The sequence below is a fragment of the Triturus cristatus genome, chromosome 4_1 (assembly GCF_964204655.1).
Source record: "Triturus cristatus chromosome 4_1, aTriCri1.1, whole genome shotgun sequence".
Classification (NCBI taxonomy): domain Eukaryota; kingdom Metazoa; phylum Chordata; class Amphibia; order Caudata; family Salamandridae; genus Triturus; species Triturus cristatus.
This window is the reverse complement of record NC_140585.1, coordinates 73,202,556-73,490,913: the sequence shown is the minus strand read 5'-3', so window position 1 is coordinate 73,490,913 and position 288,358 is coordinate 73,202,556. Positions and strand designations below refer to the sequence as shown.

The 288,358-nt window shown below is 47.9% G+C and overlaps 1 protein-coding gene and 1 pseudogene across 1 annotated transcript; both read left to right on the top strand.

Moving 5' to 3' along the window:
* The first annotated feature begins 63,342 nt into the window (after positions 1 to 63,342).
* On the top strand, positions 63,343 to 264,609 carry POLD4 (DNA polymerase delta 4, accessory subunit). Its single transcript, XM_085651626.1, has 5 exons — positions 63,343 to 63,406; positions 83,437 to 83,551; positions 250,485 to 250,598; positions 254,915 to 255,026; positions 263,889 to 264,609. The coding sequence occupies exons 2-5, from the start codon at positions 83,452 to 83,454 to the stop codon at positions 263,911 to 263,913; spliced, it is 351 nt and encodes a 116-aa protein (XP_085507752.1). The 5' UTR covers positions 63,343 to 63,406; positions 83,437 to 83,451; the 3' UTR covers positions 263,914 to 264,609.
* Positions 105,733 to 108,918, top strand: LOC146839560 (protection of telomeres protein 1 pseudogene; annotated as a pseudogene).
* Positions 264,610 to 288,358: the final 23,749 nt, after the last annotated feature.

Sequence of the window (288,358 nt, the reverse complement as noted above, 5' to 3'; positions counted from 1 at the left end):
CTTTCAGCAATTCTCTTGCCTCTTTCTGCACGTTACTTCCTTCTTTCTGCACCCCTCCTGCCTCTTTTTGTACCTCTCTTGCCTCTCTGTGTGCACCTCTCCTATCTCTTCTGTACCCATCTTGCCTCTTTTTGTACCTCTGTTCGTTCTTTCTGCACTGCTCTTGCTTCTTTCTGCACCTCACTTGCCTCTTTCTGCACTTCTCTTGCTTGTTTCTGCACCTCTCTTGCATCTTTCTGCACCTCTGTTGCCTCTTTCTGCACTTCACTTGCTTCTTTCTGCACCTCTCGTGCCTCTTTCGGCACCTCTGCTGGTTCTTTCTGCACTGCTCTTGCTTCTTACTACACATCAGTTGCCTCTTTCTGCACTTCTCTCGCTTCTTTCTAAACCTCTGTTGCTTCTTTCAGTAATTCTCTTGCCTCTTTCTGCACTTCTCTTGCTTCTTTCTGCACCTCCTTTGCGTCTTTCTGCACCTCTGTTGCCTCTTTCTGTACTTCACTTGCTTCTTTCTGTACCTCTCTTGCCTCTTTTGGTACCTCTGTTGCTTCTTTCTGCACTTCACCTGTCTCTTTCTGCACTTCTCTTGCTTCTTTCTACACCTCTGTTGCTTCTTTCAGCAATTCTCTTGCCTCTTTATGCACTTCTCTTCCTTCTTTTTGCACCCCTCCTACCTCTTTCTGTACTGCGCTTGCATCTTTGTGCACCTCTCCAACCTCTTTCTGCACCCCTCTTGCCTCTTTTTGCACCCCTGTTGGTTCTATCTGCACTGCTCTTGCTTCTTTTTGCAACTCACTTGCCTTTTTCTGCACTTCTCTTGCTTCTTTCTAAACCTCTGTTGCTTCTTTCAGCAATTCTCTTAGCTCTTTCTGCACTTCTCTTGCTTGTTTCTGAACCTCTCTTGCGTCTTTCTGCACCTCTGTTGCCTCTTTCTGAACTTCACATGCTTCTTTCTGAACCTCTCTTGCCTCTTTTGGCACCTCAGTTAATTCTTCCTGCACCCTTCCTGCCTCTTTCTGCACCCCCTTTCCCTATTTGTGCAACTCTCTTGCCTCTTTCTATACCTCTCTTCCCTCTTTCTGCACCACTCTTGCCTCTATCTATACCTCTGTTGCTTCTTTCTGCACTTCTTTTCCTTCTTTCCACACCCCTTGTGCCTCTTTCAGCACCTCTGTTGCTTCTTTCTGCACTCCTCTTCCTTCTTTCTGCACCCCTTGTACCTCCTTCTGCACCTCTGTTGCCTCTTTCAGCACCTTTGTTGGTTCTTGCTGCACTGCTCTTGCTTCTTTCTGCACTGCTCTTGCTTCTTTCTTCACCTCATATGCATCTTTCTGCACCTCACTTGCCTCTTTCTGCACTTCTCTTGCTTCTTTCTAAACCTCTGTTTCTTCTTTCAGCACTTCTCTTGCCTCCTTCTGCACTTAACTTGCTTATTTCTGCACCTCTTGTGTCTTTCTGTACCTCTGTTGCCTCTTTCTGCACTTCACTTGCTTCTTCCTGCACCCCTCTTGCCTCTTTCTGCACGCATCTTCCCTATTTGTCCAACCCTTTTGCATCTTTCTACACCGCTCTTCCCTCTGTCTGCACTTCTCTTGCCTCTTTCTGCACCCTTCATGCCTATTTCAGCACCTCTTTTGCTTCTTTCTGCACTCCTCTTCCTTCTTTCTGCACCCCTTGTGCCTCCTTCTGCACCTATGTTGCCTCTTTCAGGACCTCTGTTGGTTCTTTCTACACTGCTCTTGCTTCTTTCTGCACCTCACTTGCCTCTTTCTGCACTTCTCTTGCTTCTTTCTATACCTCTGTTTCTTCTTTCAGCACTTCTCTTGCCTCCTTCTGCACTTATCTTGCTTATTTCTCCACCTCTCTTGCTTCTTTCTGCACTTCACTTGCTTCTTTCTGCACCCCTCCTGCCTCTTTCTGCCCCATCTTCCCTATTTGTCCAACCCTCTTGCCTCTTTCTAAACCTCTCTTCCCTCTGTCTGTACTTCTCTTGCCTGTTTCTGCACCCTTCGTGACTCTTTCAGCACCTCTGTTCTTTCTGCACTTCTTTTCCATCTTTCTGCACCCCTCGTGTCTCCTTCTGCATCTCTTTTGCTTCTTTCTGCACTTCACTTGGTTCTTTCTGCACTTCTCTTGCCTCTTTCTGCATCCCTCTAGCTTCTTTGAGCACCTCTGTTGCTTCTTTCTGCACTCCTATTGCCTCTTTCTGCACCTCTCTTGCTTCTTTCTGCACCACACTTGCCTCTTTCAGCACCTCTATTGCTTTTTTTCTGTAGATCTCTTGCCTCTTTCTGCACCTCACTTGCCTTTTTCAGCACCTCGGTTGATTTTGCTGCAGATCTCTTGCCTCTTTCTGCACCCCTCTTTTCTCTTTCTGCACCTCTCTTGACTCCTTCTGCACCCGTTTCCTGTTTCTGCACCTTTCATGCCTGTTTCTGCACCTCTCTGTATGTTCTTTCTGCACTTCTCTTGCATTTTTCTACACCTCACTTGCTTCTTTCTGCAATTCTCTTCCTTCTTTCTACACCTCAGTTGCTTCTTTTAACAATTCTCTTGCCTCTTTCTGCACTTCTCTTCCTTCTTTCGTTACACCTCCTGCCTCTTTCTGTACCTTTCTTGCCTCTTTGTGCACCTCTCCTACCCCTTTCTGCACTCCTCTTGCCTCTTTTTGCACCTCTGTTGGTTCATTCTGCACTGCTCTTGCTTCTTTCTGCACCCCTCTTGCCTCTTTCTGTACCCCTCTTTTCTCTTTCTGCACCTCACTTGCCTCTTTCTGTACCCCTGTTCCCTCTTTCTGCACCTTTGCTGTCTGTTGCTGCACATCTCTTGCCTCTTCTTTCTGTACCTCTGTTGGTTCTTTCTGCACTTCTCTTCCTTCTTTCTGCACCCCTCCTGCCTCTTTCTGTACTTCTCCTGTCGCTTTGTGCACCTCTGCTATCTTTTTCTTCAACCCTCTTGCCTGTTTTTGCATCACTTTTGGTTCTTTCTGCACTGCTCTTGCTTCTTTCTGTACCTCACTTGCCTCTTTCGGCACTTCTCTTGCTTCTTTCTAACCCTCTGTTGCTTCTTTCAGCAATTCTCTTAGCTCTTTCTGCACTTCTCTTGCTTGTTTCTGAACCTCTCTTGCATCTTTCTGCACCTCTGTTGCCTCTTTCTGTACTTCATGTGCTTCTTTCTGCACGTCTCTCGCCTCTTTTGGCACCTCTGTTAATTCTTTCTGCACCCTTCCTGCCTTTTCTGCACCCCTTTTCCTCATTTGTGCAACTCTCTTGCCTCTTTCTACACCTCTCTTCCCTCTTTCGGCACCACTCTTCTTTCTCTACCTCTGTTGCTTCTTTCTGCACTTCTCTTGCCTCATTCTGCACCCTTCGTGCCTCTTTCAGCACCTCTGTTGCTTCTTTCTGCACTCCTCTTCCTTCTTTCTGCACCCCTTGTGCCTCCTTCTGCATCTCTGTTGCCTCTTTCAGCACCTCTGCTGGTACTTTCTGCACCTCACTTGCCTATTTCTGCACTTCTCTTGCTTCTTTCTAAACCTCTGTTTCTTCTTTCAGCACCTCTCTTGCCTCCTTCTGCACTTATCTTGCTTATTTCTGCCCCTCTCTTGCGTCTTTCTGCACCTCTGTTGCCTCTTTCTGCACTTCACTTGCTTCTTTCTGCACCCCTCCTGCCTCTTTCTGCCCCATCTTCCTTATTTATCCAAACCTCTTGCCTCTTCTACAGCTCTCTTCCCTCTGTCTGCACTCCTCTTGCCTGTTTCTGCATCCTTCATGCCTCTTTCAGCACCTCTGTTGCTTCTTTCTGCACTTCTTTTCCTTCTTTCTGCACCCCTCGTGTCTCCTTCTGCACCTCTTTTGCTTCTTTCTGCACTTCACTTGGTTCTTTCTGCACTTCTCTTGCCTCTTTCTGCATCCCTCTAGCCTCTTTGAGCACCTCTGTTGCTTCTTTCTGCACTTCTATTGCCTCTTTCTACACCTCTTTTGCTTCTTTCTGCACCACACTTGCCTCTTTCTGTACCCCTGTTCCCTCTTTCTGCCATTTGCTGTCTGTTTCTGCACATCTCTTGCCTCTTTCTGTACCTCTGTTGGTTCTTTCTGCACTTCTCTTGCTCTTTGTGCACCCTTTGCACCTCTTTCAGCACCTCTGTAGCTTCTTTCTGTATTTCTCTTAATTCTTTCTGCACCCCTCCTGCCTCTTTCTGTACTTCTCTTGACTCTTTGTGCACCTCTGCTATCTTTTTCTTCAACCCTCTTGCCTGTTTTTGCATCACTTTTGGTTCTTTCCGTACTTCTCTTGCTTGTTTCTGCACTTCTCTTGCCTCTTTCTGCACCTTTCGTGCCTCTTTCTGCACCTCTGTTGCTTCTTTCTGCACTCATCTTCCTTCTTTCTGCAACCCTCATGCCTCCTTCTGCACCTCTTTTGCTTCTTTCTTCACTTCTCTTCCCTCTTTCTGCACCCTTCGTGCCTTTTTCAGCTCCTCAATTGCTTCTTTCTGCACTTCTCTTCCTTTTTTCTGCACCCCTCTTGCCTCTTTCTGCACCTCTGTTGCTTCTTTTTGCACTTCTATTGCCTCTTTCTGCACCTCTCTTGCTTCATTCTGCACCTGCCTCTTTCAACACCTCGGTTACTTTTTTCTACAGATCTCTTGCCTCTTTCTGCACCTCACTTACCTCTTTCAGCACCTCTGTTGCTTTTTTTGCAGATCTCTTGCCTCTTTCTGCACCCCTCTTTCTCTTTCTACACCTCTCTTGTCTCTTTCTGTACCCCTGTTCCTGTTTCTGCACCTTTCCTGCCTGTTTCTGTACCTCTGTTGCCTCTTTCTGTATCTCAGTTGCCTCTTTCTGCACTTTTCTTGCTCTTTCTGCCCCCTTCACGCCTCTTTCAGCATATCTGTTGGTTCTTTCTGCACAGCTCTTGCTTTTTTCTGCACCTCTCTTGCCTCTTTGTGCACCCCTCCTACCTTATTCTGCACCCCTCTTACCTCTTTTTGCACCTCTGTTGGTTCTTTGAGTACTGCTCTTGCTTCTTTCTGAACCTCACTTGCCTCTTTATGCACCCCGTTCCGTTTCGGCATCTTTCCTGCATGTTTATGTACCTCTCTTGCCTCTCTCTGCACCTCTGAGTTAGAGGTAGTTTTAATCCCCCTGCCCTATTATGTACTAGGGTCTTACAGGAGAGGTCATGCCAATCACAGGGGTACCCCAACCCCTAGTGTACCCTAGTGTATGTAGGTGTTTTCACTGTATTCTAAGTATCTTTCAGCATAGCACTGGCTCCGTGCCTGGTTAGTTAGAGTCAGTTATCAGGCCTTTTTCTGCATCACTGTTGTTTCTTTCTGCCTATCTCTTGCTTCTTTCTGCACTTTTCTTCGTCTTTCTGGACTTCTGTTGCCTCTTTCTGCATTTTTTGTGCTTCTTTCTGTGCCTTTCTTCCTCTTTCTTTACATGTCCTACCTCTGTAGGCATAGTTAGAAATTAGCATTTAAAAAACCTTCGAAATTCACTGAAAAAAACATAGGTTTCAGGGATTTTACAGTTAGAAATTATCATTTTAAAAACCTTTGAAATTCACTGAAAAAACCATAGGTTTCAGGGACGTTATAGTTAGAAATTATCATTTAAAAAACCTTTGAATTTCACTGAAAAAAACCCCATAGGTTTCAGGGACGTTATAGTTAGAAATTAGCATTTAAAAAACATAGAAATTCACTGAAAAAAATAGATCCTAATTATAACTACCTACTGGTCCCTATAACCTTTGTTTTTTTCAGTTAATTTTGAAGGTTTTTTTAATTCCATTTCCTAACTATAACGTCTCTGTAACCTTTGGTTTTTTCATTAAATTTCTAAGGCATTTTAAATGCTTATTCCGAACTATAACGTACCTGTAACCTTTAGTTTTATTCATTGAATTTTTATAGTATTTTAAGTAGTAATGGCGTTTGCATACTTGGGGAGAAAGGAGAGGGCCTCTGACCACTCTCAGGAATCCCACTGTGTAGAACTTACAGAAAGTACCAGGAGCACTTCCTGGCCCCCCCAAGGTCCCTCAACATACAAGAGGACTTAATTCCCCAACCAATAATGTGCCTCAAGACGCCTTTGTAGAGTGGTGGAAAAAGGGGGCGTGGCCTCAAAAGACCTTGTAGCAATTCTGCTGTGTGGGACTAGAGGTAACTGGAGGGCTTATTGGCCCCTAAGGACCCTCAGCAGCCAGGGAGACTTCATGCCCCAACTAGTATTGCACCAGGAGGGGTTTACAGAGTGGTAGAGAAAGAAGGCATCCCACGAAGACCTCTCAGCAATCTTGCAGTGTGGGACTTACTGAAGGTAACAGGAGGACGTCCTTGGGGACCAATAACTCCTCCTGTTCAGTCGCGGCTCACATGACTCGGAGGGGCGGGTGGTTTAGTCACGAGGGTGTTCGCGCAGAGACGGCACCTCCCCACAGGCGCCTGTAGGGAGGCCATTTTCTCTATGTAAACTTCATGCAGCCTACATAGGGAAAATGTAGAGTGCACTTGAGTGGTTTGGTCAGCCCCAGAGGGCCAACTAAACAGTCAGGGCCCACAACAGTGGGCAAGCAACTCCTCCCTGACCCGCCCACCCACCCGCCCCCAACCAGGCATACCCTGCCTTCTGCTTTTTTGTGGCCCGAGAAGCAGAAACATAAAATGATATTTAAAATACTATTTTATGTTTCTGCTTCTCTCACTGCGAGAAAGCAGTGGGAAGACGCTCCTCCGCCCTAATGGAGGAGCCGCCCCTGCTCCTGTTACCTCCAGTAAGTTCCAGACAGCGCGATTGATTAGAGGTGTTTGTAGGCCAAGCTCCCTCCAATGTATGATTTAGCCGCGGGTAGGTGGTGGACCCCAGGGCTGTGAGGGGGCTGCATTGCCCCCCACATTGTTTTTTGGTTAAAGCCCCAGGAAGGTGGCGGTCCACAAGACTGCGGTGTGTCATCACCGCTTCCCTGCATTATGTAAATTGAAAGCCCTCGGAGAGGTGGCGAGCCCCGGTGCTGCAGAGGGGTCCATGTGGCCCCAGCTTTGTTTATAGATGAAGACCCAGGGAGGTGGCAGTCCCTGGGGCTTAGGGGGGGTTTAAGAACCCCCCCATTTATAAAACTATAAGCCCAGGGTTGTTGGTTGTTCCCGGGGGAGGCCCGTACAGCTTTCATTTTTTTTTAAAGAAGCCCCAGGGAGGATGTGGTCTGCCGGGTCAATATTGAGCCCCGGGAGGGGGGCCTGTGTGCCCCCCTTCCGTTATAAAAAAATGCCTCGGGGACCTGGCCCTCTTGGGGCATATAATGAACGAAGCGCTGGAACCCGTGCTTTATTTTTTTTAAACATTTTGGCTGGAGCTGCGGATCCCACTGAAAAGCTTTTTTTTTTTAAATAATTTTTTGGGCCCGCGGGGGGGGTTCCCAGTGGGACCACTCCAAGAGGCATGGGTGGGGACTGGATGTTCCTACCCTGCCCCACTTTTCTTTTCTTTATTACATTTTTTGTAGGTCTCGGTTCAACCGAGTCCCAAGATGGCTGCCAATACTTCCTGGTTGAAGTGTTGGCAGCCAATCAAATTTCAGTTGCATTTCAGTAGGTTTTGGGCTACCATATTATTTTAACTTAAATATCTCTGCAAGTATTGAACGGATTGACACCAAATCACAAAAAGGACACTTTCTGGACCAACATCTAGCTTTCTGAAAAATTTGGTGTAATCCGTTCATCGGTACAGGCTGTAGTCGTCTTAAAAAAATTAAAATTCCCCAAGGACTTAACATGGGGGAAATGCATTTTAGGAACCCTTTTTTATCGGCCCCCGCCTGACAGATCACCCTGTGACTTTCAACACAGAGGCTGAACCAAAAAGGGGACGTTGTTTGAAAATTTAGTGAAGATTCATCAAGTGGTGCAAAAGTTATTGGCAAAAACAAAAAACGCTTCTCCTATGGATTCTTTGGTCCTAACTATAACTACCTACTGGCAACTGCCAGTAGTTAATATATATAGATATTGATATTGGGGTTTAGATTGGGTTTTTGGGTGGCAAGGCATTTTTTAGAGTTTAGGGTGGGCATGGCTTATTGAGCGACAATTCATTTTATTAAGGTTTAGGGTGGGTATGGATTTTAGGGTGGTAAGGGATTTTTAGGGTTTAGAGTGGGTATAGATTTTTGGGTTGTAAGGGATTTTTTTAGGGTTTAGGGTGGGTATGGGTTTTCGGGTGGTAGGGGATTGTTTTAGGTTTTAGGGTGGGTATGGGTTTTTGGGTGGACAGCACATTTTTAGGGTTTAGGGTGGGTATAGGTTTTTGAGTTGCAAGGGATTTTTAGGGTTAAGGGTGGGTATGGGTTTTTGGGTGGCAAGAGAATTTGCAAGGTTTAGGGTGGGTGTGGATTTTTGGGGGGCAAGGGACATTTTATGGTTTAGGGTGGGAATGGGTTTTTGGGTGATAAGGAGTTTTTAGGGTTTATGGTGGGCGTGTGTTTTGGCTGGTAAGGTGTTTTTTAGGGTTCAGGGTGTGTATGGGTTTTTGGGTGGCAGGAGAATTTTTACGGTTTAGTGTGGTGATAGGTTTTGGGTGGTAAGGTATTTCTTTGGGTATAGGGTGGGTATGCGATTTGGGTGGTGTAGTGATCAAACGGAGTCAAGGGTGTAAAACAGCAAGACTTTATTCCACGAACTCCCACGGGCCGGCGGCTTGCCTGTGGCTGCACAATAAACGTTGTCACCAACTGTCGTTAACTGTCATTAAACACCGCGTCATCGCGGGCAGCGCGAGACGCTGAATGTACGCCTCGCGCTCTAGCAGCGCGAGGCAGAACAAGCCACTACATATCTCCTTTTCTTGGAAAACAGAGAGATAGAGAAAGCAGCGAAGGGGAGGGCAAGAGACAGGGAAGAAAGAAAGAAAGAAAAGCCCACGAGAGAGAGAAAGAGAGAGAGAGAGAGAGAGAGAGAGAGAGAGAGAGAGAGAGAGAAAGAGAGAGAGTGAGAGAGAAAGAAAGACAGAAAGTGCAGGAGGAACACAACAGTGGTAAAGAGAAACACAGAAAGTCATTGACGGTACCTAACAGGAATATTAACTGTTCTGGTACTCCTCCTGACAGCGGCGTGGCTGGGAGAAGAGTTCAGGACATCAAGTTTACCTTGAGAGATCCTATGAGAGGCCTCACTTCTCAACATGGGACACTTGACGTCATTGAGCACATTTTTAACTTTCGCCACCTTGTTACTATTCCACCAGTCTTTTCCATTGACTCGAACTGCATTACCACACACTTTATCCACCACCACAATTTCCCCATACTTAGCTTCTCCTTTTCTTACAAAGCCTGGTTTCTTAATTCTGATCCTGTCTCCCACAGCAAATTCTCTGATCTTAACACGCTTCCTTTCATCAAAGTACTCTTTTTGTTTGACCTGGACCTCCGCAGACTTGGACCTCACTTTCTCATCCATTTCTTGGGGAGTAGAATTGGATCTATTCCATTTAGACATCCAAGCCGGTCTAAACTCGGTACATGGTTTCCTACCTCTCAGTAGTTCAAAGGGGGACACCCCAGTGGAAGAATGAGGAGTGGTTCTATAAAACCACAACATTGTCCTGACACTTTGGGGAACAGCTTTGTGGTGGGCGAGAGCCCACTTGACACAATCACCTATGACTCTATTAAGTCTCTCTACCAAGCCGTTGGTTTGAGGATGATAGAGAGAACTTCGGTGATGAGTGATGGCAGATTCTCTAAGAAACACTTGTACTTCAGATGATACAAATTGTACCCCGTTGTCTGAGATTAAAGTTTGGGGGAACCCTTCTCTCATAAATGTTTCCCTTAAGAAGTCGATGATTTCTTGGGAATCGACCTTAGAGACAAACTTGGCCTCGGGCCACTTTGTGTAATAGTCCACCATGACAATGGCAAATCTGCACTGTTGGGGAAGGCTGTGAAAGGGTCCTAGAACATCTATGCCAAGTTTTTCCCACGGTCCACCCGGGAGGGGAATAGGAGTAAGAGGGGGGCTACTAGTGTGAAGACTTTTGTCACTTGACGAACAAACAGTGCACTCTTGCACCATTTCCTCAATATCTCTATCCATTTTGGGCCACCAAAAGTACTCTCTTACTCTACGCTTGGTTAATGTGGCACCTAGGTGCCCCTCATGTGCTTTGGTGAGAAGAGTGGATCTGATGTCCACCGGTGGAACAAGTTTTTCTAACCTGAAAACTAGACCATCCTCAATCGAAAGTTCATCACACACCTTGACATAGGGTTGTAACTTAACATCCACATTCCTTTCCCTGGGCCACCCTTGGGAAATATATTTCATCAGGTTTTTTGAAACTTCATCCCCAGCCACCGCCTCCCTCCATTTTTGCTGATCAATAGTACAAACGTTACTAAGTTCAACACTTGCTATAATATAATCCTCCTTATCATCAAAACAACATTCATCAATGCCTTGTATGTCCTGACTGGTATTAGCAGGTAAACGTGACAGTGCATCCGCTCTTACATTTTTTCCCCCAGCAATATGTACAATATCAAAGTTGTATTGTAAGAGTTTGGAAGCTAGGCGTGCGATGCGGGGAGTGGCCCCGCGGCTGTTGGTGCACCCCAAAATCGCAACTAATGGTTTGTGGTCCGTTTGAAGAATAAATTTTTGTCCCCACAAATAATTTTTAAATTTTTCAATGCCCCACCAACACGCTAGAAGCTCCTTCTCAATGACCGAATAGTGAGTCTCTGCTTCTCTTAGTACTCTGGATGCAAACCCTACAGTGTGTTCCTTTTTGTCAACAATCTGTGTCAAAACAGCGCCCAGTCCATAACTGCTAGCATCAACAGTCAAAGTGCACTGGACCCCTTGTACGCATGGCTTCAAGGCCTTGACCGTGCTAAGTTGTTCCTTGATCCAATCGAAGGCAGCTTTGCATTCATCATCCCACACAAATTCACTTCGGTCTTGGAGCAGCTTGGAAATGGGACGAATCTTTGTAGCATAGTCTTGAATAAAGCGGGCATAAAATTCTGTGAGACCTAACAGTGATTTGACTCCTGCTTTGTCTTTGGGGGCGGAGGCATCAACAATGGCTTGAACCAAACTCGGTTTGGGCGTGACTCCTTCACTTGATATCGTGTGACCCAGATAATCCATCTTGTCTTTAGAGAATTCACACTTGTCCCTTTTTAGGACCACCCCATGTTCCTGGAATACAGACAGGATCTTGTTCAGTACAATGTCGTGTTCTTGTTGGTCTTTTGCGAACAGCAGAATGTCATCCTGGAATATGGCCACATTCTTTATTCCCTTCAGTAAATTGACCATAACTCTCTGAAAGACAGAGGCTGCTGAGGCCAAACCGAAAGGCATTCGACAAAATTGGAACAAACCTACAGGGGAGTTGAACGCAGTGAAATGGCGTGAATCCTTGTCCAGTTCAATTTGGTGATATGCCGAGGCCAGATCTAGTTTGGTGAAGACCTTGGCACCTTCGACTACACCCAGCATTTCAGATATGTTCGGTAGAGGATGCGAATCCACCCAGATGACCTTGTTTAGATTGCGCAAATCAATGCAGATTCTGAGATCATTATTTTTCTTCCTTGCCACGACCAATGCTGAAGACCAATCAGACGACTCTATGGGTTCAATAACCCCTCTTTTTTGCATGGATAAAAGTTCTTTCTCCAAGTCTTCTCTGATGCTGAAAGGGATACTCCTTATTTTGTGTTTTACCGGTTCCGCATCACTCTTTATCTTGATCTTGTGTTTGAATCCTTTGATTTTCCCCAATTCGCCTGAAAACACTCTGGGATATTTATTGAGTAGTTCCTCAACCTGTGTTTGGTCCCGAACAACCAGAATCTGTTCCTGTGCTCCAGGGCACAGCATCATACTGAACAAACCTTGGTGGAACCATCCTAATATGTCTAATCCATTGACAGCGACGTATACTTTTCCATAAATGTGTCTGTTCTTGAAAATCAAGATGTCCTCAAAGTACCCCATCAGTTCTATACTTCTCCCTTCATAGGATACAGGCTCACGGTCAGGCGGTTGCAGAGGTCTGTCACCCCATTTTTTCCTGAACAAAGATTCACTGATCATTGTGATCCTTGCACCAGAGTCTACAAGCAGTCTCAAACTTTCTTCACCTACTCCAATGATGGCATAGGGATCTATACAGTCATCAGGGTTACCACTTCTTATGTTCCCTTCACTGACAACCACAACCATGTCCTTAAGTTCACAAAGGGTGTCGTCACTGTCACTACCACTTGCATCCATGGCACATGCTACCTGTTCTTTCTTATATTTTTGGCTTTGGCATACTTTGTCAAAATGTCCCAATTTCCCACATTTGCGACAGGTTGCATTTCTCGCAGGACACGGTCTACCACTTTTCACATGGGAGGGATATCCACATCTGTAACAGATATCAGTCCTTTTGAAAAAATTATTTGGCTGATAATCTTTTTTTTTTCATACTTTTTAAAACGGACAGGGGTAACAACTTCAACACTTTTACTTTCCAGTTCCTTTATGGAAGATTGTGACGTTTCAATACTTTTCGCTATGCGAATAGATTCATCCAGGGAGGGATTTTCCAAAGATAAAAGCTTTTGTCTTATGGTTTTGTCCAGACATTTTCCTATGAACTGGTCACGAATCAATTGTTCACTGAAATTTTCAAAATCACATTCTGCCACCAACTTCCTCAAAGCAGTAATGTATGTGTCTACATCTTCTTCGGTTTTCTGCACTCTTTTAAAAAATTTGTGCCTAGACACCACCACACTGGGTTGCTTATCAAATCTGGCTTTTAATTTCTTCACTGTGTCTTTGTATTCATCCGTTTCTTCGTCTTCTTCCACCACTACATCAGGTAAATGTTTAAGGGTTTCTCTCCCTTCAAACCCCAGAGAATGGAGTAGTAAAAACGTTTTCCTTTCTGCCCTGAACCTATGTGCTCCTATTGCACCCAGGTAATTTTCAAACGCGTCGAACCACTTCCTCCAAGGCACAGGAGGTTCGCCAGGTGTGTCCAGGAAAGGAGGTGGAGGAAGAATAGACTGCATCATGTAAAATTTTCTTCAAATATGCGAATGAGGAAATATATATATTTATTATTCCTACTTATAAGTGGTTAATAGTGGCAATCCTCAGAGTGTACGAAATTGCATCAAAGCCAGTGTTCTAGATGAGCCACAACGTATGAAACAGCCTCTATAACTCCAACAAGGGAGACTGCGAGAGGATTTATGTGTTTAACCCTTTTATCTCTTTAGATCGTGCCCACGTCATGTCCTATTTGCCAAATGCAGAGTGAGTAACCCTTTTTTGCCTTAATGCGTATTTTCTTCCCACTTGTTGATACTGCCCAGAACACACCAGTCCACTTTTCCTGCACAATACGATGATAAACTTTGCGCAGCACTGAAAGTGACATAAAGGAGGCTACCGCTTTAAGAGCTGGGCGGGGAAGATAAAGTGTCAGAAGGCAGAAGCAGCGGAGTCTGCGCGCCAAACGCCTGTCGTCATACGTTTCCTCACCTCAGGCTATTCGAATCAATCACCCGGAGAAATCAGGAAACAGACGGTCACATCTCCGTGCAAGGCTGAGGCAGTGGACCAAAACCGACCGTCACGTGAGGGGTGCGCAGGGCGTCCGACACATCAGGTACCATTGACCAGATTCTCCTGTGGGTTCTGTGGGAGTCGTACTCGTCGCCACTTAGTCTTGTAGTGATCAAACGGAGTCAAGGGTGTAAAACAGCAAGACTTTATTCCACGAACTCCCACGGGCCGGCGGCTTGCCTGTGGCTGCACAATAAACGTTGTCACCAACTGTCGTTAACTGTCATTAAACACCGCGTCATCGCGGGCAGCGCGAGACGCTAAATGTACGCCTCGCGCTCTAGCAGCGCGAGGCAGAACAAGCCACTACAGGTGGTCAAGACTTTTTAGGGTTTGGGATGGGTGTGGGTTTTTGAGTGGCAAGGAAATTTTTAGGGTTTCTGGTAAGTATTGGGTTTTTGAGTGGTAAGGGATTTTTTAGGTTTTAGGGTGGCTATCTGTATTGAGTGGCAAGGGAACCTTTATGATTTAGGGTAGGTATGGGTTTTCGGTTGGTTATGAATTTTTTAGGGTTTAGCATTTGTATGGGTTTTTGGGTGACAAGTGATTTTTGAAAGTTTAGGGTGGGTACGGGTTGGGTGGTAAGCTATTTTTTAGGGTTTAGGGTAGGTATGGGTTTTTGGGTGGTAAGGGATTTTTTAGGGTTTAGGGAGGGTATGTGTTTTCGGGTGGCAAGGGAATTTTTAGGGTTTAAGGTAGGTATAGATTTTTGGGTGGTAAGGGATTTTTTAGGGTTTACGGTGGGTTTGGGTTTTGGGTGGCAAGGGAACTTTTAGGGTTTAAGGTGGGTATGGGTTTTTGAGTGGTAATGAATTATTTAGGGTTTAACGTATGTACGGTTCTTTGGGTGGCAATGGATTTTTTTTATAGTTTAGGGTGGGTGTGGGTTTTTGGATGGCAAGGGAATTTTTAGAGTTTAGGGTGGGAATGGGTGTTTGGGCGGCAATGGATTTTTTATGGTTTAGGGTGGGTATGGGTTTTTAGATGATAAGCGATTTTTTAGGGTTTAGGGTGGGTGTGGTTTTTTGGTTGTCAAGGGAAATTTTAGGGTTTAGGGTGGGAATGGGATTTTAGGTGGCAAGGGAATTTTTAGGGTTTAGGGTGGGTATAGTTTTTTGGGTGGTGAAGGATTTTTTAGGGGTGGGTAAGGGTTTTTGGTTGGCAAGGGAATTTTCAGTATTTAGGGTGGGTGTGAGTTATTCAGGGGCAAGGGATTTTTTGCGTTTAGGGTGGCTATGGGTTTTTGGGTTGCAAGGGAATGTTTAAGGTTTGGGTAGGTGTGGATTTTTGGGGGGCAAGGAAAGTTTTATTGTTTTGGTGGGTATGGGTTCTAGGGTGATAAGGGAATTTTTAGCGTTTAGGGTGAGTGTGTGTTTTTGGGTGGTAAGGTATTTTTCGGGTTTAGGTTAGGTATGGGTTTTTTGGGTGTCAAGTGAATTTTTGGGGTTTTTGGTGGTTATGGGTTTCTGGGTGGTAAGGTATTTGTTATAGGGTTAAGGGTGGTTACGGGTTTTTGGGTAGCAAGTGAATTTTAATGGGTTATGGGTGGGTATGGGTTTTTGAGTGGCAAGGGATTTTTTTAAGGTTAGTATGGGTATAGGTTTTTGGGTGGTAAGGAAATTGGGGTTAGGGTGGCAAAGAGATTTTTAGGGTGTAGCGTGGGTATGGGTTTTTGGGTGGCAAGGGAATTTTTAGGGTTTAGGGTGGGTATGGGTCTTTGGCTAGCAAAAGATTTGTTAGGGTTTAGGGTGGCAAGGGGATTTTTAGGGTTTTGGGTGGGTATGGGTTATTGGATGGCAAGGGAATATTTTGTGTTTTTTGACTTGCCGATCTATTTTGCACTGGTTGACGAATCTTCACAAACGTTTCCCAAAAAATGTGTGCTGGAGATTCTAGCTGTGCATGGAAAGTTTTGGTGACATAGAAAAAGGCAGAGGTCACAAAAAGTGTGATTCCCATGTTAATTACCTAGAATCTTTAGACACTCCTGCAGCCCAAACCGCTGGACAGAATTACACAACATTTGGTAGGAATGTAGATTCTGTTCCAGAGATCTTCCTTTTTCTTACTTGGTGTAAATCTGTTCAGTTGTTTTCAAGATGTTATAGGAAACCAAATTTGCATATCTGGGCGAATGTGATACTTTTGTAGTACCATAGTATATATGTTTAAAACACTAATAATCACTGAATGTCATCAGTGATGTCATTTGAGATGTCAATAGTGATGTCATGAGTAATGTCACTGACCATGTCATGAGTGATCTAATATGTGAGGTCGTAAGCAGTGCATTGTGGATGCATACATTATAGTTAGCTCAGGTAACTATAACTTCTGAATTCACTGGTTTTGTACGAGTGAAGTCTGAGCCTAACTTTACCGTTCCTGTAACCTTTGTTTTTGTCAGTGAATTTCTAAGGTTTTTTAAAAAGTATAACAACGCTGTAGCCTTTGTTTTTTTCTGTGAATTTGTACATTTCTTTTTAACGTTAAGTAAGATGCCCCTCGCTATGCACAAAGGGAGTTAAATAAAGGGCCTGGCCTGGCATTGTGCTGCCTCCACCCAAGTTTGTTGCTCCTGCCCCCCTCCTCCTAGCCATCCATTGTGCAAGTCTATAACCTATCTCCCTCATTACAGCCATTTGTGGCTATTGTTCTGCCACTGCCTTCCTGCCCTAAACAGTTAGCTTGCTGCCTCATCCACCTTCTCCCTACCCTCTGCTGTCCAAGTTCATGCACAAGCCCCCTTCCTCCTGCCCTGCATTGTCTGATTTGCTGCCACTGCCCTCCATTAAGCTTGATGTCCCTGCCCACTCCTCCTGCCCTCCATTGCCCAATTCCATGCCTCATCATTGCCCCCAGCTTAGCCTCTGTGCTTAGCATGCAGCCCCTGCTGTCCTTCCACCTGCACTCCGATGTCTGTGTGCCTGCCCCTGATCCCTCCTTTCTGCACATCATATTCCAAGGACCTGCCACACTCCTACCTACTCTGAGTGTTCTGTTCAGCTGCCACTGCCCCTTCCACCTGCCTAGCATGGTCAGATGGCTGCCACCTGTCCCTGCCACCTCCAACCTGCCTGTCCAAGTCCCATGCCCCATCCCCTCTCTCCTGCCCTCCATGGTCCATTTTGCTGCCACTCCCTTCTGCCCTCTATGCTCTGTTTTGCTGCAACTGCTCCTCCTGCATACCCTGTGTGGTCTGTTGTGAAGCCCCTTCACCTGTCCTTTTTTGTGTGTGCATGCCCCTGTCACCTCCCTCTTGCCCACCATGGCCATTGTTCTGCCTCTAACCCTCCTGTTTGGCATGCATGGTCTTCTGTGCTGTCACATTCCCTCCCACCTGCCCTGTGTAGTCAGTTTTCTACCATTGACACCCCACCTTTCCTCCAATGTCTGTGTGTGTGCTATTATAGTCTTGCTGTTGCCCTTCATGGTGTATTATGCTTCCAGTGCCCATCCCTCCTTCCCTCCATAGTCAGCTTTCTGCTCCTGCATCGCCCCCTTGCCACTGGCCTCAGTTTTCCATGTGCAGACCCCTTGCCTCTCCATCCTGCCTTGTCTGGTCCTTTGTCCTGCCCCTGTCTCCTCCCTCCTGCCCTTCATAGTCCATTATGCTGCAACTGTCCCTCCTGCATGTATGGTATGGTCAGCTTGCTGCCCTTGTCTTTTTCCCCTCTGCTCTCTTTTGTAAATGTGCATGCCCCTGTCCCCTCCCTATTGCTTTCCATGGTCAGTTGTGCTGCACTGCTATCCCACTTGCCCTGTGTGGTGTATTGTGCTGCTACATCCCCTGATGCCTTTTCTGTAAGGTCAGTTTGGCGCCCCTGCCCGTCTTCCTCCTGTCCTCTCTTATCCGAGTCCACATCCCTACCCCATTCCTCCTGTCCTCCTTGATCCAATGCACCTTATTTGCCAACATTTTGAACTTGGTAAGAGGGAGATTTTGCAAAAGAAAACCCAGGCACAGACCAGGGCAGTGCACACAGAAATGCAAGGTGTTTGTCACATATCATGCTACCGAAATCCGTTTGTTTGCAAGAAACAGCATGAGGACTTAAAAGCACAACAACAGGGGCAAAAAGAGCTGCCACAATGAACATCGTTTGCTAATCCAAGGGATTAGTACAGGACCTCAAGCACTTCACAGCGGGGGAGACTACTGCTTCCAGGTAGCTTCTGGCCACAGGAGGGCTGCGTCACCGGCATTTCCAGTGCAGGAGCGCCCAAGAACACCGTCAGAGCCCCGCTGTGCGGGCCTCCGTTACAGCACTTCACAACGGGGGAGACTACTGCTCCCAGGTAGCATCCGGCCACAGGAGGGCCGCGTCACCGGCATTTCAAGCGCAGGAGCGCCCAAGTACACCGTTGGAGTGCCGCTGTGCGGGTGCAGTACTTCACAGAAGGAAAGCCTACTGCTCCTAGGTAGCATCTGGCCACAGGAGGGCCGCATCACTGACATTTCTGGCACAGGAGCGCCCAAGCACACCGTCAGAGCCCCGCTGTGCGGGCCTCCGTTACAGCACTTCACAACGGGGGAGACTACTGCTCCCAGGTAGCATCCGGCCACAGGAGGGCCGCGTCACCGGCATTTCAAGCGCAGGAGCGCCCAAGTACACCGTTGGAGTGCCGCTGTGCGGGACTCCATTGCAGTACTTCACAGAAGGAAAGCCTACTGCTCCTAGGTAGCATCTGGCCACAGGAGGGCCGCATCACCGACAATTCTGGCACAGGAGCGCCCAAGCACACCGTCAGAGCCCCGCTGCATGGGTCATGCCTCGGCAAAGTCCGGGCCAAGGGTGGGCCCGTCCATCCCATCGGAGCCCAGAGGAGGCTGGGCTGGGCCACCCTTCTAACGGGTGAACAAAGAGGGAGACAATACATCATACATCACCGGAAAGAGCCCACAAGAAAATTGGTAAGCATAAGGCTACAAGTGAAGTCCAGGGGGTTGATAGTGAGCACCCTGGATGCCTTCTTAACAAGGGCTGCAAATGTCCTTTCTCAAGAAATTGAGCTTACAGAACGTTGGCTTTCCCTGGAAGAGGGCAGATGAAGCGCTGGCTCGATAGTCCTTATATCTGAGGCCAGCGTTGACCCTACTGTCATGGTTGTGATTGAGACCCAAGCCCCCCAATGTGATAGCTACTGGTTATGGACCCTGAAGTCGAGCCCTCCACTACACTGGCAGTAAACATCCAACCAGTGGCTAAGAGAAAAAGGTGTGTGAAGAATGCAAAGCTCATTTTTACTAAAATCGTAAGATACAAGAGACTCTCAATACCAACAGAGGGAGTGCCATGCACGAATCAGTCATCTATTACCAACTTTGACCCACTATTAAATGACGAGGCTGGATGGTTCAGACTTAAAAATATGTTTAGCCTCCGACTCCAGCTGTTAACACATAGACTGACAAAGATAGAAGAAAGCATAGTTTCCCTTGGGATTAAGGGGGCCATAGAGGTGGGAGCAGTGGATTTGCAATCCCTGTCTAGATTTATTATAAAAGATGAGCTTAGCGCCCTGGTAGCAAGGGTAGACAAGCTGGCAGAATTGTTTGAAAGAAGGGCTGGAAGGCCAGTCTCGAACACTGGGAGGGTGGGGGGGGGGACTTATGTTAGCTGCCAGATAGATATTGCTACTTCAACACCTGGAATAAGGTCAGAACCCCCACATGTCCAAAACCCCATCCCCCCACCGACACCAACAGGGCCAACTACGAGGCCAAGAGTGGAGACTCTGTACACCCAAGTATGACAACCAAGAAAGATTGTATGTACTTGCAGGGGTTTGTGTTCAGAAGGGACCGGGCTGGGTAAAAAACCTAGCATAGAGGATAGAGGTGAGAAGAGCATTTTGCCCTACATTAACCTACCCCCTACTTCGTCCCTGTATGTCATTGTTCTAGTAGGCATACCCGAGATCAAACCAGGGCAGAGGGAAACTCACCTCGAACTAAAGAATAAATGTATGTTTTGTTTGGCCAGACAGAGGCAATTCGATAACAGAAATGCAAGTGAGATTCTCATGACTGTAGGGTCGGCTGGGTGAGCAATAGATTGAAAGATGTGCAAGGATCAACTTAAAAAACCCAATGACTGCCAATAGCCTTTTATGCTCGAACCATCATAGACAGGATGTGGAAATCAGGTCCCTACCGCTAGGCTATTTCTACACTCTCTGTCAAGCACCAGCTGCCAGGATGCAAATTAGCCAGGGGCTGTAGAATTAACCCCCCAGACCCTTGCTATATAACATATCTACAGCCAACAGATTTGGGGTTCTAGAAGAGGTCAATTGACTCATAGAACCACATCACCCAGAACAGATAACCAACTGTCATAAGGGAACCCGGAAGAGGGATAGCCCAATCAGGGGGCTGTACTACCCAAGCACCACATCTGGGTATGTGGCTCGTGAACTGTGGGAGCAGCCTGAAACACCACAACTAGTTTGGGATAAGCGTGTAAGGTGTGTAGGGCATACTGACTTGGGGCAGATGTTTAACGATACTCTAACAAGCCAACCCTTGAGATCCCCACAAGCCTCTGTGCAGACTAATGTTATAGAAACCCCAGAGGATCCAAACCCCCTAGTGACTTTCGCTTATAGTAGTGGTGTTCTTACAAGACCCGTGGTGAAGAGTGCAAGCGACCATCTGAGGGAAATCATGTCACCCAATGCTGATATCTTGATTCCCTTCCAGAGCTCCGATGGCCGAACACTGATCCTGCACTAATTCCTGGTTTCTCTACGTGATCCGGTACCGCAAAGACACGGACCGAGTGGCAGAACTTGACCCAAGTGCTCCGGTGAGGCGCTCTGGGAGCGATATTACCCGTGGTGCCTTAAATCGGCAGAAGTTGGGCGGACATGGGCGAAGACAAAATGGCAACGGACTGAGCTCCGAGAGAAGGATACCCTATTCCGGGAGCGGCTCTGAAGTGGAGACTGGCTAAGAAGGTGCCTCCCAGTGACACCATAGGGAGCAGCGCCTGGAGGAACCCCCTCCGCCCTCGGTGGTTGAAATCTCTGATCTTGCGGCTGCCGACTTTGCTGCGGACTGTCCCCAGCTGTCTGAGGGGCGGGCTGCGAGGTTGAGGAGACCCGGACCGGCTGCGGATCGGAACCCTCCCCCTGAAGAGACTGGGGATCTGTGTTACTCGCAACCAGGGCCACCAATTTCCAGGATCGCGCCGACCTACCAACCGGAGACACACTCAGCGCTGGTCCGCCTCCGCGCGCCAGAGGTCCTCCGCCGCGGCCCCCTTCAAGACTTCACCTTCCGGCTCAGCACGGACGTGGCCGGGAGCGCTTTCACTGCACCGTAGTCAAAGCGGAAATTCACCGGTAATCCAGCTGCCGGTATCCCGGCAGTCACCACATTGCAAGTGCTGCTTTAAACAAAGGGAATTACCTGCAGCGGACGGCACCATCCACGGTCACAGCCAAGCTGATTCAGGCTGCGTATCCCACCTCCACCATCTTGCCGCCTGTCTCCAATCAAAGATATTTCCATTCTGCCTAAGTCTGTTTATTTTGTAATTGAATATATCATTGACCAGACTGTACTTGGAACTAGATCTCTCTCGAATGGTACAGTACATTCTTTAATTTAAACTCGGGAGACGCAGCGTCCGCCTTTGGGTTTGAGCACCGTGCGAGCCAGCTGAACTACCAGCCCCAGGAGCCTGAGGGGCAGCAACGAGCAGCGAGGTCCCGCCCCCTGACATTCGGGGCCAGTACTTCTTCACCTCGCGCCTCCCGCTTCGCGGGACGTGCGCGGGTGTGCGCCGGGCGGCTTCAAGGCCGGTAAAGGCTGGGCCGGGCCCCCCCTCTGTCATTTCCGATTCGGTCACCTCAAGTAAGTGACCCCAAAATCACGTGTTTGTACCTATACAATGTTTTGTCCCAGTCCCATTGTTCTATCCTGTTATATTTTTTCTAGGGTTTTGTGAGTTACTATTCATATTCCCCATTCCAGTCAGTTAGTCTTTTTTGTTTCTAAATACCACGATACATGCCTCCAATGGGTAAAACCCCCCTGGTAAAAAAGACCACCAATGGAACTCTGGACCACTTTGTTATTAGGTCACTTCCGGACCCAAATTGGGAGGACTCTCTCGCTGCGCGGCGAGCTGACAGACGCCGCTCGATTGAGCATATTAAGACCATGCGTATGTCTCAAAAACCAAGCACGTCAGTCCATGATGGGTCACATATAACTCCATCAGCTTGTGAACCCTCTAGCAGCGAAAGCACTCCACTGCTTCTACGGGACAGATCTCAACTGATAGACTCTATTACGGACCATATTGTTGATTCTATTAACGAATTAAGCGTCATTATCTCTACCTCTCCCCGTGACCTTGTTTCACCCGTTAAGTCCCGGGCGTCTACCTCGTCACCTGTGGTAGTGATTCCCCAAAAAAAGAAACATACTCGGAAGCACAACCCGGATCCCCCCCAAGGTCCCCCACCAACAAAAAGAAGGAGAAAGTTAGGAGGTAGAATTCCAAGGGGTAAATCAAGTAGGCTCATGCAAACTTCAAATCAAAATCCTGACCCTGTTAACATTCCCGCTTTATTTACCCCGCAATTGCACATGACATCTCCTTTGCCTATCCCTCAATCCTCTTCATCTAAGGACATCCCCACTATCAACATCACTGGGTCCATTGAGCAAATAGTACGATCTTTTATTCTCCCAGTAATAGAGAGATTGAATACTATCACTCTCCAATTAGCGTCCCTAGAAGAGCTAGTTAGGGAGAACATAGTAGCAAATAAGGCCCAATTCAACAATGTTTCATTATCTGTTCCCCTGGTAACGGTAACACCGACCACCCCACCTGTTATCTCGAAGAAAGGGATATTACCATCTTTGACATCTGTTCCATCAAAGCTCCCTTTTGCCCCCGTGGAAAAAAGTTGTGACATAAATAAGAATCGACTTTGCCCTCCCCAAAAGGGAGAGGTAAAAAACGTTAAACCTTCTATCCCAAAACCTTCCTTGCTAAATGCGTCTTGTATATCACGTCCATCTTTTGAATCCAGGGCAAACACACAAGTGGGTGGGAACTCTACAAACTTAAATTCGGCTCCTGTTCCAGGTAACCATTCAAAACTTGATGTAGGGAGAGAGCCTAGGACTAGGTTAGTTGACCTCCCCCCAGAAGCGGCTCCATATGTAGTCATTCTGACAGGTGTTACGCCTTTAGAAGAAGGCAAGATGGAAGATTTTTACCAACTAAAAAACAAAGTCCTCTTTTGGCTCAGTCAAAATCGGCCACTCCCTCTGTATTTGAATGGCGCAATCATCCATGTCAGGCGACTGCCTTGGCTGGGCTGTCGAACGAAAAACCTATTCGGTGACACTATTATTGTTAATTTCTCAGACCGAAGAACTGTAAGATACATTCTAGATGAATTTCAGGAAATTGGGTCAGGGGGTATCATGACACGTGATCTGTTATTTTTTTACCCTAGATCTGCTGTAGAACTTACACCTAATCTGGGACTTTTAACTAATTACCCTAATGAGCGTTCTAGGTTTAGCCGTAATAACTGTTTGTTTAACACCAATCTTTTCAACGGTTATAATCCATTTTACGGCCCCAAACTCTTACAAGCTCCCTATAGATTTGACCATTCATCAGGTCTGGACACAAATGATTGACTGGTTCAATCTTTGCAGTCTTTAGCTTGTCCGAACTGTCCACTTCCCGAAGAAGAAAACCAAGTACTCCAACTTTCTTCTTTTAGCAGGCCTACGGAGGACCATCAACCCACACCTCAGGGTATATTGAACATTCAATTAGATTCAGGCTCCCCAAGGAATATGACAAAACCCTCGGGCGGCGTTACTCTATTTGCGGGGGGTTCGGTCAACCCTGCCCTTTCCTCCAAAACCAAATTTCTAGGCGTCGATATCCTATCCGGAGGGGGCCCGGTTAATTCTGTCCTTAATCCTGACCTTTCTCTCAAATTAATTTTCTGGAACGTTGCAGGCTTACGCTCTAAGGCAGACAATCCATCATGGCTCTCTGTCATTAGGGAGCATAATATTGTTTGCCTGCAAGAAACGTGGTTGACTGCTCCCATTCATCTGCAAGGATACAAAACCTTCAACTCATCTGCCCAACCTTCTTCATGTGGGAGAGCGAAAGGTGGCCTGGTAACATATTTCTCAAATGAACTCCCAACCTTAGATACTAAAATCATTAATAGCAATCCCTATTCCCAGATCCTTATGATAACTCTCAGTAAAATACAGTTGTTCTATATAGTTAACTTCTATAACAATTTGACCCCAAAGGACATACTCCCAGTCCTGGAAAATATCTATCGACTCTTATCAGAGGAGCGTCTTAAATATTCTAACACTAGTATTACCATAGTCTGGGGTGGAGACTTCAATCTTAATCTCTGCAAGGGAGGCGACTTAAACATCTGTGGTATTGTGGACGACTTGGGTTTTAATGTAACGCATTTCCCTCATACCAAACTAGGGAACTCTCTGACTGAGATAATATTCAACTTAGATCTAGGTTTTACTAACGATCTTGCTTCTCCCCCAGTTCCTTTCACTTCCACATTCAATGGCAGGGGATTATCTAGTCTGATTGACTATGTTTTGGTTTCACAAGCTTCCAAAGACCAGCTACATAGCGTTCGAACAGGTACCGATCCCAGCAGTGATCACTTTCCCAATACTCTCGCTATCACTATTCCGGATATGCTAGTACCATCTACTAAGCAAACTCTCTTAACACAAGAAACTTTAAGGGTAAATAAGCCGAACGGGTATGCAATTAAATGGAGCAAAGTTGATGCTGATAAGATTACCTCAGCAGTCCTGAGTCGCATACTCCCACACATCGAAACGTGCTTAAATTCACATTCTCCCCCTGATCAGGTACTGGCTAGCTTCTCTCTTATCACTTCTGAAATAAAGAGAGAGTTGTTCCGTAAAATCTCGGGCGTTAATCAAACAAAAAAGGGTTGGTTTAATCCCGCAACAAGGCGCGCCTATCTCTCACTAAAGAAAGCCTTGACTAACACCGTAAGGGATAAAGTGGAAGTGATAAGATTAAGAAAATGCTGTAAGCAAGCACTCAAATCCTGTAAGATAGACATCAAGAAGGAATTATGGGCCAAGTTACATCAGAGTTGTTCTCTTAAGGATTCGGCCTCCTTCTGGAAAATAGTAAGAACACCTTTTCTAACCGACCAACAAGAGATCCCTAGGATCGAGGTAGCAGTGGGTGAGGCAGCTTGGGTTGGTCATTTTTCAAGGATTTTTGGTATTTCGGAGGATTCTATGTCAGAGCCCCCTTCAGATAGCTTAGGGATGTCGACTACCCAAAACTATAGTAGACCACCCCTCTCCCCTAATTGTAACCTTTATTTTGACCATGATGAGGTACTTATGGCACTGCAGGCTTCCAAATGTGGTAAAGCCCCAGGCCCTGATGGGGTTCCCGTGGACCTATTTAAAAATAACTTAGAATTATGGTCCCCTATTCTCACTAAGGTCTTCGAAGCAGCCACTAAAATCGGCCCACCAGAGTCCTGGACAACTTCCATTCTTCTTCCTATTTTTAAGAAGGGCGACCGTAATAGTCCTGCCTGTTACCGTCCCATCTCCCTCTTGGACTCTACTGGGAAGGTGATGGGTCGGTTACTTCTTAAAAGACTCCAGGATTGGGCTGAAAGTAATCAAGTGGTTTCTAACCTTCAGTATGGCTTCCGAGAGGGACTTGGGACGGTGGAGCAGGCATTAAACCTTTCTTCATTGATAGGTAAATACGTATGGGCCAAAAAGGGGAGGTTGCACTTAGCCTACGTCGATTTATCGGCGGCTTTTGATTGCGTCTCCCATAGTAAATTATGGAAACTCCTTTTGGCTATGGGGGTTGATCCTCCCTTGGTGAGCTTTATTCGGAATCTTTATACAGGGGCCTCAGCAAAAGTACGGTATGGTTCGGGGGGGGAAGTTACAACATCATTCCCAGTACTTAAGGGTGTCAGACAGGGATGCGTACTGGCACCCTTTCTTTTTAATTTATACACAAATGGCTTAGAGGCTGCGATGTTGGTTGGAAGCCAGGACCTGCCCATGATTGATCACCATCCAATACCAGCGTTGCTTTACGCGGATAACGCGGTGATCATGGCCAGGACCCCACGCCAACTCCAACTTCTCCTCGATAGATATTGTGTCTTCATGGCAGCCCTTGATCTAAAAGTAAACATAAAGAAAACGTTTGCCATGCATCTGGGGAAACGCCTTAGACATTCTGGCAGTATCCGGATAAATAATACCACTCTGGAGACCGCAACTTCATACCCCTATTTAGGTATTCAGATAGACAATACCTCTAGTTGGGGTTCTACCCTCCTGGCCAGAAAGCTGGGGCTCCTCAGAACTACAACAGCTTTGGTCACATTTGCGCAAAAACTAGGCCAGCGCCCCTCCCGGGAGTTGATTCAGATCTACAGGGCCAAGTGCCGCCCAGTGGCAATGTATGGGGCCGGGGTTTGGGGTCACGTTAACTCGGAAATTATCCAAAAAATAGAAAATGCTTTTTTGCGGTACCTTTTGGCCGCTCCCAATAGTTCGCCAACTTATGGTTGCCATATGGAGTTAGGGGAGGATTATATTTCTGATCTTATTGCAATCCAACCAATTCTTTTATGGCATCGACTATGGGTTACTTTAGAATGTAAACTGACTCGTTTGCTTATTTCTGACTGTCTCACTCTGGAAGGTTGGAAAAATATCCCGTGGCTGCTGTATGTCCATAAATTCCTGAGAGATGTAAACCTGGAATCTCTTTTCAAGCTCCCTGAGTCCTTAGCAGATATTTCACGCAAAAAGCTGAAAACCGCGTGCCTATCCCATTTACGTGAGCTTCGCTTAACATCTGAGATTTTAAAGCCTACAAATTTCCATCTTGCCGCGGTACAAGTCTCATTTGGGATTCAGCCATATTTACTATCCAGTGCTAATCATTATGAAAAATATATTTTAACACGATTCAGGTTTAATACTTTTCACCGGTTGTTAACTTTCCCGAAGACAAAAGATTGGTCTAGTAAACTAACTCCTTGTCCATGTGATGGGCAATCAGAACAATCGCTATTGCACGTAGTCCTCTTCTGTAGTCACTATGAATTTCCACGCCAAAAGTGGATTTTACCTCTATTAAAATTCATAGGCCTACGCCAGTGTCGCCCGGCCCTTCTTGCTTTACAATGTTTGGACACTGAGTACAGCATCTTACCAACAGCCAGTTTTTTAAAAGCTTGTGTTAAATATCGTGCAAACTATGAACTTTCTTAAATCGCCAGATTGTAATTGTGATTAAGACTGAAAGAAATAATGTGTTATATACTAGTTGTTGGTACAATCCACGTATAAGAACCTTTTTATGATCTATATGAATTCCCATGATTTTAAAGATTTGTTTTTAACTTTTGTATACTTTTATGGACACAAAATTTGTATCCGAATAAAGTTTTAATTGAATTGAATTGAATTGAATTGATTCCCTTCCCAGATAATTACGTAGAACCAACCAAGCGAAGGGTCCTGTCATGGAATGTTGCGGGCCTTAGAAACAAATTGGACAATCATGATTGGGGGAGTTTTGTGGGCCAATGTGACATATGCATGTTACAAGAAACTTGGGAGAGGGAGGACAAGCAGTGGATGCGATTCGCATTATACAAAATAGCCGTCACCACCAGGGGCAAGGGCAGGTTATCGGGTGGTCTCTGCATATGAGTGTGCTCTCATTTGGATTGTACAGTTAAGCAGCTGGAGTCCTCTTCATATGACATCCAGGGCATTCTTCTTACATTTACATCCAAGGCCAGAATTCCCCTGGTTAACATATACTCCAGGCCGGTAAGCAATAGCCAAGAATCACTGACCTTTGACTACTGGCTGCTTTTATATCCACTATCCCCAATAAACCCTGGATGGTTATTGGTGACGATTTCAACTACAAATTCGAGCCCCTGAATGATCTTAATGGAGGGACCCCCAGCGAAGAAGATCAGCACTGGCAATTCCTGAGCCAAACATCCCGCCAACCAAGGCCTGAACTCCACTGGTGCTCCAGATCAAATCCTTCACCTTAAAACACTCCTTAAGGGCATGTAATGGCCGAACAAAATCGGATTTGCCAGGGAAACACACTTTCAATTGAATAGGGCAAACTTTCATTCTAGACTACATACTGGTAGACACAAGGATGTGGCACAGGTTTGTTTTGTTGACTTTCTCATCATGTCCCGACACGATAGCGACCACAACGCCCTGATTGTGGAGGTGGAGTTGTCTATCTCTGAGGAAGTCTCTGTTTCAAAAACACCACCAGACGACAGATTAATACTTATCAACCATAGAAGGAGAGTCTGATGGCCAGTTATACAGATTTTTAGTGCTAAGCTGGCCTCCTTATAAGAATCTGTCATCCCAATCCTAATGGCAGCACAACGGTCTATATCTGGAGATGGTATATTAGTTTATTTCATGCATGTCGTGGAGACCCATGAAATACTGGCCTCCACTTAGTTCTTTCCACTAAATTATACAAAAGGGCACAAAAAGGTCAAGCACTCCTGGTTCAAAGATAGCTGTCGGAAGGCCAAGCTTGCTTTGCTAGATGCAATCAAAGCCAAGGACAGGCCTCTAATTAAAGAAAAGAGGGAGATATACAGAGTTAGCACCACCGAAGCAAAAAAATAGTGGGGGATGGATAAGTGGGACTCTCTGAAAAGGGCCCTATCCACTCATGACATGATGGCCTTCTGTAGTGAAGGGAAGCAGGCCATAAAACCTAATATTGCAACTGATGTTCGAAAGAAACACTTTGAGGCCCTTCACACCAGGTTGTAGGTCGAGGGTACCTCCACAGCCCCATGTAGCAGTTTACTGCAGAATGATTATAACGTGGTCCCCGAGATAACCCTTACAGAAATAGCCAGTGCCATAAGCAAAATAGCCCAGTCCAAAGCTCCCGGGCTCGACAAGAGTCCAGGGGACCACTTCCGTACAGAACCAAACATTTGGGGCCCCTACCTGTGGATCCTATTTAACGTTATACTGCAGGGAATGGTGATCCCAGCAACTTGGGCTAGATCGGAAATACTGCCTGTCCACAAAAAGGGTTCACCACTACAGACCTATAAGTCTAATTGATGTCAGCCCAAAAAAATGTGCCCGGGTACTGTTGGATCGTCTTCAGAATTGGATGGACGTACACAAGATCTTAAGTCCATTCCAAGTCGGTTTTAGGAAAAACATGTCCACCATTGACCAAATATTTAGGCTCCAACTCTTATATTGTAAAACAGTGATTATAGAGGGTGGCAGTCTCTATCTAATTTTTGTGGACCTAAAAAATGCATTTGACTTGGTACAAAGAGACAAACTGTGGGCTGTCTTAAGCGATCTGGGTACCCTACCTATCTTTGCCACATGCTCAGGCGATTGTATGATGGCAATTAAGCCCAAATCTGGTTCGGTACATTTGGGGAACTCACTACACCAATAGCCATTGACATAGGAGTAAGACAAGGCTGTGTGGTCGCACCCACTTTGTTTTGCCTATACATAAATGCACTTGTTGACACAATAAATACAGGGAAGGACTTTGATGAGCCCTAAGATAGCAAACAGCAAAGTGCCGGCAATGATGTTCGCCGATGATACCCTCTTGCTCTCAAAATCACCCATGGGCATTCAGAGGATCCTCAACAGCTTCGATGCCTTTTGCAAATGCAGGGGCTGGAGACTAACATCCAGAAGACCAAATATATGGTCTTCAACCCAGCCAGTTCAACTCGCCCAAATCCCTGCTTGCATGACATCCTGCTGGAGAGGGAGCCTGTATTTGAATATCTTGGGGTCAAACGTACTGAAAAAATTATTTGGGGGAGGCAAATAAACAAAACATGCCTAAAGCTAGCACAGACAACGGGGGCTGACCAAGCTATTAAGGAATTCCTGATACAAACCTATCGGACCGCTCGTGGAGATTTATAAAGTGCAAACAAGCAGTGCAGCAATGTACGGGGCGGAACTTTGGGGGCACTGTTCTCACCAAGACCGAGAACACTTTTCTCCGGCAGCTATCTGGTCTCCCCCTCAGCTCCCCTCTAATACCGCTTCACCTGGACTTGGGGGTGAGACCAATTGCAGACAAAATTGCTCTTAGACCACTAAGTTTTTGGCATCGCTTATGGGTAAACCTGGAATTGGCTGTATATAGGGCAGAGTTATTAAAGGAGATCACGGGCATGCAGGGCGCTGGGAAACTACCTTGGTTAGCACACGTAAGGGATGCACTTCTGGATATGGGTAGAGCGAGTCTATGGTACAACCCTTATTGTACCCCAGTAGCATTGCACAAAATTGGCCTCAATGTGGTTACGCGCTGCATGCGCTGCTCGGAGCTTGATGCCACTTTCACGCATTTGTCCTGGTCTTGCTCTAAAGTGGCTTCTTTCTGGCTGGTGGTATGCAAGACTATAAGCGATATTACCTCAATCACCATCACAGCCACTTTGGTAAGTAAAAGAAATTCCCGATTCCTGCCGACGCCTGGTGGCGATGCTGCTGGTTTTAGCCAGGCACAGAGTGGCAATCCACTGGGGGCGGAAACCGGCACCAATGCCCAACTCCTGGCTCGCTGATGTGGCATATTGTCAAACACAATTGACAGAATTCTGGGATCTCATGCCGACAGCGGGTAGGCGCATGACATTTGGGGACCGCTAGTTACTTACCTCCATGGCTTGACGGATTCTGCATCAGACCATCACACACCCATGAACAGTCCGATACATATGCCGATACGCTTGACTGTTGCATGCGCGGATGGGTCTATACTTCTGTAGATCATGACTGATGCTATATGCTAACATGCCTCTATATGATTCTTTCCTTATTTTTAGAATTATCGTCTGGTGTGAGGTTTGCTGAGGCTGACTATAAATGGTTACCCTACATGCTTGTAGATCAATCAATATTCCACTGTATCTTGATGATGCTACTGCTGAGTGTTTGTACTAACATGTTCCCATTGAAAATGTTTAATAAAAATAAAACAATTGTGGAATTTTGTATAGTGACAACGATAATCACATGTGTATTTGTTTTTCCTAGAGCACATTTCACTGTTTTGCAGAGAAGGCCTCAAGAGTCTTTTTAGGTATAATTTGCTTATTAAAACATAGGGTGCAAAGAAATGTCTTTTGTCCTTCGTGAGTTCCTGATGATGGCCAAGGCTGTGTGGAGGAAGTAATGAACATTATGAATGGAATATCCTTGCTGAGCTTAGTATGTGGACACTTGTGGTATGAGTTTTATATATCAGTGAATTGGCGAAATGCACAAGCCGCAGAAGAGATTATCAGACTTTCCTCTGCTGAAGGTCGATGATGTAAGTTTTCTAAAGACAAAGGAACTGTTGAAAAGTTAGGCTCACCAAAAGTGGAGTGACCAGACACCCCCTGGTCTGGTCCAATGGGGTTTGAGAATTTTTTCGGTGATGATACAAGGGGGGGTTGGATATTTTAGTGAATTAGGGTATAATTACAAGTGTTAAGAATTATAGTTAGTATAGGTTACTTTGCGAGAGGAGAGAGCCGTGTTGCTGTTTCCTAATGTGATTGGCTGGCTGTTGTTCTGCTGATCCTGACTCTTTGACATTGCTCCTCATATTTTTTTAGGGTGCCCCAGCTTACTCTCTTGGCCTGAGAGTAGATTTTTGAATTCTAGAATTTTGTGCTAGTAGGTTCATATGATATTCTGAATTTGCATTAATCTAATTTTGCAAATGTCTTTATTCTTTTGTCTCTTCACCTATCCACTCTCTCATGACACGAATATTTGAGATGTGTTTTAGGAATTACCATTCTGTTTTTTCTCTTGTATGCCGATCTGTGATTCGAGCTGTACTGTACTTGATGAACATTCACATTAATTTAGATAAAAGCATATTGATAAATAATCAGAGTATGTCTTTATTAATGTCAAATGGTTATATTGAATGATTAGTTCTTTGTTTAGGTCCTTATTATTGGAATTCTGTAAATCCTTTGCCACTCCCTGTTAACTATAAAAGATTCATCGAAGAGGAGAGAGGATCAATATAGACAATAGAGATTGGTAACATGTTTTAAACTCATGCAGCGTAAAAGGGACTGTTAGGTATTAAATTGGGTCCAGATGGTAAAAATTGCCAAAACCCCCTTCCGCTGCATCAGTTTTTGGTAGCAGACTTGATGGTTTTATTGATTAAGTTGGTAATTGTTTAGGACAGAATTATTAATTTGGGTTAATAATGTTTGGTATTATTGTTATATGTTGTGGTCGGTCGTTGACCTTAAGAGAGACAGGTCCGAAGTGGCCTAAGTTTCCAGGATGATGATATTAGCCTAATGGACAGGTCTTAGTGCGGCATACACTAAGTAGTATTGCGTTGTCTGCTGATGTGGTCGTAAGCAACAGTTGGGTTGTTAATATTGCATTGGGAACTTTGAATTTAGTATAGTGGAGATTTATTTGGGTACCTTTAGAAAGCGCAGCTGAAGAAGTCCCAAGAATTTTCACTTGATTGAGGGTGGAGTAAAGCTGGTCGATATTCTGCTAGTAGCTTAATAATTCTTTGAGTGATTGAATCTATCTCTTTCTTTTAGAGGAGCAGACAAGCAGTTTTGTTTATATGTTGTTTTTCATTTTGTTGTCCTTTGAGAAAAGTTTGTAATTACTGCCGATTATTTTTGTAAAGGGAGGGACAGTTGTAGGAGTTACATTGACGTCACAGAGAGCCGCGCTGGCATTGGTCAGCTAGTGTGAATTGTCACGAAAGAGTGCTGTGCTGTTATTGGTTGATTTGTGTGAGTCACGCTGGTATTGGTCAGTGTGAACTAATAGCATTTGTGGAATTACGGAAGAGTTTTTCCCTTTGATTGCTTGGTTTCTAGCGTAACAAACAAAATAGAATTAAGTTATTGAAAATGAAGAAGACTTTTTTTTTTATCTTCATTCTTAAACAAAATTACTGGATCAATGGTCATTTCTTCCATTATCGATAGTAGGGCGAGTATCATTGATCAAAATGTCGATACTTCCTCTTTTGATCTTTTTATTCTCCAATGTCCCTATTAAAATCATTCAAGTATTTTTTAGGGAAACAGATACGCTTCTCAGACAATTTATTTGGGAAAAGAAAGCCCCCAGAGTTAGATTGAACATCTTACAACTACCAATAGATCAGGGGGGACTCGCACTCCCACATATTAGATCATATTATGAGGCCGCCCTTCTCGATTTAGTATCTCGACTGTTAGGATCTTGCTCCGGTAGAGATACTTTTTTCATTGATAGAATGCTGCTAGAAATCGGTTCATCCACCCCAGTGTTTTTAAAAACTGCCAAGCTTCCTAAGAAAAGTCGATATAAAACTTTAAAGGACTCCCTTTTTAGACTTCAGGCAATTTTTAGGGACATGAATCTGACTGGTTTTCAATACCTCAAATTAAGAGAATGTGCCGGCCTCGGCCTCCAGTTACAAGCTAGTCATATTAATGTATGGGAGAATTCCGTATTAACCGAATTGAGACATTTCATAATACAGAATAGACCGATTTCCTGGCAGGAAATATTGGCCAGGATAGGGGCTCGTCGGAAACCGGCCTATTTTGAATATCTGTGGTTAGTCTCCTGGTTGAGAAGTAATGGAGGTATAACTGAATCTCCCAATCATTTGTCAACTGCCTTTTATGGAGCCAAACTACGAAGGATAGGCAACTGGTATAAGTTGATACATAAAAAAATGCACCCTCCTTTAATCCAGAAACATCTGGAAAAAATATTTCGGGAGACTGACTGCAGTGTATCCGAAAGGGAGTGGGAGTGGATCTGCCACTCTGGTGGCAGAGCACTGCGTGCTGCCAATTATAAGAGGATGGCCTTTCTCTCAAGGTGGCTGGCCTATTTAACACCTTCTACTTTAAGTAAAAGGTTTCCCGACGTAGAAGATAAGTGTTTTCGGTGCGCCAAACCTGGGGAAGGTGGTTGGCACCATATTTTTTTTGTATGTCCCGGTCTGAGGTCTTTTTGGGAAGCTATCTTTATGGATATCGAGCGTGCAACCGGTAACACTATTCCGATTGCAGCCGAGACTGTACTATTTGGCTATTGCAAGGGAGACTTACAATTGTCTAACCCAGAAAGAGTTTTTATTTTTATTGCTAGTGCGGTAGCTCGTTCTTTAATTTTGCAAAATTGGAGATCTAATGAAGCCCCCTCCCATTTGAAATGGATTAATAAAATGAAAAGGGTTAAAAAATTCGAGGAGGCCTATGCCAGGAGGGTTGGAGCTGTAAAAAAATATGAGCGAAATTGGAAGTTTTTTGAAATATTGGAGAAGACTTAATAGTTAATGCATTTTGGAAGTGATATATCCAGTGGTCTTCTCCATTTCCGATTCCCATTTGAAAGTGAATCTCCTTTTTTTTTTCTTTTCTTTTTGCCCGCTAAGAATGCACTTGCACTTTTTAGCAATTATATTTTAAATACTGGAATTGGTGAATCGTTCGAAACCGGCTTTTTATTGTGGTTGTTATGATGTTGAATTCTCTTGATTACAATATTTTTGTAATTAGCCATGTCTCGCACCTGCACTTTAATGGTTTAGAGTACTGTATTTTTTGCTATTTGTACATGGCATATTGCACTTTCAATTCGAAGTGATTTACTGTCTTGATTGGCTTCCCTTGGGAACGCACTCAGCACTTTATAGATCTTATACCACTGAAGCGATGAATTGTCTTAATGTATGTTTCTGTATTGATTTTTATCTGTTAACGAAGGTTTTTCATTGCAATACTATTGCTACTATTCATGCTTAGCACTCGCACTTAAGTGGTTTTTTGCGTATATGTACTTTTGCTGTTATGCACTAGGCACTTTGCACTTTTTATTAGTGTTTCTCTTTCTTTGTACTTTTACATTTTAAAGCCATACTATCTATGAAATGAATGCTAATTATACTTTGCAATGTTTTTCTTTATCTACCTCTTGCTCTGCTCAATAAAAAAGAAAAAAAAAAAAGAAAATGAAGAAGACTTTGTTTAGGAAAGATGGGCCTATAACTATTAGAGAGGGAGTTTCTAAACCGCCTGATGGTAAGCCTGTTTTGTTTATATCTTTAGACCGAGGATATCACACGTGTACATGGCTGGAGAATTGGGTGAAATATACAGAAGGAGATGGGAATTTGGAGTTTCTTTTACTGGTACTTTTAATGTAAAGTTTTTAGAAAATTTGAGCTATCAAATGAATCAATTGAGACAAAAGCTTAGACCTATGCAGTACGAAGCACTTGAGGAATGGGAACATGAGGCATATAAGAGAGATAGAGACAGTTCACAGAACAAATACAGAAATACTGTAAGTAGATACTCAGAGGCAAAATGGGATGCCCAAATGAAGAGGTGGAGAAGAGATGTGATTGCAGATGGTGAAGGTTTATATCCGATTGTTATAGTAGAGGATCAGGAAGGAGTAAAGTATAAAGAGAAAAAGAAAAATGTTGAGTGTTCAGATCCAGATCCAAATTAAGTTTATGATGAGTTGTTGGATGAATTATTACTGAATAGACCTCTGCCATATCAGGAAGAGCAAGAAAGAATTACCCCAAAAGCTCCATTGATTCAAATAGAAGTTCCTCAGCCTTCTCAAGTGAGAAATACAAATGTAGTGACTCAGGTGAAAGATGACATGACACAAAAGATTACCCAATTAAACTTGAATGCAGAAGCTTTATCAGTTCCTGTGACTATTGGTCACATAGTTCCATTGTATAGTGAGGGTTGGAATATTTCGCAAGTGCATGCATTGACAGTACCTGTTACTGATAATAGGACTAGTATTCGTGCTGGAATAAGTGAGACAGGAACATTGATTGATATTTCGGAAAGACCAGTAGAAACCCCAAGGCGTAAGGTGCAGATAGAACCAAGAAGATTAGTGCAGAATGTGAGAGAAGGGACACCTACATCAGGAGGTTCAATAGGACCATCGCCAGAAGAGTTGGATGAATGGATTAGAGGGATAGTGTCTAATAAAATTGATACAAGCATGGATGTGAGTAGATGGAAAGCTGATTTGGAGGAAATGATCCTAAGTACCATTAGTCCTGAAAGATTGAGTAAATATCAGGAAGAAGAATTATGGTTTTTGTGTCAGAATAATAAAATGAGAGTGAGGAGCCTTCATAAAAGATTTGTTGAAGTTGCACAAACTTATGGAGTAGACATAGAGAAAACAAAGGTTTTACAGAAGACATATAGATTGGATTTTAGTGATAAAGATTTGGAGAGTTTGAATGCTTCTGGTAAGCGATTGCAAATTAAAGAGCTGATTAATACATTGAGACGATGTGCTGAACTGGAACGTTGGAAAAGCGAATGGGCTAAAAAGAAAGAAGAAATAGTTGCAAATCAAGGAGCTTCATTTATGTTTCCAGTGAGAGAAACATGGACAGAGACAACAGTGACTGAAATGATATCCGATGAGAGAGGTACCAGAAGGTAGATATGTTCACGTTCCATGGTCGAGGCAATATATACTGTCTTTTACAAATGAGTTTCCCAGATTGAGAGAAAAACCAGTTGAGTGGTACAAAGAAGTAAGAAGATGTGTAAAGGTTTCAAAGGTTTTGTTGAAAGATTTAGAGGGTTTGTTTGACATTGTGGTTCCAGCTGATTTATGGGTTTAGTGTAAGATTGCGGTAGATTGGCCGAAAGAATTATATCCCAGAGATGCAAAGACTGGAGCACCATCAGATGAAGTGCTGAAAAAAATTAATCAGGTCAGTACCTATTTGAAGGTAAAGATTTCACCAAAAGAAACTGATTGGGTAAAAATAGAGAGAACAACTTAGGAAACGAAAGAAACAGTACATGCTTATTATGAGAAGCTTCCACAGGTATTTAAACAGTGTAGTGGTTTTGAAAGCGTAACTGATAAAGATATGGGACATTTTGTGTATAAGTTTGTGTTTGGATTGGAACCGGAGATTAGTAACATGATTCAACAACATTTGGTTTGTTGGTAGAATAAAAGTGTAGATGAGCTAATGCTGTATGCAAAATACTGTAGTGATGATATTGAATCGAGACATAATAAGTTAAAGGAGAAATGAATGTGGGCACAGATGAAAGCGGCACAGAAAGGTGGTAATTTTGTAGATTTTTCTCAAATAGGTTTCCAAGAAAAGAATCAGAAAACTCGGAATGGTCAAATTTCTAACATGGGAGGTGTCATTGGGAATGGTGGTGTTTCTACTCAAAGAAGAGATAGGGCGATAGATATTAAAGAAGAGATGAAAAAGAAATTTCCGTGTTATGTGTGCGGCAAGTTGGGACATTGGAGATGTGAGTGTAAGGTTTTCCTAGGGAATAATTAAATGAATCAGGATTTTAATAAGCAAATGCAAGTTGAGGTGAACAGAAATCAGCTACAACCACAACAGGTGGTTACACAGGTACAAATACCACAAGGCCCAATGCCGAACGAGAATGTGAATGCTCAGGTACAAAGATACGGTGCAAAAGTGGGTTTTCATGCAGGTGAACAAACTAATAATAATCAAAACGTGCAAATGGTTTCACAATACTGGTTGCAGTGCCAAGAGAGTGATTCAGATACATCTCAATGACAGTGCCTGAGGGGGGAGAAAGAGTGTGTGCTTGGTGCTCTCTAGAGGTAGATCAGTGTGGTCCCTTTGTGGATTGAGAAGGTCTGAGGTAATGTAATTACATTCCTTGTAGACAGTGGTGCTACCCGTTACACTGTGAGAACTGTGAAAACCTCTAACCTACTCCACTGGGGAGATACTATCCAAGTCGTAGGTGTTTCAAATAAGCTCATGAGAACTCCAGTGACTAAACCAATGAAGCTGCACATTGGAGACTTTGAAGGCTTATATTGTTTTGTGGTGTGTGATACAAGTCCAGTTAACCTGTTAGGTAGAGATTTTCATTGCAAGATGAATTGCACCATCTATTGTACACCAGATGGTATTGCATTTCATACACAGGACGAAGATGTGGTATTGAAAATGATGATCCAGAGGCAAGGGACAAAAGTGAATGATTTATATCCTTTATTTACAGCAAGGGATGTGCCTGTTGAACTAAGAGACACAGTGATGACTGATGTGTGGTATTTTTCGGGGAAAGTCATTGGATTGATGAAAGGAGTTGATCCTATTCAGATTTCAGTCAAACAAGGTGCAGAATTTCCAAACATGCCCCAATACAAAATGAGTCTTGAGATCATTGCAGGAGTAACACCTGTAATTGAATTAATGATTGAACAAGGTATTTTGAGAGAGATAGTAGGAAGCCCTTGTTATTCCCCTATTATGGGGATTAAAAAACCAAGTGGTAAGTACAGAATAGTTCAAGAGCCGAGGAAAATTAATAAGCTAGTGATACCTTGTTGCCCAATAGTGCCAACCCCAGCAGGGATTCTTTACTATATTCCTTGCGATGTGGAGTGGTTTACCGTGATTAATTTGTGCCAAGCATTTTTCTCGATACCCTTACACCTGGATAGCCAATATTTGTTTGCGTTCCGGTTCAGAGAAGGTGTTTTGGCATGGTGCTGAGTTCATCAAGGGTATTCCGAGAGGCCTTCAATTTTCAATCAAATTTTGAAAAAGTGCTTAGAGTCATAGGTAATGCTAGAAGACTCAGTTTTGGTGCAATACATTGACGATTTGCTTGTTGCATCAAAGACAAGGGAAGCATGTGTGACAGATACAATTGCTCTACTGAACCATTTGGCAGTAGGTGGGCATACAATGTCACCTGAAAAATTGCAATTCTGTCAAAAAGAAGTTTTATATTTGGGCCATAAAATCGAAAAAGGAGTCAGGAGAGTATCACAAGATTGAATAACTGTGATCTTGCAAATGAATCCACCCAGAACACATAAAGATGTTCAAATATTCTTGGGAATGGTTGGATACTGCAGACAATGGATCAATGGTTTTTCACTGACAGCCAAACCATTACAGAGATTAACACATAAAGATGTGACTGATCCAATTGAACTGGATGAAGAATGCATTGAGACATTTGTAGAGTTGTGAGACAGCCTTTGTCGAGCACCTGCATTAGGAATGCCAGATTACAGCAAGGATTTTGCATTGTTTTGCTGCGAGAGAGACAGTTGTGCACTTTTAGTTCTAACGCAAATTCATGGAACAGCACGTCGTCCAGTGGCATATTTTTCTGCAACCCTAGATTCAGTGGCTGCAGCATTACCAGTATGTTTGAAAGCAGTTGCTGCTACTTGTGTGAGTTTGGAACAGAGTGAATCGATTGTAATGGGACATTCATTGAGAGAGTATGTCCCATATTCTGTCGAGATCTTGTTGACACGAACTAGAACACAGCATCTTACAAGTAGTTGGTTGACAAGCTATGAGAGAGTGATTTTGCGAGCAGAGAATATGACAGTGACATGATGCACGAATTTGAATCCAGCTACTTTGTTACCAAGTCAAAGTTGTGAGGAAGTGGTGGATGAAGCTGATCATGATTGTTTGGATGTGACTGAACTGTGTACAAAACCAAGACCTGATATATAAGACACACCATTGGCTGAATCAGATTGCGTAATGTTTGTGTATAGATCTTGCTTGAGAGATGATAAAGCTACCTTGCGTACTTCATATGTAGTTTGTACAGTGGCCATGGTTCTTGAAGCTTCATGCTTGAAAAGAGTAAGTTCCAAACAAATTTCTGAGCTGGTTGCATTGACCAGAGCATGCATAATTGGCAAAAATCAGAGAATAACCATATTCCCTGATAGCCAATATGGTTTTTGAAGTTGTCCATGGCTTTGGACAATTGTGGTTGCAACGGTGCAAAAGTGGGTTTTCATGCAGGTGAACAAACTAATAATAATCAAAACGTGCAAATGGTTTCACAATACTGGTTGCAGTGCCAAGAGAGTGATTCAGATACATCTCAATGACAGTGCCTGAGGGGGGAGAAAGAGTGTGTGCTTGGTGCTCTCTAGAGGTAGATCAGTGTGGTCCCTTTGTGGATTGAGAAGGTCTGAGGTAATGTAATTACATTCCTTGTAGACAGTGGTGCTACCCGTTACACTGTGAGAACTGTGAAAATCTCTAACCTACTCCACTGGGGAGATACTATCCAAGTCGTAGGTGTTTCAAATAAGCTCATGAGAACTCCAGTGACTAAACCAATGAAGCTACACATTGGAGACTTTGAAGGCTTATATTGTTTTGTGGTGTGTGATACAAGTCCAGTTAACCTGTTAGGTAGAGATTTTCATTGCAAGATGAATTGCACCATCTATTGTACACCAGATGGTATTGCATTTCATACACAGGACGAAGATGTGGTATTGAAAATGATGATCCAGAGGCAAGGGACAGAAGTGAATGATTTATATCCTTTATTTACAGCAAGGGATGTGCCTGTTGAACTAAGAGACACAGTGATGACTGATGTGTGGTATTTTTCGGGGAAAGTCATTGGATTGATGAAAGGAGTTGATCCTATTCAGATTTCAGTCAAACAAGGTGCAGAATTTCCAAACATGCCCCAATACAAAATGAGTCTTGAGATCATTGCAGGAGTAACACCTGTAATTGAATTAATGATTGAACAAGGTATTTTGAGAGAGATAGTAGGAAGCCCTTGTTATTCCCCTATTATGGGGATTAAAAAACCAAGTGGTAAGTACAGAATAGTTCAAGAGCCGAGGAAAATTAATAAGCTAGTGATACCTTGTTGCCCAATAGTGCCAACCCCAGCAGGGATTCTTTACTATATTCCTTGCGATGTGGAGTGGTTTACCGTGATTAATTTGTGCCAAGCATTTTTCTCGATACCCTTACACCTGGATAGCCAATATTTGTTTGCGTTCCGGTTCAGAGACGGTGTTTTGGCATGGTGCTGAGTTCATCAAGGGTATTCCGAGAGGCCTTCAATTTTCAATCAAATTTTGAAAAAGTGCTTAGAGTCATAGGTAATGCTAGAAGACTCAGTTTTGGCGCAATACATTGACGATTTGCTTGTTGCATCAAAGACAAGGGAAGCATGTGTGACAGATACAATTGCTCTACTGAACCATTTGGCAGTAGGTGGGCATACAATGTCACCTGAAAAATTGCAATTCTGTCAAAAAGAAGTTTTATATTTGGGCCATAAAATCGAAAAAGGAGTCAGGAGAGTATCACAAGATTGAATAACTGTGATCTTGCAAATGAATCCACCCAGAACACATAAAGATGTTCAAATATTCTTGGGAATGGTTGGATACTGCAGACAATGGATCAATGGTTTTTCACTGACAGCCAAACCATTACAGAGATTAACACATAAAGATGTGACTGATCCAATTGAACTGGATGAAGAATGCATTGAGACATTTGTAGAGTTGTGAGACAGCCTTTGTCGAGCACCTGCATTAGGAATGCCAGATTACAGCAAGGATTTTGCATTGTTTTGCTGCGAGAGAGACAGTTGTGCACTTTTAGTTCTAACGCAAATTCATGGAACAGCACGTCGTCCAGTGGCATATTTTTCTGCAACCCTAGATTCAGTGGCTGCAGCATTACCAGTATGTTTGAAAGCAGTTGCTGCTACTTGTGTGAGTTTGGAACAGAGTGAATCGATTGTAATGGGACATTCATTGAGAGAGCATGTCCCATATTCTGTCGAGATCTTGTTGACACGAACTAGAACACAGCATCTTACAAGTAGTTGGTTGACAAGCTATGAGAGAGTGATTTTGCGAGCAGAGAATATGACAGTGACATGATGCACGAATTTGAATCCAGCTACTTTGTTACCAAGTCAAAGTTGTGAGGAAGTGGTGGATGAAGCTGATCATGATTGTTTGGATGTGACTGAACTGTGTACAAAACCAAGACCTGATATATAAGACACACCATTGGCTGAATCAGATTGCGTAATGTTTGTGTATGGATCTTGCTTGAGAGATGATAAAGCTACCTTGCGTACTTCATATGTAGTTTGTACAGTGGCCATGGTTCTTGAAGCTTCATGCTTGAAAAGAGTAAGTTCCAAACAAATTTCTGAGCTGGTTGCATTGACCAGAGCATGCATAATTGGCAAAAATCAGAGAATAACCATATTCCCTGATAGCCACTATGGTTTTTGAAGTTGTCCATGGCTTTGGACAATTGTGGTTGCAACGGTGCAAAAGTGGGTTTTCATGCAGGTGAACAAACTAATAATAATCAAAACGTGCAAATGGTTTCACAATACTGGTTGCAGTGCCAAGAGAGTGATTCAGATACATCTCAATGACAGTGCCTGAGGGGGGAGAAAGAGTGTGTGCTTGGTGCTCTCTAGAGGTAGATCAGTGTGGTCCCTTTGTGGATTGAGAAGGTCTGAGGTAATGTAATTACATTCCTTGTAGACAGTGGTGCTACCCGTTACGCTGTGAGAACTGTGAAAATCTCTAACCTACTCCACTGGGGAGATACTATCCAAGTCGTAGGTGTTTCAAATAAGCTCATGAGAACTCCAATGACTAAACCAATGAAGCTACACATTGGAGACTTTGAAGGCTTATATTGTTTTGTGGTGTGTGATACAAGTCCAGTTAACCTGTTAGGTAGAGATTTTCATTGCAAGATGAATTGCACCATCTATTGTACACCAGATGGTATTGCATTTCATACACAGGACGAAGATGTGGTATTGAAAATGATGATCCAGAGGCAAGGGACAGAAGTGAATGATTTATATCCTTTATTTACAGCAAGGGATGTGCCTGTTGAACTAAGAGACACAGTGATGACTGATGTGTGGTATTTTTCGGGGAAAGTCATTGGATTGATGAAAGGAGTTGATCCTATTCAGATTTCAGTCAAACAAGGTGCAGAATTTCCAAACATGCCCCAATACAAAATGAGTCTTGAGATCATTGCAGGAGTAACACCTGTAATTGAATTAATGATTGAACAAGGTATTTTGAGAGAGATAGTAGGAAGCCCTTGTTATTCCCCTATTATGGGGATTAAAAAACCAAGTGGTAAGTACAGAATAGTTCAAGAGCCGAGGAAAATTAATAAGCTAGTGATACCTTGTTGCCCAATAGTGCCAACCCCAGCAGGGATTCTTTACTATATTCCTTGCGATGTGGAGTGGTTTACCGTGATTAATTTGTGCCAAGCATTTTTCTCGATACCCTTACACCTGGATAGCCAATATTTGTTTGCGTTCCGGTTCAGAGACGGTGTTTTGGCATGGTGCTGAGTTCATCAAGGGTATTCCGAGAGGCCTTCAATTTTCAATCAAATTTTGAAAAAGTGCTTAGAGTCATAGGTAATGCTAGAAGACTCAGTTTTGGCGCAATACATTGACGATTTGCTTGTTGCATCAAAGACAAGGGAAGCATGTGTGACAGATACAATTGCTCTACTGAACCATTTGGCAGTAGGTGGGCATACAATGTCACCTGAAAAATTGCAATTCTGTCAAAAAGAAGTTTTATATTTGGGCCATAAAATCGAAAAAGGAGTCAGGAGAGTATCACAAGATCGAATAACTGTGATCTTGCAAATTAATCCACGCAGAACACATAAAGATGTTCAAATATTCTTGGGAATGGTTGGATACTGCAGACAATGGATCAATGGTTTTTCACTGACAGCCAAACCATTACAGAGATTAACACATAAAGATGTGACTGATCCAATTGAACTGGATGAAGAATGCATTGAGGCATTTGTAGAGTTGTGAGACAGCCTTTGTCGAGCACCTGCATTAGGAATGCCAGATTACAGCAAGGATTTTGCATTGTTTTGCTGCGAGAGAGACAGTTGTGCACTTTTAGTTCTAACGCAAATTCATGGAACAGCACGTCGTCCAGTGGCATATTTTTCTGCAACCCTAGATTCAGTGGCTGCAGCATTACCAGTATGTTTGAAAGCAGTTGCTGCTACTTGTGTGAGTTTGGAACAGAGTGAATCGATTGTAATGGGACATTCATTGAGAGAGTATGTCCCATATTCTGTCGAGATCTTGTTGACACGAACTAGAACACAGCATCTTACAAGTAGTTGGTTGACAAGCTATGAGAGAGTGATTTTGCGAGCAGAGAATATGACAGTGACATGATGCACGAATTTGAATCCAGCTACTTTGTTACCAAGTCAAAGTTGTGAGGAAGTGGTGGATGAAGCTGATCATGATTGTTTGGATGTGACTGAACTGTGTACAAAACCAAGACCTGATATATAAGACACACCATTGGCTGAATCAGATTGCGTAATGTTTGTGTATGGATCTTGCTTGAGAGATGATAAAGCTACCTTGCGTACTTCATATGTAGTTTGTACAGTGGCCATGGTTCTTGAAGCTTCATGCTTGAAAAGAGTAAGTTCCAAACAAATTTCTGAGCTGGTTGCATTGACCAGAGCATGCATAATTGGCAAAAATCAGAGAATAACCATATTCCCTGATAGCCAATATGGTTTTTGAAGTTGTCCATGGCTTTGGACAAATGTGGTTGCAACCTGGATTTTTAACATCATCAGGCTCACCAATTTGGAATAGTAACTACATTAAAGAGTTACTAGTTGCACTCCAATTGCCAAAAGAAATTGGAGTTGTAAAGTGTTCAGCACATAAATCTTGAAATGATTATGTAACAAAAAATAATCAATATGCGGACACAGTTGCACATTTTTGTGCTCAAAATTCAATTTCACTCATAAAGATACGCAGAATTCTGATACAAATTGTCATCTGATGTTTTCTTCTGTGGAGACCTTGGAAGAAATTAGACAATTGCAGGAAGAAGCGAGTGAGGAAGAAAACAAAATTTTGATCAAGACAGGTTGTTCACGTAGGGCTGAAGATGAAGTGGGGTTTACACTGATGGAAGACCAGTAATGCCAGACAGCCTGTTGTCACAAATGGCAAGAATGTACCATGGTCTAACACATGTAGGAAGAGACGCCATGATTAGGCTATTTAAGCAAACATGGCATAATCCTAAATTCAAGGTCATTGCAGAAAGTCTTTGCCAGAGGTGCATCACTTGCCAGAAGCAAAATGAGGGGAGGAAAACTGTTGTCAGTTGGGGACGGTTGGGAAAGCAGGTCTATTTACTAGACTCCAGGCAGACTTTATAGAACTGCCTCCATGTAATGGATTTAAATATGTGTTGGTAGTGGTCTGTTTGTTCTCTCGTTGGGTGGAAGCTTATCCAACAAGATGAAATGATAGTCTAACTGTTGCTAAAGTGCTACTGAGAGAGATAATACCACGATTTGGATTTCCAGTCTCTTTAGAAACTGATAGAGGTACACATTTTAATAATGAAATAATTCAGATGATTTGTGCAGCATTGCAAATTGAGCAAAAATTACATTGTACCTATCGACCAGAAGCTTCAGGTGTTGTCGAGCAGATCAATGGTACAATTAAGTAAAGACTTTCAAAAGTATGTGCCTCCACAGCACTAAAATGCCAAGATGCTTTACCTTCAGTCCTGATGAGTCTGAGAAGTATTTCTGATAAAAATACTGGATTATCACCCCACGAAGTGATCACGGGCAGAGCAATGAGACAGCCAATAGTTCCAGCAAATCAACAGATGAATATAACTGATGATCTAGTGCTCGATTATTGCATAGGATTGGCTGATGTTGTGCGTTCTGTGTTTCATCAGGTTGGAGAAGTTGCAACACAGCAATAACAAGCGCATGACCTAAGTCCAGGAAAGTGGATCCTGATGAAGAAACACGTATGGAAGTCCTGTTTGGAACCATGTTGGCATGGACCATACCAAGTGATATTGATGACGACGACAGCAGTAAAGTGTGGTGGCTTACCAAAGTGGATACACGCAAGCCACACAAGAAGAGTCTCAAGTCCACTTGAAACAACAGAAACAAATGAAAGAGATCAAGATCAGACTGAAAATCAAAAAGAGTCTGAAAAAAGTTGAATAAAGTGGGCACCAGCTACTGGGTCTTTTGAGACTATTGTCAATGCCGATTCAGAAGAGAGTTTGATTCAAGAGCAAGTGCACACAAGAAAGGAAGCAAACAAAAGAAGTTTTGAATCAAGTCTTGAATCTGGTGACTCTGTGAAAGTGAAAAAGGCAAGAAAAGGAGACACATGGCCAAAGGGAGTGAAAAGACTGAAATACACTCTGAATAAAAAAGTTACAAATACAATTATAGAAGTATTGAGCCAAATAGAACAAAGTGATTCCGAAGAAGATACAGTTTGGAGAACAAAATGAGCAAGAGTTCCGAACAAAAGGTACATCGCACCTGAATGGACATATGTAGTGACTGAAGAAAAACCTACAGATCATTGCAAGGAAAAGACAGATACAGAATCAAGCCACAAAAACAATTACGAGCAACCCTAAATGAACTGTGTTAAAATTAAGGGTGCAGAAGATTGAAAAGGCTGTTCTGTACTGTGCAGAAAATAAAGCTGGAACTTAGTTGAAGGCTGTTGAAGAAAACAATATTTATAGAGGAAAACAAGAAGGTTTAAAGAAGAGCTTGTATACACTAAACATTTTGCATTACACATTTTTACATATTTTTAGTTTTGTTTTAGTTTTAGCTTTTTTAAAGTTTTTAGTTTAAGTTTTAGATTTTTCTAGAAAATGGCAAGGGCAAAATTTCAAGAGACTGGATATCAAAATCGAAATTTTAAACGTAGATGTATTAATGCTTGTTTTATAAGTGCCTTACTAATAATGTTTGTTTGGTTGATACTAGTTGTTGTTGTGCCTTATTTTATGTATTCTACTAAGATTATTATTACTAATAATTTGGTGAGTGAAGAAGTAGATGTGGAAAATCTTAAAGAATATCCACAGACTAGCATTTAGAAATTAACAAGTGATAATATATTGCACCAAGATAACTCTATTAATGATTTTTCGTTAAATGTTTTTACTAAATTATTGTACCAGTATGTAGATACTATGGATTCGAGAGATTGTTACGTGTGCATGCAATTACCTTCGTCTGTGTCTGAGGGGGTGACCTATCATCACTTACCTTTAACATATGGAGTTTTGTGTCGTGTACTAATAAGTTTGTTCTATGAAAAAGAAAGCTTGCAGTACTTTTATTCAAATTATGATGTAGTATTTTCTGAAGTGCCTATTAGAATGAATATGAATATGGTGAGTTGTGCGAAAGATGCTCAGTATTTTGGAACATTCTTCCATACTACTAAAACGATAGATACTGTGTATGCACATCATAATAATTTGACCTGTAGTTTGCGACAGGAGGAGATTAAATTTATAAATCTGGTGGAAGATAGGAGAGACAGAGTTTTAACCCCTTCAGCGTGGCGCGGATTACCGCACTGTGCTGAAGGTTCTAATGCGCGGGCGGGGCCATGACGGAGCGGTTCCGTCATACGCACAGCGCAACCGATGCGCATGACGGACCCGCTCCATAATGCGCATCAAAAGGGTTAAGAAAAAAGCTGCTAAGCAAAAGTCCCATATTCCTTCTTGGGCTTTTAGATAAGGAGATTACAAAGAGAGTGAGACATATGCTGCAATGACTCTGGATTGGCATCATATGGGAAAGCTTTGCTTACTTAGGCAGAAAACGGAATATAATAATTATTTCATTGGTTCTAGTGAATGTGACCATAGTTTCCTAATTACAGGGGTTTGGGATATAAGAGGTGGTATCCATCCTGTTTTCCCTGGGATATATTATGTGTGTGGTATGAATGCCTATTTTGGGTTGCCTGCACATTGGTATGGGTGTTGTTATTTGGGAGTTGTTTTTCCAAAGGTATATCATTTGGATAAAAGTCATGCAACCAATGAAAAGAATAGTAGACTAACTCGAAATAAAAGGGGAATTAGCCCTACAGAGATTTTGGGTGATATTTTTGGAGCATTGATACCTTCAGTCGGAGTAATCTTGAATTCACATAAAATTAGAAAATTGTCTCCAGTGGTTGATCGTTTATCAACAGACACTGCTGTTCTTAATGATTGATACAAAGATGGTGGCTATAAGATCTATGGTTTTACAAAATCAACTTGCTCTTGATGCATTATTGGCAAAAGAGGGTGGACTCTGTAGCATGTTGAAAATTCAACAGAGTTGCACATATATCCCTGACAAAAGTAAGAACCTAGAGGGATATATTACAAATATTACACATTTAAGAAAAGATTTAACCAAACTGAAGGTTGATAGTGCTTGGGAGAAACTTGGTAAGGGTTTTTCTTCAGTGGGTAATTGTTTTTCTGCTTTTAGTAATAGCTTGCTAGGAAGAATACTAACGCCAATAGTTGCTGTTGTTACAGGGATATTAACACTTGTATTAATATATGTGTAGTAAGTGCAACAAACAAACACTAGAGACTAAGTGAAGAGCGAGAAAGAGAGAAGAAATAGAGTTGGAAGACAGAAGAGCAAATTACTATGAAATAGTGAAAAACAGGGATGGGGTTATGTTGAAACAGAAGAAAACAACTGCTTTCTAGGCAGTATAACCTGATGACAATCAGATTTTTTTTTTTTTATTATGGTTCAAGTCGCCATCAAAGGGGGGATTTATGGAGCAGGGTTTTGTGACATAAAACGTGCTCGGATCGAACTTCTCAATGTGTGAATTTTTAACAAAATGATGTGAAAATTAACAGTGCAAAACTAAAAAGGAGAGGATGAAAACAGCGCAAGTGTGTGCTGGAAAGAAACAAGTGTTTCCAGTGCTTTTATAGTAGGCCGCAAATGTAAATGAATAATGCAGAAACAACAGCCAAAGAAAATAATAATAATATAACCCATAAGTTTTTTGCTAACTGTCTGAAAATATATATATAACGTGATGAAAAGAAGCATTAATAGTGGAATTTTGTAAAGTGACAACTATAATCACATGTGTATTTGTTTTTCCTAGAGCACATTTCAGTGTTTTGCAGAGAAGGCCTCATGAGTCTTTTTAAGTTTAATTTGCTTATTAAAACGTAGGCTGCAAAGAAATGTCTTTTGCCCTTCGTAAGTTCCTGAAGATGGCCATGGCTGTGTGGAGAAAGTAATGAACATTATGAATGGAATTTCCTTGCCGAGTGGAGTATGTGGACACGTGTGCTATGAGTTTGATACATTAGCGAGTTAGAGAAATGTACAAGCCGCGGAAGAGATTATCGGACTTTCCTCCCCGAAGGTCGATGACGGAAGTTTCTAAAGACAAAGAAACTGTTGATAAGTTAGGCTCACCAAAAATGGAGTGACCAGACACCCCCTGGTCTTATCCACTGGGGTTTGAGAATTTTTTGTGTGATGATGCATGGGGGGGTTGGATCTTACAAGTGAATTAGGGTATAATTACTAGTGTTAAGAGTTATAGTTAGGATAGGTTACTTCGCGAGAGGAGAGAGCCGTGTTGCTGTTTCCAAATTTAATTGGCTGACTGTTGTTCTGCTGATCCTGACTCTTTGACTTTGCTCCTCATATCTTTTGAGGGTTTCCCAGCTTACTCTCTCGGCCGGAGAGTAGCTTTTTGACTTCTAGCATTTTTTGCTAATAGGTTCGTATGATATTCTGAATTTGCATTAATCTAATTTTGCAAATGTCTTTATTCTTTTGTCTCGTCACCTATCCACTCTCTCATGACACAGATATTTGAGATGTGTTTTATGAATTAAAATTTTGTTTTTTCCCTTGTATGCTGATGAACATTCACATTAATTTAGATAAAAGCATATTGATAATTAATCAAAGTCTGTCTTTATTAATGTCAAATAGTTATATTGAATGATTATTTCTTTAGTTAGGTCCTCATTATTAGAATTCTGTCAATCCTTTGCCACTCCCTGTTAACTATAAAAGATTCATCGAAGAGGCAAGAGGACCAATACAGACAATAGAGATTGGTAACATGTTTTAAACTCATGCAGCGTGAAAGGGACTGTTAGGTATTAAATTATTAGGTATTAAACTGCATCATGGCTCAGGACAAATTCTTGCTAATACAGCATTTGAAATGGACAATCCAATTGCTTCAGGATCTAGAACAATAAACAATAAACAATCCATCCTCTTTAGTCCCAGTGAATAGACCTTCTAGGATTTCAGATTGACTCCCAGACAATGAAATTGTCTCTTCCTCTACAGAAACTGAAAACAGTGCAAAAAGAAATCCGTTCCTCCATTCACAAAGACAAGATATCTTTGCGAGTTCCAGTCAGAATAGAGGGCCTTCTGCGTTCTTCTATTAAGGCAATTTTTCCCGCCCCTCTCCACTACAGAGCCCTTCAATGATTAAAGATTCACCATCTCCAAAAGGGGTCACCTACTTAGAATTAGTGAGCTTGAGACCATAATGGTGTTTGGACCACATGACCACCTGGAAGGGCAGAGCCAAATACGGTTCTTGACCAGATGTCGTCATAGAGTCCGACACCAGCTTGTGGGGCTGAGGTGCCATGTGCAACAGTACTTCTACCGGAGGGCGTTGGTCAGCAGAGGAAGCAGGCATCCAAATAAATTGTCTAGAGCTTTTAGCGGGTTCCTTCGTGATAAAGGCTCTAGCCCCTCACACTGCCAGTTATTGCATCCTACTGAGAATGGACATCCTCTCAATGGTCCACTACATAAACAAACTGGAAGGGATGAAGTCCTGAGTACTGGTGGAGAGTGCAAAAACCATTTGGCACTAGTGCTTTCAACATTGCATTTTAGTGACGGTGGAGTATCTTTCCGGCCAGAACAATGTAGTGGCCGACTGGAACTCAAGATATCTCCGGTATTCCAGTGAATGGAAACTACATCCATTGTTCTCTCTCGCTCTCTACAGGACCACTGGGGCCCATACCACAAAGATCTCTTTGCGTCTCGTCTGTCCACTCAACTGGAGAGGGTTTTCTCATGTCTTCTGGATCCAATGACTTTTGCCATGGACACCTTCTCCAGGTCTCGAAAGGTCCTCTACATTATGCCTTTCCCCCATTCCTCTTGATTCTGAGAGTGTCAGCATACTTCTGTATCCAACAAGGGGAATTGATTCTAGTAACTCCCCTATGGAAAGCACAATTGTGATTTCCTGTCTTGCTAGAGATGTCATGCAATTTTCCAGTCCTGCTTCCTCAGGTTCCAAATTTCCTACTGGATCTTGCAAATTTACAACATCTGCTCCTTCTCCAGCGTCGTCTATGTCTCATGGCCAGGCACATTTCAGGAAACGCTGGTTCCTGCCAGGTCTTTCAGATCATTCATATTCAATTCCTGGTCCGAGTCGACCCACAAACGCTATTTCTCCGCTTAGGGAACATGGTTGGATTGGTACAACAAACGGGATTTGGATCCCATCAGGGGTTCTATGATCTGTATCATCAATTTCCTAGCATAAATTGCATCTTCCAGATTGACATTTTTTTCCGTGAACAAATATCAGGTCGCAATCTCTGCAGACCACTTGCTCATAGAGGGGAAACCAATCGGTGAACACCCTCTCATGAGCAGAATTATGAGAGGCATTCATCTTGCAAATCCTCCTCATCCTAAATATTCTGTCTTTTGGGACGTTAATATTATTCTTACATTCTTATAAAGATGGCCAACCAATTCACATCAATCCAGGAAACAACTTTGAGCAAAATTAACCATCCTCTTCTGCCTAGTCTCTTGTAGGAGGGTGTCGGATGTCAAAGCTCTAGATCTTACAGGTAGAATATTTTCACCTGAAGGAGTATTCTACACTCTATCAAGGAGAACTAAGATACTTTCTCTGCAGATTACGCATCCCAATGTTTCAGCTCGTCCCAAATTGTGCATTGTGCAGTGTCTGAAAAGGTATGAGATTTGTAGTAAAGAATTGCGTCAGTCTACAGGGGTGGATCAGCTCTTAATTGCCCTTCAGAAATCCTTTCATCCGGTAGCATCAGCTACTTTAGCCCATTGGGTGAAATCGATTGTGTCTGAGGCTGGTATAGATGTTTCTATGTTTCTAGGTTTGAGAGGAGTCATGGTATCAAAGCCGTACGCCTTAGGTTCTCATCTCCATGACATAATGAGAGCAGCGGATTCCACTCTCAAAACCTTCTACTACAAGCCAATCTTAGATGTAGCTTCAATAGTGCTATAACAGCTTTGAACAAACCTAATCCGAAGCCTCCGGACGTGACATAGAATAAAAAGATTTCTAGCTAATATGTCAAGAATTTTCAATTATATTAAGGACTCGGTGAGGAGTATCCCACCCTAAATTGATTCAGGAATGTGTACATTTAAGTACTAAATATATGTTTTGTGATATCCCACCCTCTTGCATTACTGTATTTCAATGTCTGAGTTCCATATGTATAGCATGAGTGTTACATACAGATTTACTTTGTTTTCTCTAGATGCTGACCTGAAGCATAACTAGAGGACCATAAAAGAACTTCCAGGTTTCCAGTTCTTCAAGGTCCAATTGGTTCTGTGGATGAGTCCGGTACTAGAGGCTCGACAAATGGCACACTGTGGTTAAGGCAATTAGTGGATCATAAGAACGATTCCATTTACAGAGTTCGACAACACCATTCGGTGATTATGTTACATCAGTTCTATCCAGTTGCTGGAGGGGGGTTCTTGAGTTATGTTTAGCGAATAAGGCAAAAAAAAAGAATATTATGATGGCAGAACCTCGGTTTATATGAGCAACACCATGGTGATTGGTGCATAGTATGTGTGGTCATGTTGTGATTTATGGGAAATGTAGTTTATGTAAAATGTTTCATTTTGATTGTCTGCTGTAAAATTGTGTTAATAAACAGCAAAGAAGGAGAGGCATAATCTGTGCCTCCAGACACCTAATAGAATTGACAATTCTTAATGTGTTAGCTAAAACAAATGTTTTTGCATGTTACAATCTGCATGTCAAAATGTTTTAATGAAATAGAAGAGAAGATATTTGAGAACTCATCTAAAATGTGTGCTAATTTTGCGTTATACAGCACCAGCTATAATTTCTTTGACAAAATGAACCCTCATTTTTGTTCCTTTCTAAATTAAATGTTTTAAGTTCTACCGGTTTGAGTCAATCAAGATGACTTCAGGTGTGCCACACTTTTGTCATAAGTATGACAGTTAGCGCTCTAGTTGTTTTTTAGAACACTAAAGGAGGCTGCAGTAGAACACAAAGGAATCGACTGACAGCCTGCTCCTGTTGGAAGTACATGTTTTACTGAGAATGTCAGACTTCATTCTCATATGGCTGAGAAAGACATTGCAAATTTACAGAAAATAGGCTCTGATTTTAGCTGCTGGAGCACCTTCCATACCTCTACGGGAAAATCATGAGAAAATGTTTTTGTCTCAAACATTATTCATGAAATCCTAGCAGAAGGCTTCTCCACAGGGTAAAATCACCTTAGAGCACACCACAATTCCTAAAATTAGTATGGTACCATCAACAAATGATTTATATTGTAACACAAAAACTGTTATCAGTCACCCTTTAACGCATTTCAATGGGATCCATGTCCCAGCGTCCTGTAACAGCTGCCACAGCGTGTTATCCATGTTGTGGCCAGCCAATTAAGAGGAGAGGGGTGTCCCAGTTTAATTCATTTACAGGGCATAGGGAGCACGTTCCTGAAAATAGTAATGGCTGCCAAAACATATTGATCAGGCTGTCACAAACCAATCAGAATTGACTAGTGCCCTTTAAATTGGCGAATCACAGTATATCCAGACACCAACTGGTCAGATAAACAATTATTTTTAAAATCTTAATTTCTCAAACAGTACTGAACAGATTCACACCAAATCACATACAAGCACAATCTGTGTGCCAAGATCTAGCTTCCTGTCAAATTTAGTGTAATTCCATTCAGTAGTTTTTTGCTGTAGCCTGTGATAAGAAGTCTATGGAAAATGCATGGGGATTTTTCATTTCCCCCCCCCCCCTATTTTTTTCTCAGCTTCTTGACAATTCACCTCAAAACTTTCCAGGATAGAGCTGAGATGGAGGAAAGTTTTTTGGGGAAAAGTTTTGAGAAGATTTGTCAAATAGGGCAAAGTTATTAGCAAACCGTATATATATATATATACACGTCAAAGATTCAGTTCTGTGAGTACAGTAAGTAATGGAGAGAACACAAGTTCAAGAAACACTTTGTACGTCCAAAAGAATGAATATTTCTTGATTTAATAACGTTCTGTTGCCCAGCCAACACGTGTTTCGTCTGGGTGTAAACAAGTGAGTGATGCAGACTATGAACGTGTATCACGGGTAAGTACCCCTTCTAACAAGGACCTGGAAGACGAGTACTCGTCTTCCAGGTCCTTGTCAGAAGGGGTACTTACCCGTGATACACGTTCATAGTCTGCATCACTCACTTGTATTCCCGCGCAGCCGGGACGGAATTAGAACCGGCGGAGAGACTGTGTACTACATCCTGTTTCGCCTGATAGCCCTGAAGAAGTCGTGGGTTTACACCCAGACGAAACACGTGTTGGCTGGGCAACGGAACGTTATTAAATCAAGAAATATTCATTTTTTTGAACGTACGAAGCACTCTCAACACCAGCGACACTCTAGATCTGCTCACCTCAAATGTCTGTTTTCTATCAAAATCTTTAAGCATAGGATTAGCACAGTGCCATCCACGCCGAGATAGAAAAGGACAAAGTCTTTTGCCATTTGTACAGCAAAGTCTTTAAGCATAGGACTAGCACAGTGCTGTCCTTGCCGAGCTGTAAAATGACAAAAGCCAATTACCACTCCAGGCACAGTATTACAACTTTGAGTTGGTAAAATACCAATCACGCCAACCTGAAATGAGTAAAAGCAACCCCTGACACAGTGTTTCGCTCTAATTAGAGCTCTTCAGAGAGGTATAGCTTTGTCCAGACACAAGGGAGCACCCAGTATAAGTCAAAGAAATACCCTTTCAGGCATAGAGTGACGAATAAATTATGCAAAAAAGAAGCAGAGAACTCTGGGTAGTTCTCAAGTTTAGGTGGAAAGCAGCTCCTGTATGGAGCACTGTCAATACCAGCGACACTCTAGATCTGCTCACCTCAAATGTCTGTTTTCTATCAAAATCTTTAAGCATAGGATTAGCACAGTGCCATCCACGCCGAGATAGAAAAGGACAAAGTCTTTTGCCATTTGTACAGCAAAGTCTTTAAGCATAGGACTAGCACAGTGCTGTCCTTGCCGAGCTGTAAAATGACAAAAGCCAATTACCACTCCAGGCACAGTATTACAGCTTTGAGTTGGTAAAATACCAATCAAGCCAACCTGAAATGAGTAAAAGCAACCCCTGACACAGTGTTTCGCTCTAATTGGAGCTCTTCAGAGAGGTATAGCTTTGTCCAGACACAAGGGAGCACCCAGTATAAGTCAAAGAAATACCCTTCTATCTCGGCGTGGATGGCACTGTGCTAATCCTATGCTTAAAGATTTTGATAGAAAACAGACATTTGAGGTGAGCAGATCTAGAGTGTCGCTGGTGTTGAGAGTGCTCCATACAGGAGCTGCTTTCCACCTAAACTTGAGAACTACCCAGAGTTCTCTTTTTTGCATATATATATATATATATATATATATATATATATATATATATATATATATATATATATATATATATATATATATATATATATATATATATATATATATATATATATATATATATATATATATATATATATATATATATTATATATAGATATATATAGATATATATATATAGATATATATCTTCTCCACAAAAACGACCTTGTTTCCCGGAGTCGTGGCCCATAGACAGGTGGTGCGTCGCACCGGGCAGGTCTCCTGGAAAATATAATCCACACTTGTCAATCCTCAAGGAAGACGCACTCTCAAAATATAAACCAGATAGATTTATTCAGCAATCGTTACGCGTTTCGACAGACTAGCTGTCTTGTTCACACAGTGCATGTAAAAGTGATGAGGTATTACATAGACAATAACATCGATGACGGACTGTGTTTGGTAAAGGAACAGCGGCAGCCATTTCTTAATGGCAAAGAACATTATTATTTTTGCATATATCAGCCATTATAGTGGCTTGAAACTTTAACCACCGATTATTGGATTCCAAATTGTCAACTATAACGCAAATAATGTAATATTAACATAGAATGCTCACCAAAATTGCGTCTATGTTACTGGTATTATGTCACATTGCAATCAATCTCCTAGTGATGAATGTATACATACCCTAATAGTGGGATGTGACAATACCTGCTTGCTGTTTATATGTGCATAAAGCCAATAAAACATACATATTTATCTAAGTATATTTTGTTGTTTGTTTTTGTTTATTCGCACCATAGTGGTGTTTTCTTTGACAATCCGTCATAAAAAGTTTTAAACCTCTATTTATGAAAGAAGAAAGTGTCCAAAGTTTAAAAAAAAGGGGGAAAAAGTAAGAAAACTTAGCTGTAGTGGACCCACAGAACGGGTAAGAAAAGGGTAGGGAGGCCGGAACGGATGAGACAGTCCGCAATCGGTACGACCCTTCCTTTCCTCCTGTGCAAAGAGAAAAAAGAAGAAAGGGATTTTAAAATGAGTTACAACTTACTATTAGTAGCATAGTGCATTCAATTATTTAAAAAATTCAAACTTTTAACATCGTACAGACATAGACAAAATGTAGTTCAGATATCTATTATTCACTGCGTAGATGTGTGCTTAATTCTTCATCAAGATTATGGTCTTTAGGATATTTGGTTTCAAGCTCAATTATCCATTTTGATTCACGCTTTCGAAGTTGTAATACTCTGTTGCCCCCTCTGGGGCCTGAGTGTACTTGCTCAATCACAAAGTAACCAAGAAGAGAGCTGTTAGACAGATGGAACATTTCAAAATGTCTAGCAATGGGATAATGAGTGTCCCTTTTGTTGATTGCACACATGTGCTCAAGCACTCTTTTTTTGGCCATAAATGTGGTACTGCCCACATACCACATTTTACACGGACAAGTAAATACATATACACAATGCGTAGTACTACAAGTTAAGAACTGAGAAATATTTTTGGGTAATGTTTGCCCTGGAATGTTAAAGTATTTGGTCATATAACTTTTGCGGCACGCCTTACAGTGTCCGCATGGGTAGAAGCCTTTAAGATTATGTTCATTGGTAGGATGATTAGGAGTTATATCGTTGTGAATGAGAATTTCTCTCAGACTCCTGCCCTTTCTGTTTGTGATTCTGGGTCTATGATGGAACGTTTTGCCAATAATAGGATCGCTTGTAAGTATATCCCACTTGTCAGCAAGTATTTTTTGTATCTGGGTCGAGTTGCCATTGAATGTGAGGATAACTCTACTCTCTTCCTGTTTGTTAGTGATAAATGTTTCTGTCTTGTCACTCAACGTTTGAGCACGGTCAATCTGATTCACTCTATTTAGGGCTTTTTGGAGAACCCACGAGGGGTATCCTCTCTCCTTAAATCTCTTGACCATGATGTCTTTTTCAAGCTCAAATGCAGCTGAGGTACTACATTTTCTCCTCAGTCTCAGCAGTTCGCCATAAGGGATACTCCACTTGAGAGTATCAGGGTGACTGCTGAGAGCGTGGAGAAGAGTGTTCCCTGTTGTCGTTTTCCTAAACAAGCTGGTCTGTAAATCTCTGCCTTGTGGTGTTATTAGTAGGTCAAGAAATTCTATTTTGTTTCTGCTCATGCTGCTAGTAAGTCAAATGTTATAGTGATTGTTATTGAGTCTTTCTGCAAATTTACTAGCGTCTTCCTCTGTATCAGACCAGATAAGAAACAAGTCATCAATATGGCGTAGCCAAAGTTTGATTCTGCCAAAAGATGGATTTAGAGTACTGTTGTTTCTTATGTCTTCCTCCCACTTACCAAGGAAAAGATATGCAAACTTTGGGGCAAAACAAGTCCCCATGGCAGTACCGAGGACTTGCTTATAGATAGTGCCATTAAACAGCAAGCAGGTATTGTCACATCCCACTATTAGGGTATGTATACATTCATCACTAGGAGATTGATTGCAATGAGACATAATACCAGTAACATAGACGCAATTTTGGTGAGCAGTCTATGTTAATATTACATTATTTGCATTATAGTTGACAATTTGGAATCCAATAATCGGTGGTTAAAGTCTCAAGCCACTATAATGGCTGATATATGCAAAAGATATATGTTTGAGAGTCCGTCTTCTTTGAGGATTGACAAGTGTGGAATATATATATATATATATATATATCACGCTCAGGACTCCGTCTTGTTCTCTTCACTCTCGATCGGGTGCTCTCATAGCGGTGACGGACACCGCGTGTATAATCAGGCTCGTGGTACTCTAAATGAAATACCAGCACTCACGGGAACAGTGTCTTCGGTTTATTGAAAGACAAGCCTCACGACAAAACGCGTTTCGGCTGCCGCCTTCGTCAATTGTATATATATATATATATATTCACTGAAAAAACCATAGGTTTCACACATGTTATAGTTAGCGGAAATTTTACTGATAAAAAACCAATGAAATTCCCCCGTTATAGTTACTGCAGGCAACTATAACTCACGCGACCGCAATCTTCTGCTGATGCTAATACTGTATTTAGACACTTATTTGCCCATGTCTTCTTCCATACATTTTTAGCTATACATATATTACAAATATTTTTTTTTCATAAAGACACATATGTCATCAGCAGAAGATTGCGGTCGCGTGAGTTATAGTTGCCTGCAGTAACTATAACGGGGGAATTTCATTGGTTTTTTATCAGTAAAATTTCCGCTAACTATAACATGTGTGAAACCTATGGTTTTTTCAGTGAATTTGCAAGGTTTTTTAAATGCTAATTCCTAACTATAACGTGTTTGAAACCTATGGTTTTTTCAGTGAATTTGTACGGTTTTTTAAATGCTAAGTTACTTTACGCCATTCGTGGCGTGCGCGCCCACTTAACGCAGTTCGTTCTGTGCGCGCGCGGTGCGCTTCGCGCACCGTGCGCGCACAGTGAGCACGCGGTGCGCTTCGCGCACCGCGCGCCCACTTTACGCAGTTAGTGCCATGCACGCACGGTGGGCACGCGGTGCGCTACGCGCACCGCGTGCCCACGTTACGCTAGATGGGCCATGTACACATGATGCGCTTCGCGCACCGTGCGCACATGGAGGACATATGATGCACTTCGTTTTGAAAGGTAATATTTTAATTTTTCGTATATTTTATAAGCCATGCACAAATGGTGCCCTTCGGGCACCATTTGCACACGGGGTGGAGAGAGTGTGGATAATTTTTTTTTTTATTTATTTTTTTTAAATATTTTTCTTTATCTCACGTGTAATAACCAATGCACATTTGGTGACCTTCGGCCACCAATTGCACACGGGGTGGAGAGAGTGTGGATGATTTTTTTTTTTAAATAATTTTTAACCGTACGCGTACGGTAAGCGTAATCGGCGAAATTACCGAAAAAATAAAAATTCCGTTTTTGGCCTTGGGGGATCTTTGGGGACTCCCTCAACATGCCTATGTGTGTGGGAGCTGTCTAAACAGCCCCTTTACATGTTTTTGGGCTTTAAATTTTAAAAATCACTCTCAGTGCGAGAGAGAAAATGGCGGCCGCCGCTTCCTGGTTTCAGCCGATTCGAATGTTTACTAAGATCTAAGAGCCAATCAGAATCGCGCTCGCGCACGCCACCATTACGCGTACGGTAAGCGTACCGTAAGCGCACCGTAAGCTGGCTCAGATATATATATTGATTTAAAGGCTATTTTCTCAGAATCTACTGAACAGATTTACACCAAACCTACAAAAGGCACTTCCTTGACCTGAGGACTACCTCTCTGCCAAATTTCTAGTAATTCTGTTCAGCCGTTCGGGCTGTAGCCCTGTCTAAAGGTCCTATGGAAAAATGCATGGGAAAAACGCGTTTTGGGACCCCCTTTTATCTCAGCCCCCGCTTGACGAATCCCCCCGAGACTTTCAGGGTAGGAGCGGAGCGTAGCGCCCCACCTATTTTGAAAAATTCGCGAGGATTCGTCGACCGGCGCCAAAGTTATTCAAAATAGAATGTTGCGGATTTCCTATGGAAACGTGGTCCTAACTATAACTACCTACTGGCGACCGCCAGTAGGTAATATATATATATATATATATGAAGAAAGGTTGCATTATGGTATCGGCAGTTCTGCAAAGTCCGTAGCTTGGAACATCATTTAAAACATAACATACCCCAGTGGGTTGATTCAAAGTCCCATGCTGCTCCATTCACCATGCTGTAACTTCAATCCGGGCTCACCCATTCCGACCGCGCCTCTATTAGACGCACCAGATCCGCTGTTGCTCGCGGCAGAGCGTTCTCGCGACCGGGGCCGGCCGCTAATATGAGAAGTACCGGTATTTAGCAAAAGACCATTTTATGATGTCTCCAATCAGAAATAGTGAGGATTATACCTTATTTTGAGAATGGTACTTTACCAAAATGTAACCCCCATTTCTTGATGACTACTAAACTTATAATATAAAATATAAAACATAATATAATTGATAAGCCCAAGTATCCACACACAAACAAGGCTTGCAACTCTTAATTTTATGTGCCATCTTCTCTTCTCCCCACCTCTTCCTTCTTGTTTGCGTTGTAATGAAAAGCATCCTTATTTTTGCAACATAATGCAATTACAACTGAGTACTTTACATGTTTATATATATATATATATATATATTTTGCATATATGTCGCGCTCTGTGAAATGTTTCAACTTTACAATCACTTTTGTTATTCTCCCTGTATCCTGCACCCTTTTCTTTTAAACAAATTTGGGTGTGTTGATAATTGGGGGCGGGTCCAACCGACCCCTTCTTAAACACCCTTCACTGTCAATCACATGACCCGGACGAAGGCCGTTGGCCGAAACGCGTAGGTCATTCTTTCTGTACCTGATGCATTCTGCACTTTGCTTTTACAACTAAAAGAAAGAAGAAAATAAAAATTAATTGAGCAAACTTCAAAGAACTGACCTGGATTTGCTTGTTGGCATGCTGCCTTTCTGTGACCCTCTGAAAATTGGTGGACACTCTTTGGGGGCTCCACACAGGAAAATCCTTTCCTATATATATATATCGGTGGTTGTGTGGCAACTGTTGGTAACTTCAAAAACTTTTTGAAAACACCGAACCGCCGCATCCCCGCAATTCCGCCCCGCCAACTCTGTTCTGGACTGTGACTGCACGGGTGGATTTGACGCGATACAGTCATTTCCAGGGGCCCTACACGGGAGTGCATGCGGAGGGATGAGGATTACGGTAACCAGCTCGACAGCCACATCAATTACCAAGGAGGCGTGGTGAGCAAGCAGGGCCCAACCCACTGGGGAAGTACATACGCTAGAGGACCTGCGCTGATTGGACTCGAAGACCTGAGTCCTGACACCCCCCCCACGTCAGACTGTCACCGATGCCTCAACCAATCGCAGTGGGGCTTTGGGTGTTTAAACTGTGGCTGTGAACTGCACTTGCACTGTTTGGCGGCATCTGAGGAAGTCAGCAATTGACGAAACGCGTCATGCCAAGGCCGAAATAAAAGCTTGTTACCTGTGATCCGTGAGTGCTTCAGCTTCTTTTTGAGGAGTATGGTTTCGTGTTTAGATGCGGTCACAAGCATCGAGGAGTACCCATCCCACAAGACAGTTCGGTGGTTGTGTGGCAACTGTTGGTAACTTCAAAAACTTTTTGAAAACACCGAACCGCCGCATCCCCGCAATTCCGCCCCGCCAACTCTGTTCTGGACTGTGACTGCACGGGTGGATTTGACGCGATACAGTCATTTCCAGGGGCCCTACACGGGAGTGCATGCGGAGGGATGAGGATTACGGTAACCAGCTCGACAGCCACATCAATTACCAAGGAGGCGTGGTGAGCAAGCAGGGCCCAACCCACTGGGGAAGTACCTACGCTAGAGGACCTGCGCTGATTGGACTCGAAGACCTGAGTCCTGACACACCCCCCACGTCAGACTGTCACCGATGCCTCAACCAATCGCAGTGGGGCTTTGGGTGTTTAAACTGTGGCTGTGAACTGCACTTGCACTGTTTGGCGGCATCTGAGGAAGTCAGCAATTGACGAAACGCGTCATGCCAAGGCCGAAATAAAAGCTTGTTACCTGTGATCCGTGAGTGCTTCAGCTTCTTTTTGAGGAGTATGGTTTCGTGTTTAGATGCGGTCACAAGCATCGAGGAGTACCCATCCCACAAGACAGTTCGGTGGTTGTGTGGCAACTGTTGGTAACTTCAAAAACTTTTTGAAAACACCGAACCGCCGCATCCCCGCAATTCCGCCCCGCCAACTCTGTTCTGGACTGTGACTGCACGGGTGGATTTGACGCGATACAGTCATTTCCAGGGGCCCTACACGGGAGTGCATGCGGAGGGATGAGGATTACGGTAACCAGCTCGACAGCCACATCAATTACCAAGGAGGCGTGGTGAGCAAGCAGGGCCCAACCCACTGGGGAAGTACCTACGCTAGAGGACCTGCGCTGATTGGACTCGAAGACCTGAGTCCTGACACACCCCCCACGTCAGACTGTCACCGATGCCTCAACCAATCGCAGTGGGGCTTTGGGTGTTTAAACTGTGGCTGTGAACTGCACTTGCACTGTTTGGCGGCATCTGAGGAAGTCAGCAATTGACGAAACGCGTCATGCCAAGGCCGAAATAAAAGCTTGTTACCTGTGATCCGTGAGTGCTTCAGCTTCTTTTTGAGGAGTATGGTTTCGCATATATATATATATATATATATATATATAAAATAACACTAAAAATATAAAATAACACTAAAAGAGGAAGGACAAATATATATATATATATATAAAACACTAAAAAAGGAAGGACAGATGATAATAAAGAAGTGCAAAGTAAGACAGGTGTTTCTCCAAGCCAACAACTGCCACACTCCTCCCTCCCCCTCCTACCATAGTCAGAGGAGACCAAATTCTCTGTTCAAACTCTTTCCAACTCCAGAAGCGCACATAACAAAACGCAGTAGGCGCCCTCAGCTCCGGCATTCCAGCTGATTTATCCTTCTGCCTTTCACCCAAGGATCAAGTGTATCTATATTGATTCAAAATACAAAGTACATGATGCCCATTTGATCTGAGGTCAGCTGGGGCCTGTGAGGCTATCCACTTTGATACCTCTGCGCCCCTCAGCAGGGGTGTAGTTTCGGGGGGGGGGGCATTCAGGGTGCTACACCCCCCTAATAGATGTATTTTTTCATAAATAGTTGGGGGTACAGGTGTTTTCAGTCGGATATGGTGAGGTGTCTGTCGAATTTCAGAAGGAATGTTTACATAAACACTGACAAAAAACACGCACACAAGTCTCTCCATCACTGTTGTGAAAGTCTTCAAAAATGTTTGATCTTTGACAAAATATTGTGTTTCCGTCACATAGGCCCGTCCTAGCCGCATTCACCTCTCTTTCCACTGCCCCTCAAGCCCCTCTCGTGCCTGTTTATAATGTGTTTTATGTAACATACAAGCCCCCCCCCCTCCCTTGTTTGTGGCTGTGTGATCTTTCCACCTCTCCTCCTCCGTCCCTCCCCCCACGCTCCTGCCGCCGCTTCCCCTGCTCCTCCCCGCGGTGGGTGTCACAGGAGGCGGCACCAGGAAGCGCAGGAGGCAGGGACCGAGGCCGCTCTCAGCGAGACAAGTAAATATAAACACCCCGATCGTCTCTTGTGACCCCTGCCTGCGGTGCCCGAGCCCCCCAGGGCCTCTCGGCGCCGCTCGGCTCTGTGGATCCCTGCCTGGGGCACTCTGACACCGACGGGCCTGTGTGAGGGGTGTCTCTGTCGGGGGTGTCTCGAACATGTCTATCTTTGTACCAGTTCCAGTGTGAGGGGTGTCACTATCTGGGGTGCTGTCCGCATGTCTCTCTGTATGCCAGTCCCTGTGTGAGGGGTGTCACTGTCTGGGGTGCCTCGCCCTCCGGAATGTCTCTCTGTATGCCAGTCCCTGTGTGAGGGGTGTCTGTCTGGGGTGTCTCAGGCATGTCTCTCTTTGTACCAGTCCCTGTGTGAGGGGTGTCTCTATTTCAGGTGTCGTCTCTTTTTGTGTCAGTCCTTGTCTGAGCGGGGTGTGTCTGTCTGGGTGTCTGATGAATGTCTCTGATTGTGCTTGTCCCCGGGTGAGGGGTGTCTCTGTCTGGGTGCCTCATGGATGTCTCTGATTGTGCCAGTCCCTGGGTGAGGGGTGTCTCTGTCTGTGTGTCTCAGGGATGTCTCTGTGTCAGTGCCAGTGCTTGTCAGAGCGGCGTGTCTCTCTGTCTGATGTATCTCTGTTGTGTAAGGCAGTGTGTGTCAGATATGCCCCTGTTTATGTCACCCCCCTCTGTCGAGTCTGTCCCTGTCCGTGGCAGAGGAGCGTGCCCTGGTCCCAGCCCAGTCTCTCATGTCAAGCAGTAGTGTGACATATGTCTCTGCTGGGACAGCCGGTCTGACGTGCATCTGTTGTGTCAAGCAATGTGAGATACGTCAGACATTTTTCTGCCAGCCCCGCCCCCTGCTCGGCCGAGTTATTATGTCAGACTCACCATCCCCACCCTTTGTTTGTCTGTTGTGCCAGTCCAGGCTACCCCTTACCCAATTGTGAAAAAAACAAGCTTTGCAAAGTCAATAGATCTGGCCTCACTAAGCATGCAATTTTATTTATTACGACAGTGGTTCCCAAACATTTTCGACCCGCGGCTCCCTTGACCCATTGCCCATTGACCGTGGCTCCCCACTGTTACTTTTTTTTTTAGGGTGCGGGGGATGTAGGCCCGGCCCCTGGAGACCTTAGATTTAGATTATAATCCTATATGCAGGGTGTTTCGTATTACGAAGGCGGCGCCTCTAATAACATGTTTCTAGTTGCACTTCTTTGGCCATGCCTTTTTTTTTTAGAGTATCCACTCAAACTTTGTTATCCTATTTACAGTGCTAGATAGCACCCCTATGCATCTAGGCCCCATTGCCAAGGTGTTTCTGCGCTTCAACAATATTTGCATGCACTTCCATTTCTACCCATGTCGTACGTGCCAACACACCTGTCTGAGCAGGGTAACTCATGATGTTTTAAACCCCATACAGCTTTATTTCTGCTGTCTCCTCCTTAAAAGTGGCTTCATATCAATGCCAGTAAAATAAATCACTCGGATTTTGTTTTGTTTGTTAACGTCCCTCTTTCTTTCTTACAAATGTTGGTATCATGCTATATATGGTGTTTTACTTCCCTGTGCTCAAGCAGAGAGCAGGCCTGTCTGGAAATGTGTGTGTACTGAAAGAAATGAGTACCCGAAGTACCTATGATTCAAGTACGAATGTCAATACTTAATAATACTTCGTGTGTTTAATAGACAGGACAACAATACTTTCCTGATAACTTGCATTGTTGTAAAATGCATTTGGAAAAAAGCAAAACAAGAAACACGTCTAAAAAAATAAATCAGGGATCTTCCGCTTACTCTGGGAGTGTTGGAATGTGGGGATCCAGTGAAATATGGAGGTAATCTCCCTCGACATGCCATCAATTAAGCACTACGTTTACAGCTTTAGGCATGTCACTTCCAAATCATCGACATCATGCGTTTAAGTCTAATTAGCTTAACTTAAGCCAACAACCCCTTCAACATTAAATGCATTAAAGTGCTTGGTGTGCGGCTCCCCTGGCTAGGTTTGACGGCTCCCCAGGAGCCATGGCGCACAGTTTGGGAACCACTGTATTACGACATAGACAATACGCAAAAGTAATTTGATAAAAAAAGAAAGTGTGGCGCTGCACCTGTGGCATGCTAGCCCTGGCACAGAAGCGGCAGTAAAATACTGTCACTCATGGTCCGGGCCACTGGATTTATGCGATTGTGCGTCCGTGACCATTTTTGCATATTTATAGGTCTGCCACATTTGCCACATAATACATCATCTACCGCAAAATGTGCAGATTTTGGTATAAAAATTGTTTTTTTCTAGCTCTAACGGTTCAATAGTTACTAACAATTTAGCAACCGATGTTGCAGCGCAGTGAAAGGCTCTTTAGAAAGCGGGACTGGTCATCCTTCTGTTGCTTATTTCTATATTTGGGTGTTAGTCTGGTACTAATAATCTGTTACCAATGCCCAGAGAACATAACATAGTTTAAACATGATGCAATAAAGAAGTAATACTATTACAAAATGTGCCACATTATGCCGCATACAATTGCTTTTCTTGCCACATAATTTACTCGACCCTGCCACATAATTTGGCCCTCTCCTGCCACATAATTCCAGTGTCCCTGCTCATAGTGCAAGACGGCTAATGGATGCAGCATTGTCCCATGCTTTACGTGTGGTGGGCGGAAGCACAATGTGATTGACACTTGAACAGACCAGTGGATGAAGAGGGCTGACTGAAAGCTCGTGTCTGTATGTATGTTTATCAAGATTTTTTGGGAGAATGTGAGGCTGGCGAGACAGCTGAAGTTTACTGTAGGCCAGGCCTAACAATAGTGCCAAGTCGGTCCTCACAGCAGACAAGCGTGAGGGGCAGATTTCTTATTGCGAATTGTCTGCGGGTGTATTACACATAGTGCCCCAGAGGTGCGATGGGTGTTTGCTTCTGCTCATTCCACCAACGGGTGTGTAAGTATACTCCACACCACATGAAGTGGTTACTACTTCTATCATTAACGTTACTCACGGAGTGCTTCTAACCCACTCCAAACTGAACTTCCACTGCTTGCCTTGCCCAAGGCTTCATGATGATATGTGACAAGAGTGGTCCAATGGGAAAGATCCACTATGCAGATAAGGTTTGAATGAATAAACTTATCTGAATATTTCTCAATAGCCCCAACCCATGTCACTCAAGGATGGGAGTAGGTACCCTTTCTAACATCAAGGGAGAGTTTGCTTATATTATTGTCAACGTTTAACATCGCACACACAGGAAACACATTTGAAGGTATAAAAGATTCTGTATTTTGAGAAACACCAAATATCGGTGCAAGATATACATATATGGTTGCCCCAAAGAGATACGTGAAGGGGTGCTCAGGAAAGAAGTGCTTGTGTGTGAAGATTTAGGATAGAGAAGGTAGATCTATTACATAGATTATCTTATTTACAACATAGCTTGTTCGTATATACTTATTATCCAACATAAGTATGGTCACATCTAGACAGAGGTAGTTGTATCATTCATAATTGCCCCTTTGGGGAACCATTTGACATTCCAGGCTGTGGGAAACGATGACGTTTCGACCCGGCAAGATGTGGGAGGATGGGGGCCAATCAAAGCCTCAATAGCGGGTCTTCATCAGGACTGGATAACCATTTTGAAAGGGGAGCAACCTGGAAACTCATCCAATGAGAATACTGCAGAATTGATCATGCAGTTGAAGGGGGCCGCCTGTCTTCTGTAGTGTAGTGGAATTAATCCTTAAAATGGAAGCTGTCAGCCTTGAATTGAGAATGAAATGCCGGAGTCAGTTGATATCTGTAGGAAAGTACTAATTTTGGCATGGTTTCACCCCATTTTTTGCCTGACTCTGACTGCAACTTTGGCTGAATGTGCACTGGGTTCCTGCTAATCAGGTTCCTAGTGCCTGTGTTCTTCCCCAAAACTGTACCTTTTTTTCCAAAATTGGCACACCTTTGGCCCACATATAAGTCCCTTGTAAAAGGTGCCAGTGGTACCAAGGGCACTGTGACCAGAGAGGGTCTCTAAGTGCTGCAGCATATATTATGCCACCCAAAGAGACCACACCAAACACATGCACACTGCCACTGGAGCTTACATGTTTTGGTGCAGCTAAAAGTGAAGAGTCGTCCTGTTTGCCAGGCCTGCCAGCACTGCAAGAGGCATAGGTAAGTAACCCATATAGCAGGCCTTATAGCCCTAAGGCAGGATGCCCTATATCTCATGTGAGGGCATACCTGCATGGGCAGATATGCCCCTATAGGGCCTGAGTCCATTCATAGGCATTGTAAGTGCATAGTGAGGCCGTACTGAGCCCATGGGCAGGGAGCTTGTCAATACAAGTTCCACAGCTCCATGATGGCTTTACCGAATCCCAAGATGTTTGGTATCAAACATCTCAGATTGATGAGCCCACACTGACGCCAGTGTTGGATTAATTAATAAATGCTCTCGGAGGGCACCTCAGAGGTGCACCCTGAAAACCTACCAAACCTCTAGTGTGTGGCTGACTGGTCTGGACCAGCCTGCCACTTCCAGAAATGTTTCTGTTCCCCTGAGGTGGGAGCCCTGTGCTCTTGTGGGTCAGAAACAAAGTCTGCTGTGGGTGGAGGGGCTTCAGACCAACCCCCAAGCAGGAACAGCGTTTGAGGGTAGTGAGCCTTAAACGCCCTCCTGCCCTTTGTTATGCTAGCCGGGCCTCTCCAGCTAGTAGAGAGGCCTGCCCCTCTAACCAAGCCTACTTTTGGCAGTAAGGTCGGAGGGAAATTAATATGCTGGAAAGGTGTGTCCCCTCTCAGCCAGGACCATTCCTAAGGTGGCCTGATCTGAAGTGACCCCCTTCTTTGAAAATCCTCCATATTGGTTGTGAGGATTTCTGCCAATAGGATTAGGGGTATGACCGACCCCTTACTAAAGGGAGGGGACATACAAATTGTGTCATCAGCCTAAAGGTAAATACCTGCCAGCTAAATACCTGGCTGCTACCTACCAGCAACTGTAACACCCCTAAATTGAGTATTTAAGTGCACCCCTGAACCTTGATCCTCAGATTCCTGGTGACCTAAAGAAGAAGAAGCGAAGAGCCGTACCAGCAGTGAAGACTCCAGATGACAACTGACTTGACCACAGCCCTACTGGCCTGTCTGCAGCCCTCGAAGAAACCTGCTCCAAAAAGCGATGTGTCCTGCGGGCCCAGCGACCTCTAAAACCTTGGGAGGACTTCCTGCCTTCCCCAAAGACCAAGAACTCCAGAGGACAGCAACCCTGTCCACAAAGAAACAAATAAGAACTCCAGGACCCTGCTGAACCGCACAACCAGACCTCCAGACAAGTCGAAGTGGCTCACCAGTCCCAAGAAGGTTCCCCAGCAGTTCTGAGCTCGAGTCCACCCCAGAGTGACCTCTCCTAGACTCCACGATGATGCCTGCAGCCTCAACACGTAGGACCTCCTAACCGCGACCGGCAAGGATCTTCCGACCTCAAAGTACACCCCTGCACCCGCAGCACCCCAAGCCTTGGGGAGTCTGACTAACAGTGCCCAGGTGTCCTTCAACATCCCAACTTACCTCCAGAGCACTGGTTCCATTCGTCCAGCTTCCTGGTCCGAGCCTGCAACCTTTGTTTGATATCTTCATTCTCCATTGATTTGTTTTGGGTGCCCTGTGTTGTTTTAGCACTCTGCACCCAACCGCCTCTGTGCCTCTGAGGGTGTATGTTTAGTGCTGCCTCGTGCCTTCCCCCCAGTGTTGGCCAAAACCCCTGGAGAATGACACCCAACTCCGATTTACCAACCTTCAACCGGTACCTCTTTGAGTTGCCCCAGTCCTATTGATTAACCAAGTGGCTGAATTTGACCTCTGCACACGGCCGCCCCAGTGCCGCTGGTGGTGCAGTCTCTACACTTACCTGACCGAGGGTTAAAAGGTACTTGGTAGAGTACTTGGCATCTCACAAAAAGTGAAGCACTGTCCTTACACACCACCAGGTGTCATATGCTTCTTATTGGCAGTCCTCGCTCTCTAGAAACTTGGTTTGGTAGAGAGCGGGCCTACACATGGGAGACAAGGAGGCACTTCTAAATCTGCTTATTTTCTGTCACAGTCCCCTCAGGCAGAGTTATAAGGTTCAGTAGACATGTGCGAAGTTCTTAAGTAACCTTCTGATAGGGTTGCATATGTAGTCTAAAGGGTTTTTCATTTCACTCAATCTTTCACAAGCAGGTCCTTTACAGTATCAAAGTCCCCTTTCGACTCTGGGAAGGTGGGAAGGACTAAAGCAAGTGAGGGATGAAGAAGAAGTGGAAGGCAAACCAGGGAGGCCAGACGCAAGATAGAAAGAAGAAAGACAGAACAGAAAAAGCAAGGCAGAAGAGAAGTGAGAGGAGATGGAATGAAGAACTTGGAGCAGTAGAGGGAAAGTGCTGTAGGGCATAGAGGAGGGAGTGAGAAGTAGGAATCTGACATTGCCCCAAATCAAGGTAAGGAGCTGTTAGACTACATTTTTTTCTTAATATGATTGAATTTTCATACTTTTTTAATTTCGGAGGAAAAATTGTGATTCATAAGATGCCTACATCTGGTATTCGACATTACAGAAGGCCATATGGTCCAAGGAAGTTGTTGCTGCTGAAGAGAAATTCCGAGGAGCAGTAGAACCTAGACCTTTTGCCTTGGGCCTATGCTGAAGTAGTGTGGAGCCTCCTAGAACTAGAAACCGTGGGCTGGGTGTCTCAGGAACTGGCCTGAAAAAGCTGGAGAGTTTTCATCAAGGTAGCAGTTCTTCAACAGCTGGGACTCTGGAGGACAAGGACAGTGTGCCAAAGCCTTCCTGAAAAAGATGTAAACTCAGCGGCTTCATCTTTGTGGTGTTTCCATCTCGGAGCTGTAGATATGAATTTGTAAACAGTAGTAGGGCTGCTCAACAGACATATAGGACTCCATTCTTCTGCGGATTCTAATCTTGCACTACTACAGGACTAATGTTTTGGGGTCTGAAAGTACAGTGAACCGCCAGCTTATATTCAGCTGCATTAACCCATCCCTTAGTTACTTACTTACTGCCTGTTCTGCGGACTGGCATGTTGGGCAGCATGAAAGGATCCCCTCTTCTGTCTTGGGCAAGTTTCTGTACGGCGCCCCAGCTGTAGCTCAGGGTCTTCATTTCAGATTCCATAGTTCACTCTGGTATTCTGTGTCATGGCTCTCTTCTGTTTGCCCTCTTGAGTCCAGTGGAGAGCTGTTCTTGTGATGGAGTCATGTTCTCTTCTGATGGTGTGTCCTATCCGTTTCCATCTTGTTCTCATAATGATGCAGTCCATGCTCTTGTTCTTGCATCTGGTGAGTGGTTCCTGGTTTGCGTTGGTTCATGGCCAGAAAAGGCACAGGATACTTTTTTTTTTAGAGTTTTATGTAGCGCAAACTTGACCCAGGTATCAGAGCGCTTTACATGTGCTCCAGTTGCCTTACAAATGGACACATTCATTTTTTAGGCATGGGGAGATAGAGTGATTTGCCCAGAATCACAGGATGTTGAGGCATTGTGTATAGTATTTGTGCAACACACACAGATACACAGTAACACAATGAATACACAACAAAAAAGACTCCACACAAGATTAAAAAAATAGATTATATGTTTAGGAGTACATCAAGACCAAAATGACAAAAATCCAATAAGTAGAGCCAAAGTTATGAATTTTCAAAGAATAAACCAAAAACAGTGCTTAGAAGTCAACAGTGCTAGAAGGTTACTTTTGGTCTTGCTAGACCGGGGCAAATCCAAAGTTCGGGCCGACGGTGATGGAGCGCATGTTGGTTACAGTTCCAAACCGGTCCAGCTGAAGTTTTACCTTCTCAAGCTGAGCAAAGTGCCCAGTTCGCAGGGGAGACAGTCACAGGGACCAAGTGGAGCATCGCTAGTGATGATCCTGTGGGTGCGAAGTGTCGTCCTGGTGTTGCAAACCGCAGACGGGGCCTCATGGTCGATGGCGGCGATGGTTGCAGCGCGAGGACACGGTGCTGAGGCAGCATGTGCTGTTCCTTTGAGCAAGCAGCGCAGTTCCAGTGCGAACGGGCTGTTTGCGGTCACAAAGAGCCCAAAAGCTTGATTTCAGGGGCCAGGAGCTGTAGGTGATGAAAGGAGCTGCGCAACCCATGTCTGATGCCCAGAGCATGGCGGGGGCACCTCTGGCAAGGGTAGGTCTCACAGAAGGCAGAGTCCAGCTGCACCAGCAGAATTGTAGGAAGTCTGTTGTGTCCCTGAGATGTCCGAAAACAGGAGGCAAGCCAGAAAGCCCTTGGAAATCACTTTGTGGGAAGGCAGAATCCAGCTCTCCTTCCTGTAGAGTAAGGGACCAGCAGGGCAACAAGTAGAAAAACTCCTTCCAGAAAAGCAGTACAGTTGAGTCCTTTAAGCAGCACACCAGTCCTTCTGACAGAGGTTCAGTTCAAGATCCAGAAGTGTCTGATGTGTGGAGGTCAGAGACCCAGTGTTTATACCCAAAAGTGCCTTTAATTTAGGGGGTGACTTCCAAAGAACTCTTTGAAGTGCACAAGGATCCCTATCAACCCAGTCCTATCTGCCAGGGTAACCTTGGGGGTAAATCAGTGCTTTGTGTGAGGACAGGACACAGCCTTTTCATATGTAAGTGTGAGACACTTCTCCCCCTTCCTGCCCAGGAAGACCCATCAGAATGCAGATGAATGTAGATGAGTGCTCAGAATGCTGATGATCCTTACCTTCCTGTGTTTGTGGCTGTCTAGAGGAAATGTGCAAAATGTAGCTGTCACCCAACGCAGACGTGTATTGGAGACAGGCTGTCAGGCACAAAGAGCAGTAAGTACAGTGGCATTTCTAAAACAGTAATGTTAAATTCAACTTCACCAGTAAGGAGGAATGGTCATTACCATTCCAAACATATCAAACATGAAAAAGCTACTCCTCGCAGCTCAAAAGTATATTAAGGAATTCCCAATGCTGGCCTATGAGAGGTGTAGGCCTCACAGTAGTGAAAAACAAAATAGGCTGTTTGTCACTACCATGACATGCAAAACATAATGGTAGATGTCCTACCTTTTACTTACATAGCACCCTGCCATTAGTGTTACCTAGGGCCTACCTTAGGGGTGACTTGTATGTAATAAAAGGGGGGGGGGGGTTAAAGGCTTAGCAAGTAGTTTTAAGTGCCAAGTCGAAGTGGCAGTGCACTGCAAATACAGGCACTGCAGTGGCAGGCCTGAGACACGTTTGGAAGGCTACGTTTGTGGGTGGCACAATCAGTGCTGCAGCCCACTTGTAGAATTGAATTTACAGGCCCTTGGTATATGGAATACCACTTTGCAAGGGACTTAATAGTACAACAAATATGCCAATCAGTTATACACCAATGTATCCATGTTTGGGGGAGAAGCACATGCACTTTAGCACTAGTTGGCAGTTGGCTAGTTGGCAGTGGTAAAGTGCTCAGAGTCTTAAGACCAACAAAAAGAATCAGCAAAAATGGGAAGCAAACGATAAAAAGTTGGGGAAAAGACTACCCTAAGGATGACAGGTCTAACAGCTATCAACCTACCAAGGGTGAGCCATGGATTCTTCGAAGACATCAATTTACTTCTTGGGAGGCCAGATTGTTTGTACTTTGTGGGAGCTCAGACACATCTTGCATTAAGACATTACACAACAAGGATTGCATGGTCTCTCCCTCATAGTTCAACAGCCCTCTTTCCTATAGTTTAAATGCATTTCAAGTTCTTTGATCTCTTCCAGCACTCCTATGTTGTACAGCTCATCATTTACAAGAAAATAAGGAGTAAACTCACAGATCTCATTCCCACGTTCATCCTCTTCTTTCCTGCTCATCCCTTTATCATTCGAGGTTACTCTGGCCCTCTAGTTTACTTAATCTTTCCCATCCTTATTGCATGAGTTGTCTTCACCTTGCTCCTTTTTTCAAACATGCTCTTTCTTCATTTATCTCTCTTTCTTCTTCATCTACTTTGCTCTCCATCTGTCCTTCGCTCCCTCTTCTGATTCATCTACTGCCTGTTCCTTCTTGCTTCCATTCAGCCACAGGGCTGACTTTGCTGCAGGTTACCAGCCTGAGTGGTAGTCAGGGCATGGGATGAGGTGGGTGGGCTTCACCGAGCTTTGACAAAGTCAACTACGGTTCTTGTCCATGTGCCTGTGCAGGAGAGACTCTTTTAGGAGGGAACAGGAGAGTTCTCACTCGCCCTTAATTCATAGTTCTCCTTTGTACCTCATTTGGGGTACAATATGATTTAATTTTTAAAAATTAACAATTTTATTTGGAGTGTTGAGACAGCCGGCCAATGCCTTAAAGGAAAGTTTGAGTTGAGTTGAACCAGCATTTCATAATCATGGTACTCACAGATTTAAGAGGGTGAGAACTTCCTGGCACCAGGTGTGAAGCGTTTAAGCAAAGGCATTGCTAATGTAACACCATGAAATGTAACTAAATAAAAGTGAAAACTGTTGTCTTGGTCAATGCATGTTGGTTATTCAACGGGTAGTGTGCTCTTTTCCCAGGATGTGACCAGAGGATCTTAAGGTGAGGATTTGGCTTAGGGCATGCAAGAAAACAAAAGATATTTCAGAGAGTACCCGCCTCAAAGTCTTTGATGTCTGAGTGCTCACCTCCGGTTGTTTAAAAATCTGTGGGCTTTCAATAACCTTTTCCGATATCTGACAATTGTTAGGGTCTGCTTCCAGTGCCTCTGAGCTCTAAGAGTCATCTTACAAAGTTTCAAACCTCATTGTCCTCTTCAAGGTCTGTGTCTTTGAGGGCCCTCTTCAAATGCATATGCCCTCTTTTGAGCGTTGTCTTCTAAAGCCTACAATCTTCCAAAGTTCATGACTACAATCTCTGAATGTCTTCCTCCAAAGTCCATGACATTTAAGGTTTACTCCCAATATCTGTATCCTTTCTGTCCGCTTCTAAGATTTTTGAGATCCTGAGGCTTGATGTTCAAAGATTCCTATTAAGAAATTGTAAATTGCGGGGGTAAAATTACATCTGGGCTGAGGGAAACTGTGGAGTGCTGCTCCATGGAATCCTGCTTATCTCTGTTTATCAGCGGCTGAGCCTCGTTATTAGCAGTGGACAAGCGGGAGATTAACGCTTTCACTTCACCCTTAGACAGCACCCAGTCCCGCAACGAACTGCCCTTTATACTGCTGCTTATAGTTCTGTTCCTAGTCCGTGAGGCCGCAGACTTGCCTGGCTGGAAACCTTTCAGAAGCTCATTAAGCTTCTTGATTGATATCGCTCTGGCTATTTTGAGACAGATGTCTGTCTCTCTTTAATGGAGATAATCAAGCGATCTCTTCAGTAGCCCCCAAATTCATTTTCAAAACATCATCTTCACAGTTATTGGAGCCCCCCATAAGAGTAAGAACAGAAGCTGAAGTTACGGGTGAAGATAAGGGAATGTCACAGTCCTGAACATGCTGAGGCAGCACTAGCGCCTGTATTGTCAGAGTTAGGCGTATCCCCAAGTGTTTCGCGATCCGTTACTCGACAGCTCCCACCCGTACTGTCTCGTGTAATAATACCCTGAGGACTGACAGAGCTAGCAGCCAAATCAGTGCCCAGAACTGCTGCTGGTGCTGTTTCCAAGGAGCCTCAGGGAGTGAGCTGAGTTGATCCCTTAGGAGAAGCGGGCTGTGTTGCACCATTATGGATTCCATAGTCCCTCCTACAGTGTTGCATTCTGGAGCCAGAGTAACAGTGGGTGAAACAGTACTCCCTACTGGAATCGCCGCCATTTGCACATCCGCTAAAGAAGTCTCCACTCTGAGACTGGTGTCTCCTTGGAGTGTGCCTGGTGCAAACTTACTGCTCTTCCAGATCTCAGCAGCTTTAAAATAGGGCGGCCAACCTAAGAGAAACTGCCTTCTACTGCGGGCCTCTGTGAGCCGAGTCCGTTCTCAGCTGCCTCCATCGCATTTGGCTAAGCGCCAGTTGATGCTGGATTGCAAGTCTCCCGCCTGCCACGAATTGCGTTAGAGCACAACAGCCCCATGCCACGAGGCAGCCTTAAACTGTTGTGCAGACTGCCATATCAATCAATCAATAGATCAGGGAATTGTAAGTGCACTACTCATCCATGAGGGTCTCAATGCGCTTGGGGGGTATGGGGGGGAGGTCAGACGTTCCATTCAGTCGAAGAACCAGATCTTGAGGGCTTTCCCGAAGGCGTTCAGGGAGGGGGCACGTCTGATGTCGATTCGGAGCTCATTCCAGGTCTTGGCCGCAATGTAGTCGAAGGCTCTTCCTCCTGTTCTGGCTCTGCCGATGCGTGGGATTTCGGCGAGGGCGAGGTTGGTGGATTGGAGCTTTCTTTTGGGTACGTGGAAGGCGATTCTCTCATTGATGTATGGGGGTCCAGTGTTGTGGGGGCATTTGTAAGCGAGGGCGGGTATCTTGAAAGTGACTCTCTTCTCGACAGGGAGCCAGTGAAGGTTCCATAGGTGTTGGATTTATTTATTTGGGAATTTATATAGCGCCAGAATCGACTCCAAGAAGTATCTCTGCGCTTTTGTGGAAGCGTATCAGTTGTGTAACGAAGGCTGTGAAGTTAATTCTATTTATTTTTATTAGAAACAAAAAAAAAAAGTTTTGAGTAATTTCCTGAAAGCTAAGTGATTTGAGCATTCTCTTAAAGAAGGGGGAAGTTCATTCCAATATTTCGGTCCAAGGTATGATAGAGATTTTCCTCCTGCTCTCGCTCTCCTGGTTCTAGGGACTATCAGTAGATGTTTAGTGCTGGAGCGCAGAGATCTCGGGGGAAGATAGGGGCTGAATTTTTCTGCCAGATAGCTAGGACCAAGATTAAATAATGCTTTGTGAATGGTGCAGCAGATCTTAAATGTAATCCGTTGTCGTATTGGGAGCCAATGAAGTTTTAATAAAAGAGGGCGGGAAGCAGATCTGGATGGCGTATTCAAAACCAGTCACGCCGCCGTGTTTTGGACCACCTGTAATTTGTTAATTGATGCTTCAGTTGCAGACAGCAGCAGACCATTGCAATAGTCTAAACGACTCAGTATAAGAACCTGGGTCAGTGTCTTTTTTTACAGAATCTGGAAGTAATGCAAAGACTCGTCGGAGAACGCCCAAGGTGTAGAAGCATGCACCAACTGTCTGGCCAACATGTTCTTTAAAAGTAAGAGCTTGATCTAATCGGACCCCCAAGTTCTTAACGGAGGTTATAGGAATAGGAGGCTTTCCAAGATTAGGGGGCCACCAGTTGGGAGACCATAATAGTGGGGCTTCACCAAAGAGTAAGAGCTTGGTCTTCCCAACATTACACTGAAGAAAATTGTTCCTCATCCATTGTGAAATAGCATTCATGCCCAAGGAGAAGGTTTCCTGAATAGCTGGAGTTAGTTAATTGAAGGGAAAAAGTAGCTGCGTATCGTCAGCATAAGATATCGGAATAAACCCATGCTTCCTCAGTACATTAGCCAATGGAGCTACATAGATATTAAATAAAGAAGGGCTCAAACAAGAGCCTTGGGGAACTCCCTTGGTGAGTTCTGTGGGTGCCGAACGATATGGGCCTAGGTTAACCATCTGAGTCCGGCCAGAGAGGAAACTAGCCATCCACCGAAAGGCAGAATCTCTTAGTCCTATCTCCTTCAGCCTTCTGAGTAGTACTTGATGGGAAACAGTGTTGAATGCAGCTGATAGGTCTAATAGCACCAGAATCATAGAATGGCCTTTATCCAGGGTCATTTTGATGTTATCAGTTACCGCTAGTAAGGCTGATTCGGTGCTATATTTAGGCCTAAAACCTGACTGTGAGGGCTCCAAGCTATCTGATAATTCGACATAACTAGAGAGGTGTTTATTAACATGTCTCTCTAGTACTTTGCTCAGAAAAGGCGGAAGTGAGATAGGACGAAGATTGGTCAGGTCAGTCAGAGGGACCTTCATGTTCTTACGAATAGGCATTATCTGAGCTACTTTCCATTCAGGTGGAACATAACCTTCTACTAGTGAGAGATTCAAAAGATGTCCTATTAGTGGAGCAAGTTGAGTGGTAAGAGTATGAGCTGTTTTCGCAGGGATCAGGTTACACGGGGAACCGGTCTTCACTTGGTGCATTAGAGCTTCTACATCTGTAATAGTAAGCGAAGGAAAGTTCTCAAACAGCATAGAAGGTGTCAAACCTATTACATCTGTTGTCGACGCTTGTGTTTGATGTGAGCTCCCTGCAGATATAGTGTTATCATAAATTAGTTCAATTTTTTGGGAGAAAAAAGATGCTATGTTATCACAGAGTATTTGTGAAGGGGCTTCTACAATCTCGCACGCTTTGGGTTTTGTGAACGACTGAAGGATATTAAATAAAACCTTCGGTGGCGCATTACCAGCCAATGTAAGTTGGGTGGACATGTGATTCTTTCGTGCAAGCTTAATGCTACTATGATAGCTTGATAAGGAGGTTAACAACTGGATTTTATCACTCTCATGGGTGGTACCCCATTTCCTCTCATATTTTCGGCATAATTTTTTTTGTGTTAGTAACTAGGGAGTAAACCAAACGGCATGCTGACGCTTTGGGTGAGTAGAGATACATTTCACTGGCGCAAGATGATCAATGGTTTCTGTTAATACAGAATTATATTTAATGAGCGCTTCTTCTAGATTGTCTGAAGGTTTGTTCCAGGGTGTCTTTAAAGAGGCTTGAAAATTCTCTGGAGTGACTTTTTGCCATTGTCTACGGGTCAGCCTAGTATCATGACGTGGACCTCTATGTTCGACCTTATGACTCTTGATAACAAATTCAAGTAAGAAGTGATCAGTCCATGTAAGTTGGACTGGTTGTTCACACTGTATATCAGATGAATTAGACAGAACAATATCCAGTATATGGCCTGCCATATGGGTGGGGCCTTCATTCAATTTATCTAGACCTAAGAGTGAGAGATTGTCCAGAAAGGCTAATGAGTCCATATTATCAGGGCATTCACTGTGGATGTTGAAATCGCAAGTACATGAGAAGCTATAAGTTCAAAAAGTATATTTGAAAAATCTGCTATAAGGCCAGGAGGGCGGTAGATCAAAGCCCCTTTCCAACTGACTTGAGCTGATAAATCAACTCGGAAAATAAGAGCTTTCATCTTAGGGCCACAATATTCATCCAAGACACGAACCTTGATACTATCTTTATGTAAAATAGCCAGTCCCCCCCCCCCCCCCCCCCCCCCGTTTTAACTGATCTGTCCATTCTGATAAATTTGTAACCTCCTGGTGTTGCCAAAGTGACAGAAGGTGTTAAATGCGGTTTGAGCCAGGTTTCCGTTAGAAACCCCTGCTCAGGCTGAAGTGAAGATACTAAGTCCCAAATTTCCATGGAATGTTTGAGAAGAGAACAGACATTACAGAGTAAGTTTTTCCATAATCGCTGATGCTTTTTTGTGGAATATGACTCAGATAGTGAAAAGATATGGCCTAAATGGAGGGGAATCTTATTTAATAGCTGGTGATCAGATGTTACCCAGGTCCTCCTTGTATTGGATGATGTGCTTGTGTCGAGGGATGCAGAGGACGAGTCTCGCTGCGGTGTTCTGTATTGTCTGGAGCTTGCAGAGTAGAGACTTATTGATATACTGCGTAGACGGCATTTCCGCAGTCCAGTCTGCTGGTTATGAGTGTGTGGATTACTGTCGTCCTTGACTCGAGGGGATCCATTTGAAGGTCTTACGGAGGATGCAGAGGTTTTTGAAGCAGCTGGAGGCGACAGCGTTGACCTATTGGTTTGGAGAGAGAGGGGTCGAGTACGATGTCAAGGTTTCTGGTGTGGTCCGTGGGGGTCGGGGGCTACCGAGGGCGGTGGGCCATTGGGTGTTGTTCCTTCCATTCTGACGGGGTGGTTCCGAGGACGAGGACTTTCTTCTTCTCCGAGTTGAACTTCAGGCAGCTGTTGCTCATCCAGGATGCGACATCCTGCATTACTTCCTGGAAGTAGAGTCTGGTGGTGGTGGGGTCCTTGGTGAGGGAGAGGATGAGCTGGGTGTCGTTGACATAGGATACTATGCTGAAGCCGTGCTGTCTGACGATGGCAGCGAGGGGGCCATGTAGATGTTTTAGAGGGTTGGGCTAAGCGATGATTCCTGAGGTACACCGAATGCAATCCTTTGGAATTTGTGAAACAATGCCAGGAGACCACGCTTTCCCCAGACACACAGCTGCCACATAAGCGGCTCCATGAGAGTACCGGTGAGTTAGCACAAAGTCAGCCGGTAATCTTGAGCATAAGAGACCTGTGTCGGGTGGTGTAACAATGGCCAGTGGTGTTCACAGGAGTGAGCAGATAGTAACGCTCTCAGCTGCGGAATCAGCCTGCCATCTTCCCTTCCACTATCAACTCTGAAAAGCCAGAGATAGCAAGAAATTGTAAATTACATCAAATAACGATTTGCGATTTGTGATTTCTCATTAGGAATCTATTGAAATGGATTTGGTAGATGCCGGTGCAATTTGCACTCTGACTTGTACAGAATGCATTGGTATTTTGTGAACCAAACTATGTACTAACAGGTTGGTTCACAAAATATTGATTCGTAGTGTGTTGTACTTTGGCCTACTTCATTAATATGCTGCTTCAGGTAGGTCGCAAATCGAGACTCTCTCTGATTGGTTTACCATCACAGGCATTAAGGCCTGCTGACTTCAGCAGACCACTATGTCTGTGATTGTTTAGGTCTCGCCTAGCGACACAGCGCTTGCGCTGCTCGCTATGCGAGATCTATGGTTGTCGACTTGGGTTTGGAAGGGGGACAGGACATGTGCACTTGCCCGGACATGCGATGTGCACGCTCACGGCGTCTGTTTAAGCTTCACCCAGACAGCCAATGTGCACGCGTATGGCTTGCAGCGTTATTACAACTCCTGCTCGCACCATACGCGTAAGCGGCAGCACATGGATGGGTCATCTCCCTCAACGCGCGCATGGTGTGCTTTCTCTTTCCCTCCCTCCGGCGTTTCAGCACACGACCCGTGATCAAACACACAGCGCCTCTGTGGGATCGCAAAACACTATGTAAGAGCACATGCAGTGACCGTCACCGGACACACTGGTAGTGTAACGGTAAGTGTCTTCGTGTGAGAGGAGACACTGGCTGCGTGTGCGGAACTTGTTTTTATTCGGCACGGGGAGAATAAGTGAATTGCCCAGATTGTGTCAACGCACCTTATTTCTCTGCTAACTTGTATATCTACTTGCAAGTAATTGGTCAAATGATGCTAAGGGCTTGCATTTTTTGATTGACTTTCTGGATGTCAAGCTGCTACACGTGTTCAAACTGCCATTTAAATTGTGTTGTTGTAGTGATACACTTTGCTTCCTCAATATGTAGAGAGGAATAGTGTCTATTTTATACGTGAACATCTGTTTTTTTATATTTTTTTCTACGAGCATCTGCCTTTCAACAATGCACTCCAGGCGCCCAAAAACCCACAATAAATCAGAGTTCACAGACAAGCACGGCAGAACAGGCCATGACGAGGTACAGAACCACATATAATCCGTCATGCCTGCCAATGCTTTTGGGGTATGCCTTACGCCAGCACTGTTCCGTTCGTAGCTACCTTAGAAAACAATGCTGTGCACGATGACGTCTGAGAGAGCTGAGTTTGAGAGTTCACCAAAGATTAGACTTCAAGGACGGGGCGGAGGAGTAGCAAGAACGCAGATACGCAAGGGAGAGCTGGTTGATGATGTCAGAAACAATTGCAACACAGAGCCCGCGTTGTGGCCTGAGGGTCCGGCCTGCATTTTTGGCTATTTAGCGGATGAGCAGCCGCCGTGCAACCGGGCGACACGGCCGCGTCTGAGTGGCTCACGGGTGAGAGGCAGCCCACGTGACTCTCCAGCCAGACCTGTTTCCTCTTCTGTGGAAAGCTCGCAGAAAAGTGCCCATCTGTCTTCACCAATGCTAGAGTTTCATTCCCTTGCCCCAAATAAGCGCAAGTGTCCATGTAGTTATGCATTCAGGATTCAGGAGCGAGTGGAGAAAATGTCCCTCACGTTTGTAAGTGCAAAAGCTGCATTTTGTAGAATGCATCCGGCAAAATCAGATGCCCAAAAGTTGAAGGCAAAATAGATGTTTTGAGTAAATTCTAAATTTGAACTGTTGTCAGAAATTACAGCGTTGACTGACTGTCAGGCGATTCAGGGAGAGGCCTGCATCTGGTTAAGATGACCTTGGCTACAGGCCACTGAGACTGGCCCACTTGCTTCCAAGTGGAAAATGGAAATATCCCTTACTAAGAAAACTTACCACATCTCATGTGTACTGGCAGAGTGTCTTTTAATGGGTATATGAAACTTCCAATTTGCCATGCTAAGGGTCTAATTTACATTTTGGCACTTGAGGTTCCAAGCACTGTTGTGGCATACTAATCCTTTATGGGTTTCCGAAGTAGCTTGCTACTGCCCAAAAAACAAGCATTTACAATGCAATAGGTCTCGCATTACTGAAAGTTTGAGCTATTGGTGTTGCATTATTCTTAGCAGCGCCAATAGCTCAAACTTTCATTAATGCGAGACCTATTGCATTGCAAATGCTTGATTTAAATAAAGCAATCTTTGTTTAATTCAACCTGTTTTTCTAATAGGAAAACAAGATGAGTTTAAAAAAGAAAATGAATACTTTTATAAACATTTTGTACGAGCAGGCAGTGGTCCCAGGAAATGTTTTTGTCGACATTTGTTTGCGAATAGTTACCACTAATTTTGATTTGGTGGTAAAATATTAATATTTTGCGATCGGATTTCGGTTGCAAAACATTAATACATAACCGAAAGACTAAAGAGTGTTTGAAGGGGCTCCCTTTACACACCGCTTCCAAATTCTGTATTTAGTCTAAAACACAAATTTGGATCCGTTAACATGTTACCAAATCACAATTTGGGTTTTTAAACGTTTAAAAAAGCCATTTTGTGGTCGCAAAGGCTCTAGTTATATCATTGTGAGCGTAACATCGCTTGGTACGTCAGGACCCTGGTGTTCTGCATCCAACTATTGTGACATCTTTGTATTCACTTCCCACAACTTTTTCTCAAGCTCTGGGGCTTTGAAAGGTGGTTACGTAAGTCAATGATATCCGAGTGTCCTCTTCTGAAGTCTGTGAACTTTAAGTGTCGTCTTTCAGTCGTTGTGACCTCGGAGAGACCTTGTATGAAGTATGTTATGCTGCTTTGTCACCTTCTGAAGTCTGTGATCTCTGTGTGCCCTCTTTCAAAGCCTGTGAAGTTTAAGAGCTCTCTGCTCGAGTCTAACACCTGAGTGTTCTTTTTAAAATACCTCTGAGTTTGGACCTATTAGAGCCATCTTCCAAGGTCTCTGGTCTTTGGCCACCCCCTTCCAATGTCTGTCATCTCGGAATGCCCTTGTTTAAACAGTGCTTAATTTGTAATAAAATAAGTGCCAGGGCCCTCGTCAGGAGGCCACTGCAGCTGCACCACCCATTGCCCGTGCCAGCGCTGCCAATGACAGTACCTACACAACTACTAGCCTTAACACTCCTACCAATGTGACAATTCAAATTATTCCAGGCCCCCAAAGTTATAAGAACGGATTGAGCAGTAGGTATTAGTCCCTTTTAATGTATATTGAATTAATAAACAACTGTTGTTCTGATCATCTCTTAATTACACAGACAACGCCATCATGTGGCAGGCTGTCATAAGTGCCGGTGTTCACAAGTAAATGCCTGTGCTGAGCACCGGAAACCTCGGCTCAAATTGAGCACTGCTTTTAAAGAACATAACCTCCATGTGTCGCTAACAAAGTCCGTCAGATCCGAGTGCCGTCTTCCAAAGTTAGTGTTTTCCAAGAACTCTAGTCTGTATCCTGCCTGTTCTCCCTTGTAAGGGCTGTGGTTCGAGTGCCCTCTTCCAGAGTCTGTGACCCATGAGGACCCTCTTCTAGTGTATGTGACCTTTAAGTGTCCTGTTGCCAGGCCCATGACTGATTCCTCTTCTCTCCACAGCCAGCAGCTAGCGCCATGAGTCGCAGGAGCCTTGTCACAGACTCTTACAAGGCAGTGAAGAAGCCGGAGAACTCCAGGAAGAGAGTGAAGCGAGAGGAGCATGTTCAGCAGACTGGTAAGAACTAGCTGGCTAAGTCAGGATCGGTGGAATCATGTAGCAGCGAAGGATCCAAGTATGCGGCAGGGTTGACAAAATTATGTGGCACGATCTGTATCAGTATTATTTCATTATTCAGCACTTTAACATTTATTAATACTGTCTGGGTAAAATTGCTCCTCATTAGAACCAGTTTGACACACTTATACAACTAACTTTTGATCTGTCTGAGGAAGAAACAATTTTTTTGTGAAATCTGCTAAATATGCAGCAGACACCTGATTATGAACCAAATGCTGCAATCCATGATTATGTGGAAAAAGCTGCGGTCGTAGCTTGTATAATCCCAGTTGCCCTGGACTAAAGCAGAGTGGAACAGATACACCAGTGCAGGACCGGCTTTAGCACTGGTGGCGCCCGGTACAAAAATCTCTACGTGGTAATACCACGCACAGAGTTCTGGGGTTCCCCAAAAGTGTACAGGGCTCAATGAAAAACCCAAAGTGCTCTATTACTGGTAATGTGGGCGGGCAAACAGCATTTACAACGCTGTCATTACATTGCAGCACTATTACAACGCGGTCGTTACAACGATCGCGTTGTTAGTATGCGATACATTTACATCGCAAGTCATTAGAACGACTTGCTGTAGGGGACGCTAAGGTATTGGAAATGAACACCTTCCCTACTATTGCGCAAACTGGAGTAGGAATAGTACATAATACCGTTCCTAAGTCCAGCACCCCCCTACAGCAAGTCGTTCTAATGACTTGCGATGTAAATGTATCACGTACTAACAACGCGGTCATTGTTATAACCGCGTTGTAAAAGCAAGCGAGGTAATACATTGCGTTGTGATTTGCTATATTCATGTGGGCGAGCAGCCTTAGGCCTAACACAGAGGAGTGTAAGATACTTATTGCACAACAGTGCTCAATAATGCCTGGACACACATCTCAAGGAGATCCAGACCAATTTTATAAAATGATACTTTGTTTGTTCTTCAGGTAAGTACGTCTTTAATAAAAAATACTTTTCGACACAAAAACTTTTTCACACAGTCCAATTTTATCATATGGCGAAAACAATAATGCTGTTAAACAGGTAAGTGTTGAACTTTCAATCTCAGTGTTTGGAGCCAAAGGTCAGCAAGGGACAGGGGTCAGGTAAGTACCAAAACTGCACCACCAGCGGCACAGGGACGGCCAGGTGCAGAGGTCAAAATCAGAGTTTGACCCAAAGCTTTCAAATGGAGAAACGGGGTGCCTGGAGCCACACTGTTTAAAGGTAAGTAGATCGGTTACAGGGATCAAGCTTTGGGGTTTAGGTTAAGCACTGGGGGGGCCACAAACCAGCACCAAACATACACCACCAGCGGCACAGGGGCAGCCGGGTGCAGGGTGCAATTTTGGCATCGGGTACCCAATGCTTTTCAACAAGGATTCTTCTTTTGGCAACGAGGCTGCAGACGTGGCTCCGGAATTGCAGGAGGAAGACCAATGACAGCAAAGGGATGTAGGGAGTCATAAGGGCACCATCAGTTCAACTTACCAAGACCCAGGTGCTTCGGTGCAGAGGTGCCTTTTGACATCGGAGTCTTCTTACCCGAGCCGGTCATGGTCGTGAGGAGCCACTGGATTTACACTACTGGCACCATCGTGGAGGGCAGGAGAGGTCAGCCAATGGTGAACACGAGGTAAGGATTGCCGGGGAGACTTCACTGCACAGGTGAGCCACTCATACTCGAGCCTTGGGCATCGGGTGCAGATTGGGCAAGGGACGCGGACCTGCCTGGATCCAGAATCTTTGGAGTAGGTTTCTTCTGGACAGGTCCGCTGCCCACAGGAGATTGGAGTCCTTGTTGAAGGCTACAGTCCTCCCAGGGGTTTTAGAGGTTGCTGTTGCAAGACAGGTGGCAGGGTCGGCGAAGCTGGAGAGAGGCCGGTAGGGCTGGGGCCAAGGAAGTTGTCGTATTCTGCAGCAGGGTGTTTTTTTTCTTCTTAGGTCGTCGCAGATCTGCCTACCAGGTCTGGAGGAACCACTTCAATACTAAATTTAAGAGGCGTTTTAGGGTAGTAGCAGGTAGTGCCAATGGACACATTACGTGGGGTGACTACACCTTCTATTATGCCACCCTACTGTGGGATGGGGCATAGACCTCGTCCTGATTGCAGGGCACCCCCCATCTTCAAGATGGCAGAGACTGAAAGTTATGCTTCACCTCTCTCCCCCACCTCAGGGGTGGGCACACCTCTTATTCTTTAGAATTTTTCTCGCCGTTTTTCCGCCCAAAGTGGGGGTGTAAACCAGGAGCAGCCATCTGCTGCTAGCAGCAGAGGCTGGGGGTCGCATTACCAAGGCAGCAGGCCTTTGAAGCTTCCCTCTTCGAACACTGGCCCATCCTGGGGGAGGAGGCATGACACCTCTGCCCAGGCAGTGTATTGTTTCTGGTCTCAGAGAGCAGGGGCTGTGTACCCAGGGGTTCAGAAACATGTGTGGTGGTGGCTGGATGCCTACAGCCGGTCAGAGACCACACCAGTGTTGGTAGGGATTCAGAGGGCACCTCTCATGTACACCTGGGTACATGGTATTTACATCCCATACTGTGATCCGTGTGGATTTATTGTAAGGAGTAGTTTGGTAGCAAACACTCCTGTATTCAGTGAAGTCATCATGGTGTTGGGGAACTCGAGTTGTCGAGTTCCCAGCCCATGTACTCGCTATGGCAGTGTTTCCCAAACTGTGGTCCGGGGAGCCCCAGAGGTCCCTGACACTTTCCCAGGGGGTCCGCAGGCAGCAGTTTAAAAAGCACTGCACTTGTATAATTAGCAGTTTTCCAGCAACAATAAAAGTGTCAAGATAATGCCAGTGATTAATGTACCTGCTGGAGAGAGATGAGTTTTGTCCTGTGGCAGCTTTGAGTTATCTAATGTAGCACAGAGGGTTAATAGGCCTATTGCAAAGAATGTGTACCATGCATTTTAAATTCAGTATTTTATGTGCATAGGTGAGTGGGTTACTGGTTTTGTCACAAAGATTATTTTGTTACTGTGCAGTACATAAGTGACAACCATAATCTAGCACAGTGACTTATAAACTGTCATCAAAGAGCTGCTTGCAAACTGCATGGTACAAGTTAGTAATTTATGTTTTTTCCCTGTCTTTCATTATCCCGATGCTGCTAAAAAGGTTTACCAGGGTGGAAATACATTTTTATTGTTAAAGTCAATGCTAACCACTGTCTTATGTTCTGAATCCCAAGTTTTTTGTGCTTCTCCAGACCAAGCACTCTTTAAAAATGCCTACCAGTATTAATGACATGTGAATCCTCACCTTGTAGTCCCCTTTGCCTTATGTAACATTTTCTATACACTGAGTTACACTTATAATTAATTGTCTCTATATGTGTGTGATGTAAAATGATAAACGTGTTGTAGACTACACCATTGTTTCCTAAATTTCTTTGGGGGTAGAGCCTCCCAAAGCCCCCTCTGTAGTGGTCAGGCACTCTCAATGCACTTGGTGTGCACCGTATGGGGACTGGTCTGAAAACATTTGCCAGGGCTGCTTTGGATTTCCAGTCTGGCCCTGGCAGGAGCAGGAGCCTTGTACTCCGAAATAAAACCAACCATTGAAAAGTTAGTCATTGAGATGCAGCACCAACCTTCCCATTAACTTTTTTCGTCTTCTTGCCAATGCTTTCAATATCAAATACTAAGGGGGATATTTACAAAAGAAGTGGTGGAGCGTGTCGTTAACCTCTGTGGCTTAATGACACGTGCCGCCACTTGAGAAACGCTGCGCTGCACCATATTTACAAGAATATAGTGCAGCCCTACATTTCGCCCTGTGCTGGTGCTATACTTATCAGTGTAGTGCCAATGCAGGCACCCTTGTAACACAGTGCAAGGGTGTCTGCGTGAAGGGGAAGATTGTTTATGTAAAGGAAGGTCCACCCTTCCTGCACGTAAACCATCTTGAAATGGGGTTTTGTCACTTGTATGTGTGCTGCTTAATACAGCACACATGGAAGTTACAAAATGCCATTTTTTTTTAATGATTGTTTATGTGCAGGAAGGGTCACCTTCCTGAACATAAATAATGCAAGGCGTTTTGCTTTTTCCATGTGTGCTGCACAAGGCAGCACACATGGAAAAAGCAAACATGAGGAGAAATAAAGCATTCCTCCTCGTTTCGCCAAGTTAAGATCTGGTTTTCCCTGGTGTTAATTTTGTCGCTGCCTTCTATTTATGCTGCCCCTGTGAATAGGGGGCAGCATCAAAATCAATGGGTTTTGCGGTGGAACGCCCACTGCAAAACCCACAACCCACCCCTTTCACGCTAAGCATTGCGCGAAAGGGGGCCTTATTTACAAGGCAGCGTTAAGCCATGTTAAGTGGCTTACCGCTGCCTTGTAAATAAGGCGAAGCCCCTATCGACACGCGAACGTTGCAAAAAGTGATGTTTCCATGGTGGTAGGGGTTTGTAAATATGCTCCTAAAATCCTTAGTAATTCGATTATTTGTTTTGTGTGCACACATGTGTTTATTTTTTTCGAATTACTGTTTCAACGTTTGAAATTTAAATCATGCAAATTGCTTCGGGGTCCCCGACTTCCATTGGTAACTCAGTGGGGTCCTCAGGAGTCAAAAGTTTGGGAACCACTGCTCTATGGCTTCCCTGGCACTTACATTATTAGCAATTGGGGCCCAATATTGTAAGGGCATTCCTGCTCATGCAGATATGCTCTCACCTGTAGTATTGTGCATCTTGCCTTGGGCTGTGAGGCCTACTAGAAGGGTAACTTACCTATGCTGTCAGGCAGTGTTAGCTGGCATGGCACCCCGGCAGGATGCCATGTCGACTTTGTCGTTTTCTCCATCACAGGGGCATGCAGGCTGCAAAGGCAGTATCATTGTCCCAGTGAGGGGAGTCCCAGGGGGCCCTCTTCTGCTCCCAGGCTCTAGGTACCCATAGTACCAATTGCTAGGGACTTACAGGGGTCTGAAGTACCAAATGGGGGTTTATTTTAGGGAAGGAGCACTGGCACAGGAGAACTGATTGGCAGAAATCCTTTGCACTACATTTGAAACCACATCAAAACCGGCAACAAATGGGGGGCTAACCGGGCAATAGAGGCACTTTCTCCCGCCCCCCGCCACCGATGACCTCTCCTCATATTCCCTCACTACCAGACTGTAAAAGTGCCGCTCATCTCCTTATAGCCCCTCTCTCATATACATTTAATTTGTTTTAAAGCGCTTGTAAACGCTGGCTTTACTTATTCACTCAGCTATCTACATAAAATACAGATCTGTTCTTTGCAGCAGGCACATTAACGCTCTGCGCTACTTTATGGCGAGTCATAACTGCACTAGACAAAATTATGACCTCTCTCCAGCAGGAACAATAATCACTAGAGTTATCTTGACAATTTTATTGCTGCCTGAAAACTGGACCACAAGGAACTCTGGAGCAGGTGCTTTAAAATCGTGAGTTATGTTAAACACAGCACCCCATCTGAGGTTAATGCCCCCCGCCCACAAGTCAGCGCCCAGTACGGCCTCCCCAATCGCACCACCCTAAGGCTGGCTCATCAGTGTGTGCCAGAGGTTGCAGGCCAGACCACGTGCTCAGTGTCTTGGACACTGGTTCCTTGCGCTTCAAATTTCTAAGGACTTGGAAGCCTGGTTCTCTCTCATTACCAAGGATAGACCTTCCCACCACTCCTCTGACGTTTCAAGTTGGAATTCCTAACTCCGGCTTTGATTTATTGCCTTAGAATATTCCCCAAAAAGAATGCACGACAACAAGGCCTAATTTAAGAAAAAATATCACTGGGCCTTCATGCTACTTGCAATGATTGGAGGATGAAAAGTGCATCCTGAGAAGAAGGGTTAGATCCATGCAGGGAGATAAAAAAGAGATTCTGTTACACCACTGGTGGTGCCGTGCTTATAGAAGACACTACAAACTCAGAGAGGGCCTGATTTAGACTTTGTGGATGAGATACCCCGTCACAAATCTGGCGGATATCCCTTCCACTTTATCACAATTGACCTAGGATATAATGTAATCGTAACACGGCGTACAGGATATCTGTCAAGTTTGCAACAGAGTACCCATCTGCCAAAGTCTAAGGACCTGATTACAATCTTGGCGGATGGGATACTCCGTCACAAACGCGAAGGATATCCCAGCCGCTGAATTGCAAGTTCCATAGGATAAAATGTAATTGTAACACGGCGGACGGGTTATTGTCACATTTGTCACCGAGTAGCCCTGTCCGCCAAGATTGTAATAAGGCCCTAAACCAGGTCTCCTGCTAAAGGGATGATATGTTGTATTTTTTGTGAAGCAGACACAAGGTGTGAAATTTCGATTTTAAGGCTCACCTTATCACTCAGTCAATGCTTCGATAAATGACGTTTGTGTTTGCTAGGAAGCAGATGATATTAAGAAGGTTGCGTACAGGTGTGCACCAATATGTCGCTTTACTTTTCCTTTGTAAGAGGACCCAGTTTGACACGTAGTGCAAGCCATCCCAATTCTTGTAAATAGGGCCCTGGCCTTGTTCCCAATATAAAGATCTAAGCATCTACGTCTCACACAGCTGCAGCAGTGGTAAGAGAAAGACCTCTGCAATCAAGAAAATTGAAATAAGTAGCCAATACTGCCCTCTTGCTCCATGACTGCGGAAGGCTGACAGGAAATCTCACATCGGGTGACGTCATGGGGGAAGGGGTGGTCTGATGCTGACAGATTATCTCAACCAAATGAGAGGGGCTCCTATAACCAACAGAGGTGGTGGAGCACCAAATAGACTCAAGTCGAAAAAATAAAATTCCTCTTCGGTACAATCAAAACATCTCACTTATAGCCACACCATATATATTCAAACAACATCATCAGAGCATAAATGCACCAAATAACAAAATGTATTTAAAAACTATTATTTATTTCATATAAAACAGCACAACAATTAAAAAACACACTATAAGTTAAAAAGCAGGAGATTAAAATGATCTTTGCATGTCTTTTAGATATTCAATTAAAAAAAAAAGGAAAAGTACAGACATGTAACCTAATATACAGTTCCACAGTGTTTATACACAAAAAACAAAGGCAGGAAAACAAAGACAAACATAGTTCATATTAGAGAATACAGATACCAGTCACTGTTAGATTATCTGTCACGGTTGGGATATTATTCTAATCTTTTTCACTAACTCGCAGATATCCTAGTGATATAGTTTCTATTCAAACAAAGCATCAACGCGTTTCAGTGGATAATCACTTATTCGAGCCGGCTTCTTCAGGATTGTTGATATCTCCCGACTATTCAATTGTGAGATCTTATCAGGTTAATTTAAAAGAGAGATGACACGACAGCACCTCAAGAGTCTTCAGTATACACTAAAGTTTCTTCTACTGACATATGGCCGACTAAATCTGGTCCAATGTCGGAACTGCAGCGTGTTTTCAGATATTCTGTATGTTTAACAGGCAAGACACAGTACCCACAAAGATAAGAGTCAAAGCGACGGTATCTATCTTCAGACTATCCTTTGTCTGTAAGCTTATTTTTTTCTCACGCTGTTCCCCAGCTGGTTACTGTCCTCACAAAGTCAGTCAAAAGTCCCTCTATACTTTCGTTAAGATGACCTAAAAGATTTCCAGTATTTTTCTTTTCTTTTACCAACGCAAACACATGGACCGTACCACTGTGAAAACAACTTTTCACGGAGGTACAGAATATCTGAACACACGCAGCAGTTACGACATTGGACCAGATTTAGTCAGCCATATGTCAGTAGAAGAAACTTTAGAGTATACTGAAGACTCTTGAGGGCTGTCGTGTCTTCTCTCTTTTAAATTAACCTGATAAGATCTCACAATTGAATAGTCAGGAGATATCAACAATCCTGAAGAAGGTGGTTCGAATAAGTGATTATCCACCGAAACGCGTCAATGCTTTGTTTGAATAGGAACTATATCACTAGGATAACTGCGAGTTAGTGAGAAAGATTAGAATAATTTCCCAACCATGACAGATAATCTAACAGTGACTGGTATCTCTATTCTCTGATATGAACTATGTTTGTCTTTGTTCTCCTGCCTTTATTTTTTGTGTATAAACACTGTGGAGCTGTATATTAGATTACATGTCAGTGGTTTCCCTTTTTTTTATTGAATATCTTAGAGACGTGCAAAGATAATTTTAATCTGCTTTTTAACTTATAGTGTGTTTTTTAATTGTTGTGCTGTTTTATATGAAATAAATAATAGTTTTTAAATACATTTTGTTATTTGGTGCATTTATGCTCTGATGATGCTGGTTGAATATATCGTGTGGCTATAAATTAGATGTTTTGATTGTACCATAGAGGAATTTTATTTTTTCGACCTGATGCTGACAGAAACAAAAAACACACACTCACACACACACAAACACACACTAATACACTCTCACACACACTCACAAACTCACACACACACTCACTCTCTTTTTCTTTCTCTCTCACTCTCTTTCTCTCTCTCACTCTCTCTCTCTCACCTAGAAAACTATGAGCATCAGGTAAATAAAACACATCTGCAAAGGCAGTAGTGCGGAAGCCCTCGCTTAAGGTTAGAGTTTGATTAAGTGCTCAGGCCACAGAAAGAGTTAGGGAAGGGTAGGAGACAAGATTGAATTAGTTTCCGTGTATTGTTAGGCTATGGGTAGGGGCTGAGTGTAGGGTTATATTTACAGTAAGCAATAGGTTATGGGAAATGCATATGGCTCGAGGTAAGTAAGGGTGGGCGTACGTTTTGGGGTTATTTATAGAGTCAGGGATACAGTTGTATTAAGCTAAGCGATAACGCTAGGGCTGAGGCACACGTAAGGAAAAGAGTATGCCAAGAGAAGGGTAGGTTTCCTACGGGGAAAGGGCTCGCCCTATTTGGTTTCTAAAAGAAAAACAGGAACACAAGGTACCAGTTGCATTTCTTCAGACTTACCAAACAACTAGTTTAGAGACAGAACCCCAGGATTATTAAAACCGACGGTAATACTAAAGTCATTTATGACCCTGAAAAGTGATGTGGAATCCCCAAGCTTGCGGCATATGAGTGAGTTGTGGGTATCAGTAGCATGCCACCTGCACAATCATATATGTTTGGTTCCTTTCTCAGGTGAGTGGAATGTTTTCCCTAAGATTTACTCCTTTAAGCGGGTGAGCAGCAGCCATCTTGGTGAGCAAGTTTAGCTTTGTGAGGGATCAGTTTATTGTGTGTATTTGATCACATTATTCTTGCCTTCTGATGGTGTCTACATCTTTGACTTAGGGCATGAATTAGATGTTGGTGGGACCAGCCCTGCTGTTGACCTTTGGGCGGTCTTCCCACTCACCTGCCTGGTGGTCCTCCCGCCCGATTTAGATCCTGGCTGGCAATGGGCGGGAAGACCACCACTGTCCTGGGGACTCTGTCAGCAAATCTCTCCCTCTGCCTACGCTTCCAGGGGCTACTGCTGGCGACTGTGGGATTCCAGCCGGGATTCCCGCCGTCCAGAGTAGGATGCGGCTTGTTTCTGAAGGAATTCCCTTCAAGCTAGAATCGACAGAAATGAAAGAAAATGGGTGAATACTCACCTGAAAACCGGGTTCCTGCAGCGATTCTGTCCTGACTGCAGCGGTCCTGGTCCCCCCTGTCCTGACGCACCCTGTCCGCGACGGTCCGGCACCCTGTTTTTACAGAATGGCAAGTTAGTGTTCAGGGTATGTGCACATATAAATTGCATGGTGTGTGTATAGTGTGAATGTGGCATACGGTATGTGGACTGTTCAAATTAATAACAAACACATAGACATACACATCAGACATGTATAGAAATGTAAAGTAAATATATCACTTACCTGTCTCTGCAACCCCAAAGCCTCACTCCATAGCCACACCGCCGTGCTGACACCACCAGCCCAACTGGAACATCCAAATCTGGTCGGCGGGATCTCGCCGTCAAGTCGGCGTTGGAGTATATTCAGCTATCACAGAAGACCGCAGCTGCAGCGGTCTTCTTTCTATTGTGTACAGATCCATATACAGATGGCGGTCCGCCGTCAACTCGACAGAGTAGTCAGGACCGCTGCCATGGTAGGACCGCGGTAGTCCCGCCAACATCTAAATCAGACCCTTAGACACCAGAGGTCATGCCACCATCGATCTCTGACAACAGATACACAATGAAGTGTTTTTTTTTTTTTTAAACAATTTTTATTATTTTCTTTTAACACAGTACAGTACAGCAATTGTCGATCATTTAGTCGTTGTCCAGCATATAACAAAATCTGAAGCGGCTCAGCCCCCCACCTCCCAGCAATCCCCCCACACATGCGCCCATCCCCAACAGTCACACCCCAAATGTGTACCATAGAGGCCTGCACCTCAGTCTGCATCAAGGGTTTCATCATCAAGCGTTGGTGGTGGCTCGCATATATCTCCCCGATATGTGTTCCATGCCCCCCATATTTTAGACCACTTTTGGGGACACCCCCTCCCTATGTACACTGAGCGCTCGGCTATCATAGCCCTATCCATGTCACGCCCCCATACAGACAGCAGCGGCACCTCTCCCACCCCCCACTTCTGCGCTATGTTCCGCTTAGCTAGCACGATTCCCACTGTGGCCCAACACTGAGCCTGCCTGCCAAGGACGTTAGGCTCCCATACATTTAGCAGGCAGCGCCTGGGTTCTGGTGCAAGCGACACACCCCCCACCTGTGACAGCGTACGCATCACTCGCCTCCAGTATTCTTGGATTTTAGGACACTCCCAGATGGTGTGGTAGAAGGTGCCTTCCTCCCCGCAGCCGCGCAGGCAGAATGGGTGGGGTGCTCTTCCTATTTTGTGGAGTGTGTACCTGGTGTAGTAGGACCTGTGCAGAATCCGGAGCTGTACCAACCGAAGCCTGGAAGGTATCCCTGCCTCCCGGGGGGACGCCAACGCCTCCCTCCAGTCTGGGTCATCAAATTCCCCGACGTCACTGGACCACCTCTCCCGCAGGGTGCCCATAGGGTCCGGGAGATTATTTATCAGCTTCCGGTACGTGAATGATGTTGCCCGCTGGGGCATATAATCTGTGAGCAGCCTATCCTCCAGTGGCGACGCTTCCGGAACTGAGGCTCCAGGCCCCAAAGCGGCGAGCAGCGCGTGTTTAATTTGTGTGTATCGGAACCATTCCGTAGGCGCCAGCTCGTATTGTTGCTGTAGGCGCGCAAAGGTGATCACTGCACCCTTGTGCCACATGTCGCCCACTGTGGAGATCCCAATGTCATCCCATTTATCGAAGCCCCTGCTATGCCTAAGTCTCCCGAGCCGTTTCGCATCCCACAAGGGCGTGAGCTGGGTCAAAACTCCTCTCCATCCCAACCGGGCCTGGGCCGCGTGCCACACGGCCACTGTTTGTCGCAGGGGGCCAATGAGTTCTGGGCCGAGCCTCCCATCGTACAGGGGCGACAACATACCTCTCGTGCCCAATATGGCTCTATCCGCTTTAAACGCCGGATCCGAGTGCGGGGCATGGAGCCAATAATTGATGACCTTGAGTTGCGTCGCCCAGTAGTAAAGTTGGATGTCGGGCAGCGCTATCCCCCCGTCGTACCAGCCGCGGGTGAGTTTGGACTGTGCAATACGCGCCGGTCGGTTGTGCCACAGAAGACTAGACACCTGTGCCGCAATTGAGCGGAAGTACGCCGAGGGCACTGGATATGGCGTGTTTTCGAGCACGTATATGAAGCGAGGCAGGGACATCATCTTAAAGAGCGCCGCCCTCCCCAGTAGGGTCAGCGGCAGCGCCCCCCAGTGACGGACGTCCCGACGAAGACGGTCCAACGGGGGCTGAAGATTCGTCTGGTAGAATACTACCGGGTCCGCAGTGATGTGGATACCCAAATACTTGAACGACCCTTCCGCCACCCTGAGGGGGCAATCCGCCGGTAATTGCGGTGGAGGGCCACACAGCACGTACATGACGGATTTGGACCAATTTATCGTGTACCCCGATGCCTTGCCAAAGACCCTACATATATTGAGCAGCGTGAGGATGGAGCGCCGCGGGAAGGCCAAATACAATAGGACGTCATCTGCGTAGAGAGAAACCCTGTCCTCCCAGCCATCTGACCACCGGAGTCCCCTTATCGAGGGTTCCCAGCGTATCCACGCCGCCAGAGGCTCCAACACAAGGGCAAACAATAAGGGCGACAGGGGGCAACCTTGGCGCGTGCCCCGCGACAGGGGGAAGTCGCCGGACATATGCCCGTTGGCCGCAACATGAGCCAACGGCTTAGTGTACAGGAGACGAATCCAAGCGCAGAATTTGGGCCCGAATCCCAGATGGCGAAGGACCGCGAACAGGAAGGGCCATTCGACCATGTCGAACGCCATTTGCGCGTCCAACGACAGAAGCACCGCCGGCTCACCCACCTGACCCGTCCGGGCCAACACACCATGCAGACGCCGCAGGTTATGGGACGTACTTCTGCCGGGCATAAAGCCAGACTGGTCCGGATGTATAATGTCGGCGAGGTGCGGCGTCAGCCTAGCCGCCAGCAGCTTGGCCAGAATCTTGGCCTCTGCGTTAAGGAGCGAGATGGGGCGGTAGGAGGTGCACTCCTGCGCCGGCTTGCCAGGCTTTGGGATGACCACAATAGTTGCCGTGCGCTGATCCGGCGGGAGTGCGCCACGTCGCAGACTATCGGAAAACATAGTGAGCAGGTGAGGAGCTAGCGTCCCTATCAACCTCTTGTACAGCTCAACCGGGATGCCGTTGGGACCCAACGCCTTACCCGACTGAAGCGCTCCCACCGCAGCCTGTATTTCGTCCACCGTCAGATCGGCCTCTAGGGCCGTCATCGCGGCAGGGGCTAACCTGGGCATATCCAGATCTCGAACATACGACATCGCCTCCTCCTCTGACATGGAAGAAGCGGAGGAGTAGACCGCAGCGAAGTGGCCCGCCAGGGTGTTCACTATATCACGCGGGTCAGTTGCCATCCGACCCTCCCCCGAAACGAGCTGCGCAATCCACCTGGAACCACCCTCCCTTCTATCTAACCATGCCAACAGCTTCCCTGTCTTGTCCCCGACATCGTAGATTCTGTGTCGCGTGGCCTCTAACCGTCGCCTGGTGCAGTCCGCCAGGTGCTCCTTATATTTCACCTGCGCCACCTGTAATCCCCGGGAGGTCGCAGGCGATGGGTGTGCGGCCTGGCGTGCCTCTGCCGCGGCAAGATCCGCCTCTAGCCACTGTAGCTCAAGATGCCGCGCGCGCCGGTGCGGCGCAATGGAGGCGACCGCGTGTCCTCTCAGGACCGCTTTGTACGCCTCCCAGAGGATAGCCGGAGAGTCTACCGACGAGGTGTTTTCTTGGAAATAGAGACTAGTAGCCTTCCCGAGTGTTTTGCAGATGTCGGGAACCTGGAGATAACACGGGTGCAAGGGGGGGACACGGCGCCTAGTCAGGTGGTAGCGCGTGTATTGTAGAAGTATCGGTGAGTGATCCGATATGCCCCTGGGCCTGATTTCCACGCTGTCTACATACTGGAGACTGCCCTGCGAACCCAGGAAGTAGTCTATTCTGGTCAAACTTTTATGCACCCCCGAGTAGTATGTGTAGTGGCGTTGTGTTGGGTGGTGAAGCCTCCATATATCTGTCAGTCCGAGTGCCTCGAAGAAACTCCCGAGGCGAGACGCTCCCCCTCCATCAGCCCGCTCCGGGTGGCGGTCAAGCAGGCCGTCCACCACCGCGTTAAAGTCGCCGCCCACTATGAGCTCTCCCTCCGGTAGATCAAGCAAGAAGCTGCTCAGCGCGGGAAGGGTCGCAGCATGCAGGGCAGGAGGAATGTAAACCGAAACAATATTCAGGGGGCGTCCCTCCATTGGGCATGCAGCGCCGCAAACCTCCCCGATCCGTCGGCCCGAGTGCCTTGTATGATTAATGGGGACTGTTTCCTTACCATTATACCCACCCCGCGGGAACCGGAGGAGAAGTCAGAGTGTATTACCATCTTGTACCCCCATCTATCCATCGCTTTACTAGCAGTGCCCATTAGGTGGGTCTCCTGCAACAGGACCACCGCAGGGGAGCATCTCTTGAGACTCTGGAGGACCAAACCCCTCTTAATCTTATCGCCTAAGCCACGCACGTTCCACGTGAGGAGGGAGAGAGGCTGCGCCGGAGTGAGGGGGACCCCAGTGGAGCGCCCTAGCGTTGTGTCAGCCATTCCCGCGGCAGGAGCAGCGCAGGGCTGATGCTATGAACGGAGCGGCACAGGCCGTGCCTGCATTGCATGGTGCGTGTACTGTGTGTTGAAACATATGCGACAATATAAACAAAAACTGTAAAACCAAACTTTCGAACATTCCCTTACCCCCCCACCCCCTCCCTGCCATACGGACTCCAAACTGCCCGCCACCCCAACTCAGCAGAGTGCTCAGATCCCAAGTCCCAAAACAGTACTTGCGTGTAGTGGAGCGGGCGGTCCGAGGAAGACCAAATACTCCCCTTTGGACGAAGTTCAACTGTCCACCCCTTGAAATATCGTTGAGCAGGCGCCGTCTAGTCCCACAAGGCCTCCAGTTCGAGGCACCTCCGAAGGCAGTAACGAGCATTCAGCACGGAGTCTCGCTGCCTACTAGGGTCGGTCCGATGTCTCCCCTCCCGGATCCAGGTCGCCGGCATCCGCCGTCCCCTCTGCGCGCCGCCTCCGCCTGTCCGATCTCCCAGGGCCGCCCGCCAGCCTCCAGCCCTCGAGCCAGTCGTGCGCCTCCTCCGGCGTCTCGAAGAACAGGGTCTTGCCCTCCGCCACCACCCGGAGGCGCGCCGGAAAGACCATGGAGTAAGGCAGTTCGCGGGCTCTCAGCGTCCTCTTGACCTCCAGGAAGCTTCTCCGCCGCGCCGCCACCGCCGCCGTGAAGTCCGGGAAGAACGACACCATCGAGTTCTGAATCCGTAATGGTGGCGCCCCCCCGGGCCGTCTGGAGGATGACATCCCTGTCACGGTAGTTGAAGATGCGGGCCAGCACCGGTCGAGGGGGCGCCCCAACCTTGGGCTTACCCCCATGTACTCTGTGGGCGCGCTCCACCGAGAAGAACGATGAGAGACCCCGAGGCTGCAGTCTGGTTTTTATTAAGTCCTCTATGTACAAGTCCATGGCGGCTTTCCCTTCACTCTCGGGAATTCCCGTTATTCGGACGTTATTGCGCCGGGAGCGCCCTTCCTGATCGTCCATCTTCGCCGCCATTTGTTTGGTTTCAGCCTCCAACTGGGACACCCTCTGGAGCAGGAGGGTAGTGTCGCTCGTTAAAGCCGCCGTGGTGCGTTCCACGTCCGTGACCCTGGACGACATTTTTTGGAAGTCCGCCCTGAGCAAGGACACATCCGTGGAGATGGATCCCACCGTGGTCTGCACTTTGTTAAGGGCTAGCATTATGTCCTCCAGTGTTACCTTAGGCGCTTCTGCCTCTGCAGCAGCCCCGTCCGTCCTCCCGGCCCCCGCGGCCGCGTCTTTATTGTAGGCAAATTTGTCTAGCTTACTCTGCTGGTGCGTGCGATTCCCCTTCCCGGACATCTCGGGGCCGGCGGGAGCCGTCCCGGGACTTTTCCTCTCGTCACCCAGCCGGCCGGGGGGGGGCAAGTTCACCACACAGCTCGGGAGCGGCAATCAAGCCTCCAAATAACCGGACGGCCACCGGCACACCACAGCAACCCGGAGGCCACTCCGCAGCCCTCCTCTTCAGGCCCCCACGCACCTTTTTCACTGGGCCGCGCCGGGGCAGCCGCACAGCAGACGACGGGGCAGCACCCCCGGGGATCACAGCGTCGGCCCCAGCCTCGCAAGGCGAGCCTCCCTCTTGCGGATCACGGCGGCGATACTCCCTCCGCAGGGACCGCCGCAGATTGCACCCAATGCGGGCCGCACCCACCAGGCCTCAGGGCGCAGACAATCGCGGTCTGCCCCAGCGCTGCCTCCTTCAGTCCGGCGACGCACCTTGGTCGTCTCCAGGAGCGGCCACAGTCCCCGGCTCCGGCTCAATGCAGCAGCTTGGGGGCCACTCCACAGTGTTCCTCTGCAGGCCCCCACTTACGCCTTTCACGGGGCTGCGCTGGGCAGCTGCCCATCAGGTGACGGGGCGACGCCCCCGGGGACCACAGCGCCGGTCACAGTTCCTCAGGGCGAGCCCCCCCCCCCGCTGGATCACGGGGACGATACTCCCCCCGCACAGTCCGGGGCGCCTCCACTTGGCCGCAAGGCGCGGGCGATCCCGGTCCGCCCCAGCGCCGCCTTCGTCAGTCGCTCCGGTCGTCTCTGGGAACAGCCACTGCCCAAGCTCCCTCACACCGCGGTCGGCCCTCAGTATAATCCAGGCCCCGGTCACGGCCGGCGGCGCAGGCCGCTACTAGCGGATCGACGCCGATCAGGCTCACAAACACGTAGGAGCCCCGGAGGCGGCTCAGTCGGCGTCGCTTCTTGCAGGCTACCAGCCCAGCGCAGTTAGGGACAGTTGAATAAGCGGATCAGTGCACGGATGGCAGGGGAGTCGGCCTCACCCTCGGAGCTCCGTTAGGCTGCGGCCATCTTGCTTGGCTGCTAGCCACGCCCCCACAATGAAGTGTTTTAAGCACTACCTGGAGATGACCTGTGCCCAGGACCCACCAGAGGATTTGAATGATTAGAGAAGGACTGTGCATGTACTGGGTAACTAGATGGCGTGTTGCCAGACAGCACACCCTGTGCATGGCTAGCTGTCCTGGCCCGTGCTGATGATTCTATGATCATGGTCTTCTGGGGGCTGAGAACGTATTATCTGATGTGGGCAGTAAAGGGACTGCGGAATCCAGCAGCAGAAAAAGAGGTGTAAACTTGCGGCCTGATTTACATCTCAGCAGACGAGTTACTCTGTCATAACAGTGACAGATAACCCATCCGCCAAAATATAAATCCCATAGGATATAATGGGATTTATGTTTCGGCATACGGGATAGCCATTACCGTTGTGACGACTAACCTGTCCGCCGAGATCTAAATGAGGCCCTGGGTCTTCATCTTCACAAGTTCCGTTCACGCCATGATTCTGAATGAAGAAGACTTACTCTTTCAAAGATTGTGGATTGTCCAGAGGACACTATTGTAAGTTCCCAAACCAGAAAGAAGTACGAGTCTTTTGTAATATATTAGATGCTGTTTGAGTCAAATATACAGGAGGCAGAATGACCAGAAGATGTGTCACAAATATTTTGTCGCTGATTTTTTGCACTTTTGTAGCTGGACTTCACTTGGATTCTTCTCCTGGATTCTATGGTGATCTCTTTGTGGGAAACAGCCTTTACCATGCAGTGCCTTTACAATGCGGGCACTACAACGAACGCATCGTTATCACACCTTCCTTTACCTCCAAGTCATTACAATGAGTTTATTTAGCGAACACGTTGTTGGACTGGTGTTGGGTTTCAAGTATAACACCTTCCCTACTGTTGCGTAGACTGGAGTTGTAATAGTAAATGGTTCGATCCAAAGTCCAGCGCTTCTCTAAGGCAACGACTTGCGTGGTAAAGGAACACGAGGTAACAATGCGGTCATTGTATTGCCTGCGTTGTAAAGGTATGCGTTGTAAAAGCATGCGTGGTTCTGTCATACAACCCTCTTTGTGATGTAAGGGAAGTCTGGTACCCGGCTTATGTGCTGCAACATAATTCTCCATCTTCAAGCCAGCATTGTCAGATTGTTAAAGAGGTGACTGCCTAATGGCTGTTTCCTCCATTCTGGTACCCTCATAAGGAGAGCCCTAACACCTTTCACTTGTGTAATAATGTGTAGGGTGACGCCGGGGCTGCTGGGAGGAGTCACCCTTTCCTGGATGTATGATGGAACTACTCATGCTTTTACCACGCATGCCTTTATAACACGGCTAATGCAACAAACGTGTTATTACCCAGTGTTCCTTAAGCACGCAGGTCGGTACAACTACTTGCTTTAGGGAAGCGCTGAACTTTGAATAGCATCATTTACTTTTCCAACTCCAGCCTGCGCAACAGTAGGGAAGGTGTTGGACTTGAAATCCAACACCAGTCCAACAACGCGTTCCCTAAAGCACAACGTTGTAACGACTTGCGTGGTAAAAGAACGCATAGTAACGATGTGTTTGTTGTGGTGCCCACATCGTAAAGGCACGGCGTGGTTGTGACTGCGTGCTAAAGGTTGTTTCCCCCCTTTCCTTGGGCTTGCAAGAAAGAAACTGAACAGACCTTCACTGCACTTATCCTTGAAATCTGCTCATGACTTGTCTGCCTAAACAGGCTGTCGCGTTCTGTACTTTCTGCAGAATGTTTTCGGATTAGGTTGTCAGCCAAGTTAGATGGTATTACAGTACTGAAAGAGAGAGCAAACATCTGATGGGATTAGAGACATTTGTGGTTAAAGCCGGGAGTGGCCTTTGAGCTCCTCTTATGAAATACAACAATGTTTTGCTGTGCTGTTTACTTCTGGAGGAAGGATGAAGCTCTGTGAAACTAAACTCCCAAAGCTGTGAGTGAACTCTGCTTGAGACATGCCTAGTGAAACAGGACGTGCAGTTTCATCAGCGGATCTGTGTTTTTGAGTTATGAAGTGAGGGTTTGGACCAACAGTTATTGGTCATCGGGGTCTCCATCCTGTGTGGGTGCAGCAAAGTGGAGGTGTGTGGGACAGACATGTTGGAGGGGTGTGGCTAATCTCTGGCATTCTTCTTAAAAACTACCCTTACTTTACAGAACCAGGTAACGACGAGTCTCCTCCTAGAATGTATCCGAGTATTAAGAGGGATCCACTCTGAAAGTGTGGATGAGAGCCTCAAACATGTCTCTGTAGAAAGGAGAGAGTGCCAGTAATCCTCAGATGGAATGCTGGCATGTAGGTACTCAGACAGCGATGAGGCTTACAATGTGGACTATAATCTTAAAGCCTGTCCTTGTGCGTCGCCCTTGTCATGTGAATACTGTGGTTCGATATATAACGGAGGATGGTTTATCGGGTTCCTGGACAGGTAAATTAAGGGTAGGGTGTTATTTGGGATAGAATGTTTTGTTATGGTAAGGAGTTAAGGGTAGGGTGTTATTTGGGATAGAATGTTTTGTTATGGTTAGGAGTTAAGAGTAGGGTGTTATTTTGGACAGAATGTTGTGTTATGGTAAGGAGTTAAGAGTGGGGTGTTATTTGGGATAGAATGTTGTGTTATGGTAAGAAGTTAAGGGTAGGGTGTTATTTGGGATAGAATGTTTTGTTATGGTTAGGAGTTAAGAGTAGGGTGTTATTTTGGACAGAATGTTGTGTTATGGTAAGGAGTTAAGAGTGGGGTGTTATTTGGGATAGAATGTTTTGTTATGGTAAGGAGTTAAGAGTGGGGTGTTATTTGGGATAGAATGTTTTGTTATGGTAAGGAGTTAAGAGTGGGGTGTTATTTGGGATAGAATGTTTTGTTATGTTAGGGAGTTAAGAGTGGGGTGTTATTTGGGATAGAATGTTTTGTTATGGTAAGGAGTTAAGAGTGGGGTGTTATTTGGGATAGAATGTTTTGTTATGGTAAGGAGTTAAGAGTGGGGTGTTATTTGGGATAGAATGTTTTGTTATGGTAAGGAGTTAAGAGTGGGGTGTTATTTGGGATAGAATGTTTTGTTATGGTAAGGAGTTAAGAGTGGGGTGTTATTTGGGATAGAATGTTTTTTTATGGTAAGGAGTTAAGAGTAGGGTGTTATTTGGGATAGAATGTTTTGTTATGGTAAGGAGTTAAGAGTAGGGTGTTATTTGGGATAGAATGTTTTGTTATGGTAAGGAGTTAAGGGTAGGGTGTTATTTGGGATAGAATGTTTTGTTATGGTAAGGAGTTAAGAGTGGGGTGTTATTTGGGATAGAATGTTTTGTTATGGTAAGGAGTTAAGAGTAGGGTGTTATTTGGGATAGAATGTTTTGTTATGGTAAGGAGTTAAGGGTAGGGTGTTATTTGGGATAGAATGTTTTGTTATGGTAAGGAGTTAAGAGTGGGGTGTTATTTGGGATAGAATGTTTTGTTATGGTAAGAAGTTAAGGGTAGGGTGTTATTTGGGATAGAATGTTTTGTTATGGTAAGGAGTTAAGAGTAGGGTGTTATTTGGGATAGAATGTTTTGTTATGGTAAAGAGTTAAGAGTAGGGTGTTATTTTGGACAGAATGTTGTGTTATGGTAAGGAGTTAAGAGTGGGGTGTTATTTGGGATAGAATGTTTTGTTATGGTAAGGAGTTAAGAGTAGGGTGTTATTTTGGACCGAATGTTGTGTTATGGTAAGGAGTTAAGGGTAGGGTGTTATTTGGGATAGAATGTTTTGTTATGGTAAGGAGTTAAGAGTAGGGTGTTATTTGGGATAGAATGTTGTGTTATGGTAAGGAGTTAAGAGTGGGGTGTTATTTGGGATAGAATGTTTTGTTATGGTAAGGAGTTAAGAGTGGGGTGTTATTTGGGATAGAATGTTTTGTTATGGTAAGGAGTTAAGAGTAGGGTGTTATTTGGGATAGAATGTTTTGTTATGGTAAGGAGTTAAGAGTAGGGTGTTATTTGGGATAGAATGTTTTGTTATGGTAAGGAGTTAAGAGTAGGGTGTTATTTGGGATAGAATGTTTTGTTATGGTAAGAAGTTAAGGGTAGGGTGTTATTTGGGATAGAATGTTTTGTTATGATAAGGAGTTAAAAGTAGAGTGTTATTTGGGATAGAATGTTTTGTTATGGTAAGGAGGCATCCTGATAGCTTATAACTTTGGTTATCCCCTGTAATTCTTTGAATTAGCATGCATTTCTTCAAATAACCTGTGTGTCAGACCCTGCTTTGCGGGCCACAGGGCAGACAGGGGCTGCTCATTCTCGGCCATGGTGATTGGGCCAGCTACAGCCTTTCAGACTCTTATGGTAGCAAGGGCGAGATGTAAAAGGCTTCTTAGGGTGGTCGTGGGGATGAGGCTAGCGCTCAGAACTCAACGGTCAAACAAAAGGCACAATAATGCATAGTCCAGCCCAGGGCTTATCTTAGTAAACGAAAGTTATTTTAATAACACTGCAGAGTGCAATCCTACAGAATGCAGTGATGTGAGGCTGTGAGGCTAACACTGCAGAGTGCAATCCTACAGAATCCAGTGGTGTGAGGCTGTGAGGCTAACACTGCAGAGTGCAATCCTACAGAATCCAGTGGTGTGAGGCTGTGAGGCTAACACTGCAGAGTGCAATCCTATAGAATCCAGTGGTGTGAGGCTGTGAGGCTGTGGTTCCACCGATGATTCCCAGACATGTTTTACGCCCTCTATTCTGCCTAGAAGCATCTCTTGGGGACTTCTAAAGGACTTCTGCTCTGGTATAGACATAGACATAAATTCTGCACAGGTGCAGTTCACTAGGTGTCTTCTCTAATGCAGAGTTGTTCATAGTTCATTCTTGTCCTAAATTTCCAAGCTTGGATAAGTACCGGTGATTGTTCCCGATACAGCACACGCTCCACACATCTAGCTCAGTCTTTTGCATGTGAGACCCTGTTATCGGCTCATATTGGCACAGTCGAGCACCGCTGGCACGTGTTTTACTGGCCAGTGAATTCAGTGGCGACTCCACTGATATGGGACTGAGTGCCAGTTTCACTTGGCACTCAGTCGCAGTGGGCAGGGGCCCATCTTGGCAGATGCGGCCTCCAGTCCAGGATCCAACAAATACTCCTTGTGGGCTGGTATAGCCTCTGTGGTGGGACCGCTGGTGGTGCTTGCCTGGCAGGGCGGCCTCCGCACCAGTATCAGGCTGCCACGTTGGCGACAATGGCAGCTCTTCCACTAGAGTCGCTTGGAGCCGGGCAGCAGCACCAGTCCTCCGATCATTGCCGCACAGCACGTTGTTACTTCTTGGGCTTAGTTTCTGTTCACGGTCCACTGCAGGAGCCCCTGTGGTAGCCCTTAATGAAACCGGTTGGTTGCAGCTTTGCTCCCAGGAGCAGTCTGCAACGTCTGGGTGTTCCACATGCCAGTAACTCGGCTGTTTTTTCCTACAGGACATTTTCTCCTGCTGACGGGCCACACACGCTTTCTCTCGCAGACCATGTTAGCAGCGTTTTAGTTGCTGGGCAGACTTTGTTTCTCCAGCACGTTGTGCAGACCTCTTGTGATGTCCCGTCACCTCTGTGATGCTGGCTGTCAAGCAGGCACCAAACCAGGTCACACAGCACCACTTTCAGTTCTTGGACCTCCCTTCCTTGGTCATGAGGAACTTGAAACTGGAGCAAAGTATTGTCGTTTGGATCTCACTTTCATAAACATTTTTCTGACAGGGGATGTGGATCCACTCCCTAAAGTTTCCGAACCAGATTGGGTGGTTATCTTTCCAATGTAATTTCCTGTCTGTTCCTCAGCCACAGCCTTTGTGTAAGGTGATTGCTCTTACAGCTGAGAAGAATGGTGCTGGCTCCAAGCAGGAGCATCCATAGCAAGGTCAAAAGGATGAGCTCTCTGCACCGGGCTGTCATCAACCTTCCGGAAGTAGTAATCAGTGACAGCTAGAAGGGCAGAAGCGTCCTCACCTCAAACAACAGAAGCAGCAGTGCAACCCCTCATCCACTCCATACGGCAGTGTGCAGGAAGAACTAATCGGCATCCTTTTTAGGTCTCGGCTGCGAAGGCTGCGCTTGCGCAGTCTCGCTCTGAGATTTAATGACTTGGAAAAGAGGGGCTTGAACCCGCCCCTCTTCTCCCCTGTTCTCCATTGGCTGGCCTCTTGAATGCTGGCCAGCCATTGGAGAAGAGGTCAGTCATTCAGATTAGGCCCCGTCCTTTTCGGATCGGGGGGCGTGTTTTTTGCAAGAAGTCTCAAGGAGGAGACAACAGCAAAACACGCCCCGAATCCGAAAACGACGCTGTCTTTCTCCGAGGCATTTCTGTTTTGCCTCAGAGAAAGGCGGTGGTGTCTTCCTGGTGTCCATGTTGTGGTCTGTGTGTTGCAAAATAGAAGCTCTTAATTTTTTGGCCGTAAGTAACGTGCACAGAGGGGGCTTCTTGTACACTGTGTATGATCAAGGTCTTCTTCATGCTAATAGGTCAAGTGTTCTTTATTAAGTAGCAAGAGCTCCTAACTATAGGTGAGTGGGCGGAAGTTTCCAATGATAACGGAGGGCTTTTCATGAAGACAGCTTTAAATGAAGAGTGAAGGCAAAGGGGTTACATTAACTATGTGAGGCTCTTCTGAGTTTCGGCCAAAGGAACACCTTATTCTTGTGCATATGTGGCTCACACTCAGAGTTACAGGGTTCCAAATGTCCCCAGCCCGAGGTGTCTGTTCCCCACGCGTTCCTTACCGTCTAACCCGCACCTAGCAGTGCTGAGGCCCCTCCAGCTGTCAGAGCCTGCACAGGACAGGAACAAACCCAGAAGCCTGCGTTAATGTAACGCAGCCTACCCTGGCAGTCATCGACCCACCCCCAGAGCTCGCCCCTCCTTCCTATTGGCTATTACAGCTTCATTCCAACTAGAGTTCGCCTGGTCGCAAGTACGACTTGCACCGCCCTACAGCACACTCTCCTTCCTATTGGCTGTTACCAAATCAGGCAGTAAACGGTGCTTTTGACGTACAGACCAGCTAGTGTCCTCACCCCTTTGGCCGGCCTTTTCGTTGGTAGCTCTGCTCTTCCCCTAGTGTTGCTGCATTAACAGAATCTAGCATTGTAATTTGAAGCACACGGTACCTTACCTTCAATCCATACGTCATAATGACTGAAACGCCCTTTACGTATTTTAATTAGGGAAATTAAAGAGTAAACTTTGCATTTACTAAAGTCATACATCATTTAATAAAACATTTGCTAGACAAGGCAAATATTTAGAGACTATTTTAGATCACCGCAACGTATGCTCCTTTTCAAAGCACTGCTCTCATTCTAGAACATCTATATAGGAATTTTGTTTTAACTGTTGAATTCTTATCCGTTCTTATCCGTTGCAGATCCACTAGAATGACTGCTTCGAAAAAAGCATACGCCCCTTAAAGCACGAGGCAACAAGTCTAAGGGTTCCTGCTCGGGCGGAATCCTTGTTTGGTGTGTGTAAAATATGTACTATAAGAGGGAGGAGCTGCTAGTCGCCATGTTAAGTGTGGGCAAAACCAGCTATACTTTATACAGATTTGCACCGGGACCTGCCATTTTGGTCGTGGGCAAGGGCATCAATTTCCAGAGGGGCGGGGCAGAGGGGGGAGTTATTAACGTCATCGGAGTTGCAGGAAAAAACATTTTTTATTTTGAACAGTCGTGTTTGATGGCACTCCAGGAGCCCCCGTAATTCCTCGAACCTCCAGTAAAACGTTTTGCTTTTCTGAAGAGGACCACAACACAGTGGAAGTATTACGAACCTGGGCATGTAGTCCGGTTTCCTCGTCCAGGTCATCCGTGATGCTTTCTGCCGTTCAACCTTCAACATATTTCGACCTCATGTGCCAGCTTGTGGGTAAAGCAGAGGTGGATAGTTGTTCATTTCTTCTCAAGGTGTGGGATGGCATAAAATGACAGTATCCACATAAGGTGTGTGTTGGAAATGGTGGCGTGGAAGGGGATCCTGAAATCATTCACCAGCTTAGAAATCTGACAATAGATATTTTGGTTTTCGATAACCATGCACAAGAAGCGAAATCACTGAAAGTCGGAAGCTATCTAACTATTTACAATCTTCATGCAAAATGTCATACACCATGCGATGAAGAAGCAAAAATACCGTGCCTAGAATTCCTGCTGCATGGTGGTACGGGCTTTGCTCGAGGAATAGCAGTTATTCCAGAAAATAGTTATTATGTTCAAGAAGTACAAAGGAGAGTGGGTGCAGTGGATCCTCAAGACTACCAGGATTTGGAAGGAATCTCTTCATTGGAATTCAATGACACTTTAAATGAGTTTTCTTGCCGAGAAGCTGTAGCCACAAGTGCAAATCAAGACTTTGTTCCTGCAAGGTCTATAGAGCGATGCCAACAGTCATCAGCAACAGTGCTTACTGCTCACCAGCACATGAAGACAACTCCATTGCATATCATCAAGAAGAGTACAGCTCCACAAAAATATCGTATTCGTGCCAAACTAAGTCATTTCGAGACGGAGGTGCTCAGTCAGTCTGTTAAGCTTCATTGTCCCAAATGCAATTGCTTGCAAGAAGTTCCGAATGAGGAAGATTTAAACTTCATTTTGAAAGACTGTGCAGCAATGGCTCAGCATCAAAGTTTGCCAAATGCATTGTACGATTCCTTCCTTTGGACCAGAGAAAACCAAGAAGAAGAAAAAATAGCTGTCCACTTTTTAAAACAAGCATTTACAATGCAATGGTCTCGGCATTGGTAAAGTTAGAGCTATTGGCATTGCTCATGCCATTATTTTTGTTTATGTTTTTGTTTTTAAAACATTTAAAGAGACGGCATTGTCATGAGCAATGCCAATAGCTCTAACTTTAACAATGCCGAGACCGTTGCATTGTAAATGCTTGTGATAACAAGGTCCTGATTGAATTTCTAAGGGCAGCCTTGTCTTCCCTCACGTCATTGTCTGGTTCGCCACCTTTCAGCGACGGGGATGCAGTCAGGGCCGGACTGGGTACCGAAACCGGCCCTGGCAAACTGCTCGGACGGCCACCCTGGCGGCCTACCGAGGAAACGCCCGGTGCCCGCTACGGCCAGTCCGGCCCTCGATGCAGTCAATGCACTTCCACGTTCTGTGGAAGCTTTGTCACCACCGTCTTGTGCCATGCTAAACCTGAGGTCATCTGAAATGTACCAGCACTCTGACTCATACCAGAGCCCCACTACCATACATGTGCTACACACTTATTGTGCATACTGATTCACACAATCTGGATACGCTGCCACCGCTGCTTTACGGGGTTCACTCAAGGCGGCATGAAGGATGCTTCGTGACCCCCTCCTGGTCACAGAAAGGGTTCGGACCTCGATCCCAGAGCACAAGCTAGGTAGGCGAGATGTCAGGGCCAGAATGAAAAGATCAAAAACCAAAAACAAGTAGAGAGTTTCCCAGGTTTAACCAGAAGGGACCGGGTACGTAACAACGTTTAAAAACTGTCAAGTTTCCCTCATGGATTTGCTCACAAGTCTCCAACTACAGATTAACGATCAATGTATATTGAACCAAAGATAAGGAGTCCATAAGACTAAACACAACGTTAAGATATATTGTTTTTTTATTTGATTTGAAAATTATTCTGTATCTCAAATTTATATTACAATCATTTATCCACAAATATCTGAATGTAGTAGAGTAAATCTTCTACAAAAAACAACAATCATGTATGAAAAATAACTCTCGATGACAGATAAAATCATTAATTGCACATAATTAAAGCAAAAACATTTTATAAAAACATTCAATATAGAGATTGATAATGCATTGCACACATTTAAAATTAGTATAAAGACACAAATATGGTTTTGTCCTCTTGTCGACGCGTTTCGGTGTAAGATGTGATTTGTAACACCTTCTTCAGGACCAATGAATTAAAAGCAGCTCTCTCTATCAAATTAAAACAATCTATAAAAAGAATGTATATGATTACAATACATACATATACTTATGGTATTCAGCCCTATCTTTGGTTCGACACACTTGACTTTGGATGACTATTAATCTAAATAGAAAAAATTCTAGAATGATACAGGGTCTGTTGATAAACGGTGTAGAAAACTGCACCAGAGATTTATCCCAGCCTCACAATTCTAAGGCCTGTGTACGGCCTATCGTGATATTGCCAATCACTATGTTAAATCACTCAAGTATGGAATTATCAGTTATTGGTGAAGGGCCTGCAAATAATTCCATTATGTCAGGGGTATATTTTAGATGACTAAATCCTCCCCCACAGCAAATAATTTCTAAATTTGATCGTTATTTGATTCTGTTATTGCTGGAAATGGGGCAAAATGATTTATGGGCATATACTCACATGTAGATAGGACCATTTAGAAGTAGTCCTTAAATGACCAGAATAGCGTGTTGGCTCAGTACATCACACTCCAATCTAGTTTAAAGAATATACATGTATATTTTTATGTCACGAAACATCTCCTTAAATTGTGTCTCTTATATTTTTGATTAGTTGTTTATATACTTACAAAAAAAATTTTTTTGACTCTGAATCGTAGTCTTTGATTAATTAAGGCGGCGTGTCTAACTTGATCCACCGTATTTTGATCTAGTATCAAGCAACATAAAAATTATTACTTAGTTGTCTCTATTTCTCCATTAGTTACAGAGTTATTTATTCTAAGAGAAATGTTATGTCACCCAGTGAAATGTTATCTCACCCTAATACAGCGGATGTTTTTTTCTTTAAAGCCGCTTGTTAGAGTTACAGATGGATTATCATGTTCAGATTCAATTAATTCTGTATAGACACAAATTCAGTATGACCTAATTAATATCAGAAATTAGATAGTGTACTCTGATAACTGCTAATTCTATTGCATAGTAATTTGCTTACCTAAAATTTCAACTACGGTCTATTCATTGGTATCTTTTCTCTGTATGCGCAGAATGACCGAATATTCCGCTGAGCACCAAGGTGTCTGTAAATCTAACCTTCGTGTTTCTTTTTTGCGGAAACGAATTCTAAAAGTTAAAAGAAAAGACCGCTATGAGCAATGTAATGCTGGGAATTGTAACTAAAGGAGCCATTGTGGATATCATTACAATTTAAAATATACGCCATATGCGTTGTCGGGTGGTTGCACTCTGTGTATCAGACTAACTTAAAAAACGCCGTGTTCGCTAGTGAAAAATACAAGGTGTCCCAACTAACATTATTTGTGCGCTGGGCGTCATAACGCGCTGTTATGAAATGCGTTGTCCCTGTCAGTAAATATAGAGTGTTGACCCCTTGTTTTAATAAGTTTGGTGGTGTCGTATCTGATGGTTATATATCAAAGCCACCAAGCCCCACAATATTTTAAAGAGCGCCATGCTCGATACTAAGGAAAGCTAGATGCCCCGACTAATATTTTTCGAGCGCTGTGCGTTATAACATGACGCTGTGTCATAACTGATTCCTGTTAGAAAACAGACTATTTTTGCCCCCTGTTTTTTACACTATATCTGTTAGTACCACGGGTTCTTACCTTTGAAGGAGCGTAACGTCACCTCGTATTGGTATCTCTGGTCTGGCTCACCTACTGAGATCCTGTTGTCCTTCCTTTATATACGCATTTACGTTTCCGGCAGTGGCTTAATTACGTATGTACGTGTACTGCGGCCATTTTGGTAGTTCGGACATCCGCTATGTCTGCATTATTTAATTTGCATATTTTCGTGTCGCACCGTTTCTACTTCTTTATATATATTATTAAATAACATCAAGGCCAGCTTTATAGAGCCTGAAACGCTGCGGCCGTATCTACTGTCGTTTATTCACATGTGTCCATGCCGTGCAGCGATCTCGCTAGTTTCTAATACTATTTTTTTCGATAGAGATTCAAAAAACTTTATTGAATCTCAACCGACCACATCGAATTTACGGAGAACCTTATAATGAATATTGATTTTTGTACAATGGGGTTATATCTATATTAATTTCTACTATTTGCATACAATCTAAGGGGATGCTTGGATGATAGCTATATGTCCTACATACCCATAGATCGCAAAAAGATGTTTTACGTATTGCTAACATTAGCATTCGTAAATTGCGATTACTGGAAATTAGTGGGGCACATTAATCGAATTTCCATATAACTGAAGTACCATATAGGTATACAGGTATATAGGGCTAAGGGATCAAACTGCCAGGCCCTCTGAAAACAAGGACAATAGTCAATGTTGTAAATAATGTAAATCAGTTTACCTAACAATTCTTTCCCACTCTTCTCTATTATTGAGCCCCTGGTAGTAGGTCTTGAATTTAGACATGAAAAATTGTTCTCTTTGTTTTCGTCTTTTGTCCATGTCGCCACCTCTAGCTGAAATTTTTATTTTTTCAAGAATGAACCATTTGAGATCGTCTTCCTTATGTTTCATTTCTCGCCAGTGATCAACCAGAGGGGCATTCTTTTTGCCATTTTTCAAGGCCGACCTATGCTCTGTAAGGCGAGAACGCATCTCCCTACTTGTCTCACCTACATATCCCTTTTGACAGGGACAAATTAGAAGGTATACCACATTTTTTGTTCGGCAATTGACCATTTCATTAATCCAATGAGTTGTGTTATTCAACACTATCTTTTGTTCTTTTACAATGGTTTTACAATGTGTACATGAACTGCACGGGAAATTGCCTTTCAGCTTCATTCCGTCATGGATACTGGTTTGTATACTCGTTTTCGGTTCACTGAAGGTTCTTACTAGTTCATTCCGAATCGTTTTATTTCTTCTATAGGAAAAAATAGGTTTATTAAGTGGACACTGGCCTGGTTTATTTAGTAGATACCAATTTTTATTTATCAAATTTTTAAGTTTATTGCTCAAGCCATTAAAATTAGTCACCATGACAATTTCTTGTAGGGCTTTTTGGGGCCTATCATTGGGTTCAAAGATGCTATCCCTATTATAGTATTTAGCTCTCTTATGCGCTTCTTTGATGAGTCGTTTGGGATATCCTCGATTAAGAAGTTTTTGTTGCAAAGCCAGCGCATGAAATTCGAAATCCTTGTTTTCGCTGCAATTACGTCTAATCCTTAAAAACTGACTGAACGGGATGCTGTCCTTCTGGCATTTGGGATGATAACTTGTATGGTGTAGTAACGTATTCCTATCTGATGGTTTAGTGTAGAGTTCTACTTTTAGTTTATCTTCCTTTACCTTTATGGTAATGTCCAAAAAATCTACTGATTCTTTACTTCTATTTCCTGTAAATTTTAAGTTGACATCACCACAATTAAGCCAATCTAGAAAAGAAACCAGTTCTACCTCATCTCCTTGCCAGATAAAGAACACATCATCTATAAATCTGGACCACTGTTTGATGTTTTCGAAATAAGGAGCGACTTCATTATAGATGTGTCGGTCCTCAAATTTGCCCACGTAGAGACATGCCAGGCTGGGAGCACATGTGGCTCCCATACTGGTGCCTTTGATCTGACAATAGTATGTATTAATGAATAGAAATATGTTGTTCATAAGAATAATTTCTATGCATTCAACAATGAATACTTCCAGGGGCGAAAGATCTCGTCCTTCTTCACTGAGTATTTCTTTTATCATCTCTACTGTATCATGTTGGGGTATGTTGGTGTATAAGGACTCAATGTCCAAACACACCAACCATTGAGTCTCTGGATTGAAATTTAGTCCTTCCACCTTTGAGATCATATCAGTTGTGTCTTTTATATATGATCGAAGCTCGAAGAATGAAAAGATACCAGTTTCACATGCAGTCGGGCACTCGGGCAGGGTTACCTGCCCCATACCATGCAGGGAACATTCCCGTCTCAGGAACCCACACAGTTAGATCTATTTCCCTGGCTGCTTCCTCAATAAATAAAATATGGGCTGCATAAAAAAAAGCTTCTGTGGGTGCGGCAAAGACTGGTATTGAGGCCTCGCTTAGACTCTGGGGCCAAGGCCGGCACAACAACTGATCGCCTTCCTTGAACAGGACAGCATCCTGTCAGGAGCAGTGAGGCGGACCAATCACGAGCCGCTGCAGTCGGATCTCTCAGCCTCTTCATCAATCCATCGGGAGATGATGGCGCAAGCCCACGCCACCTATTTGTGTCGTGGGTTGGGGCATAAAGCACTATACGTAAACATATTTAAAAAGTCCACTTCCAGCCAATCACTGTTGAGCGCGCCAAGCGCATCCCGGCCAGGTGCCCGTATTCCTGGTAGTTGCGTCATTGGCCACTGGACTTGTTCTGAGCCGGGATCAAAAAAGAGAATTTGCGGCCATTTTAGTAGATTATGTAAACAAGGCAATTAAACGTTCACATTTCTCTGTCCGTGGCTGTGCGGACTTCAGTTTGCATTTCGGTGGTTTTATTTAATGCTGTTTCCTGAAAGCCTTTGTTCACTCAGCCAGTGAGATGTTGAAGGCCTATGGCCTGGGTAAGTATTTAGAAACTTTCAGCCCAAAGAGGCCATTTACATTCTTGCGACGCTTCTGATTGGCTGCGGAATGGATCCTTTCCAAAAGTAAAGCAAACACGAGGAGATGATGGACGGAGCCTGACACCGCCTGCCCATGCACCACCAGCAGGGCTCAAGACCCCTCTGGCAGTGAGTGTACCCCCAGTCACAGATCTGTGTTGATCCATCATGGTTCTTTAGCTCCTGTAGTCCTTTCCAAAAGTAACCACTGTTCATCGAAAAAGAAACTGAACTCCAGAACCAAAAGTTGGAAAACAACTGACGTGGGCCCATGAACAGCAGAAGACTTGAAAACCGCACACCCTTGGATTCAGAAAATAAAGGGAGGGCCGCCGCTGCCAGAGGGGTCGTGAGCCCTGCTGGTGGCAAGGGCAGGCTGTGTCAGGGTGCAGAGGGGGGCTATCCCTTGGGGGGCTTGTGGGACAATAGCTCGCACCTGTCACTCACCGCAGACACTCAGGTGTCAGCCTAACCGCGCGCTAATTACCGGCTAATTTGAACACTCAGCCAAGGGGGGCCAGAGGGCAGGGCAGGGGTGAGAGGCTGGGACAGATCTCTGCCCCCTCGGGCACTGGGTACTTTAAAGGTGAGAAAAGTCTGACAGGGAAACTGGAGACGCCTGGGAGTTCAGAGAGCCGAGGGAACCGGAGCACCCGGCCTTTCTCCCCTGGGAGCCCAGGAGGGAACCGGACCCTGGCAGGGGAGGGGGCGGAGGGCTGCCGGTGATAGGAGAATGGAGGGGATTAAAGCTGGTACCAGCAGGTAGCGCCTAGAGGACCATGGTACAGGAGGGAGGGTGGGGGGGGCTGCTGGTGACAAGAGAATGGATGGGGTTAGAGCTGGTACCAGCAGATAGCGCCCAGAGGACCCTGGCACAGGAGGGGGGGGAGGGCTGCTGGTCATGAGAGAATGGAGGGGACTAGAGCTGGTACCAGCAGGTAGCGCCCAGAGGACCCTGGCACGGGAGTGGGGGGGGGGGAGGGCTGCAGGTGATAACAGAATGGAGGGGATTAGAGCTGGCACCAGCAGGTAGCGCCCAGAGGACCCTGGCACAGGAGGGGGCGGAGGGCTGCTGGTGATAGGAGAATGGAGGGGATAGCTGGTACCAGCAGGTAGCGCCCAGAGGACCCTGGCACGGGAGTGGGGGGGAGGGCTGCAGGTGATAACAGAATGGAGGGGATTAGAGCTGGCACCAGCAGGTAGCGCCCAGAGGACCCTGGCACAGGAGGGGGGGGAGGGCTGCTGGTCATGAGAGAATGGAGGGGACTAGAGCTGGCACCAGCAGGTAGCGCCCAGAGGACCCTGGCACGGGAGTGGGGGGGGGGGAGGGCTGCAGGTGATAACAGAATGGAGGGGATAGAGCTGGCACCAGCAGGTAGCGCCCTGGCAGAAGTGAGAGAATGTATGAGGGAGGGAGAGAGAAGAGAATGGAGGGCATTCAGAGTCCAAAAGAAGCAGAAGTAGGCCCATGGACTATGAGGGGGCATAGCGAGGGAACGCCCAGTGGACCCTCACCGTCCCGGGAGAGCAGGGATGAGGGGCGAGAAGAGGGCCGATCCACTTAGAGGCCGATGGAAGCATAGGCAGGGAGACGGGTGAGGGAGAAGAGGTCACGAGGATAGAGGCTCATACAAACAGGGAGCCTCGAACAGAACCGACGTCATAGGGAAGGGTAGGGGGGCCAAGGGGTGAGAAGAGGACGGAGGAGGGCTGTGACGTAGCAAGTGTGGCACTGGCCTGGACAGTGGCCCCTCTGGCGGGTGCTGAAAACATCCATGGGTAAGGGACAGAGAGGCCCTCATAGCCTGTGCCCTGGTGCCGCTGAACCCGCTGTACCGTGGATGTGTATTGGAAGATGATGGTAGCAGAGGGAGGCTTCTATCCCTGGGCCCGAGCACTCTGTGTTCCCATACCATGAGCCGTATTGTCAGGAACATTCGCCCTGCTGTGTCTCCAGTCAGCGCATGCCATGGGTGTCTTCTCTCTGGCGCCCACCTATGTACAGCGCTCCGAAGCCCCGCCGGGTGAGGCCTGTGCTATATAAAACAACAAAGACATACATATTCCGAAGCGACGCTTGACAGAAGAAGGGAGGGGGGGCAGCAGGGAGGGGGTCAGGGGCTGAGGCAAATAGGCATCCCCTCACATGGAGAGGAAAGTGCAATGGGAATAAAGGCTGGGGGGGGCAGAATGGGGATAAAGACTGACAGAAAATAGATGGCCCTCAGCCGACCCTCACTTGGGGAAGGAGAAGGGTTGAGGTGGAAGGCGACCCTTACAACGAAGACGAATGGAGGTTGAGACTGAGACAAGCAGGACATCCCCCAGCAGACCCTCACACGGGATGAGGGGGAGGACAATGGGGCAGGGACTGACAGAAACAGGATGGACCTCACAGACCCTCACATGGGATGAGGGGGAGGAGAATGGGGTCAGGGACTGACAGAAACAGGATGGCCCTCACAGACCTTCACATGGGATGAGGGAGAGGAAAATGGGGGCAGGGACTGATAGAAACAGGATGGACCTCACAGACCCTCACATGGGATGAGGGGGAGGAGAATGGGGTCAGGGACTGACAGAAACAAGATGGCCCTCACAGACCCTCACATGGTATGAGGGGGAGGAGAATGGGGGCAGGGACTGACAGAAACAGGATGGACCTCACAGACCTTCACATGGGATGAGGGGGAGGAGAATGGGGGCAGGGACTGATAGAGACAGGATGGACCTCACAGACCCTCACATGGGATGAGGGGGAGGAGAATGGGGCAGGGACTGACAGAAACAGGATGGACCTCACAGACCCTCACATGGGATGAGGGGGAGGAGAATGGGGGCAGGGACTGCCAGAAACAGGATGGACCTCACAGACCCTCACACAGGATGAGGGGGAGGAGAATGGGGGCAGGGACTGACGGAAACAGGATGGACCTCACAGACCCTCACACGGGATGAGGGGGAGGAGAATGGGGGCACGGACTGACAGAAACAGGATGGACCTCACAGACCCTCACACGGGATATGGGGGGAGGAGAATGGGGCAGGGACTGACAGAAACAGGATGGACCTCACAGACCCTCACACGGGATGAGGGGGAGGAGAATGGGGGCAGGGACTGACAGAAACAGGATGGACCTCACAGACCCTCACACGGGAGGAGGGGGAGGAGAATGGGGGCAGGGACTGACAGAAACAGGATGGCCCTCACGGACCCTAAACCAAAGGGGATGATGGACGGAGTGTTGAACATTGCAAGCACTGACCCCCAGTCAACTGATCTGGGTTTAATCCATCATCATTCTTTAGCTCACTGCACCACCCCAGTTCAGGCTTCAGACATGGCCATATGCAAATCAGTCTCACCCTGTGCCTCATGGGAACAGTCCAGCCCGAACTGCCAAGCCATGTCTTCCCTGGACCGGAAACAAGCATCCTAGGACCGGTTTCTGGCTAATCAGCCGTTATCAGCCAGGCTAGCTTGAATCCAGTGGCAAAGTGAGCAAGGGACCCACGTCTGGATATACCCTGTCAACTCAGGGCGAACAAAGCAAAATAAAGGGGATGATGGACGGAGTGTTGAACATTGCAAGCACTCACACCCAGTCAACTGATCTGGGTTTAATCCATCATCATTCTTTAGCTCACTCCACCACCCCAGTTCAGACATGGCCATATGCAAATCAGTCTGACCCTGTGTCTCATGGGAAGAGTCCACCCCTTTGGTTTTGCTGTCCTCACAGACCCTCACACGTGAAGGGATCAGAGGGAAGGAGAATGGGGGTAGGGACTGACAGAAACAGGATGGCCCTCACAGACCCTCACATGGGATGACGGGGAGGAGAATGGGGGCAGGGACTGACAGAATCAGGACGGCCGTCACAGACCCTCACGTGGGATGACGGGGAAGAGAATGGGGGCAGGGACTGACAGAAACAGGATAACCCTCGCAGACCCTCACAATGAATCAGAGGGAAGGAGAATGGGGCAGGGTCTGACAGATACAGGATGGCCCTCACAGACCCTCACATGGGATCGGAGGGAAGGAGAATGGGGCAGGAACTGACAGATACAGGATGGCCCTCACAGACCCTCACATGGGATCAGAGGGAAGGAGAATGGGGGCAGGGACTGACAGATACAGGATGGCCCTCACAGACCCTCACATGGGATCAGAGGGAAGGAGAATGGGGGCAGGGACTAACAGAAACAGGACGGCCCTCACACGGCCATTCACCTCCACATGGGAGGAGAATGGGGGCAGGGATTGACAGAAACAGGATGGCCCTCACAGACCCTCACATGGGATGAAGGGGGGGGGGGGAGAATGGGGTCAGGGACCGACAGAAACAGGATGGCCCTCACAGACCCTCACATGGGACCAGAGGGAAGGAGAAGGGGGGCAGGGACTGCCAGAAACAGGGTGGCCCTCACAGACCCTCACATGGGATCAGAGGGAAGGAGAATGGGGCAGAATGGGATGAGGGGGCAGGAGAATGGGGTCAGGGACTGACAGAAACAGGATGGCCCTCACAGACCCTCACTTGGGATGAGGGGGAGGAGAGTGGGGGCAGGTACAGAAACAGGATGGCCCTCACAGACCCTCACATGGGATCAGAGGGAAGGAGAATGGGGGCAGGGACTGACGGATACAGGATGGCCCTCACAGACCCTCACATGGGATGAGGGGGAGGAGAATGGGGTCAGGGACAGACAGAAACAGGATGACCCTCACAGACCCTCACATCAAAAGGATGAGGGGGAGAAGAATGGGGGCAGGGACTGACAGAAACAGGATGGCCCTCACATGGGAAGGTATGAGGGGGATGGTGAATGGGGGCAAGGATTGACAGAAACAGGATGGCCCTCACAGACCCTCACATGGGATGAGGGAGAAGGAGAATGGGGCCAGGGACTGACAGAAACAGGATGGCCCTCAAAGACCCTCACATGGGAGGAGGGGGAGGAGAATTGGTTAAGGGACTGACAGAATCAGGGTGGCCCTCACAGACCCTCACATGGGAAGGAATCAGAGAGAAAGAGAATGGGGACAGGGACTGACAGAAACAGTACAGCCCTCACAGACCCTCACATGTGAAGGGATCAGAGGGAAGGAGAATAGGGGCAGGGACTGACAGAAACAGGATGTCCCTCACAGACCCTCACATGGGATGAGGGGGAAGGAGAACGGGGCAGGGATTGACAGAAACAGGATGGCCCTCACAGACTGTGAGAAGTTGGCCTGATGTATGATGTCACTAGTTCTAGTGTACACCTTATATCAGTCCAAATACCCTTATGGTGATTGGTTGTAAAGTCAACCTTAAAGACCAGCTATCCTAGTGGTAGCATGGACAAGAGCAGTCTTAGGCTAAACTCTGAATGGCATGTGAAGCCAGCTGTGATACCATATATAATCCCTTGAATACCAAATGAAAGGACACCACAACAGATATATATATAAAATAAAGTGTATTTATTCTAGTCAAACCCTCCGCACTCTTTATGAGATTAGAGGTAAGTACAACACAGTCTTATTTAAGCATACATTAAGTCACACAGGTAAGTAATACAGTTAGGCCCTAGGGGCCACGCAAACCATATACTAAGTAAGTGGTATAAGAACCACTGTCACGGAAATAGAATAGGCCTAGGCCTAGGGAATCGCTGGGGCTACACTACACTAGCGTTAGTTAGGAAGTGGGAGGCCCACGGGATTCGTGTGCAGAGTGGAAACACTCACGAGTAATGCGTAAAAGTCAATAGCAATAGTACAGTTTAGAAAACGGTAGATTTAGGACACTTCCGGAGTAGCTAGGAAGTTGAGACTTGAAAACTAGACACTAGGATAGTCACTATCCTGATGAGCCCCGGAGTACCCAAGTTACCTAGCCCACAGGCTGCGGGTGCATAGGGGTGAAGATGCGTCGTTTTCGTCGTCGACTCCTATGGATGCCTGAAGAAAGATGCTGACAGGCAGTCAGGGAAGAGTGTCCGGTGGATCCCAAGGCTGGGATCAAGAAGAGAGAAAACCTGCAAGCAGAAGGGACAGAGTCAAGGTCACTAGCCAGTGACCACGTGGAACCAGGAAGGAACCAGGCGATGTCGTGAAGATTGCAGGTGAAGGTGAAGCTTGTCGCTGCAGCCAGGAGGACCAGGAAGCGTCGAGGGCGACCAGGACCAGGAGGCGAGCTGTCCCACGAAGGCTCTTGCTGTCGGCGGCGTCGAAGTTGGACTAGGACTCACCAAGCCTTGGCAAGCGGAACCCACGAAGAACGGAGGACTTGCTTCTGGTGCAGACCAGGAAGGTCTGGGGTGCTTCTTCTTTGCAGAGAAGCGGGAGCCAGTCTGGAGGAGCCAAACCAGCGCAGAAGATTTCAGGGTGCGTCGTCACAAAGGCCACTAGCCAGCGGGCAAGCAACCGGACAGACGCGGCAAGCAGGAAAATGCTGAAGGGCCCCACGCAGGACTCGTGGAGTGTGGGGGGCTGATCTTCGGTGCAGATGGTGCTTGGGGTTGGGGCTTCTCAATCCCCGGTGCACAACTTCGAGGGTACCTCAGAAGCTGCGCTTTAAGTTACTAGCCACTTTTTCCAGGTAGCCGGTCCCACGTCGCTCGTCGCCTCCACGGATCTCAGCTCTGCTGTAGATGTGGATCAGGGTCGGAGAAGTCTGGAAGTCACGGCTCTGGTCAGGCTCTGCAGTCGGTTCCTCGTAGAACGTGGGCAAAGCAAAGGGTAGTCTCTTGATGGTGCCTGTTTGCACAGGGTAGCCACTCCTTGGCTACAAGGGAGATTCTTCAGTCTTCTTCTTTCGTCGAATGTCGAAGGTCCAGAGTTTCTGTTCAGTTTTGCAGGTTCAGGATAATCTAAAGTCTTGAGGCCCAACTCCCACTCTTATACTAATCTGGGGGGCTGGGATACCTGCTAGGTCACGCCTTATGGGTGGGACCTGGGAGGGGGTGGTTACACCCACTTCCCTTTGTCCAGTTTCGCGCCAGAGCTGGGGCTGGAGTGCCCCAGCGCCGGTTTGAACTGGACTATGCAAGGAACACCTTGTGTGCCCCAGGCATGTCTCATTCCTTTCAGCCCACCCTGCCCCAATACACTAAAGGCTGTCTGGGGAGGTGCTAGCACCTCCCCAAGCAGGAAACCTATTGTCCAGGCCTCCCTGGCTGGGATCACTCCCAGCTGCAGGAGGTCAGACTCGTGTCGTGGCAGCAGCATCCATTTTGTGATGCTGAGGCTTTGGTCAGAGGCTAACAGTTGAAGTATGATTTTAACATGTCTTTCCCTCTAGAAGGGGGGAATAATATTCTCATGTCCAGAAATGGCATGGGGGTATTATTCCACAGTGTTAGACACCTTACACGACATGTTTCGATAAAGCCAAACCATAGTTACCATAACCGTCTAAGATTATAAGGCACTTTAAGAGTATATGGTAGGCTATATCATAGAACAGCTATAAGGATAAGGTTTCGAAAGCTGCAGACAGGCTCAGCTCATGCTAGAGCACCATCTCACATGTTACCAAGCACTCTGCCTCCAGGATTGTCAAGGCCTGCCATAGGAGTGACTGATAGGTACACATGTGTCTATATGTAAGTTAGGTATAGGAATACTACACCTAAGCAAGGGGTGATTACACGACCTTGCCCCAGCTGAGTGATCAGCCAGTTGTGTCAAAATGGAAGTCCAGGCCAGGGGTGGCATAATACATGCTGCAGCCCCTGGTAGGCCTAGGGTACACCTATGCCCTGGGTACCTAGGGTACACTGTACAGGGGCCAATAAGGTGATCCTATCCAAATGGGTTATGCACCTAAAGTACATAGTATGAATTTAGAGAGAGAACAGCAGGGCTGTGGGTCTGATTAGCAGGCCCACAGCCACATCTAAGTCGAAAACCAGTAAAGTCAAAAGCAAAAAGTGGGGGTGAACATAGAAAGCAGACCCTACTCTCCTACACAACCCCCCCCCCCCAAACTTAGGGACATGAAACTAACCTTGACCAGTTGAGTCTTCATGTTCTAAGTGGAAATATCTGGAGAGTCCATCTGCATTGGCATGGTCAGTCCCAGGTCTATGTTCCACTGTGAAGTCCATCCCCTGTAGGGAAATGGACCACCTAAGTAGTTTGGGATTTTCACCCTTCATCTGATTTAGCCACAAGAGGGGCTTATGGTCTGTCTGAATCTTGAAGTGAGTGCCAAACAAGTATGGCCTCAGCTTCTTCAGGGCCCAAACCACAGCAAAGGCCTCCCTCTCAATAGCTGACCAACGTTTCTCTCTAGGGGTCAGCCTTCTACTTATAAAAGCAATGGGCTGGTCTTGACCATCTACATTCAGTTGTGAAAGAACAGCTCCCACACCTAACTCAGAAGCATCTGTCTGGACAATGAACTCTTTGGAGTAGTCTGGACTTTTCAGAATAGGTGCACTGCACATGGCCTGCTTCAGGTCATCAAATGCTTTTTGACAGCTTACTGTCCACTGAACTTTCTTTGGCATCTTCTTGGAGGTCAAGTCATTAAGTGGTGTCACTATGGACCCATAGTTCTTAACAAACTTTCGGTAGTACCCAGTCAGGCCCAAGAAAGCTCTGACCTGAGTCTGGGTAGTTGGAGGAGCCCAGTCCTTTATGGTCTGGATCTTGCTCTCCAGTGGTTGAACCTGACCCCCACCAACTAGGTGGCCCAGGTATACAACCTTGCTCTGCCCTATCTGGCACTTAGTGGCCTTGATAGTGAGGCCTGCCTTTTGCAGGGCCTCTAAAACATTCCTCAGGTGGACCAGGTGATCCTCCCAGGTGGAGCTAAAGACAGCAATATCATCAAGATAAGCTGCACAATAATCATCCAACCCAGTAAGGACTTGATTCACCAACCTTTGGAAAGTGGCAGGTGCATTCTTCATACCAAAGGGCATTACCACAAATTGATAATGTCCTCCTGGGGTCGAGAAAGCAGTTTTGGCCTTTGCACTCTCAGCTAGTCTGATTTGCCAGTAGCCTGCTGTTAGGTCAAATGTGCTCAAAAACTTAGCAGCTGCCAGTCTGTCAATGAGCTCATCTGCCCTAGGTATTGGGTGGGCATCTGTCCTAGTGACAGCATTGAGACCTCTGTAATCCACGCAAAACCTCATCTCTCTCTTACCATCTTGGGTGTGAGGTTTTGGCTCAAGAACTACAGGACTAGCCCAAGGGCTCTCTGAAGGTTCAATGACTCCCAGCTCCAACATCTTTTGTACCTCAACTTTTATGCAGTCCCTGACATGGTCAGGTTGCCTGTAGATTTTACTCTTCACAGGCAGACTGTCACCAGTGTCCACCTCATGGGTGCACCAGTTTGTCTGACTTGGGGTCAGAGAGAACATATGTCTGTAGGATTGCAGAACTTGTCTGCAGTCCTGTTGCTGATGGACAGTGAGGCTGTCAGAAAAGACCACACCATCAACTGAGCCATCATCAGGGTTCTGAGTCAACAGGTCTGGGAGAGGGTCACTCTCTTCCTCCTGCCCCTCATCTGTAGCCATGAGTAGCCCCATGTCTGCCCTGTCAACATATGCCTTCAATCTGTTGACATGAAGCACCCTGTGGGGGCTTCTGGGAGTCCCAAGGTCCACCAAGTAGGTGACTTCTCCCTTTTTCTCAACAATAGTGTGGGGTCCAGACCATTTGTTTTGGAGTGCTGCTGGGGCCACTGGCTCCAACACCCACACTTTCTGCCCTGGCTGGTAAACAGTCAGTACAGCCTTTTGGTCATGCCAAGCTTTTTGGAGTTCTTGGCTTGCCTCAAGGTTTTTAGAAGCCTTCTTCATATACTCTGCCATCCTGGAGCGGAGACCAAGTACATAATCCACTATGTCTAGTTTGGGTTGTCTGAGAGGTCTCTCCCATCCTTCCTTCACCAAACACAGGGGTCCTCTTACAGGATGCCCAAACAAAAGCTCAAAAGGGCTGTAGCCAACCCCCTTTTGTGGGACCTCTCTGTAAGCAAACAGAAGGCAGGGTAAAAGGATGTCCCATCTTCGCCTAAGCTTGTCTGGTAATCCTTTTATCATTCCCTTTAGGGTCTTGTTGAATCTCTCAACAAGCCCATTGCACTGTGGGTGATAGGGTGTGGTGAACTTATAGTTAACACCACACTCCTTCCACATTGCAGTCAAGTATCCTGACATGAAGTTGGTACCTCTGTCAGAAATGACCTCCTTTGGAAAGCCCACTCTGGAGAATACTCCAAGCAGGGCCCTTGCCACAACAGGAGCTGTTGTGGTCCTCAGGGGAATTGCTTCTGGGTACCTGGTGGCATGGTCCACTATCACCAGTATGAATCTGTGCCCAGATGCTGTTTGTGGGTCCATTGGTCCTACAATATCTATGCCCACTCTTTCAAAGGGGACCCCCACCACAGGTAGTGGTATGAGGGGGGCCTTTGTGGTGCCACCTGATTTGCCACTGGCTTGGCAGGTGACACAGGAGCGACAAAACTCCTTAGTATCTTCTGACATATGGGGCCAGTGAAAGTGAGGGACAAGCCTGTCCCAAGTCTTGTTCTGGCCTAAATGTCCTGCAAGGGGAATATCATGGGCCAAGGTTAGAAGGAAGCCTCTGAACTTCAGTGGTATGACCAACCTCCTGGATGCACCAGGCTTGGGGTCTCTAGCCTCTGAATACAGTAGCCCTTCATCCCAATACACTCTATGGGTACCTTGAGCATTCCCTGCAGCCTCAGCAGCAGCCAGCTGTCTGAGGGGTTCAAGAGAGGGGCAGTCTAATTGAGCCTGCCTCAGATCTGCCCTTGAAGGTCCCCCTGTCCCAAGAAACTCAACCTGATCAGGTTCAAGTTCTTCTAGGACAGTTCCTTCAGGGCTTTCAGAATCATCCTCCTGGGAGGGCTGATCCACCACCTGAGGCAGGGGGGAAGGCACAGCCTTAACCCTACTGCTCTTTCTCTTGGGTTGTGACTGGTCCATAGTTTCAGGATCCAGCACTTGTTCAGTGGTGCACTTTTTGGCCTGTGACCTGGTCACAGCAAGGACATGTGCATCTATCCCCAGCATTTCTGCATGGGTCCTATACTCCACTTCAGACCAAACTGAAGTTTCAAGATCATTGCCCAGTAAACACTCTACAGGAAGGTCTGAACTAACAACAACTTTCTTGAGGCCAGTTACCCCTCCCCAGGAGAAGTTAACAATAGCCACACTATGGGAGGTAGTGGCATTGCTAGCGTTGGTCACTAGGTAATTCTCACCTAGTATGATCTGTCCAGGGTCCACAAAAGCAGGTGTCACCATTGTGACACTAGCTCCAGTGTCCCTGTAGGCCTGAGCCATTCTTTGGTTGATAAAAGGTGTCTGTCTGTACTTGCCCAGGTTACTGGGGCCTACAGTAGAGGACAAAGCTAAGTCCCCATCACAGATCAGAACAGCCTGAGTAGGTACTCTGACTAGGCCAGAATCCTCCTCAGTTCCCAGGGTTAACCCTACTACACCCTTTTGCTGGGAACCACCACTTACAGCTGAACTAGGGGGTACAGTTGCCTTAGGGGCAATGGTGGCTGGGGGCTTATCCTTTTTGGTGCACTCACTAAACCAATGTGAGTTGGACTTACAATAGTTGCACCATGGTTTCTTTTGGCCATCTTTCTTTTTATCCTTTTTGGGACCACCCTCCCCCTGAGCCTTTTGGGGGCCTGGTGAAGACTTCTGGTCTTTTTGTTTCTGCTCATTACCCTTCTGGTCTGCCTTTTTCTGATCACCGCCCTGGTTCTGGTTTTTCTGCTTAACTCTAGTCCTGACCCATCTATCTGCCTTCTTTCCCAATTCTTGGGGAGAAGTCAGATCAGAATCAATCAGGTGTTGATGCAATAGCTGGTTTTGACAGTTGTTAAGTATTTGCTCTCTCGTGATCAAATTATACAATCCTCTATAGTCCTTAACCTTACTTCCCATTAGCCAGCCTTCCAGAGCCTTAGTGGCACAATCTACAAAGTCAGTCCAGTCCTGAGTCTGTGTCTTCTGGGTATCCCTGAACAACAACCTGTATTGTTCAGTGATTAGGCCAAACCCATCAATCAGAGCACTCTTCAGGACAGTGTAATTATCTGCATCCTCATCACTAACTGTGAGGAGCTTGTCTCTGCCTTTCTCAGAGAAGGAGAGCCACAAGATAGCTGCCCACTGACTTTGGGGTACCTGCTGTACTTTGCAAGCTCTCTCCAAAGCAGTTATCCATTTGTGGATGTCATCCCCACACTTGTAGGGAGGGACAATCTTGCTCAGGTTTCTATTATCATAGTGCCTGTCTCTATCCTTAGGGATATTGCTGCCACCAGTGGGTTCTGACCCACTCAACTTTTGTTCTCTAGCCAGAGCAAGCTTCTCTTTGGCAAGGGCAAGTTCTTCCCTCTGAATCCTCAGATTAGCTTCCCTCATTCTGGCTTCATGCTCCTTTCTCTCAGGGGAAGTCATTCCCCTGTGAGAGGAAGCATTAGAGATGTTAGAGACATGGGAGTGGATGGATTCCCTTGAAGGGGATCTGTCCCTCCTGCTTCTCTGTGTAAGCCTACTTGGGGGTCTGTAAGGGGGGACCCCATTCAAACTCCCATGTAAGCTTAGGTTAGCCTGGCTAAGTCTTCCTACTTGGCCCTGGCTGTCTACCTCTTCATCTGAAGTCTCCTCTGACTCCTCTGTGGTGGGTAGACCCTCCTCTGTACCTAGGGTACCTGCCTGAGATGCCCTAATAATGTCATACTCCTCTAGGAGTTGTCTTAACTGAAGGAGGGTAGGGTTTGCACCCTGTTTTATTCCTCTGGAGGTACACAAGTGTCTCATCTCCTGGAATGTTAAGGTATCATATCTAGAGGGGGTCTTTTGCAGACCTGATCCTCCTGAGAGAGCATCTACTTGATCTCCTCTCAGAGACATGATCTAGTGAGGGTGTGGTGTGTGCACCTACCTACACTAGTTGTATCTACTAAACCTCTCTAGTAGTTGTAGTCAGGGTGTGTTACTCCCTTCAACCTACAACTACAAAGTCCAGTAGGACTTAAGTATTAAAATCTATGTTATATGTACCTAGACAATATCTGTGTGATCTTTCAATTTAGTATCTCAAGATTACAATGGTATTACAACAGCAAGCTCAGATCCCAACCGCTGCTCACCAATGTGAGAAGTTGGCCTGATGTATGATGTCACTAGTTCTAGTGTACACCTTATATCAGTCCAAATACCCTTATGGTGATTGGTTGTAAAGTCAACCTTATAGACCAGCTATCCTAGTGGTAGCATGGACAAGAGCAGTCTTAGGCTAAACTCTGAATGGCATGTGAAGCCAGCTGTGATACCATATATAATCCCTTGAATACCAAATGAAAGGACACCACAACAGATATATATATAAAATAAAGTGTAGTTATTCTAGTCAAACCCTCCGCACTCTTTATGAGATTAGAGGTAAGTACAACACAGTCTTATTTAAGCATACATTAAGTCACACAGGTAAGTAATACAGTTAGGCCCTAGGGGCCACGCAAACCATATACTAAGTAAGTGGTATAAGAACCACTGTCACGGAAATAGAATAGGCCTAGGCCTAGGGAATCGCTGGGGCTACACTACACTAGCGTTAGTTAGGAAGTGGGAGGCCCACGGGATTCGTGTGCAGAGTGGAAACACTCACGCGTAATGCGTAAAAGTCAATAGCAATAGTACAGTTTAGAAAACGGTAGATTTAGGACACTTCCGGAGTAGCTAGGAAGTTGAGACTTGAAAACTAGACACTAGGATAGTCACTATCCTGATGAGCCCCGGAGTACCCAAGTTACCTAGCCCACAGGCTGCGGGTGCATAGGGGTGAAGATGCGTCGTTTTCGTCGTTGACTCCTATGGATGCCTGAAGAAAGATGCTGACAGGCAGTCAGGGAAGAGTGTCCGGTGGATCCCAAGGCTGGGATCAAGAAGAGAGGAAACCTGCAAGCAGAAGGGACAGAGTCAAGGTCACTAGCCAGTGACCACGTGGAACCAGGAAGGAACCAGGCGATGTCGTGAAGATTGCAGGTGAAGGTGAAGCTTGTCGCTGCAGCCAGGAGGACCAGGAAGCGTCGAGGGCGACCAGGACCAGGAGGCGAGCTGTCCCACGAAGGCTCTTGCTGTCGGCGGCGGCGAAGTTGGACTAGGACTCACCAAGCCTTGGCAAGCGGAACCCACGAAGAACGGAGGACTTGCTTCTGGTGCAGACCAGGAAGGTCTGGGGTGCTTCTTCTTTGCAGAGAAGCGGGAGCCACTCTGGAGGAGCCAAACCAGCGCAGAAGATTTCAGGGTGCGTCGTCACAAAGGCCACTAGCCAGCGGGCAAGCAACCGGACAGACGCGGCAAGCAGGAAAATGCTGAAGGGCCCCACGCAGGACTCGTGGAGTGTGGGGGGCTGATCTTCGGTGCAGATGGTGCTTGGGGTTGGGGCTTCTCAATCCCCGGTGCACAACTTCGAGGGTACCTCAGAAGCTGCGCTTTAAGTTACTAGCCACTTTTTCCAGGTAGCCGGTCCCACGTCGCTCGTCGCCTCCACGGATCTCAGCTCTGCTGTAGATGTGGATCAGGGTCGGAGAAGTCTGGAAGTCACGGCTCTGGTCAGGCTCTGCAGTCGGTTCCTCGTAGAACGTGGGCAAAGCAAAGGGTAGTCTCTTGATGGTGCCTGTTTGCACAGGGTAGCCACTCCTTGGCTACAAGGGAGATTCTTCAGTCTTCTTCTTTCGTCGAATGTCGAAGGTCCAGAGTTTCTGTTCAGTTTTGCAGGTTCAGGATAATCTAAAGTCTTGAGGCCCAACTCCCACTCTTATACTAATCTGGGGGGCTGGGATACCTGCTAGGTCACGCCTTATGGGTGGGACCTGGGAGGGGGTGGTTACACCCACTTCCCTTTGTCCAGTTTCGCGCCAGAGCTGGGGCTGGAGTGCCCCAGCGCCGGTTTGAACTGGACTATGCAAGGAACACCTTGTGTGCCCCAGGCATGTCTCATTCCTTTCAGCCCACCCTGCCCCAATACACTAAAGGCTGTCTGGGGAGGTGCTAGCACCTCCCCAAGCAGGAAACCTATTGTCCAGGCCTCCCTGGCTGGGATCACTCCCAGCTGCAGGAGGTCAGACTCGTGTCGTGGCAGCAGCATCCATTTTGTGATGCTGAGGCTTTGGTCAGAGGCTAACAGTTGAAGTATGATTTTAACATGTCTTTCCCTCTAGAAGGGGGGAATAATATTCTCATGTCCAGAAATGGCATGGGGGTATTATTCCACAGTGTTAGACACCTTACATGACATGTTTTGATAAAGCCAAACCATAGTTACCATAACCGTCAAAGATTATAAGGCACTTTAAGAGTATATGGTAGGCTATATCATAGAACAGCTATAAGGATAAGGTTTCGAAAGCTGCAGACAGGCTCAGCTCATGCTAGAGCACCATCTCACATGTTACCAAGCACTCTGCCTCCAGGATTGTCAAGGCCTGCCATAGGAGTGACTGATAGGTACACATGTGTCTATATGTAAGTTAGGTATAGGAATACTACACCTAAGCAAGGGGTGATTACACGACCTTGCCCCAGCTGAGTGATCAGCCAGTTGTGTCAAAATGGAAGGCCAGGCCAGGGGTGGCATAATACATGCTGCAGCCCCTGGTAGGCCTAGGGTACACCTATGCCCTGGGTACCTAGGGTACACTGTACAGGGGCCAATAAGGTGATCCTATCCAAATGGGTTATGCACCTAAAGTACATAGTATTAATTTAGAGAGAGAACAGCAGGGCTGTGGGTCTGATTAGCAGGCCCACAGCCACATCTAAGTCGAAAACCAGTAAAGTCAAAAGCAAAAAGTGGGGGTGAACATAGAAAGCAGACCCTACTCTCCTACACAGACCCTCACATGGGAGGAGGGGGAGGAGAATGGGTTCAGGGACTGACAGAATCAGGGTGGCCCACACAGACCCTCACAATGGAAGGAATCAGAGAGAAAGAGAATGGGGACAGGGACTGACAGAAACAGGACAGCCCTCACAGACCCTCACACATGAAGGGATCAGAGGGAAGGAGAATGGGGGCAGGGACTGACAGAAAGAGGACATCCCTCACAGACCCTCACATGGGAAGGGATCAAAAGGAAGGAGAATGGGGGATCAAAGGGAAGGAGAATGGGGACGGCAGGGACTGACAGAAACAGGATGGCCCTCACAGACCCTCACAGGGGAAGGTATGAGGGGGAAGGAGAATGGGGCAGGGACTGCCAGAAACAGGATGTCCCTCACAGACCCTCACATGGGATCAGAGGGAAGGAGAATGGGGGCAGGGACTGATAGAAACAGGACGGCCCTCACAGACTAGGGTGACCAGACGTCCCGGTTTATCCCAGACGGTCCCGGGTTTTCGAGCAGTGTCCCGGTGTCCCGACACTGCTCCAAGTTAAAGAAATGTCCCGGTGTTTGCGCAGTGCCCGGGTTAAACAGGTAATTGTCCCGTTTTTAGGTCTCGCCTAGCTATTGCGTTTACGCAATCGCTATGCGAGACTCTATTAAAGGGGCATTTCAAAGTGCTCCCAAAAGTGGGTTGCATGGCGAGCACGCGCACAAGCACGTGCATCGTGCCGCCATGCAGTCCGTTTAGGGAAGTGCTTCAGCCCACTGGCGCCCTCAGCATCATACTTCAAAGGGTCCGCTCCCCCGCCTGGAATTAGCTCCCCCGCCAAGCGCGCCACGCTCCGCCGGGCTTGTCATGTTTGCATATTGCTGAGAGATTAACATTCTTTTGTAGCTGAAGGCTTGTATTTAGTTTTGTATGCCACTGAGATGCCTGTAATCCTGAAACTGACCATTGTTCTCAAAAGGCCATAAGGGGGAAACGGCGCTAGGGTTGATGGAGCATTCTTGTATAAATGCATTAACAATTGAAACATGAATATGTATGCTGTGCTTTGCTCTCAAATGAACATAAATCAAACTACAGTCTCTCTTGAATGAATAAATGGAGAGTCGCACCTCCAGTGATAACAGTGCAGCACGGCTAGTTGGACTCGCATGCTAATGAAAACTTAACTGGATAATATTCACTCCTGGTGGCTTCATTTTTCAAACTTTAGAATGAAAATGAAAAACGGTTCCTCTTTGGGGTAATTACATGACTTGTAGATTTGCAAAAAGACGTGTAAACGTGACAAGTTTCACCCAAAGCTCAGTGACTGAAAGTGTAACGCATGGCATTTATGCCACGCCGCTGCGTCTAAAATCACATTAACAACTGTTCGTTATAGAACCTGCCTGCTAATGCAATTGGCACTTAGATTTTCAACTGTTAAGTAACCAGAAAGGTGCAGCGCATTACAGCATATTTTATTGTATAGTGTCTGTACTGCCCGTGGAATAAGACACTGTAGACGTAGCTGGAGATTACTGTCTTCTTTATTGTCAGAGGGAGAGCCGGCCTTAACAGTGTGCTCGGCTGCCTTGCATCACTCGCCTACACGTCACATCCTCTCGCCCTGGGCTGCCGCGTACGTGACGTGAGGTAGGAACATTAGAGTGCAACACTACAGGTTGCTGCTAATATACGTTTTTAAAACGAAGTCAGCAATCGTGACAGGATTTTTTCAAATTTAATTTGAGGACCTTAAAGTCTCAGTACGAATGTCTGCACCATTGCGGAAAGCAGCGTTCAAAAGTTTGTTGAAGTTTTCCTGTTGTCAGTAATGAATTTCTTAGATCACGTGATATTTGCATTGAGAGTTGAAACCCTGATTAGTGGTATCTGAATGAGCCGGTCACAAGCAAGAGTCCAGATCTTGCAGGCTGGACTAGGATATTCTTGTTAGTTTCAGGGTCCAGCAGAAACACAAACCTACTCCTCCTGATGGTCTCCCAGCAGAGACAGTATAGCAGGAATTGATTAATTTACATACTTATGTTAAAAGACTGGGTCCATACACCAAGTTTCCTGGAACAGGTGGATATCATGATTCTGTGAAATCACTCCAATTGGGAAATATAATTTTTGATTTGAGACCAGGCACATTCCAGGAAGTTATGGAAACCATACCTGTAGCCTGAATAGTCAGAATTGGAGCTGTCTGTGGAAGGGGATGTGGGACCAGCTAATAGGAGTTCGACCAGTGGTCTCCGTTGGAACAATATCAATATGGGGCACACGGGTGGATTATCTATTCTGAAGAGAAGTTTTGGCCTTTCTCGCAGATTTCTTGGAACAGGCTTTGGCTTTAAGTCTTAACTTACTTTTAAGCACGGCTCTGTAACCCACATTAGAAGCACAGAGTCTTAACCTGGTTTAACATTTGCATACTCTCGAGCTCTATGCTTCATATGACAATGGTGTTAACAATAATATCATCTATGAGGTCATTTAAGATGTCATGAGTGTAATAAGTGAGGTCTTAAGCAGGGCATGGCGAGGGCACAGTAAACTATAACTGGTGTATTTGTTTTTTTCTGTTTTATATTATTACAAGGCCTAACTGTAATATAGCTTTAACCTTCCTGCTTTCTTCAGTGACGTTTTAGGCAAGTTGCATATTATTACAATAACTGATTATAACCTAATTTTAACCTTTGTTTTTTTATTAAGTGTGTGTGTGTGTGTGTGTGTGTATATATATATATATATATATATACATATATCGGCCAAATCCCTCGCAATTTATGCATGGAAAAAGACAGTTCTTAGGGGGACATTGTGCAATACTCAAAATGTATTGCTACAACAGAGGCAGATCCATCGATGTGTTGCGGCTTCCTCCGAAGCGTTGGTCACGCAGCCAAAACGTGTCGATGTTGTTGCAATAAGATGGGAGTATCATACAATGTACCCTGAGTGAGAGACGCATGAGCGCTGCCGCTAGGCTCAACCAAAAAAAACAGCCCACACACTGATCCATCAGATCAGCCCATTGGTCACTGCCTGATTTCCCTCTAGGCTAGTCAGACCCTGCAATCATTGACATTCTTGCCAGAACTGTCTATATCCCAGATATATGTAATCCGCATTCAGTGATATTATTTATGAATAACCCTTCATTGTGATATCGCCTTCAATTCTCTCCTCCCTAATAAGTTCCTCCAGCTGCTCAGTTGTGAATGAAAATAAGAAATAGAGATGAGACATGGGACATTTCTGTCGAATCCTCCTCTGCACTTTACATATTCAAAACTGATTGGTCCGTTTCACACTTTTGCTGTTGGGTGAGGGTATAACAAACTTACACACGTTTTGAAACTTGATTCAGAATTTCTCATCTGGAACCTTGAATAAGTACCCTCAATCTAGCGTGTCCAGATTTATTGCTGCCTCTGTTAGCAGTGCAGCTGCCATTAATGGGTTGTTGATGACAAGATGCAAATGTTGCACAACAGGGTCAGGTTGAATCAGATTTGGTGAGACCCGAGCTATTCTAGTGGCTATTACCCTGTCCAAATTCTTGCTGTCAAGATTGATCATCAGTAAGTGAACAATAGTGTGCAAATCCTTATTGGTTTCGAAAGCACTCCAACTATTGCCTATCTAGCACTGGTCGGGCAGAGTGCTGCCTTCTTTTATGCCACTAAGTATTGTATTGTAATTGCATTTATATAGCGTGTACTACCCCGGACGAGGCATCAAAGCTCTTTATGCCGGGCAGCACGGTGCTCCGGGACTCAAGGTTGATGGTTAGCTCAGTGTTATTGGTTACTGTTTGTAATTTATTGGGATTAGTTTTGGGTGCTCAAAGCAAACCATCCCATGCAGTCATTTAAATTTTTAGGTCGAGCCTAGCGGCAGCGCACATACGCTGTTCGCTTTGCGAGACTGCTGTAGTAGAGTATGGGAGAGAAGCCGCGCCCACTCTCCTCCCATATTTTTCATTGACTTGTGTCATTGTCTTTTGTAAATGCTGCCTTCGGATTCGTTAATAGGCTTGTTAGTCCCTCTTTAATACAGCCTTGTCTTCATTTGTAAACTCTCATGGCTACTGGCCCCTTTACTTCAGTTGTTACACGGAACCTGTTATTTAGTCTGTTAGTACTATTTACTTTATAAAGTTTCTCTTACTGCAGGCCGGACATGCGCTGCTTCAGCTGAAACGCTTGTGTTTTTTTAAGCAGTAGGGCTGCCCCGTAAACGGGCGCCTGCTTTCAATTACTGTAACAGCACCTCTGTGTTACATGTCATCTGCACTAAGCCACCTGACGGGTGGTTTTAAAAAGCCTGTTTTGTTAACAACACCATCACTACCAATACCACCACTACCAATACCATCACCACCAATACCACTACCACTACTCATACCACCACCACCAATACCACCACCCATACTGGTACCACCAATACCGCCACCAATATCACCACCACCACCAATACCACCACCCCCATCACCAATACCAATATGACCACCTCAGTGCCTCTCGCTCACTAGTAATGGCAGGGGCACTGTACGAGGCCAGAGCTGCAGCCGAGACCATCCCTCCCTCCCTGCCATAAAGCACAGCCCGCCCTCAACCAGGAGGTGAAGCCAGGGCCCTACTTCATCTGAAGTGTTTTTTATTAGGCCAAATAAAGCAATGACATTGCGCAATACCACACTGCACACTCAAATCATGGAGAGGGTAGGAAATAGCCCCCCTCCGCTCTTCCTCCTGAGCCGTGACAGTGTAATCACAGAGCGAAAGGTGTACGAGGGCTTTGCTAGTGTTTATAGCTCGGATCATATGTAACTCTCACTTCACACTTTGTCTGTGTAATTTACAACACTTGCACATCATCTTCACTGCACTATTTATCACTACCTTGAAGACGTTGCAGGCCGGTCTCTTCCTCTGAAATTTACAATCTAACAAGCGGTCGAGAAGACCCTTTATTGCAATGCAATAGGTCTCCCATTTGCGAGAGTTTAAGCTATTAGTTTTGTAAATGACAATGCCTTTTATTTATTTTTTAAAACCCAAAACATAAATAAAAGGCAGTGTCATTTACAATGCCAATAGTTTAAACTCTCGCAAATGCGAGACCTATTGCATTGCAAATGCTTGTTTAAATAGTGTCTCGGTGCGCCTGCCTTACTTCTCGCAGGTGCTGAGACGGGTATCTATTGGGCTCTCCATTTTTGCCCTCACAGTGCAAAAAAATAATTTTGCTGCTGCAGCAGTACCACTCTTCACAGCCTTCAAAGAGACCCGTTATAGCTCTTTCACAGTCTCTTCATTCCAGAACTGTAGCATTTTCAATGTTATATGTACAACGAAGCCAAAGTTGTTGCTTTTTTGAGCTTATGCAGCTAACAACCATTGACAAAGCCAAAAGTCCTGGCTTGTTTTAAGTGTAATGTTACTTGTTGTATTATATATCTGTATACAATGACAGAAGCAGCACATTTTTCGGCGGGACGCTATACTAAGCACAGATTTGTTTATCTTATGTGTTTTAAGCCACGTCCTTAATTACAGCGACCACGCCCCTTGATAGACCCTCTGCCACCCCGTTTTTATATCCCACTTAAAGCCATGGGTACTTCTGCCAGTCCTACTGCCATGTCTATGACCTGTCCCTGTTTTTTTTTTTTTGAGAATCTGGTCACCCTATCACAGACCCTCCCATGGGATGAGGGGGAGGAGGATGGGGACAGGGACTGACAGAAACAGGACGCCCCTCACAGACCCTCACACAGGATGAGGGGGAGGAGAATGGGGCAGGCATTGACAGAACCGGGATGGCCCTCACAGACCCTCACATGGGATCAGAGGGATGGAGAATGGGGGCAGGTACTGACAGAAACAGGACGGCCCTTACAGACCCTCACACAGGATGAGGGGGAGGAGAATGGGGCAGGCATTGACAGAAACGGGATGGCCCTCACAAACCCTCACACGGGATGAGGGGGAGGAGAATGGGGCACGGATTGACAGAAACAGGATGGCCGTCACAGACCCTCACATGGGATGAGGGGGAGGAGAATGGGGCACGGACTGACAGAAACGGGATGGCCCTCACAAATCCTCACATGGGATGAGGGGGAGGAGAATGGGGCACTGGCTGACAGAAACAGGCTGGCCCTCACAGACCCTCACATGGGATGAGGGGGAGGAGAATGGGGCACGGACTGACAGAAACGGGATGGCCCTCACAAACCCTCACATGGGATGAGGGGGAGGAGAATGGGGCACGGGCTGACAGAAACAGGCTGGCCCTCACAGACCCTCACATGGGATGAGGGGGAGGAGAATGGGGCACGGGCTGACAGAAACAGGCTGGCCCTCACAGACCCTCACATGGGATGAGGGGGAGGAGAATGGGGCACGGATTAACAGAAACAGGCTGGCCCTCACAGACCCTCACATGGGAAGGGATGAGGGGGATGGAGAATGGGGGCCCTCAGCTGATTCGGGGATGGAATTAGAGGGGAGGAGAAATAGTTCTCAGCTGACCCTCACGTGGAATGGGATGGGAGTGAAGGCGGATGGAGACTTAGACTGATAGAAGTCCATAACAGACTTATCTTCTGGCTAAGCTGCTGACCTTTGAACCTTTCAGGCCTAGATTTGCAGATGCCATGTCCTATTTATGACCACTCTTGGCGGTGTGGGAAGGGCCATGACCCACTTGAGGTGAAACCCTTCCTCTCTCTCAACGGGATCTATTGGGAACGATGTTTCCAATCTTTTTCAATATTGGGAGCTTGGGACGCCCACAAGGGCGAGGGTCTCCTGTCCTGTGAATCCAAGGGAGAGGTAGAGAGCTGTAATAAATGTGCCTTGGTAAAGCCAATAGGTCTTGCCTCTGGGACCTATGGCTGTGCCAGTGGCTTTTGGCGATGCTGTGATACGTTGAGGGAGGCAAGCAAAATGCTGTCCCCCAATACTGTGCAACATTGTTAAAAAAAGGCACGATGAAGCAACCGGTTGCATCATTCCACTTTCTTGGCTTGCATCTCAGTGCATGCGCATGCCAGCAGAATGCCGCACGCGTCATGTTCTTTATGGTTTTAACGATCCAAGACGGTGATGCCTCTTAGCTCTTTAGATAAAAGTATGAAGATTGGTTTGCGCAAATGTGCAACATTTAAAAAAAAAAGGGCCACTGGGGTGAAATGATGTCCAGACATCGTAATAATTAAGCAAGTACGTATTAATGTAGAGAGCTGAGATCAACCACCAGCGGAGCCACGGGCAGGAAGCACCCGTGTGATTGCATTTCCAAATTCTAAAAATGCTCAAAATCTAATGCACACCCAAAATACCACATTAGGAAAACACAAATTACAGCCACAGCATATTGTGTAAAAAAGGAAACAAATCTCAACACTACAGAAAGGGAAAAAATTAAAACTTCCCTCATGGTCACACGGTTCTTCTCCAACTTAACAGGAGAACTGCGAACGCTTTGGGACATACAAACCCCACAGTGGGACTAGGGGTACTGAGGTGGACCCCAGCATGTTCTGTTGAGCAGACTTAAAATGAGAATCTGTTCTTACAGGAAGGCAAGGTGAAGGCCAAAAAGCACGCCTACCATGCGTTACCACCGACAACCTCTCCTTAGTCGAACATTTACCATTCTTAATTTTACAGCCCATCCATGAACTATTGAACTTAGAACCAGGAAGCCTTCCCCTTAGCAATACCAACGGTGACACACCAATGTCAGTGTTGGGTGTAGTCCATCTGGCTTAAAATACCCTTTTAAGCTCAACCAACCCATTCAAACCATTCACAAATGATAGCTGAACTGCACGCTGTCTATGATCACTGTATTACACCTTTCTCCCTAACCATTAATACCAGGATGATAGAAGTGGTCACATGATGTAAATTGCGCTCCCTCATTGGTTTACCTCCTATTTCAATTTTTTTTCCAAAGTCAAAAGTTTCAGAGAAAGAGTCTTTCATTTATTGAAACCATTAGAGGTACTTTCTTCTTTCAAGGATGCTTCCCTTTGGCTATTAACTGAGAATGATCCTGTCCTGGAAACTCATCCTGCCCTTGTTTCCACTGATGGCGGTTCCACTAATCCAAAAATATTCAATAAGAAGTCTTCGCCTCTGATTCTGGTGGATTTGACGCTTCCCGATATTGGGATTTGTAATACAGTCTGTTCTACAGGGAAAAGAGAAGTGAAAAATGACTAGTACTCCAGCTAGTGAGGTTATCCATGAACTATCTAATACTCCTGATTTCTCCTTGAATGTCTCTTCTCATCCTACAAGAGAATATGTGCAGTTCTCGGAAGCTCTACAAATCTTACAGAGAACCTTTGAGTCTATTTGATCATTATTAGAAAAGACAACATTAAATTCAGATCACTTTCTTGAAAGGTTACCCTGTATTTAAAATTACTTAACATTCATAGTGTTCCCTTGAGTAATCTTCAAGCCCCAATTGAGCAACAAAAAGTTGGAACCATCGTCGGCAAATTTACAGGTTCTCTACTATTACCCGATGTGATTATATATACCATTATATCAATTAGTACTAAAAGATGTATGGGAACTCAAGCTGGAAAACCAAATATAGTGCAGAATAGATCCTTAATAGTGTCCAATCTAGAGGAGATTTTGTTCCTTAAGAAATCTCTTTTTGGATGAGTCAATAAAGCCACAAGCCCTCTTTAATGTTCAATGTAGTTCTGATGTACCATGTTTACCAATTTTTAATTAAAGTTAAAAATGAATCTTATCATTCGGAAGAGTTGGACACGTTACAAAGGAGTAGTAAAGTTAACCCTCAAAGAAAAAGTACTGGGAGCAAAAGGAAAAGAAGCAAACATTGAATCACTAGAAAACGTTCCAGTCATATCAGATTTAATTAAAATTCTGTAGAAAAACATCCCCAATCCCTCCACCTAACATTGGTAATAGGATTTGTCAGGGTTGTTCTGAAGTTAGTCATTCTAATATTCTGGAAATTCCACAGGTCCTACAAGCTGATAGTTCTTTAGCTACGTGGGCTCTAGAACAGCCCTGTTATGGCATTAATCATTTAATTACAGAGTTTACATCCCAAAGTTTAGGTGAAGAAATGTTTTCTTCCTCACTGAAAGAGATCTTAGTTAATAGTTCAGAAATTCCCTTAGTCACTCAGAAACATAATAATTCTTGTACTATAATTTAATAATAATTGATATTTTTCATATGGATTGTGATCCACTAAATCGTCTAGGGATTATATGGCTAGCGTGTTCCTACTCATATGTGCAACCATTATCTTCTGCTGAAATTAAGTTAGTCTCTTTTCCTTTGAAATCAGATACTTTTATTGCAAGAGTGAAAATTTGCCTAGCTGTAGTGTTGGTAAGTTTCACTTCTTTTAAGGACACGGAGGCGAGGATTATGCCTTCTTCCTTCGCTTTATTTTTCACAGCAGCACATTTTTAAAACGATAACCAACTACATTTCCCATGAACAATAGGGAAAACAAAAAAGTCTCAACAGGAGTCCGCACTCCAGCATAGTCCTTTCACGCTGTTTCATCTTCCTCTTTCTTCGCTGCTCAGCTGCAAGATAAGCTGAATTTTTTCTTTCTCCTGGTTTGGGGGGTTATGAAAAGCTGTCTTTAATGGTGTAATGCATCGCTTGGCTATATTTCTGTTTTACAGATTCCACTTACGTTGCAGGCCGCTTTGAGTGTACCGTACGCGACTGGCTTTCCCCTTAGAGGTGTGGTGAGGTCCTCCCACCACCAGGGGGCACAGTGAACTCTCTATGGGCAGTGCGAGTCAGGCACTGGCATTAGAGTGCTGACGAGTGCTGCCCCTGTGACAGCTCAGCCTTGCCCCCTGCCACCCGGTCTGACGCCTTTGTGGGTCTGTATTTCCCCCATTTGTTGTGCTGAACGCCCATGTGAGGGTCTGTACCTGGTTTCTGGCTAATCACCCTACAGGGTCGTAATTTGCACCGTGTGGTGCCGGTGGGACACTGTCCAGGGTGGGTGCCCTGCGATTGATGGGGCTGTGGTGTCCCTGGGCTCTGTCCCGCTAATTGTGTGCCTTTGGCCACCCACATATGCCTGGGCTCCCTCCCAGCCCCCAATTGTGTGACACTCTGTGCCTCAAAAAGTGGTGCTTTCAGCACCGTGCTGCCTGTTGCGTCAGGGTCCTGCCTGCAGCTGTATACTTACCTTGCCATGCAGTCGGCGCAGGATCAGTTCCAGGAGGAGGACCCCTTGTCATACCTCCCCTGGGACATTGACTTTTATAAGGCGGTGGATGACTCCATCTACAGGGCTGTTAATCAAGACATCAAGTCTTTACAGCTGAGCCTGTTAGCGCAGATTGCAAATGAGTGCGCCAATTGGGCTGCTGCCGCGCCAGCTACCCACAAGTCTCCACAGGTGCCTCAGCCTGACAGCCAACCCCTGCGAAGAAGCAGTGCTCCCAGGGGGTGGATGTGGATACTTTCGCCCGTTTAAAGCAGGCTTTCTTAACTCAGGTGCCCCCACTGTCACAGCCCGCGCCCCCCATGGATTGTACCCTGACGCCTCCGTGTACCGCTTCCCCAGACCCCCTAGACAATGGTGATTCCCCTGGTGACACATATGAGGAGGCAGGTCCCTCTAGGCCTTGGCTCCCGGCCGCCACTCCTGTCCCAGGGGGACTCGGACATGCTGGTTCCGGACAATATTGTCCACCCTAGGTCAACAGACTGGGTCCTGGGGGACAAGTTAGCCCATGTAGCGAGCCATCTCTGCAAGCCAATGGAAAAGGACGCTCGCAACTGCCTCCGGGTGGAGTGCCCCCACCCCAGTTTGGAAGGGAAGGTTGCCCTAACGCCCGATACAGACCCGAAGATGGCAACAAGTTTGTGAGGGACACTAAGAAGGGTATTGATTTGTCCTGGCACTCATGCCAGGACAAGCTGTTGGATGCAGTGGGTCTGGTAACCAAAATCCTTAACATGGCCAAAGAGGCTAAGGCCTCCGGTACTCTAATTTCCTCAGAGGTGCTCTCAGACTGGGCGCAGCGCGCTATTGTGTTTTTGGGGAACACTAAGCGTGCTCTCTCAACGGAGAGGCGGCGTTCCCTCCTGATCAAGGTGGACCCGAAAATGGGTGACCTGGCTTCTTTGGAAGCCGGAGCTGTGGCCCAAGGGGGCTTATTTGGTGACCCGTTCGTCAAAGAGTGAGGCAAGTTTATGGCAACGTTCACCTCACTGGACAAAGCCCAGTCGAACATAAGGAAGGTCTTTACTCCCTGAGTTTTCCAAGGGGCCGGTCGTGGCAGGGGCTGCTCAACCGGCCGGTTCTCCTCCAACCCTGACAGGGGGCAAGGCTCCGAGCGCGGGCAATATCGGGACAATGCACACATTCTATCCCACCAGGGAACAGAAGTTCTGTGGCCATGGAGGCTCCTGAGGCCAGCAAAACAACACTGGAAAAGGTGAGTGTACTACCCTCAGCCAGTCTGCAGGTGGGGGTCCGCTTAGCGCTCTTTTTCCCGGCTTGGGTCTCACTCATGAGGGACGCTTGGGTGCTGCAGACGGTTCAGGGCTTCCAGTTGGAGTTCCATGGCCGCCCGCGTCAGCTGACGCAGCCCCACCCCATTTCGTTTTCCCAACAGGACACAGAGCTGATACGCGAAGAGGTCTCTGCCCTCCTCCAAAAAGGGGCAATTTGCTATGCGAAAGAGCATCCCAGTGGCTTCCTCAGCAACATTTTCGTTGTCGACAAAGTCGACGGGGGTCGGAGACCAGTCATCGACTTGAAGAGTTTCAACGAGTGGGTGGTCTACCGCCACTTCAAAATGGAGGGTATACACCTCCTCAGAGATGTGCTGACACCACTCGATTGGATTGTCCGCCTCGACCTGAAGGATAAGTACCTGACGGTCCCTATCTACCCACCTCATTGACGTTTTCTGCAATTCAGATGGTATGGCCAGGTTTTCGAGTTCACCACTCTCCCTTTGCGGCTATTCTCCGCTCTGTGGTGCTTCACGAAGGTCCTCAGACCGGCAGTGGAGTTCCTGCGTGCTCAGGAAGTTCGAATAATTGTCTATTTGGACAACATGCTGTTTCTGGACCAGTGCCCCAAAAGGCTGTCCAGCCAGTTAAGGATGGCAGTCGATCTGCTTCAGGGACTGGGGTTCATCATAAACGAGAAGAAATCCCTTTTGGTCCCTGTCCAGTGTGCAACCTGTTTAGGTTTCACAGTAGACTCCGTTTCCTCGACTCTGAGTCTTCCTGCGAGGAAGATGGCGAAGATCAGGCACGAGCTGCGCCAGACCTAACCGAAGTCGCAGATTTCCTTACATCAGCTGGCCCGCCTAGTGGGTCTCCTCTTCGATACAGGCCATTTTCCCTGGGCTTTTACACTACCAAGCCATGCAGTGCCTAAAAGCGCACCATCTCAGGAGGGGTCTAACGTACTCCCAGTCGGTGCCCCTGACGGAGGAGGTGAGAGATGAGATGGCCTGGTGGCTCACCCACATGGAGGCGTGGAATGGCGAGGCAATATTCGGTTCAGCCCTGGATATCGTGATCGAGTCCGACGCCAGCCGTTCCGGTTGGGGGGCCAGGTGCGGAGAGTTCTCCACAGGTGGAGCCTGGTCCACTCACGAACAGTCGTTGCACATCAACTGCCTGGAACGTCTGGCAGAGTGGCTGCAGTGCAATGCCGGACAAAGGACAGGGTGCAATCCTGCATCCTTCTCAAGATGGACAACATCTCTGCGGTCCGGTACATCAACCATCTGGGTGGCACCAGGTCCAGGATGTTTGGCACTTCTGCCTAGATAACCAGATCTCAGTGACGGCAGAATACCTTCCGGGTCGGGAAAACGAAGTGGCGGATTGGCACTCTCGACACATCCTGGATGCCAGTGTGTGGAAGTTGGACCCGCAGGCCTTCTCCCAGTTGGCGGAGAGATGGGGACCCTTCTCAGTTGACCTCTTGGCGTCGCAACTGGATCATCAGTTACCGAGGTACTTCAGTTGGCGGCCAGATCCTCAGACAGACGCGACGGATGTGTTACTTCAGGACTGGCGGCAGGAGCAGGGCTATGCCTTTCCTCCTTTTTCCATGATCACACGGGTGTCCGCTCTACTTTGCCGCCAGCAGGTGGAAATTGTGTTGATCACACCTTTATGGAGGTCTCAAGTCTGGTTTCCGGTTCTACTGGAACTTTCTGGTTTCCGGTTCTACTGGAACGTTCTTGGGATTCTCCAATCCGACTCCCCCACTTTCCTCACATTCTCCTCAATACCGATCTCGTTCCTCATCGGCTGGTAGTAGAGGGGACGTTGAGGATGATAGCCTGGTGGATCTACGGCGTTGCTGGTCGCTCCCAGGCCTTTCGAGACAGGCTGAGAACATACTTGCTAAGGCATAGGCGGACAGCACGACCAAGAGATACCGATCAGCGTGGAACAGATGGCGTCGTTGGTGTATGCAACGGAGTGTCAATCCCGTGGGGGCAGATGTAGTCCACATCCTCAATTTCCTATCACCATGCAGGGTTCCCCGGTGGGGGAGCGCACGTTGGTTTGCCGACTACTCCGATGGATTCTCCTTTCTCTCCCTCCGGAACCTCGGTATTCCTTCCAATGAGACGTGAACCTAGTGTTGAATGTTTTTCATTCCTGGCAACCGAACAGGTTTCTGTCTCATAAGGAAGTAACAGCTTTATGCCTGGTTTCGTGCAGGCGTGTGTCAGACGTACGGGCCTTGGACATCTCGGCCACAGTGTTTTACCCAGAGGGGTTATCGTTTACGGTGAGTAGAATGACCAAGTGTAATACCAAGGTCATCACATACCCAGCATTCCAAGACTCCCCTAAACTATGTGCAGTGCAGTGCCTCGTGCTTACGAAGTATTGACCAAGGAAACTCACCCTCCGGGTGAGAAGCAGCAGCTCATTGCGCTACGTAAACCGTACAGAGTGGTCTCGTCCCCGACCATCGCCAGATGGGTGCGTTGGGTGATGCAGGAGGCGGGGGTTGATACAAAGCAGTTTGGTGCCCACTCGGCGAGAGGGGCAATGGTCTCTAAGGCTTTTTCTCTAGGTGCACATTTGGAAGATCAGATGGCCGCTGCTGACTGGTCCTCTGACTCTACCTTTAAGAGGTTCTACTTCAAACCGGTGCTAGAGGTCGCACGGTTGGTGGTTGACAAGCTTTGAACTGGCAAAATCTGAGATAGAATGAAAATTTGCCTAGCTGTAGTGGTGGTTTCAATTCTATTGAGGACAGGGAGGTGAGGATTATCCCGCCCAATGACCTCTGAAGATGTGGACCCTCCCCGTTCTGGTGTAAGTAATCCATTCATGGGTCTTTGGAATTGTGTTGCTTAATTATGTGATGACCGGGGGGAGGAGCCTAGCGCGCAACCAAGATGGCCGCGTAGGTGCGAGGCTCCCGAGGACCTCCGCGACCTCCTATCACTATCCTGAACATATCCTGTCCCAGATGAGGGGACTGTGTTGGTGAGCCCGAGCTGAGGTGGCGCCCGTTTTCCGCTTCCAAATCGGACCTCGGACACCGACTTTACCACCGATTGAGGTTTGCGGCCTTCTCCTAGCCGAACCCCGGATTTGCGTTGTGGGGCGATCCAGTGACGAAGTGAATAACAGCGGCGGGCAGGGCTTGGTGGCTTGCGGAACCCGCACTTTCACTTTCGCTTTCGTACCCTCCTTGCGGTCTATGCGAGGTTGGGTCACGGGGCATTGTGTGTTGGTGTGGCCTCTCTGGGGGACCCCGCCTGCCCGCCGGCTGTGATCCTGCCCCGCAGATCAGGGGTGGCACCCCCCCGGAGCCCGTGGACCGGCTTGCTTGCCCTTCACGACGTGGCTGGTGCGATCGGGAGACTGGGACTATGGCCACGAAACAAGATGGCGATCGGGCAAAGGTAAAATCGACCCGGCGTGGCGCAGCCCAACAGTCCAACAGCATGGATCGCTATACCCTCCAGAAGGGATCTCCTGAGGTGCCCCGCAAGTCCCCTGAGGGCCCTACTGATGCCCCCGATCTGCCCACGGATCTGACTCTGCGGGATGTCATGGGCGCCATCGCCGAGATGAAGGCCTCTGTGGGCCAGCGTTTTGACACACTGGCGCAGAAGATCGACTCGGTCCTCGTAGATGTTGGCCTTATACGGGCCGATCTCTCCAAGACCAACGACCGAGTTGATTCTTTGGCCCACACCGCATCGGGCCTTACGACAGATGTGGCGGCCCTGCAAACGGAGGTGCGCCGGCTTGCTCGGGCGAGTGCGCTGATGGATCGTCGCCTGGAGGACTCCGAGAGTCGGGCCCGGCGTAATAACATCCGTATCATCGGGGTGCCTGAGGGACGTGAGGAAGCGGCGGCGGACCTTTTCGTGGAAGACCTGATCGTCAACCATCTCCAGCCACGGGGGCTGAGTAAATTCTTTGCTGTGGAGAGAGCCCACAGGGTTCCCGGGGGAAGGCCTAAGGTCGGAGCCGCTCCGAGACCTCTCATCGCCCGGATTTTTAATTTTCGGGACAGAGACGCTATCCTGCAATCCTCCAGACTACAGGGACCGATTAGACTTGATAATATGGATATTAATTTTATCCTGATTTCACCCCTGCGGTCCAGAAGCAGAGACTGAGCTTCCTTGGTGTCAAGCGCCGTCTTCGGGACCTAAACATCAAGTACGCCATGCTCTTCCCAGCTAAGCTGCGAGTGGAGGTGGAAGGTCGCACACACTTTTTTGATCGTCCCGAAGCGGCCGGGGACTGGCTGGATACTCTGTCTGGAGATCGGGATCGGGGTGGCGGGGGGGGAGCGGCCGGGGGAGAGGGCCCGCCGGATCAAGACTGAGGGACTAATATAGGCCTCGCTCGGGACAAAAATGATGCCACTTTTGACTATACGTCGGATTGCTTAATTTCCCCTCCTATGGAGGTTGTGTGGGGTCTCTTGGGGGTTCTCCCTCCTCCTCTGGGGGTCTAGTTAGTTTAACTATTTATGGGGCGACAGGCACACTGCACATTGGGGGGGCTGTCTGGGCTCATGCAGGGGTGCAGGGAGGGGGGAGTTTTGCTGGGGTGGGTGGGCAGGGATGGGGCGTTGTTTGTTATTATCACAAGGCAACCCTTTTTTTGTGTAGGCTCTACTGTGCTCTCGGGGGGACGAATGATGGTCTTTGTGTACGATGGGGGGTAGGGAATTGACTTTGTTGTCTTGGAACGTTAATGGATTGGGGGACAGGATCAAACGAGGTGTGGTCCTACAGTATCTGAAGCGACTCTCGCCTGATGTGGTCTTCCTGCAGGAGACACACCTTATTGGTAATTCCTTCTGCGCCATGAATCGGCGTGGCTACCGCCTTGTGGCCCACTCGGGCTTCACGTCAGGCTCGAGGGGTGTGGGTATCATGGTAAAGAACTCGCTCCCGTTAGAAATTGATGAGGTGCTCCATGATGACAGGGGACGTTACACTGTCTTGGTGGGGAGAATGGAGGGCAAAGTGGTTGTCTTTGTGTCAGTGTACGTCCCACCGGGGTTGCAATCGACCACCTTTGCAGATCTGGGGCGCCTCCTCCTTGGCCTTCCGGGGGGCTTCTGGTGGTGGGGGGGGATTTCAACGCGGTGGTTTCTGGAACTGTGGATCGTCACCCCCCTAGGGACCTCCCCCGGGCACAGGCGTGGCTATCCGGCCTCTTGGATACACTGGGATTGGTGGACTGCTGGCGCTTAAAACATCCCACACAGCTGCAATACACTTTCCACTCGGGGGCCCATGGTAGTCTCTCACGGCTTGATTATGTCCTTGTCCCGGCGACCCATGTCGGGAGGGTGGGGGAGGTGCGCCATTTGGCACGGGGTATCTCGGACCACTCCCCGCTATTGTTGCATGTTGATGTCTTTCCGAGGGCTGAGAGCAGGGTGGTCCCAATCAATTCCTGGTACCTGCGCGACCCCACCATTCGTGCTGACTTGATTAAATCCCTCCAGCGCTATTTTGAGGAGAACGTGGGGTCAGTGCCTTCAGCTATCTCCCTGTGGGAGGCCTTCAAAACAGTACTTAGAGGGGAGGCCCTATCCCTTATTTCCCACGCCCGGAGGCGCGAGCGGGAGGAGGTGACCCGGGTGGAGGCTGAAATAGCGGAGCTGGAGGGTAATCTAGAAGATGGGGTGACGGACGCTGCACTACATGTCCTCCAGCTCAAGCAGGCGGCTTATAGGGCCCTCGTTACGGAGGCGGCCAGGGGCCTTAGTAGAGAGCAACAGGGGCGGCTGTATGATGTGGGTGATAAGGCTGGTAAACTGATAGCGTGGTTGGATAAAAAGGAAAGAGCGAATCGTGTGGTCCCGCTGATTGAGAAAACGAATGGTGTGTGTGTAACTGAACCAGAAGAAATTGTCTCCTGCTTCGCGGAGTATTTCCGCGAGGTGTATTCCCCGGTCTCTTCTTGCTCGGAAGAGGACTCCCGTGCCCTGCTCAGAGATATCGCACTGCCTTCCCTGTCCGGGGAGGACAGGGTGTCGCTGGACGCCGCTCCCACCTCCGACGAAATCGCCCACGCCATACGCTCGGTCGCTTCGGGCAAGGCCATGGACCCGAATGGTATCCCTATCGAGCTGTATAAGCTGCGGCCGGATACATTGGCGCCTCACCTCCGCGCAATGTTCCTTGCGGCCCACTCAGTGGGCTCCCTCCCGCTTGACCAGCGTCTGGCTACAATCGTGGTGATCCACAAGGAAGGGAGGCCTCGGGATCGGGTTACTTCTTATCGGCCTATCTCACTACTGAATGCGGAGCCCAAAATTCTCGCTAAGGTACTCGCCAATCGGCTGGTCGGTGTGGTGGGAGATCTGGTTCATCAGGACCAGTCTGGCTTCATTCCCCATCGCAATACAGCCCTTAATCTGCGGCGTTTGCATGGGGTGCTTGCGCGCGTCCCATTCATAAGGGAACCGGCCATTTTGGCGTCCTTAGACGCCACCATGGCGTTTGATACGCTTGAGTGGCCATACATCTGGGCGATGCTTGCTAAGTTCGGGTTCGGCCCAGGATTCATCAGTTGGGTCAAATTGCTGTATGCGGGCCCATTGGCACAGGTGGTCGTGAACGGAAGAGTATCGGCCCCGTTCGAGCTGGGCCGGGGTACGCGGCAGGGCTGTCCCCTGTCGCCGCTTCTTTTTGCGCTTGCCTTGGAACCCCTGGCGGAGTGGCTGCGGTGGGAGCCTTCCATCCGTGGTCTCCGTTGGACCCCCGAGTATGAGGATCGCGTATCCCTATACGCTGATGACATCCTTCTGTACCTAGCCTCCCCACGCAAATCACTTATAGGCCTAGTTGATGTTTTACACTCGTTTGGTCGTAACTCCGGTCTCGTCATCAATTGGGCTAAATCGTGTGTGTATGTTCTCTCTGGGGAGGCTCCTATTCTCCCGCGGGGCTGTCCGATCCAGATCGCCCCGCAGGGATTTCGGTACCTGGGTGTCTTCATTACTCTGGACCCGGAGGCCCGGTATGAACGGAATCTGCTTCCCCCCCTCCAGCGTCTGCGGGTAGATGTCGCACGCTGGCGGCGCCTGCCGCTTTCGCCGCTTGGCCGGGCGGCATTGTTCAAGATGATGTCTCTGCCGCGTTTTCTGTACGCTTTGCAGAACACTATGGACTTGGTCCCGGCGCGCTACTTCCGTGAGGTGGAGAGTCTGCAACGCCGCCTGTTCTGGGACGGGAGGCCGCGCATTGCTCTGGCTAAGCTGACGCTCCCATGGTTTGACGGGGGGATCGCCCTCCCGGATATTAAACGGTACTATTGGGCCTCCCAGCTCGCTGCCATTAACCACGGCCTCTACTGGCCCGCCTTAAACCCGGCTTTTGAAATGGACAAGATGCTCCTGCCAGGTGGCGACTACAATCGAGCGCTCTATTCTAGCGCGCCCGACGCTCGTCTGACGGGCCCCACGCGTGTCATGGTGCAAGTCTGGCACGCGGCCAATGCAGCTATGGGGTGGAAGAACCGTTTGACCCGGGCATCACCACTATACGCGTCTGAGCGGTTAGGTTCCCTGTGGACCTCTAAGGGCTTTGAGAAGTGGGACATAATAGGTATCAGTAAAGTGGGGGATCTTTGGACGAGGGGAGGATTTAAAACGTTCGATATGCTGCAGACGGAATTTCAGTTGCAGGGCAGTGAATACTTCCGGTATTTGCAGGTCCGTCATGCGCTGGGTTCCGTCTTCACGGACGTTGCCTCCATCCCGGAATATTCCCCCCTGGAAGATAGAGTGCTGGATGGGCACGTCCCGGACAGCACGATCTCACTTATATACAAAAAGCTGATAAACGACCGCTCGGGCCTGTTGACTGCCCTTCGTGCGGCTTGGGTTGCCGACGGGCTGGAGTTGGACGACGAGGACTGGACTTCTGCGGTGGCCTCCCCGAAGGAGGTGGCCATACCGGCTCGCCTTCGCTTCGTCCAGCTCAAGATACTCCACCGGGTCTACATGACGGGGCCAAAGCTTCTGCGTATGGGCTGTGCTGGAGATGGGTTGTGTAAGCGTGGGTGTGGTGCTTTGGGGACCTTTATGCATATTCTGTGGGAGTGCCCGGAGGTAGAGGGGTTCTGGCGTGGTGTACATGAGGTGCTGCGACTGGTTACGCATGTGGCGCTGTTGCCTGAAGCGAGGAGATGCCTGTTGAATGTGTGGGAACCGACTGATTACTCAGCGCCGCAGACGTTGTGGGTGACTCTGGGATATATGGTAGCCAAGCGTGATATTGCTCAACTGTGGGGATCCCAGAGGCCCCCGACGGTCTCGGCCTGGAAAGAACACATGGACTGGTGCATGTTTCGCGAAAAAGTGGTGTATGTGGCGAGGGGTAAGCCTGGGACATGGGTGAAAGTATGGGGTCCCTGGAACGCCAACCGAGGGGGTATCTGCGCGCCACCGCTGCTGCCTGATCCCTCGCCAGCCCCATCCCCTTAGCCGACTCATTCCCCCCGCTGCCGGGCATTGGGTTCCCCCAGTCCTCGCTTTGCTCACTTCCCCCTCTTCACACTTCTGTGTATAGTTGGGATCCCCCCCTCTTGGGGAGCACGTGCTGCTTTTTTTGATTGTGGGTTGCCTTGTGGGTGTGGTTTTAATTTTTTGTTGTTCTTACTTTAAAATGAAACCGCATAATGGGGCCTGGATGATGTGGTTTTCGACATTGTTATCTATTGAGAAACGCTCCTCCTGTAATACCATGTGTTCCATGAATATATGTTGTATGTTCCTACTATGGCTAGCGGCCGGCCGGAAGGTTGTGGGCCCATACTTGTATACTTTTAAGACCTGTAATAAACGGTTTCAAAAAAAAAAAAAAAAAAAAATTATGTGATGACCTTGATCATGTGTCGATACAGCAAGGAAGGACTCCTGTTGAGACTTTTTTGTTTTCCCCATTGTTCAAGGGAAATATAGTTGGTTATTGTTTTAAAAATGTGCTGCTGTGAAAAAGAAAGCGAAGGAAGAAGCCATAATCTGAGCCTCCGGTCCTGACATAGAATTTCATTTTGGTCTACGTTACGTCCAAGAATAATTCTGAACGATGTGGATTTATTACGTAGGAGGGAGTATGACATTTCTTCTTTCGAACAACCTTTTGAGGGAGTGAAGTCAAATAGCTGTCCTACAATAGATATCAATGCCCAAGCTCGTATTTCCAGATGATCCAATAATGATAACGTTTAGGAGTCGCCTAACTCCTTGGTCATCCAAGTTGACGTGGATGGCAGAAGAGTCTGTACTAGCGAGCATCTTGGGCAGGAATTGTTCAGTGATGAAGTATCTTGGGCCAGGCTATCTGGACAGCTAAATGCCAAGAAAATAAACAAGGCTTTTATGTTCGATTTTATTAAAAGTACAATTGAAGATGACTCAAGTTACTAATAGTGGGAGATTTCAATGCAAAAATATCGAATGCTCTCCTTAACACCTTTATGAACAAAAAGAGATTGAGGAGGTCTGGGATATCCCAGAATCTTTATTTCCAAACAACTGTTGAGCTGGTAGTAGGGGGGGACAATTGCTTGAATTCCTTAAAATTATTAGGGGAAAAGTAATCAATGTTACTGCAAGACCTACTAGAACTGGTATAACTGGATTATCAACAACTGACTATATAATATCGAGTTGTGGTTTATTTGGTCTAATATCTTAATTGAGCAGGGTTGATCAAAATTATAGTGATCATACAATTTTGAAAGTTTCAATTCAGTAATGGTCACGTCGATGTAGCTCCTAAGCAGGGACGTCTTTATTGAAACACCAGCCATATACATTTTTCTGTGGAAAAATGTCAGTAGATTTGGTGTTAGATAATGACAAGGATTTCAGTAAAATTGCAGAGTTCGATAAATTCATCAGTACGGTCACAGAGGAGATGCTGAGTCTTGAAAAACCTCTAAAACGAAGATACTGTGGTGATAAAGACATTACAGATACAAAGCTTTCCTTTTTTCTTTTTTGGCCTCCCCATTATACCTTCCGTATATAATAATGCTTGATAATATTTCTGAAAAGAAGCCCTTATTGTAGCCGGGTCTAAAAACATCCCATGTATCCTACCCCTGATTACTTGTACTTCATTATATACATTTTCCTGTCTTGTTAACATCGCTAGATAATGTCCTATTTTTTCACTTCATTCATAAGCCTTTTTCTTTGCACACTACTAATTTACCCCCTGCTTTTTTTGAAAATATTTCCCTTATCGCTACCCTAGCCGCCCCTACCTGCATTCGGGCCTCCTCCACCCCGTTTCCCTGTGCATGGCTACCAGAGCTGCACCTACAGCCAAATTTAGGGAGGGGGGCTACAAAAATTTCGGGGGGGGGGCTGATTCTTCCAGTAATATGCAGAGTGGAGATGCAGGGGCTCTTATAAGGGGTAAAAACACAACAAAGCCTCTTTAGCAAGTAAATGGTCTTTTAAAGACCTGTGACGTACTCGGGTGCGACTGAGTGTGTGCCCGGGAAGCTGTCTCAGCCCGGGCTGCCACACACGACGATGGGGGGGGCTGAAGCCCTTTGAGCCCAATGGGAGTTGCGCGCCTGACAGCTACTACCAACTTTTCTTCAGCCAAGGCCAGAATATTCTGGCGATCCTGTCTTCCCCCCAATTCAAAGAAAACTACAGCGTCTCCTCCCGGATGCACTCCTTTAGAGTATCCCACACAACCCCTGTTGACGCGCTGCCTACATTCCTCTTCAGAAACTGAAGGATCCACTCTTTTCTATGTTTACAGTATTCTTCGTTTTATAACAGGGCCCTTTCAAAGCTCCAAGAAGCAACCTTTTTTTGTGAACCCATCCCCCTGGATCTCTAACTAGAGCAGAGGTCTTCAAACGTTTGGATGCCGAGACCCCCCTGTCAAAATATTCAGATGTAAGGACCCCCACCTGACCAACATCTCTAGAACTTGGTCCTCCTCATCAAAGACAACCATAAACACCGCCAGTTCGCACGGCAAATCATTTTTACGGTGGGGAAATATTAAACAGTGTTTAGCAAGTCAAAGGTTTGTTGGTGACTGGTCACATGCTAACTACACAGCAATCAACAGTAAAAACAGTCCACCAGACCATAAAACAGGCCAGCAAGCAGCCAATAAAAAGCCCACACACTGACCTGCCTGGCCACCCCTTTGGGCACTGCCTGACTGCCCTATAGGCAGGGCTACTGGTATTATGCAGCAATGGAAGGACCAAATTATGCCGCAGTTTCAAACTTGTAAAGGCTGAGCTGTATAGGTTTTTTGCAAGGTATGGGAGACTGCATGCATTTGTGCTTGCTGCAGACAATATTTGTGATCATAGCACAGAAATCAACAGTAAAAACAGTCCACCAGGGGGGCGGACGTGTGTTAGGTGAGCTCCGTCCAGCCTAGGCAATTATCCATTACTTATCCTGCTTCTCCGATCTGTTTCGTCTTCCTCGATTGTGTCCCAGACATGTGGGGGCTGTGCTTTTTGTCCTGTTTTGACTGGGGATTACTGCCCGGAGAGACGAGGTAGCATTGGCCCGGAGCGCGGCCTGCAGGCAACTGTGCTGCGCCATAACCTGGCGGTCTGGAGCGGAGGCTGGGGACCAGAGTGCACCGTGTCTGGGGACCTCGGCGGAGAGCAGCGACGGTGCTGGTGAGCCTGCGGTGACGATCGTGCGGAGAGGGTCTTGGGAGGCAGTGCCTGGTAGGTCTGAGCCGCGGATGACCGGCGTGTGGTCGTCTCCCTCCTCGCTCCCCCTCCTGGGCAGCTGCCCGCTTATCGGCGACCATATCGGGCCACAGGTGGAGTAGGTGGGGGGCGAAGTTGTGTACCGGGGCCAGCGGCCGCCTCATTGCTGCCTGGCCGGTGTTGGGTCCGGGGCCTCTTTGGCTCTTCGACGTCTGGTGAGCCGCCTGCTGCCCCCACCTTCATTGGCTGCGCTGCACACTTGCTTCGGTGGCCATTTCCGGTTGCGCGAGTCCACGGCGGTGCACACGGACTGCGGGGCTGCTAGGGACCTCGGCGGTCTTTGGCCATTGCTGCACACCCTGGCGGATCCTTTTGGGGACAACGTGGTGAGTGAAGGGGATCCCCCTGATTTCCACCTGAGAGCCCTATCAGCCGTAGACACCCGTGTGAGCGCAGCCATCCTGGGAATCAGCGCGGTGGGCCTAGGCGGAGTGCAGTGGCATTGCAGCAGTGGGGGGCTGCCTGTGGACACCCTCTGACCGGAGCTGGGTGCCCCTGTGGCCCCCCTCCTCTTTTTCCTCCCCCCATTTGCTGGCGGTCTCGTAGTCTGCGGCCGGACAGGGTCGTGCCGGCCGGGTGTCTACACCTCTGCGGCCCCCTCCCCAACTCGCACGGGGGAGTGTGTTCTCCCTCTCCCTGGATCAGACAGGCCCGCAGTCCTCTGACGAAGCTGCTTGGTGAGTCGGTTCGAAGATATCCTTGGAGTCGGAGGGTTCAGTGGCCGCCATGACGAGAGACAAGGCAGGAGCGGGCTCTACCAAGCAGAGCACACTTGACAAATTTACAGGCCCTGGGGCCCCTGCGGCGGTACCCGGGGGGCGCAAGGGGTCATGCCGGATATGTCGGACAACGCCGCGCTTATGGCTGCTATTACGCAGTCCAGGGATGTTCTGGACACTAAAATCAGGGCGGTCGGCTCCGATGTCATGCTCCTACGGTGAGATTTGTGGCATGCCGTGGCTCGCATTACGGAGGCCGAGTCCTGGATTTCTGGCGTGGAAGACGAATCACCACCCTACAGAAGCGAGTGGCACACTAGAGACAACTCAATAGGGCCTTGAGGCACGGGTGGAGGATGCCGAGGGAAGGGCCAGGTGCAACAACCTCCGCTTTGTAGGCATCCCGAAGGGCTGTGAGGGGGGAGATATGGAGCAGTTTCTTACTCAGTGGCTGGAGGTTGGCTCCAGGAGTCCTTGTCTTGCTGCTTTGTGGTGGAGCGCGCCCATAGAGCTCTTAAGCAGAAGCCTCCGCCTGGAGTCCACCCGAGGCCGGTCATCGCAAAGTTGCTGAATTATCATGACCGCAATGTTATTCTCAAACAGGCCAGGGCCAAGGAACCCCTGCTTTTTGATAATGCTCGCATATTGATCTTTCCTGACTGCACGAAACTGGTTCAGCAACGGAGGCAATCGTTTCTAGCGGCCAAGGCATGTCTTCGAGAACTGAAACTTCCATACGCACTGCTGTATCCGGCCCGGTTGCAGGTGGTGTATCGGTCCCGCACCCACTTTTTCGATTCACCGGAAGAAGTTTTTCTGTGGACGAATGAGACGGTGCGGCTGCGTCCTCACACGCCGTCCAGGCAGGAATCGGACTCCTCATCTAGCGAGGCAGCTTGGAAGCTGCCTCAATCGAAATCTAAGGGTCACAGATGTTCCAGATCCAGAGGTCGGTCTCAGTCATGCAGTGAATCCTCCTGGGCCGAATCGACTTCCCGGCAGACTACTTCGGCCTCATGATTGGAGGAGGTGACCAAAGTCCCATGAGACTTTGATATTGCCGCTTTGATTGGAGAAGCCCGTGCGTGGGCCAGTTTCTCTGTTGGACCTTCACCGGCAGAGAGAGTGCCTGTTGACTATGGACTGTAAGTTGTGGATCCATTGGACGGGGTGTGCCGGGACCCCATGTTGGGGTCTGCAGGCCACACCCGCCGCGACAGATACTTCATCGTTGTTGAGGTATAGGGTGGGGGGGTTGTTGGGTTGTTACTGTTATTGTTTTTGTCCCCGGATCGCACTTCTCTACACTAACATTAGGCCTCCATGCACACAGCAAACACCTTTCTCTGCACCAGCACACACTACCACGATCTTTCATGACAGTCCTGCTCGATAATTCCCCGGGGCCCTCTGGTACCCTTCCAATAATGAGTTAGAATGTCAGGGGGGCTCTAGACAAAATTAAACGTGGGACCATACTTCAACAGGCTAAAAGGGCCCGTGCTGGCATACTCATGCTACAAGAAACACACATTATGGGATCAAAGGCACTTTGCTTTCAGCCTTATGGTTACGTTCAGGTGTTTCACACGGGGTTTGTGAGGGGATCACGGGGGTGGCAATCTTGATCCATCGCCGGGTCCCATACACTCATATTAAGACGTGGGCGGACACTCAGGGGCGGTATTTGTTCCTGCAGGGCATGGTCTGGGAGGAACCTGTGGTGTTGGGCTGTGTCTATGCCCCCCCTCAACTCTTGTGGGGTTTAGTAGAACGACTGATGACGTTATGGACAGATATACCAGAGGGCCTGTCTGTGGTTGGGGGGGGGATTGGAATGACGTGATTGATGTGACCAGGGTTCGGTGGAGGCCTGGGGGAGACATAGCTGTTCGCCGACCCACGAAACTATACTCTCTGGCGTTGGGGCTTGGTTGGGAGGACCCGTGGCGCCGGTTACATGGTAATGCCCAGGGATACACATATCTCTCGTCGGTTCACGATTCCTACTCCCGCCTCGATTACCTGTTTGTTCCCCGGGTGGCGGCATTTAGGGTGGTCGAGGCTGATATTCTTCCACGGGGCCGCTCTTATCACTCGCCGATTGCCCTTACATTAAAAGTGGGCCGGGCGAGACAGCCTTTCCGCTGGCGCCTCTCGGCTTCGAACCTCCAAAAGGAAGACTATAGGGAACGTATGGAAAGTGCTATTGACCACTACTTGACACTCTATGTGGGATCGGTTTCGAGGGCCGAACCCCTGTGGGAGGCCTTGAAGCCCACTTTACGGGGTGTTGACATCTCCTTCTGTGCGGCAGCGGAGGGAAGCTCTGCTACAAGCGGAGGCTAATATTATGGATCTGGATCATTGCACCAGGGCCGACGGGAGTAATCAGGTCCGTCAACAATTGCTGCTGGCACAACAGAATTACGTCGCCCTCCTATTGGATGAAGCCCACCTTGCTTGGCTGGCAACACGCAATAGGGTTTACCAGTGGGGAGATAAGTTTAGTAAGATGCTCCATTGGTTGTGTCAAGGGATGTTTCATTCCCAGGTCCTCTCCGGTATAGCAAGCCCGGGCAGGGACTCCATTACAGACCCCTCTGTGATTGCAGAAAGTTTTGCTACGTATTACGGGGTGTTGTACGCCACCAGAGAGTGTCTCCACGAAGATGTGATAGGCCATTTTCTCGACGACCTCCCGCCTAGGGCTTTGTCCATTGAGGCGAGTAAGGAATTAGATCTCCCACTTACAGAGGAGGAATTGGGGGCCGTCTTAGGGGACCTTAATTCTGGGAAGGCCCCAGGGCCAAACGGATTTCCCTGTGAATTTTTTAAGAAGTAATTTTTGCAGCTAGGGCCCCACTACCTCAGGGTGGTAGAGGAGGCCAGCGAGCGGGGATGCCTCCCTCATGACTGGAGACATGCGGAGGTAGTGGTGTTTCATAAACCTGGCCGACCCCCTGATCAACACGCTTCATACCGCCCTTTTTCCCTTCGGAACGTCGAAGCCGAAATTCTGGCCAAGGCGCTCGCCAATCGCCTGCAGTCCCATATCACTACCCTAGTGCACCCAGATCAGGCAGGGTTTAAGCCCCAGAGGGCGACCCGATACAATTTTCGACGAGCACATATTACGGTTGCGACAATTCGGGGGCTGGATGAACGGGCGGCGCTGTTACTGGCAGATATGGACAGGGCATTCGATTCCCTTAGTTGGGTGTACTTATTTGCATTGTTACACAGGCTGAATTTTGGACTGCGCTTCTTGTCCTACCTGACTTTGCTCTACACCGACCTCACTGCGTCAGTGCGCGTTGCCAGCTCTACCTCCACCTTTTCCATTGGACGGGGTACCCAGCAGGGCTGCCCTCTTTGTCTCCATACATGTTTGCACTGGCTATGGAACCCCTGGCCGCTTGGGTGCGTGTTGATGCCCAGGTGTCTGGCTTTGACGTGGGTCCCTTGCTCACTTTGCCACTGGATTGAAGCTAGCCTGGCTGATGACGGCTGATTAGCCTGAAACCAGTCCCAGGATGCTTGTTTCCGGTCCAGGGAAGACATGGCTTGGCAGTTCGGGCTGGACTGTTCCCATGAGGCACAGGGTCAGACTGATTTGCAAATGGCCATGTCTGGACTGGGGTGGCGGAGTGACCTAAAGAATGATGATGGATTAAACCCAGATCAGTTGACTGGGGGTGAGTGCTTGCAATGTTCAACACTCCGTCCATCATCCCCTTGGTTTTGCTTTGTTTGCCCTAAGTTGGCAGGGTATGCCCAGACGTGGGTCCCTTGCTCACTTTGCCACTGGATTCAAGCTAGCCTGGCTGATGACGGCTGATTAGCCTGAAACCAGTCCCAGGATGCTTGTTTCCGGTCCAGGGAAGACATGGCTTGGCAGTTCGGGCTGGACTGTTCCCATGAGGCACAGGGTCAGATTGATTTGCATACTGCCTTGTCTGAACTGGGGTGGTGGAGTGAGCTAAAGAATGATGATGGATTAACCCCAGATCAGTTGACTGGGGGTGAGTGCTTGCAATGTTCAACACTCCGTCCATCATCCCCTTTGGTTTTGCTTTGTTCGCCCTAAGTTGGCAAGGTATGCCCAGACGTGGGTCCCTTGCTCACTTAGCCACTGGATTCAAGCTAGCCTGGCTGATGACGGCTGATTAGCCAGGAACTGGTCCCAGAATGCTTGTTTCCGGTCCAGGGAAGACATGGCTTGGCAGTTTGGGCTGGACTGTTCCCATGAGGCACAGGGTCAGACTGATATGCATATGGCCATGTCTGAACTGGGGTGGCGGAGTGAGCTAAATAATGATGATGGAGTAAACCCAGATCAGTTGACTGGGTGTGAGTGCTTGCAATGTTCAACACTCAGTCCATCATCCCCTTTGGTTTTGCTTTGTTCGCCCTAAGTTGGCAGGGTATGCTCAGACGTGGGTCCGTTGCTCACTTTGCCACTGGATTCAAGCTAGCCTGGCTGATGATGGCTGATTAGCCAGAAACCGGTCCCAGGATGCTTGTTTCCAGTCTAGGGAAGACATGGCTTGGCAGTTCAGGCTGGACTGTTCCCATGAGGCACAGGGTCAGACTGTATTGCATATGGCCATGTCTGAACTGGGGTGGCGGAGTGAGCCAAAGAATGATGATGGATTAAACCCAGATCAGTTGACTGGGAGTGAGTGCTTGCAATGTTCAACACTCCGTCCATCATCCCCTTTGGTTTTGCTTTGTTCGCCCTAAGTTGGCAGGGTATGCCCAGACGTGGGTCCCTTGCTCACTTTGCCACTGGATTCAAGCTAGCCTGGCTGATGATGGCTGATTAGCCTGAAACCAGTCCCAGGATGCTTGTTTCCGGTCCAGGGAAGACATGGCTTGGCAGTTCGGGCTGGACTGTTCCCATGAGGCACAGGCTCAGACTGATTTGCATATGGCCATGTCTGAACTGGGGTGGCGGAGTGAGCTAAAGAATGATGATGGATTAAACCCAGATCAGTTGACTGGGGGTGAGTGCTTGCAATGTTCAACACTCCATCCATCATCCCCTTTGGTTTTGCTTTGTTCGCCCTAAGTTGGCAGGGTATGCCCAGACGTGGGTCCCTTGCTTACTTTTCCACTGGATTCAAGCTAGCCTGGCTGATGATGGCTGATTAGCCAGAAACTGGTCCCAGGATGCTTGTTTCCGGTACAGGGAAGACATGGCTTGGCAGTTCGGGCTGGACTGTTCCCATGAGGCACAGGGTCAGACTGATTTGCATATGGCCATGTCTGAACTGGGGTGACGGAGTGAGCTAAAGAATGATGATGGATTAAACCCAGATCAGTTAGTTGACTGGGGGTGAGTGCTTGCAATGTTCAACACTCCGTCCATCGAGGAGGAGCCTAGCCTTCAGCCGAGATGGCCGCCTAGCTCTTCGGCTCCGCCGACCCTTTCGCCCTTCGTCGATATCCTGGCAAGCATCCTGCGCCTCCGAGCCCTACGCTTACCTGCGCCACGTTCCTGACCACGATACTTTGACTCCGGTCGAAAACGGAGCTGCCCCGGCGGAGTTGAGCCCCGGTTTCCATTCCGGCCTTCCAAGAGGTCGCAGCCGGGCCATTGTTTAGTGGGGACGGCCGGCGGCGACAACGATAGCAGCGGCCGCTGTGGAGAGGGAGGAGCCGGTGCACCGGACCTGGAGCGCGGCGCTGGGATTCTCGCAGCAGCCTTTTCCTTGCTCGGCTGCCCAGCGCGCCCCGCTCGCAACATTGTATCCAGCTCCCGTATACTGTATCCCGACCCAGCTGGGAGAGGGCCGGTATCGCTTCTTTGTTGCAGCCTACAGCAGCGGACGCCATCTTCCGCATCGGAAGCCCGGGTCTCGCCGGTGGGTTTCCCTGCACCACAGATTCCCCTGTCCTTGAAGCCTTTCCACGACCGGCTGCCTCCACGCTTCCTACACCACCGGGGCCCCGCAGCGAGCTCATCACTTTCCAGATAACGATGGCTGGTGAGGGGGGCTTGCTTCCCGGGGCGCTCGATGGTTGCTTGCCTAAGATGGCGGACGCAACAGCACCCTCCATCCTTGATCCACCGCTGGGGCTTCGCGACATCCTGGCAGCACTGGAGGACCTGTGGTTGGCCTTCCGCGACTCTGCCACTGGTTTGGAGGACCGGTTTGATCGGACTTTTTCAGCTGGCCATGATGATTCTCCAGTGCGGCATGTTAAGCCACATCTTCAGTCGACTGTCGGTGGATCACCCGAGTTGAGGTATGTGGCAGTGACGGGGGGACGTGTCCCAGTGCCCGCTGCGGTACTCCTCGGCTCTGCCCTGGAGGAGTCTGACAATCCTGCTCCCTTGGTATGGCCGGAGCTTGTGCCTCAGCCGCCGTTTTGCCCATCTCCTTTGTCCTTTGGTGCCACGTTTCTGAGCGTCCTCCTGGACTTGCTTCCTGTACATCGGCCGGCCGCTACTATGGGACTTATGCATCGTCCTGCTCCCTGTTGTACTAGCCACCGCATAGCAGTGGCGCATTCTGTGGTCCTTTACTATCGAGCTTCGTTCCAGTTTGACTTGTCTCTTACCCCTCGATTGCTGCAACGGACTCCATGGTGGCCCATCCCGTCCAGGTTGGCTGTACTGCAATTGGATTCTGTTGGACTGCAGATTCGAAGGGGCCAAGGCTGAGGAAGGGGGCTTTTCTTGTTGCACATTGATACGTATATGGCTGGGACTGGGACTTGTGACTGTTGGAGGTACATGTAGCAGGGTGTTAGGTCGGGGCCTGGGGTTGGGTGACCGCGGGTAACGATTTTGCTTGTATTGAATAGATCCTCGGCCCTCCTCCGATCAACCGTGACATTCTATTTCTTTTTCTTCTCTTTCTCTTCTCCTACATTTCGGGTACTCTTTTGGGGCGACAGACACACTGCTAGGGGGGGTAGGCCGTAGCCTCTGCATGCGTGTAGGGTGGGGGGTATATTTCCTTGTTGTTTTTTTCTATGGGCCTCCTTTTTCTTTCTTTCTTTTCTCTTTTTCTCTTCTCCCTTTCTACTCTTTACCTTTCTCGTTTGCTCTTTCCTTTCTTATTTCTTGGGTCGAGGGGAGGATTGGGAACTTGTGGGTAGTGCTGGGGATCGTCATGTGATATGCTTCTTTTCTATCCTGATTTCATTGAGTGCGATTGATTACCTTACGGATAATGCTTGCTGACTCTTCTGATGATCGTTGCCCACTATAGTCCTAACTGCATTGCTCTGATTCGGATCCTTCCAGACCTGTTGCTATGGACTTATTTCAAGACTTTATAAAACTTAAACCTCATCATCCTGGCGCTCGGCGGCACAATTGTGTATAACGTAATCTGGTCTATTCGTGCTTGTACTGATATGCTGCTGAGTCGTATAATTGCTTGCTGATGTGCCCTTTATTGTCGAGGCCGGCCTGAGGGTTGTAGGCCCGTATTTGTTTGCACATACTGTTAAATAAAGGTTTTCCAAAAAAAAAAAAAAAAAAAAAAAAAACACTCCGTCCATCATCCCCTTTGGTTTTGCCCTTGCTTTGAATGGGTGCACGGATTATCGGATCGGATCGCATTATATGGTGACGACGTTTTGTTTTTTCTCACCAATGTGGATAGGACGGAGTCGAGATTGCTCCGCATCATGCAGATTTTCGGGGAATCGTCGGGTCTCTACCTGAACCGCCGCAGGTCCACCTTGTGGGTTCTTGGGGATGCGTCGGGTCTTGGCTCCTGGGCTTCGTCGGTTCGAGTGGTTATACGGGGGATGAAATATTTAGGAGTATTCCTAACGGACTCGCCTACCGAGTCTTGGGAAGGGAACCTGGTTCCGGTTTGGGAACGTGTGCGGGAGGATCTTAAGACTTGGTCCCATATTCCACTGTCAATCTATGCTAGATCGGCCATATTCAAGATGGTCTCGCCCCCCAGTGTATTATACCAATTGCAGAATCACCCCTACCCAATTTCCCCCAGATGGTTCTGACAGGTCAATTCTGCCCTGGGTTAGTTTCTATTAGCTGGAGAAGTGGTGCGAGTTGCCCTACGGACATGCTTCCTCTCTATATACTGTGGGGGGCTGGCGACTTCCGACATTCTTTCATACTATAAGGCCTCACACCTCCTCGTCCTGAACGAGTGGTGGTATAGGGATAGGGAAGACCCTGCCCATGCTGTTGAGCGGCGCCAAATGGGGGACTTCTCCCCCTACACAGTACTGTACTCTGCACCGATAAGCAATTCATTGCCATCGGCGACTAAGGTCATTTTCCAAATTAGGCGGCAGGCCATACAGAGGATGGGGTGGTGGAATAAACTAACATTGGAGACCCCTCTATGGAACAACGGGCGTCTGCCACAATTAGCCACTCTGTCGGGGTTTCATGGACGGGATAGCATTGGTATTTCTACCCTGGGGGATGTAATGCGGGGGCCGGTCCTGAAGTCCTTTCAGGACCTACAAAAGTACTTTCACATGCAGAAAACCTAATTCTATAAACATCTCCAGTTCCGGAACGCTATTTCCCCTAGCCTGGAGGGTTTGGAGTCACTGGCGGAGTTTAGCCCAATAGAATCGAAGGTGTTTATGGGAGATCTTCAGGATCACAAGATCTCTAAGATTTACCAATCCCTGGTTACTCACTGTTCTCCCACACTGCAGAAGCTTAGAAGGGCCTGGGAGGGAAACGTGGGCCCACTTTATGAGGAAGAGTGGACGGAGGCCTTAGCATTCCCGCGGGGGGCGGCAATAGCGGTATGTCTGCGCCTGGTCCAGTTTAAGTATCTTCATCGGGTCTATTTCACACGGGCTTGATTGTGGAGGGCGGGACTGGTAGCCTCCCCGGTGTGTCTCAGGTGCGAACGGGAGAAGGGTAACCTGATGCATACAGTTTGGCACTGTTCTCCCTTGACACGATTTTGGAGGGGTGTGATGGCCTGCCTCTCTGAGGTGTTGGGTTGAGACCTTCCCTGCTCGCCGAAGCTGGTGCTCCTACATGTTATGGATGGGATTGGGGGCAACATATGTAAACGCCATCTCATGTTGCTTGGGTTCGTTCTGGCAAAGAGAGACATTGCTAGGGCCTGGAAGGCACCGGTGGCCCCCCAGTGTCTGCATGGAAGAATGGTCTAGACTGTTACATGGGATTGGAGCTTCCCATTTTTACTGCAAGAGGGTGCCCGCAGAAACATTTTAAAATTTGGAAGCGATGGGCAGACTATCGAGGCTTGCGTCTGGAGCCGGTTTCTACAACATCATCATCAGCAGCATTTGTAGAGCGCCTGGTTACACCGACGGTGTGTCCCCACGCTAAAGCAGATTCTCACGACACGAGATAGGAAGGTGAGCTCTAGCTGTCATGTTTCAAGGTCTAATCTGATTTACTGGCTAGAAAAAAGCCAAGTTTTCAGCCTTTTCCTAAAGGCAGCTTCACATGGCTATTTTCTCAAATCCGCCGGTAGAGAATTCCAATGTTTTGCTGCTAAGTATCTGAAAGAGCAGCCTCCTAGCCTGTCCTTCCTAATTCTGGGTACAATTACTAGTGTCCTTCCTTCAGATCTTAGGCTTCTATTGGAGGTAGAGGGTGTTATCATGGTTTGCAGAAAACTTGGGCCTTTATGCGCTGGGATACGGTGACAAAAGCACATTGCCTTAAACAGGATCCCTTTGGCCACAGGTAACCAATGCAGGTTGGCCAAGGCCTTTGTGATGGACGATCTTCTTGGGAGATTCAGCACTAACCGGGCAGCAGCGTTTTTAACTAATTGCAACTTCATCGGCCTTTTTCAGCTACTCCTAGGTATAGAACATTGCCATAGTCAATCTGAGAGGTGACCATGGCATGTACTATAGTTTTTCTGGCTTGAACCGTTAGCAGGTTAATGACCTTCCGTAGGGTTTTCAGCATTCCGAAACATTTGCCTGTTATTTTTCGGATTTGACTTTTATATGTCAGGTTGGAGTCAAGCCATACTCTAAGGGTTCTTGGCTTCGGTTTTAGGGGTTGGGAGTTGGACAACCGCTTCCGGCCAGCAGGCAGATGTCCAGATGGAAGGCACCCTTCCCATTGCCAATCACTTCGGTTTTACTGCCATTAAGTTTTAAGCAGTGGTCTGCCATCCATGCTGTTACCTCCTCCATACAAAGGGAAAATTGATGTGCATTATGTTCTGAGTTTTGAGATAGTGTGACGATAAGCTGCGTATCATCAGCGTATGATACAATGGGCACTTTGTGGCCTTCCACTATATTACCAAGGGGTCCCATATATAGGTTGAACAAAGTGGGGCTCAGTATTGACCTCTGGGGAACTCCTTGTAATAGGGGAGATCTCTTAGATGTAAATGTATCTTGTGTAACCCGGAAACCCCTTTCCGCCAGGAAGGATCTCATCCAGCTCAGGGCTGTGCCCCTGATTCCACAAGACTCTAACCTCTGGAGAAGGAGGCCATGGGAGACTGTGCCAAATGCTGCACTGAGATCCAACAGGATCACTGTAGCTGTGTGTCCTTCGTCCGCCCGTTGTCTTAGAGTTTCTGTGGCCAGGAGCAAGGCGGTTTCAGTGGAGTGTGCGGCATGGAAGCCTGAATGTGAGCAGTGTAATAGGTCATTACTATCGCTGTGTTTTGTGAGCTGTGTGTTGACTATTTTTTCTGCAATTTTAGCAAAGAAAGGTAGGAGGGAAATGGGGCGTAGATTCTCTAGTACCTCATAATCTATTTGTGTTTTTTTCCTTAATGGACGGACCATAGCTTGCTTCCATTCATAGGGAACTTCACCCAATTGGAAGGAACGGGAGATAAGTTCCGATATGAAAGGTACAATACATTTTGCTCCTTGTAGTAACATTTCGGGACGAGCTGGTCCCTAGGTGAACCTGATTTAATTCTATTTGCCAGTTTCCTTATTACATCTGGCTCTAGCACTTTGAATTCATCTAGGGTTACACCTTTGACTACTGCAGATGTAGTGCCTTTGGATCTGGTGCCCTGACGTGCTTCCCTAGGGAAGGTATCATAGATCTTTGCCACTTTCTCTGCAAAGAAATCGGCAGTTCTATTGCAGGATTCCTCTAATATATGTTAATCTATCCGCTGACTGTAGGGATTTTAATATGACAAACATTTCTTTGGAGGAGTTTTTAGCCATTTCAATTTTCCTAGTGTAGAACTCACAGCGAGTTTTCTTTATCAGAGCGTAATTTGATTTTTGTTGTTGTTTACATTCTCCTTTAATGTTCGCGCAGTAGTTCTTACGCCACCTGCGTTCCAACTGTTTACATTTTTGTTTGGCCTTCATTAAGGTATCATTAAACCATGGAGCTGAAATGTTCCCCCTCCTGGTATTTTTGGTCGTCCAGGGCGCTATTTCATTCAGCGCTTCGGTTATCCATGTTTCCACTTGTCTGTTGGCTACGTTGATATCCTTGTCCAGTTTTGGCTCATTTTTTCGTAGTGCCTGAGTAAACGAGTCCGGATTAAGCTTCTCCCACTTCCTACGGGTTGCTGACTTTTTAGGTAAGCGGACTCGTTGGTTTGTGTGTGGGATCAGAAAAGGGATTATGTGGTGATCGGACCATGGAATTGGCCAGGATGCTCCCACTTCCATGTCATTTCTATTAGTAAAAATTGGATCTAAAATGTGTCCTGCTTGATGTGTAGGCGCGTTAACTTTTTGTACTAGATTAAAGATCATGAGGTCTTTACACACAGTTTGTACCTCAGGTTTTGTAGTTTCATCAAAGTGTATATTGAGATCCCCTAGAATGAGAAGTTTGTTGTGACGTATGGCTGTGTGTATAATTTTTTCACCTAGGCTGGTGTTGAATTGTGTTTCTGGACCCGGAGGACGGTAAATCAAGAAACCAGCTATAGTGTCATTACCTGCTATTGAAAATGTGAAAAAGATCCCCTCACATTTGTCAAGGTCTGTTTCCTTAATGTCGCATTTTATCGTTGATTTATAGATTATAGCAATCCCCCCCCCCTTGTCCAGCCCGATCCTGTTTCGCTATCCCGTAACCTTCAGGTAGGGCATCTAGGATATCTGGGGTAGAGCTGCCAATGAGCCAGGTTTTAGTCAGAAACATGGCATCGGGCGTTTTCCCCTCCAGTACATGAGTTTCATGTTTATGTTTAGTTAGGGATCTACAGTTCAACAGGAGGAAGGACAGTTCTCCCCTCTGTTGGGTATTCATTATTGTTGAGGTGAAGTCCTTACTGCAATTCCCGCGGGATAATTTCCCCTTGTCTCCGTAGATTTTATGCTTACGTGCCTCCATAATGGGTGGCATCAAACTCCTCAGCTCATTCGCTGTGTATTTAAAATCATGATGGGGTAACGCACATCCAGGGGTCCTGGCCCCTGGGCCGCAGATGGGCTTGCCAGCGGCGCGCCAGCGGTGTGCCCGCTGTGCGCATCCGCTGCGCGTCCGTTGGCACATCAGAGCTAAGGAGGGCCCTTCAATCCAGCTTAGATTTTACTCTGTTGGTGCAAACTGTGGATTACTGTGTATTCGTATGCTGCAATCGCTTATTGGGGTGCTGTGCTGCTCTTGGGAGGTTGGTTTTTTTTTATATTGTTTCTTTCATCTGCATCGCTCTCCATTTTCCTTGATCTTAGTATGAAAATGTCAAAGCCATAATGCTCTACGTTTATTATGCAGAAGTCTCTGGGTTACAGAGCTCTGCCACATATGTGCTATTTGCTGAATAAAATCTGTTTAAAAACAAAACATTGCAATGCAATACGTCTTGCAATGGCGAGATTTTGAGCTGTTGGTGTTGTAAATGACAATGTTTTTTATTTATCTGTTTTGAAAATGAACACATAAATAAAAGGCATTGTCATTTACAATGCCAATAGCTCAGAGGCTGTGATAGACATTCATAGAACATTTGGGACTACTGTGGCTAGGAATAAATGTGACAGTGGATGTTTCCCTGGATGATCTTGGCCGTGGAATTCCTATTTAAAGATGTTTCTGGGATGAATTGGGTTCCAGTGAGACTGGCTGTGATTGAGATTCGCTGTAGTAGCACACCCATTTAATATGATGATTGGCAGCAGAGGATGACACCAGGACTTACATCTGGAAATTCTTATTCACTGATGGCTTTAGAGTCCCTGGATCGAACAAGACAGCTGGATTCACTGACATGCATTGTAATGCACTGTAGATAGCCTGGGATGTTTGCCTTTGTACCACTGCGCGCGCGCACACAGAACATCACCAACCACCATGGCTGTGGGTGTGAGCCCACTCTTCCTCATGCGACAGCTTCTTTATGCACTGCACATGCCTATCTGTGTGTGCTTTCTCATTACATACCAATGAAAAAGGAATAGAACAAAAAAAAAAAAAGTGTACTACTCTTTTTTTGTATAAGCACCCGTCTTTATAATTCTTTATAGAATGTGTCTTGAGACACAACTTTTCACCATCAAAATCTACTCACTGCTCACGGTGTAATCCGAACTAGAAACTGCTGCAATCGGCACCGCTTCACGTGCGCAAAAATGGCTGCAGCCTCGGGCGCAATTCTGCGAGAAACTGGATGCCGTCCTGGCCGCATAAATGGAGGTGACCCGGCAGACGATGCCCACTCTGCTATCACCACCCACCTGGGAACTGGCATCAACCGTAGGGCGCACAGCCGGCAACAATAAACAGCTGTGAGGGGCACCATCGCTGCTGGCGTCGGCGTTAATCAGTAGGGCAGCATCCCAAATGCCGACTAGGGATACCCAGCCCTCCATCCGTCCTAGGTCGGAAATTTGAGCATCAATGAACAAAGGTTATTTCAAAATCTATCAACAGCCTTAGAAGCGGTATGGAATTATGTATATATATGCACAATGCGTGTACGATTAAACGTACATGCGCACTATTGTTGTTTGGTTACTTTTCATTAGTGTGCCATGCTAAAATAAACCGCACGCCTGTGTCAATAAAACGTACAAGCACCCTATTGTTGTTTTGTTACTTTTCATTAGTGTGCCATGCTAAAATAAACCGCGCGCCTGTGTCGATAAAACGTACATGCGCACTATTGTTGTTGTGTTACTTTTCATTAGTGTGCCATGCTAAAATAAACCGCACGCCTGTGTCGATAAAACGTACAAGCACACTATTGTTGTTGTGTTACTTTTCATTAGTGTGCCATGCTAAAATAAACCGCGCACCTGTGTCGATAAAACGTACATGCGCACTATTGTTGTTGTGTTACTTTTCATTAGTGTGCCATGCTAAAATAAACCGCGCGCCTGTGTCGATAAAACGTACATGCGCACTATTGTTGTGTTACTTTTCATTAGTGTGCCATGCTGAAATAAACCGCGCGCCTGTGTAGATAAAAGGCATGTGCGCGGCTGAGACTGAAGTGACGGTGGCAGGCTGTTGTTGCCGCCCAGAGGGTACAGCCGCCTAATAGGAAAAGGAGGAAGCACCTAGTGTCTGTAATAAAGAGCGGGCGGTGATGTGGTGGTCCCAGGTGAGAGAGCTTGCGACACAATCAAAACAAACTGGGCCGAAGGCAGAAATGTTAAAAAAAAAAATCAACTGAAAAGAAGCGGACGGGGAAATGCTACGTTTCTGGCAGAGGGTGGTCGGAGGGTGGAAGCAGCAACGGACCTAACGCGACATTAAAAACAAGCATTTGCACAGCCAATAGGTCTCGCCTTTGGGACCTTATAAATGTTTAGCCAAAGCGAAAAGTTTTGCCTAAGCCTTTAAACTAGGTTGTAGAGCAGTGTGGCTGCTGTGCAGCATGTTGAAAAGTTATAATAAAAACGTTTTATAAGCATTTTTCTTACCTTTTATATAACCAAGAAGACATTATGTACAACTGACAGACACAGACACACACACACACAGACACACACACGCACACACACGAACACACACAGACAGGGTATAATGGACCTGCGCCTTTTAATAGACCATGATAGTAATACTTGCTTGGCCAGGGAGGAAGTGCGATTTTGCCAAAAGGATGCAAATCAGCTCAGAGAAGTAGACTGGGTAAGTAAGCAGGCTCCTAAGGAAATCATGACCCCCCTATACAGGGGTTATCCTGGGAGGCCAGAATTACGAAGCAGTGTTGACAACATTGTGACAAGAAAAGACAGATGATGGATCATAATGGGCCACAATTTGTGACAGTATTAGGATTGTCACTTATGCACCTAGAAATACAGGCAGGACAAAGTTGCACCTCACTAGTACCAGTTAAAAACCTGAACACTGCAATCGGCCACCAGCTGAAAGGACACCAGTTAACACTTGCAAAGAGTCTGCAATTTCGCTCTTTAATAACCTTTAATCAGTTTGAGATTTAAAAAATATATTTTTATTGGCAAAGTCTGCTAGTGGTGCAGAAGATGCTGCATTACGTGATGAATCCATAATCATGCAGAAAAGGGCCAGTTTTGCAACATTTCAGTAGCCCGGAGTATAGTTAAATTACAGTCACGTTGATGCCAGTGCCCGTATTACTTGCTATCGATCCCTCATTCACAACTGGTTGAAGTGTGCCTGCAGTTTACACGAAACTCGAAAATGCAGGTGTCTGAATGTTGTCGTATTAAACGACGGAGAGCAGCTCTCACACGCATTGCTCCATGCCACACATGCGTCCAAAAGCACATCCACTGTCAGCAAGTGGAGCCTGAAGCCCTGCTAGTGCTCATGGTTGTATCGGTGCAGTGAATCTGCAGGCACAGAGACCAATGAAGCAGCAACAGCAGCATTGTTCCTCATAGGAAAACTGAACACACAGCTGAAGACACCAACAGAAAGGGTAACAAAAGCCCAGCCATGTTTAAAGCACAACCATTTCACAGGCCGTCACGGCCAAGCGAGAGAGTGAGTGCGCAGACTGGCACTCTGTAAAACTTGTCCTGCTATCTGCTGCAGGAGCGCTAGTCACAAGCTGACACCACGAAGACTCCAAAGCAATGTAAACAAGTGATGCCACACGCAAGCAGCATCGCGATTGGCGGTCTTCACTTTTGAAGCACTGCACTCGTGCTTGTGGCGGCATCTACCTTGCAGGAGCGAGGTGGATGCCGCCACAAGCACAAGTGCAGTGCTTCAAAAGTGAAGACCAGTGGCTAAAGGCCCTCCTAGAGCATCACATTTGTGCTGCCTAGGCGAGACCTAATAAGGAGTCCCTAAACATGACACACCAACAGCTGCAGCGCAATGTAACTGAAGTTGATCGGTGCTGTTTCCGATGAAAACGGAAGTGATGCATCGGACAAGCAACAAATAGGGAGGCCGGAAATCGTAAACAAGCCAATTGCAAGCAGCAGGCAAGCAGCAGGTGGGATTACACTCACTATATGGATTACTAGATGTCTCGGGGAGACAGCGCATGCGCGCTGCCTATGCAAGACCTACAAAACAGTCCACCAGACCATAAAACAGGCAAGCAAGCCGCTAAACAAAAAAACCCACACACTAACCTGACTGACCGTCCCCTGCCAGCCTGCCCTAAAGGCAGGGCTACTGGAATTATGAGGCAGGGGAGGACCAAATTATGCGGCAGGGTTGATTAAGTTGTGTGGCAAAAAATAATGCTATGTGATGTGGCATTGACATTTGTTACACATGTTAACACTGGGCAAAGATTTCACCTCATCAGCACCAATTTATAACCAAAATACAGCAATAAACAACAGAGAAATATCTAGTCATCCTTTGTGAAGGGCCTTTCACTCAGCAGTGTCGCCACATTAGAAGCTCACCTGGCCCTGGCAGAGAGCAGCGGAGGTCCCTTAAAACTCAGGCGGTCTTGTGCAGAGTTAAGTAGTTCACCCACACCTTTCCTCTCACCCCTTCTCTTCTATCCCTGGCCCCGCTTTTAACCCTGGACCCCTCTCTCCCCTTTGCAGGCCATTTTCTTTCACCCCTTTTTACAACTTCTGAACTCTCTCCATTAAACCTCTCACTTCACCTTTAATCACCTCTCGCTGTTCTGTCTTTTCAATCCCCTCATCTCTAACTGTCTATCTCATTTCTCTCATGGCCTGCCTGGCCCCGTCTCCTCTCTCAACCCTCAGCACTTCTCATTCATCTCAAGTCTCTCCCTTCAAATGTCTGTCTTATCTATTTGTATCTTACACCTCTCCAGTACACCCCATTCATCGTTCCCATCTCCCCTTTGTTCTTGCAAAACTTCTTGCAACAACGTCCCTCTTTTCTGTCACCTCAGCACCCACTCCAGTACTCCCTCTATTCCCCTATCGCTGCTCTCCCTCACCCATGTCACATAAAATTCTCTTTTTACCTCATAGATCACCTCTCGGCTATCTTCTTCCACCCTTTAATAGTAGCCCTCCTCTCTGCCTTCACCTTTCTCTCACACTCACCCCTCCCCTTGCGTTTCCTAACTTCCTTAGCCACTTCCCATTTCTCCTCATCCCTGACCTCTTAAATCAAATTCTCTGCCTCCCTTTCCGCCCTCCTCCCCTCTTTCGGCTGTCTCCTCTCATCCCATCTCCTCTCACCCTCATCTCTCCTCAACTCTCACATCATCCCCTCTCACCCTTCCTACTCTTCTACGTCTCTCACTTTGCCTTTCCTCACTTGCCTCACATCATCCTTCCCTTCTCTCCAGTTCCCTCTCACTCCAGCATCCCGCCTCTCACCACTGGCTCCACACCTCTCTCTTTGCCTTACAATCGACCTTGCATACCCCCATCTCTCATCCCACATCTCTGTCAGTTAAAGTATTTTTGCACTGTCTCTCAATACCTAATACTCACACAGAGATAGTGCCTTGTGTGTCCAGGCTCTTCCCCTTCATCCTTTCAGTGTTATGCCCCCTCCAAGCCCCCCACTTCCCCCAGCCCCCACCATGCACTCTACCCTTTTGTCAGCTGCAGGATGGCACTGCCATTTCTAAAGGAGAAAGAGCACCTGCACCCTGCACCACAGCCGCACTGTTCCTGCCTCCTGAGAGCTTGGGTCCGAGTGCACACGACATGTGACGCCTCTGGTTGGATTCTCCATATTTCATGTGTTGAATGCTCAATGAAAATAACAACACATGATTGAGTTTTGTTAAGAATGGCTAGTTTTGTCTTAAAAAACCTTTTTGTTTGAAAAGATTGTTCCTTCCGGTGATGCAGGTGGTAATGTAACTGCCTCCCTAGGGAACTTTAAAGCACAGATGGAAGTTTCAAATTTAAAAGAATGTAGGACAACTTTGCAATAAAAATCGAATAACAGATATCAGTAAGTGAAGCTCATGCTATTTACCAAATGTGACTGGCTTGGTAGATTCCACAAGGAGAGTGCATAGTGGGGTTTTAAGGTGTGTACGCAGTAGGCGGGAAGAACTGAGCTGATTGGGTTAATTGATAACAGGGGAAGCAAGCACACAGAGAAGTGTGAGCTACATAGGGATTTTCATTTACACATAGTCAGTGCATTTACCTCTTGGATCTGGTCCTTGGGTTTTGTTAAGAATGGCTAGTTTTGTCTTTAAAGAAACCCATTTTAGTTTAAAAAGATTGTTCCTTAAATTGGCATAGATGGGAGTGTGACTGCCTCCCCACCTCCCTCACCAACCCCGAACGGAGTTCGGAGAACGGTAACAGCTAACAGCGAGGGCAGAGCAGAGGAATCCCAAAGACCGTGTTTTAGATTCCTGTTCGAGGCAGAAGTGTGCGACTCCCTTTTTATGACTCCACGGCCCCCCTAGGGGTCGCGCCCCACAGATTGAAGACCCCTGTATTAGAGGGTTATGGTCAGAAATAAACTGCAGATAATGCTCAATCTGACCATCAGATCAACCTAGTTTCCATGACCTGCATGCCACTCCTCTGTCTATATGCAAAACCACGAAACCTGTCTTCCGTAAAGAAGATAAAAACTTTGTCCCAATCTCAAAAGCCCTTCAATGTGTGAGGCCACCCTCCCCCACCCAATCCGGTGACCCCAACCCCACCCTACCGAAAGCTGCCCTCCACCCCCTCCCTAGCCCCACCAAAAAAGAGTAATCAAGTCACGCCTGAATGATGTACACCTTCCCAACAAACCCACCGCTCCACTCTCCCCTGCCAAGAGAAACAAGATCATTAACAGATTCAACTTTAACATACCCTTTCCTCCTTACTGCTAATATATAGATCTCTTGTCAATGCATCAAGACACACCCACCTAGAGATATCTCATTTTATCAAACTGTTGCTGAAGACTTCCCATTTAGCGCTTTTAGATATTCCTGAGCTTGAATTTCTGAAGTGAAACACGAGTTTGCCTAATAAAAATAACTGTCAATCTTGCCGGATTCTGTAAATAAACTTCAGCACCGATTTTCTGAAATAATGCAAACATTTGTCGCAAGCGTCATTTGCTCTCCACAGTGGCATGTGCAAAATCTAACTTAACAAAACAAACACCCCCTCACATTCTTTTTTAGAGTTTGGTCAAGCTTGATCGTAGACATATTACCTTAGCAGGAAATTCCCAAAATATACAAGCATTGCCCGAGGTCTCTCAGCTTCATTTGATTTATGCTTTTCATCATCAAGGGAAAACGATGTACACTCTGAATTTCCATGTCCCAGTCTCATTTTGTCAAATGGGGAAATGCACTCTTTAGGAGGTTCACAACAAATAGTCTGGCATTACCTCTCTCCAACCCCTCTGGTATCCTCAGAAATCATAGATTGTTCCTCCGTTGTCTGTTTTTCTGGGCTTCTAGTTTCCACATAATATCAGACATGAAGGCACCTTGAGATGTACTTTGGATTTTCAATGAGCTAACCTCAGTCTCAAGGCTCTCAGTCCACCCCTCCACCATTATTAACATATCTGCAGTATTTACACAGGTTTTATTCAGCTACCTTACTCCTCCCTGAAGTTTTTTAGAAGCTACTCTTGCCAGACGGCTATCATTTCGAGCTTCCTCCTGTAGCTGTTTTATGGAGTGAAATATAGTAGCAAGAGAGGGTTCCATAGGCTCAGCTACCCCATATTTGCCCCTTCCTGACCTGGTTCGTTTTCAAGCTTTTCTCCATCATGATAGGCAAGCTGCGTAGCGGAGTAATCCCATTTTAGTTGTCGACTACTCCCCTTTTTTTTTTTTGCGATGATTTCTTTTGTTTCGTTCGCAGTGGATCCACAATCAAGCTACTACTAGTTGTATCTGAAACCTCCTAATCGCCCGTCGAGATAGTGTCATGATTGGAGGACTCTGAGCCATCTGTCAATGAAAAATATCTCGCCCAGAGTCACGGGGGACATACCCACTTCTTGCCTCTGAACCTCAGAATAACTCACAATAATAGCTGAAGGAGTACCTGGGTTTTTTTCACAAGTCATAGCTCCATTATGCTGCTCCTGAAATAAATCCAGGGGGAGCTGACAGTTTGTGTAGCCTCTATAATGCTTCTAGAACATTCAACTGCCTTTGCCTCGCAAATAGGCCCTTGTCTAGTGCATGGGGCAGCGAAGACTCTGGGCCTTCTCTGGGAATATCTCACATGTGACCATTGCCTGGCTCTATCTGGTCTCCCGACAATGGAGCCACCATAGCGTTTGATTCCACCTTCTCTTGAGCATCTCCATTAGGGCCCACTATTTGAACAGCTGCAAAGAGGTTGTTAATGGAGGGCTGTGAGCACCCACCTTCTACATGTGAGCCGACCTCCTGTTTTCCTTTACTGGCAGCCTCAGCAGTTTTTACTTCCTGGCCCTTGACCCTGAGTTCAGGTAGGTCGCCCCCCCTCTGCCACCTCACGGTCCTCCTGTGACGCTGCCTGTGCCTGCCCCGCTGCCTCCTTCTGCCGCTTCCTGCCCTCGTGCCACCGGTACACTTGTACTGTATTGTGCGTCTCTTTTTGCTGCATTACCGTAATATTGTGCCTCTTTCTACTGTATTTGTGCCTTTGTTCCTCCACTTGTTGTTGCCCTTCATTGTATCCCTGCCCCCTGTTTTTGCCTTCTGTATCCCCCCTCCCGCTCCCCTCCCTCGCACTCTCTCGCCGCTGCGTCCCTGCGGCCCCACAGCCCCGCGCCCTGCGAGCCCATTCACCGCACCTCTCCCGCCTCCCAGCTGCTCCTCCCTCCCACTGCCCTTCTTATGGAGGCCGCGAAGCGGTTAAGGGAGCGACCCTTGACCCTGAGTTCAGGTAGGTCGCCCCCCCTCTGCCGCCTCACGGTCCTCCTGTGACGCTGCCTGTGCCTGCCCCACTGCCTGCTTCTGCCGCTTCCTGCCCTCGTGCCACCAGTACACTTGTACTGTATTGTGCGTCTCTTTTTGCTGCATTACCGTAATATTGTGCCCCTTTCTACTGTATTTGTGCCTTTGTTCCTCCACTTGTTGTTGTCCTTCATTGTACCCCTGCCCCCCTGTTTTGCCTTCTGTATCCCCCTTCCAGCTCCCCTCCCTCGCACTCTCCCGCCGCTGCAGCCCTGCGGCCCCGCTCCCCTGCGAGCCCATTCGCCGCCCCGCTCCCGCCTCCCAGCTGCTCCTTCCTCCCAATGCCCTTCTTATGGAGGCCGCGAAGCGGTGAAGGGAGCGACCCTTGACCCTGAGTTCAGTTAGGTCGCCCCCCCTCTGCCGCCTCACGGTCCTCCTGTGACGCTGCCTGTGCCTGCCCCGCTGCCTGCTTCTGCCGCTTCCTGCCCTCGTGCCACCGGTACACTTGTACTGTATTGTGCGTCTTTTTTTGCTGCATTACCGTAATATTGTGCCCCTTTCTACTGTATTTGTGCCTTTGTTCCTCCACTTGTTGTTGCCCTTCATTGTACCCCTGCCCCCTGTTTTTGCCTTCTGTATCCCCCCTCCCTCTCCTCTCCCTCGCACTCTCCCGCCGCTGCGGCCCCGCCCCCCTGCGAGCCCATTCGCCGCCCCGCTCCCGCATCCCAGCTGCTCCTCCCTCCCACTGCCCTTCTACAGACCCCAGGGCCACGCACACAATTCAGCGAAGCCATCGCAGACTTCATCAGCCCGCATGCCCTCGCCTCCTCAGACTACATCCTCCTAGGAGACCTGAACTTCCACCTGGAGTACAAGAATGACAACAACTCCACCACCCTGCTAGACAACCTCGCCAACCTCGGACTCAAGCAACTGGTAGACATCCCCACCCACTACGTCTGCCACACTCTTGACCCCGTCTTCTCCTCCAGCAACCTCCTCACCTACAGCCACTCTACCGGACTTTATTGGACCGATCATAGCTGCGTCCATTTCAACTACAGAAGGACCACGACTCACCACCACGCGCAACAGGCTCCCCGAAGATGCTGGAGCAAGATCACAACCGACCAGCTTACCACTTCCCTCAGCAAAAACCCCCCTACCTATACTTCAGACAACAACTACGCAGCCCGCAACCTCGCACAGTGGATCACCAACTGCGCCGACGACCTGGCACCACTGAAGAACCCTCGAAGCAAACCTGGCAGCAGGAAAGCGCCATGGTTCACGGACGACCTCAAAGACTCAAAGAAATCCTGCCGTACCCTCGAGAAAGCCTGGCGCCACGAACAGACGGCAGATAACCTGACTGCCCTCAAGAACGCCACCCGAAAACATCACCAGCTGATCCGCGCAACCAAAAGGACATCGTTCAGAGAACGACTGGACAACAACACCCACAACAACAAGGAACTCTTCAACATCGTTAAAGAGCTTTCCAACCCCAGCGCCAGCAGCAACGACATCACGCCTTCGCAAGGCCTCTGCAACTCACTCGCCACGTTCTTCCACCGCAAGATCGTCGATATACACGACAGCTTCGGCGCCCAGCCCACGTACCCCACCACCGCACCAACGCCCCCCACCACCACCCTCTGCGCCTGGACTCCCATCAGCACCGAAGACACCACCCACGTGATGTCACAATCCACTCTGGCTCCCCAGCCGACCCCTGCCCCCACCACATATTCAACAAAGCCGACTCCATCATCGCACCCCAACTCCGGAACATCATCAACAACTCTTTCGCATCCGCCACCTTTCCGGAGAGCTGGAAGCACGCAGAGATCAGCGCCCTCCTGAAGAAACCCACCGCGGACCCCATAGACCTCAAGAACTTCCGGCCCATCTCGCTCCTCCCGTTCCCCGCAAAAGTCATCGAGAAGACCGTCAACAAGCAACTGACCGCCTTCCTCGATACGAACAACTCCCTCGACCCATCGCAGTCCGGTTTCCGAGCGAACCACAGCACCGAGACCGCCCTCATCGCAGCCACTGACGACATCAGGACCCTGCTCGGCAACGGGGAAACTGCCGCCCTCATCCTCCTCGATCTATCGGCCGCATTCGATACAGTCTGCCACCGCACCCTAACAACCCGCCTCCACCACGCCGGGATCCAAGGAAAGGCCCTGGAATTGATCACCTCCTTCCTCTCCGACAGAACCCAGAGAGTCCGTCTCCCGCCCTTCCGCGCCGCGGCCACCAAGATCATCTGCGGCGTACCCCAAGGCTCCTCGCTCAGCCCCACCCTCTTCAAAGTCTACATGAGCCCCCTCGCAGCCATCGCTCGCAACCACAACCTCAACATCATCTCCTACGCTGACGACACCCAGCTGATCCTCTCTCTCACCAAAGACCCTGCCACCGCCAAAACCAGCCTCCAGGAAGGAATGAAAGACGTCACAGAATGGATGAAGCTCAGCCGTCTGAAACTGAACTCAGACAAGACGGAGGTCCTGATCCTCGGACCAACCCCTCCGCCTGGGACGACTCCTGGTGGCCCCCTGCCCTGGGCTCCGCCCCCAAGCCCACGGACCACGCACGCAACCTTGGCTTCATCCTTGACTCCTCCCTCACGATGACCAAGCAAGTCAACGCTGTCTCATCCTCATGCTTCAACACCCTTCGCATGCTCCGAAAGATCTTCCGGTGGATCCCCACCGAAACCAGAAAGGCGGTTACCCAGGCCCTCGTCACCAGCCGGCTGGACTACGGGAACGCTCTCTACGCTGGAACCACAGCCAAACTACAGAAAAGACTCCAGCATACATAACGCATCTGCACGACTCATCCTGGACATTCACCGTCACTCCCACATCTCCGCCCACCTGAGAGACCTGCACTGGCTCCCCGTCAGCAAGAGGATCACGTTCCGGCTCCTCACCCACGCACACAAAACTCTCCACGACAGTGGCCCCAAATACCTCAACAACCGCCTTACATTCTACTCGCCATCCCGCCAGCTCCGCTCCGTTAGCCTCGCCCTCGCCACCATCCCACAGATTCGCAGAACCACCACCGGAGGAAGATCCTTCTCCTACCTGGCCGCCAAGACGTGGAACTCCCTCCCCCCCACCTACGACTGACCCAGGACCACCTCTCCTTCAGGAAGCACCGCAAGACCTGGCTCTTCGAGCAGTAGCAGCCACCCCCCCTGCCCCCCAGCGCCTTGAGACCCGCTCGGGTGAGTAGCGCGCTCTACAAATTTCGTGATTGATTGATTGATTGATTGAATGGCCGGATCAGCGGCATGCAGCCGGCGCCGCCAAAGTGTCTGTCCCAGCCACAGCATCGTCAGATTTCGACAGAGCCACAGATCGCGTCTTTACGTTCTTTGTCCCCCAGCCCATCATAACCTTAGGGGGAGGCGCTCTCTGGGTCCATGGTAGATAAGTCAGTGTCGTATGTTTAGTGCTCCCGCAGCCGTATTTCCAGCAGCTAGGCAGTTGATGGCGTCCTCTTCATGGTGATTATATCAAGATGCCGATTCCTCGATGCATGGCTCAGTCAGACTAACTGAGCGCCGAACTAGCGAGGCTGGGAAGGAGCGACGAACGGTCCGGCGTGTTACTTAGGCGCTATTTTCTCCATCGCCGAAATGATGCCCAGCCAAATGTCACCCACAGATACAAAGCTTTCCAAAGAAATTAATAAATTAACAAGGAAACAGTTTTTGTATCAAACAGAACTGCAGAGCAAAGATATTAACATTTTAAATCAGGGTTGGTAAAACAGAACTATTTACCTGTGAGGGTCTCAAGGCGCTGGGGCGGGGTGGCAGATCCATTGAGTGCTGGGGTCATCCAAACAGCCAGGTCTTGAGGGCCTTTTTGAACTGGGGTAATGTGGGAGATTGTCGGAGGTGGAGGGTGTTCCAGGCTTTGGCTGCGAGGTCCGAGAAGGACTTTCCTGCCGGTCTGGTCTTGTTGATACGTGGGACGGTGGCCAGAGAGAGCTGGGCTGATTGGAGGTGTCTTTTGGGTGCATGGAAGGAGAGAAGACTGTTCAGGTGTGCAGGTCTGGTGTTGTGAAGGGCCTTGTATGCGTGGGTGAGGAGTTCAAAGGTTATTCTTCTTTCGACTTGAAGCCAGTGTAGATCTCAGAGGTGTTGGGTGATATGGCTGCGATGGGGGATGTCGAGGATCAGTCTGGCTGCAATGTTCTGGACAGGCTGGAGTTTGCGAAGGAGTTTCTTGTTGATTCCGGCGTAGAGAGAGTTGCCGTAGTCCAGTCTACTGCTGATGAGTGCGTGTGTGACAGTTTTTCTGGATTCGGTTGGGATCCATCTGAATGACTCTCGAAGCATGCGGACTGTCTTGAAGCAGTTGGAGAATACGGCATTGATCTGGCGGTTCATTGTGAGTGATGAGTCAAATATGGTGCTGAGGTTTTGTGCGTGGTCCGTCAAGGTGGGGAGATATCCAAGGGCAGAGGGCCACCAGGAGTCACTCCATGCGTAGGGGCTGGAGCCAAGGATGAGGACGTCTGTCATTTCTGAGTTGAGATTCAGGCAGTTGTTCTTAATCCAGTTGGCAACCGCTTTCATCCCTTCTTGGAAGTTGTGATTGGTGATGTTGGGTTCATTGGTAAGGGAGAGGATCAGCCGGGTGTCGTCAGCGTAAGAGATGATGTTGAGCCCGTGGTTCCTGATGATGGTTGGGGGGGGGCTTTGTAGATGTTGAAGAGGGTGAGGCTGAGCGAGGAGCCCTGGGACACAGTTGGTCTCTGTTGGTTCCAAGAGGTAGGGAGGGAGTTTAACCCACTGAGTTCTGACGATGGGGAAGGAGCATATCCAGTCGAGGCCCTTGCCATGTATGCCAGCATTGTGGACTTTGGTGGCTAAGGTGCGGTGGGAGACGGTGTTGAATGCAGCCGAGAGGTCCAGGAGGATGAGGGCAGCCGTTTAGACCTGGTCGAGGAGGGAGCGGATGTCGTCTGTGGCAGCGAGTAGGGCAGTCTCGGTGCTGTGGTTGCTTCGGAATCTGGATTGGGAGATGTCCAAGACGTTGTTAGCTTCAATAACATTTGCTAGCTGGGTGCTGATTGCCTTTTCGATGACCTTGGCTGCAAATGGAAGCAGGGAGATGGGCCTGAAGTTCTTGAGGTCCCTCTGGTCCGTTTCTTCAGGAGGGGGTTGACTTCGGTGTGGTTCCAGTTGTCGGGAAAGGTGACAGTCTCAAAGGAGCAGTTGATTGTCCGACGTAGTTCGGATGCGAAGGCAGAGGCGGCTTTGTGAAAGATGTGTTATGGGCAGGGGTCTGAGGGTGCTCTGGAGTGGATGCTTTTCATGGTCTTCAATGTGTTTTCTGTTGTGAGCGGGATCCATTAAAGCAGAGTCTGTCGGGGGTGTTGCATGAGGGGGGAGCTGGAGCGGTAAGGGGGTCTTGGTTATCGAAGTTGTCATAGTTCATCTTAATCTTGTGGCGCTGAGTCTGTTGCAGAGGTCTTGGGAGGGTGGAATGCCTGTTGTTTTGCTGCAGGGTTTTGTGAATTCCTTGGTAATGGAGAAGAACTCTTTGGTGTTGTGTCTGTTGGTGAGGATTCTGTCTTGGAGGGATTTCTTCCTTGTGGATTTGATAAGTTGGTGGTGTGCAGTGGCGCTTGTTTACGGGGTTTTGTTGTTCCTCCATGTCTGTTTGATTCGTCTGCAGGAGTGTCTGGATTCTTGGAGTGCAGGGGTGAACTAGCTTGCTTTCTTGATGTGTCTTCCGGTGGCTTTCTTGAGGGGGGTGAGTGTGTCGGCGCAGTTATTGATCCAGCGGTTGAGGTTGCGTGCTCCGATGTTTGCATCTGATGTAGTCGGTGGTGGGGTGCTGACGAGGGCAGAGATAAGCTGGTCTTCGGTGACTTTGTTTAAACTTCTGCGGGAGAGGTGATGGGCATGCTTGTGTGCGGTGGAGGAGAAGTGGACGCATTGGTGATGTGTCCAGAGGGGTTCTGTAGTGAGGCTGTAGGAAATGCTGTTTCCTCCATTAAAGACGGAGTCTAGTGTGTGTACCACTGTGTGCATGGGGGCAGTGACTAATTGTTCAATCCAGCAGGATGCGATGAGGTCGGTGATGGCGTCGGTAAAGGAATCGCTGGGGCAGGGCAGGCTGTAGATGAGGGTTCCGTAGAGAGTCGTTTTGGGGTTGGTCTGGATTTGGAAGTGGAGGCGCTCCATGAAGGTCGTTGTGTCATCTGGGAGGGTGTTCATGCGGAGGGTGCTTTTGTTAACGACGGCGATGCCTCCTCCTGGATGGATGGGACGGTCCTTACTCAAGATCTTGTACCCGTCGAGAATGGCAGTGGTGATGTCGGTCACAGTGTTGGGGTTGGTCAAAGTTTCCGTGAGGAAGGCGACATCATGCGGGTAGGTGTTGGGGTGGTCCCAGATTTCTATGGCGTACTTGTGTAGCGACCGTGCATTGAGGAGGATACAGTTGAGTGGAAGATGCTGCTGGGGTACCAAGGTGGGTGAAGGTGTGGCAGCAGTGTAGACAGGAGAGAGGGCCGTGGGTGTTGATCGGCGTTGAGAGATGGCAGTTGTTGTTGCGTCCTGGGATGAGATCGTGGTGGGTGCTGGAGTTGTAGCAGAGGCGGGTCAGAGGACCAGGGTCCCTGGCGCTGGTTGCGGTCGGGCACAGACGGGCTTGCCTTTGGCACACCAGCGACGCAGCCGCACAGCGGCAGCCATTAAGTTGCGTTCTGGGGAGGGCAGGTTAGCTGGGAGGCGGGAGCGGGAAGGACACACTGGAGGGGCAGCGGGGGCAGCAACAGCAGGGGAAAACGAAGGAAAGTGTGAGGAGGCAAAAGTGAAAATTAAAGAAATTGAAGGAAAGAGTGAGAAGTGAAAAGGAGAAAAGTGACAAAAGGGCAAAAGGAAGGAAAGAGGAAAAGGGGCACAAAAGACAAGATGCAAGAGAGGCAGAGCAGCAGAAGAGCAGAGTGCTCTCCCACTGGACCACCAGAGATAAGGTGCAGGCAGGAACCTGTGGGTGGAGGAGGGCCTTAAACACCCTGCAACAGAGCTCAGGGGGCAGCACTTAGGGTTGGAGCTGCAAGGGGAGAGCAGTCACACTGAAGAGGTCAGGGGCCTTGCCAGTGACATTACCGCTCTCGAAAAAGGACACTTGCCTCTCTCTCAAAAGGAAATTACATGATCAAACTGGATTGACTTCCGTTAAGCCGCAGCTAGCAGAAATTTTAGAAAATTCTGGAGGCTAGTGGTCTTAAATTGTGGGTCTAAAAGGAATATTTCGGTTGCTTCCATTTCTCCATTGACATAGTCTGACTACTTTGTTCAATTGTATGCTGCAAATGCAAATGACCCCAGGGCTCGAAAAATCCACTCGACCGCTCGCATTTGCAAGGTAAATTTCATGAGGGCGAGCTATTTTTAGGTCCTACTCGCCCTTTCTGGCGAGTAGGAAGACTAACTAACTTTTTCCCTCTGTCTCTGAAAAAGGAACAAATGTGACAAGATAACAAGATTTAAAGGCATTTTTATTGCTCACAAAGTGATTGAGCAATAAAGATGCCTTTAAATCTTGTTATCTTGTCACATTTGCTCCTTTTCCAGAGACAGAGGTCAAGTAAGTTGCAGTTAGGTCGAGGAGATTTTTCAAGGTACTAGACCTGCAGGACTAGTACCTTCTTTAGGATTTTTCGAGCCCTACCCACTACAGGTTCTGTCTCTTGACCAAGTCAAGTCAAGTCAAGTCAAAAGGCAACGTTTATTTAGACCATTGGTCTTTAAACAGCATAAAAACATATAAAAACATTTTCATAAAATAGTTTAAAAATCATTAAAATACCATCAGTGTTTCCAATAAGTCAATGCCTTATTTTTCATAAAAGCGCCTCAATATCGCATACATTTGAATTTCACCAAAAGTTATCCATAATATAAATTTTCCAGTACGTTCCTAAAAAGAAAATCAATTATAAAAAGATTGCTGCCTATAAATGAAGCCCCCATAAATAATATTCCTACTTTAGCTTTGCTATAGGGCACGTTCAGTTCATAACTTAATTCGCAGTATCATTTTCCATAAAACAACTTTTCACCGCCTTCATATATCTACCAATAGCCATAGCAATATCCAGATTAGGCATACCAGTAAGTAGCTCTATAGCTTGGGCCCGTGATTGGATACCATACTTTAAAAACATAGGCCGCAGCCAAAGTGTCCGCTGGGCTAAGACAGTTCTACAATCAATCAATATATACGGGATATCACATTTATTCCCAAGCATACATCTGCAATTGCCATCGGGCTGCATCGTTGCTAACCATATTTTATCATTTGCTCTCCATGGGTTAATACCAATTCTTATTCCTAAGTTTTCGCACTTGAGACAGTAATTAGGAAGCGTATCAAGGTACGGGTACCAAGCATCATAAATTGTACCGATTTTTTCGTGCTCAGATACTCGGCATCAACCCTCCTACCTGCTACCTGCCCTTTGGTCCTTAGTATGATTTTATTTGTTTCTACCTGGAGTGAGTGTGGGCAGATTCTCGCATTCAAATTCTCACACACCTTGTACAATTGCTTTCTTGACTCTCTGGCCTATTTTAGGCTACTAAGCTGGATTTCATTTCTACACCATTGTGAGACCTTTTGTACATCCCCTGGGTCCTGATGTTTCCAGAATCTTAACAGTGTCATTTGAGCTTGTATACCCCATGATATTAGACCTAACTCAGCTCTAATGGCCTGGATTATTGCTGATCCTGGAAGTGACCGTAACGTTTTTAGGCACTTCCCTTCTTCATGTTCCCACCCATGTTTACCACTTAAGTAAAGCACTTCTGCACCATATAACACTTGGGGGGGGAGGGGGTGTATCATCGCATTATATGCCTTTATTAGTGGTCTGTGGGACATCTCCCCATAATCCTGGTTGAATTTTTACAGACCATATACCGATGTAAGGGCCTTAGCTCTCTGGGCTTCTATGTGTGTATGCCACTTTAAAGAGCTATCGAACCAGACCCCTAGGTGCTTGTATTCCGTCACTGTTTCAAGCTTCAGTGTACCTAGAAACCACCTACTCCTAGGGGCTCTTTTCCCAAAGCATAACATTTTAGTTTTATCCAGGTTTACTGTTAAATGCTTTGAGTCACAATAATCCATAAATGTGTTAAGCTTTCTTTGAAGCCCTATCTCGGTCTGATCGAAAATCACAAGGTCATCTCCATACAGTAAGCACAATAGGTGTCTGCCATTCATTTTCGGGCTGGCACTTCTCTCCACCTCTAGAGCTGCAGGTAAATCTGCTAAGTATATGGCAAATAGTAGGGGTGCCAACCCCCAGCCTTGTCTCAGTCCATTTTCAATAGCTATTTTTAGTGTCAAAGACCCGGCCGTGCCCTTAATTACCTGCGCCCAATTCCCTCTATGCAGCTCTTGAATAATGCTCAGCAGGTCTTTAGGGATTTTATATTTTCCCAGGGTCTCCCATAAACATTGCCGGTCGACTAGGTCGAAGGCTGCCCGGAAGTCAACGAAGCAGCAGAAAAGCTTCCCTACTTGCTCAATTGACTTCCGTGCCACAGCCCATAGTGCGAAGCAGTGGTCAATTGTGGAGTGACCCTCCTTAAAGCCGCCCTCCTCTACTGGCACAAGCATCTCTTGCTCCACCCAATCCTTTAATCTGGCTAGTAGTATTTTAGAAAAGACTTTCTCCCCTATGTCCAGAAGGTTTATCAATCTATAATTTTTGGGGGAATTCATGGCTCCCTTCTTATGCACTGGTCTGATAATGGATCCCTTCCAATTTTTTGGAATTTTTCCGGAGTCCAAAATGGTCATGAACATACATGATAGGAGTTCAGCCCACCACTGCATCTGAGTCTTTATTATAATAGCAGACAGGTTATCAAGGACTGCTGCCCTGGTTAGCTGTAGCTCCTTTATCATGTTTTTCACCTTCACTACTGTGAATTCTAACTTTAAATCTTCCACTTGTCCCCCCCAATTCTGCAGTTCTCCTTTCTCTGATGAACTGCCTATCCCATACAATTCCTTCAAATATTTTTCCCAAGCGGATTCTTCGACCACGCAATTCATGGCCCCAACCGGTTGTCCGGATGCTCCCTGTATTAGCTTCCAGAACTTCCGTACATTTTTTGTTTCAATGGCTTCCAACAGGTTTTCCCAGCATTTTTCTTTGTAAGTCCTTTTCAGGCTTCTAACTAGCTTTTTATATCCATTTCTTAAATTTCTAAGGTTAATAAACCTTGCTAAGTTGTATTTGACTCGGAGAAATTGAGCTTCTCTCCGTATCTCCCTTTTCTTTTTAATACATTCCTCTGTATACCACTTGGCCTGTCTAACTGGGGTTTTTGGTTGAGTCTTAGCTTCTATCTTCTTATTTTTTAGTTTAACTCTAAGGCACTGCACTACCTGGATGATTTTTTCATCAAACCATTCCAGGTTTTGCCCTCTAGTATTTCCCAGATCTATCCCCTGTTGTAGGGATAACAGTTTTGCAATATATTCTTCCGATAGTCTCGTTGTGGCCCTCCTAGGGTACTCTGCTTCTTGGGGAAATACTATATCTTGTGCCCTTGGAAGCTCATTTGCAATCTCAATCTGCAGATAATTGTGGTTGCTTCCTTCCCTACAACATACGTGGAACCCCTTAATTTATTCAAAATTCTAAGCGTGTGTAAAAGCATAGTCTTATTTGGCAGACCTGCGAACCTATTTTAAAGGTTTTCTTTGCAGGGCGATCTGTATCCATCCTGCCATTTAGGCAGAATAGACCTTTTGATCCTAGATACTTCCCTAGATTTGCATCTTGTCTTGTAGGGGTACTATCTATAAATGAGGCCATCATTATGTTATAAGCATTCGATACTTCCTTAAACCAAGGATCTAACTTACTTGGGTTCAATTTATGATTGAAATCTCCCAGTATTAAGTTTATATCATTATTATATTTCTCATATAACAGGTCAACATCTTCTTTGAAAAACCCCATCTCTATTCCATATTCCACTTGACTCTCCCATTGCATATAAACATTTATAATAACCAAATGTTCACATTCTCTGACTGACGTAATCATAGTTATTCTGCAAGCAAGCAACCATTTACATTTAACTCTTTGAGGCTTAGCATCCTTCACAATTTTGGTTGATAATAGAGTCATGATCCTTCCTGCGGGGCGCCCATATCTTTTTTTCTTCGGGGTTTATGTAGTTGGATAAAGCCATCAATTGTTGGGGTTTTGTTGCTTAGCCATGTTTCTTGTACACAAATGATCTCGGCACTCAGAGATATTTCACAAACAATCTCTTGTTTTACATGTCCTCCAAGACCATTTATATTCCAGGATATGATCTTCAGGCTCGGTGACACCCCTTTATCCTATTCTATGTCACTTAAACAATCGTTTTCCCCATTGTACCACTGGGAGGGGCCTGCAGGGCCACTTCTATGGCTCTGATTCCCCCAATAATTACTAATATCTGTATTCTTGACCGCTATGTTTAGGTTCCCATTAACTTTCCCCTCATCCTGGATCCACCTTACCAATGTTTAGCACTAACCCAAGGTTCCAAGGATGCACCACCCTGACAATCTTTCAGATTATTGAATACATGAAAGTGCCAGATCTTCTGGAGCTACGGGTCCAGATCAGATTCCAGTACTGGTCTTGCAATCTAACCCAGAATTATGGGGAACAGTTTTAGCCTCATTATATGATTACTGGTATAATGCAGGATACATTACTAATTCATGGATAGGAAGTAGATCCCACTGCTGAAAAAAGGAGACAGGTCAAGTCCAAGCAACTATTGGCAAATTGCAATACTTGATTCAACTGGCAACATTTTTGCAAGAAGTATTTTAGATCATTTGCAAGACTGGGTCTATGGAAATGGAATAATTCCTTTAGAACAATCTGGTTTTATACCTAAGTGCTCTGGATTTGATAATGTTGCCATTGCTCAAACATTAATCGATAAATATGTACATTTTAAATCTCAGATAATTTATACTTCTTTTATCAACTTTTCTATGGCCTTTGACAGAGTTGACAGACCTATTTTATGGAAAAACCCGCTGATATGGGTATTCCGTCAAGTCTCCTAAGAGTAGTAATTGCACTCCATAATTCTACATAGTGCAAAGTTTTGATGCATAGGTATATAAGTGTTAACACACAAGATAAAAACAGAAAATGGATTGAAACAGAGATGTATATGAGCACCACTCTTATTCCCTGTTTCTGCATAATCTTTCCTTCCAATTTACGAAACTCAGAACATTCCCCCTTAAATTGAGAGGTAAGTCCATGCACCTTTCAATGTATGCTGATGATGTGTGTTTGATTTGACTCCAATGGGGCTTCAGAGAAACTTGGAAGAACATTTTATTTACACAGAAAACACCATTTTAAAATTATTATCACTGAAGCTAAGATATTAGCTTTCGGGGGAGAAAAAACCTATCTTGGCAGAATTTATTCTCACAACCTTGACAGCTAGCAGCATTTTATTTGCAATGGTAGTAATGCATTAGCACATGCAGGTGCATTAAATGCATTTTATAAATCTATGGGGGAGAAGGCATTTTATGTACCTACTAAAAATCTATAAGGGAAAAATTCCATCTATCTTACGCTATGCCGTAAAATACATACCTATAGCAGCTATGTGGTCTCATCTTAATTTCTATGAGGGGAAAATCCTATGGAAGTTTTGTTTAGTTAGTACTGCAATTCCCTGCAGGCCTTAAGCTTAGAACTAGGTCTTACTAATACATTGGCTACGGCAATTCAAAAACTAATAAGATGGGAAAATTGCCTAATGCATGCGGATGAAGGATCGCTCAGAGAACAATTAGGACAGGAGGTCTTATCAGTTTCACATAAATATGACTCCTTTACATTGAATTTGCACATACAAATTGGTTTGTACCTTATCTCACCTGGATTCCTGGTTCACTGGGCTGATCCGTCGGTATTTAAAACAGGCTATCCTGAGAATAAGGATTATATCAGATATTAAACACTGTGATAGCCTGATATCAAGAAAGTAACCTGTGGTAAAAAGAAGGATTATTTGTCCCTGTCCCTTCAGCATAGTGTAAGAAGGATGATACCATTATTACGGTTGGGTATCCTTCCTCTTTGATCTTATACAGGTAAATGGGCTGACCGGGGAAGTGACAATTTCAAGTTTCGACTCTGCAATCCAGATCGAAATCATGTTATCTTTTTTGCCCAACATTTGCCGAACCTTGAAAGCAGTTATAACAGCCTTTAATTGCCGATACAGTTCAATTAATATGGATGAATTTTGGCACTTCGTACGGTCTGTTCCTTATGTATATGTTTGTTTTAATTTATTTACATTTTTAAAGAGTTTTTTGTAGATATTTTAGCGGAAAATACTATAAAGTTTGTATTCATATTTTGTATGGTTTTATGGTTGAATTGTTGACCTCTGTTGAAGTCGAAATCAATCTTCAATAAACTTGAAACTTGCGCTCCATCATCTGGGACTATTTTGTCAGGCACACTTCTCTGGAGAACCAAGATTCCAAAAATGCAGTTACCCTAGCCTCCTGCCATCGAGCGAAATAACCCCATTCAAAACATTTGGGAGTACTACCAACCACATTCAATGGAGCGATGATGTTAACCCTTGTTTTGACCATGCACTGTGTGGGCCTAGTAAAAGCTCAACTGGGCACTCTCTGACATATAGTTCAACACGTTCATCCAAGCATGGCCACCAGAAGCATTTCCTGAGCCTGTCTTTTTAGCTCTCATCTGTATATGACTTTCACGTACAAGTTCTAGCATTTTTCCTTGAAGACCTAAAAGAACCACCAGAGGATCATGCCTTCTTGCTAGACTGTTAACCAAAAATAGCTCCTGTGCAACATGAGGGCAGGCACTCAACTCTTGGTCCATTTCATTAGCAAGAAGCCATGCCTATTCTAACGTGTACAGAAGCTTGCTGAAGTGTTTCAGCTTTCCCCAAAGGCCTCTAACCACTCAGATTCCGACACATCTTTTTGTGTCACTCTTCGGGGGGTCTCACCTCGAAGTCTAGAAGAACAGTCAGTCAAAACGTTCATAAGTACTTTATGTGGTGATGAAATTCTTGCAACGTAGACTGTAAGTTGGCAATGCTGAGTGTTGCCTTCGTGTCAGCCTTAGCAGTGAACATATCTACCACGGGTTTGTGATCCACTTGGAGATCAAACTCAGTTCCCCACAGATAACTCTGAGAATGATCGATTGCCCACTAAGACCAGAGCTTTACTCTCTACCACTGAGTAGGAGGCCTCTGCACCACCTACACTCCTGGAGGTGACCGCCACTACTTCATCTTTACCATCTCTTACGTGCAACAGTACGGCACCCAATCCATGCGGGCGAGTATCGGTGGCCGCTACGCTGGGATGACAAGCGTTTACGGCGTGTGGTCCGTGACATTTCTTTCTTAGTCAGACAAAATTTATTGTCACAATCTGTACCCCACATTTATTTTTCATATTTCTTGAGATGTCCTCTCAGCATATCCTGGAATGAACCTAGAGTAATATCCTCACAAGCCTAATAAAGACCCGCATTGTTGGGGGCGGCGACTCTGGTATCGCGCGTACCAAGCTATCCTTTGGTTGAACTCCCTCAGCTGACAATCAATCCCCCGACTATTCAACCTGACCTACAGCAGACCTGCTGGCCTCTAAAGGAACACCTCTGTCTTGTAAAATAGACAACACACAAGCCTACCTCTGGGCACGCTCCCGTCTAGTCCCCGCATAAATTAACGCATCATCTTGAAAACAAATGGCACCACTTACTGGTCATTTTTCCATTGCTCTTTGGAAAAACAGAAGCAGCTGATGCCAAACCAAAAGGCATTCCTTTAAAATGAAAAGCACCTTCAGGCATGATGAATGATAGAATGAGTGGGACACCTAATCCGGATAGCAAGGAAGAAGGGACAATACCATCTCTTCCGAGTACTGTTTTTGATAGTAATGGCCTCACCCCAGAACATCACAGGATACTAGTTATCTCACTGGTACCCAGGTGAAGCAACGTGCCCTCTCGTGCATGTGGCACAGAGCTGTTTCTAAAAGAAAGGGGTGCAGTCATATAAAGGGCTGTGCCTTATCCTGGGTTCCCTACCACTACAGCTCCTGGATGGGTCTGTGTGTGTGTATGTAGCTGCTCCTTTCATCCTCCCCATTCGGAGTGGGGTGCTAAAGGGGTGTCTGCCAGATATCATGGGGTGTCCCCATCTCCCTCCTCTGGGTGCTTCCTTCCCAGTCAGCAGCAAGGAACAGCTCGACTTCTGATGGAAGAGTCTCCGCCTGCGTCACGATGAGACATCTTTGCTGACCGTCCCTCTGCCACAGGACTGCGAGGAAAGCCCTCTCCAATCAGGGCGCTCCCTTCCATGCTGTATTGTGCTGGGTATGGCCCCCATGATAGGTGTGGGGGTCACAACTTGAATCATCAAGAAAAAACCCTTGCTTGGAGGGGAAACTCCCAGTGAGCCGGGGCCCTTCTTCTGGTGTTTCAACAGCCCCCGCTTTCGTGATTCGCCTCTATAAACCTTGGCCTAGGACTGCTACAGACCTTCCAACTTCAGGAGCGTCGTGTGAGTGGTGAAACTAGACCCGCGGCTGAAGATATGGCAGAGTGCTTTGAAGGACACTTTTTGTCTGTGAATCCCCTCACATTATCAATTCTGCTAGAGACGCTTCATATCCAGCAGGTTTTTGGAGGGATTTGTGTGAGTCACTGGCAGTTCAACAAGTGTTATCTTGTGGTAATCATCTCAAGTCTAATGGGCGACCAGAGAAAACGACTCAAAGTTCGGAGCAACATTCCCCTTGCCCCTGTGAAGCTCGACAATACTGCGCAGGCCTCTTCACCCCCAAAGTGTAGCACCGGGTGATTGACTTCTGGAAGACCAACTATCAATAATCCCCCTATAATCACTTTTAAGTCATCTAAAGAGAGCAACACTCTGCTACATACTGAATCAATTCTGTTGCAACGCAAATTACAAAGAAAGACAGTTTCAGTCTTCTCACATTACAGGCAAATTATTTATTATGCTTTTTAATTTCTTCACAGAACAATCTAGATCGAATGCATTTCCTCCCTTCTGAAAGAAATCAAATACAAGTGATAAGTATAATAAAAGTGTACACATACAATTCGAATCCTTACAAACAAATGCACAATTAATCACATCAGAAAACGACTCGAGCTACAATTAGTTGTATTACCACCAACACCCATCCTCTCTGGATTCATACCGTTGTACCTGCTGTGTTTACCAGTTCATTGTATTACCACCAACGCCCATCTTCTCTGGATTCATACTGTTGTACCTGCTGTGTTTACCAGTTCATTGTATTACCACCAACGCCCATCCTCTCTGGATTCATACCATTGTACCTGCTGTGTTTACCAGTTCATTGTATTACCACCAACGCTCATCCTCTCTGGATTCATACCGTTGTACCTGCTGTGTTTACCAGTTCATTGTTTTACCACCAACACCCATCCTCTCTGGATTCATACCGTTTCCCTGCTGTGTTTACCAGTTCATTGTATTACCACCAACGCCCATCCTCTCTGGATTCATACCGTTGTACCTGCTGTGTTTACCAGTTCATTGTATTACCACCAACGCCCATCCTCTCTGGATTCATACCGTTGTACCTGCTGTGTTTACCAGTTCATTGTATTACCACCAACGCCCATCCTCTCTGGATTCATACCGTTGTACCTGCTGTGTTTACCAGTTCATTGTATTACCACCAACACCCATCCTCTCTGGATTCATACCGTTGTACCTGCTGTGTTTACCAGTTCATTGTATTACCACCAACGCCCATCCTCTCTGGATTCATACCGTTGTGCCTGCTGTGTTTACCGGTTCATTGTATTACCACCAACGCCCATCCTCTCTGGATTCATACCTTTGTACCTGCTGTGTTTACCGGTTCATTGTATTACCACCAACGCCCATCCTCTCTGGATTCATACCGTTGTACCTGCTGTGTTTACCGGTTCATTGTATTACCACCAACGCCCATCCTCTGTGGATTCATACCATTGTACCTGCTGTAGTTTACCAGTTCATTGTATGACCACCAACGCCCATCCTCTCTGGATTCATACCGTTGTACCTGCTGTGTTTACCAGTTCATTGTATTACCACCAACGCCCATCCTCTGTGGATTCATACCGTTGTACCTGCTGTGTTTACCAGTTCATTGTATTACCACCAACGCCCATCCTCTGTGGATTCATACCATTGTACCTGCTGTAGTTTACCAGTTCATTGTATTACCACCAACGCCCATCCGCTCTGGATTCATACCGTTGTACCTGCTGGGTTTACCGGTTCATTGTATTACAACCAACGCCCATCCTCTGTGGATTCATACCGTTGTACCTGCTGTGTTTACTAGTTCATTGTATTAGCACCAACGCCCATCCTCTGTGGATTCATACCGTTGTACCTGCTATGTTTACCGGTTCATTGTATTACCACCAACACCCATCCTCTCTGGATTCATACCGTTGTACCTGCTGTGTATACCAGTTCATTGTACTACCGCCAACGCCCATCCTCTCTACATTCATACCGTTGTACCTGCTGTGTTTACCAGTTCATTGTATTACCACCAACACCCATCCTCTCTGGATTCATACCATTGTACCTGCTGTAGTTTACCAGTTCATTGTATTACCACCAAAGCCCATCCTCTGTCGATTCATACCGTTGTACCTGCTGTGTTTACCAGTTCATTGTATTACCGCCAACACCCATCCTCTCTGGATTCATACCGTTGTACCTGCTGTGTTTCCCAGTTCATTGTATTACCACCAACGCCCATCCTCTCTGGATTCATACCGTTGTACCTGCTGTGTTTACCAGTTCATTGTATGACCACCAACGCCCATCCTCTCTGGATTCATACCATTGTACCTGCTGTAGTTTACCAGTTCATTGTATTACCACCAACACCCATCCTCTCTGGATTCATACCGTTGTACCTGCTGTGTTCACCAGTTCATTGTATTACCACCAATGCCCATCCTCTGTGGATTCATACCGTTGTACCTGCTGTGTTTACCAGTTCATTGTTTTACCACCAACACCCATCCTCTCTGGATTCATACCGTTGTACCTGCTATGTTTACCAGTTCATTGTATTACCACCAACACCCATCCTCTCTGGATTCATACCGTTGTACCTGCTGTGTTTACCAGTTCATTGTATTACCACCAACACCCATCCTCTCTGGATTCATACCGTTGTACCTGCTGTGTTTACCAGTTCATTGTATTACCACCAACGCCCATCCTCTCTGGATTCATACCATTGTACCTGCTGTGTTTACCAGTTCATTGTATTACCACCAACACCCATCCTCTCTGGATTCATACCGTTGTACCTGCTGTGTTTACCAGTTCATTTTTTTACCACCAACACCCATCCTCTCTGGATTCATACCGTTGTACCTGCTGTGTTTACCAGTTCATTGTATTACCACCAACACCCATCCTCTCTGGATTCATACCGTTGTACCTGCTGTGTTTACCAGTTCATTGTATTACCACCAACACCCATCTTCTCTGGATTCATACCGTTGTACCTGCCGTGTTTACCAGTTCATTGTATTACCACCAACACCCATCCTCTCTGGATTCATACCGTTGTACCTGCCGTGTTTACCAGTTATTTGTATTACCACCAACGCCCATCCTCTCTGGATTCATACTGTTGTACCTGCTGTATTTACCAGTTCATTGTATTACCACCAACGCCCATCCTCTCTGGATTCGTACCATTGTACCTGCTGTATTTACCAGTTCATTGTATTACCACCAACGCCCATCCTCTCTGGATTCGTACCATTGTACCTGCTTTGTTTACCAGTTCATTGTATTACCACCAACGCCCATCCTCTCTGGATTCATACCGTTGTACCTGCTGTGTTTACCAGTTCATTGTATTACCACCAACGCCCATCCTCTCTGGATTCATACCGTTGTACCTGCTGTGTTTACCAGTTCATTGTATTACCACCAACACCCATCCTCTCTGGATTCATACCGTTGTACCTGCTGTGTTTACCAGTTCATTGTATTACCCCCAACGCCATCCTCTCTGGATTCATACCGTTGTACCTGCTGTATTTAGCAATTCATTGTATTACCGCCAACACCCATCCTCTCTGGATTCATACCGTTGTACCTGCTGTGTTTACCAGTTCATTGTATTACCACCAACGCCCATCCTCTCTGGATTCATACCGTTGTACCTGCTGTGTTTACCAGTTCATTGTATTACCACCAACGCCCATCCTCTCTGGATTCATACCATTGTACCTGCTGTAGTTTACCAGTTCATTGTATTACCACCAACACCCATCCTCTCTGGATTCATACCGTTGTACCTGCTGTGTTTACCAGTTCATTGTATTACCACCAACGCCCATCCTCTCTGGATTCATACCGTTGTACCTGCTTATTTACCAGTTCATTGTATTACCGCCAATGCCCATCCTCTCTGGATTCATACCATTGTACCTGCTTTGTTTACCAATTCATTGTATTACCACCAACGCCCATCCTCTCTGGATTCATACCGTTGTACCTGCTGTGTTTACCAGTTCATTGTATTACCACCAACGCCCATCCTCTGTGGATTCATACCATTGTACCTGCTGTAGTTTACCAGTTCATTGTATTACCGCCAATGCCCATCCTCTGTGGATTCATACCGTTGTACCTGCTGTGTTTACCAGTTCATTGTTTTACCACCAACACCCATCCTCTCTGGATTCATACCGTTGTACCTGCTGTGTTTACCAGTTCATTGTATTACCACCAACACCCATCCTCTCTGGATTCATACCGTTGTACCTGCTGTGTTTACCAGTTCATTGTATTACCACCAACACCCATCCTCTCTGGATTCATACCGTTGTACCTGCTGTGTTTACCAGTTCATTGTATTACCACCAACGCCCATCCTCTCTGGATTCATACCATTGTACCTGCTGTGTTTACCAGTTCATTGTATTACCACCAACACCCATCCTCTCTGGATTCATACCGTTGTACCTGCTGTGTTTACCAGTTCATTGTTTTACCACCAACACCCATCCTCTCTGGATTCATACCGTTGTACCTGCTGTGTTTACCAGTTCATTGTATTACCACCAACACCCATCCTCTCTGGATTCATACCATTGTACCTGCTGTGTTTACCAGTTCATTGTATTACCACCAACACCCATCTTCTCTGGATTCATACCGTTGTACCTGCCGTGTTTACCAGTTCATTGTATTACCACCAACACCCATCCTCTCTGGATTCATACCGTTGTACCTGCCGTGTTTACCAGTTATTTGTATTACCACCAACGCCCATCCTCTCTGGATTCATACTGTTGTACCTGCTGTATTTACCAGTTCATTGTATTACCGCCAACGCCCATCCTCTCTGGATTCGTACCATTGTACCTGCTGTAGTTTACCAGTTTATTGTATTACCACCAACGCCCATCCTCTGTGGATTCATACCGTTGTACCTGCTGTGTTTACCAGTTCATTGTTTTACCACCAACACCCATCCTCTCTGGATTCATACCGTTGTACCTGCTGTGTTTACCAGTTCATTGTATTACCACCAACACCCATCCTCTCTGGATTCATACCGTTGTACCTGCTGTGTTTACCAGTTCATTGTATTACCACCAACACCCATCCTCTCTGGATTCATACCGTTGTACCTGCTGTGTTTACCAGTTCATTGTATTACCACCAACGCCCATCCTCTCTGGATTCATACCATTGTACCTGCTGTGTTTACCAGTTCATTGTATTACCACCAACACCCATCCTCTCTGGATTCATACCGTTGTACCTGCTGTGTTTACCAGTTCATTGTTTTACCACCAACACCCATCCTCTCTGGATTCATACCGTTGTACCTGCTGTGTTTACCAGTTCATTGTATTACCACCAACACCCATCCTCTCTGGATTCATACCGTTGTACCTGCTGTGTTTACCAGTTCATTGTATTACCACCAACACCCATCTTCTCTGGATTCATACCGTTGTACCTGCCGTGTTTACCAGTTCATTGTATTACCACCAACACCCATCCTCTCTGGATTCATACCGTTGTACCTGCCGTGTTTACCAGTTATTTGTATTACCACCAACGCCCATCCTCTCTGGATTCATACTGTTGTACCTGCTGTATTTACCAGTTCATTGTATTACCGCCAACGCCCATCCTCTCTGGATTCGTACCATTGTACCTGCTGTATTTACCAGTTCATTGTATTACCACCAACGCCCATCCTCTCTGGATTCGTACCATTGTACCTGCTTTGTTTACCAGTTCATTGTATTACCACCAACGCCCATCCTCTCTGGATTCATACCGTTGTACCTGCTGTGTTTACCAGTTCATTGTATTACCACCAACGCCCATCCTCTCTGGATTCATACCGTTGTACCTGCTGTGTTTACCAGTTCATTGTATTACCACCAACACCCATCCTCTCTGGATTCATACCGTTGTACCTGCTGTGTTTACCAGTTCATTGTATTACCCCCAACGCCATCCTCTCTGGATTCATACCGTTGTACCTGCTGTATTTAGCAATTCATTGTATTACCGCCAACGCCCATCCTCTCTGGATTCATACCATTTTACCTGCTTTGTTTACCAGTTCATTGTATTACCACCAACGCCCATCCTCTCTGGATTCATACCGTTGTACCTGCTGTGTTTACCAGTTCATTATATTACCACCAACGCCCATCCTCTGTGGATTCTTACCATTGTACCTGCTGTAGTTTACCAGTTCATTGTATTACCACCAACGCCCATCCTCTGTGGATTCATACCGTTGTACCTGCTGTGTTTACCAGTTCATTGTTTTACCACCAACGCCCATCCTCTCTGGATTCATACCGTTGTACCTGCTGTGTTTGCCAGTTCATTATATTACCACCAACGCCCATCCTCTCTGGATTCATACCATTGTACCTGCTGTGTTTGCCAGTTCATTGTATTACCACCAACGCCCATCCTCTCTGGATTCATACCATTGTACCTGCTGTGTTTACCAGTTCATTGTATTACCACCAACGCCCATCCTCTCTGGATTCATACCGTTGTACCTGCTGTGTTTACCAGTTCATTGTATTACCACCAACACCCATCCTCTATGGATTCATACCGTTGTACCGGCTGTGTTTACCAGTTCATTGTATTACCACCAACACCCATCCTCTCTGGATTCCTACCGTTGTACCTGCTGTGTTTAAAAGTTCATTGTATTACCACCAACGCCCATCCTCTCTGGATTCATACCGTTGTACCTGCTGTGTTTACCAGTTCATTGTACTACCACCAACGCCCATCCTCTCTGGATTCATACCGTTGTACCTGCTGTGTTTACCAGTTCATTGTATTACCACCAACACCCATCCTCTCTGGATTCATACCATTGTACCTGCGTTGTTTACCAGTTCGTTGTATTACCACCAACGCCCATCCTCTCTGGATTCATACCATTGTACCAGCTGTAGTTTACCAGTTCATTGTATTACCACCAACGCCCATCCTCTCTGGATTCAAACCATTGTACCAGCTGTAGTTTACCAGTTCATTGTATTACCACCAACGCCCATCCTCTCTGGATTCATACCATTGTACCAGCTGTAGTTTACCGGTTCATTGTATTACCACTAACGCCCATCCTCTCTGGATTCATACCATTGTACCTGCTGTGTTTACAAGTTCATTGTATTACCACCAATGCCCATCCTCTCTGGATTCATACCATTGTACCAGCTGTAGTTTACCAGTTCATTGTATTACCACCAACACCCATCCTCTCTGGATTCATACCATTGTACCTGCTGTGTTTACCGGTTCATTTTATTACCACCAACGCCCATCCTCTCTGGATTCATACAATTGTACCTGCTGTGTTTACCAGTTCATTGTATTACCACCAACACCCATCCTCTCTGGATTCATACCATTGTACCAGGTGTAGTTTACCAGTTCATTGTATTACCACCAACACCCATCCTCTCTGGATTCATACCATTGTACCAGCTGTAATTTACCAGTTCATTGTATTACCGCCAACGCCCATCCTCTCTGGATTCATACCATTGTACCTGCTGTGCTTACCAGTTCATTGTTGCAATTCTTAGTTTATTACATGTAAAGAGAAAACCGCATCTAAAACACCGCTCCTCGGCATTCGTACTTGTTGGATTTATACAGCCGTCCCTCCTATACACTTACCAATTCCTTATTACAATTCACAGTCTATTTAATTAACTTCTTGTAATTAGACATAGAAATTACACATATATCCAAACCCTTCCAAATTACAGAGGACCAACCAAACCCACATTCATCAAATTTACAGTAATAATGCGGTATATTCTGCAACAATACATGTAGTTACATATAAGCTCTCCTTATCCAAACATGTACATATAATAATAATAATCAGTAAATGTAGTTACTTTATGCCCGCAATAACCTATCATACATGTTCCACAGACATGATTCTAAATAACAATTCATAATGAATAAAGTGAAAATGAAAAGTCAAACTTGCATCTCATCTAATGATCCGTCATTTCGTTTTCTCTAGTACTAGAGGCACGTGTTGCCTGTGTATGAGAATCATGCGTAGCCTGTGGTGAAAACATGAATGACCGGGTCAGCTCTGGGTCCAAAATCCATTCATACCTGTAGTATCATGCGTCACATCAATTTAATCAAACCAAAAGGCCATCAAATGAACTCACATCCCGTACCTTCCAATGTTTGTCGACCAGTTCAACAAACTGCCTCACCAAGTCTATGCAGGTAAGTGCTCTCCATCATAGTCTGAGCTCACTCATTTTACCTGGGGAGCAGTTTTGGCTGTCTCTTCTCATTCTGTCCCACTTGATAAGGCCATGGTTTTATGATCCATTTGTGATAACCCTTCAGAACAAACCTGTGACTCCCTGGTTGAGATTGCCCTGTACATGGAAGGTTCATTCTGTGTTTCATACATCTCAGCTGATGTCAAACTTACAGATCTGTACCATCGACTTCCATCTGGATCTCCATCAGTCATGGTACCATCGACTTCCATCTAGATCTCCATCAGTCATGGTACCATCGACTTCCATCTGGATCTCCATCAGTCATGGTACCATCGACTTCCATCTGGATCTCCATCAGTCATCTGGATCTCCATCAGTGATGGTACCATCGACTTCCATCTGGATATCCATCAGTGATGGTACCATCGACTTCCATCTGGATCTCCATCAGTGATGGTACCATCGACTTCCATCTGGATCTCCATCAGTGATGGTACCATCGACTTCCATCTGGATCTCCATCAGTCATGGTACCATCGACTTTCATCTGGATCTCCATCTCTGATGGTACCATCGACTTCCATCTGGATCTCCATCAGTGATGGTACCATCGACTTCCATCGGGATCTCCATCAGTGATGGTACCATCGACTTCCATCTGGATCTCCATCAGTGATGGTGAAGGGACCGCATCCGCTCAAGACATTGGTGATTCCAGGATGTTCCGAGGTCAGCTTCAATTCCTGATCCATTGGACGGGTTATCCTCCAGGTCAGCACTCTTTGGAAGATGCTTTGTCAGGTCATGTCCATTTATAGTTCGCCGATTATTTCTAAGGTAGCCGGATAAATCCGGGGGCATTCGCTTACATTCGTACAGGGATCTGTGCAAAGGAGAGCGCCAAGTGCTTACCTGAGGGTGCTAAGGCTCAAAAGATGAAGCGCTCGGCCTGCTGTCCATCAACACGTTGTCAGATGCTGCACTCACACCACTGCGGAGTGCCCTCACCACGCGCGTCATCCTCGTGCACTGTGACTGGTCTGGCTTTCCGCCATTCAAAGGAAGCGAAGAGGCAGAAACAAACGATATGATAGACCTGTTCAAGATGGTGGTCTTTCCATTGGAAGATGTCCGAGGTAGCCAATCCGAGGGATTGCAGTCTTTTCCTGGGATGTCAGTTTTTGCTTAGAGTGTCTATAAAGGAGGCTTTATCACAGGGAGATGTGTTTCTGTTGCGATTCACCACCTTGCTGTGTTCTTGTCCCTGCATTTTGCTTCTAGCAGCTTCAGTCGTTTTCCTTATTGATTTTCCTCACGGCGTAGCCTGGCTTGTTTCTTTCCTGGTGTGTGGAGGATTTCGGTGCCCTGGTGATTCCTCCAGCGCTGTCTTCACCTTCAATCCAGAACTACAAAATTGCCAAAGGAAGGACGCATATTCCCCTTGGTACGTTTTTCCTCCTAACCGAGAGCTTCTGAATGCCATCTTTAATCTATGTCATTCTGTGCAGGCTGGCACTGTGGCTCCTAGGATGGTATTCCACAGACCTTTCAACCTAGCTTGGGCCAACCGGACTACAAAGCCCATGTGGGACTATCCGTAGTGCTATGTTATTCCACAGCGCCTAGCCCATGTCATCAAGGCGCGTGTTGGAAAGGCGTTCGCCGGAGGGGGGTTCGGTACACGTCTTGCCCACCCCTTTGACCCAACTTTCCCAAGTAGGCCGAACCAGGCGCACACACCCTGAACTTACACTACGAACAGAGAGACACCACACGTATTCTTCGTAGGACGATAGTTTATTTTATCGAAGGGTTCAAGGGATCTTTATGATCCAAGGAGTAAGTAGTACATCAGCGGCACAAGATACTACAAATCGGTGGTAGGGGAATGGGGGTAGCGGGACAGTCTTTGAAGGTAGTGTCTCTGCAAAGTACCCTGCGGACAGCTCACAATCCTCGAGCTGGAGGGTGTCGTTTCTCTGGGCGATCTCTTGCCAAGTCGTCCTCGAGGGGAGCGCCGCGAGTCACTCAGCAGGCACAGATAGTCGGAGTTCGGGAGCCGCGATCTTGTCAGCAGGGCTCAGATGGTTCAATGGCTGGGGGCCGCGAGTCACTCAGCAGGCCCAGGTGGTTCGGAGTTCGGGAGCCGCGATCTCGTCAGCAGGGCTCAGATGGTTCAATGGCTGGGGGCCGCGAGTCACTCAGCAGGCCCAGGTGGTTCGGAGTTCGGGAGCCGCGATCTCGTCAGCAGGGCTCAGATGGTTCAATGGCTGGGGGCCGCGAGTCACTCAGCAGGCCTAGGTGGTTCGGTATTCGGGGGCCGCGACAGCGTCAGCAGGCTTCGATAGTTCCAGGTCTTCTCTGCTATTCGTCCCTCCGGCACCCCCTATTATACTCCCCCTGCCCTTTGAAGTCCGGAGTCCTCGCAGAGAGGGGTCTTTGGTGACTGAGGGGGTTCGGCGGGATTTCCTGCCGCTCGTTTCTTTGGTCTTTTCAGGTGGGTCTGGGAGGGTCCCCAGACGCTCGGCAGGCGAGGCGCCTGCTCCCCAGGGGCCTGGTGGCCGATCGAGCCCTCCCGGGGGAAGGCGATCCGAGGTGCGACTGGGCTGGCGCCTCTTGGTCTGGCTCGGGGGTTCCCGCTCCCTCGGTCGGACATGCGTGGTAGGGTGTCGAGTCTGTCGGGGACTCTGGCCGGCCCTCGGATCTGTGTGGCTGGGGCGGCCGGAGTCGGAGATGCCGTGTCTTGGGGGTGGTTGCAGGTTGGCGGGATGATCGGGAGGGCATACGCCGGAGGCCGGTCTCACACGTGTCCCCCCCAGCTGAAAGGCGTGGAGAACTACCCATCCACTGGGGGGTTCTCCTCGCCGAAGCGGAAGAACCGGGACAGGCCGTCGGCGTTGGCATGATCCGTCCCGGGGCGATGCTCGACAGTGAAGTCCATCCCTTGGAGGGAGATTGACCATCGTAATAGCTTGGGGTTCTCTCCCCGCATCTGCATCAGCCACCGCAAGGGCCGGTGGTCCGTCTGCACTCGGAAGTGGGTTCCGAACAGATAGGGTCGTAGTTTCTTAAGGGCCCAGACTACGGCGAAGGTCTCTCGTTCTATGGTACTCCAACGTTGTTCTCGAGGCAGCAGCCTTCGGCTGATGAAGGCTATGGGCTGATCTATGCCCTTGTCGTTGAACTGCGAGAGGACGGCTCCGATGCCGTGTTCGGATGCGTCGGTCTGGACCACAAACTCTTGGGAGTAGTCGGGGGCCTTGAGTACTGGGGCGGTGCACATGGCGGTTTTCAAGGCGTCGAACGCCTGCTGGCACGGGGGGGTCCACTGCACCTTCTTCGGGAGCTTTTTGGAGGTCAACTCTGTGAGAGGCCCCGCGAGGCTACCATAGTTTTTAATGAACCGCCGGTAGTATCCTGTGAGGCCCAGGAAGGCCCGGACTTCCGTCTGAGTGGTGGGGGGCTCCCAGGACTTGATGGCGTCGATCTTTGGTTGGAGGGGGGCGACCTGCCCGCTGCCCACCTGATGCCCCAGGTAGACCACGGAGCCTTGCCCGAGCTGGCATTTGCTGGCCTTCACTGTTAGGCCGGCTTGGCGCAGGGCCAGCAGTACTTGTCGGAGGTGCTGGAGATGCTCGTGCCATTGAGAGCTGAATACGGCTATGTCGTCAAGGTACGCTACGCTGAACTCCTCGAGTCCGGCCAGGACCTTGTTTACCAACCGCTGGAAAGTGGCCGGGGCATTTTTCATCCCGAACGGCATGACCCTGAAACGGTAGTGTCCATCGGGTGTGGAGAAGGCGGAGCGTTCTTTTGCCCCCTCCGTGAGCGCAATCTGCCAGTAACCGCAGGTCAGGTCGAAGGTGCTGAGGAAACGTGCGGCCCCAAGGCGGTCGATGAGCTCGTCAGCGCGGGGAATAGGGTGAGCGTCCGCCCGGGTGACCGCATTGAGCCCCCGGTAGTCCACACAGAATCTTAGTTCGGGGGCGACCCCAGGGGCGGCTGCTTTCGGGACCAGGACTACCGGGCTGGCCCTGGGGCTATCGGAGGGTTCGATCACTCCAAGGGTTAACATCTTCTGTACTTCGGTCTTGATACAGGTGCGGACCCGGTCAGGCACCCGGTAGGCTCGGTGTCTCACAGGTGGGCTGTCGCCGGTGTCTACGTCGTGGACACACCAGTCGGTGACTCTTGGGATGAGGGAGAAGAGGTCTGCGAATTGTCTGAGCAGCTGGCGACAGTCGTCGGACTGTTGGGGAGTGAGGGTGGTTGACAGCTTCACTCCCTCCACGGAACCATCCAGTTCTTTCGCGAACAGGGGGTCGGGCAGGGGTTCAGTGTCTTCTTCCGCCCCATCATCGGTGGCCAGTAACAAACTCAACTCCGTTCTCACAAAGTGGGGCTTGAGACGGTTCACGTGGAGAACCCGGAGGGGGTTCCGCGGGGACTGTACATCGATCAGGTACGTGACCTGACTCTTCCGCTCGATCACCTTGAAGGGGCCAGTCCATTTGTCCTGTAGGGCGCAGGGCTTCACCGGGGCCATGACCCAAACCTGCTGGCCCGGCTGGAACTCGACCAGAGTTGCGTTCTGGTCATACCAGCGCTTCATCTCTTCTTGGCTGGCCTCGAGGTTAGCCTCAGCGAGTTCTCTGAACTTCCGGGTCTGGTTGCGGAGCGCCAGGATGTAGCGGAACACATAAGGGGGGGTCCCCCGGGGGCTTGTCTCCCAGCCCTCTTTGACCAGGCTCAGGGGCCCCCGGACGGGGTGTCCGTATAGTAGTTCGAATGGGCTGAACCCCAGGGACTTTTGGGGAACTTCCCGGTACGCGAACAGGAGGCAAGGGAGGAGGACGTCCCATCTTCGGCGTAGGGGCTCCTCGAGGCCCAGGATCATCCCCTTCAGGGTTCGGTTGAAGCGTTCCACCAGGCCGTTGCCCTGGGGGTGGTAGGGGGTCGTGAATTTATATGTTACTCCGCACTGCTGCCACAGGGAGGGACTTCATGTAGCGGGATATGAAGTTAGTGCCGCGATCACTCACAACCTCGCGAGGAAATCCGACACGGGAGAAGATCCCCATGAGAGCCCGGCCCACCACGGGAGCCGTCACGGTGCGGAGGGGAATGGCCTCGGGGTAGCGGGTGGCATGGTCCACCAGGACGAGGATGAATCTGTGGCCCTGGGCGGTCTTCGGATCCAGGGGTCCCACGATGTCGATCCCGACCCGCTCAAACGGGGTACTCACAACGGGGAAGGGTTGTAATGGAGCCTTGCGCTTTCCGCCATTTTTCCCACTGCCCTGGCACGTGAGGCAGGATTTACAGTGGACTTCTACATTTGCTTGCATCTTGGGCCAATAGAAGTGTGTAACTAATCGCTGATATGTTTTGTCTTGGCCCAGGTGTCCTGCCAAGGGTACATCGTGGGCCAGGCCCAGGAGGAGACTTCTGAAGCGCAGGGGTACCACCAGTACTCGGGCTGCGCCTAGCTCGGCTGACTTGTGTTCACTGTATAGGAGGCCATTGTCCCAATAGACCCAGTGGGTCCCGGTCCGGTCACCGGCGGTCTGGGCTTCTGCTTGTTGTCGGAGTCCCACGAGGGAAGGGCAGGTGGCCTGTTCCTGGCAGAACTCTTCACGGGAGGGCCCTCCCTCACAGCGCCACTGGGCCATCTCGGGCAGTTCTCCGAGCTCAGTCAGTGTCTCAGGGGCGGAAGGCTCCGGCCCTTCTCCTGGGGTAGGGTCTTCTTCTCCCTCCGAAGGAGGGTTGTCCGTTTCCGGTAGGGTGTCCCGGTTCTCGGGGACAGTGTTCGGTGGGAGGGCCTCACCGCCCTCGGAGGGAGGCAATCGCGCGGTCATGGAGCGCGTGGTGGCGCAGACCCATTCGGGTAGGCCCATCATCCCGAGATGGGCTCTTCGTTCCACTTGCCCCCATGGGGAACTCTCAAGGTCGTTGCCCAGGAGGCAGTCTACGGGCTGTGATGTTCGGACGGCTACCTTCAATTCTCCTGAGACTCCTCCCCACTCGAAAGGCACCAGAGCCATCTGGCAGAGGCTCTCGGAATTGTCGGAGGATATGACCGGACAGAGGGCACCAGGTAGGATCTGGTCTTCAGAGATTAGGTTGCGGTGGACCGCGGTGACACTTGCTCGGGTATCGCGGAGGCCCTCGACTCGGTGGCCGTTGATGGTCACCTGCTGTCGGTACTTCTTCGTGTTGGCGGGCAAGGGTGTCCCGGGGACCATCTCTCGATCACCAAGGGAGACCAGGGCCATGGCAGCTGGTTCCCACTCTTCAGAGTCCTCTATCTCTTCCCCTAGGGCCACGGAGGCCATCTGCCGGGCCGGGGGGTTGGTCGTTGCGGTTCGTTGATACTGGGGACACTGGGGGTCATTGGCGTAGTGTCCGGGCTGTTGGCAGCGGAAGCAGGTGATCCTGGTTCGAGGCCCTAGCCGCCCCGGGGCTCCGGTGCTGGCTGGGGACGGAGCTGGACCTGCCGCTGGCGGGCTGCTGGGAGGGCTGTGCGGGGGCCCCCCTGGGAAGTCTCTTGGTCGGCCGTGGTTTCCTCCGCCCCTCTGGCGGGGGGGTCCTTGACTGTGGCGACCGTAGTCTCCCACGGGGCCTCGGGTGGCCCGGGTGTTCACCCAACGGTCAGCCTCGGCGGCCAGCTTTCGAGGGTTGGTGAGTTTACTGTCCAAGAGATGTTGGCGCAGTTCTACAAAGCAATTGGCTGCTAAATGTTCCCAGGCGATCAAATCAAACAGCTCTTCGAAGGTGGAGACCTTGCTACCCTTGATCCACCCGTCCAAGGCCCGGCTGTAAAAGTTCACGTATTCTACCCATGTGGTGCCCGGTATCTTTTTGCAATCACGGAACCGTTGCCGGTACATCTCGGGAGTGAGTCCATACCGGCCCACAAGGGCTTCTTTCATGTGGCTGTAGGAGTTCATGACCGTGGAGGGCAGATCCATCAGGGTATCTCTTCCTTCGCTTAAGAACCGGCCCCACAGGCCAGCCCCCCAATCCTTCTGCGGGACTCGGTGAGAGGTCATGGCGACTTCGTAGGCCTTAAACCACTGCTGGATATCGTCGTTCTTGTAATACTCCTTTACCGGGGATGTGGACTTTGGCTTCTACGGTGGAAGCGGATGGTAGATTCCCGGAAGGTCGGGACTCTTCGCTTTTAGCCCTCAACTCGATCTCTTTCAGGCTGCGTTCATGTTCCAGCTGGAGTTTCTTTTCGTCGTGCTCTCTTTGGCGTCTCTTCTCCTCGAGTTCCCCCTGTAGCCGTAACTGCTCGACGGCTAACTTTTTCTCGGCCAGTTTTATTTCTCCCTCGATTTTCAGCTTGGCCAGTTCAAGTTTGTGGTTGCGGTTTCTCTCTCGGTCTGCTAGTTCCTCGGGGGACAGGTTCCCCTCTGGCCCGTTGTTTCTCACCGGGATGCTCCGTGGTTCATGGGCGGAGTCTCCTTCCGTTTGGGTCGGGGGCGCCCCCGTCTCGACCCAGGTCTTCAATACTTTCTGGAAGTCTTCCTTTGTGCTTAATCCGGTGGTAGCGATTCCAAGGTCTTTGCAAAATTGCTTTAATTCTCTATGCGTATAATAGTCCAATTGATCCTCTCGGAACAGTGAGCTCATTTCGGTACCTGCGGCACCCAGGGAGGTTTCTCCTTCCATCTCTGTTTGGTAGTGCATCAGTCGTTCTCTGCACGCTCTCTTTCGGTGTCAGATCGTATCCCGTCGTCTGCCACCAAATGTTGGAAAGGCGTTCGCCGGAGGGGGGTTCGGTACACGTCTTGCCCACCCCTTTGACCCACCTTTCCCAAGTAGGCCGAACCAGGCGCGCACACCCTGAACTTACACTACGAACAGAGAGACACCACACGTATTCTTCGTAGGATGATAGTTTCTTTTATCGAAGGGTTCAAGGGATCTTTATGATCCAAGGAGTAAGTAGTACATCAGCGGCACAAGATACTACAAATCGGTGGTAGGGGAATGGGGGTAGCGGGACAGTCTTTGAAGGTAGTGTCTCTGCAAAGTACCCTGCGGACAGCTCACAATCCTCGAGCTGGAGGGTGTCGTTTCTCTGGGCGATCTCTTGCCAAGTCGTCCTCGAGGGGAGCGCCGCGAGTCACTCAGCAGGCACAGATAGTCGGAGTTCGGGAGCCGCGATCTTGTCAGCAGGGCTCAGATGGTTCAATGGCTGGGGGCCGCGAGTCACTCAGCAGGCCCAGGTGGTTCGGAGTTCGGGAGCCGCGATCTCGTCAGCAGGGCTCAGATGGTTCAATGGCTGGGGGCCGCGAGTCACTCAGCAGGCCCAGGTGGTTCGGAGTTCGGGAGCCGCGATCTCGTCAGCAGGGCTCAGATGGTTCAATGGCTGGGGGCCGCGAGTCACTCAGCAGGCCTAGGTGGTTCGGTATTCGGGGGCCGCGACAGCGTCAGCAGGCTTCGATAGTTCCAGGTCTTCTCTGCTATTCGTCCCTCCGGCACCCCCTATTATACTCCCCCTGCCCTTTGAAGTCCGGAGTCCTCGCAGAGAGGGGTCTTTGGTGACTGAGGGGGTTCGGCGGGATTTCCTGCCGCTCGTTTCTTTGGTCTTTTCAGGTGGGTCTGGGAGGGTCCCCAGACGCTCGGCAGGCGAGGCGCCTGCTCCCCAGGGGCCTGGTGGCCAATCGAGCCCTCCCGGGGGAAGGCGATCCGAGGTGCGACTGGGCTGGCGCCTCTTGGTCTGGCTCGGGGGTTCCCGCTCCCTCGGTCGGACATGCGTGGTAGGGTGTCGAGTCTGTCGGGGACTCTGGCCGGCCCTCGGATCTGTGTGGCTGGGGCGGCCGGAGTCGGAGATGCCGTGTCTTGGGGGTGGTTGCAGGTTGGCGGGATGATCGGGAGGGCATACGCCGTGAGGCCGGTCTCACAGCGCGCCTCAGACTCTCCATGCCTCCTGTCCTCTTCTACATGTAGGCATACTTTTGTCCTCGACCAATCATTGTCTGCAGTCTCTCGATCTCTGGATGCAGGTCCCTCTCAGACGCTCCAAGAAGGGGGTGCATCTGGGGTCTGCCTGTCCGGGCTCCCTCTCTCCCCGCAGCAGGAGGGTCATGGACATCTCTTCCGTGCCTACTCCCACGCTACCCCTATAAAGGTCTCTTTCCCCACCACGCAGAGGGAATGGTATATCTGCTTTCTATGTCTCTTCAAGCATGAGCTGACACAGGATGCTGTGCTGCTGTGGCGCATGTGCTGTGCCGTCTGCATGCAGCTGTCATGAGCGTGGGATTGTGTGGGACAGTGGTGGGTAAATTGTCCATCGCTGGGCCCACATCTACTGGGCAGACTCTCTTTGGTGTCGATCCGCGTGGCAGATTCTAATTGGCTGAGATCTGTCAGTTCCTACAAAAAAAGAGTGATAGTGGAAAACAGAGTTGTTGGGGAGGGCTTTCAGGTTCAAACCCATCCCAATCTGATGACATCACAGGAGGGGGTCACCCCTGGGCAAGAAGGAGGCAGTCCCACCCGACATTCCAAGCTACGTGCCCTCTTAAGGGAACATGAGCCATTCTCGAAGCACTTCCGCCTTCTTGGCCTTTTTAGCAGGTCGAGCTGCCCCTCGCTGTGGTGCCTCGAGCAAGGGGCCCATGTCGGGGGCCTGTATCCCTACACTTATGGGAGTAAACTAAACAAGTGATGCACCGAGATGCTTGAATGCATCATAACCCCAGCTCTGAGCATCACTGCATTCCAAAAAGGCAACCCCATATGGAAATGTGTCCCACTCACAAAGAGCCAGTCTAGCCTCCAGCAGTGACCAACGCCCCACATCACACGATGCACCAAGCATCATGCAAGGCAAGTTATGGTTTGTATTATGTTGTGGTATGACGTGACTGTTTCAATCAATCAATCAATCATTTATATAGCGCACTACTCACCCAGAGGGTCTCAAGGCGCTGGGGGAGGGGGGTCTGCTACTGCTCGAACAGCCAGGTCTTGAGTTGCTTCCTGAAGGCGAGGTGGTCCTGGGTCAGGCGGAGGTGGGACGGGAGGGAGTTCCATGTCTTGGCGGCGAGGTAGGAGAAGGACCGTCCCCCTGTGGTGGCTCTTCGAATGCGGGGGACGGCGGCGAGGGCGTGGCCGGTCGATCGAAGCTGGCGTTTGGGAGCGTAGAAGTTGAGGCGGCTGTTGAGGTATCCTGGGCCTTGGTTGTGTAGGGCTTTGTGTGCGTGGGTGAGGAGTCAGAAGGTGATTCTCTTGTTGACCGGGAGCCAGTGCAGGTCTCTCAGGTGTCCGGAGATGTGGCTGCGACGGGGGATGTCCAGGATGAGTCGTGCTGAGGCGTTCTGGATTCGCTGGAGTCTCTTCTGGAGTTTGGCGGTGGTTCCGGCGTAGAGGGAGTTGCCGTAGTCCAGACGGCTGGTATCGAGGGCCTGGGTGACCGTCTTCCTGGTCTCGGTGGGGATCCACCGGAAGATCTTACGTAGCATGCGCAGGATGTTGAAGCACGACGAGGAGACGGCGTTGACTTGTCTGGTCATGGAGAGGGAGGAGTCCAGGATGAAGCCCAGGTTGCGTGCGTGGTCTGTTGGTTTGGGTGCGCTGCCTAGGGCGGGGGGGCCACCAGGAGTCGTCCCAGGCGGAGGGTGAGGATCCCAGGATGAGGACTTCCGTCTTGTCCGAGTTCAGTTTCAGGCGGCTGTTCTTCATCCATCCCGCTACTTCTTTCATCCCTTCGTGAAGGTTGGCTCTGGCGGTGGCGGGGTCATTGGTGAGGGAGAGAATCAGCTGGGTGTCGTCGGCATAGGAGATGATGTTGAGGTTGTGCTGGCGTGCGATGTCTGCGAGGGGGCTCATGTAGACGTTGAAGAGGGTTGGACTGAGCGAGGAGCCTTGAGGAACGCCGCAGATGACTTCGGTGGCTTCAGATCTGAACGGGGGGAGGCGGACTCTCTGTGTCCTTCCGGCGAGGAAGGAGATGATCCACTCCAGTGCCTTCTCCTGGATTCCGACGTTGCTGAGTCGCTGCACTAGTGTACGGTGGCAGACAGTGTCGAAGGCCGCGGAGAGGTCTAGGAGGATGAGGGCTGCTGTTTCTCCGTTGTCAAGCAGTGCTCGGATGTCATCGGTGGCTGCGATCAGTGCGGTCTCGGTGCTGTGGTTGGCCCGGAAGCCAGACTGCGAGAGGTCGAGGGAACCGTTTGTCTCGAGGAAGGCGGCCAGCTGCTTGTTGACGGTCTTCTCGATGACTTTTGCAGGAAACGGGAGCAGCGAGATGGGGCGGTAGTTCTTGAGGTCGGTGGGGTCGGCTGATGGCTTCTTTAGTAGAGCGCTGAGTTCGGCGTGCTTCCAGCTCTCCGGGAAGGTAGCGGTGTCGAAGGAGGTGTTGATGATGTCCCGCAGGTGGGGTGCGATGACAGCGTCGGCCTTGTTGAAGACGTGGTGAGGGCAGGGGTCGGTAGGAGATCCGGAGTGGATGGAGTTCATCGTGCGGACGGTGTCTTCGGTGCTGATCGGGGTCCAGGCGCGGAGGGTGGTGGTGGGGGGCGGTGGTTCGGTCGTGGCGTGCGTCGGTTGAGTGCTGAAGCTGTTGTGTATGTCCGCGATCTTGTTGTGGAAGTAGGAGGCGAGGGAGTTGCAGAGGTCTTGCGAAGGGGTGATGTCGTTGTTTCCGGCGTTGGGGTTGGAGAGCTCTTTAACGATGTTGAAGAGTTCCTTGCTGTTGTGTGCGTTGTTGTCCAGTCGTTCCTTGAATGCGGTTTTCTTGGTGGCGTGGATGAGTTGGTGGTGTTTTCGGGTGGCGAGCTTGAGGGCAGTCATGTTGTCCGGTGTTGGGTCTCTGCGCCATGTTCTCTCGAGGGCTCGGCAGTTCTTCTTGGAGCTCTTGAGTTCGTCGGTGAACCATGGGGCTTTCTTGCTGCCGGGTCTGCTAGGCGGGGTCTTCAGAGGGGCGAGGTCGTCTGCGCAGTTGCTGATCCACTTCGCGAGGTTGGTGGCCGCCTGGCTTGGGTTCGTTGCGCTGGTGGGAGGGTTCATGCTCAGGGAGGTTCCTTGCTGTCCCCTTAAGAAGGGGGACGAGAGGGCGGGTCAGCTGGGCGGCGGGAGCGGCTCGGCCAATGGGCCGGTGGTGGGCGGGGCCTGTGGCGAGCTGCGGCGGGAAACTGGCGAGCGGGCGGTTCTGCGGCAAGGCTGGCAGGCAGGAGCAGGAGGCGGCAGGAGGAGCAAGGGGGTGACCCGGCCTGGTGAGAGGCGCAGCGGTCACTCCTGAGCACTCCTTGCTGCCCCCTTAAGAAGGGGGACGAGAGGGCGGGTCAGCTGGGCGGCGGGAGCGGCTCGGCCAATGGGCCGGTAGTGGGCGGGGCCTGTGGCGAGCTGCGGCGGGAAACTGGCGAGCGGGCGGCTCTGCGGCAAGGCTGGCAGGCAGGAGCAGGAGGCGGCAGGAGGAGCAAGGGGGTGACCCGGCCTGGTGAGAGGCGCAGCGGTCACTCCTGAGCACTCCTTGCTGTCCCCTTAGGAAGGGGGACGAGAGGGCGGGTCAGCTGGGCGGCGGGAGCGGCTCGGCCAATGGGCCGGTGGTGGGCGGGGCCTGTGGCGAGCTGCGGCGGGAAACTGGCGAGCGGGCGGCTCTGCGGCAAGGCTGACAGGCAGGAGCAGGAGGCGGCAGGAGGAGCAAGGGGGTGACCCGGACTGGTGAGAGGCGCAGATCCACCTCGGTATCTCAGCACTTCTTTGTAAGTTTTGGAGTCTGCACCCACCCTAAATAACTCTCCCACTGAAAGGTTACAAAAGGCGAACAGGGCTCAAACGTCATTGAGTTCACCAGATATCCAAGTAATGTGAACTACCCGAAAGGTGGACCTCTGCACAGAGGGTGGCTGACGGTTGCAGATGGGTGGACCTCTGCACAGAGGGTGGCTGATGGTTGCAGATGGGTGGACCTCTGCACAGAGGGTGGCTGATGGTTGCAGATGGGTGGACCTCTGCACAGAGGGTGGCTGATGGTTGCAGATGGGTGGACCTCTTCACAGAGGTTGGCTGATGGTTGCAGATAGGTGGACCTCTGCACAGAGGGTGGCTGATGGTTGCAGGTGGGTGGACCTCTGCACAGAGGGTGGCTGATGGTTGCAGATGGGTGAACCTGTGTACAGAGGGTGGCTGATGGTTGCAGATGGGTGGACTTGGACCTCTGCACAAAGGGTGGCTGCTTGATGGGTGGACCTCTGCACAGAGGGTGATTGCATGAAGAGTGGACATTTGCACAGAGGGTGGCTGCATGATGGGTGGACCTTTGCACAGAGGGTGGCTGCTTGATGGGTGGACCTCTGCACAGAGGGTGGCTGATGTTGCAGATGGGTGGACCCATGTACAGAGGGTGGCTGATGGTTGCAGATGGGTGGACCTGTGTACAGAGGGGGGCTGATGGTAGCAGATGGGTGAACTTGGACCTCTGTACAGAGGGTGTCGGCTTGAAGGGTAGACCTCTGCACAGATGGTGACTGCTTGATGGGTGGACCTCTGCACAGAGGGTGACTGCTTGATGGGTGGACCTCTGCATAGAGGGTGACTGCTTGAAGGGTGGACCTCTGCACAGAGGGTGGCTGCTTGATGGGTGGACCTCAGCACAGAGGGTGTCTGCTTGATGGGTGGACCTCTTCACAGAGGGTGGCTCCTTGTTGCAGATGTGTGGACCTGTGTACAGAGGGTGGCTGCTTGTTGCAGATGGGTGGGCCTGTGTACAGCGGGTGGCTGCTGGTTGCAGAGGAGTGGACCTGTGTAAAGAGGGTGGCTGATGATTGCAGACGTGTGGACTTGGACCTCTGCACAGAGGGTGGCTGCTTGATGGGTGGACCTCTGCACAGAGGGTGGATGATGGTTGCAGATGGGTGGACCTGTGTACAGAGGGTGGCTGATGATTGCAGATTCGACCTCTGCACAGAGGGTGGTTGCTTGATGGGTGGACCTCTGCACATAGGGTGGCTGCTTGATGGGTGGACCTCTGCACAGAGGGTGGCTGCTTGATGGGTGGACCGCTGGCTGCTTGATGGGTGGACCGCTGCACCGAGGGTGGCTGCTTGATGGGTGGACCTCTGCACAGAGGGTGGCTGATGGTTGCAGATGGGTGTACCTCTGCACAGAGGATGGCTGCTTGATGGGTGGACCTCTGCACAGAGGGTGGCTGCTTGATGGGTGGACCTCTGCACAGAGGGTGGCTGATGGTTGCAGATGGGGGGACCTCTGCACAGAGGATAGCTGCTTGATGGGTGGACCTCTGCACAGAGGGTGGCTGCTTGATGCAGATGGGTGGACCTCTGCACACAGGGTGGCTGCTTGTTGCAGATAGGTGGACCTCTGAACAGAGGGTGGCTGCTTGTTGCAGTTGGGTGGACCTCTGCACAGAGGGTGGATGATTGTTGCAGATGGGTGGACCTGTGTACAGAGGGTGACTGCTTGTTGCAGATGGGCGGACCTCTGAACAGAGGGTGGCTGCTTGTTCCAGATGGGTAGATCTCTGTGCATAGGGTGACTGCTTGCTGCAGATGGGTGGACCTCTGCACAGAGGGTGGATGATTGTTGCATATGGGTGGACTTGTGTACAGAGGGTGGCTGCTTGTTGCAGATGGGTGGATCTCTGCACAGAGGGTGACTGCTTGTTGCAGATGGGTGGACCTCTGCACAGAGGGTGGCTGATGGTTGCAGATGGGTGGACCTCTGCACAGAGGGTGGATGATGGTTGCAGGTGGGTGGACCTCTGCACAGAGGGTGGCTGATGGTTGCAGATGGGTGGATCTCTGCACAGAGGGTGGCTGATGGTTGCAGGTGGGTAGACCTCTGCACAGAGGGTGGCTGATGGTTGCGGATGGGTGGACCTCTGCACAGAGAGTGGCTGATGGGTGCGGATGGGTGGACTTGGAACTCTGCACAGAGGGTGGCTGATGGTTGCGGATGGGTGGACTTGGACCTTTGCACAGAGGGTGGCTGATGGTTGCGGATGGGTGGACTTGGACCTCTGCACAGAGGGTGGCTGATGGTTGCAGATGGGTGGACCTTGCACAGAGGGTGGCTGATGGTTGCAGGTGGGTGGACCTCTGCACAGAGGGTGGCTGATGGTTGCGGATGGGTGGACCTCTGCACAGAGAGTGGCTGATGGTTGCGGATGGGTGGACTTGGAACTCTGCACAGAGGGTGGCTGATGGTTGCGGACGGGTGGACTTGGACCTTTGCACAGAGGGTGGCTGATGGTTGCAGATGGGTGGACCTCTGCACAGAGGGTGGCTGATGGTTGCAGATGGGTGGACCTCTGCACAGAGGGTGTCTGATGGTTGCAGGTGGGTGGACCTCTGCACAGAGGGTGGCTGATGGTTGCAGGTGGGGGACCTCTGCACAGAGGGTGGCTGATGGTTGCGGATGGGTGGACCTCTGCACAGAGAGTGGCTGATGGTTGTGGATGGGTGGACCTGGAACTCTGCACAGAGGGTGGCTGATGGTTGCGGATGGGTGGACTTGGACCTTTGGACAGAGGGTGGCTGATGGTTGCGGATGGGTGGACTTGGACCTCTGCACACAGGGTGGCTGATGGTTGCAGATGGGTGGACCTCTGCACAGAGGGTGGCTGATGGTTGCAGGTGGGTGGACCTCTGCACAGAGGGTGGCTGATGGTTGTGGATGGGTGGACCTCTGCACAGAGAGTGGCTGATGGTTGCGGATGGGTGGACTTGAAACTCTGCACAGAGGGTGGCTGATGGGTATGGATGGGTGGACTTGGACCTTTGCACAGAGGGTGGCGGATGGTTGCAGATGGGTGGACTTGGACCTCTGCACAGAGGGTGGCTGATGGTTGCGGATGGGTGGACTTGGACGTCTGCACAGAGGGTGGTTGATGGTTGCGGATGGGTGGACTTGGACCTCTGCACAGAGGGTGGCTGATGGTTGCGGATGGGTGGACTTGGACCTTTGCACAGAGGGTGGCTGATGGTTGCGGATGGGTGGACTTGGACCTCTGCACAGAGGGTGGCTGATGGTTGCAGATGGGTGGACTTGGACCTCTGCACAGAGGGTGGCTGATGGTTGCGGATGGGTGGACTTGGACCTCTGCACAGAGGGTGGCTGCTGGTTGCGGATGAGTTGACTTGGACCTCTGCACAGAGGGTGGCTGATGGTTGCGGATGAGTTGACTTGGACCTCTGCACGGAGGGTGGCTGATGGTTGCGGATGGGTGGACTTGGACCTCTGCACAGAGGGTGGCTGCTTGATGGGTGGACCTTTGCACAGAGGGTGGCTGCTTGATATGTGGACCTCTGCACAGAGGGTGACTGCTTGATGGGTGGACCTCTGCACAGAGGGTGGCTGCTTGATGGGTGGACCTCTGCACGGAGGGTGGACCTCTGCACGGAGGGTGGCTGCTTGATGGGTGGACCTCTGCACGGAGGGTGGCTGCTTGATGGGTGGACCTCTGCACAGAGGGTGGCTGCTTGATGGGTGGACCTCTGCACAGAGGGTGGCTGCTTGTTGTGGATATGTGGACCTATGTACAGGGGGTGGCTGCTGGTTGCAGATGGGTGGACCTGTGTACAGAGGGTGACTGATGGTTGTAGATGGGTAGACTTGGACCTCTGAACAAAGGGTGGCTGCTTGATGGGTGGAGCTCAACACAGAGAGTGGCTGCTTGATAAGTGGACCTCTGCACAGAGGGTGGCTGATGGTTGCAGATGGGTGGACTTCGACCTCTGCACAGAGGGTGATTGCTTGATGGGTTGACCTCTGCACAGAGGGTGGCTGCTTGATGGGTGGACCTCTGCACAGAGGGTGGCTGCTTGATGGGTGGACCTCTGCACAGAGGGTGGCTGATGGTTGCAGATGGGTGGACTTGGACCTCTGCACAGGGGGTGGCGGCTTGAAGGGTGGACCTCTGCACAGATGGTGACTGCTTGATGGGTGGACCTCAGCACAGAGGGTGACTGCTTGATGGGTGGACCTCTGCATAGAGGGTGACTGCTTGTTGGGTGGACCTCTGCACAGACGGTAGCTGCTTGATGGGTGGACCTCTGCTCAGAGGGTGGCTGCTTGATGGGTGGACCTCTGCACAGAGGGTGGCTCCTTGTTGCAGATGTGTGGACCTGTGTACAGAGGGTGGCTGCTTGTTGCAGATGGGTGGACCTGTGTGCAGCAGGTGGCTGCTGGTTGCAGATGAGTGGACCTGTGTACAGAGGAAGGCTGATGGTTGCAGACGGGTGGACTTGGACCTCTGCACAGAGGTTGGCTGCTTGATGGTGGACCTCTGCACAGAGGCTGGCTGATGGTTGCAGATGGGTGGACCTGTGTACAGAGGGTGGCTGATGGTTGCAGATGGGTGGACTTCCACCTCTGCACAGAGGGTTGTTGCTTGATGGTGGACCTCTGCACATAGGGTGGCTGCTTGATGGGTGGACCTCTGCACAGAGGGTGGCTGCTTGATGAGTGGACCTCTGCACAGAGGGTGGCTGATGGTTGCAGATGGGTAGACCTCTACACAGAGGATGGCTGCTTGATGGGTGGACCTCTGCACAGAGGGTGGCTGCTTAATGCAGATGGGTGGACCTCTGCACAGAGGGTGGCTGCTTGTTGCAGATGGGTGGACCTCTGCACAGAGGGTGGCCGCTTGATGGGTGGACCTCTGCACAGAAGGTGGCTGCTTGGTGAGTGGACCTCTGCACAGAGGGTGGTTGATGGTTGCAGATGGGTGGACCTCTGCACAGAGGATGGCTGCTTGATGGCTGGACCTCTGCACAGAGGGTGGCTGCTTGATGCAGATGGGTGGACCTCTGCAGAGAGGGTGGCTGCTTGTTGCAGATGGGTGGACCTCTGCACAGAAGGTGGCTGCATGTTGCAGATAAGTGGACCTCTGAACAGAGGGTGGCTGCTTGTTGCAGACGGGTAGATCTCTGCGTATAGGGTGACTGCTTGTTGCAGTTGAGTGGACCTCTGCACAGAGGGTGGATGATTGTTGCAGATGGGTGGACCTGTGTACAGGGGGTGACTGCTTGTTGCAGATGGGTGGACCTCTGCACAGAGGGTGGCTACTTGTTGCAGATGGGTGGACCTCTGCACAGAAGGAGGCTGCTTGTGGCAAATGAGTGGACCTGTGTACAGAGGGTGGTTGCTTGTTGCAGATGGGTGGATCTCTGCAAAGAGGGTGGCTGCTTGTTGCAGATGGGTGGACCTCTGCACAGAGGGTGGCTGCATGTTACAGATGTGTGGACCTGTGTACAGAGGGTGGCTGCTGGTTGCAGATCGGTGGACCTTTGCACAGAGGGTGGCTGCTTGATGGGCAGACCTTTTCACAGAGGGTGGCTGCTTGTTGCAGGTGGGTGGACCTCTGCAAAGAGAGTGGCTGTGGGTTGATGATGGTTGGACCTCTGCACAGAAGTTGTCTACTTGTTGCAGATGGGTGGGCTTGGACCCCTGCACAGAGGATGGATGCTTGTTGCAGATGGGTAGATCTCTGCACAGAGGGTGGCTGCTCGTTGCAGATGGGTGGGCTTAGACCCCTGCACAGAGGGTGGATGCTTGTTGCAGATGGGTAGATCTCTGCAAAGAGGGTGGCTGCGGGTTGTGGATGGGCGACCTCTGCACAGAAGGTGACTGCTGGTTGCAGATGGTGGACTTGGACTCTTCACAGAGGGTGGCTGTTGTTGCAGATGGGTGGACCTCTGCACTTAGAATGGCTACTTGCTGCAGATGGTTGGTCCTCTGCACAGAAGGTGGCTACTTGTTGCAGATGGGTGGACCTCTGCACAGAGGGTGGATGATTGTTGCAGATGAGTGGACCTCTGTACAGAGGGTGGCTGCTTGTTGCAGATGTGTGGACCTGTGTACAGAGGGTGGCTGCTGGTTGTAGATGGGTGGACTGCTGCATAGAGGGTGGCTGCTTTATGCAGATGGGTGGATTTCAGCGTAGAGGGTGACTGCTTGTTGCAGATGGGTGGACCTCTTCACAGAAGGTGTCTACTTGTTGCAGATGGGCGGACCTCTGCACAAAGGGTGGCTGCTTGTTGCAGATGAGTGGACCTGTGTATAAAGGGTGGCTGCTTGTTGCAGATGGGTGGACCTCTGCACATAAGGTGGCTGCTTGTTGCAGATGGTTGGCCCTGTGTACAGAGGGTGACTGCTTGTTGCAGATGGGTGGACCTCTGCACAGATGGTGGCTGCTTGTTGCAGATGTGTGGACCCGTGTACAGATGGTGACTGCTTGTTGCAGATGTGTGGACCGTGCTGCGGATGTGTGGACCTGTGTATAGAGGGTGTGTTGGACCAGCGTCCACGACGTCGACACCGGGGACAGTCCCCCCGTGCGACACCGATCCTACCGAGTCCCCGACCGGGTGCGGGCCTGCATCCACGCCGAGGCCGCCAAGATGTTGGCCCTGGGGGTCATCGAGCCCTCCGACAGTCCCTGGGCCAGCCCTGTGGTCCTGGTGCCGAAAGCGGCCGCACCGGGCACCACCCCGGAGCTCCGGTTTTGCGTGGACTATCGGGGATTAAATGCCGTCACCAAAACCGATGCCCATCCCATTCCTCGGGCAGATGAACTGATCGACCGCCTAGGAGCAGCCCGCTACCTTAGCACCTTTGACCTCACCGCCGGGTACTGGCAGATCAGGCTCACCCCGGGCGCCCAAGAGCGTTCTGCGTTCTCCACCCCCGATGGCCACTACCACTTCCGAGTGATGCCCTTCGGCATGAAGAATGCCCCGGCTACCTTCCAAAGACTAGTGAACAAAGTACTGGCCGGCCTAGAAGCATTCAGCGCCGCCTACCTGGACGATATTGCGGTGTTCAGCAGCCACTGGGCCGAACACCTGAAGCACCTCTGGGAGGTTCTGACCGCCCTCCAAAGGGCCGGGCTCACAATAAAAGCCAGCAAATGTCAGATAGGCCAAGGATCCGTAACCTATCTGGGACATCAAGTGGGGAGCGGCCAGGTGGCTCCCCTCCAGCCAAAGATCGACGCCATCATGGCCTGGGAGCCCCCAGCCACCCAAACCGCTGTAAGGGCCTTCCTGGGACTCACGGGCTATTACCGGCGGTTCATTAAGAACTACGGAAGCATTGTGGGCCCCCTCACGGAGCTCACCTCAAAGAAACAACCAAAGAAGGTGCACTGGACGCCCCTCTGTCAGGCGGCCTTCGGGACCCTCAAGACAGCAATGTGTACCGCCCCCGTGCTACAAGCTCCCGACTACAGCAAAGAGTTCGTGGTACAGACTGACGCCTCGGAATACGGTGCCGGGGCTGTCTTGTCCCAAGTGAACTCTGAGGGGATTGACCGGCCGGTGGCCTTCATCAGCCGGCGCCTGCTGCCCCGGGAGCAAAGATGGAGCACCATTGAACGGGAGGCCTTAGCCGTGGTGTGGGCCCTCAAGAAGCTCCGGCCCTACCTCTTCGGCACCCACTTCCGGGTCCAAACCGACCACCGGCCCTTGCGGTGGTTAATGCGGATGAGAGGCGAGAACCCGAAGTTGTTGCGATGGTCCATCTCTCTACAGGGGATGGACTTCAATGTAGACCATCGGCCCGGTAATGACCACGCCAACGCCGACAGCCTATCTCGCTTCTTCCGCCTCGGCGAGGAGAACACCCAAGAAGATGGGTGACTCTCCCTGCCTTCTGCTGGGGGGGACGCCTGTTGGACCCGGCCTCGTGGCGTGGTCCCGAACCCTCCTACCAGTCCAAACGGGGGCAACCCCAACCCTTCGAAGCCGCCCGAGATTGTACCCCGCTACCCGCATCAGCCTTCGCGACGCGGCCCGCCCGGGCCTCGGTCCCCGCGAAGCCCCGACATCGAGGCGCCAAGACCCGACCCAAGGGGGTCGAGTGGCCATTCCACAGATCCCGGAGGAGGGGAGTTTCGATGGGGCCTCCCGCCGGCCCCCGACGCTTGGGCCCGATCGCCCTCCGGCCTCCCTGGGCGATGGCCCCACCCCCCGCTGGGTGTCTGGACTCTCCCATCCCGGCCCCTCCGCCCCCCCCCCCGGCGCGAAGGTCCGGACATCAAAGGGCTCCAGCCATATATCTGGGGCAACCCACAACCAGGACAGTAGTTGTATCGAGAGCCCTGCTGATCGAATCGCCGCTGACCCTACGGAGAGAGACTCATTGCCTGAAACGCGGACCTCGAGCCCTGCTGACCTCGTCGCGGCTCAACCTCGAAGAAGTAACCATCGGAGCCCTGCTGACCTCGTCGCGGCTCGACCTCGAAGGAGTAACCATCGGAGCCCTGCTGACCTCGTCGCGGCTCGACCTTGAAGGAGTGACCATCGGAGCCCTGCTGACCTCGTCGCGGCTCGACCTCAACGAGGCAACCCTCCGAGCCCTGCGGACGACGTCCCGGCTCCCGGAACCCCCCCCAGCTCGAGGATTGAGAGCTGAGCGCAGGGTGTTCCCGTACCAGACTGGTACTGAGACTGTCCCGCTACCCCGTCCCTGAACGACCCCGAGACTCTTTGGGATCCCTCGATCCACCTGTAAATATTGCCACAGAAACCTGCCTTTTGCAACCGATAAAGACTTGTAAGATTTGATACCCTTGTTGTGTTCCTTTGTGGTGGGGGGGATTACTTGGCTGTACGATCCTAGGAGAAGGACCTCGCCCAGGAGGCTTCTCAGCGGCGCTCGGCTACTTCCTAACGGAACGGTGCCTCTCGGGGTGGTCAGTCCGACACCATCTAGCTCCCCGGAGGTCGCCCTTCTAACAGGGTGGCTGCTCGTTGCAGATGGGCAGACCTCTGCACAGAGGGTGGCTGCTTGTTGCAGATGGGTGGACCTCTGCACAGAAGCTGTCTTCTTGTTGCAGATGGGTGGACCTCTGCACAGAAGTTGTGTTCTTGTTGGAGATGGGTGGACCTCTGCACAGAAGGTGGCTGCTGGTTGCAGATGAGTGGACCTGTGTACAAAGGGTGGCTGCTCCTTGCAGATGGGTGACCACTGCACAGAAGGTGGCTGCTTGTTGCAGAGGGGTGGACCTGTGTACAGAGGGTGGCTGCTGGTTGCAGATGGGTGGACCTCTGCATAGAGGGTGGCTGCTTGTAGCAGATGGTTTGGATTTCTGCGCAGAGGGCGACTGCTGGTTTCAGATGGGTGGACCTCTGCACAGAAGGTGTCTACTTGTTGCAGATGGGCGGACCTCTAAACAGAAGGTGGCTGCTTGTTGCAGATGAGTGGACCTGTGTACAAAGGGTGGCTGCTTGTTGCAGATGGTTGGAACTCTGCACATAAGGTTGCTGCTTGTTGCAGATGGTTGGACCTGTGTACAGAGGGTGGCTGCTTGGTGCAGATGGGTGGACCTCTGAACAGAGTGTGACTGCTTGTTGCAGATGTGTGGACCTGTGTACAGAGGGTGACTACGTGTTGCAGATGTGTGGACCTTGTTGCAGATGTGTGGACATGTGTGTAGAGGGTGGCTGCTCGTTGCAGATGGGCGGACCTCTGCACAGAGGAGGGCTGCTTGTTGCAGATGGGTGAACCTCTGCACAGAAGGTGGCTACTTGTTGCATATGGATGGGTCTCTGTGCAGAGGGTGGCTGCTTGTTGGAAATGGGTGAACCTCTGCACAGAAGGTGGCTGCTTGTTGCAGATGAATGGACCTGTGTACAGAGGGTGGCTGCTTGTTGGAGATGGGTGAACCTCTGAACAGAGTGTGGCTGCTTGTTGCAGAGGGGTGGACGTGTGTACAGAGGGTGGCCGCTTGTTGCAGATGGGTGGACCTCTGAACAGAGTGTGGCTGCTTGTTGGTGATGGGTGAACCTCTGCAGAGAAGGTGGCTGCTGGTTGCCGATCGGTGGACCTCTGATCAGAGTGTGGCTGCTTGTTGCTGATGGGTGAACCTCTGCACAGAAGGTGGCCGCTGGTTGCAGATGGGTGGACTTAGACCCCTGCACAGGGGGTGGCTGCTTGTTGCAGATGTGTGGACCTCTGCACATAGGGTGGCCGCTCGTTGCAGATGGGTGGACTTGTGTACAGAGGGTGGCTGCTGGTTGTAGATGGATGGACCTGTGCTAAGAGGGTGGCTGCTGGTTGCAGATGGGTAGACCTCTGCACAGAGGGTGGCTGCTGGTTGCAGATGGGTGGACCTGTGCTCAGAGGGTGGCTGCTTGTTGCAGATGGGTGGACCTGTGTACATAGGGTGGCTGCTCGTTGTAGATGGGTGGACCTGTGTACAGAGGGTGGCTGCTGGTTGTAGATGGATGGACCTGTGCTCAGAGGGTGGCTGCTGGTTGCAGATGGGTGGACCTCTGCACAGAGGGTGGCTGCTGGTTGAAGATGGGTGGACCTCTGCACAGAGGGTGGCTGCTGGTTGCAGATGGGTGGACCTCTGCACAGATGGACTCCAGTAAGGGAGGCGTTAAGACTACTTGTGTAACTGATTAGGTTTTTGAGTTTTAGACCTCTCTTGCATTTATTGCTAATCAGCAAGAGCTTTTTGGTAAAGCTGTGAAGTTTCATAACGATTGTCATTCATTTCCTTTCACGGAACCATGCTGCCACCTTTCTGTTACAGTCGTAAGTGCATGGGGATGAATGTTCTTTTGTATGTGAGTTTTGTGTTGAATACTTGATAAACTCCTGAACTGAATTTCATCATCTTTCTTCCAAATTTGGTGACTACATTTGCTTAAGAGTCTTGTGTCAATGAGAAAGTCCTTATGGGGTTTTACGCCACAAACCCTTTGTTATTTTATTTCCCATTGACCGATTTTCATAGAGCTTAGAAGAACAATGCACCAGAGCACCTGAACACATGTTAGGGGCAGTCCGAATGGATGCACATTGGACCAGATCTCTGCACATTAGTAATAAATGTGTGAATGCTCATTTATATCAACATTACTCTTGAGATGTTCTGCAAGAAGCTTGAGCGCATATACTCATTACACAGAAACAGAAAGAATGCAACAAAGATAAACACACATACAGGCCAGAGTCTCAGGGGATTGGCTACCCTAGGGTTAAGGCTGTACTTAAATGCTTTAAATCTCGAAATAGGTTCTATGAGGCGTATTTGTGGGGTCTATCCTCAGTAGAACTGGGCACTATCTATGGTGGGTAGTGGTAGAGCTTTTGAAGCTCAGGTACAGAATGACACACTAACCCACCCAATAAACTCGGAGACATAGTTACAAATTACATTTTGTCTTATGGAAAGTAGTACGACCTACTTACTACAAAATGCATGCCCGCACCACTGCAGCACTTAGATATTCTCATGTCGGGGGTCTTACTGATTATTTTAATTGCACCAGGGGGTTCGCCAAGGGTGTATTTTAGCCCCTTTGTTATTTACGATATTTATGAACAGTCTAGAATCCGCCCTGATGTCATTACAGATTGACGCCCCCAGGATAGGCAGGAAAGCTGTGCCAGTATTGATTACACGCACACCAATGGGCCTACATGCCTTGAGAGACGGGTTTGTTTCCTTCATGAACGGGTTGGACTTGTCGCCCAACTTTACAAAATCGTATGTTATGGAAGTCGGCACTCAGGCGATTAGATCAAAGACCTTCAAGGCAGGATCCCGTAGTCTAGCCAAGGTCTCAGCTTTTTCATACTTGGGAATCATATTTGAAGCAAAATTAAATTAGAAACACATGCAGGAGGGGAGGCTGGTGGACATGAATAAATCAATGGGAGCCATTGCCAACTACGCCCATAGATCAGGCACCTAGTCGCCGGGGGGTGATCCTAAAGCTATACCAGTAATTCTGCATTCCTGAGGTTCTGTACGGCAGCGTGGTCTGGGGGTACACGGCGGTTAACAAACTACAGACTGCACAAAATAAGTATTTGAGACAAATTTTGAAAGTCCCCCAGGGAACCCCCTCGTTTTCCATACACGGAGATTTAAGACATAAGGATATACTGGCCTGATGGCAGTTAAGCCTTTGTTGTGCTGGGAGGAGATTTGTCTAGCGATGAGACAGCTTGTAATTGTTTGTTCATCATGGACTGCCTTTCACTAGACCATGCATTGAAAATACCCTGGTTACAGTATGTCAAACATTCCCTCACGGCCCTAGGAAGAGCAGACATCTTCTTGAAATATGATACAGGGAGGTCCCCGGATTTGAAAATAGTAAGAGTTGTTTTACAAATACGCCATGGCCTGCCGTGAGAAGAACGAGCTTAGCAAACCTGTGGTGAGAGGGCATGCTTTAGTTAAATCAGTCCAGGGTGTAGAGAAATATCTCTCTATTTTAACCAGTGCCTCGGACAGATTTTTAACAACTCGATTCAAATTTAATCAGCTCCACCATCTTTTGGCATCTCCGGCTGGCTATGTTTTACATGTAGAGGATAGAGGTCCCTGTGGCTGCAACGACAGGTCTCCACAGGATACCCTACACTTTGGTCTTTTATGCAGATACTTTACCCGCCCCAGGAGATTGTTTCTTAAACCCCTTTTAAAAGACTTGAGATTTAGACATGCTTGTGTCGCCTGATTATATTTGAAGCTTCTGCCCAACGATTAAACGCTTTTTGTAGTAATGAACTTTTTGAGAGCAGCATTAAGATCCAGAAACTCTAGCTATGACTTATGGCTGCTAGGACTTTTAAATGAACTTTTAAATGAATTGTTGTTGTATTATATCACCTGTCTTTTTATCTAATATGGCTGTGATTACTGCTGAATAAAGATTATTATTATATTACTGCAAAAAGCTGTTCACAAACATATGTGCGGAAATCTCCACCGCTCGTATTTCTTGTATGTGGAGATCTGTGCACATGTAAGATTACTAATAGTAGTAAATGTGGGCGGGTCTGGGGGAGTGGTGTGCAAAGGGGAAATAGCTGATGCTCAATGGGAGGGGTTTAGGAAGGAATAAGAAGGGGGTACGGTGGGGTAAGTAGGTGTTAAGGTAGGGACCTGCTACTACAAACACCCAACCACACAAGTGACAATATCCCATCCACTGTCTAATAAGTGCATTATTGCCTATGGCACTTGTAATACAGCGGGCGGAATATCCGTTACATTTATACGGAGTATCCCATGCGCCAAACTCTAAGTCAGGCCCTGAGTCAAAAATATTAGTAAATGTCCTCCAGCCCAGCCTTGGGATCAGTCTAGCACCACACAAGGCCACTCACAGGCATTGTAACACACTCCCGGAGGCAGCTACTTAATATACCATCCCGTAGGAAATTATGTTAAAATTATTTAAACTTTCAAATTGTGTGTGTGTGTGTGTGTGTGTGTGCGGTTGTATGCCTGAAAAATGATGCACTTTAATAATTACATGTTACTAGTTAACAAATTAAGTTAATGTATTTAAGAAAATAATTTTATACGCTCTTATTTATTAAAAATGAAGATGTAATGTACATTAATTAAACACAACTTGTAATTAAATGTGCTAAATGCTGAATAAAAATATAATTGTTAGCATGTATTTATTCTGTTTTGTTTAAAAATTACAAAATGTATTAAAAAATAACATAATTAATTATTTAGTAAGCAGGTTCCAAAGGTGGCAGCTCGAGCAGCTAGACCACACCTCTTTCTTCAATCATTGTCTTGATTCTTTCTCATAGGGAACTCTCCACCAAGGTGGCCGAGAGCTGCACCTACTTGTTTCAGGGGTTGGAGACATGTAAATCTACACTCCAAGGTAAATTTACACCTGGAAATGATGACTAGCCAAAAGAAGTACATTTACTCCAAAGGGTAAGATTACATTTACATGTGTAAATTTACTCATGTATAAATATTTCTTGGTGAATAGGACTCTCAATGTCTAGTCAGAGCTTCCAGAGGGTCCTCTTTTTGAGTAGGGCTGAAGTACAGATGGAATATTCTTGCACCTGGAATTATTGATACCGGGAAACCATACCTCACGATTGTCTGGTCACAGTCAACATTTTCTTTTTTAGTTTGAAAATGCTTTACTAGAGAAAATTAGAGAGAACAACGAGATACAGATCATTCAAATAACATTGTCCATGTTGAATTAAAAAAGAAAACAGTAGATCAATATTCGCTAAGAAAAGAAACATAAAAAGCATTTTGTAAAAAATTTTTATAGACCAAAAAAAGGGGGGGAAAGAAAGAAGAGAAGGAGAGAGGAAAGGAGGGAAAGGAAAAAGAATAGGTAAAAGGCATTATAAAGAGAATAGGAAGAAAATCAGGCAAAGAATAGGTAAAGTAGAAAAAGCAAAAAAGCCTAGGATAGGGAATATTTAAATGCAGGAGAAATAGATGTAAACGGAAAAATATAAGAAAGATAGAAGAAGAAGGACAGAGAAAGAGCCGCTCATGGAGGTTTAAAATTCTCAGAGGATAAAGGAGAGGTACGTTTCAGAGCCATGCGGTCAAGATATGTTGTGAGAGGCAACCAAAATAAATCTCTATTGAGGGTAGGGGTGGAAGCAGCAGCAAAGCGCACATCAAGCCTATGGTAATGACAGAGAGAGTCCCACCAACATTGTATAGAGTGTTTGTTAAGATCCTTCCAGTTAAAAGATATGTGTTGAAAAGCCAGAGCAAGCATAAGATCTAATAGACCAGAGGAGTGTGGAGGAATATCTAAAGTGTCAGAAAGACTACCTAAAAAGAGAAGAGGGATAGAGTAGGGAGTAGAGATCGAAAATAGGCGAGAGACATAAGACCACACCTGACCCCAGAGTATGACAACAGAAGGGCAAAGAAAGAGTAGGTGAAAAAGATCAGCATTAGGGGAGGCACAGGTCCAACAATTAGAATCTTTATCAAGAGAAAAGCGAGAAATAGAAACTGGAGAAAGATACAATCTGTGGTATAGAAAAAACATAGATTGGGTCAGGGAGGCAGAACGAGAGATTTTAAGGACCTGGACCAGACTTTATCCCAAAGAGCTATAGACCAGTCACAGCCCAGATCCGACTCCCAAGCACACTCCAATTTAGATTTCGGACGAATCGGATTGGGGGAGGAGAAAAACGTATAAATAAGGGAGGCTTTGGGAAGAGTAGACAAAATCTGAAGTAGGGGGGAGTGAGATATGGGAGATGACGACGAAGGAAGGGAATAATAAACATCAAGTATAAGGGCCATGAGGACAGTGAATCTGTGGAAAAAGGATTGCGGGCAGTGAAACAAAAGTCGGAATCGAGGAAATGAGCATGGGAGAAAACCATCAAAGAGTTGGTTAACCCACACCAGACCTTTTGATCTCCACGCATTCCAGCAAATAGGGCGATTGTTTAGGAGAATAAGCGAGTTATACCAGATAGGGGAGGCTAAAAAGGATTCACGAGTAATAGGATCAGGACGGACCAAAGCGTATAGAAGAGAGGAAGTGTGCTTGAACAAGGGGAAGAGGAGTGCTTAAGTTCTTAGCAGAAAAATGTACAACCTTAGATAAAGAGAACGGAGAAAGCAATGAACGTTCAATGGAAAGCCAAAGAGGAGCAAGAGGGGAAGGTGTCAGAGAAAGCTAGTTAGAGGCCTGACGGAGAGAAAATGACTTATGATAGAGACGAAAGTCCGGAAAATTGACTCCGCCATTCGATTTTGGTTTACGAAGAGCAACTAGAGCAATCCTCGATTTTTTATGGTTCCATAGAAACTTAGAAAGACAGGAGTCGATGCGTTTGAAATAAATATCAGGAATATGTATGGGGAGCATGGAGAGAATGTATATAAGAATGGGGGATATCATCATTTTAATCGAATCCAGCCGACCCCACCATGAGAGAAAGAGAGGATTCCAAGAGGATAACAGTTTATCAATACGGGAAAGTACAATAGACATATTCAACCGAATGGATGAAGAAATGGAGTTAGAAAACCATATTCCGAGATATTTGATTTTAGAAGAATTCCATGCAAAGCCAGTGGCAGAGAACTGATGAGGGAGACAAAATTTGGTGAGAGGGAGAATCTCAGTTTTATCAGAATTCATCTTGTAACCAGAGACTTGCGAAAAGGAATTAAACTCGAGCAATAAGGCAGGAATTGATTTTTCAGGATCAGAAATAAATAAGAGAATGTCATCTGCATATGCAGAGAGTTTCAAATGGGTCTTGTCATAAGGAAAACCAGAAATAGATATATTATTCCTAATAGACGTAAGAAATGGCTCTAGGGCCAGAACAAAAAGTAGTGGGGACAAAGGACAACCTTGACGGACTCCACGTTGGAGGGGAAAATAAGGGGATAGATGACCATTGACTAAAACAGACGCCTTAGGGGCAGAATAAAGTAAAGAAATAAGAGAAATAAAATTAGGGCCAAAGCCGTGCCACCGCAAGGCGGCAAACAGAAAGGACCAATTCACTCTATCAAACGCTTTCTCAGCATCGACCGAGATGGCGGCTAAAGGAATGGTGAGAGAAGGTACTTTATTTAGGACATTGAGGAAAAGGCGGGAATTATCCGAGGTAAGTCTGCCCTTAACAAAACCACACTGTTCCTTGACAATGAGATGGGGGAGAAGAGGATCTAAGCGTAAGGCGAGAAGTTTAGCAAATAATTTGTAGTCCACATTAACTAAGGATATTGGTCGGTAGTTTTTACAGAATTGGGGGTCATGACCATCTTTGGGTATAAGGCAGATCGTAGCCTCGTGGAAAGTACCAGCAGCTGTGCCAGAGATAAAGAAGGACTGGAAAAGTGAGAGAAGTTTAGGGAGCAGAAGGTCTGAAAAATGCAGATAGAATTCCACAGAGAAGCCATCAGGACCCGAGGATTTACCTTTAGTTAGAGTCTTTAAAGCGCTATCAAGTTCGGTAATAGAGAGATCATGCTCAAGACCAGGGAAGTTGAGATGAGAGGTGGAGGGGGCAGGGATGCTATCGAAAAATAGGACTGAATAAGAGAAACAGAGGGAGGCGATTCAGGAGTATAAAGAGACTGATAGAAAAGTTGGAATTGGGCAAGTATATCCTGTTCCTTGTGTAAGAGAAGATTATCGGTAGAATAAATCGAATCTATAGACTTACGCTCCCTGCGGGACTTAAGATAGTTAGCTAAAAGTTTACCCGATTTGTTGCGACCTCCGTAGTAACGAGCACTGCTCTGTAGTAAGATTGAAGAAGCATTATCGGTAGTAGTTTTGTTGAAATCGAGTTTGGCACGTATAAGGTCTGGTAAAACAGTTTTGTCAGGGGAAGTATAGAATTTATGCTCTAGGGATTTAATATGAGCCAGCAAATCTTTCTGTTTATTAAGGAAGCGTTTCTTTTTCTTCGAAACAAAGTCTATTACAAAACCACGAGCGATTGCCTTGAAAGAATCCCAGATAACATGAGGGGCTAAAGAGGGATCGGAGTTGAGCAAAAAGAATTCTGTAGCAAAGGAGAGAAAGGAAGAGGAAAAAAGAGGATCCATAAGAAGAGAATTATTGAAACGCCAACGAGAAGACTTGGGATGTGGAGTGTGAAGATCAAGAACTGTGACAATGGAAGCATGGTCTGAGATAACTATTGGTTCTATAGACGAAGATAGAAGATTTTGAGAAAGAGATTGAGAGAGGAAAATGTAGTCAATCCGAGAAAAAGAGGCACGAGGAGGTGAAAAGAAGGAGTAATCTAGAGTGTCAGGATGGGAAAGTCTCCATTAGTCAATGAGGTGTGATTTAGAAATAGTGTCTAAAAATTGTGTATGTGATTTGTGAGGTGCAAAGTGGGCAAAGGATTTGCGATCAAGAAACGGATCAACAATTTGATTACAATCCCCTCCCAAGATAAACATGGAATAACTGTATTGAAAACATTTCGAAGTGATTAAAGGCCAAAAATTGCAATCAGGGTGGGTAGGACCATAAACATTAAATACAGTTAAAGATACAGAATTGATTAACAACTTAACTAAAACCCATCGGCCTTCAGCATCATTATCTTGAGAAAGAACTTTACATTTGAGCTTCTTGTGACACAAAATAGCCACACCATTCTTTTTATTAGATGTAGGAGAGAATAAGACTGTTACCACCCAGCCTCTCTTCAGCTTAAGAGACTCAGCCTCAGAGAGATGAGTTTCTTGTAAAAGGACTAAATCAGGATTATAAGAAGCTAGATGGGAAAGTATTCTCTGTCGTTTAATAGGGTTAACAAAACCTTTCACATTCCATGAAATAACTTTGAATTAAAAACAGTAAAATTGTAAGGAACAAAGAAAAGCCATAAATACAAAAAAGTCATAAAAAGTGCCAACCGATATATGAGAAAAAAGAGCGAGACAAAAAGAGAATCGAGAGATACAATAAGATAAAGAGAAGGGAGAGAGGGGAAAAGGCAAGAAAGAAGAAGTACAAGAAGAGACAGTACATATCCAAATAGGATGACTGAAGAACACATACCTGAGGGGGGAAAAGGAGATGACAATGGGGTATGGGAGGATTCGACAAGAGTGACCTCCTAAGCCAGGAGAGCAACATACTGCACCAGGACGGAAGATGAGTAAGACGAACCGTATGGGATGAAGAGGAACACATCGAGCAATCTAGGTGAGGAAGAGAGAAACAGATGATACAAAAATTATGTTAAACAAAACAACTCAAAGGCAAACGACATATGAAAAAAGGGAATCCAATCCGACAACCACTTAGGAACCACATCAAAAGAAGAAAACATATGCCAAGATAAGAACATTTCAGCAAAACCTACAAGAAAAACGGGAAAGTTAAATAATCAACCATTAGCGGGGTTGGATGTATCCATGCCAGCACTAGTCTGAATATGAATAAAATTCTTGAGTTCAGCTGGATCTTGAAAAGTCCAGGTATTGTTTTGGTGACTCACTTTGAAGGTACAGGGGTGAAATAGACCATATCTAGCCCCAAGAGAGCGTAGAGGAGCTCGAAGAGACAAGAACTCCTTCCTTCTGGCAGCAGTGGCATTAGAGACATCTTGAGAGAGAAAAACTCTCTGAGCCATCCAGGATACTTGACGCTTTGTTCGAGCTGCAGAGAGGACCAGAAGAAGATCAGTACATTTTAGGAAGAGGATGATGGCCCCTCGTGGTTTAGTTGAGGAGGAGGAACGAGGGCCAAGCCTATGGGCTCTTTGGATACTTAGAGAAGTGGTAGCAGGAATGTCCAGAAGTTTCAGAAGAAAAGAGGAAAAGAACGCAACAGGATCATCTCCTTCCAAGGACTCCGGCAGGCCATAAATGCGCAGGTTGTTCCTCCTATTTCTATTTTCCAAATCCTCAGTGTGCTGTTGGAGGGTGAGAAGAGACTTCTCCAGAGAGGAAATACGCTGAGAATTAGTCTGAATCTCTGTAACCTGCTGTTCTACGGAGGACACACGAATTTCCATATTTGACCATTTAGCCTCAAAAAGCTGCATCTTCGTATTGGTCTCCTCCACAAACGGACGCAAAGCGCGTATCTCCTCCAGCAGCATTTCCATCGATATAGGGGATGGAGGCATCTCAGGTGGAGGAGGAGGAGAGTCTTGTTTCAAGCGCTTAGACAAGGAAGTAGAAGGAGAAGACTTGTTTTAGGCAGACTGTGATGGAGAAGAACGGCTGGAAGACGCTGTCGCCATTTGATCTGTGGGAGAAGAGTGACCTGCCGTTGAAGAAGAGGCAGCTGAAGGAGAGCTCTTCGAAGGCACAAAGACAAACTTTGGGTTACGTAGTTTGCCCATAGAAGCTCGAACGTGCCAATGACGGGATGAATAATAAGCAATCCACCAATGTGCCTCGTACGTGAAATGCAAAAATTTCAATATGCTTAGTTGGAGAACACAGAGGTCAGCAGGAGCAGTAAAGGACAAGAGCAAAAACCATAGAAAAACCAAAATTCAGAGTTAGTTCCAACAAGTAATTAAAGTCTACTTCCAATAGTAACGGGGAAATCACCAGCCAGCGCGGATGTTTTTTTATGCGCAGAGACTTAGTAAGATAATTGCAGAGAAATCTCAGCACTTAGACGCAGTATGGATGTGGTGAACTTCACTCTAAATATGGAGTCCTCAAGGATGAAAAAAGAAGCAAAAACTGAATAATTCGTCAAATAGAGCACATCAGAAGCAACATTTTGTGAGGAGAATATAAAGGTAGGGGTCTTCCATGAGGCAGTATTTATGAGAAAAAAGGAAGCGTTCCACTCGTTAGGTCAACATGAGGCAATTGCTCTTTCCAAGCATATCCCAAAAACAGAGCCGTGCTGATTGAAAAATGGAAAGAGGCTGAATGATTGGAGAGGTAGGAGCATTATAGGCAGAAGGAAGAAGCCATTAAACAATAACATCAAAGTCCAGGCTCTGAGGAAATAACAGTAAAAACATGCCTGCGCCCTCCTCAGCCTCGCGCGCGCGTCGCGCCGATCGTAAAATGGCGGTCGCGCTGAGGCACTTACATGCAGGAGCGAGAGCGGGGCAAAAACTGCATGAAGGAGAAGTCTGGCGGTCACATCCTTAGCCCGATGTCATCCGCTCGAAGGGGCCACAAGAAGCCAGACGAAACGGCCGCAGATAACGGAAAGGAAAGGAAAAGTCCGCCGCGGTGCAGGAGAGCTCCGAGCTCAGGCGGCCATCTTGCTCGGCGTCCAAGCCACGCCCCTAAGTCAACATTTTCTAATGTTGGAGATACCCACAGGACTTAGAACGGCCACTGTGCCCACCAGTTCACAATAACTACTGTAGAACTAGGATTCAGGGTTAGGGTTCAGTCTTGTCTTTAAAGTACAATATCTCTGACCAGTTAGGTGTTGAAAGATGGTTCAAGTGGTTCCAGAATCAGAGTGTCTACGTATAGGTCACAAACATAAGACCTAAGGTGAAAGGTTAGAATCCTATTGTCCCTCTGTGGCTTGAAAAGGGGCCTTAGGATCTGTGGAGGCTCACCACACTCACAGTCCTGGAATGCCTTCTGTGAAGCAGATTTCTTCACTTCACTTTAGCCATCTCAAAGATCCTTGTGGCTTCTGGGTTCAGTTCACTTCCGTGACGTGACCTATACATAGGTTTGTCACCTGGGAATTGCCCTTGTACGTGTCAGGTTCCAACTATGAACTGAGCATTACAAGCCCCTCTAATTCGTACAAAAAACCCCATAATAATCACTACTCTTACAGCGTGCAATAAGACACATACCACATAGAATATAAATTTTCATAGCAATTGTGAAGGGAAGTTTCAATTCTATTAAGGAAACTGTGGCCAGGATTAGGTTGAAACTTTCTTCACTTTATTTTCTTCAGCACCCCAGAAAAAACATAAAAAGGCAAGCAAACAAACTTTTTCATAAGCCCTAGGGAAAGAAACAACACTGTTTTAAACAGCCATTCTATTTCACTCATCAGTGCTTGTAACTTCCTCTTACTTCGTGCGACAAAGCCAAACCCATATGTCATATTTAATCTTCTTTGATCTTTTAATTTCCTGTATATAGGAGACCGGTCCTTAGGGATGTGTTTTCCTGTATATAAGAGACCGGTCCTTAGGGATGTGTTTTCCTGTATATATGAGACCGGTCATTAGTGGTGTGTTTTCCTGTATATAAGAGACCGGTCCTTAGGGATGTGTTGTCCTGTATATAAGAGACCGGTCCTTAGGGATGTGTTTTCCTGTATATAAGAGACCGGTCATTAGTGGTGTGTTTTCCTGTATATAGGAGACCGGTCCTTAGGGATGTGTTTTCCTGTATATAAGAGACCGGTCCTTAGGGATGTGTTTTCCTGTATATAAGAGACTGGTCCTTAGGGATGTGTTTTCCTGTATATAAGAGACTGGTCCTTAGGGATGTGTTTTCCTGTATATAAGAGACCGGTCATTAGTGGTGTGTTTTCCTGTATATAGGAGACCGGTCCTTAGGGATGTGTTTTCCTGTATATAAGAGACCGGTCCTTAGGGATGTGTTTTCCTGTATATATGAGACCGGTCATTAGTGGTGTGTTTTCCTGTATATAAGAGACCGGTCCTTAGGGATGTGTTGTCCTGTATATAAGAGACCGGTCCTTAGGGATGTGTTTTCCTGTATATAAGAGACCGGTCATTAGTGGTGTGTTTTCCTGTATATAGGAGACCGGTCCTTAGGGATGTGTTTTCCTGTATATAAGAGACCGGTCCTTAGGGATGTGTTTTCCTGTATATAAGAGACTGGTCCTTAGGGATGTGTTTTCCTGTATATAAGAGACCGGTCATTAGTGGTGTGTTTTCCTGTATATAAGAGACTGGTCCTTAGGGATGTGTTTTCCTGTATATAAGAGACTGGTCCTTAGGGATGTGTTTTCCTGTATATAAGAGACCGGTCATTAGTGGTGTGTTTTCCTGTATATAAGAGACCGGTCCTTAGGGATGTGTTTTCCTGTATATAAGAGACCGGTCCTTAGGGATGTGTTTTCCTGTATATAAGAGTCCGGTCATTAGTGGTGTGTTTTCCTGTATATAGGAGACCGGTCCTTAGGGATGTATTTTCCTGTATGCTTCTGTACGAACATCATAGTGATCATTCATATGGTAATTTGTTAAACTAAGGAGCCATAAACCAACAGCAGCATTAGCATTATATGCTTGCACTATAGTTACGTAGGCCCTTCATTAAAGTGAACATTTTCTTTTGCCACTGCCGTCCCTCCCAGGGCAGATATCTGATTACGTTCAGTCAGTGGGAGGTATAATCCTCATCGACATGTCTTCAAAAGAAACAAAACTTTCCTTCACAATAGTTAGGCAGTTTTATATTCTATGTCAGGACCGGAGGCGAGGATTAGGCTTGTTCAACGCCTACTCGCCACCAGCGCCTTCATATCCATGACTGGTTTAAAGTAAAACCTTTTAAAGGTGAAATCCGAAGACCAGTCAGCTGCACTCAGGAAATCCTCTAATCGAGCTCCCCAGGAAAAAGCCTCCACTGTCATACCTTCGCTAGCTGAATGTGCAGCAAATGTTTTGAGTCAATCCCTGTTTCTCTTGCATGTCCCAGCAGAACCATTTTGCAATACTGGGAGAGGAGAGCATTACGTGCTTTCCTGATGGAAATCAGTGATTTTCTTACACCTGGCAAGTGAAGTTCCTCCGTCATACTTTCGCAAGCCTTAATACACATTACCTCAAACAGTTTGGGAATATCATTGAATGCTGGACTTAGTTCTTCTGGAAACATTGAAAGTGACACTCTTCTGGGGCGAATACTTTACCTGTAATATCCAGTACTCTGACGTCCGAAATACGTCTGCAAGATGCGACATAAAAGCATAGCCAACTTACAGGCAAGTTCTTTCCTGGACATGTCTCTGTTACTTTGCCAGGAGAGAGACAGGTTCAGGGCTCTATTGTCACCCCAAAGTGCCTGGGTTTCAGAAGGGAAAGCCTTACACCCCACAACAATTTTCTAAGCAGAGGGTGTATCCTGACCAAAGACCCATTAAAAGGAATGTGGTCCACTGATATAGTGGAATGGAAGGTGCTTACTTACTTGTAAGCCCTCCTGCCTGAAGCCAAGCTTGATAAAGTTAGGACCTGCACAGGACCGAACTCCTGCAGAATCCATATCCCTTTGCAAGCACCAACCCCTCCCATCCATCTCATCCATGCAGACTTGTAACTCTTAACTTCACAGTCAGCCCATGTCTTACTGATGAAACGTTCAGCCTGTTCCAAACAGCCCTGGGATTTTTCAGTGATCTTCACATTGGGATCATAATAACAAAGTCCTGCTTGCTGCTTTCTCACCTAAGCACACAGCCTTGCTATAATTGAAAATGGAGGAAACGTGAAGCCGGATTCCTGGCTGCAGTCCTGTAGGAATGCATCTGTAGCTGCTACTTCCTGGTACAGTTTCCAGCTGAAGTACCCCTGTACCTGGTGGCCAATCTCCGGGTGAAGAGGTCCATCGAGAAGTGGCCCGCCTTCTTGCTATTACCTTGAATATTTCCTTGTTCATTTTCAATAGTCTCTCGTCTTGAAATTGCCGGGAGTGCCAATCTGACTCATTGTTCAATGTCCCAAGAAGATATTCCGCCATCACTGAAATCCTGTTGACTAGGTAGAAATGCCATAAGTTCTTGGACAAATCTGTAAGAGCCTTAGATTTTGTATCCCCAAGATGTTTGATGTAACACACTGCAGAGATGTTGTCCATCTTCAGCAGGTCACAGCAATTAACTCGTTCTTTGATCGAAAGCAGTTTATGTGGAGTTTGAATTCTGTTTTCTGACCATTTTCCTCCCCTGCATAACTCCCCACATCTGGGCACCCCAGCCGCTTCTGATGGTGTGCGACTCTATGACTAGGTCTGAAATGAACAGAAAGATCTCTCTCCTGCTCCATGCTTTGATGTGGGAGAGCCACCACTTTATATCGTCCTCTGCATACTTCGACAGAGGAAACATCTCAGTGTATTTCAGTCCCTACAAAGGTGCTGTGCTTTCGGTATATGTAGGGCTCTGCAGTGCAAACCAGGAAAATGGGTTGTATGGAGGATAAGAGGAGACCCACCAGTCAAGCAATCTGGATCAGAGAACTTTGTGGGTCTGGGCAGGGTCTTGTGTAATTTGTGTCTGGTTTTCTCTATCTGCTTCTAAGAGAGGCTGAGCGTAGTCTCGTTGGCGTCGTTGATACAGCAGAGAAATGTCATTCTCTGAGCTGGTGTCAAAAGTGATTTTGCCTTGTTTTCTAACAGATTCACTGTCATTTAGGGATTTCTCGTCAAGTTCATTGGGCACTGATCCATAAGTGGAATGTCATCCAGATAGACGATGATGTGCATGGTCCTGGACCTGAGGTATCCCATCACCGGCCTGAGCTCCTTTGTCCAGCACCACAGTGTCGGTAAAAGGCTGAAAGGAAGAGTTGCGAATTCATAAGCCTGATGTCTACAGGTGAATTGTAGACATCTGCGATGAGAGAGGAAGATGGGAATCAGGTGTAGGTGGACCATCCAGTCCTGCTGCCTTAGGAAGTCCCTTAAGAGGTGCATTCCCTCCATCTTGAAATGGTGAAATACTTTGAACTCTCTGAAGTTTATTACTTGGCGCTGACCGCCGTCTTTTTTTTCGACCAGGAAAAGGTTTCTCACAAAATCCTTGGGGTGGAGGGTTGTCTCAGATATTATGTTTTTCAAGAGAAGTTCAGACACCTCCATGTCTACTAGGAGGCGATCCTGTTGTGAAAAGTAAGTGAATTGTTTTGATGTTTTTACTGCAGGGATCTGTAGAATTCAGTATGGAAGCCTTGGATGGTCTGAGTGACCCATGCAGCCGAGGTCAGGATGTACCAGTTGTGTACAAAATTTGCCAATCTTCCCACTACCCTTAGTTGGTAAGAAGGGGTAACACTCACCGCTAAAGCTTCCTTGTGCATTGCTTCCAGAGAAGCCTCCTCTCTAACCCCTGTGTCTCGGTGCTCCTCTGGAGGGAAAGAAATGCCTGATCTTTCAGTGGCTGCGTTTGGGGCCTTGTTCTTCGAATGGGGCTTGTGATGGTAAACAGCTGGTCGAGCACCTCTAGCACGGCTGGCCCCAAAGAAAACCTTGAGTATAAATAACTTTTTTATTAAGGCCTGAGCATGGTCAAGCAAAGTAAAGGTGGACACAAATGTCCTTACTTTTTAATGAAGGGGCCGACAAAGAGGAATCCCTGTGGCAATGGCCCCGCCTCCGTGGGGGCAAGATTTCCACATGTAGGGTCTATTTTAATTAAAAAGTGATCTACTCTGTTCCGTGGAAATGGCGCAGTTGCCATTTCCTATAAAGACCACTGTCCTTTGAACCCATATAAGATACTTTGTCGGGGATATTAGGGACCCTGATTCTTTGCCTCTACTACCATAACTAAAATCTTGGTCAAGGGTCCAGCTATATCAAGGAGATTGTCCTGGCCAGAGCACCAGGAGCAGTTGATACCTCTTATTGGGATCCTTCACCTATTTTGATAAAAAAGTGCCCATTTTACCATCAATTTAGGATGCTACCCTGTAAGGTGAGATGGGGACACTCTGCCTGAGGCAATTGCGGACCTCTTTTCCTGAGGCAATCTACTACATTTGCAGCTACCTTCCCCGCAGGTGCCCATTCTGAGGATCGGGGGTATAAGTTATCCATACAAATTAGCATTTTGTATCTCCTGGTATTGTCTTTCTTACCATTATCTGGCTCCTTGCCTTGTGGCAGAGGGTCTGGAGAAGGACGCCATGGCTTAGATGGCTACCGCACCCCTAAGAAAATGTGGAGGCTAAGTATTTAATATTCTTTTTGGCTAACTATTATTAATTCGCCAGTGCTGCAATAGAAGCCCAGATTCTCTGCCCCAGCTCTTTTTTTCTTCGTCCTCTTCATTTATGTACCAAGGATTCTTTATTGTAAATAGCCAGCATCCTCGACTGCCAGCCAGAGAAAGTTGGGGGGGGTCACTATTTACCCATTGAAAGGTAATGCATAAGGGGGCAATGACCATTGCAATGAACACAAAGCCTATCTCTGACCTCACCCTCTTATCTGTCTCTGTGCTATTTAATAATCCCAGGATTAACAGAGCTGGCGTGATTGACACAGAGAACCCTAAGACCATAGTTAGAAAAGCCTCCAGATCCTGCGAAAAAACATCCATTTTAGGGCAAGAGTAGAACATGTGTGTGGTATCGGCTGCCTGTAAGCCACATCTATGGCATTTCCCTCCCCTTGTTCCCCCGCATTGAGCAATCTTTGCTGGGGTGTAATAAAGATCAAAGACAGACATAAAGTGTTAGCTCCTAAGACTCCCAGTTAGCAAAATCTGGTTCACCAGCTCCAATATTAATTACTTCCTCTCCAAGCCTACTCTCCCACTTTGCATTCTGAGCATCAATATCATCTGGGTAAGCCTGAATCAAAATTTGATAAATGTTCCCGATCTGGGACTTCCTCCATACTGTCTCCACTAAAGGTATCTTTTCTAAATTCAGAGCAGCCCTGTTCGCATTTACCCCCCAAAAACTCCATATCTGCAAATACTTAAAAAAAAAATCTCTTTGATCCACCCCAAATTATTCCTGTAGATTCAAAAACGACAAAAATTGGCCTTCCCTATAAAAATCGCCCAGAGAGCTAATTACATTTCTCCCCCCATCTAAAGGTGACTTGGTCCTGAAAAATCGGTGGGAGGGTACCTGGGGTGGAGAGGGGAGTATATACATTCAAGTTTGGAATCTTCAATTTCCGCTGTATCTGTCTCCATACCTTATAAGCAGCTTTCAATATTTTTAATTGGGTCTTCTTATAATAGCTGGGTTCCTATATCCTGCCCAGACAACCCTTGGCTTCACTCCCCAGCCCTAGCACATATAAAGTTGGTCTGGCCTCCACCATGATTTCAGCCTTATCCCCCACTAGCAGAATGCCCATGTGTTGTAAAATAGATGCCCAGTGGTAGAGAAGAAAAGTGGGTATAGCCCACCCCCCACTGTCTTGGGAAGGCCATCCATTTGGCCGCTCTCCGTGGTCTGCGATACCCCCATTAGAATCTATAACATATCCTCTCTATCCTTGCTAGGCCAGAACAGGAAAATTCTAGAGGGATAGTTCTGAAAACATATAAAAGTTTTGGGAGAACTGACATTTTGATAACATTGCTTCGTCCATATGAAGACAGATGCAGGTGGTCGTGCCTCACCAATTTTTTGTTTACATTTTCTATTATTGGGGCGATATTTAAATCAGGAATTTTGTCCACAGCAGCTGTAATTTGGACCCCTAAATAGTTTGCCTGTTGAACAACTGGGAGTCCTGCAGAGCAAGTATTCCCTGAGCAAAGAATCTGAGCTTTCTCCATATTTAATTTATATCCTGAGAGGATACCCAACTGTTCAGCTAGAGCCTTCACCTCTGGAAGTGCTGAAGCGACATCAGCGGTAAGTCGGCCGCATATGTCAATGTTCTATAATCAACATTGTTGACCCTCACAGCCTTGATATTGACATCCATCTCTAGTTTTTTCAGAAAAAGGTCAATATAGAGAGCAAAGAGCAGAGGAGAGCACGGGCATCCCTGCCTAGTACCTCTGCTGATATCAAACAGATTTGAGTCCTGCCCGGAAATACGAATTACAGCCTTTGGTGATAGGTACAATGCCTTAACAGCCTGGATAAATTCCCCACATATCCCCTTCCACTGTAGGACAGACCACAGAAACCGTCAGGAGACCCTGTCGAACGCTTTCTCGATGTCCAACAGGACTACCCCCAGCAGTGATTCCGTGGCCTGAGCCCAGTCAAGAAGGGCTATGACTCGGCACACATGATCTGTCTTGTCCCTACTGGGAATGAACCCATGTTGACGGATTGAAACCAGAGGAGTGATGACCTTATCCAACCTGGTTGCTAGTATTTTCGAATATATCTTGCTGTCACAATTTATAAGTGATATGGGTCTATATGAAGCTGGCATTAACTCCGGCTTCCCCCTTTTTTCTAGTTGTCCTCTGCCATGAATTGAGGATGTAGCCCTTTTGGGCCAGCTGGAATAGTTGCATTATATCTTGCTACAAAGGATGCAAAAATACTCTATAAACCTCTAGGGGAATGCCATCGGGACCAGTGGCTTTGCCCGGAGCTAGAGAAGTTAAGGCAATTTCCAGTTCTTCCCAAGTGGTCGGGGCTGCAAGGATTTCGTTTTGATCACCTGTGACATCCGCCATTTCTAAATCTTTAAAACAATCTTCTGGAGATTTTACCCCTGGTGAAGTCGCTGCCTCAGTGTAAAACTGTTTATAATAGTTTTGGAATACCTTCAATACTTCTGGCAGGGAGTCCTGAACCTGATCTAAATGATCTTTGATTTTACAAATGTGATTGTTTACTTCCCGCTGTTGCAGTCATTTTGCCAATACCCGCCCAGTATTTTCTCCCAGTTGATATAGCTTAGACCTATACTGCAAATATTTAGCTGCCACCTCCGCTCCAAAATGTTGATGGATTTTAGATTTAGCGATCCCAATTACCTGTTGGCAATCCTCTATATTTTGACCCTCAATTACTCTCCTCATAAGTTCAAGCTCGACTGTCTTTAACGGCTCGACCCATTTTCCGATTTCCTCCTGTAGCGCTTTCTGTCAAGAAATAGAAAAGCTCAGGGTCCCACCTCAAACTCCTGCTTTAAAAGCATCCCAGACAGTGGTTTCAGAGGCTGTGCCTCTATTAATATCAAAGAATTCCACCATCCACTCAGCCATATGATCACGGTATAGTTGATCGTACAGGAGTTTCCTTTCGAAGGTCCAGGGCCTCTGAGCTCTTGTAACACCACTTAATGGAATTTCAGTTACTAGAGGATTATGATCTGAAATGATCCTTGGGAAGCTCTCTATTTTAGCTATTTCTGCCAATTGGTTAGAGACAAAACAATAGTCCAGCCGGACTAGTTTGTTATGAAGGACCGAGTAGAAAGTGAACCCTGGTCGACTGATCTATGCTTACACCAGCTATCAACCAACCCGTGTTCTCACACCAGTCCTCGCAGGGCCTTAAAAACTCTGACTTTTCTACCCTGGTATGGTACATTAGCATTCAAGTTAAAATCACTGTACAAGTGGATATTAAAAATCACCACAGAGGATCAGAGGATGTGGCTAAAAGACCAATTAAACACTTAAGTGATTCAATATATCAGGATCACCTAGATTAGATCCATAAATAGAGCAGATTGAGATAGGTCTTCTTTGACTCGTTTATAAATTCCCATACCACGTCTTGCTCAAGTCGTTACCCCTCTAGTTGTTGTCCCTTGCCTTGTACAATCTATCAAATCAAAACCTAAATCCCTCAACCACCATTGTTTGCTCCAGGGTAAATGGGTCTCTTGAAGGCACACTAAATCGATCTGCATGTATTGGAGGCTCTTAGCCAACATGCCCCTTTTTTTATCATTGAGGCCCCATATATTTAATGAGCAAATACGTATTCTACCCGGGATCCTTGTGTTTAAGATTCTTAAGACCGGATCTTCCCATAAGGTACATTTGATTATGAACAATCATAGAAATCATTTCATTCCTCCTTAAATGAGTAAGAGTGCCATGACACATATAACAAAAAGAACCAGTCCACAACTGCTTACCCCTCTGTCCCCCTCCTCCTTACCTCTCCCCAAGACTATAACCTACCTCCCCCCTCCCCTGCCCACACCACCTCTTGCAAGCGACTAGACCTTCCAGGTCCGGTGACAGATTGAGAGCCCTCCCGCATTCCCACCCCGACTGCATTTCTTCCAATAACACCCAAAAAAGAGAAGAGAATTATGATTAGAGAAAGAACAGTGCCATTATGATTGTCAATTCCCCCTAGCATTGATAGAATTTAGTCAAGAGATTGTAAAAACTCCTTAGCCTGAATTTCTGATGAGAAAAAATGATGGGGTTCTCTCCAAATTACTTTAAGCCTGGTAGCATTTAATAAGAAGACCTGAGCCCCCTTACTTTGAAAAGGTTGGATCAGCTGGCGAAGTCGCCAGCGACATTCAATTGTGGAACAGCAGTAATCAGGTCTTACAAAAAAAGTATGTCCATTAAATGATCACTGTCGGTCTAGCCTGGCGCAGAAGAAAATTCCATATATAAATCAGAAAAGCCCGGGGTTTACTCCCTGCTGACAGCGAGGTGTTCTTCTGCTTAAATGGGAACCTGTGTGAACGCTGTATTTCTTGAGCCCAGTCCAAATTTTTTAGCTCAGGGAGAGCCCCTTTGAGGAGATTTACCATAAATTTTAAAGTATCGCCCCCCCTCTGTCCCCTCCAGAACACCCAAGACTCTCAAGTTATTCCGTCTTATTATGTTTTCAAAGTCCTCTAGTTTCCATCGGGTAGCTGAAATTTGATTTTCAGTTAAATGAGTTGAGGCTTCATTTTCCAGCATGTTCACCCTGCTCTCCACCTCATTCATTCTTTCCACAAACTCAGAGCAAGTCTTAGAGATCTTTCGGATGGTTCCCTGCATCTTCCTACAGGCTGTCTGAACTCTTTGACTCTCAATGAGTGCTTCTTCCTTATGGGCCATGATACATTGGTATATAGATTCAATTGTGTGTCTTTTGCTTTCTCGCCCTAAGTGCGCCAGGTATGCCCAGACGTGGGTCCTGGGCTCACTGTGCCACTGGAATCGAGCTATCCTGGCTGAAGAGGGGTGAAACTCCGAAACCGGTCCTAGGATGCTTGTTTCCGGTCCAGTGAGGACCTGGCTTGGCAGTTCGGGCTGGACTGTTCCCATGAGGCACAGGGTCAAGACTGATTTGCATATGGCCAGGTCTAAACTGCGGTGGCATGGTGAGAAAAAGAATGATGGATTTAACCCAGATCTATTGACTGGAGGTGAATGTTTTGATTTGTTCTACATTCCGTCCATCAATTGTGTGTCTTTTGCTTTCTCACCCTAAGTGCGCCAGGTATGCCCAGACGTGGGTCCTGGGCTCACTGTGCCACTGGAATCAAACTATCCTGTCTGAAGAGGGGTGAAACCCCGAAATGGCTCCTAGGATGCTCATTTCCGGTCCAGGGAGGACCTGGCTTGGCAGTTCGGGCTGGACTGTTCCCATGAGACACAGGTTCAAGACTGATTTGCATATGGTTAGGTCTAAACTGGGGTGGGATGGTGAGCAAAAGAATGATGGATTTAACCCAGCTCTATTTACTGGGGGTGAATATTTTGATTTGTTCTGCAGTCCGTCCATCAATTGTGTGTCTTTTGCTTTCTCACCCTAAGTGCACCAGGTATGACCGATTTGGGTCCTGGGCTCACTGTGCCACTGGAATCAAGCTATCCTGGCTGAAGAGGGGTGAAACCCCGAAACCGGTTCTAGGATGCTTGTTTCTGGTCCGGGAGGACCTGGCTTGGCAGTTCGGGCTGGACTGTTCCCATGATGCACAGGGTCAAGACTGATTTGCATATGGCCAGGTCTAAACTAGGGTGGCATGGTGTGCAAAAGAATTATGGATTTAACCCAGATCTCTTGACTGGGGGTGAATGTTTTGATTTGTTCTGCATTCCGTCCATCAATTGTGTGTCTTTTGCTTATAAATTCCAGAGAGGCAGATTCAGCTGCTCCTGTAGTATTACCTGCTGCTGATACATTTCCTTCTAATACGGGGGAAATGGAATAGTCCCAGAGAAGACCATGGGTCTTTATTTCATTTTTTTAGCTGCCTCTATCACGAGGATTCCTCCCCTTTTTAACTGTGGCAGTATCAATTGGAATCTCGTCTCGCCCCTCAATCGAGTCACTGTAGTCCGATAAATGGCCCTGACTACCAAGTCGGACCAATCTGAAATGTCTGATAGGGAGAAAAATGTTTCTCCGTCTTCTGCTTCAGCCCCCCGGCTAGTAGCAAGTTCTCGACTTAACGCATCTGCAGCCGCCTTATCGATAGGAGCAGGCACCTGGCGCAGCTCGGACCCCCCAGCTGTGGGTAAATCATCTTCATTCTGTTGAGGGAGTTTCCCCCCTTTGCCATCAGACTCTCCTGGAGCCTGTACTGCCCCTTATACCACTGCACTGTCAAGACATAAAGTTTAGCTCACCTCAGAATCCGTGGGCGTCAGCTGTAGGTTTGTCTCAGAGAGCGTGCCATCCGCCGGGTGTAGGTTGCTGGATCCAATATTTTGATCTTGTGAAGCTGAGTTTGTTGAGTTTGCGAGGGTAGGATGATCTGGCCCCGAAGATGCTTTCCTATTAGGGGTCTTTCCCGACTCCCTCATATAGTACGTGGGGGCTTCTTGAAAAAGCCAGGCCAGGTTCCTTCCAGTTCTGGTGCTGCAGCTCCATTTTCAGCGGAGCCCAGGTCCGCCTTTACTGAAGATTTCTTCACAGCTGAGCTGGCCTCCAAACAGTTTTTAACCACTTTAGCCGCCTTAGCTGGAGGCATTGCCGGGATGCCAAACAAAAGTACCCCGCCTCCAGAAACAGCAGTGCCGCTCATGAAGGAGACCAACCGGCAGGCAAGACGACCCCAAAAGCTGGAAACTTGAGCTGCATGAATCAGGAATAATCAGAGAATTCTTCCACCGGGGTCTATTTGTTCCGTGCAGACTTTTGCTGTCTTCCAACGGCATACTGTGCAGCAGGAGAGATGGAAAACGCGGTTGTGGGATGGATCAAGCGGAAGGGCTCCCAGCGGCCGCAATCACACAGCCGCCATCTTGCTGCCTTTTTATGTTGTTCCTTACCTTAGGGTTTATAGGAAATGTAGTTTGTTTGCCTTATAATGTTTCCTATGGGTTGCTGGAGAAAATCAAGTGAAGAGGTTTAAGCTCAATCTTTGCCTCTGGTCTTTACATCACTTAACAACGACACATCACACAGATATACATACATGGCTATGTGCTGACTTCTGGGCCACAGCCTAGTATACAGTGTTCACAATATACTCAGCTAAATGTAGCAGAGAGCAACAGCTTTTGTTATATTTCATGTGGTGTTACCAACAGCACAGGCCTCTCAACTCACTCATCTAGTCGAGGGAACCACATTTGATCTTGCAGGGCTCTTTTGGTGACTACCATTCCACGGTGTCCTTCATGGGCAAGCTCGATGTCCAGCTGTCTAACGCTTTGTGGAAAGAAGGTCTTTGAGTGTATGGCAGTGGCTCAGGGTGTAGACGACAGGCCTGTTATAATACTAATGTGGGCCTTTTAGCAGTAGAAAAAAACATAGAAAGTCTGCCTGCTCGATTCTCACACAATTTCTGTTTCTCACTTTAACAAACCAGAGAAAGAATGTTTCCACTTGCTACATCAGTTTTCTGTTGCAGTAGTTGTGGCCCTGCGCAGCAAGTATAAACCACCTCACATGCTTATGTATGAGGGGTACTAAGATACAATGGTAGCAGCTTCTGTATTCTTCATGAAATCGGAACGAACGCATGGTTACAGTTTTCTGTAACTAATATAGGACCTTAGCGTGTACAGAGCATTCTACACTCTATAGATGACCATATGAACAGACCATTCAACACTCCATAGACAACCATGTGAACAGACCATTTACCTTCCATAGACGGCCATGTGAACAGACCATCCAACACTCCATAGGCGACCATGTGAACAGACAATTCAAGACTCCACGGACGACCATGTGAACAGAACATTCTACACTCCATAGGCGGCCATGTGGACAGACCATTCTACGCTCTACAGACGGCCATGTGAACAGACCACTCTACACTCCATAGACGGCCATGTGAAAGGACCATTCTACACTCCACAGACAACCATGTTAACAAACCATTCTACACTCCACAGATGGCCATGTGAACAGACCATTCTACACTCCATAGACGGCCATGTGAACAGAACATTCTACACTCCACAGACAACCATGTGAACAGAACATTCTACACTCCATAGACGGCCATGTCAACAGACCATTCAGAAATCTGCAGACGGCCATGTCAACAGACCATTCTACACTCCATAGATGGCCATGTGAACAGACCATTCTACACTCCATAGACGACCAGGCGAACAGACCATTCAACACTCCATAGATGGCCATGTGAACAGACCATTCTACACTCCATAGACGACCATGTGAACAGACCATTCTACACTCCATAGACGGCCATGTGAACAGAACATTCTACACTCCACAGACAACCATGTGAACAGAACATTCTACACTCCATAGACGGCCATGTCAACAGACCATTCAGAACTCTGCAGACGGCCATGTCAACAGACTATTCTACACTCCATAGATGGCCATGTGAACAGACCATTCTACACTCCATAGACGACCAGGTGAACAGACCATTCAACACTCCATAGATGGCCATGTGAACAGACCATTCTACACTCCATAGACGACCATGTGAACAGACCATTCTACACTCCACAGACGACCATGTGAACAGACAATTCAACACTCCACGGACGGCCATGTGAACAGTACATTCAACACTCCACGGACTGCCATGTGAACAGAACATTCTATACTCCACAGACCACCATGTGAACAGACCATTCTACACTCCACAGACGACCATGTGAACAGAACTTTCTACACTCTACAGACGGCCATGTGAACAGACCATTCTACGCTCTACAGACGGCCATGTGAACAGACCACTCTACACTCCATAGACGGCCATGTGAAAAGACCATTCTACACTCCACAGACGACCATGTGAACAAACCATTCTACACTCCATAGACGGCCATGTGAACAAAACATTCTACACTCCGTAGACGGCCATGTGAACAGACCATTCAGAACTCTGCAGATGGCCATGTGAACAGACCATTCTACACTCCATAGACGGCCATGTGAACAAAACATTCTACAGTCCGTAGACGGCCATGTGAACAGACCATTCAGAACTCTGCAGATGGCCATGTGAACAGACCATTCTACACTCCATAGATGGCCATGTGAACAGACCATTCGACACTCCATAGACGACCATGTGAACAGACCATTCAACACTCCATAGACGACCATGTGAACAGACCATTCTACACTCCACAGACGATCATGTGAACAGACAATTCAACACTCCACGGACGGCCATGTGAACAGAACATTCAACACTCCACGGACTGCCATGTGAACAGAACATTCTATACTCCACAGACCACCATGTGAACAGACCATTCACTCCACAGACACCCATATGAACAGAACTTTCTACACTCTACAGACGGCCATGTGAACAGACCATTCTACGCTCTACAGACGGCCATGTGAACAGACCACTCTACACTCCATAGACGGCCATGTGAAAAGACCATTCTACACTCCACAGACGACCATGTGAACAAACCATTCTACACTCCATAGACAGTCATGTGAACAGACCATTCTACACTCCATAGGCAACCATGCGAACAGACCATTCAACAATCCATAGACGGCCATGTGAACAAAACATTCTACACTCCGTAGACGGCCATGTGAACAGACCATTCAGAACTCTGCAGATGGCCGTGTGAACAGACCATTCTACACTCCATAGATGGCCATGTGAACAGACCATTCAACACTCCATAGACGACCATGTGAACAGACCATTCAACACTCCATAGATGGCCATGTGAACAGACCATTCAACACTCCATAGATGGCCATGTGAACAGACCATACTTCACTCCATAGATGGCCATACGAACAGACCATTCAACACTTCATAGATGGCCATGTGAACTGACCATTCTACACTCCATAGGCGACCATGGGAACAGAACATTCTACACTCCATCGATGACCATGTGTGGAAAATGTATAGAAGGTACTGGCAATTTTGGGGGTTCTATATAGAGCAACCGGTTGCTAAAGAGCTGCTGAAAGACAAATCTCCAATTTAAGGCCTAATGGCATATATGAATATGAATCAGCATAGATATTCTAAAACAGACTTTGCTTCAAATCAGTAATGTAGGAAGGAATTAGACTGGTTAAAAATATGTGAAAATATATTGCATATTACATATGTGCATTTAGGGTTCACCCTTGTACTCATTTTGTCTGCTGAGTTATTATTACAATAATTCTTACATTTTGTGTAGAACAGCGCATATTAAATATTAGTTTGTTCTAAAATACCACTACTTTTGTGTGTGTGGTGATTTCGGGGTTCAAGTTGGTGGGCCACATTTTCACCTGCAGATGAGAGATAAACTAAAATGACTCCTAACACCCCTTCTCACTCAAGAATAACTCAGAGAGAGATATGAGAGACACTTGCCAGGTTTCCTTTTCAAGGTTGTAATTTCCTTGGGTGGACGAGGAAGTGTTCCAGGTGTGAACATAATTTGGGGAACATGACAGCATGGTGCGATTACCCTCTCTTTGCTGGAGCACAATCATGAGAGAAGAAGCAATGCTTTGCAAGTCAGTGGTGGCATCTAGTTGTATGGCTGTGTGCTTGTGCAATTGGTTATAGCTGTGCAAAGTATGTAAAACACTACAGGAAGTAGTTTACCATTAGTTACAACTGTGCAAGATAAGTAAAACACTACAGGAAGTAATTTACCATTAGTTACAGCTGTGCAAGGTAAGTATAACACTACAGGAACTAATGTACGATTGGTTACAGCTGTGCAAGATAAGTAAAACACTACAGGAAGTAATATACTATTGGTTACAGCTGTGCAAGGTAAGTAAAACACTACAGGATGTAATGTACCATTGGTTACAGCTGTGCAAGGTAAGTAAAACACTACAGGGAGTAATGTACCATTAGTTACAGCTGTGCAAGTTAAGTATAACACTACTGGAAGTAATGTACGATTGGTTGCAGCTGTGCAAGATAAGTAAAACACTACAGGAAGTAATTTACCACTGGTTACAGATGTTCAAGGTAAGTAAAACACTACAGGATGTAATGTACCATTGGTTACAGCTGTGCAAGGTAAGTAAAACACTACAGGAAGTAATGTACCATTAGTTACAGCTGTGCAAGTTAAGTATAACACTACTGGAAGTAATGTACGATTGGTTGCAGCTGTGCAAGATAAGTAAAACACTACAGGAAGTAATTTACCACTGGTTACAGATGTTCAAGGTAAGTAAAACACTACAGGAAGTAATGTACCATTGGTTGCAACTGTGCAAAGTAAGTAAAACACTACAGGAAGTAATATACTATTGGTTACAGCTGTGCAAGGTAAGTAAAACACTGCAGGAAGTAATGTAGCATTATTGTTGTGGGGTTTAGCTCTGTGCTGGTGCATACGGCACATACATTGGTACAAGGAGGTCACATGTCATCTAATGGTAAAGCCCAGGCTCAAGACTGTAACCCTTCTATTACAGTAAGTAGTGTGAGTTGAAGGCAGCTGTACAGAATCATAACAATGCTGACTCCAGATATCTTGCCTTCTAGGAAGAGTCCAAAGCCTGCCACAGAGTAGACCAGTGGCATCCACGCCTAATGAGGAGCTGGCGCTTGAGAGACTGAGGAGCTTCGATCTCGAGTGGCGATACGGACCGTGTACTGGTGAGTAGTTGCGGAAAAGATACCCTTGATTCGACCCTCGTTTCCAGCCGGCTGGATGAGGCGTAAATTTGACTACCCACTTTGTCTGGCGAGATACAAGTTTTTAGGGAAGGTCATTGCATTCACATAGTGCCCACCTCATTTTCAATCTTTTGTTCTCCTCTTTTCTCTATCCTGGTCTTTCCTTTGTATCTCTACTGTCCCTTGTCTATGCCTTGATGCAGTGTGAAGGGGATATACAGCAAAAAAGAAGAATCCAGCATAACACACCAAAATGGCTCTTAACGCTGGTCACTCCTTCCTCGTGCATGAATAGCCAGCGATTTATATTGCGATTTGCACTGAAGGAACATTAGGGAATCGAACCACAAGGAGATGAAGTGATTTGTCCTGGATCACCATAAGTGGTCATGTCCCACTAGTGACAGTTTTATATAATAGACCACACTTTCTTCTGCATACACTTTCATTTTTAAACAGCTATGTCTCATATAAAGGGACATAGCTCTTAAAGCAGATTTTTGAAAAACAGGATTAATGCAACAGAGCCCCGTACTGGGATGGAATGCTGCCCAGAGTCATTACCAATAATCAAGATCTATTCAATGGCTTGCATCCATCACTTTTTGTATTTCAAAGCCAGACACCAGGCATGATCAATTAATCCATCAATCAGGAGTTTGTATAGCACAGCTACTCACCCGTGAGGGTTCAATGTTCTGAGTAGGGGGGAGGGCGGTGCTGCTGATCCATCTGGGTGAGGAGGTTCAGTCGCAGAGCCAGGTCTTGAGATCCTTCCTGAATTAGGTCAGCAACGGAGATTGCCTGAGGTGGAGGGGCAGGGTGTTCCAGGTCTTGGCAGCGAGGTAGGAGAAGGATCTTCCTCCGGTTTCTTGTCTTGTGGCTCCATGGGACGGTGGCCAGGGAAGTTGGGCGGAGCAAAGTTGTCTGGTGGGTATGTGGAATGAGAGGCGGCTGTACTGATATGCTGGTCCTACGTCATGGAGAGCTTTGAAGGCATGTGTGAGGAGCTTGAAGGGAATTCTCTTGTTGACTGGGAGCCAGTGGAGTAATTGAAGGTGTTTGGGATGGGGTTTGCGGCGGGGGATGTTGAGGACCAGTCTGGCTGCGGCGTTTTGAACATTCTGTAGTTTTCTGGGTGATGCCGGCATAGAGTACATTGCCATAGTCAAGTATGCTGGTGATGAGTGTATGGTTGACCGTCTTTCTGGATTCTGTGGGAAACATATGAATGTCTAGCGTGTGGAAGCAGGATGAGGATACGGCTTTGATATGCCGGTTCATAGTGAGTGAGGAGTCCAGTATGATGCCGAGGTTATGTGCATGGTCCTTGGGGGTAGGAGAGGTTCCCAGTGCAGCTGGCCACCAGGAGTCGTCCCAGGATGAGTACTTCTATCTTGTGTAAGTTGACCTTGAGGCAGCTATCTTTCATTCAATCATCCCGCTGTGAAAGTTGATTCTGATGAGTGTGGTTTCGTTGGTGAGGGAGATGATTAGCTGGCTGTCAGCGTAGAAGACGATGTTGAGTCCGTGATTTCTGATGATGGCCGCGAGGGGGGCCATGTAGACGCTGAAGAGGGTGAGGCTCAGGGAGGATCCCTGGGGCACTCCGCAGCTGGTCTCTGTAGGTTCTTAGAGGAATGGAGGAAGTCTGACTTGCTGTGTTCGGCCGTTAAGGAAGGAGTGGATCCAGTCCAGGGCCTTGTTGCGGAGTTAGGTAATACAGGTGCGATGGGAGGCTGTATCGAAGGCAACCGAGGGGTCCAGTAGGATCAGGGCTGCGGTTTCGCCTTGGTTGAGGAGGGAGCGGATGTTGTCGGCGAGGAGTGCGGTCTCGGTGCTGTGGTTGCTTCAGAAGTCGGATTGGGAGATGTCCAGGAAGTGGTACTTTTGGATGAACTCGCGGAGTTGGGCTTGATGGCCTTCTCAATGACCTCGGGTGGGAAGGTGAGGACGGAGATTGGTCTGAAGTTCTTGAGGTCAGTCGGGTCAGCGGATGGTTTCTTCAGCAGGAGGTTGATCTCGGCATGTTTCAAGTTGTCAGGGAAGGTGGCGGTTTCGATGGAGCAGTTGATGGTGTGCGAAGCTGCTGGGTAATAGAGGTGGATGTTCTATGGAAGTTGTGATATGGGCAAGGCTCTGATGGGGCTCCGGAGTGGATGCTCTTCATGGTCTTGAGTGTGTCATCTGTGGTGAGCGGAGTCCAGTTGAGAAGGATCTTTTTGAGTGTGGCGTGGTTGCGTGCGGTGGTGACCCGGGTTGTGGCAGGGTCTTAGGGCATAGAGTCCTTGAGTGTAGCTTGTGAAATATGGCAATTTTAGTCTCTGACTTTAAAGCACAACAGTAATATGGTAAATCTGTGTGATTTCATATAATGCATACTGTATTTGTACTTAGAAATAGTAACAAATGAAAAGTCTGTGTGTTTTTTGCATAGATTTACCCTTTTGGATCAAGGGCAGCAGATATGGCACAAAAGTGATTCATTGAAATGCTTGAATTAAACCAAACCCCTGCCAATTACTTTGGTGTTTTAATTTAATCATTTTATACATTTAGCATGTATGTGCTTCCCAGAGAGTGACCAACCACATGGGCTTTGAGCTGCAGTGGTTCTCCTCTTTGTGTAAGGGACTCCAACAGATCCCCCACCTTCCCGCTGCCGCAGAGGGGTTTTTCAAAGGGTCATTCATAGGCCCTCTCAATGCACCTCCTCCATTGTGGACATTGTCTCCTCCTTCAGCTTTTCCTACCACTTTGAAGCTGATGACAAATCAATCTTCTGCCTTCCTACCCCATCCTCCTACTTCTGATCAAATGTATCTGATGGCTTGGCTCCAGTCCAGCACTGGCCGGCCATCAGATCTTTTAGGTTAAACTCCTCCAAGGCTACGTTCCTTTATAGTCCATCCTCTCCTCACCCTTCTCCCCAACTAGCTCGAGCTTGACTTCTAGACTTTCTTCTCCTCACTGGCAGTCTCAGCTTTCCCTTCAACCCATGAAAGTGCATGGAATCACTTATCGCTCCCATTGCAGTACATCACCAAGTGGGCCTGATTGTAAGAAAAATATATGCCGATATCTCTAGTTCCGTACTACCAAGGCAGTCTGAATTCACTAATAAATTAGTTTATTGTAAAAGTCTGCTTGTGGCCCCCTCAACAGTCTTTTATTTCCACTGGACAAAGTTGTCTAAATACCACCACGGACTACCTTGCCAACGTGCTGTACGACTGTTCTCTCATCAGGAAGCTGCGTCACTGAGAACTTGTTGTCCACTCTGAAATCTCCTTTTGTAACATCCTGATCTGGATCTTTCATCTTAACGACCTATTTTAACTCACTTAACTTGTCATGGTGTAGACTGAGATCTACTGTGCTTGGTAATGGTGTAGGCTGAGATCTACTCTACCTGTAATGGTATGGACTGAGATCTACTGTGCTTGTAATGGTGTAGATAGAGAAAAACTGTGCTTGTAATGCATGGACTGAGATCTACTGTGTTTGCAATGGTGTAGGCTGAGATCTGTTGTGCTTGTAATGCTGTAAGCTGAGGTTTAATGGACTTAACATGGTGTAGGCTGAGATCTATTGTGCTTGTAATGGTGTAAGCTGAGCTTTAATGGACTTAACATGGTGTAGGCTGAGACCTATTGTGCTTGTAATGGTGTAAGCTGAGGTTTAATGGACTTAACATGGCGTAGGCTGAGATCTACTGTGCTTGTAATAGTATAGACTGAGGTCTACTGTACTTGTAAAATGGTGTAGACTGAGATCTACTGTGCTGTTAATGGTGTAGACTGACATCTACTGTGCTTTTTATGGTGTAGGATGAGATCTACTGTGCTTGTTATGGTGTAGACTGAGGTCTATTGTGCTTGTAATGGTGTGGACTGAGATCTACTGTGTTTGTAGTTGTGTAAACTGAGAACTACTTTGTAATGGTGTGACTACTGTGTCTGTATTGCTGTTAACTCTGATCCACTGTGTTTGTAAAAGCGTAGAATGAGATTTCATTTGTATGGCTTTCGTTTGATGTACTATATCAATTTCTGTGTAAATGGATCTCCTATTGGCTAAGCTCAAAGTGGGAAGGGATCCCTTCCCCAGTTTGTGGCTAGGAGAACGCTGGCCGCAAAGTGGACTTAACACATTGTGCATTGCCTGCTGGTGGCAAGACTAGATCTGTTGCTACACACACCACTTTTACTACCATCCCTACAGCTCCCTGATGTGCCCTTGTGTGTATGGTTGGAATAGGGGTACACTCACCTTTTTATGCCATCTCTCAATAGGGATCACACGCCTGGAGCGGTGGGAGAGAGCCGAGTTTCTTGGGCTGCAGCCTCCCAAGGCAATCAGAGACCTTGTGCTGAAACATGGCGATGATCCAAGATTTGTGAACAGGTGAGCTCAGTATCCTAAAGCGGAGACCAGGGCTGGCGATCCTCAACCTTCCATGCTCCTCTGGAAAAGGGTAGTCTCTTGGGGTTCGACCCAACTTCACTGCCAGAGGAGCATGTGTAGAAGATCATTCCATGATTCAGCCCCATTAGTGGAGGTGTGTTGGCTGTTGTGTCTGTTTCTTTGTTTCATGGATAGACCCATTGGTACACTTTGTGCGCACGACACAGGTTTTCCAGATCTGAAAGAAACACGTTAGTTAGATTCCTTACCTTAGAATATCCCCAGGCGTCAGGCTGGATCCGGAAAGATTTTTTGTCAGCAATACCCTTGCGCGTTGCTAGGCGTCGTCTGCGGCTCCGCGTCCGTCGTCGGCGTGATGACGTCATCGGAGTACTTAGACGCCGCCCTCGCGCGCTGACGTCAGTTCTTCTTTTTTCCGCGTCAGTAAGCGCAGATCCGGGAAGAGCATACCCTTTAGTCACTTTTTGACTAACTTTTTGGACTTTTTTGGTCTCTTCTTTCGAGTCGACCTCGACTCCTGGTGCCGGTAGGGATGCCCGGTTTGAAGCCGTGTGACGCCTGTCACCGACTTATGTCGGTTACGGATCACCACCGTCGGTGTCTCTACTGCCTTGGGGCCGACCATGATGACCAGTCGTGCCCCGACTGCCGGGCCTTGACCTCGAAGGCTAGGCGGGAGCGGCCTCACAAGCTCCTCGAGATCCGGCAGTCGGCTCCACGCCGCTCGAGGTCCTGGTCGTGGAGCAGAAGTCATCACCGCACGTCGGGTTCGAAGTACTCGCATTCAGGTAAGTCAAGGCACAGTAAGAAGAAGTCGAAGAAGCGGCATCGCTCTTCTGACTCCCCTCGCCGGTCGCGCGACTCGGCTGAGGGCTCAGGTGGCACCACACGCGCGGCTCCGTCGGAGCCGCAGGAGTCGCATCCGGCCCCATACCCTCCGGTCCCTGGGCCTAATGCGACTCCGGGCGAGATCTGGGACTTCCTCGTGGCCATGAGGAGTCTCGCTCCGCCGTCGAGACCTGCCGACGTGCCTTCGGGCCCCATAGGCCCGACTGGGAGGCCTAGCGAGCCGGCGGCTTCGGCCCCGGCGCCGTCGTCGACTTCGGTGCGACGCCGCAGGCCCCTGTGGGATCCAGGCCTGGATCCCGTTTGACACCGGTTGACCTTACGACCCCTCCGTCTACCAGGAGACGGATGACGTGGACGACTGGGAGGGGTCTGAGGACCCTCTGGCACAGCAGTGACAGTTTAGGCAGGATTGGGCAGACGGCTGGGGGATGCCAGTGGTCTCGACACTTCGCCTGACACTGGCTTCATCTCTCCTCCCTCCGTGGCTACGGAGGATGGTGCAACCTATTCTGTGGTGCTGCGCAGGGCATGAGCACCTGGTCCAAGCCCTCCACAGTCACTCCTGTGGACTGGAACGTGGCCCGGTGCCATCGCCCTGCTCCGGGCGACCCCAGCTTTCTGTCAGTGCACCCCACCCCTGAGAGTCTGGTTATCCAGGCCTCTACGACCCAGACCGCCTTCCCGTCCGCTCCTCCGGATCAGGAATCCAAAAGGTTGGAACAGTTTGGGAAGAAACTGTTTTCCTCCCTCAGTTTGGGGTTGCGGTCCATTAATACCGCGTGCCTTTTGGACCGTTACACCCACTCCTTATGGGATATGGTGTCGGTCGTGCTACCCCAGTGTCCGGAGGAGGCCCGGACACGGCTCGCCCAGGCTCTTGCTGAAGTGCGGGATGCAGCACGGTACTCCATTCGATGTGGGCTTGGGACCACGGACTCGCTAGGTAGGGCAATTGCGATGACGGTGGCGATTCGTCGCCACGCCTGGCTGAGCTCCACGAATTTCTCCGGGGATGTCCAGAGCACACTCATGGACATGCCCTTCGATGGCCGTCGCCTTTTTGGCGACAAAGCGGATAGTGCGCTGGAGCACTTTAAGGACTCCAGGGCTACGGCCAAGTCCTTGGGCCTCTCGGCCCACGCCCGCAAACTTCCGCTTCTCGCCCCATTCGTGGTCAAGGAAGGGGCGCCCCCGCACATCCGTCTAGCCACAGGCCGCAGAACCAGCCTCAACGCGGTCGCGGACGTGGATTCCTCCGAGGCGGAGCAGGGGGACAGAGAGCCGGTCAGCCCACATCTGCTCACGCAGCATCTGCCTCAAAGCCTTCCTAGTCCGAGCTTTCATGCCCATTCCACGCCAGTGGGAGGCAGAGTTCACCATCACCTGCTCCACTGGTGTACCATCACATTGGACAGGTGGGTGCTGCAAATCGTCCGAAGGGGCTACTCCCTCCCCTTCGAGGTGACCCCTCCAGCCATGCCACCGCATGTCGGGGGATCACTTGCAACTTCTGCAGGAGAAAGTTACGGCCCTCTTGGCCAAGGGGCCCATCGAGCGCGTGCCTGACCCAGAAGTAGGTTGGGGTTGTTACTCCCACTACTTTCAGGTTCCCAAGACGGGCAAAGGGGGCCTACGCCCTATCTTGGACGTCAGGATCGTCAACGCCTTCCTCCGGAAGGAGAAGTTCAAGATGCTCTCCTTAGCTCAGGTTCTGGCTGCCCTAGACCCTGGAGACTTGGTGGTGGCGTTGGACGTGCAGGACGCGTATTTCCACATCCCCGTCCTGCCAGCCCACCGGCGTTGCCTGCAGTTCACGGTAGGCCAAGAGCACTTTCAGTTTACAGTGCTCCCCTTCGGCCTCACCAGTGCCCCTCGGGTGTTCACGAAAGTGATGGCGGTGGTCGCAGCTCATTTGCGCAGATTAGGGGTTCCAGTCTTCCCCTATCTCGATGACTGGTTGTTAAAGGCGGGCTCGCCCCAGGCAGTCGTCTCCCACCTCCAGACTACGGCCGGCCTCCTGTATTTGCTGGGGTTCTCCATCAACGTGCCGAAGTCGCATCTGAGTCCTCCCAGAAGCTTCTTTTCATTGGAGCGGTTCTGGACTCTGCGCTGTTTTGGGTCTATCCTCGAGAACAGCGGGTTCGGGATATTCAGGCTCTGATTCCGATCTTTCAGCCTTTATCCCGAGTTTCGGTCAGTATGGTCCTGCGGCTGCTGGGTCTAATGGCCTCCTGCATCCTGCTGGTACATCACGCCAGGTGGCGGATGCAGGCTCTGCAGTGGGACCTGAAGTAACAATGGGCTCAACATCGGGGCAACCTGTCCGACCACGTCCTGATCTCGGAGGGCGATTGGGTCAGTGGCAGATCCCTCTCCCTACCCCAACCGGAGCACGTAGTGGTGACGGATGCGTCCCTGCTGGGATGGGGGGAGATCAGAGGCCTCTGGTCTCCGGCGGAGTCCCGGCTCCATATCAAGCTATTGGAGCTACGGGCGATCCGGCTTGCACTGAAGGCATTCCTTCCCTCTGTACGGGGTAGTATAGTGCAGGTGTTCACGGACAACACCACCGCCATGTGGTATTGCAACAAACAGGGCGGGGTGGGGTCGTGGACCCTTTGTCAGGAGGCTCTGCGTCTCTGGACATGGCTGAAACACCAGGGCATCACCCTGGTGGTTCAACACCTGGCGGGCTCTCTGAACGCCAGGGCGGACGAACTCAGTCGCCGGTGCATGATGGATCACGAATGGCGTCTGAACTCAGACATGGCGCAGGGCCTCTTTCGGCAATGAGGAGAGCCTTGGTTAGATCTATTCGCCACCGAAGAGAACGCGCAATGTCATCAGTTCTGCGTGTTGGAATTTCCAAGGCGGCACTCGCTCGGAGACGCTTTTCGGCGCAAGTGGCATTGTGGTCTGTTATACGCCTTTCCGCCTATACCACTTCTGCCCAGAGTACTGAAGAAGATCAGGCACGACCGGGCCCAAGTCATCCTTGTGGCTCCGGATTGGGCATGAAGATACTGGTATCCCGAGCTACTCAGTCTGTCAATCGATCCCCCGATTTGGCTACCTCTTCAGGAGGACCTTCTGTCGCAGCAGCAGGGGACGGTCCTCCACCCGAACCTGTCCAGCCTCCACCTCCATGCGTGGAGATTGAGCGGCGGCAGTTGATGCTATTTGACTTGCCTCCTGAAGTCTGTGATGTCATTCTGGCAGCCAGGCGTCCCTCCACTAAAACGGTATACGCCTACTGGTGGAACAAATTTGTGGCATGGTGCACAGCAAAGGCTGTGGATCCCCTTTCCGCCCCTCTTTCTGAAGTTCTCCTCTTTCTTCTTTCCCTGGCCCAGCAGGGCTCTGTTCTGGGCACCCTCAAGGGATATCTTTCAGCTGTTTCTGCCTTCTTACAGCTTCCTGATCAGCCTTCTCTTTTGAAGTCCCCTGTTGTTGCTAGATTCTTTAAAGGCATTACTCACATGTTTCCTCCTGTCCCTTTCGTAATGCCTCAGTGGGACTTGAACCTGGTGTTAACCTATCTAATGTGCGCTCCTTTTGAGCCACTTCATAATTGTCCTCTTCGTCTTCTGACTCTTAAGACGGCTTTCCTGGTTGCCATCACCTCTGCCAGAAGAGTGAGTGAGCTCCAGGCTCTTTCTTCTAAACCTCCTTTCCTCTCTGTCCATCCGGACAAGGTTGTTCTCAGGACTCGTCCTTCCTTTCTCATTAAGGTGGTTACTGCCTTTCACATTGACCAGTCTGTTACATTGCCCACCTTCTTTCTGCCTCCGCATCCCTCGAAAGAGGAAGAGAGGCTCCACCGTCTGGACCCAAAACGTGCGCTCTCCTTCTATCTGGAAACAGTTCCGGGTGGACGACCAACTCTTCGTTGGCTACGTGGGCGCTAAGAAGGAGCGGGCGGTGCACAAGCGAACCATCTCTCGGTGGGTCGTTTTGTGCATTAAGGCCTGTTATTCTTTGGCTAAGAAGGAACCTCCTGTGGGGCTGAGGGCCCATTCCACTCGGGCCACAGCGGCTACTACTGCCCTGGGACGGGGAGTCCCTCTGTAGGACATTTGTCAGGTAGCAACGTGGGCCTCGCTGCACACGTTTGCCAAGCATTACTGCCTGGACAGCCAAGTCCGGAGAGACGGCTTCTTTGGCCGTTCCGTTCTCCAGGACTTTCTGGTGTGATCTTGGTTCGCAGACCTACCACCGGGGTTGGTATTGCTGGGGTATCTATTCTAAGGTAAGGAATCTAACTAACGAGTTTCTTTCAAATGAACAAGTTACTTACCTTTGCTAACGATATATCTGTAAGAAACATTAGTTAGTTAGATTCCTTACCGCCCCACCCATCCTCCCTGTTCTGCGAACTGATATCTAGGGTTAAGGTCATCCCTTTCAAGGCCCTAGATTCATGGCACCAGTGTCGGTTTCTTGCATGGCTCTGCGTTCCTGGCACGGGAAGCTATGTACAAGAGCTCACGTCAGCACGCGAGGGCGGTGTCTAAGTACTCTGACGACGTCATCCCGGCGATCACGACTCTGACGACGGACGCGGAACCGCAGACGACGCCTAGCGACGCGCAAGGGTATTGCTGACGAAAAATCTTTCCGGATCCAGCCTGACGCCTGGGGATATTCTAAGGTAAGGTATCTAACTAACTAATGTTTCTTACAGATATATCGTTACCGAAGGTAAGTAACTTGTTCTTCAGGCTTACCCAATGAGGGTCTGGAAGAGGAGGATGCGTTCATGTGTGTGTACGTATGTGAGTTGGTGTGTGTTTTAAAAATGAAAATAATGTAAAAAAAATCAATATAGCTAAGCCTCCTTAATGTACTGTTTCGGAAGAGGTTGGTTCACTCAAGATTCTATTTCTTGTCATTTTGAAACCTAAGCAGTAGCCGAAATTCTGTGCGGTCTCAGTACACGACTATCTCCAAACACAATTAGCTTCCATTTCAATCATATTCTGTTTCTGTAGGATGAAGAGGTGAGACAAACCGGTAAAAGTGTTATACCACTGTACTCAGTACGACAGATTTCCAGTCGTCTCCCTGTGGTTATCAATTGGGTGTCAAAAGGCACTGGCAACATTAATGTCTCTGAAGTTCATGGGCTCTTATGAAGGGGGCATGTATGCCTTCCACAAGGGAGGACCCCGGATTGGGATAACATCTGAAGGTGGAGAGAATGCTTCGTAATATTGCCTACCAGATGCTTTTTAGGTCGAGCCTAGTGGCAGCGCTGCGAGGCATGCAGTAGTCTTCTATGCTGTGTAAGCCTCCTCTTCTCTCCGCTCATACTTTTCATTGGCTTGTATCATTGTCCTTGGTAAATGCTGGCTTCCGATTCATTATGAGGCTTGTTAGTCCCTCCTTGTTACAGCGTTGTCGCCATTTGTTACCACCCATGACAACTGGACTTACTTGGCTCGTTACATGGTCGGCTTTATCTAGGGGGTCAGCACTATTTTGTTTATGGGCACTTATGGGGACAATGGCGGATGCTATTTTATTGTATTTGAATCCTGAGCGCGGAGCTTTTGGGTCCGGGACACCGCGCTCTGTTTATTTTTTTTATTTTTTTTAACTTTCATAATGAGCACAGTGCCTGCTTCAGGGACACCGTGCTCGGTTTCTTATTTTTTACTTTCATAATTAGCACAGTGCCCGCTTCAGGGACACCGTGCTCGGTTTCTTTTTTTTTTAATCTTTAACACTGAGCGCAGCGTCCGCTTCAAGGACACCGTGCTCAGTGATAAAGTAAAAAAACAAGCATTTACAATGCAATAGGTCTCGCAATTACATTATTTTGAGCTATTAACATTGTAAATGACTTTGTTTTATATATTGTTTTTCTTTTGTAAAACATAAATAAAAGGCATTGAAATTTAGAATGCAAATAGTCAAAAGTTTTGTAAGTGCAAAACCTATTGCATTGCATTTACATGAGTGTGAGATTGTCCTTCAAATTGGCAGGTATGTGTTTATTAATTTAGATATCATGTTGTTTATAGAGCGGTGGCGACTTAGCACTTTACCCTGTGCATGTTCTGTTTCCACCTTAAAAGAGTGGACAATGTATATGCACCAGTGAGTGCATGTCTAGTGAGACTTGCAATCCAGCCGAGGCGGGAAGTGGCGCCTCTGTTTATTGTGTACGTGACAGCCTGTAAAGCGTATGCCATGTCTGCAGGAAGAGAAACGCTTTCACTTTCAAGTAAAAATAAGCTGATTCCATTCAGTACATATCTGAAGGAGACACACTGGACGCGTTATATACAGGGGCTAAACTTGTGCGGGCTGTGCACAAGGTAGAGTGGCAGCTTTACTCAGTTTACGGTTGTTGTGGACCAGCTGGGGTGCAGCCTGGAGGACTTTTTTTCCTCAGCGCAATGCAGACTGGCGCAATGACTCACTTTTTGAACATGCTTTCCATGCTCTTGATCTGCTTCCTGCTGAACTCCTTGAACTCGGTGTTAGGGTTGAGGACCCGCAAACTCGGCTGCTGCTGCTCGCCTAACCCCTTGTTCAGGTCGTTGCATCGCTGCAACTTAGCGCTGAACTCCGGTCCAGCACTTGGCGCGGGCTCCCCGTTCTGCCGCTCCGACTCTGGTTCTCCGCCATTCCCGAGTCCCGGAGGCACTCCGCCGCATTCCTCCACCTTCAGCCTCCGATTCAGCTTGGAAGCCAGCTCATCAGTAGCCATGGCTGAATGCGGAGGATCAACACTTGTTGCTGTCGATGACACCTGTAGCTCGTGCATTGAGCCGAACACGAAAACAACTGCCAGCCAGCCCGAGCTGTAAATAACAGGAAAGGACAGTGTGGCGTAAGACGCCACGCGCTGAAGCCACACGCCCAGTCTGCAGTGGTGTGTAGCATTAAAAAATATATATATTTAAAGTTAAATCAAGCGTGGGCGTGCGCGCAAAAGTGCTGAGATCGCCAGAGAAGAGAAGAGATGCTGCGGGTGCAAATCAGCTGTCTGAAAGAGACGTCGTGAGCGTGCACATGGGCTGTCCGGGCGCCATGTGCACATGCAGTGCACATGTCCTGTCCTGCCGCTTCAGCTAACGCCGCCATACGCGTTCACAGCTGATGTCTTTCAAGCGCGTGCACCTATCCTGTCCCGCATCGCAAAGCAAGTCAGCGACAATAGATCTCGCTAGCGAGCAGCTTCGCTGCGTCGCTAGGCGAGACCTAAAAAAGAAAAGAAACCGAGCACGGTGTCCTTGAAGCGGCGCCGCACTCAGTTTTAAACTTAAACAAGCGTTTGCAATGCAATGGAGCTCGCATTTAACGGGAGTTTAAGCGATTGGCATTGTAAATGACTATGCCTTTTATTTATGTTTTAAAAAACAAAAGTAATAGGCATTGTCATTTACAATGCCAATCGCTTAAACTCGCATAAATGTGAAACCTATTGCATTGCAAATGCTTGTTTTAACTAGTAAAGACTCGAAGCAGCTACATTGTACACTTTGTCCAGTCCGAACAGGTCTATATAGATCTTCTGATAGGTCGACATGCAAGTTGTAAGGTGTCACCGCAGACCTAGGAGTGACAGATGAATTCCCTTATGCTCCTGGTTATGTTGAAAGAAGGGGTCATCCTACGTTATGAAACAGAGTATATGTCAGAAACAGCGAGTGAGCGCGGCTAAGACTAAGGAGCGGCAATTAAACGCCGGCCTTTAGACAACCTAGGTTATGTCCAGGGACTATAACCACCCAGCACCTCCCACCTCCATCAGGCACAATCAGTTCTCTTTGGACCCCCAGAATCGTGGATAGAGCCTAAGAATATCACCTGGGTACTGAAAAGATTGTTCCATACTGTTTTCTCAAGACTTATTATTGGAACAAAATTGGGTCCGCACGTTTAGCAAATGTTTTCAAACTTATGTTTTTATAAGTTAATCACTTCTATGGGCTCACTGTCAGTAAATTAACCCCTGCTCTTCCAATTCTTTCCTTGCAGTCTTTGGAGCGACTATCCTCTCTAGGACCATGCCACCTTGGATGTCTCGGTATTTGGGAACTCCGAGAGGACTCCACTCTGTTGAAAAAAAAGTTAATGTTAATATCAGTTTATATTATTTGACAAAATGTTTTAAAGAGTTTTATATTTTTTAAACATATAACCCTTTGTCTTGGTTCAATCATTTTTATGTTTCAAAATTAACATTATGTTTCCGCGGGTCCTGCTTTTTGAGATATTCTCTGTCAAGTCACATTTTAAATAGTCATGCCCTGTTTGGAAAGAGACCGGAAGTCGATGCATGTATGCAAGTTTAGGGTGACTTGTGTAGGTATCAGGTCAGAGGCCGAATTTAGAAAGAGGGAATGTGAGCTGAGAGTCAACCCTGCTCGAGGGTCTAAGGAGAATTTAGGATAGAATATGAGCTGAAATACAATACTGTACATGTGTCTGTGCATGCCTGTGACCTCACTTCCTGTCAGCTGCTGGGTGACTAGACTTTGAATGTAAGGGTGGGAGGGTGTTTATAGAAACAGGAAGTGATGTCAAGGTTGACACTTTAAAAGGTAGCCTAAGTTGAAAGTACTTTTCGTTTTTTAATTACTACGAAAAATGTATTTCACCGTTATGCCTTCACTGCAGAAAAGCCTGTTTTGCGTTTTATTTTCACTTGCTGAAATAGAATGTAGAACTTGAAAAATAAAAACCTATTTTTACAGTGTGCAGAGCTTACATGTGTCTGTAAAATGAAACTGTGTAAGGTAAGGATGAAATGACTGTCAGTGTGAAAGGACGAATGGGGGATTCTTAGACATATAAGAATCTGGACGTAAGCTGACCAGAAGGGAAACAGGAGGGCCATGAAGCTTTATTAAAGGGAGGAGGTGGGTCAGCTGAGGAGCGTCATACCCAGCGGTACCTTCGAATGACGTCGACAACAGGTGTCACAAGCACGGCAGTGAGAGCATGGTACACGTGGATCATAGCAGCACCGACTCACGTGTGTGGGAGAGTCGCAGCGCCACCGCTGCGCACTTCACAGCGCCCCCCTAGACACTATGGGGCAGATTTATGAGCCCCTTGCGCCACTTTTGCGTCACTTTTTCCATGTTAAAAGTGACGCAAAAGTGGCGCAAGGGGCTCATAAATCTGCCCCTATGGGGCGCATCTATAGGGGATAAGTGTAGGGCAGCGCCGCAAGTCTTTTTACTGCGCTGCCCTTCGCCAATGTGAAAGGGCACGAATGACCCGTATTTATGAAAGACAGTGCATTCCTGTGCTTTCCCCCAGCGCTGGCGCACAATGTGCTGCCCAGCGCCAACGAAGGCACCCTTGCACCAAAGTGCAAGGATGCCGCCATTGCAGACAGGATTGTTTTGTGCAGCAAAGGGCAGCTTCCTGCACAAAAACAATCCAGAGAAGCGTTTTCCTCATTCTACGTGTGCTGCGTAATATATGCAGCACGCATAGAAAGAGGGAAAAGAAGAGGAGAAATACAAATATTTCTCCTTTTTACGCCTGCTTTTGGCGTAAGGTTTTGGCGCTTCCCCAGGTTTACGTGATTAAGTAAATCTGGGGCAGCATCAACACCCATGGGTGTTGCGTGGGAAAATCCGCTGCGACGGCCGTGGAACGCTTTGCGGCCGCAGAGTAAGGCAGTGCAGCTTGCGCTGCTTTGTCTTACTCCATATCGATGAGGCCATTCAACGCCGCGCAGAGTGGCTTTGCGCAGCCTCGTCGATATGATTGAGAGGTTTGCGCTGCCGGAGCGCCAGAAAACGTGACGCTCCAGCGGCGCAAGCCTCCCATAAATAATGCATTATGATATAGCATTCATTAATAACGTGGGTCTTCAACTCTGTCCTAAAATTGGAGAAGTCTTGGGGCGGTCCTGATAGACACTAGGATGCTGCTTCAGGTCCTGGAGCATAGACTGAAACGGCCTGCTGCCTTGTGTATATGTTTTGCACTTCTTAGTTTGAATTCTGATGGTGTCCTGGCTTGGGTGTGCGGAGCGCTACCAGAGAGGTGAGCATGCTGAAAGATAAGGGAGCGTGCGGGTTACAATGGCTTTGTAAATGATGATGCTGGGTTTGGAGATGCTGTGGGCAAGCAGGGGCAGGCAATGGAGCTCCATTAGGATGGGGCAATGTGATCATATTTATTCAGGCCTTGGGTGAGACGTGCGGCAGCATACAGGTGCCCTTAGGGGGCGTCACTGTGGGGTTTGGGAAGCCATGTAGTAAGGCGCTCCGGTGACAGTACAAGGGCTTGAACAGCAGTTCTGAAGTTTCTCTTTCTTTAGAAGAGAGAGCTGGAACCAGGCCATCTTTGTGTGTGCCCGAAGGGTGAGATTGGTGTCCAGCGTGAGGCCAGGTGACTTGGCATTCAGTGAAAGTTAGGATTCACAGTCGTCAAAGCTCATGTCATTGAGCCAGGTTTGTAGTGTTACTTGTTTGTTATTCTTGGCAAATAACAGGATTTCCTAGATGTGCTTGAGGTCTGGATGATGTGCAGATCGTACCAGGGGCATTGGATGCCTGTAGCAGAGGAGACTTTTGAATAGAATTGTGCATGATCAGCATATTGGTGAATCACACTACTGTTACCTGTGAGTAGAGCAACAAGTTGCTCCATCTAGAGTTTGTGGATCGCAGGGATCAATATATAACCCTGGTGGGCTCCACAGGCGAAAGGGATCTTGAGGGACATACTGGTGCCCATGCGAACCAACTGATGTTGGTTGAAAAGGTAGGAGGAGAACCAGTTAAGGACACTGCTGGTGAATCCCATTCAAGTCCCTAGGGAGCGTATGAGGGTGGGATGGTCGACTATGTTGAAGGCAGCTGAAAAGTCTAGCAATATCAGGAGGCAAGGGTCGTCTTCATCTGTGATTAGGAGGGCAGTGTCTGTGATGTGTGAGGTCGTGGTTTCTGTGCTGAAGCCTGGCTAGTAGTCAAGTAGGAGTTGGTTAGCATTAATGTGATCTTGGAGCTGAACATGGTTTGCTTTTTCTATCATTTTCCTGATGTCATTGTGTTAAGCTGCTCCATCAGCCATCGAACTGTCAGAAGAAGAGGACATATCATACAGGTGGGACTGTTGAACTTTCAGCGTTTTAAGCAAGCCTCAACATTCATTCGTTCCCATTTCAGGTCATTCTCAAACTTTCTTAAATTTGTGCACCCTGTCATGGTCTATGGCCAACAGATTTTCCATTGCGTAGACGTTCCACGCTTTCACCTATCTTTAGGCTGGAAATCCTCTCCTTCAATTGCCCATTGGTCTTGTCCTGTCTGTTGCCTCTTTCTTCGATATCAGCTCCACCCAGTGCAGTAATTGGTTGAAGGGTAATTCGTCTGTGTGCGTGAGATCAATCTTTTGGATGCAGGACTCTTTAATTAGCAACTCATCTTCGCCTACAGGTTGCCCAGGTCTTCCATACCCAGTCTAAAATCAGCACACGTGACGTTTGAGAAACCTTTTCCTTTCTTGAACCTTTTTAAATTTACATGTATCCTGCCCTGTACGGCATACATAGATTTATGAAAAACTTTAAAATCCTAGTATTTCGTTCTGGAAGAGTACCCTTCCCATACAAAACCTATGCTAGGCTTCACACACACACCTTTGCACTATGTTGCAGGGATGATCGCAACAGCGCCATATCTATGTAGCTATGGCAGTGCCGTGCTGTGTCCATCTCTAAGTAAATCTGGCCCACGGTGCCTATATTCAGGTAAGTTTGATATACTGGAGAGCAGGATCAGAGTGTATGTTTGTGAAGGAGACAAAGAATATAGTGAAGTTAGAGTGCGATCCTGTTCTAGGAGTACTCATGGCTGTGAATATGGAAGGTGGTTGTATTCGAGGGCCAGACAGGTCTAAACCTGCATGTAGTGTTCCATGTTTGGGGATCCCAGGCCTCCCTCGGTGGAGGGGCTAATAGGGGGGTTTGGACATGCTTGAAGAGTTAGAGGTAATGAGCTTCCTCTGTATCTGTATTATAGTGCATTTTGAGAATCTCAGTGGGAGTGTTTGTGTAGCATACAGGAGTTGCGGGACGAAATTCAGGGGGATATGTACAATAGAAGTGGCGGAGTGAGGCGTTAGCCGTCATGGCTTAACGCCTCACTCTGCCACTTCTGAAACGCAAGGCTGCACCATATTTACAACGATATGGGGGCAGCCTTGCGTTTTCCCCTGTGATGGCGCTGCACTTAGCAGTGTAGCGTCAACGCAGGCACCCTTGCACCATAGTGCAAGGGTGTCTGCGTGCAGGGGAGGATTGTTTATGTGTAGGAAGGTGTCCCTTCATGCACATAAACAATCCTGAAATGAATGCCATTCTGTCACTTTCATGTGTGCTGCTTAAAGCAGCACACATGAAAGTCACAAAATGGCATTTAAAAAAAGAAATTGTTTATGTACAGGAAGGGGGACCTTCCAGTACATAAACATTCCATGGCATTTTGCTTTTTCCACATGTGCTGCACAAGGCAGCACACATGGAAAAAGCAAAAATGAGGAGAAATAATGCATTTCTCCTCATTTTGCCAACTTCGCTGCCTCCTGTGTACACTGCCCTTGTACATAAGGGGCAGCATCAAAATCAATGGGTGTTGCTGTGGAACGCCCACAGCAACACCCACTGCCCACCCCTTTCACGCTAACCATAGAGTGAAACGGGGCCTTATTTACAAGGCAGTGTTAGGCCACGTTAAGTGGCTTTACGCTGCCTTTCTAAATAAGGGTAAGCCCCTATCGCCACCACAACGTCGATAAAAGTGACGTTGTGGTGATAATGGCTTGTACATATGCCCCTCAGTTTTATGCTAGCCATTCTGCCCAGTCACGAGATATCTAGCTTGCCCCATCTGTACAGATTCTTATGATAGAAAAAGAGAGGAGAAAGGATGGGACATACATCTTCTGTCTTGCTGGGCAGATAAATGTGTAGGTATTTTATAGACCCTGCTGTCCACCAGGGACCATTCTTGTGAACGACGCCTTGACATGTGTGGCGTGGATCTGACATCCACGAAATTTGTTGTAATGAATCTCGAAGCCGGATACTTCTGAAAGTGAGAGAATCTGGCTCTCGGTGCTGTCAGGGACCACCTAGGATTAGTTAGGAGGCAACGTATGTCGTTAGTAATTAACACAAGCTTATATTCTCTCCTTGTGATCCCTTTGTTGTTGGGTTTATCAGTGGTCTTCCATGGCCAGCTCTACCCTAGATAATGGACATCCCTGTCTCGTTCACCTCAACAAAAGCATCACAGGCGTAAACTCACCATTCACCTTGATCTCTGCCGAAGGAGCCACAAAACTAGGCAAGGTGTATTTCACACTGGTCTGGCCTGGCTCTGTTTTCCTGAGCACTTGAGACAGATTCTGCGAGTCCACCCAATCGCCTTCCATCATTCAACGAAAGAAGGACCATTTGCTGTGTTATCATGCTCAGTTAAGTCTATCAAGTCTACTTCAAGTAGGCGTCTTAGCGGGCTAAGATGGCAAACGAGCTTCAGTCCAGCTCTGGCCCGAGACCCCAAATAATCCTGATCCATCCTGTGTTAGGAGCACTAATGTATGCACCTCTATAAATGTGTAATTGAAGCACAAGAAGTGGGACATCGAGGGAGCCACAGAAGACGATCGGCTGCTTGTGTCGCTTCACCCCATGTGGGTGCATGGCGTTGGATCCGGCGGAGCAGTGGTCTGTGCAGACTGGGGGTTGCACATTCCAGGTTCAATATTCTTATTCACCTAAATAAATATTGGGCAGTGGCGAAGGTCAACTGCAATGAAACTGAAAGATTTTATCTGCACATTTCCAAGGTAGAAGATACCTGAAGCATTTCTGTTTTAGCGAAGATGGTGTGGATAGTAACACAGACATCTCATACCCCTCCGTTGTGGAATGAGGGACCAAGCTCATTAATGGAGCTCAGAGGAAAAGGGGGCGGCGGATACTTCTAGGGTGGAAGTGTAGGGTAGGGGGGGAGCAGCTGGGGCAATGCATTGTCTAGTAGTTATGCACTCACCTCTTGATTAAATGCTAACACATGCTTGCACAGCCACATATTGCATGCCTGTGTGAAACCAGGTATTGACATGAAAAGTCAATGGCTTCAACAATACCATTATGAGCATTAGGAGAGGTGTGGTATTCCAAAATATTAAAGGTCACTCCCCATGTTTAGTATTACTACAAGAAACATATCTCCTAGGCTGTACATGCGGTTTCATAGGCATAAGTACACACAGGTTTTGCACTTACAAGGGAGGTGGGCTTACCTGCTGAAGAAATCTTTTATATTCCAGGTTTCTGAAGCACACACCAATAGGCAGGGGTGGTGCGTGCTACTGGCTGGCTCCCTTGAAGGGTGCCACTGGACCTTTTTAAGTGTTTAGGTCCCCATGTCCTTATCCTCACGGATCTTTTGTGTTCCATGGGAAAGATAATCATTAAAGGCGATTTCAATGACATCATGGATGATGCAGTGGATACTGAAGGGCCAGAGGCAGCCATTGCTACCAGCCCCAGATTTAAATGAGGTTATTGGCATGCACATTGTCCCCTGTGGTCTGACTGGAGTCAGGTGAAAGGTTGTCCCAAGGGACACCTGGGGGCACTTGGATGAGGACTTGACTAACCACATTAGAGAGGAAATTAAGATATGTGTTCAAGTGAACCAGGGCATGGTACACTCAGGGGCTACGCTCTGGGAAGCCTTCACAGAGAACATCTGGAGGAAAGCCATGGCTTTGGTACACAACTTGATCAAAGAACAAGATTGTGCCATTGCAGGACTAGAAAAGAGACATAGTAGACCTGGAATGCCGCACGTGAAAACAGACTAAAGGATACAAAACAGTGATTGAGTGATCAGCATGGATGGTATCACAACATCATATCTTTGAATATAGGGGCATGTTTACAAAGATATCACACAGGGTAGCACAGCAAGTCCCCTTGCTGCGCTGCGTGATAGGGAAAGGGCAGGAATGTGCTGTACTTAACAATATATGGCCAATTCCTGTCATTTCCCAGTATTGGTGCACAATGTGCTGCCTAGAGCCAATGCAGGCACCCTTGCACCATGGTCAAAGGCTGCCGGTGCTGGTGCTGTACACAGTATTGTTTTTGTGCACGAAGGAATAGGATGCAGCACACATTGAAAGAGGATAAAACGAGGAGAAATAAAGATGTTTCTCCTTCTTACGCCTCCCCTGGGAAGGCATAGCATTCTGATGCATTCCCAAGTCTACCAGTAATGGAACCCCTCAAGTACAGTAGACTCTCACACACACCCTTGTTTTTTCCAGGTGCAACATGCGTTATAGGCCCACAGGCATTGGTTCAAAGCACTACCAGACTTTAGCCCACTTGAAGAAATGCTGGCAGTCGAGACGACTCAGACAAAAGGGGTCTCTTGAACATATATAAATCCCTGGTGGTACACACTCCTGACCCTATCCAGGTTGAGGGAGAATGAGAAGGAGATTTGGGCTCATTGGAAGGTACAGAGTGGAAAGAGGTAAAGACACACCTCGGGCCCTGTCTGCGACACCTCACCTACGCTTGGTTCAGTTTAAATACTTCCGTAGAGAGTACTTCCCAGCAGAAGGGAAGGGGAGAACAGAAGGAAGTCGCAGTTCGAACAGCCCTAGATGTGAGTAGTCGACAGGTACATGGTCAAATATGATAAGGGACTGCCTGAATATAAAGCAGTATTGGTCATGAGTGCATAATATCCTTGGTAGGGTAATAATTAAGCTAGTAGACATGGACCCTAAAATTCCAATCTTGAGACTGTTGGATGACTAAGGAGGCTCCAGGGGTTCAAGAACACTGGCGGGAATGAGCCTTCTGTTGGCAAAATGAGACCTCGCTCGTCACTGGAGATCGGACACAGAACCTGCAATAGCTGAATGGCTTCATGAAATATACAGAAAAAGCCATTTATAAGAGTTGAGGATACTTACTACAATATGAGGGAACCTGGCTAGGCTACTTTATGAGTGACACCAGAGGATAGAGGAGGAGAGTAACTACAGAGACAAGGATGCCAAACCCAAGTGGATATGAGGTTGAATATATCTACTTACCTGGATGTATAAGTTGATGTCTGCGAGTTTGCGCTGGGACAAAAAAAGTCTACAAGTATGATGCTGTCTATTGTGTTGCAACTATTGATGAAGCCTGAATGGTGCATGGAGATAAACGTGGCCAGGTTGGAGTAGAGGCAACTGACCAATTTCGATATGAAAATATTTATATTATTTAGTAGGGCTACAGCAGGTGCAGTGTGTGGGGTCTCTGCTGGGTTTCGATAGTAGCTTCTATCATGGTTTTAGTATCTGAACCTGTGATCAGCAAATACTTCTAAACTTTAGCAAGAGGATTGGCCCATAGTTCAATAAAGGGCTTGTGAACCCATAAGCATGTGTTATAGATTTTTAACTGCAGCCTTGACCTCCTTGGTTGGTATTGGTTCTTTGAGTCAGTGTGATGTAGCTGATCATCATGTGTGGGGAGAGAAGCCACAGAAACAATTGTTTTGGACTGTGAAACATAAAGTGTGGAATTGTAAGCATGAAAGAACTATAGAGTGTGGAAACATGAAAGACCGTTTTACATTCCTGTGCTGTAATCCTATCCTGTGTTCTACATTGAAATCTAGTCCCTGCAGACATATGGACCACCAGAGAAACTCTTCATTGCCATCAGCCACTGGTTTGTGATGTGGCTGTACCACAAACTTCACCCCAAACAAGTAAGGTATGAATCTTCAAAGGGCCCACAATATGGCAAACCACAACCTTACAATAACAGACCAGTTCTGAAACCCAGGGATAAGTCTGCAGCTGATAATGGTCACTGGATGCTTCTTTCCCTTCTCATTGAGCTGTGCAAGAACTGCCCCAGTTCTCTTGTCTGAAGGATCTGTCTTTACAATGAAGTTCTGTCTGTAATTTGGGGCCTTCAACACAGGTCCATTGCATTGTGCTCTATTGATGACATCAGTTGACTTCTGGCACTTCAGTCCAGATCACCTTCCTGGGCTGTTTCTTTGAGATCATGGCTTTCAAAGGGGCAACTATGGTCCCATAGTTTGACGCAAAGTTCCAATAATAGCCAGTAAGACCCCAAAAAGCCGTCAACTGGGTATGAGTAGTGGGAACCTCCAAGCCCAGCACCGCCTGGACTTTCGCCTCCAGTGGTTCAATCTTCCCATTAGCCACCTGATGCCCAAAATAAACAACAGAGAACTAGCAAACTTGGCACTTGGTTGCCTTGATGGTCAGTTTGGCCCCCTGCATCCTCACCTGCACTTGCTCCAGGTGCTCCATGTGGCTTTCCATGAGTTGCTGAACATAGCACTGTCATCTAGGTAAGTCACACAAAACTCTTCCAAGCCTGACAACACATGGTTGACCAGGCACTGGAAAGTGGCAGGAGCACTCCTCAGTCCAAAAGGCATAACCTTAAATCAGTAGCGGCTCTCTGGGGTTGAAAATGCTACCTTCTTCTTGGAGTTAAAGCAATCTACTAGGACCAACTGGTCAGATCAAAAGTATTAAGTTACTTTGCTGCGCCCAACTTATATACTGGGTTGTTAGAAATGAGGGGGCTCTGGTTGACGCAGGTGTGAACCCACAACAAGCAGGGACCCTTTACTTCTTGTCAGGGCGAAGGATGACTCCCCAGAAAACCCCTGCTCACCCTCTAGGTGCGTGGCGCGAGCAGTCTAGGCTAAGTCTCAGGCGTACCCGGTTAAGCAAATGCAATTACACATACAGTAAACCCCTTGCATGCACCACAAACGGATACCAATCAGGTAGTATATAAAAATAAGCTTTTATGTAGATTCAGCAGATTCAAATACAAGGCCCAGTAACGTTGAACTGATGGGGCCACAATTCTCAGGAATACGGTCAAGTCTCTTTGTTACGGAAAGTTCTTTAGGCGGGCACAAGGTAACTGTGGGCCTCAGCCCACTTCGTGCTGAGGCGGCGTCCGGGAAGCACACGGCAGATGACAGGGAAATCAGAACGTTGCGGACCCTGGATCCGATGCGAGCTCGCGGTCGAGTTTGCAAGTACAGTACCTTGTTTCTTGACGCAAAGGCGGGTGCGGGATTTCAGCTGCTCTTCGACAGAAGAGCGAGGCGGCGTCCGGGGCTCCCACACTTCACGATGGGGGTCTGATCTTCAGGCTCACGACAAGAGCGGGTGTTGCAGGTGGCGGGTGAACAAAGCGGGGCAGCCGGGCACGCAGATTACGTCCGGGCCGTCCGAGGCTTGGAGATGCTCACAACGCCGATTCCGGCGGGAGGGTGAAGGTGCACAGCGAGCCTCCAGCGAGCGAGGTGACAGGGGCAGCCCAGCACAGCGTAGGGGGAGCGGCTCCGATCGAGCGAGGCTCTTCCCAAGGCGGGGGCGGCTAAGCAGTCCTGGTCACGGCTCAGGGAGGGACTGGGGCACGAGGGTCACAGCTCCGGCGAGGGAAAGGACACCACAGTCCAGCGGCAGGCGAGTGAAGATCAGGTAGAGCCCAATGGTCCTGGGGCTCAGTTCAGGGGGCAAGCTCAGTTCCAAGCCCTTGGAGATCGTTTTGGAAAAGCACAAGTCTTGAAAGTAAAAATAAAGCTAAGTCTTCAGCAACAGTTTCTCTTCTCCCCTTTGGCAGCAAGGTCACCACTGCAGGCCAATCCCCCAGGATAGGGACAGTCTTCCTCCTACAGCTTTCCCGGTGCCTCCTCCTCAGGCAGAGATTCTTCTTGGTCAAAAGCGGATCTAGTTTCTTAGGAGCAGGGCTCCTCCATTTATACAGCAAATCTTTTGTTATCCCAGGCCAGGGGGTCCTTTGCCTAGTCCAGTCCGGTTTCTGAGCACTTTGTTTACGCGATGCAGGCTTCTCCTTTCAGAGTGCAGGGCAGAGTCCTCAGACGCTCCACAGGGGGCGGAGCCGGCATTGAGGTGGCAGAGCACTGTCCTATTCAGAGCCTAGGAGCACTCCTCCCACCCATCTACCTGTCGATCGTCCTATTCACCACCAGGCTACCTAGCCCTGCCCATCTGGGTTCCCCCAGCCCTGTCACTCATACCAGCCAGACATCAGATACACATCACGCAGAGGCGGGCTGAAATGTTTAGGCAAGCAAAGGCCAGCTTTCTAAAAGCGGCATTTGCAAACCCGGAATATTAAAATAAACCTTGCGAAAAGATGTACCTTATTATTCCGAGTTCAGGCATACTAAACTCGATCTTCTACCATGTTCCCTGGGTCGGTTAGGATCATAGGGTGTAACAATCCAGGCCGTCCATACTGGCCTATGAGAACAGGGTAGCCTTGCAGTAGTGAACAACAAGATGGCGGTAATTCACTACTAGGACATGCCACGCATCTAGGCTTGTCCTACCTTAGGCTCACAACGCACCCTGCCCGTGGGCCTACCAGAGGGGTGACTAACATGCAGCTAAGGGAAGGTTTCAGGGACCGGCAAGTGTGGGCACTTGCCAGTCAGCATGTCAGTACCAGACTGCATGCAGGTTCTGCGATGGCAGACCTTAGACATATTTTACCGGCCGCTTCTGTGGGTGGCACAACCCGTGCTGCAAGCCCACCAGCGGTGTTTGCATTTACATGCCCTGGCGCTCCTGGCGCACTTTACTGGGGTCTGACAGTAAATCAAACAATCCAATCATGGAATCCAACCAACATATACAATTTACAAGGGAGCACTCGCACCGCGACACTGGTTGGCAGTGGCACAGCGCGCTGAGCGGCCAACACCATAAAAACACATGAGGCACAGCCACAAAAAGAGGAAGGGAGACTCACGCCAAGGTGCCAGGTCTAACACGTGTCCCCTCCAGCTGAAAAGTGGGGAGAACTACCCTACCCCAGGGAGTTCCTCATCACTAAGGCGGAAAAATATGGACAGACCGTCAGCATTGGCGTGATCTGTACCAGGGCGATGTTCCACCGTGAAATCCATACCCTGTAGGGAAATGGACCACCTCAACAGCTTTGGATTCTCACCCCTCATATGCATCAACCATCTGAGGGGCCTGTGGTCCGTCTGAACCCGGAAGTGAGACCCAAACAAGTAGGGTCTTAGCTTCTTCAGCGCCCAGACCACAGCAAATGCCTCACGCTCAATAGCACTCCACCTCTGTTCCCGTGGAAGTAACCTCCTGCTAAGAAAGGCTACGGGTTGATCTAGGCCCTCCTCATTAATCTGTGAAAGAACAGCCCCCACACCATGCTCTGAAGCGTCTGTCTGAACGATAAACTCTTTGGAGAAGTTGGGAGCCAAGAGCACGGGCGCCGTGCACATAGCAGTTTTCAAGGCCTCAAAAGCTCTCTGACAGGTGTCAGTCCAAATCACTTTCCTGGGCTGCTTCTTCGAAGTCAGCGCTGTCAAGGGGGCAACCATGTTGCCATACCCCTTGACAAACCTCCTGTAGTACCCGGTGAGACCTAGGAAGGCTCTCACCTCTGTCTGGGTTTTGGGCGCCTCCCAATTCAGGATGGTTTCTATCTTGGGCTGAAGGGGTGCCACCTGGCCACTCCCAACTTGGTGTCCCAAGTACACCACGGAACCCTGCCCGATCTGGCACTTGCTCGCCTTGATCGTGAGGCCTGCCTTGCGCAGCGCCATCAACACTTCCTAGAGGTGTCGCAGGTGTACTTCCCAAGTGGAGCTGAACACCGCGATGTCATCCAGGTAGGCTGCACTGAACGAATCCAGCCCAGCCAACACCTGGTTGACCAATCTCTGGAAGGTGGCAGGGGCATTCTTCATCCCAAATGGCATAACCCGGAACTGGTAGTGCCCATCTGGGGTGGAAAATGCTGACCTCTCTTTGGCCCCCTCGGTCAAGGCGATCTGCCAATACCCAGACGTTAAATCAAACGTGCTGAGGTAGTTGGCAGCCCCTAGCCGATCGATGAGCTCATCAGCTCTGGGGATGGGGTGTGCGTCGGTCCTAGTGACTGAATTGAGTCCTCTGTAGTCCACACAGAACCGGAGTTCGGGTGTGGCTCCCGGCGCGGCAGCCTTTGGGACCAAGACCACGGGGCTGGCCCAAGGACTGCTAGAAGACTCAATTACCCCGAGTGCAAACATCTTGGAGACCTCCTCCTTGATGCATGTCCTCACCCTGTCAGTCACCCTGTAGGCCTTGTGCCGCACAGGTGGACTATTCCCAGTGTCCACATCATGGACGCACCAATCAGTGACACCAGGGACCAGGGAAAACAGATCAGAAAATTGTCCCAGCAACTGGCGACAATCATTCTGTTGCTCAGGGGTCAGGGTGGAAGAGAGGATGACACCATCCACTGACCCATCTTGCTCCTTGGCTGACAGAAGGTCAGGAAGAGGTTCTGTCTCCTCTTCCATTCCAGCATCTGTTGCCGAGAGCATGCCCACTTGGGACCTCTCCAAGTGGGGCTTGAGGCGGTTGACATGTAGGACCCTTAAGGGGTTCCTAGGAGACTTCAGCTCCACCACGTAGGTAACAGGACTCTTGCGCTCCACCACCTCAAAGGGACCGGTCCACTTATCCTGGAGCGCACATGGCTCCACGGGGGCCAAGACCCATACCTTCTGTCCAGGCTGAAGCTCTACCAGAGTGGCATTCTGGTCGTACCACCGCTTCATCTCCTCCTGGCTGGCTTCCAGATTTGCCTCAGCAAGTTGCCTGAATCGCCTAGTCTGATTCCTGAAGGCCAGCATGTAACTATATACATTCTGGGGAGGTTTCCTGAAAGATTGCTCCCAGCCTTCCTTGACCAGACTTAGAGGTCCTCTGACTGGGTGACCATACAGAAGCTCAAAGGGACTGAAACCCAGAGACTTCTGTGGCACCTCACGGTAAGCGAAGAGAAGGCATGGTAAGAGGACGTCCCACTTACGCCTCATGGGTCCTTCTAGGCCCATTATCATGCCTTTGAGGGTTCGGTTGAATCTCTCAACCAACCCGTTTCCTTGGGGGTGGTAAGGTGTGGTGAACTTGTAGGTTACACCACACTCTTGCCACAGGGATTTCATGTACTTGGACATGAAATTGGTACCTCGGTCAGACACCACCTCTAGAGGGAATCCCACTCGGGAGAAAATTCCCATCAGTGCACGTCCCACCACGGGGGCCGTCACTGTCCTCAGAGGAATGGCTTCCGGGTACCGTGTGGCATGGTCCACCAGGACCAGGATGAACCTATTGCCCATCGCTGTCCTGGGGTCCAGTGGCCCTACAATGTCAATCCCCACTCGCTGGAATGGGGTACCGACCACAGGGAATGGCTGGAGTGGAGCCTTCTGCTTCCTCCACTCTTTCCACTTGCCTGGCAAGTCTGGCATGTCCTGCAGTGAGTATCTGAACTCCTGCGCATTTGAGGCCAATAAAAGTGGGTGACAAGCCTTTCAAAGGTCTTGTCCTGCCCCAAATGCCCTGCCAATGGCACATCGTGAGCCAGCCCCAGTAGGAAGGCTCTGAAGTCCTGGGGTACCACCAGCGCACGGGCTGACCCAGGCTCAGCAACCTTAGGCTCTGTATATAGGAGGGCGTTCTCCCAGTAAACGAAATGTGATCCTGACTGATCACCTGCGGCCTGGTCTGCAGCCTGCTGCCGCATACCCACGAGAGAAGGGCACTCCTTCTGTGCCTTATAAAAGTCCTCCCTGGTGGGACCCCCTTCCTGCTGCCAATGGGTCAGCTCCGGCAGGTCTCCCAGTTCAGCTATCTGTTCCCCTGTAGGCTCCAGGGCATCCCCCTCAAGGTCTGCTTCCTCCTGGACCGTGGGAACTTCAGGGACCGGCTTCCCGCGCCCCTTGCACCTTCTCTCTGAGGCCGGTTCCTGGGCCTCCCTCTCAGGCTCCAGGACCTCTTGAGTACCACTACTGGCTGCCATGGACCGTGTGGTGACACACGCCCAATCCGGCATACCCAACATCTCCAGGTGAGCACTCCGCTCCACCTTAGCCCAAGGTGAGCTCTCCAAATCGTTCCCTAACAAACAGTCTACAGGCATGGCGGGCCTCACAGCTACCTGAAGAGTACCAGAGACCCCCCCCCCACTCGAAGGGAACCTGAGCCACCTTGCAGTGCCTCTCTGTGTTGTCAGCGGCAACAACGGGATAGAATGCATTGGGGACCACCTGCTCCTGAGACACCAGGTGACACCTGACAGCTGTCACACTGGCTCCTGTATCTCTAAGAGCTTCCACTCTATGGCCATTTATGGTCACCCACTGCCTGTATTTCTTAGTGTTCTCAGGCAGCTGGGTTGGAGGGACCACTTCACGGTCTCCTAGCGAGACCAGGGACATCTCTGCGGGACCCCACCCACCTTGGACATCCCTCTCCTCCCCCAAGGCTACACTAGTCACCTGCCGGGGTGGAGCACCAGTGGGTGCTGGTTTACCAAACAATGGACACTTTACATCAGAGGCAAAATGCCCCAAATTGTTACACCTCTAACATCTTACGGGCCCCTTCTGAACAGGAGGACCTGTCGGGGACCCGGTCGGTTTCTGGGGTGGGGGAGGCTGAGAACCCTTCCCTTGGTTCCCTTGGGGACTACTTTGGGGCCCTTTTTGGAACTGCTTCTGTTTACCCCTGTCCCCCCCACTCTTCTGCTGGGGACCCTGCCCACCTTTGGCGGAATCTCCCACGGTACCCTTGTGGACCCTGGTACTGACCCAGCAGTCCGCCTCCTCAGCAAGCTTCCTAGGGTTAGTCAACCTACTATCTATCAGGTGCTGGCGTAGCTCAGGAAAACAATTACTGGACAAGTGCTCCCATGCCATTAAATCAAGAAGCCCTTGATAATCATTTACCTTACTACCCTTTACCCAACCATCCAGCGCTCTGCAAAAGAAAGTCACATACTCCACATACGTACTATTGGGAATCTTAGTGCAACCCCTGAACCTCTGTCTATATAACTCAGGGGTCAACCCATACCTAGTCATCAAGGCTTCCTTCATATGGGCGTAAGAATTATGAACATCAGCAGGTAAATCTAACCGTCCCCACAACCCCGCTCCCCAATCTCTCTCAGGGACCCGGTGGGAAGACATGGCTACCTCGTAGGCTCTGATCCACTGCCCGATGTCGTCATTCTTGAAGAACTCCTTCACTACATCCTTGGGAATATAAACTCTTGGTTCCGCCGGTACTGGCGGTGTGCTGCCACCAGAGGGATTAAGCTCCAAACTTTTTGCTTTCAGCTCCAGCTCCCTCAGCTTCATGTCATGCTCTAATTGTAGTTTCTTTTCTTCCATGGCTAATCTTTGTTTTTCCATATCCATCTGCCCATGAAGTTTTGCCATCTCCACCTCGTGTGCCCGGGTTGCTGCCCTGTCTGCCAACTCTTCTGGTGACAGGCTTCTGCCAAACTCATGGACACTTTCTGGTGGAACCATTTCCACCTGATTCTCTGGTGCCTTTGACTCATACCAGGCCCTCAGCGCCTTCACGAGTTGGGCCTTGTTTTTTAATCCAGTTTGGGCAATTCTGAACTTGGAGCAAAAACCTTTCAATTCTTCATTGGTATGATTCTGAAGTGCGCCTTCTTCCCAATCTATGTCCTCAAATCCAGAGATTATAGAAGCTGCCCTTCCGGCGGGAAGTGAACCAGGCATGGTTTAAACAACGGAGATTCTTGGCAACAAAAAAAAAAAAATTCTAGTCTTGTGGCTGTGTTACTGGTCTGCTCTCACTACGTGGTGATCAGTAATTCACTATACGCAAACCACAAATGCAAATCCGTAAATCCCACCGCTGCCACCAATGTTAGAAATGAGGGGGCTCTGGTTGACGCAGGTGTGAACCCACAACAAGCAGGGACCCCTTACTTCTTGTCAGGGCGAAGGATGACTCCCCAGAATAACCCCTGCTCACCCTCTAGGTGCGTGGCGCGAGCAGTCTAGGCTAAGTCTCAGGCGTACCCGGTTTGTTAAATGGTAGCTGGCAGTTCAGTCGATAACCTTTCAAGTATTGCCCGGCGGTAATCGCCTCTCATACCATTCGATAATTTACCAATGAAAGAGGCAGGCGCCGGAGACTGGAAGGCAGGAAACAAAGTTTTATTCCGTCAGAGCAGAACACATCAGATCAGACAGCAAGGTATCGTCACGAGGTGCTCTAACTGCATCTCTGAGGCCTGGCCTCTTATACACAGGTTTATGACTTTATTGCAGGGTTATCATACATGGCACATTCGTGAGATTGTCTTGGAACATGAAAGAACATCCTCGGAATCCCCACTTCGAGCTCGTTCCCACACATATCTACAGTGGAAGTCCCCACCCCACCCACAGTAGGAGATGGCTATCACACAGCAGGATATTCCGCCAGTTCCCGGGGGTGTGTGTGACCGGTCGGGTCTCAGGGGGTGAGGGCCTTGATCTACTGTAGTCTCTTTGATGTGGGGTGTTTCCCTTACAGTAGGGGCAATAAACTGCATCCGCAAGGCTAGGTGATGGCCTGGGATCGGTTCGGACAATGGGGCGCAGAGGAAGGGGGTTATCAAAGAGTTGCATGACCATGTATGGGATGTCGGTCAGGCGTGGGATGTGGTTCCATGGCAGGGTCGCGCAGAAGGAGAGGGTTTATGGCCCGTGTATGAGAGAGCGGGGGTGGCCGGCGTGCGGGGGATGCTTGCAGCACCAGGGGGACGCGCTGGCGATCGGCAATGAGCAGGGCCTAAAATGGCTGCCGTGCGCTTTCCTGTGTGTCGCGTTGGGGAGAGACAAGATGGCGCAGATAATGTTCAGTTTGCAAGCTAAATTTCCACAGTCCTCCCTTTTAACATATCTCGCCAGCTTGTCTAGTTCGGATCTATCCCCATAATACTACGAACTTCCATCTCATACAGAGCTTTCATTCGCTCCGCTTCAAAGTTCAAAGTTTTAGGGCAGATGCAGTTCATAAAAAGCGAACATAAAGGTGGCAGACACTGAATCCCCAAGCAACATCCACATAGTATCACAATTGGTATTAGGATAAATGAAAACAGCCTCCATCCCCAACTTCTAATAGTGTCCCAAAACCAACTCCCCAGTGACCATTCTTCTTGCTCCTGATGGACCTCTGCGGAAAGTCTGTGGAGGTGTTCAATTGCTTTGTAGACTGAGGGTGAGTTATCCGGTACGTAGGTACAACAGCTGGACCCAATGATGCGGCATGCTCCTCCACGATCAGCCAGAACCACATCTAGAACGAGGCGGTTCTGAAGAGCCACTAGGCGGACGGCCTGGAGCTCGGCGGTGTTGTTGGCGAGGATGCCAGCCGTAATGTTCATCGCCGTTTCGACTGCCTGGGTTAAGTGGCGGATGGCACGGCTGTTTGCCATTGGACCCCAGAGTGGAACAAGACCTTTTACTGCGTCCATGAACTGTGCTCCGGCGGAGTCGGCTTGCACAATGTCTTTGGCACGTTTCTGTCGGTGGTGGTTTGCTGGAGCCACATATGTCGGAGGAAGGACAAAGGCGATGTAGCAGGTGCCTCCCCAACCTTTCGGAAGCCAGGTGTAGGCCTTAGTACCACAGATGAAGTACATATTCGGGGAGGCAACAAAGGAGGGTGGATCAACTGAGTCCAATGTTCGGGTGATGAGGCAGGAGCTGTGGCCCACCAGCTGCGCCCCCAGGCCTTCGAGGCACACAAATCCAGTGATGTTGATGACGGATAGGGCCACTGTTAGGGTGGCGGCCGTCCGTTTCCGGAGGTAAGAGAAGGTGGGTCTGGCTGGGTTGTTGAACACTTGCATTTCAACTCGTTCTTTGGCAGGGATGTCCATGTGAAAGGAACTGTTTGATCTCAGAGGACAGAAGGGGGCAGAAGTTCTTCCAGTTTTGTTCAGCCAAAACCCATGGTAGAAGTGTGACATAGTTCTGCCGGAAGTGGCATTGTCCTTGTAGCTTTCTTGCAGGAGGATTAGCCAGGCGAGGCAGGAACCATGGACAGAAAAAGGTGAAGGGATGAAAGGGATAGAGTGTCCAGTGGCATGTGGTAGCAATCCACAGATCCAGCAATTAGTGGCATTGGCGGCAAGATTATGTTGGTGGAGCAACTGCACAAAAGAGTTATTCCAGAACTCCTTACGCCTTTCTCGGAGTTGGGGTGAAAGTGAGATCAGATGGTGTTCTTTCATGGTGATAGGTTGAACGGTGGTCAGCAATGTCTTATGAGCGGGTGTGCTCTCCTCCATGATCCAGAAGGTGACCACGAGGAGAAGGCAAAAGAGAAGGGTAATGAAAAGTGCAATAGTCTTTGAGCTGTGCATTCTGTCAGTCTTTGGATTTTTGTAGTGCATCTTCGGACGTCCGGTTGCTTCCATCATCTTCGTGTCGGGCGCTTCCATCACCTTCGAGGGACTCGGTAGCGGGCAGAACCACAGACTTTGTTTAGTTTCTCTCCTGGTGGCCTTTGAGGTGACTAGGCTACCGCTCTGAGATTTCCACTTAGTTTGTGGTCTGCTTAGCCGAAGTTCTCTCCTTTCGTCGCAAGTTATACCCTTCCTTGGATGGCACGGTGGGATCGGGATATTTCACTAACTCAAGTGTCTCTGTATCTGGGCAGCGGCTCAGGGATGGTCGGTCTTTGTCCAGAAGTTCTTCTTGGGCGGTGATGTTGTCCGTGGTCGTCAGGGTCGGTGATACCTTCTTGCAGTGGTGTGCATGCAGCCAATTGCGTTTCCCCTCCACTCGAAGAGCTGTTCGGGTGGTGATCAGGACTTGCAGGGGGCCCGTCCACCGGGGCTCCAGACTCTTGGTGCGCTGGAAGTTACGCACTAAGACAAAGTCACCGGGTTGGATGTCGTGTCCGGGGCCCCTGGAAACATCGGGAATGGCTTGCAGCACCTGCTGATGGATAACAGACAACGTTTTAGTTAGGTTATACAAATAGTCAGACATGAGGACGTCCGGGACGTCGTGGATGGATGTTGGCTTTGGTGCAGTCCAAAGGCTCATGGGCCGTCCGAAAACGACCTCGTAGGGGGTTAAGTGGTGTTTAGTGGGGGTGGAACGCATTGATAGCAATGCTAGCGGGAGAGCGTCTGGCCATTTCAGTCCTGTGGTGGCAACTATTTTTGCTATCTTAAGCTTCAATGTGGCATTATGTCGCTCAACCAAGCCTGCAGATTGGGGATGGAAGACCGCATGGAATTTCTGTTTCACACCCAGCCCCTTTAAGATGAGTTGGATAACCTCGGCTACAAAGTGGGGGCCGTTGTCGCTCCACAAAATTCGACAAAGGCCGTATCGGGGGAAGAATTCTTTCAGTAGTACTTTTGCGGTAGTCATAGCGGTGTTGTAGTGGGTTGGGTAGGCTTCCACCCACTTGCTGAAGGCACACACAACGTCAAGTACGTACTTCAAACCTCGGCACCTTTCTAACTGGACATAGTCCATTTGTAGGACTTCAAAGGGGTGATTGGGAACCCCAAACCCTCCCCGGGGTACAGCAGTTCCTTTCCCAGGGTTGTGCTGGAGGCATATCAGGCATTGTTGGACCAGACGTTTGGCTGAGTCTGGGATTTTGTCGTTGTGCCAGACTTTGGAGATGAGTTCGATCATGGGGGCAGACCCTATGTGTGCGGGGGAGTGTGCCATGGTCAGCATGGGGATCAAGTATGAGTCAGGCAGCAACCATTTGTTCGAGTCTTTAGTTCGCCAGCAACCGTCATCGTCCTTCAATCCCACCCGGGCCCATTCAGTTAATTCGTGTGGTGAGCTGGCTAGTTGGATGTCCCTAATCGTTTCCCTAGCATCCTTCCATTTCACAGTTTGTGACCTGGTCACGTACATATGGGTCGTGGACCTGTTCTCAGCTGTGGTTCGAGCAGTAATGTCAGCTAGTGCATTTCCCTGTCCTATAATGTCTGTCACCTTCTTGTGTGCCTGGCATTTGATCACAGCCAGCCGTGTGGGGAGGAGGACTGCTTCGGTCAGGGCAGAGACTAGGTCTCCATGCAGGATGGGTGTGCTATGGGAAGTCAAGAATCCCCTCTCTTTCCATAAGAGCCCAAAGTGGTGAACTACCCCGAAGGCGTACTGACTGTCTGTGTAAACGTTTGCGGTTGTCCCTGCTGCCAGGATGCATGCTCGTGTGAGAGCAATTAGTTCCGCCGCCTGTGCGGATCGCTGTGTGATGCGGGCTGTCTCAACAACTGTTCGGGCTGTGGTGACTGCATAGGCAGCTGAGGTGGTGCCATCGGGGAGCTTGATACATGAGCCATCCACCCACAGTTCTCCGTCAGGGTCCGGGAAGGCAGTATCCCGGAGGTCAACCCTACTCTTGGTCTGTTCGTCGGTGAGGGTCACGCAGTCATGTATAGGGGACGCATTGGGGTCAGCGTCAGGGAGAGGTAGTAGAGTAGCTGGGTTCAGAGTGGTGCATCGTTTCAATGTGATGTGGGGTGCAAGCAGAGTCAGTTCGTAACCAGTCAGTCGTGCGCTAGTCAGGTGTTGAGTCTTGGTTTGGTTCAGGAGGGTGTCGACCGCATGGGGTACCAATACTGTGAGGGGGTTCGAGAGCACGATCCCCTCACTTTGCCGGATAGAGACAGCAGCGGCGGCTACTGCTCGAAGGCAGGCGGGCAAAGCTCTGGCTACAGGGTCAAGAGTGGCAGAGAAGTAGGCACAAGGGCGTTGTTTAGGGCCTATGGACTGGGTTAGGACAGACAACGCACATCCCTCCCTTTCGTGGGTGTAGAGAGAGAAAGGTTTAGTGTAGTCTGGGGTTCCTAGGACTGGGGCCGAGCAGAGGGCGTCTCGTAATTCTTTGAAGGAGGATTGGCATTCGGGTGTCCAGGGGAGGGGGAAGGGGACATCTTTAGCCAGCAGGGAAAGCAGAGGTTTTACAATAAGACTGAAGTTTGGCAACCATTGTCGACAAAAGGAGGTGAGGCCTACTAGAGACCGCACTTGCTTCTGAGTTTTGGGAACAGGGGTTTCTAGGATGGTCTGAATTCGGTCAGGGGTAAGTTTCCTCCCGTCTTTGGATAGTAGGTGGCCTAGATATGTCACTTGGGGTTGGCAGAATTGCAATTTCTTCCTGGAGACCTTGTGACCGTTTTCCGCGAGGAAGTGGAGGAGGTGAATGGTGGCTGTGACGGCAAGGGGAGTGGTGTCGGCCGCCAAAAGAATGTCATCGACGTACTGTATTAACACCACTCCATCGGGTAGTTGGACTGCATCTAGTTGTCTCTTGAGGGCTTGGCTATAAATGCTGGGACTCTCAGTGTAGCCTTGGGGTGCCCTACAGAATCTGTACGAACGGGCTTTTAAAGTGAAGCCGAACAGGTAGCGGCTGTCTGGGTGGATGGGGATGGAAAAGAATGCGTTTTTGAGATCAATAACGGTAAAGGTGGTGGCAGTGGACGGAATCAGGGTGAGGATGGTGGTGATGTCTGAGACCACGGGGTACTGAGGTATGACTACTTTGTTAACTTCTCGCAAGTCAACAATAAAGCAGTATGCTTTCTCATCTCCCTCGCCTTGCTTTTTCACAATGGGTAGGATAGGGCTGTTGCAAACATTACTGACTACTTCTTCTACCACTCCTGCATCGACTAGGGACTCGATGATTTCCACCAATGCCTTCTCGCCTTCGGGCGATATCCGATACTGGGGAAGCTTTGGGAGCACTGCGTCCGGTCGGACGGTTATGTGTACTGGGTCGATCACCATGCGCCCTACATCTGAGTCGGTTTTAGCCCATAGATGTAAAGGTAACGTGTCGAGTAGGGACAGGTCAGCATCGGTTATAGAGAGCATACGTTGTGTGTGACAAGGTCTGAACAGATCCGGGTTATCGTGCAGGATGACTCGAACTCCGTCTGGGGAGCATCTGATGGTAGCTCGAAAATGTTTTAACAAATCAAGTCCCATAATAGCATCGGGGGTGTTGGAGGAGAGCAGAAAGGTCGTGTCAGTGGCGTTATCTTCTACGTTAAAGGAGATTGGTGCTGATAAGGGGTTAGTGGAGGGCGTTCCATCGAAGCCTATTGAGGTTACGTGTGAGCCAGACAAGGGTGCCCTAGGAATCAGTCGTTTAGATAACGCACTACGTGTCGCCCCAGTATCTACCAGGAATGGAGACTTTGTGCCCAAGACCTTAGCAGTGACGTAAGGACCTTGCTGGTCAACACGGAGTTCGACTGGATCCCTCCCTTGCCCCTGGCGGTCCTATGCGAAGTCATGGGTGCTTTCGTAGTCGGACTGCTGACACTGGTTTTGTCGGGGGCGATCAAAGGTGTTTGGTCTGCCTGGCCTGTCGTTGATGGCGTCGTTTGTGTACCCTCGTCCCTGTCCTCTATTTCTGGGGTCATATGCTGTGTCTCTGGGGTCCCTATTTTTGTTCAATTCCAGAAGGACCGGGCACTGGGATTTCCAGTGTCCGAACCCTCTATAGAACGCACATTGGTTCCCATCTAAGTCTCTCCGTCCATTGTAGGGTGCAGGTGTATGGTCTCTAGGGGGTAGCTTTCTAGGGGCGGTTGGTTGGTAATTCCCTTTCGGGGGTTCCCTCCCTATGGTCACCCCTTGCAACTGTGCTATCATTACCCTCTCCTTCAGTTCCTTTTTCTTCCTCTCTGACGCCCTATCGTTCTCATTCTTTTGGTTTTCGTAGTATTGGGCCATCTGAAGGATTACTGCGGGTTTGGAGGCTGCCCAACTACTCTCGCTGGTCTGTAGCTTCTGGGAGACTTCTTGTGACAGACCTTTCACATAATTCTGGACAAAGAGGTGATGTCCGGTTGCAGTGGTCATGTCCTGGCCACTATAATCGGAAAACACAGTCTCGAATCGGGAGAAGTATTCAGACACATCCTCCTGGGGTTTCTGGCGACAAGCCGTCACTATCGACCAGTCTACCTTTCTTTCTGGGATTAGAGTCTTCAACTTCTGTACAATCTTGTCTGGGAGCTCCAATATGGCTTTCGGGGGTTTCTGTCCCGGTTCTCGCTGTTTATCTATGGTATCGAGTTGTACCCAGGTATATCCGAACGGCTCAGCGTGGTCAACTTTCCGGACTTGCTTCCACACATCAGCCGGCAGACATAATCCGAAGAACAAGTCGATATCTGCTGAAGTCATTATTGTTGAGCCTAAGGCTGTACCTAGTTCGGTGTAGAAAGCAGTCGGGTTCTTTCTTAAGTCGGGTAGAGTTTTTCTAAAGGTCAAAATATCTTGTCGGTCCCATGGCTGGTAGACCCAATTATATACAACCCTTCCCTTCGCATCTTGGTGGTTGATTTCGTCATGTGTTCCCTGACCTCGTGGGGGGACCCAGTAGGGGGCGGCCTCTTTGATGGGCATCATGGTATCAGTCCTTCCTTCCTGGGGCTTGGTCGCTATGGGGGTTTCTGCTTTGGTTGTCTGTCTGTGTTCTTTAAGGTGTCGATAGACCTCGAGTGTACGAGTGAAGAGGTTCGT

Bases quoted from the DNA above. Each gene is read 5' to 3' on its own strand.
- POLD4 (XM_085651626.1), top strand. From the start codon at position 83,452: ATGAGTCGCAGGAGCCTTGTCACAGACTCTTACAAGGCAGTGAAGAAG. The intron at 83,552-250,484 runs GTAAGAACTAGC...CTTGCCTTCTAG, and splicing joins GGAGCATGTTCAGCAGACTG to GAAGAGTCCAAAGCCTGCCA. The intron at 255,027-263,888 runs GTGAGCTCAGTA...CTTTCCTTGCAG, and splicing joins GATCCAAGATTTGTGAACAG to TCTTTGGAGCGACTATCCTC.